This window comes from Sphaerodactylus townsendi, linkage group LG05 (genome assembly GCF_021028975.2).
Source record: "Sphaerodactylus townsendi isolate TG3544 linkage group LG05, MPM_Stown_v2.3, whole genome shotgun sequence".
NCBI classification, from domain to species: Eukaryota; Metazoa; Chordata; class Lepidosauria; order Squamata; family Sphaerodactylidae; genus Sphaerodactylus; species Sphaerodactylus townsendi.
Window position 1 is genome coordinate 58356161 of NC_059429.1, and position 259638 is coordinate 58615798.

General features: G+C 41.9%; 5 protein-coding genes and 1 long non-coding RNA gene across 11 annotated transcripts in view; 4 read left to right on the top strand and 2 right to left on the bottom strand.

Moving 5' to 3' along the window:
* Positions 1 to 16558: 16558 nt before the first annotated feature.
* On the bottom strand, positions 16559 to 45276 carry IL23R (interleukin 23 receptor). Its single transcript, XM_048498923.1, has 14 exons — positions 45177 to 45276; positions 42227 to 42520; positions 39607 to 39730; positions 36421 to 36584; positions 34691 to 34836; positions 34424 to 34580; positions 32457 to 32539; positions 27371 to 27587; positions 25478 to 25675; positions 25011 to 25109; positions 21987 to 22013; positions 20862 to 20958; positions 18595 to 18685; positions 16559 to 17429 (listed from the first exon to the last, which is right to left on the bottom strand). Exons 1-14 carry the CDS (start codon positions 45274 to 45276, stop codon positions 16830 to 16832), a joined length of 2397 nt encoding a protein of 798 aa, XP_048354880.1. The 3' UTR covers positions 16559 to 16829.
* A 15293-nt stretch (positions 45277 to 60569) lies between these two features.
* Positions 60570 to 82225, top strand: LG05H1orf141 (linkage group 05 C1orf141 homolog). The gene is made up of 8 exons (XM_048497853.1): positions 60570 to 60650; positions 63387 to 63529; positions 68457 to 68551; positions 68991 to 69100; positions 69670 to 69811; positions 74310 to 74433; positions 78393 to 78585; positions 81125 to 82225. Exons 1-8 carry the CDS (start codon positions 60570 to 60572, stop codon positions 82142 to 82144), a joined length of 1908 nt encoding a protein of 635 aa, XP_048353810.1. The 3' UTR covers positions 82145 to 82225.
* A 3527-nt stretch (positions 82226 to 85752) lies between these two features.
* SLC35D1 (solute carrier family 35 member D1) lies at positions 85753 to 126543 on the top strand. Its single transcript, XM_048497473.1, has 12 exons — positions 85753 to 85976; positions 86656 to 86689; positions 86779 to 86865; positions 88930 to 88997; positions 90715 to 90786; positions 92352 to 92420; positions 93424 to 93526; positions 96946 to 97038; positions 109107 to 109174; positions 109826 to 109904; positions 111020 to 111102; positions 121926 to 126543. Exons 1-12 carry the CDS (start codon positions 85753 to 85755, stop codon positions 122032 to 122034), a joined length of 1089 nt encoding a protein of 362 aa, XP_048353430.1. The 3' UTR covers positions 122035 to 126543.
* A 4407-nt stretch (positions 126544 to 130950) lies between these two features.
* Positions 130951 to 173410, bottom strand: MIER1 (MIER1 transcriptional regulator). 2 transcript variants are annotated; one of them, XM_048497326.1, is made up of 13 exons: positions 173271 to 173410; positions 163079 to 163103; positions 159994 to 160139; positions 155775 to 155921; positions 153246 to 153366; positions 151433 to 151497; positions 145993 to 146065; positions 144202 to 144353; positions 141424 to 141505; positions 138425 to 138519; positions 137059 to 137186; positions 135013 to 135152; positions 130951 to 133803 (listed from the first exon to the last, which is right to left on the bottom strand). In XM_048497326.1, the coding sequence occupies exons 1-13, from the start codon at positions 173277 to 173279 to the stop codon at positions 133481 to 133483; spliced, it is 1506 nt and encodes a 501-aa protein (XP_048353283.1). In that variant the 5' UTR covers positions 173280 to 173410; the 3' UTR covers positions 130951 to 133480. The 2 variants fall into 2 exon arrangements, with proteins under 2 accessions (XP_048353283.1, XP_048353284.1); XM_048497327.1 differs by lacking the exon at positions 155775 to 155921.
* Positions 173411 to 173563: 153 nt separating this feature from the next.
* Positions 173564 to 240476, top strand: DNAI4 (dynein axonemal intermediate chain 4). Of its 5 annotated transcripts, XR_007244686.1 has the most exons (20): positions 173564 to 173803; positions 191758 to 192132; positions 195849 to 196032; positions 196956 to 197149; positions 199168 to 199274; positions 199697 to 199853; positions 203091 to 203230; positions 206288 to 206434; positions 207686 to 207883; positions 212898 to 213124; positions 215040 to 215126; positions 216939 to 217090; positions 219380 to 219537; positions 220634 to 220749; positions 223677 to 223775; positions 225228 to 225454; positions 226040 to 226193; positions 229544 to 229671; positions 232676 to 232678; positions 240465 to 240476. XR_007244686.1 is itself a non-coding variant. In XM_048498910.1 (18 exons), exons 2-18 carry the CDS (start codon positions 192062 to 192064, stop codon positions 229589 to 229591), a joined length of 2466 nt encoding a protein of 821 aa, XP_048354867.1. In that variant the 5' UTR covers positions 173564 to 173803; positions 191758 to 192061; the 3' UTR covers positions 229592 to 229698. The 5 variants fall into 5 exon arrangements, 4 of the variants coding, with proteins under 4 accessions (XP_048354867.1, XP_048354868.1, XP_048354870.1 ...); XM_048498910.1 differs by lacking the exons at positions 232676 to 232678; positions 240465 to 240476 and having other exon boundaries at positions 229544 to 229698; XM_048498911.1 differs by lacking the exons at positions 232676 to 232678; positions 240465 to 240476 and having other exon boundaries at positions 191988 to 192132; positions 229544 to 229698.
* Positions 240477 to 254932: 14456 nt separating this feature from the next.
* Positions 254933 to 259638, top strand: part of LOC125433561 — a 7431-nt gene continuing 2725 nt past the window's right edge. The window contains exon 1 of the long non-coding RNA XR_007244632.1: positions 254933 to 255146. This is a non-coding gene — a long non-coding RNA (uncharacterized LOC125433561). The remainder of the gene's footprint in view (positions 255147 to 259638) is intronic.

Consider the following 259638-nt stretch of genomic DNA (forward strand, 5'->3'; position numbering starts at 1 on the left):
CCTGTGGTGTTCCCGTTCTGGAGAAATCACCAATTAAACAACTTAAGCTAATTTTCAACACCGAAAAATAATTTAGCAACAAAACAAGCAGGGAAATAGCCCCACACAAAGTGTCTTTGGGCCAGGTGTGGTCGTGTTGCCATTCCGAGGTCGTGTCTGTGTGGGGGCTTGCAGTCCTTCCCTCCATCCCTTTCAAGTGTCTGTGTGGTCTCCACCGTCTGAGGCCCTGGTGGTAGGGGAGCTTAGCCTTCCTTTAAAGCCCTCAGCCACAGGTTGGAGCTAGGCAGGCTCCTTTGTCCCTAACCTACCCACGCTTCTTTCACTCCCTTTTTTCCTCCCACTCCCAGCCAGACTAGGGGTCCCTGTGGCTTGTGCGAGGAGGTCGCTTCTTTCCTCCTGGGAGACTCTTTCCCAGTCTCCTCCATCCTTCTCTCTCTCTCTCTCTCTCTTTCCTCCGTCCACCTTCGCATCTGCTTCTCTCTTGCTCCATTCCATCTCTCACCTCTGCTTCTCTCTGCTCTCTTCTGCTCTGTGTGTGCTCCATGTGTGTCTCTCACCTGTGCTTCTCTCTCTCTGTGTGCTCCATGTCTCTTTCCTCCATGCTTCTCTCTCTCTGTGTTCCATTCTCTCAGCGTCTGCTTCTCATCTCTCTCTGTGCTCCGTGTCTCTTTCACTCCTGCTTCTCTCTCTCTCTCTTGCTCCGTTCTCCCTCTCACCTCTGGCTTCTCTCTCTCTCTCTCTTGCTCCATTCTCTCGCCTTTCTCTCTCTCTCTCTCTTGCTCCATTCTCTCGCCTCTGCTTCTCTCTCTCTCTCTTGCTCCGTTCTCTTTCCTCTGCTTCTCTCTCTCTCTCTTGCTCCATTCTCTCGCCTCTGCTTCTCTCTCTCTTGCTCCATTCTCTTTCCTCTGCTTCTCTCTCTCTCTCTTGCTCCATTCTCTCGCCTCTGCTTCTCTCTCTCTCTCTCTTGCTCCATTCTCTCGCCTCTGCTTCTCTCTCTCTCTTGCTCCGTTCTCTTTCCTCTGCTTCTCTCTCTCTCTCTTGCTCCATTCTCTCGCCTCTGCTTCTCTCTCTCTTGCTCCATTCTCTTTCCTCTGCTTCTCTCTCTCTCTCTCGCTCCATTCTCTCGCCTCTGCTTCTCTCTCTCTCTTGCTCCATTCTCTCACGTCTGCTTCTCTCTCTCTCTCGCTCCATTCTCTCGCCTCTGCTTCTCTCTCTCTCTCTTGCTCCGTTCTCTTTCCTCTGCTTCTCTCTCTCTCTCTTGATCCGTTCTCTCACGTCTGCTTCTCTCTCTCTCTTGCTCCATTCTCTCACCTCTGCTTTTCTCTGTCTCTTGCTCCGTTCTCTTTCCTCTGCTTCTCTCTCTCTCTCTCTCGCTCCATTCTCTCACCTCTGCTTTTCTCTCTCTCTTGCTCCGTTCTCTTTCCTCTGCTTCTCTCTCTCTCTCTTGCTCCATTCTCTCGCCTCTGCTTCTCTCTCTCTCTCTCTTGCTCCGTTCTCTTTCCTCTGCTTCTCTCTCTCTCTCTCTTGCTCCATTCTCTCGCCTCTGCTTCTCTCTCTCTCTCTCTCTCTTGCTCCGTTCTCTTTCCTCTGCTTCTCTCTCTCTCTCTTGCTCCATTCTCTCGCCTCTGCTTCTCTCTCTCTCTCTTGCTCCATTCTCTCGCCTCTGCTTCTCTCTCTCTCTCTTGCTCCATTCTCTCACCTCTGCTTTTCTCTCTCTCTTGCTCCGTTCTCTGTCCTGTGCTTCTCTCCCTCTCCTCTCACAGGAGGGCTGCACATGAATGACCATGGCCGGGTGTGGGGAGGGCACGGGGCCACAGGCGAGTAACGGTCTGATAATGTCAGAGATGCAAAAGGTTCAAAGCGATTCTTCCGGCTAAGTAAAGCGTGCACAAAATGTTCTTCGGCACAGGGGAGGGGAGGGAGAGGCAAAACATCCTTCCAGCACAGAGGAGAGGAGGGGAGCCAGTAGAGATCTAAACAGATCTTAAACAGCGAGACAAAGACTTTGTGAGCTAATCACTGAGGCCCCAGGAAGGAGAGCGAAAGCCATGCCCGAACGCTGCAAGTAGTCAGGAGCCGTTTGCGGCTCGCGAGCCGCGGGTTCTTGACCCCTGGTCTATCCTTTTGCTTACAGCTGCTTATCTTGCAACTATGTTTTGGTGCTTGCTTGCTTAAGGACTTAACATTTATATGTCCAAGGATGTGTTTTATGTTTTGGTTTTAAGTTGCTGGCTCTCGATGAACTGATTGCCTGCCAGTATTTTGTGGTTTAGTAAATGGACTATAAAGCCAATAAAAACCTCTAAAATATTTTAAAAGGAATTTCTGTCTCTGAGTTGTGAGTATTATCAAAGTCCTGACCCACGCAGAGAGGAGAGAAGTTATCTCTTCCTCTACACGGTGGCAGCGGTGGGATTTTGAGACACGCTTGGTGGTTAGATTTTTCTTTTGGCAAGCAAGGAACTTTTTTGTAGCTCTAGCATGGAGAACCAAGATTTCATTTTGAAGGCACAAGCAGCTGTAAACAAAAGGATTGTATGACTCAAAACAGATTGTAAGACTCATGGTTCATGGTCTTCAATTAACTGTTGCTTAGTGCTAAGTAAAAACATTGGGTGAAAGTAAAGACAGGGCAAAGACAGGGAGATAGCCAAGAAAACTCAGGATTACTAAGAGGCAGGCAGTGGTATATTGTCTTTTGCCTTGAAAACTCTCATGAAAGGATGCCATAAGTTGATGGCAACTTGATGCCCCACACATGAACTTCCTTACCCTTAATGTGTTTTCCAACAAAAATATCTTGTTCATTATAAGTATCATTCATGTCCTTCTCTTTGACAGTGAAGACATGATCAAACAACAATTCAAGTCAGCATGAATAAAAATGCATCCTATTTGCATCCACAACAAGAGGTATATTTAGATTTTAGATTGCATGGTCTAACAGGAAACCAGGGTAACTACAAGAAACAAAAATCACACATTGTAAACTATGCTTTGAAAGAAGATGAAAATGCAAACATTGCATTTTTCTCTTTTGACTTAAGTTTCTGTATGAGTGAAGACAAATGTTACTAATATATACATGAACTCTGTCGATGGGAAATGAAAATTCTTCAACCTTGCACATTAGCTTTAGCAGTATTGTTCTCTTACATGTAAACAGACACCTTCAGCAAAGATCTGACTAATTCTTTCTAATAATAGAAGAAATGCAGTCCTCCCCACAGATCTTCTTGGCTCCCTTGCCTGTAATCTTGTTTCCTTCCTGGCTTCTTTGCCTCTCTCAATCTCCTTGCAGATGAAAACTCCTTTTTCTTCCTATCTTCTCTTTCTCTGTCCTGCATGTTGGCCCCTGCCTTGTTCTATCCATCTTCTTCCACCCACCCAGCCTCATGCACCTGTTATTCAGCTCACCTGTTTCTCTTTCTCAGTTTCAGACATTGCCTTTCTTTCCAACATGCCGACAGTGCTCTCTTATCCCCCTCCCTGTGTCAGGACCATCACTTCCTTTTTGAGTCACAGTTCCCTGCCTCCATATGGAGAGGATTCTCTGGGGTGCTTCCACTGCAGAGGCATGCTCCTAGATGTGAGTTTTCTGCACACATTCCTGCCATCAGCCCTGTGTAGTCACCATTTTGTCTGCTGTACCATCATAGGGCTTTTTGAAAAACTGGCAATTGCTGGGCTGCTATAGCTACAGCACTAGAGCAACTACCATTTTAGAAAACTCTCAGAAATACCTCTAGTGGTACAGTGGGGTATATGGCAGCATCTAACAGCAGAAAAATAGCACCTTTGAAAATGCACACCTTGCCATCCAGTTGGCATGATAGTAAAGTTGCAGTGCATTCTTGCCTAAAAGATCAGACTAAAGCAGGTTTGGAAAAAAAGCTTACTGGAGGATGTGGAAAATCTGGGAAAGAGCACAACATAATATGGATGCACAACATTTATTATTATGGATGCTCAAAATTTATTATTATGGGTTTATTGTTATATTTATTACAATATTTATTGATGAATTTATTACTGTATTTATTATGGTGGCATTGTATTAATAATTGTTCAGTGAAAATAGTATAGAAGCTGTAATAATGATCCTTCACTCAGTGTTATAGCCCTGATGTATACCTGGTGGAACTGTGTCACCATAGAGGAATGCTGTTCCCGAAAACACTATTTACCGCAATTTGCATTCTGTGCCAAGCAGCCCGTTCACTGTATTTGGCATATTTGTGTCAATTTCACTGGGCACATACTATGGGTTCCAGCAGTATGGGAAACTGACCATGTGAAGAGCCTACTTATGAGTTGCTCAGAGGGATTGACAGAACATGCAGGAATCCCAAACTACTCACTAAAAGTTCACTGCATGGCAACTAAAACTCTTAGGGAAGTGGTCAGTGTAGCCCACTGGTGTAGCACCCACGGGGCTGGGGTGTGTGGGATTCCCCAAGCAGAGCAGTGGTGGAGGCATCACCAGGCCGTCAAGGGGGCATGGTGGGGCATTCTGGGGTGTGACAGGGGTGGCTGACGCCGTGGCAGGGGCGCAGCTTTCCCTCACTGCGCCTCTGGTATAGCCTCCTACCTTGTGGCTAAGGCCTGCACATCATTTCTTTTGTTTTCACTTCAAAATGCCAAGAGGGGTGCCTTAACTGCAGTTCCGAGAGACTATCAGCAACCACCACATAAATAAGGTTTCGGATGGCTGCTGCATGTCTCTTGGTCAGATTTTGACTGCATTCAGAAAGAATGCCTTGTCTGATTTCAGAAACTAGAAATGTTTGCATGTAATGAATGCACACGTGTCAGGGTCTATTACTCCAGTCAACAAACAAGACAGGAATGTTTCAAGAACTTTATTGGAACTGTGTCAGCCCGAGATTCAGAAAGTCAAAGCTACCACTTTGCTCTCTGAACCACAGTTTATATCTGTAAGTTGCAACATTGCTCCCCCTCTCAAAACATCAGCATAAGAAGAGATGGTGAGAAAAGAGGCATTGTTGTGAGACAGGTGATTCCCCCCTAATGGGAAGTTGCAGATAAGGGGGAACGTTCAAGCACTATTCATTAGTTACATGCAAGTGAAAGAAAACCTCAGGCAGAGATAATGGCCAGGCCAGCTATGGCCCTGGGGTGGACATGCAAGATGCCAGGCTGAGAATGGCGCAGGCCTGACAATACTGAAATTAGAGCCAGCAACATTTCATAACTACCGTGTTTCCCCGAAAATAAGACAGTGCCTTATATTAATTTTTGCTCCCAAAGATGCGCTATGTCTTATTTTCAGGGGATGTCTTATTTTTCTGTGTTCTGTTCGTCGGGCATGCTTCCAAACAAAAACTTTGCTACGTCTTACTTTCAGGGGATGCCTTATATTTCGCACATCAGCAAAACCTCTACTACGTCTTATTTTCAGGGGATGTCTTTTATTCGGGGAAACAGGGTATGTAAAAACATATAATCTACATAATAGTTCTGATCAAAAGTCAATGTCTGCACAACTGAAAATATACAGCTTAACATTATTGGTAACTGACAGGCCCATAACGTTTCTCATGCCCCCAAACACCGGTTGTTGTGAATCTTTTATTAGCCAGTGGTATGCATGAGGTCTTATAATAAGTAATAAATATACGTAGGTGCCTCTATATGCACTGGCATATATCTGCCTGTAGCTTGCACTTGGATTGCTGGTAGCTGTTCACCTCTGTCTTTCTGCATGTAATAGGTATTCTACAGTGGTGGAAAGTGCCTTCAAATCACAGCTGACAGGCAACCTCATAGGATTTTCAAGACAAGAGACATTCAGAAGTGGTTTGCCATTATCTGACTGGAGTTGGGCTGAGAGAGTTCTGAGAGAACTACGACTGGGCCTGGCCCAAGGTCAACCAGCAGGCTTCAAGTGGAGGAGTGGGGAATTGAACCTGATCTTTCAGACTGAAATCTGCTGTTCTCAATCACTAGACCATGCTGGCTGGTATCTCATCCCTCCAATACACCATAATTTATTTTTTCATTTTAAAAGAAAAGTTATATTTAGTTCCTTGCTGATTCATATTTGGTTCTAGAGCCATACATTACAAATCCTCATTCTAAAGGTTAGTTTTTCCAATTGTGCTTCTGCACAAGAGAACCAGAGTAGAAAGTCCCATATTAGTGCCACAGTGTTCTATTTACTTGGGCAATAACCCAAGTACTCTATAACCAGAATGTTTCTGAAAATGTATCGTTCTGGTTAAGATCTCAACATAAGGATGCATCTTGTGCCTTCAAGGCATGCACAGGTTTGTTTTTTAAAAAAAAAAGGAGGAGAAGCATAGAAGTTCAGCCAGGATCTGCTATAGCAAAGGATAACTAATTAAAGTGAAGAACAGCACAGTAACGGTTCAGCAATAATCGTCTTTCTACCTATGATTACCAAAAGACAGTGCTCTACTGAGGGAAAAATGATATCATGGGGATGATTTAATGTTGTACTGCACCCTATATCCTGAAACAGACTATAATAAAAGTGCCTCTGCTCCTGAAAATTCTTCTCATGTCAGATAATATTTTCATTTACTCTCCAATTGCCTACCTTGTGTTGGCATCTGAAACTGACCAGAATTCTAATCTTTTAAAAAAACTTAACAATGTTTAATAGAATCTTTGTTTTTACAGGGGGTGTGGAATAGCTGCAACTCACACACACAATCAACCGCATATGCCCCTTTTTGTGATTCCTCCAAAATCATTGCTGTGGGGACTCATGCAACCAGACAAACACCCAGTAAAGCACACTGCGGTTGGGGCGGGGAACTGAGCAAAAGTGCTCTCTCTCGAACACCACTGGATTACTCTATTACTCTACCAGCAAGACTGAGATGGATGTGATTTTGGGGATTTCCTTCTCCTTACCCTCTGCCAGTGGCTTTATATACCCCTGAATCTTGCAACCCCAAACAATGCCTTTGGGGAGAACTACTGTGAGAAAGGGGAAGGCAGAGATGATGCTTTTTTGTGGGCACCTTCCAGTCATCCAACCACAGGATCTAACAGTATATACTGGGATATTAAATCAAACCGGGAGTAAACTGAGCCATGTACCTCAGCAGCACTGGCATACAGACCTAGGTTGTAATAAGTCGCACCTGTCCAAGCTGATTGGTCCCTTGGGGTGCTGCCAGCACCATAGGGATTACTTGCCTCAGCTTGCTGTTTGTCAAGAGAAGCCCTCCAGGACAATGGCCCACACTGAAAGGTTATATCCATGGCATATAACACAGTGATTTACCAGAAACAGGGACCAGAAAATGAGCATTATCCATGCTCAGTAGGCACAGTTGGAGGATTTGTATGTCCGTGCTTGTTGTTAATATAAAATTTTGCTTATGGGAAAACCATTTTTTTCAAAGATCATATAGATCTCTGTCAGTCTGTACAGATAAATTACACATATATTCAGGTACAGTTTGGATCAGGCCACACAGGAAGGGAACAGGGGATTTAACTGATCAACTCTGTGCATGGTTTCGCTAATCAAAACTCCCTAGACCAGGAGTGTCCAGTTCTGGCACTTCAGATGTTCATGGGCTACAATGCCCATCAGCCCCTGCTGCCAGAGTTGGACATCCCTGCCCTAGACTGTTCTTATCGCTGTTGTTGCCTTGCTAGGTTGATCTTGAACAATTTGTATGCCATTAAAGGTATTCGAAATCGAATCGAATGAATGTGTGTGAGACGCACACATGCGCGCGCACATATGCACACACACTCTCTCAAAATCATCTCCAAAGACTGTTCTTATCATTCTTAGGGGGTGAGGGAAGACAATGTATTTTTTATTATTTGAAAAACCCTTTTCTTTAAATTGATAATAAACTGATAATATAGATGCATGAAACTGAGTACTGGGTGATCAGTTCAATCTCTTCTCCCCTTCCCACATGGCCCTGATCTGAATCATGGTTCTGTGTACACAGCATTGACTTTTTACAGACTGAGGAAAATCCATGATCTTCCTCACATCTGTTTGTACCCTCACATTCCAGACTGTTCCCAGTACTACTGACTATCCAGTCTCAGAGGACAGGAAACATTGACCTCCTTCCTTTAGCCTTCATTACTTCTTTCTTTTTTACTTTCAGTGTCAGGCATGAGATCATTTTTCCATAGAATCTTATAATCTACTGGAGACTGCATATGAATTGTTGCTCAGGTTGTTACAGCAAGTATGAAATACACCAGATTTGCTTTTTCTTTTCACTTTCTTTATATGTCAAGTATGCATGCTGGATGAGTGATCGACACAGGTCATTTACAAGAAAGAGCCCCAGAGCATCTTTTTTACAAGAATTGCTTTTTTAAATTGCAAGTTAATAATTTTTTAAAAAAAGTTTCTCATGGATTTATTCCAGAAGATTCCAGAAACAATCCATGTTCTCCACCTGAAGATGGGATCAGCCTACGGAATTATATCTTAGTTTGCTATCATCTGTTCCCTGACATGAAGTAAAGCACACAGATAGCATTATGCACCATGCAGTCTGCAGGGTCACTGTAGAAAATTCCATTGAGTCCTAGTATAAATATTAGAGGAAAGTAAGGATGAGAATGGAGTTACCATAGTGGACTATAAGGGAACATTTTTTTTCAGAATCCTCTAGTCCTCAAATGTTCACACACACAAGTACAGAAGAAACAAATATATCCTCTTTAAAAGTCTGTCTGCAATACGTAGGAGGAGTTCTCTTCACCAGTGAGATAATGGAAGAAACCAGTGATTGAGCACAAATCCGTTTTTCAAGTTTTGAAAATGAGGGCAAGATTGCTAGATGGGCTATGGGGTGCGTATCATCTCTCTCATTTAATTCCCCCTTAAATAGCATAAGATGATGGAAGTAAAAATATCCCTCTTCCTGCCATAGTACCTCTCAGATTCTCAGGCAGATAAACAAATTCCTGCTCACATAGTCTAGAAGCTCATCCATTATTGGGGCTGCCCTTAGGCCCTGGCAACCTCTTTGGCTGAAAGGGTTTTTGATTGGTACATCACTGCTGCAACTCATCCTGGATTAACGTAGCCAGGTCTGACCTTAGTTATCCAAATCCTGGTGACATCCAGATAAGATTGTCACCATACATTTCCTTAATGGGCAGTTGATCTGGAATGTGGCAGTCATATTAGGGTCTGAGTTTGATCAACTTGCCCACATTGCACTAGTGTTACAGTGCTTCCAGTTTGGGCTGGTCTTAACCTGTAGAACCTTGAATAGTTTGGTACGAGAAAGACTGTCTGCTCCTATATGAATCTGATTATCATCAGAGATAACCTTTGAAGGCCAAGATTCAGGTAACTCTGGAGATGAGACTAATGGAGATTGGAAAGATGTGGTGGTGATGTTCCACATTTGGAATTCACCTCCGGGGTTATTAAAATGTCAACTAGTTTATGAGTGGTTAGGTTTCAGGTACAGTTGTTTATTTGACTGAATGATTTTAATGTTGTTTGATTCTTTTATCAATACTTACAGATGTTTTCAACTGTGATTTTAATGGGTTTTCTGTTTTTGTCAATGTTTGCTGAATTTTCAATTGTTCTGCAGTTTTTCCCCTGTTTTGTTAGGATCAAGCAATGTTATCTTTTGTTGTTGTTGTTTATGTTTCTTAGTCTCAAATGCCTTTTAACTGAAAGGCAGGGTAGAATCTTTGGGAGAAAAACCTTAAAAACCAACCATGGTAAGTACTAGAACAGTAAACACCACCACCACTCTCCGCCGCCATATTTAATTTATATATAAAGTTGAGAATCCTGAGCATAAATCTAATAATTTAGCATTATGGGCATACTCCAAAATATATTAATTGTGGATAATCTCTTGCATAGATAAATTCCATATATTATTTTCTGTCAACATTAATTCCATATATTACTTTCTATCAACCTTGTATTCAATCCATTGCTTATGAAGGTCTCCATCTCTGAGTTCCAATGATTTCTTCTCTCAAGAGGAAGTAGCTGGTCAAAAGCCTTGTTACTTATTAGTTGTCACAGGTATGTAGTTTACATTCACAAGCATGTCCTGTTGAACAATTGCTAATGCCCATTAAGCATTTTCAAGCATTCAGCAGGGATGCTTGCCCCCCCCCCCCTTCCAAAGTTAGCTTCCTTGAGTTGCACATAGGATATTTCACCCATTTCTTCCTTTCAGCTAATTTATTCCTAATGGTACATTTGCTATTCAGTTGCATGGGATCCAGATGTCTTTTCTCAAGGCTGAGATTATTTACAAGAAGACCACCTGTAGAATTAAAATGGCAATATTCTGTCTACCAAAAAATTCAGTTTTCCATGTCCAGTTGATGCTTTCATTGCAGTGATGAGCAATATGAGGAATGCAGGGCACAAGTGTGCCATCCACGCATTCTGGGGGGTGCCTGTGCTGCTGTAGTGACAAACTCCTCTGCTCCCCATAGCTACGGTAAGTAATTTTGTGACTTTCTAAAGGGGGGTGTGTGTGTGTGTGAAGGAGCCTCTCAGTCCTTAATTTTTTTTAAAAGCTAACCATCAAATCTATTCTTGCTCCCCACATCAATATCCTGTCATTTTTGTTAACCTTTTGTTTCCCCCTTCTCAAACATCTGGTTCTTTGAAGGTTCTGCGCTCACCTCTCTCTCTCTCTCTCTCTCTCTCTCTCTCTCTCTCTCTCTCTCTCTCTCTGATTGAGCCAGATATTTTAAAAATCTTTTAATTTTTGTGCGCTGTATAGAGTCTCTTTCCCCTCCCCCACCATTCGTTTGTCAAAAGAAATACTATAAAATTAAAAGAGGAGGTGCCCAAGCATAGTCATCCAACGTGGCAACACTATCCCTTTCTCCAACACATTATATGTGAATTGAGTATCAGATAACTTTTACTGGCTAAGGGCTTGTACAACTTTTTGCTGAGAAGAATTTTAAAAAGAGCTTCAGTTTTCTTCCAAATCATATTTTCAGTTCTTGTTTTAAAGCTAGTTCTTTAACAGAACCATGAACTCTCTGCTTCTGCTCTAGCCAATGGCTATCCTTCACATTCACTCCTCCGGTATCAATTTTGGATTCTTTCCCCCTGCCTGCCTTGTCTATCTAGTGGACTGTAGGCCACTTGGTGCCATAGCCTTTACACAAACTCCATCATACTCATCCCACAGCACTAATTACATGCACAGTATAAGTAGCATCCTTAGAGACCCTGAATAATTATAGATGCACTAATGGAACAAGAGAAACAATTGGCTTCTTTTTGCTTCAGACAGTTTCTGATAAAGGCAATAAATCAGGATGCTTTTGCCCAGTGGAGATCCTGGGGTCCTTTTCCCACTAATTCCTAATAGCCTTCTTTCCCTCCCCTCTAATCCTTCCTGCAACTCACCCTGTGTCCCGTTGTGCTTCTGCTTCAAGTCCCTTTCCCTGTTGACATGTTCTGGGTTGGCACTCACAGCGTGCTGAAAGCAAGCCCAGCACTATGCGTGAGAGCAGCCGTGGTTTTTGCCTGCTTAGAGCAGCTCTGTCTCCTCTCCTGTTGCCTCTCTCCGCCCATGCAGTGGTTTCCTTATTCACTGATTGACTGATGTATGATGCAGCAGTAAGCTGTGCTTCACTGGCAGCACACTACAGACACCTTGACCCTCTCCCAGACTGCTGCAGCTGTCATCCCCCTCAAATTTCCTTTCAGAAGTGATGGTCTGAGAGCAGGCTACAGAATGGGATGAGGAGAAGGAAGTGAAGAATTCAGCATCTGCTGGCTTGAAAAACACATGGGTAAGCACTACCAGCAGCCTATTCTGAACCATTTTCTAATAAATTAATATAAACCAACTTTTATAATGATATATTAGCTAATTCTTTTCTTAAATGTAAAAAAGAAACACAGCTGTAATTAGCAGTTTGGACCAATCCCTGAGTGTTTAAGGAATTATAAAGGTTACATAACTTCCTCAGAATTAAATAAGGAGTCTTCCAAGCATGAGTTCCTTGAATACACAGTCTCCTTGAGAACAGAGAACCCTCCTCTAAAGAGAGGCGCTAGGAGTGTGACATTTTTCATACTACCTGCTCCTCTGTTTTCAGTCAAGTAGCTTGGTTCATTGGTTTCATATGCCCAGGTGGTCAGCTTTATTAAAGGAGGGGGAATTAAAAAAAAACACCTAGTATGCTTTAGGGTTGCCAAGTTCAGAAATTTATTGAGATTTCTGAATTTCACCTGGGGAGGGAGTAGTTCGGAAATTTATTGAGATTTCTGAATTTCACCTGGGGAGGGAGTAGTTCAAGAAGGGAAGGGAGCTCAGCAGGGATGTGATGCCATAAACTTCATTGCTGCCATCTACTCCAGAGGAACTGGTCTCGGTTTATAAACTGCTTAAGGTTATATAGAGCTTTTAGTGTCCAAAGCAGCCTGCAGAGCTCAGCTTAGCCTGGGTTTGTCAGAGTTTAGAAGTTCCACAGAATCAGTCAAGTGTAGTGCTTGAATGGGAGGTTACCAAAGTAGATCAGAGTGGCTTCATGGAGGAAGACCATGGCAAACTGCGCCTGGATCACCCTGTGGTTAGGGCCACGCCTTCTTCTTCAGCACTCAAAGTTCTTCACACATATATTATCTTGTAATCTTTACAACAGATAGATCCATGTTGTAACCTCCATAATGCAAATTGGGAAGTGGGGAGCTGATGCAGAATGTTGACATTGATTGTGAGGGTTGATTCCACTGATCTGGCTGGCTAGGCAGGTGTTCCCTACCTCCCTCACTGCTCCATGTGCATCCCTCCGTATGCTGTGTGCTCAGCAGAAGCAGATGATCATACCAGATAAGAGGTGTGTAGTGTTCTTTGATCAATGGTGTACAAACACTTTAATTGTGAGAGAAGAGGTTTTGTTGCATTAGCCATAGATCATCACACCAATCAGTACAAAACAGTACAAAACAGTACATACATTAAAAGATGCAAACCATACCTACACTTAAAATACATTCAAAAGATAAAATCTTCTAAATTGCAATTGTCAAAAACAAAAAAGGTAAACTTTGTAGAGGATTATGAATAAAACTTGCAGTTAAAAAATTCCAATTCATTCCTATTAAATATAGTTTACTACAAAATGTCTATTGCTGAACAGATTTAATTGGCAAGTTTGGAGCTGATCTTTCTGGCAGCAGGAGCGAAGAGTGCAACTCTGTTAGACACATAGGCAGTGGTGGGATCCAAAAATTTTAGTAACAGTGGTGGGATTCAAACTGTGGCGTAGCGCCAATGGGGATGGGCGGGGCATGATGGGGCGTGGCCGGGCATTCCGGGGGCGGGGGATTCCTGGGTGGGGCTGTGGCAAGGACGCAGCCACTGCGCCGGTCCTTGGGTTGGAAACGAATGCACGCAGGGGCAGGCTGCCACACACACCAATGCACCTCCTGCTAGACTGCTTCAAGTTCTTTTTCTGTCAAAATTACAGACCCCAATTAGTAACCCCCTCTCGACACACACAAATAATTAGTAACCTACTCTAGGGAACCTGTGAGAACCTGCTGGATCCCACCTATGCACATAGGACTCCTTATCTGACATCAAAAAGATCAGTTTGCCACAGTCAGAGGATCTGCCAGCCAAATGTAGTATTTTTCTAATAAATGTGTTTCTATTTTTTATTCCACATAAAGTGGACTTTTGAAAATGTAGTCAGTAAGATCCTCTATTGCCTCCTTGCCGCATATACGCAGGCATTGAGAGGTGGGGACACTGGAAAATTGCCCGTTATGTAGTGCAGTTGGCGTGGCTTGGAATCTTAGGTAAGTGAAAGCTATCCTTAACTTTAAGGTTGTTGAATTCGCTGAGTATGGAATTCTATGATGGTCCCTTTTAAAATACTTGAAGAAGGGGGCAACTTTTGATTGAGAGACTGTGCCTTTATCTAAAACTGCATCCATTTGGTAGATCCAGACCAGTGCCATAGGTCATGTCCCACCCAGGTCCCTAAATCTTATTAGATTTTACTTATTTTTTTAAATTAAATTTCTTAGCTGCCCCTCTTGGGCTTGGGGTGATTTTCAACACAATATAGACAGAATAAATTCAACAAACTATACTTGCTGTGAAATAATTTTTAAAAAACTTTAGATATGATGCCTACTGAAAAACCTTCACTGAGCTCCAATAAATTTTTAAAAGAAGAGTGCCTAGCAGCTAATCAATGCAGATAACAAATTATTTATTGTAGTGCTATTTTCCCCACACTTCCTGCATACATGATTCATCCCTACTCTGTTTTATCCTCACAACATTCCTGTGAGGTAAGCTAGGCTAAGAAAGAGTGACAATGCAAGGTGAGCTCCATGGTAAGTGGGGCTTTGCACCCCTTGCTGGTGCCAGTCTAGAGCTCTCATCACTACACGAGACTGGATGTCAAAAAGGATCTGTGCTCTTTGTCTTTTCGTAGAATGAGAAATCCTGCCTGAGCCACTGATGGGGAGAATGCACAAACTCAAGAACATTAGTTGTGATGTTCAGTAGGACCATTAGCTAATCCATCTGGTTGGATGGTGTTCCTGTTGAGCACAAAACCTGTTGAGTTTTTTCCCCTCTGCTGACTTGTGGAACAGTTACAGTGTCAATGAGGTGACACTGTGACAGTGATTATACAGAGGACCAACAACTGCTCTTTCATTATTTCTGAATGTAATCATTTTTTTTGTTCAGATCATACAACAAGTATATTCAACAGTAGATTCGATTTGGGTTGGATTACTATTAATTTCTATCTGAAGGCCCGGTCCTAACACTATGCAGAGCTATCTGCCCTGGAACATTGCCTTGTGCTTGCAGAATAGTGTCCAACCCTTTTACTTGCTTGATCTGGTTCTTGGTGTTCATGTGCAATTGCCATTTGTTCAAACAAGGTGCACACAGGACATCCTATGCATCATAAAGAGTAGCAAACAAAGTTGTCTCCAACAATTATTTCTTTACCAAGGACAATGTTTTGCTGTGGTAATTTAAGACTCATGGGCTTGTGATGAGTTTTGCTCTGCTGACAGATATATTTTCCCAGTTTGAAGTCTGCACTAGTGGTAAACAGCACAAGCAACCACCAGTGGCTTGGGCCTCTTTTTCTGTCAAAATTACATTTTGGGCAAGATTAACAGTTCTCTATAGACTCTTGAACAAATGGAAGTTTTAACAGAGGAGGTTCTGCAACAGAGATCATCCAGTGGACACAGAACTCCTTGACAGGATCCAAACCACAGGATCCAAACCACAATCACTGTAGAATTTGAAGAGGTGAATGCCAGTTGAATCTGGAATGTTCATGATTGCGAAAATGTATCTAGATGTCATATTAGATGGACTGTTGTAAATGAATTTTGTCTAGCCTAAGAAGTGTATATATGTAAGGATTGTTTTATATTCTATTAATTAAATTGTCACTTTTAGGACCATAGGCTTCAATGCAACAGAAATATTTCCGACCTGTAACAAGGACTGCAGGAAATATGTGCTGTATACTTTAAGTATCAGTAGGGTACTTAACAGCATTTTGTGGATTATTTTCTACATTGCACATTTTAACTCCTGTATGTATGGGGTTTTTTTGTTACAATTTCCTTCCTGTAACAGCAACCATCACTAATTTTAGATCAAAGTGTAAACTACAATCACATCTGTTTAGTAATAGTTTTCAGCTACTAGAAAGCCATTCATTTTTTTTATATAAAGTTCAGACACAATAATATTCTCATATCAACTCCAAATCATTAAGCTCTGCATGCACACTGGGAAAACACTGAGATATTGTTAAAGTAGCTCCTGGACAGGCTTATCCTTGATAGGAAAACTGGGTGCTGCTTCTGTCATATCCATCCCAAGTTTACATATTGCTTCAGCACCACAGCTGCCATTGTAGTCCTGTTACCCCACCACTGGGTTTATGAAACCAAGGTAAGGATGAAAAAAATGAAATACCTTCTCACATACTTCAAACTTTTCAGTGTCATCCCTTCATAAGATCACTGGCAAGGACTCAACTGATGCAGGCCACTGATGTAAAAAAGTTTCATATGTCACCATGCAATGTGAGAGCCACAGATAATGAACAGTTCTGTGGTGGTCATTTGGTCACTGAGCTAGGCCTCAATATCTACTTATGGTCTTTTAGCTGCCACAAAATTGTTCCAGAGTAGCAATATGCTTGATGAAAAAGAGACTGAATTGGAGAAATAAATACTAAATATGATCTCTTCTCATTTTTAAGGGCATCAGAAACATATAGAATTAGAAAATGGAAATTGCATGATGTGCTTCATGTTTCATGTTTGTATTTTTGTAGCAATCATCTGTTTAATTATCATAAATTAACTTCAGCAAGAACAAGAACCCACAGTTTAGGGGGCATCACACACTTTCCTCCTATGTTGGACTATGGTGCCCACACTGTGATAAGCAATAGGAAGGGTGCTAGGTATGCTATCCACCAAGCATTCCCCGCCCCCAAAAGACACACACAAACACACTGCCAGCCAGAGCGTTCTGTAGTACACCTGTTTCATTTTTGCTGTTTTGAAATACCGCGTTTGCAATTTTACAGGTTGTTTTATAATGAACTTCACCTTTTAGGGCAGGATTACTCAGATGTTCTTCTGTGTCTCTTAAACTCTATGGTTTAATCACTGCTTATAACACAAGAATGAACTGGCATGGAAAGGTACATCCATCTCAAGCTGCATCTTCTGACCTAATTTAAAACAATAAGTGTTGAGGTAAAATTCTTGAAGATGCAGAACAATTTTGCATGTTCTGGTTTGAGTCTTCTTTGTGCTGAAATCACTTTGCAACACATTGTGGAAAAGAAGACTTTAAATCTGTAGAGTTTTCATTCAAAGCTTTTAAACAAGAGAGCAGTTCATCTGGTATTAAGGTCTGTTCTTGAACATTGTTTTCTGATAACTGGAGCTTCCACTGATTTTCCACTGCTCTATTATTCAGCTCTTCTACAGAGGTAAATATTTTGCTCTGCCCACTTGTACTGTTGTTCAGAACAAGACTGACTTTCTCAAGTAAAAGTGTATTTCCATCCATGCCATCAGTAGGCCATATTGAGGTAACAGGGCTCATGTAATCTTTTATTAAAATATTCATGGTTGAAGCTGGGTGATTTGATTTTGTATCCAGATTTTGAGAATGTGTTTTACAACTACTGTTGAAGACCTGAGGTCTGTAGCCATTTTCCTCTATCATGTTGGAATTGTTGACAAATAGTGTCTCTGGTAGACTAATCTCAGAAACAGCCTCTTTGGTGTTCCATTTATTATCCAGAGGGTTACCTTCCTTGTCTTCCAATATTTCCTCGACTTTAGTAACTACAGCATCTTCATAATCCAATAACAGCCTGTTGAAATTGTGCATCATGGAGCTATTTCTTTCCTGAGGAACAGTTATGGAAAAATGTTATAGTACTAAAATTGCAATTTTTATGCAATGAATGGAGGAAAGGAAGCAGAAAGCAACCACAAATCAAGAATTAATCTCTAGCCCCATACAACAGTATTAATTTTGTGATCGCCTGTGTTAGTAAAAGAAATCTATAAAACTTAGAAAAATCAGCATAACAATGAGAACATGGAAATGTGGAAGTAAGAAGTTGAATCCTTCATTCCATTTCTGCTGGTGTGAGGACACTTTTATTGGTGGATATGGGAGGGTTTTTTGCCAGTTTTTGCCTGCACATCCCCCCATCATGTCCATTGCTGTTCTTGGATGTCCCATGAACTTAGGGCAGAATTTGAGGGGAAGGGGAACTATAGGGCAAGGTGGGAAAGTTTTAGTCCACTTGCAGAACACTATATCCAACTGAATATTTGTATGTTTTATTCAGAGCCCAGTGAGATAAGTTTAAATTAATTGTAAATATTTCCAATTCAAAGCAATGAACTTAAGTTGATCATGGTCAACTTGTTCCATGCTTCCAGTGGGACTCAGAGTGCAATGTTATGCATGTTTACCCAGAAGTAAACTCTGCTGTGTTCAGTGAAACTTAATTTCCAGAAAATATGCAAAATATGCATATGATCATGGCATTAGTCATGACTAATCACTAGCTAGATTAGTGTCTATGTGTGTAGGGTGCTAGGAAGTATGCTAATTACTTTAAAATATGCTAATGACTTTATAAATGTTGCATTTTATGTTGTTTCCATCCCCCCTTGAAATAACCCCCTCTCAGAAACCCCCTTTCCTCCTCGTGATCTCAGGAATTTTTTGAAATTTTACATCTCTGTGTAGGACATACACATTTTCCAGACTGTCTCTGCTAGTATGCCCTGATGCACCAGCTATAGTATTCTGGTTACCACCCTCTAGTTGTCCATCCTCCTCAGGGGATCCACTTGGCATCTGCTTGTGCCCAATCTGATTTAAATTTTAAAAATCTTATTTAAATTTTTAAAATCAAATTTTTATTCTAAAATAAACATTGATTTTTACTCACTCTGAAAAAAAATGAATGCAGTGATTTCTGCAAATAGAAGTCCCCTTCTCCACAATATGATCAGATGTATTAAGTGAATACAAGTTTGACCTGTTAAGTTACCTGGAGCAATCTGATCACGCTGCTCTTCTGCACTTGAGGATAATCTTCAAGTAGCCACTTGGGTGTAACGGAAATAAACGCTGCACTAACCCTTTAAAATACAATGTTAAAAATATTTGTCAATTTTTAATTATAATTTAAATTCATGACTGGAAAAAATTCTTATGTTCTTTTCAAGACAGGCTAAGGGTACAATGACATGTGATGGATGCAGTCACTTACGAAACCTATAAAGCCAATGTGAGAATAGAGGGATTTTTAGTGGATCAACAGCAAGTGGAGAGGGAATTGAACTCTCCCGTCACCAATCCCTCCCCACATCATTCTTCAGATAATTTTCTGCCTGTTGAATTAATTTCTAGTTTTCCCCTACTGCTCTCCTACTTCAAATTGCCTCCCTTCCTACTTTCCTACAACTGAAGTTATGAGTCAGCCTCCATGTCATGTAGTTCTAAACAAATTTTTTGGTGAAATTCTGTTCATATATATCCATAACTTGGGAAAGGCCAATTCAATTTCACTAGCTGTGGTGGTACAATCTTCTGAAACTTTTTTTTTGGTATGGGTAATTGTTAGTTTGAAAATACCACTACACTCTGTCAACTCAACCTCCAGATCCTCCATTCAGCATTTTGACAGTACAGGAAATTGTTAATAGCAAGTGTCAGTCAGCAGCAGGGGCATATCTGCCATGGGGACATGGGGAGTCAAATGTCTCTGGGCGCACTCCATTTGGTCACGTGGGGGGTGCAAAAAAATTCAGGTTCGATTGTGAGTTTTTTGTATTTTTTAGTGTTTTTTCAGTCTTTGGCCTTCGGGGGCACAGTTTTTAGGCTAGCAGCACCAAAATTTCAGGGATTTTTTGGGAGGCTCTCCTGATGATACCATCCAGGTTTGGTTCAGGGCATCCAAAGTTATGGACTCCCAAAGGGGGTCCATCCCATATTGTTTCCAATGGGAGCTATAGGACATGGGGGCTGCACCTTTGAGGGTCCATAACTTTGGACCCCCTGAACCAAACTTCACCAAACCTGGGTAATATCATCAGGAGAGTCTCCTAAAGATACCCCAAAATTTTGGTGCTGCTAGTTTAACAATTGCACCCTTGACAGCAGCACCCTCCAAATTTCCCCAGATTCTCCTTTTAAGTCCACCCTCTTCGGCATGGATTTAAAGGGAGAATCTGAGGTCCTCAGTTTAAACATTGAAAGTGATGCTGTTTCAGGGTGGGAGAGAATCCACCCCAAAACAGCATCACTTTCAATGTTGTTTTAACTGGGGACCCCAGATTCTCCCTTTAAGGTGGATTTAAAAGAAGAATCTGGGTTCCCTGGTTTAAATACCATTGAAAGTGATGCTGTTTGGAGGTGGATTCCACTGGAGGTGTTTTGTGAGAGATGATGCTGACATTTGTTTGGTCAATGTTTTGCTGGGGGTGATTTGTGAGAGATTTACATGCTTAATACCCACTTGCTCTGGCTTGGAGCTGTTTCTCAGGCTAACAACCTACCTCAGAGGGTTGGTGTGAGGACAAAATTTAAAACGAGTTGGTGGGGAGAGAGCCATGTATGTTTTGCTGGAGCTGGGAGGTGTTTTGTGAGCTGGTGCAAAAAATCATTGTTTGGTCGTGGTGGGGGAGGGTGGCTGCCCATACCGGGGTGGGGGCAGGGGCAGGGGGGAAACTCAGGTTTTGTCCCTGGGCTCCAGTTTGCCTCTGGTCAGCAGGTCTCTGCCACATTCCCTTGAGATGGAATGAGCACCTTTGTTCAAGATGGCCATGCAATTGATGATGTAAGGGGCCTGTTTATAACACAGTGGCACACAAGACAGGCTAGACAACATCTTTACTTAAGCCCACAAATGGTAACAATTTGGCCTACTCCCTAACAGGAGGATTATGAAACAGAAACTTGCATTGCTGAATAAACTGGCAATATGAAGCAGGAGAATCCTCCTTACTTATTTTCAGATAACCGACTTTGGGAATACTTGGCTACATTTTTGTCTGCATCAATTTGAGCTGGAAAAGCAGAAAGCCCTTTGGGATTTCAATGGGATGAAATTGTATGGGATCTTGTATTGCTTGCTGTGTGTTTGAATCTATACAGCCATGTTAAATTAAAAATTAACCTTTAAACAGATTCAATACAATTGATTATCATTCTGACTCCATCAGGAGGAAATGCACATGAAAACAATAACTGTGCATACATTTCTTAGAGTTGAAAAGCTTGATCCAAGACTAGGGAAGACACCCAAACCTGTACCTTTGTCTGAATGACTTCTTAGCGATCAAAGCCAAAAGAAAAAAACATAAGAAGGCCATTGCAACACCAATTCCCAACAAAAATCCAACATCATCATCTGCAAGAAAAGAAAAGAAAAAAAGTTGGATTTGGTCAGGGAAAACAGTAATCAGCTTGTACCATGCCGTTTTTTGTACTATGTTGGTCAGTGGAAAGAAAGGCCTATAAATATTTTCATAAAACTAATACATAAACATTCAGGTTACCCTGAATAAAACTTTTTTTCCTGTATTATTTTCCTCAAGTGCTTGATTGGTAGTTTATAAAGCCATTACAGATAATGTAACACAGGATTTGATCTTGCCTTTGTTCAGTTTTAAAATAACTAATCTTATCTGAAACTTAAGGATGTGATTGGATGATTCACACATTACTATATTTGAGGGGCAGTCTGAGTCAACAAGCAGTGATTTTCAAATCGTTCACCTCCCCTCTTTTCATAGTAAATATATCTGACGGACCAGATATATAGGGTTATATCAGTATAATGATATTCAAATCGGGTAATTATTTCCCAATGGCATCAATTCCTGTTGTGTTGTAAGTGACATCTGTGCATTACCAGCTACGTATCTCCCATGGGGTTTTCACCCTGGCAGATGCCATCTTTTTGCTAGCAATGCTATATGGAAGATAAATCAGTTTTAGATGGCTGTTAGGGGGCTATCTTTACCTTTAGATAATAGGCAGACAGATACCTAACACCCAAGTATCTAAATTACCAAACTACTTACCAACCAGTTGCTATATTATTTAATGTATATCAAGTCTCCTCTGTGTGAGGTAGCCTTTGTACTGACTACTAAACAATACATTAGCATTCTACAGGATCAGTCCTGGATTCCTCCATGGTACAACTGATCTAACATTAGATCTGCGAAAATACCCTCAACTTTCATTTCTGTAGAAAAACGTCAGTGGATGTGGCTTACAGTTCCTACCACTTCAAGATGCTGTCGTTAGGCAGTACGTACCTCCCACATCTGGTCACAGAGAAACCTCTCTTTCCCCCTTCCCCACACACCAAGTCTGTCATAGTCATTTGTTACTGTAAGAAACTTGGAGAGGTGCTTTCTAGAGTCTTACCAGCATGTCCATCTGGAAGCTTTTTCACTGATAAAGAGAGAGAAAATGAGAGCATTAGTTAGTAAGTGCTCTATTTTAATGCTAACACTCTTTTCCTTTGTGTGTTTTACTGTCTGAAGTGACTCAAAAGCAATTTTTAAAAGAAATTAAATTAATTTTTATTACAGAAAAAATGCATGATGTTTCACATTATTCAGAAAATTGCAATTCCCTAAGCTATCCGTTACTGTTTTTTTCAAGAATTTTATTCTATGCTGACTTTTTTTTTTGCTAAGTCACAGTCCATTTATGGTGACTCTATGGGGTTTTTAAAGTAAGACAGCCCCATCTAAATGGTGAGGCGGGTGGCAGCAGCACCCCACCACTCCCAGAGAGACTTCCCAGTGGTACAGAGAGGCTTGCAAAACTTTCTTTGATTGAAAGTTAACTCTAGATTCATGCATATAATTCAAAGAATTAATTCAGTACTCATTTTTAAACGTATGCTAGTCTTTACAATCTACTCTTTTCTTTTACATTGCAAACCATGCTACTATTTCTATATTCGAATAGGTTTTCAAAATATATTCTGTAAAAGGTTTCCATTTTTTTAATTTCCCCCCCCAAACTATTGTCCTGTAGTGTCGTCAGTTTTGCCATTTCTGAATACTCCATATCTTTCAGAAGCCAGTCCCCTTTTGTTGGTATCTTATTACCTCTCCGTTTTTGTGCATATAAAGTCCTAGCTGCAGTAGTCATGTACATAAATAGCATTCTATTATTCTAATTATCAATATTATAGTAAAAATATTGTAATTAACAAAACAATGACTATATCCAGCACCAGCACATCAAGCAAGATCACTAGGCAATTGATAATTGGTTATTTCTGTAATTACAGATATTATGTCCCGCAGTAGTTTTCAGTAATAGTGAAATTTCCAAAAACTTTTCAAAAACCCTACTTGCAAAAATTATCCTCATACCAATACAGTGTCTGCTGTGCTTATAGTTGCTATTTTGGGAGGTACCGTTCCACTTCTCTTGCCTGTCCTTGCAGGGTAGGCTCATACCCTTGCAACTGGTCAGAACCAGAACAGAAGGCAAAGACTTCGGGGTTCTTCACGTTTCCACTTCAAACAGATACAGTCCTCTCCTCCACCCTCCACATCTCTCCTACTAACCATTACCCTGTGCTCATTCCTCTGCCCTCCTTTTATCTCTCTCAAAAGGTCCCTTTTCCCCGGATTTCCCTGCTCCAGGCTATTAATGGCTGGTCGGCTGTCTGTTGAGCCCTGCCAGCTCTTGGTCCTCCCCCCTGATTGCAGCCTGGTCTGGTTTGTGTGGCCCCTGTCCCACTCTGAGGAAAGGCTGGGGCTTGCAGCTTGGCCGCAGCTGTATCGACCCTCTCCTGCTCTGGGGAACTGCTGAGGCCGCCTCTTGCTGCCCAGGCTTTTCTGCAAGTACCAGCTTCTCCTAGCTTCTGGCTTCCACAAGATGCCCTTGTTCACTGGTAAGTCCAGGGGCAGGGTGGCCAGTTGCAGGGTGTCCTGCCATCTGTGGGTGGGTGTCCATGAAATGTGAGCACGGCTGCTGGGTGCTTGTCCCCGGACTTAGACAATATGATGTATACAAAAGTCTGTCCAGCATGGTCTCTAGTATTGCTTATGGAAATTCAAAGAAACTGTTTTTTTTTTTAAATGATACCCCATTTTAGACAGTGCAGCTGAAAAGAACTTCTGGTTTTCTGAGCTTGCCAATGTTTTGAAAACAAGAGAACTCTACCTTTTTCTTTAGAACAATTGTATACATTTACACATATTTATGCAAATTGAGCCCAAAGTCGATCAATTACAATGCTTAGGAGTCAGCTAAGATTTCTTTAGCTAGATGACAGCCTTAGTGAAAGGCTAGCACAGGAGTCGGCAACCTTTAACACCCAAAGAGCCATTTGGACCCGTTTTCCACAGAAAAGAAAACACTTGGAGCCGCAAATACTTTTTGACAATTAAAATTAAGATAACACTGTATATATTACCTTTACACTTTGTATAAACAATTAGAGTGTGTTATGAAATCCATGAAGTGCTACATCACCGTCATCAGCCAACCAGGAAAGCCGAAAGTGGGATAGCTGTCTAGGGCTGTGCCTCTCTAGGAACGGGAACTCTTTCCCATTAACCCTTAGGGCAACTCTCCAAAGAAGGCTGAGAAGACCCAAGCCACACGGAGCCGCAGTACAAGGACGAAAGAGCCCCATGCGGCTCCGGAGCCGCAGGTTGCAGACCCCTGGGCTAGCAGTATTCCTTGAATTCTGTCTGCAGTAACTGACAATGGAAATTCTATGTGGGTTTCTGGCTCAGGATCACTGTCCTTTTATTCAAGGATCTTCATCTCCATTTCTTGGTTTGTGGGTTAGTAAGAGTTGGCAAGTTTTATCATGAAGCAATGTAAAGCCATTTCTTCAGGCCACACATTCCAGAAGGGCTGTCTCTATGAGGTAACAACATTTTGACTTTCCCTTTGGAAGAAAACAATCTCAAAAGGCCCACAGTGAACAGTGGGATTTGTAGGGTTCATGTATCTCACATCACAAATATGTTGGTTCTTATTTCCACATGTCAGACTTCCATGGTACCAAGTGTATCGAAAATGTTGCTAATGCTGAAAATGCTGATCATGTAGCACTCACCAACAGCCCTGCTATGCTTAACAAGGAGATTTTGTTTAAATGTACATGGTTGTTGAAAAGAAGTGGAGTTAAATAACTAGAATTGCTCATGAAATACTGCCACCCTGTGGTTTAAGGGGACACAGAAAATCCTACAAGAAAAATGCTCTGCAGTGGTTAGGCAGGCACTTCTCAGAAACAATTGCAATGTTACAATTTAGATGAGCAAATTAACGTATACAAGTGAGAGAAAGAAGTGTGCTTTCCCTTTTTAATTAGGGAGATTTGACTACATTACATTTGTTGGCAGAAGCGAATTCTAAAGGCATATAATGATATAGTCATTCCTTCCAATTAAGCAATTTTGTACTTACACAACCCATTTGAATTGCTTTGTACAGAACATGCCTCACTGATTCCGTCACTGTACACAGCATACACCGAAACAATAAAGTTGCTTTTCATTCTGATGCCTTTTGAAAAGGATGACATATTATTGTTACAAAAGTTGTGGCATAGTGAATTTGAGCAAGAGGAAGTGCTATCGTTTAGCTGAGGAAAAAGGATGATGGCTAATACAGGAACACAAGAGCACTGAGTGATGGTACAAGTAAATATAATCGTCAAAAAAAAACTAGACTGCATGACGAGCATTCTAGGTACTGTGACAATCTGCTGCACAGGCTTTGTCAAGCCTCGGCCTTGCAACCTAGGTAATTCTGATTTGATAAAAAGCTACTTGCATCAATTTCTAGTCTATGGGCTAAGAAACTGAGCATTCTGTCAGCCCTATGTAGTAGGAACCGTGGAGCAGGGAGAGTTGTGCTGTAGTCTGTCTTACCTGGTATGAATGTTGTTGTGTTCTGGCTGGGGACTTTTCCCCACAAAACGTCCTGTTGGTAGCGACTATGCCAACCTGCATAAGTCCACTCCACTATATACCACAACACTGGTTTTCTAGTGTGTATGGGAAGTTCCCACATAACAGAAATCCCATTCTGTTCATCTCCTATTTGCATATGGGTAGGGGGTGGAAAATCTAGAGGAGGGGAAAAAGTAATGTGAAACAATTCCATTTGCCATAGATGGAAAGGGAAAACAGGTTTTCAATCTAGAAACAATTAAGAAATGCTCTTGAAATGATTGAGAAATGCTGTGACCCCTGGGTAGCATTGGCAACATCATTCCTTTCCAGCAGCAAAGGAAAGTGAGTCCTCTCCTTCACTAATCAGAATGTCACTCGTCATTTTGGACGTTTTGTTAGTCCAATGTATTATCCAATAGCAGTAGTTGCTCAATAGCTAGAGTTTTGAATAACATTTGTTCTAATTTTGTGAAAAATCTGTGTTACTAACATTTTTACTGGTAAAGAACTAGAACCTTGATAGATTATCTTGTAGTGCCAAACTTCTAAACTTAGAATGAAGGGGTCATTGTTCCTTAGGATTTATTTTCCATGAGCACCCAAGTGTTTCATGTATAAAAATTAATAGGCAAAGTGAGAAAAATGTGCTTTAATTTCTATAAGGAGAATGATCTATTTGATACATACTGTGAAGGGTCCTTCTCCACTGAAGACAAAAGGGCATCTTTCAGGGGGATGACCCTTCCAATAAAGAGGCAGGAAGAATTTCTTTGTACTTACTGTTTCCTAGTGGGAGTCACCCTCCTCAGTTCAAGTTCAAGGACTTCCTACACAATGACTAATTAAACATCTAAAGTACCAATGTTATAAACAATTAATAGAAACAGGAATTCAGTGGAGAACAACTGGTGCCCTGGATGAGAAACACTGCATGAAAGAGCTGATTTACCCAAGTGTTATTTAAAGTTTGGCTTAAGAATTTTGCAAGTTTTCCTGCACAACCTTGATAATAAACAGCAGGTATATCTCATTTCTTTTATTTATGGCCCTTTCCGCACACACAAAATAATGCATTTTCAAACCACTTTCACAACTGTTTGCAAGTGGATTTTGCTATTCCACACAGCTTCAAAGAGCACTGAAAGCAGTTTGAAAGTGCATTATTCTGCATGTGCGGAATGAGCCTATGTTAATACTGGGTTGCTTTTTGTACATTTTTATAAATATTAGGGTGTTTTACAGTGTTTTAGAGTTTTTAATAGGGTCTTTTCAACACTAGAGCCTTTTCAACCCACACTACAGAATCACACATATATTTCTTGAATGCAATTATTTTAAGACTTCTTATAATACAGGATTAAACGTAGATATAGACAGATATAAAACCAGAATTTGAATGTATTAGTAGCCCTGAGTGTACAGATGAAAGTATATTATCTGTTCTGTTCTGTCTATTTTTTAGAAGTTCTGTTGTTTTAAGCAAATTATATATTAGGCTTACTAATATAGTTAACATATGCATGCATAAGAACTGTCTATATATTTTTGCAGATATTCCTGATGAAACAACAAATATTTGTGGGCAAGACCTTCCCAATTCCTTCTACTGCAGTCCACTGAGCAACATGGCATTTTGTTTGTGGAGTCGGCAGACCGTCAAGAATAACATCAATGGCAAAGTGGGGACCTCCAGTCAGAGGGGGGAATTGCTGGAAACTGTCCCTTTTCCAAAGACTTAATTGCCATTAAGCCTTCAAAACTGAGTAGCTGGATATACCCCAATGTTAGAGAATCTCGTAATTCTCTCATTAATGAAATATTATAAAACAATGTTCAGTTTTGAGGATTTTACATACTATTATGACTTACCATGGTAATTAAAGGACTGTTGGTTCACTGTAATATTTGCAGGTTTGGAACTTCCTTTTGAATTTTGTGCTGTCACATAGACATAGGTCACTGTTGCAGGCACCAAAACTTTGCATTTTGTCTCTGTTGTATAACATACATTCATATTTTCCCCTTGGTTTTCATAGAATATTCTGTAGCCCAGAATTTGCCCTCTGCTCTCTTTTGGATGAAGTGGCTGGAATTAATAGCAAGATAATTGTCTTGAAAGATCAACATTATTTTTGCTCTCCTAGTCAGTTTAATAATAACAGTATCGACTATGAAAATGTGATTCTCATTATCACATGAAGTATATGTCACATGCAGATGTGTGTAAGGGTAGCATGAAAGCCCATTAAGATGAAGCAAAGCCATTTGAGGAGGAGCAGGAGAAGCAGAGAAACAGCTTTCTCTGCTGCCCTTTCATATATCCAACCTGTTCTACCCTCCCCCAATGGCTTTTCATATGCACACAGAAATCCACCTTATGCAGAATCAGATGGCATGGGCCCCCCAGAGTATTAGGCAGAGGTCTTTCATACTGCTTATGACCCAATCTGGGGGGCAGTGCGGGACTGTACTGATGGATTTGCCCCATCTGCTGGCGCAAGGGGCACCCACACTGGTGGTAGGGTAAAGGTGCCAGCGGCCAGCTGCCCCTCAGCTCTGTGGCAGCGAAAGCTGGAAGTCTGGAGCACTGCAAAGCAGCGTGGGGGTGGCTGGGGGGTCCCCTGGGGTGGAGCTAGTGTTAGTAAGCCTCCAGGTGTGCTGCTAGTTGCACCATGGCCAAGGTTCTGGATGGCTTCTGGTGGCAGTGTTTTTTTTTTTTTTTTAATGTCTCCCTGCACTGCCAGAAAGGCCCTCCGGAGGTGGCTTGGTGGTGGCACTGTCTCTGGCTACTGGGGACTCTGGATTGGGCTGCCTGTACCTGATTCTTTTCCTTGGAGATTCTGGGAACTGAACCTGAGATCTTCTGCATGCCAAGCAGGTGCTTTGCCACTAAGCCATGGCCTCCTTTCTCATTTTGGGTTTAAATTTATGCTAATTGGATACCAAGAAAATGGGAAAACAACTCATACTGGATACTGAAATTATGAAACTAACAATGTACAATTACATTTAATAGTAAAGGGGAAAAGGTGCAGAAATCAAAAAAATAACATGAGGCATTTGACAACATGAAATGATATAAAGCACACATGCAGAAAAGACCATAGTTTAGGTTTATCCACTGTTTTGCTTCCCAAAATCTTGTTATATATTCTACTTTCCTGTATTTTAACTTGCCCTGGGGCACTGGTCATAATTCAGTACATACTAACACCATCATTTATTATGTTCTCTCTAAAATGAGTTAAACTGAACTGTGAACTATTCAGAATTTACTGTTCTAAACTCATTGCCATGTAAAGAAGTTTCCACTGGGCATGGGCTCGGTCTCATTTTAGTTTTATAGCTATACTTGCCTCCTCAGGCTATCTTATGAAAAAAATTATTTTTCATTAACTTTGATCAATGTCTTAAAGTTGTCCGTGTAAATACCTTAAGGGAACCCCAGAATAATCCTATTCCAGGGAGTACCATAATGTAATCTATAAATGCAACACAATGTGTAATTATAGTACAGTAGTAAGATGTGCATATTTATAGCTCTCCCCATTTGTCTTTTTGCAATGGTTTGGCCTTTTCAATTTTTTTACTGGAATACAAAACTATTGTATTTTTTTATTTATATGTTTGGCTTATATCGCTACCCCACAAAAGCAAGGTTCATGGCAGCTACAACAATAATTAAAAGCAATATACCATACAAAATCCCAGTGAATAATTTGAAACCAATCAACATGCATTACCTTTGCACATTACCTTTTATCACTTCTTTAGGCTTAAATACAATTTGGAAGCAGGATTACCATGTTAGTAACTGCCCATTTAGAAATATGATAGCACTCCTCAAGCTGTATATTCAAATGACATATGAACTGTATTTTTGCTTCATTCAATAAACTGCCTGATAATACGCCAAATTGGTCATCATAAGTAAATAAGGTTTTATATCTTGCTTACATATCTTTTGACCTGTTCCTACTGATCTTTCCAAAAGTTCTGCAACATTTGTGATTAATATTGGGAGGTAGAGGGTATTCTTATGTCATTCGACAAGACAACAACATTGGTTGGGATAGTTACGTGTTTATGAAAAAAGTAGCCAAATTAAGATATAATAATTTGAGGCAAAATTCAAATTGATCTGCTATCTGAAATCTTCAAGCTGTAAATAAAAAAGCTCTATTCAATTCTATCACATGCTTTCTTGATATCACAGAAACCCAAAACGTATGCACTGAACCCAAACCACAGAGTTTTGGATCCCAAAGTGTCCTCCTGGGTACAGAAGTGGAAGGGGGTCATTTAATCCCACACATTGTTTTGTTATTTTTCTTTGCCTTGTCAGTCAAGGTCTCTTCTTATACTCCAGGGAAGCCCTGCCTAGGAATAAAGCCTGACTGAGGCTGCACTCACACAGTGGCATTTTCCCCACAGACCATATATCCTGGAATAAGGAGGTGAAACATCCCGGTTCGGCCATGACTTCTGCATGGCTTCCGGGCCTAACTCGGGCCCACCCTACAAGATTTCCCTTATCCCGGGGTTTCAATAAAACAATAAATTGGTGGCTCTTTTAAAAGAACACGTGCCTATCCTGCTCCCATGCAAACACCGTGGGAGAAGGACTGGTTTATTTTTCCCACCTCGCCACCTGCTGTTCCTGCCCAACAGCTGGAGCCAATCAGAACGTAGGAAAAACAGGACAGTTCGCACATGCACGGCAACATTGGCGTGGAAAATGAAAGTAAACTGGGGGCACAGTCACCTGGAGTTCTTCCTCCCATGCTGATAGGCAGCCGTGCGAAGGGGGGAGACCAAGATACAAACAGCCCGGTATGTACAGTATGATCCCGGTTTTCTATCTGGAAAATGCCAGTGTGTTCATTGCAAGAGCAAACAGAGAATAGCTTGAACATTGGCAACTGAGCTTTCACAGTTTTCTGTGTACTTTCCTCTGTCAATTACCATGTTTCTTGCATGTTGTTCCACCTTATCACTAGAAAGTTTTAAGGGCTTAAAAAAAGTTACAGTACTATAGCAAGTACTTTAAAAGAACAGCTCACCAAAAACTTTCCAGTTTTACAGCAGAGATAGTGGCTAAGAGAGGACAATGGAAGGAAAACAGCAGTTATGTAGGTATGACTTTTGAAAGTGTTGACCTTCAGATCCAAACACCACAAAAATATGCTTGTGCCATATTCTTCCCAAAAAGCAGGTTTGGGAAATAAAATTTTATTTCTTTATCTATCTGTTTAGAACATTTAAAATGATGTCTCTCCATGAACCTCCCTAAGGCAGCTTTACAAAATAAAAACAATAAAACATATTAAAAGATATTAATTAAATCTAGCATTTAAAAAATCCCCAGTACAGCATAAAGACAAAGACCATACAAACCGACCACTGACAGCTTAAAATAAGTTTCTAGCTAAAAATAGTGTTAAAAAACCAGCCCCTTAATTTAGTCTGTGTGAAAAGAAATACTGGCTGGGCATCGAAAGGAAAGCAGCAAGGTGAGACTCAAGGAGAAGGGAATTACGCAAACAATGACAGATTAATAGAACAGGATATCACATGGATGCTTAAAAATACTCCGATTTTGAATACTAAAGCGAAGATAACCCTCAATGCAGAAGCAGCCTGATAATTTATGTACTTGGAAATACAATTACCATTTTTTACAAAGAAAATGAGTTGATATGATAGGTCTAATGTTAGACTTTATTTGATTTTAAAATTAAATCTGTCTCTTTCAAAGACAGAGGAAATAGTTTCTAAATAGAACGATTAATAAAAAACTAATAAGTATCCATACATTTATTGTTGAATGTTTTATAGTATCATGGTAGGAAGCTATCTAATCAAGGTGCTTTATTCTATAACCTCTTAAGATGTAACATTCACCATTATGTTTCAAGTACTTTCACCCAGCATATTTCAGGAGAATGTAATAGTGCAATCCTCTCAGTATGCACAGTGGACATTTTGTTTTGTTTTTCCCCCTTGGAGTGTGTGTGTATAATCTTCATGTATACTTATACTCTTTATCCAGTCATAGATGAATAAATAGATATTGTCACAAATGACTTACAGTGACCACATAGGATTTTCAAGGTGAGAGACATTCAGAGGTGGTTTGCCATTGTTTGCCTGTGTATCACAACCCTGATATTCCTGGAAGGGAATACCCACCCAAAATTAGAGTCCAAGATAAGAATCTTGGCCCAAGGTCACCCAGCAAGCTTCTGTGGCAAAGTATTGTCGAAGGTTCTGTGTATTGTCGAAGCTTCTGTGGCAAAGTTGGGAATTTGAGCATGGTTGCCCTAGGCATTTTCTGCATGCACAGCTTGCCAAAGATTTTCCCAGTGGTCAAACCTTGAGTCTGGGAACCATTTTTTGTGGAATCATCCGACACACCTCCTTCCCCCCTCCCATTGTTACGTGTCCTTTTCTCTTGTCTATTCAATTGCATTTATTTCACATGCTACTGCTGAAAAATGCATTATTCCTGATAGTGGAGGGATGTCATCTTTGATACAGAAGAACGTTCCCCCTTTTTTCTTTTGCGCAGACACTCTATTATTACTACACAGTTACATTTTGAAGCAGCAATTCAAAAATGTCCCAGCCTCCATTTCTACTACGAACTACTAACCCAAGATGGAAGCCAAAACAATTCCTGGAGTAGAAACTATTACCTTAAGGAACAGAAAGACGTTGCCCACCCACACCCACACCCACACCCACACCCACACCCACACCGAATCACATTTTTTGGTCAAATTTGATCTGCAGTAATGCACAATCATTAATGCAGCAGTCCCCTATTACATGCAGCAATTATTCCTAGTGCTCTTTTTAATCATCCTAGCGTTTCATCTTTTTATCACTAATACATTTTTTAACCTTACATTTGAGGTAAATTTGCACAAACTGGAAAGAAATAAAGTATCACCTTGATCAAGATGGTTATCTCTCGACTACCATTTGGGTAGCTTGGTCCCAGGTATCGCCACACATCAAGTACTGAAGATGGTTCTGGATTTTAAAAAGAAAATGAAGAAGCAGACCGTGATATTTCTGATTTCTGCTTTTAAATGAATTTCATGATAACTGCAATTACCTGGAGTTTTGGTCTTAAATCAGTTGAGATTTTATTGCAGAGTTTCACATAATCCTTTGAAGCCAATGAGGGGAGCTGTTTAAAAAATCTTTTTTATGGTAGTGGCAAGACTGGGAAATGATCATGTCCATTTGAGGTCTGTGCTGGCATAGTAAAAAGGGTCTGTTCCACAGCAGTACTACAGCCTTTCTCTTCTCTCCTTTCCATTGTATCCTCAAACAACTTCCATAAGCTACTTCTGGGGACAAAAGACCCTTGGAAATTGAGGCATATCCATAGAATCAAACTACCACTACAATCCCCTCTGGAAAAGCAGAAACACATTTTACTTGTGGAAAACACTTTGGATCTCATTCTATGTTTGAATTAGAATTAATAGTGATATGCTATATAGATTTCCTCAGAGTAGCAGACGATATAATTGGTTTGGGCCTTTTCTCTCCCAGCTGGTGATACCTGGTGATCCAGAAGCCCTCCCTTTTACTCAGGATGAAAATAGGCATAAAATTCTAAGGGTGGTCACAACAATTTCTTCACTTTACCAAACACATCAAAAGTCCTCATCACAATTGGTTTTCCCTTGTTCTAACTGTTTCATGCTGAAAACCTGCATGAGTTTCCTGTCAGAGTTTACCACAAGTAAGAGAAAGAACATTTGTTTAGAGGGCAGGAATGGTTTTATCAAAAGTACTTCTGCCACTTACAGTGGTGGATTCCACACAGCACAAATATAGCATCTTTAGGACATTTTAAAAAGCATTTTGAGGAAGAACTTCACACAAACTTCACTCTCTTCTGCAAAATGAGTTCAACCCATTATATTCCTCTCAACCTGGGTTTTTCAAAAATGGCTAAACTAGCCATCTTCCCCGCTCTCCACCCCCCCAACCCAGGTTGAAGATGATTTCTGCCTGCTGAGCAATCAAGTTTTACATTGATTGGGTTTATTTATTTGTTTGTTAGTTTATTTATTAGTTTTTTATACTGCCCCATCCCCGAGGGGCTCTAGGCGGTTTACAACATAAAATCCAGCACACTATTTAACGAGGAGCAAATAATAAGAACAGTTTACATGGCTCCAACAATTTAGATTACTAAAATAAGTAATAAAATCCCTTTTAAAACAACGGTCATACAATAAAAGGCGCCCAATAAATCTAATATCAGACCCTCCCCTCAGATCAGAAAAAAGAGTAGAGAGTAGAGATTAAATTATAACATAGGCTAACAACTTATTTAAGGGCCAATGGCCTCATGTTAAACTTTTAAAAATATTTCTATGGGCCCTGGATACTTGTGCTGCATGATGCCTAAGAGTAAACTGTGTGATAAAAAAAAGTTAATCATGATTTGTTTACAGAGATGCAGAACAGGTATGATAATGACACTTCTCAAATTAAGAATTAATTTCCAGTTCATAGTGATCTTTGTAAAACTGAAACCAGTAGAAATATTTTGCATATGTTCAACTTGAGAATTTTCTGCAGACTTTTGGCATTCATAATATGAGTGAAGTAAAACATGCTCCCCAATATTTTGTTTTTATGCTTTGCTGAAGATGTCACAGGAAATAAGACCACAGCCAAAGATTATAATCAAGTACTTCTGTTCTTGAGCTAACCTAAGCACAGCTTCCTTTGTGCTAGGGCAATTTTGTACACTTACAATGTTGTGCTGAAAAATATCTAGAAGCTCACTCAAGTGGGCTAAGTGCAGCACAAATTGCTTGATGTTGTTTCATGGCTATCCTGTCTTCACTTGAGTCAGGAGGATGAGAAAGAAGGAACTGTGATGCTCACCAGCCTCTGGAGTCATATATGTTACAGGTTCACTCCATATGCTCCAAAACCTTCCAGTTTGAATTAACTTGCATCTAACTTGGAACTCATACTTAGTGTTTGCATCTAAGTTGTACTCAGTGAAATCCCTTTCAAAATCAATGACCAATTCTCGAACCTAAAACAGACAAGCAACAGGTCGGTTACGTATGTATCTTCCCCAAATTGGCTAATACTTCTCATCCTCTAGCTTGTTTCATTCACCCTTTGCTGGGGCAAGTAACTCACATGCCAAGTTTCTCTTGCCATCTCCTTGTGACGCTCTTCACAGTAGATGGCATTGTATGCAGTTCGCTTCTCCCACTTAATTATAGTCTTAAATACTGGATACTCCACAGTTTCAGTCTGGGTTATAGCTGGTGTCATCGGTATCGCTACAAGTGATACAAGAATAAGATGTTTTCAAAGAAATATGCTACATTAGACAGTGCTGATAAAACTGCTTGTAATTTGCCGTTAAACAAACTTTCAAAAAAAGTTATTTCTAAACCTGGAGAGAAGCAGGAAAGACTTTCAGTCTATAGTCACAAGCCTGAATAAAACTTTTTACAAAATATGAACACTGAAATCATAGTCAAGTCAAATAGTAATGTCCATGTAGTATCCTAATTATAAAACTTAATTAGGATAAAGTTGGTGTAGTGAATTGAGTATTGGAGCAGGATGATGGAGGTTCAAATCATCTTAGGTCTATGGTGGCGAATCTTTGGCACTCCAGATGTTATGGACTACAATTCCCATCAGCCCCTGCCAGCATGGCAATTGGCCATTCTGGCAGGGGCTGATGGGGATTGTAGTCCATAACATCTGGAGTGCCAAAGGTTCGCCACCACTGTCTTAGGTGGTGCCCTATGAGTCTTAATCTATGTCACAGGATTGTGAGGATGAAAATGGAGGGAGGAAACAATAATGTTTGCTCCTCGGAGCTTCTTGAAGGAAAAGTAGAAAAGTATAACAAATAGCTAATGATAGATTTGTTTGAGATAAAATTTAGTGAAGAGTTTTTTCAGCTTTGATTATTGATTGTTGTGACGATACAGGATTTCATGTTTTAACCAGAATTGATTTTTTAAAAAATCTGGATTCTTGATTTTGCTGTGGTAATACATTGTGCATAAATTTGCCATCTCCTTGTGATGCTCTCCTTGTGATGTCATCCCAAGTGCTATGCATACAGAAATACTACAGGTATTTTATTTAGCTGGTTATTGAACTAATTTCTTCAATAGTGAAACTGCTGGTAAGACATGCTTAACAATTACCACCAGTCTTAACGCATTCACTGCTTCAGCATGACAACTGTCTTCCATGGGTATACCCAATTGGTACATAGTACACTGAGGCCGAAACACAATTAAAAGCATCTTTCTGCTTTTCTGGGTTACTTACGTTGTTTGGGTTGCAGCTTATCCTTGGCTATTGAAACTCAGTGCTTGTTTGTAGTATAATTTATTGAAGTTTCTAAGCCTTGCATTGCCTTTTCTTTTAAATCAACTGCCTACTTTTTCTACAATTGTGAAATAGATTATCTTCAGCCAAAATAGTTGTACACAAGTTTTCTTATTCACCTTAATTGTAATTTTGCAGATAAATTATGAAGAAAATTAATATTACTGAGTAAAGGAGGACTGTACATCTTGAGGGCAAACAGCAATATTTGATGCTGTCTCAACTAACTTCCAGATATTTTCAGTCTGGATCTTGAAGGTCATGTGCTCATTCAGTCTAGTTCGTCTCAGCAGTGACCACAATAATCTGCTAGTGTAGTGTAGATTAGACTCTACGTCTGCAAATGGAAAACCTGCCTTTGTATAGAATTAGCAATATTGAACACTATCATGATGTTCTCCAGAAGTTTCATCTGCCACAGCCTCAATAATATTTAGTAACATGTTGAATTAAAACTAACACCTAATACCAACTTTTTGCAAAAAGTTCTCGTAATGACTGTATATTACCTATCTCCTCGAGGTCAACATGTAATGGATCTGAATGAACTGCTCCTAGGTCATTTTCAGCATAGACCCATACATAAAAGCTTTGGTTTTTCGGGAGGTGCGTCAGAGGGATGACACAGAAACTGCTGCTTGAAGAAAAAGTTTTGTTCTCTTCTGTCTGTAAACTGGAAAGTTTAAAATATATTAAGATACATATAATTCTGCTATGGCTATGAACCTTTGGATTAGATCCTATGAGTTTGTGAGGGGATGGTATTCACAGAGGTGCATCTCTCCACCAATCCCTTTCTCACAATAGGTCTCTGTCACCCTTGAAAAGGACCACCTTTGTGGGCAAAAAACTATGGGTGCAGGGGGCTGGGGTGAGGTACAATGACCCCACCAGAGCACTTGTCCCACCATGTTTCTCCAGACAAGTTTCTGCCTATTTCCTTTCCTTGCTGCAGCTTCAACTCCAAATCTAATATAGCCATTTAGGGGGGAAATGAAATTGCCTATTCAACCACAATAAATAATGTAAGTAAAAGTACTGTGTTGTAGCCACTGTTCTGGCACTTAACAAAAAAAATGGGGGGGGGTGTTGGTTGGTTAACTTGTTCAGCAATGTAAGTGCATATTTTTGGGAACAGAGAAAATGTTTAAAATAAATGACTGAAAATGACAATTGAGATTCTAAAGCACTTTTAAAGCACTTCCTGAATAATAATTGAGTTGTCGGGAAGCCTCATCCAATGGGCTGGGTGCCAGCCATGGCATGGCAACTGCTCCAGCCTGCTCCCATGGAGGCTTCCTGGTGTCGTGGGGAGGCTTAAAATGCAAAAAAGTCTCCCTGCTGCCAAGAACTTGGGGGAATCAGTGGGGTACCTTCTTGTGTATAAATGATAAAATGTGCGCAGACCCCACTGCGAATCAGCAATTGTGCCAAAAACCATAAGTGTACAAAGAGCCCTTGGCACTCATAGTGGGAAAGAGGCCCAGTTATACTGTCTTGCCCAGAACTTACAAAAACCTGGACCAGCCCTACATACAGGTTCGTTTTGTGTTAGCTAAACAACAGTTGCTCTGAGCCAAACTGTCTTCAGGACTGGGGAGACATTCAGTTAAAAAAGCAGCAGGGCTGAGGGGATGCTTAACTCTTCCCCTGAAGCTGCCCCCTCTACCAGTCATATGTAACCCCAAGCACTGAGAGGGACTGTGGATGTGAGGGGGGCATTTCTGGATGATTTTAGGGAAGAGAGGGAGGAGAGGCTGTACTGTCTAATCCAAGCTGTGTGGGAACAATAGCAAAGGAGCGGCACCTTCCTTTTAAAAATAGAGCTGCAGCTAGAATAAGGAATATATCTAGCAACCTGGTTTTTCAGAAAGTGTAAGTAGAACACTCCATCTGTTTCCAGTTATCAGAGCTACAAGATGTGAACTATCATCTTTCGTTTGTGGTTGCTGACTGTGACCACATGCTAATACACATAGGCCCTTTCCCCACTTACCGTTTGCTGTGCGCTACTCTCCCCAAATAGTGCGTGGTCCAGCGGCGCTCCCCACGAGTCCGGGCGGCGACAACGCAGCCGCCCCGACTCTGACACTCTCACGTCCGCTCAGCGAGCGTCATTTCTGGTGCTGAAGAAACGGCATCTTCTGAATGTGGGGAACACGACCCCGCGGCAGAAATCACTCGTGCTGAGAGTAGCGCGCCGCAAACGGTAAGTGGGGAAAGGCCCCTTGTAAGATCTCAGCATCAGTAACTGCTCTGTTATCTGGACCTTCAGTTCAGTACTCAAGTAACATTAGCCTTTTCCACTTGAGTAATTTACAGCATATCTTACTACCAAATGCTACATTTTTTTCCTTTGAATTCCACACATGTTTTCTTCCATTTGGTTCTGTAAACATTTCCCCTTCATTTTTCTTCTGCTGTTTTTCCAAGCACTTTAACTGCAGCGGGCTTTTAAAAAATCTGTTTCTGAGCTAGTTTCTTTTGAGTGTGTAATCATATTGAAATGATCTTTATTCCTCTCCCCCACCAACCACCTGGCCCTTAATTGTCCAACCTCCCCTTCAGCCATTTACTCCTTCCCATCTTCTCCAGCATGGTGTAGTGGTTGAGAGAACCAGATTTGATTCCCAACTCCTCTACTTCAGCAGTGGATTCTAATCTGGTGAACTGGTTTTGTTTCCCCAAACTTCCACATGAAGTCTGCTGGGTGACCTTGAGCTAGTCACAGTTCTCTCCAGACTTTCTCAGCCCCATCTGTGTCACAAAGTGTTTATTGTGGGGAAAGGAAGGGAATCATAAGCTGCTTTGAGACTCCTTAAAGCTAGAGAAAAATGAGGATAAAAACCAACTCTTCCACTCTTCTTCATTTTTAGAAGGATTACTCTCCCCCTGTCACCTTATATTCAACTAACAATGTAGCACTGAGGTAGAGATGCAAACTAGTATTGGATCAGCTTCGTCAATTTCACATAGAACTAGCAATGTAATATTAGGGCAGAGAGCAATTTTGAAGTGGGGGTGATGGCATCAGCAATAGAATGACTGAAAAGAGCTGTAGGAGTAATGGCTGCATGTAATCGGAACTGCTGCAGTAATTATTGATGCTATTGCAGATCAAATTTGGCTGAAAATGTGGTTCTTTGTGTGTTGGGGGAGGGCTACATCATGTTTCTGTTTTTTCAGATAATGGTTGTTGTTTTGGCTTCCATCTTGGGTTGGTAGTTCTCAATAGTAGGAATGAAGGCTGAGATATTTTTGAACTACTGCTTCAAAATGTAATTGTGCAGTAATCCTAGAGTGCCTGCACAAAAGGAAAAAAAGAGAGTTGTTTTTCTGTGTCATGGATGACATCCCCTCACCATGAGGAATGATTTGTTTTCAGCAGTAGCATGTGGAATAAATGCATCTGAAGAGACAGGAATATAAACCCAAAATAAAGGGGAGAAAGAGGTGTGAAGAATGGTTTCATAGAAAACATTTCCAAGACACAAGGTTTGATCACTGGTAAAATATGTGGTATGCTATGCATGCAGAAAATGTCCTCGTTTTGGGGAGACAGTATACACCCAAGGGCATGCAATGAAGCCCCACAGTTCTTTCATTTTCTTGAGCTTAGCCATTTCTTCATGGTTCAGAGGTTCCTCTACTTAAGAAAATGGTTTACATTTGAAACAGATGCATCACACCCTCACCTTTTCAAATACAAGTTGTATGTAGTGTCTAAATATGTGTCTTTGCCTGGGTTCCAAATGCACGTCATATTATCTGAAGGCTCATATATGAAGCAAGTTAAATTGACAGGCCTGTCAGGCAAATCTACAAAAGAACACAGGACATCAGAGTATGTTCATTCAAAAGATTTAAAAGGTAGTTAGTGTTGTGTTTTTCCATTGACTCCACAGTCTCTATAATCATTCTAAATTACATCTGTGCAAATAATTTTTAAAATGTGACTCTTTTCCTTAACAGAATACAGGGATAGCAATATGAGCAGTTTGAAAGGGTGATCTTGAACATATTTACTGGGAAAGCAGTTTAACTGAAAGCAATGGAATTTATTCACATGACATGCATTTAGGAATGAGGAGTCAGTCTTCTAAAATCATGTTTGGGAGAGGACTTTAAAATAAAATGCAATCACTGTAAAATTCTTGATCTGATAGCATGTGTTCTATGTAGAGAATATTCCATTTTGTATCAGCCTTTGAATCTCACATACTAACAGCCCAATCCACAGTCCCATGCCTCCAGAGGGCTTTCTGGTGGTGCAGGGAGGCAGAAGTCCCCCAACCCCACTGCCAGAAAGCCCTCCATAGGACTTAATGGATTTATGCCACCCAAAATGGTGGTCTAAATCCAAGCCCCAGTCAATAACATAATTGGCCACAAAGCTGGAGTGGAAGCTGACTAACATTCAAGTCCCTGCTGTATCAACAGGGCTGGCAACAGCACAGGAGCACTTATGCGGTGCCCAGTACTATATCCAGGCATCCCAGACAGTCATGATGTCCACCCGCTGGCATGTTTGCCACAGGGAGGACAAATTTGCTGATGCGAGCCTGCACTGTCTCCACAAGTCAATTCAGTTTCAAAACCTTTAACGGCATAAGGTCTCCACAAGTTAATTCCCCCACCCCTTGCCAGATTGGGCTGTAAATCTCATTTGACTGGGAAAATTTAGGTTACTGTCATAAATCTTGGAGCAATTTTAGTTTAACCTACTTCACAGGATTGTTGTGAGGATTGAAGGGGAGGAAACACCTGATCCATATTGATCTTTTTGGGGCAAAAGTGGTTAAAATATATAGATGGATGCCTATTTCAACTACTTGGGCAATAAAAGTGAGGATAATTTTGGTAGAATGTATGGAAGTTGTTATGAAAAAGCATAGGGCTTCTCTTCCTAGCTAAAATATATATTTTGTTGAAAGCAATGCTGGAATCCTTTGCAGACTTACTTACGACTAAGCTTAATTGAATATAATATATATAACTGGTAACTATGCAGTATTATTATGGTTAGACTTCACTCAGAGAACTGTGTTCAGTTTTGGGTACCACAATTTAAGAAGGATGTTGATAAGCTGGAACATGTCCAGAGGAGGACACTGGTGAGGGGTCTGAAGACTAAGGGCGTTTCCCTACTTACTCATAGCCCCCTATGCCGCGTGCTACTCTCAACGCGCGTCATTTCTGGTGCACGCCCGGGCTTATCCATGACCCCGTGCTCTGTGCAGGGTCATCAAAAGGTGCCGTTTTGAAGAGCGCCAGGAATGACATGCACTGAGGGGGCGTGACAGCGGCAGCGTCGGGGTGGCTGTGCTGTCGCCGCCCCTGTAGTGGGGAATGCCGGGGGACCCCGCGCTACTTGGCTACAGTAGCGCAGGGCAGAAGGTAAGTGGGAAAACGCCCTAAGTCAACTGAGGGCAAGGCCAGGCTGAAGGAACTTGGTATGTTTAGCCTTGAGGGATGACTGAGTGGTGATAACAATCTTTAAGCATTTGAAGGGCTGTCATATAGCGTTTGAGCTCAGTTGTTTTCTGTTCCCTCAGAGATTGGACCAGGACAAAGGGGTTGAAATGAAATCAAAAGAGTTTTCAGCTAAACATTAGGAAGAACTTGTTGACAGAGCGATTCCTCAGTGGAATTGGCTTCCTCAGGAGGTGGTGAGCTTTCCCTCTATGGAGGTTTTTAAGCAGAGTCTAGATGGCTATCTGAAAGCATTGCGGATTTTGAGAACTTAGGCATATTATGAAAGGAAGGGCAGGAAGGGATGAGTCAGTGCTTGAATCTCATAGCCCTTTTTTACATGCCTAGGGCAATGTCAATTGCTGCTTTAGGTTTAGGAAGGAATTTTCCTCCAGGACAGATTGGCCAGGGATTCTGGAGGGGGGGTTGGGGTTTTTTTGGGGTTTAGCACAAGTGTCACTGGGGAAGTGATGGGGAGGTAGTTGTGAATTTCCTGCACTGGCAGGGGATTGGACTAGTTGATCTTTGAGATCCCTTACAGCTCTATATTTCTATTGCCATTATTATTGATAAAGCACTAAAAGCTAGTAAGTACTGGTCAACAACTGAAACCCATATTACCCACAGGTTTGCATTATAAACAAGCATTAAATTTGGCCTACACACTGCACTAATTACAGTGACTTTGCTGCAAGCCAGTTTTCTTGATGAAAACCCTAAACAAATATTTAAAAATTATAAATGAAAAACCCATCTTCTGGATGTCTTCTCCACCAATAAATCAGTGTCTGATTGTCCCAAATCATTTGAAATCACCTAGAACTAACAAAATAAATTACTTACAGCCCATGCAAAATTCTGTTCCACAGACCACTTCCTTAGGAGCCTGTTGGGAACATCTGGCATAACACCCAACGGTGGAAAATGGACTGTGGAAATCTTGAAGCTGAAGCTGAACAGTAGTTTTGTTTATAATTGACAAGAATTGGTCCTCAATACGAACTTCATTTAGTTCTATGTATAGTTTGGCTCCCTTACACAGTTCCATAGGGGAGTGGCAGTGTATAGAAATACTCTGACCCATTGGAATGACTCGGGCTGGTTCTGTCCATACTTTCCCAGCACAGGAGACAACACCTGTGGAGAAAAAAAATTACTGTAAGAATATGAGTAATTAAAGAAGCATTATAATGGTTTGAGCATATAACACAATTGGCTACTCTTTATTTGGTCATATTATTTCATAGTATTTCAGCCAGAGCAAACTGCTGATGACACTGTATGAATTGAGAGGGACTGACAAGTATCAGATAGAAGTAGCTTTGAAAACCCAACCAGCAATGTAATCTCTGCCTAAATGAGAAATATATCAATATGACCACATTGTATGGAATGGCCAATAAACAAAATGATTCTAAATATACTGAGAGAAGAGCCATAAAAACATGATCATCACAGAACAATACACCAGAGTACCTTCCTGTCATAACTTCTGAAGGAAAAGCATTCAGATGGGCCAGCATAAAAGCCTTTCTATATCTCAGTACAGTTGAAGTCCTACTTTGGAAACTTGAATTGGCAGTATATTCCAATAGCAAGAGATGAACAAAACCCTATAAGATTTTATAATAGTACTGCTATACTGTTGCTTTTGCAGGAGGAAATTGACAAGGAACTGCTGCAGTAAAGCACCATTGGGCGATTTCCCACTTTAATAAAAAAACCGGAGGCAAACTGTTCTCGAAGGTTTTGAGCGCGCAGTCGTTTTCCCCACTGCACCTTTCTCTGAGGAAGTCCTTCTTCATCTAGCGCGGCTTCAAAAAAGAAGGCACTCCCCAAGACCGCATGCTCACTGCTGATCGACAGGGCGTGTGTTTTGATTGGCTTGAGCATCGTTCTGAAGGCAGCCAGCATTGGGGCAGAGAGTTGAGGCCGAAAACTTATGAATGAAGCGGCGAAATTAATTACAGCTCACTTTGGGTCTGATGTGACCTCGCCGCCAAGCCAGCCGCTTACAAACGAATCCGGGGGGGATAACGAAGCCGGGCATGGGGGTGGGGGTGGGGGGGCGGACAAAGGGGGAAACACAGCAGTACCACCGACCAAACCTCCTGTTTGGGGAGGCATCAATGGGGTGTCCTCTTGCAGCTTGTAGACGCAGATAGAGGACCTGATAATGGGGGAAGCCATCGGGGTGTGATTGGATGGAAGGGTTAACGTCACTATGAGCTGCGTGGAAATTGAAAAACTGAACCCCGCAGTCACCTCCCAGAATTTCCTACTCCCCCGCGAAGAGCGCGGGTTTTTGAAAAAGTTGCAGTTCCTTCCAGGAACATATATACCGCGCGCTGAGGGGGAAGGAGAGCAGCAGATTCGGGGTCGCTGTGCAGCTGCCACTGGCACTGTGGGGAACGCTACGGGAGCGCGGGTTAATTCCCACTGGCACCCCGCAACAAATGGTGAGTGGGGAAAACCCCATTGTTACTGCAGAAGTCTCTTGTCAATTTCCTCCTGCAAAAGCAACTTCTCTTGTCAATTTCACTCACTCCTAACTGCTACACATTGTCTCTTGGCCTTAATGTGATATTGCTCATTCAGGAGGAAATTAACAAAGGTTATACAATTGATTTGGCTTGTCCCTGTGCCTTTACGTTACATTGCTAATGTGATAGAGATTTTTTAAAAATTCCCTTCAAAAACAAAGGATGAGAGAGAGGAGAAAATAGATGAAGGGGAGGATAGTTCTTCTGCATCATGGAGGACATCTCACCATCTTAGGAATAATATGTTTTCAGAAGTAGGTTGTGGAATAAATGCAACTGAAGAGACAAGGAGAAAAATGATGGGGGTATGCAGGTATGCAGAATGATTTACAGTAAACATTTCAAAGACACAAAGTCTGACCACTAGGAAAAGCTGTGCATGTGGGAGTAGCAGCGGTGTAGGAGGTTAAGCGCTCGTGTTTCTAATCTGGAGGAACCGGGTTTGATTCCCCGCTCTGCCGCCTGAGCTGTGGAGGCTTATCTGGGGAATTTAGATTAGCCTGTACACTCCCACACATGCCAGCTGGGTGACCTTGGGCTAGTCACAGCTTCTCGGAGCTCTCTCAGCCCCACCTATCACCTTTTGGTGATTTATAAAGCTGCTTGATCAGAAGTAAACAACACTTATCAACTGAAAATGCATCCAGTATCTCATAACTGCTTCCTCAGGATTATATCAAAAGCAGCTTTGAGATCTATAAAAACTGCTGCTAATATCCCATTCCTGGATGTTGTATACTTGGAGGGTATAACAATGGAAAAGGGTATTAACAAAGGGTATTAACAATGATCAGCTCTGCACAAACCTCTTTGAAAACCTGCCCAGTATTGATTCTTCTTCCAACCAAATTATTCATTTCTTATAAAGGAAGGAAGGATATAATTTTCCCAACCTTGGGAAGAAGACTTATCAGCCAATAGTTAAGAGGCTCTATCAGGTTGCCTTTTAATATACTGACACAATAATTGGTTGCCTCCAAACTATAGCCATAATTACTGTCTTATTTATCTGTGAGATAACCTCAACTTACCAATCAGAATTAGATCTAAGGAGTCCAAATGGAACCACATCAGGGCCTGGGGCCTTTCACATTTTCACCCCCCATGCGAACAGCTCCCTGGGGATGGTGTTTTTGCCATCCCTAAGGCGCTGTTTTTGGCCCGTGCGGAAAGGGTCATGATGAACTGATAACAAAGTCTGAAAGCAGTATTTTTGTGCTTTCAAATGTCACACAGAACATAATACTTACCTGGCTCTTTAGCTGCTGGACATCGATTGAAAAGAAGGACTTGGTCAAGCTCGCAGAAAAATATACACAACCCCATTAAAATTTTAGATGTAATCATCATTCAAGCAATGGATGTCAGTAAAAAGGCATTTCCTAAAAACAAGTAGAACAGTATTAGTGCCTTCATCTGTTAAAGTATAATTTTAAAGAGATAAAAAAAATAAAGTTATGAGATACCAGTGGAAAAATATCAAGCAATAAGGAGAAGTGAGATTGGTTTTGAAAATCAGTTTCTTTATATATATATTTTATTTATTGCTTTGACAAGATTTGTTTAAAAGTTTGAAAGGCGTTTGAAAATGCAGCATGAGAAATCTGTGGTTTAAGAAATGTGAGCAAAAGAAAACTGTTTGGCATGTGGAAATTGCTGAATGATTCTTTGAATCCTGGCTTTGGACTCTGAATTGCATATGAAGCTGCATTTAACTGAGAGTACTGAACTAGGTCATTTAAAGAAACATTGGACACATTCTAGTCACAAGTACCAAATGGGCTCTTTTGTTCAAATAAGCTGGTGCCTATCTTCCTCCCCCTCCCCAGCTTTCTCCTCAAAGTCTGCAGTCTGCACAGAGCATTTGCTCCTGTGTGCTTGGGAGGATTTGATGTAATTACTGAAGGATATGCTAAAATGAAGAACAGGATCGCCTGTTGGAAACAGCAGGTGAGGCTTGAAGGTACATTGGATATAATGGGAACCAGAGATGCCAATTAACTTGCATGGCCTCCATTGAAATATATTACAACAACAGAAGTTGTGATTAGAGTGCAGAATGGATTAAGGTCTCTGGTCAGAGATAGACTGCTCTGGATTGCTTGTAGAATGACTGAATAATGCTCCCCAGGAGGAACATGAGTGTTTGGAATCTGAAATGATGGCCCCAGAGTAGAATGATAGCCCCTGGGAATAGCACGAGTACTCTGGGGCCTCTTCTGCACAGCCCATTCAGACCTGCGTGGGGGCGGTAAAAATGCTGCTATGTGGAGGGAAGATCGCACAGCTATTGCTGCTGCTGCAGTGTTCCCCGCACCCCACCCCACAACAGCATTTTTCAGGCTCACTCAATGAGCAAGTCTTTTGAAAAAAGCTGGCTTCCATTCAGTGTCGAGTGAATGGCACTGGGTGGAAGCCAACATTTTCCCCATGCCAGTGCAGATCCCTTTTACCTTGTCCCCACAGCTGCGTCGCTCTGGAGAGGCCAGGGGACACGCCTCCTGGCCGCTGGCCCTGGAGGTGTTGCCATGGCCATGGGGGTTTGTCCCGTGGCCTCTCCAGTGCGACGGTGACTGGGAGACAAGGTGAGAGGGATCTGCGCCGGCATGCCCATGTGAACGTGGCCTCCGTGGGCCGCTGGAGCACCAGGGCCGTTCGCAGGGCACCATGTGAATGGCCCTGGGGGGTGCACCAGCATCAACTACGCTGATGCACCTCTGCTTATGAGGCCATGCAGGAACGGCCTGGAACTGGAATGACAACTGCCAGAGTGGAATGATGGCCCCTGGAAGTGGAATGGTGGCTTGCCACTCAAGAGCTCAGGAGAAACATCAGCCTTCTGCCTAGTCCTTTGTTAAAGCAGCCCAAACTGGTATTCTGGACAGGTAACCTTAATCACCCGAGGTTGATCTTTATTTTCCATACTTTTAAATCTTACTCATATTTTTAATTCTTTTTACCTTCCTCTCCCCTGCAGGTCAAACCTTCCAAGGAGATTCCCCTCTGAGGCATTTTCCATCCTCATGATCATCAGGTGACTAGGTTATTTCAATTACCAGTATTTACCCCCTTTTTTTGGTGTGTTACTTTGGTATGCTTAGTTTTCTCACCTAGCAGTTACAATCCAAATTGGCCAGTAAATCACCTGACATACAGTGCTGCTGTGTTTTTCTTCTTCTCTCCAGACTCTCCAGAATTTCCACCTGCTTCAGGACAAGCTTGTATGTTTTCATTCCCCCCTTTTTTGTTTCCTCTTGTGTTAGCATACAATGATCTGTGTGCCCCTGGTTTTCCTAGTCAGTTTTTTTCCAAACAAAGATGTGAATTTTGATTCTGTCTTCCTCCTTTTAATTCCTAGGTATCTCCTCATTCCTATTGTGAAGTGGTACCCAAATTCAGGACCTGAGTATACACTTGGAATATAAGATAATCTAACTTTGCCCAGGAATGTGTGTGTGCAAGGAATTTGTGCCAAATGTCTGGGGCTATTCATGTGCAGTAATACACAAATATTATTACCACCATTTGGGTAATACATTCCAGTGCAGCACTTCTGTAGGCAAAAAAAGTTCTGCCATGGAACACAGCTTTCCTCTGCACTGGATCCAAACTCCAGTACATATTCTATTCTAGTCTAACTATATAACCAAATTTTTGTTTACCACATTTTTTTGCTATTATTGCATATGGTTTCTCTAAATCCTAATTTCCTATTGGTTCAGGGTTGCCAACTGGCCTGGAGAATAATGTCCTATCCCCTTTATAGAGGTTTCCTATGTGGAAACCGGCAGCGGAAGCTTTTCATGACATGGAGTTAAATAGCGTCACCTGGTATATAACAGCCCTTTCAGCCTCTGTTAAAGGGACAGGACATTCTTCTCCAGCTAAGTTAGCTGCTTCAGAGAATGTCTGGTTTCTTTGCTCAGACTAGCGCATTACAGTCCCAAAGTAGGATGGTTCAAGCTCCTCTGAGCAATTATGCCACTATCAAAATAACTGCTTCTCTTAGTTTTCTACTTCCTTCCCCCAACTCCCACGGGTTCATAATCTGTGACAGTTGGTACCTGAAAATGTGATTACTATCTTTATTCTATTCTTATTCGTGTCCTTGAATTTGAATCTTGTTTTTCTCTTTCCTCCACCATGGGACTTCCTTTTGCTTTGTAGCATGCCACCCTGGTGGAACCAGACTGTTTTATTCTTTGTACAGTACTAAATAACAGTTTGAGAAGTAAGTTAATAACAGAATTGGTCAAACTGCCTGCCACTCTTTGGCATAGAGAGTGACGAATCTATTCATCTGTTGGTCATATTGTAGCACAACTTGGATACACATATAACAAAAATCTCAAGGCATTTGCTGAAAATCAAACAGTGTACTCTGCTGTGACACCTCACCACTATTTGCCCTGCAACTATACAGCTGAGTGAACTGGCAGAGCCAACCCACAATCATCCAACATTGCTATTCATTTAGCCAGCCAGGTTGAGTAGCTAACAATTTTAATACGATAAAATCATTGTGTAATTGATGTTTTTTTCCAACCTACCAATAGAGTTAAAAAAGAACAGAAAACTAAAAGGAAAACAGATTAATGGGGTGCAGTTCTGGATTCAACAATGGAAAGCAGCAGGAAATATTAAATAAATATGACATTCAGGTGAATGGGATATTGAGCTTAGTGAATAGTCTGGAAGTACCAGGTGCTGCAGAATTATTGAAACTAAGCAGAGGTAGACTGGGAGGCTATTCAGAATCCTGTATAACATAAGTATATTAACTATGGCCGTTTCCGCACGGAGGCGGAAGCAGCTTTGTCGGCGCATTTCGCGCTGACCCGACGACGCTGGGACCATCCGCATGGACGGTCCCAGAAAGAGCCGGGACAACGGCGCCGCAGAGCGCCGTCACCCGGCTGAGCCGGCATGTCCCCGGGCCTCTGGCACGTCGCCGAGGCCTGAGGACACGCCCCACGCCCCTGCGCGCCTGCTCCAGCATCGCATGTCCCCAGGCGTGTCCCCAGGCCTCGGCGTGTCCCCAGGCCTCGGCGACGCGCCGGAGGCCCGGGGACAAGGTAAGTGCAGGGAGGGAGTGGGGGGGGAGGCACCCTGAAGCCACTGCCATTTGCACGGCAGCGGCTTCAAGCCAGCGTTCCCGGGAAAGTGCGCTTCCCAGCGCACTCTGGAAATGCCAACTTGGCGCCGGTCGGGCGGTGCGAGGGCGACGCGGCTGAGATGCAGCTGCGCCCCCTGTGCAAATGGCGGCCTGGGGACGGCGTTTTTGCCGTCCCCAGGCCGCCATATTCCGCCCGTGCGAAAACGGCCTCTGAGAGGAATTAATTATTGAAAACAATTCTTTTCCAAACAAAGAGCACAGCAAACTACAAAGACACATTATTTATAATTTGTTTAATAAAGCTGCAATATAATAAATAGCTAGAACTGAATCCATTAGCACTTTAGAGACAAACAAAATTTACAGAGTAGAAGCTTTGACTCTTGAAAACTTACATCACAAAAATCTTGTTGGTCTCTAAGATACTACTGGACTCAGTTCTAGCTGTTCTATTGCAGACTACACAGCTACTCTCTGAAGCAATGCAATGAATCATTTTCATACGCTGGCAATTCAGTCCTAAGTGGAGTTCTGCCCTTCTATGCTCACTGATTTCAATGGGCTTAGAAAGGTGTAACTCTGCTTAAGAGTGCAATGATAAATCTTAATGCAGAAAGGCTATTGTTTCTGTTTGCAAGGCTTCCCTGAACTGACCAACAAGTTCCCCAAATGTCTCACCATATAGTTCTTTTCTTTTGCATATGGATATATTTTTTGCAGTCCATTCAGTTATTTTTATAGGTTATCTGAGCTGGGAAAATAAGAATATTAGGACAAGATATTGCATGCCTGGCCATATCGCTACTATGAGGGAATCAAATCAGTGTGAGTTGATTCCAGTATATAGAGTGGTATAGTGATTGAGATGCCAGAGTAAGATCTAGGAACACCAGGTTCAGCTCCTCATTCTGTCATGTATACCTGGTGGGTGTCCTTGGGTCAGTCGTAATATTTCAGCCTAACCTATCTCAAAGGCTATTTTGTGAAAACAGTGGAAGGGTGGGGGGCAATGGTCTACTGTGTTCTGAGCTCCTTGAAAGAAGGATCGGAGGAAAATGTACAGAATTGAAACAGGAAGTTTTCATCATGTAGCAAAGGGTGACATTACTGGAAAAAAATCTTGTGAAAGTCTCAAATCAGGAGAATAGTACAATCCATTTGTAAAAGTTTCCTCCACACAATTGACCATTCTGGCAGGGGCTGATGGGAATTGTAGTCCCTGAACATCTGGAGAGCTGCAGGTTGTAGATCCCTGTGTTAGCCCATGCATATAAGGATGTAATGTAGAATTAGCTTGCAAGCAGTAACTCTTGACCCACTTTCCATTGCTTGAGGAGAAAGGTGGGTTAAAATGCCTTAAATTGATGTCAGTTCTATCTCTAATTCAGTCTGCCTATCTGTTCAAACAACATCCATGAAGTTTCTGGTATTACATGGTTGGCTTCTTGCTATGGACGATAGGATATTCCTGGCAAAAATGTGCTATTGTAATCTTTCCAAAGCATAATTTCTTGTAAACTTCATACTATTCAGTTTCGATATTTAAAAACATTTTACAGTTCAGTCCTCTTAGCATCTTGCTATATAATATGTTCTCATATGTTACAAATTATTAAGCAGGAAGCATTTATAAGTGGTACAAAATATATTCATAATTACAACATAGTTAAGAACTCTGATGTTTTATCCCTGTTAAAAAGATTCAGTATCAGTTTAAGCTTATAAATTGTTTGAACACATGAATATATATTTTACCTTGCTGTCCTTCAGGCCATGAGACTCACTTCTGTGCTGAATGATTTCATAAGTTATTGCTGCGGAACTACACTTCCCTTCCCCTTAAAGTGTATGATTCAGAATTCACTGCCAGATGAACCAATAAGAAATGCAAGGCATAGGCAGTGATGAGCCATGACCTACATTACCAATGATTTAAGAACACTGAATTGGGGTTTTTTGTTTAATAAGCAATAAGTCTCTGAGTCAGTCTGTGGGGAAACCCACAGCTCTCAAAAATGTGTTCCCTTTCTCCAGTCCCCTCCCACCTCCTTCTCAGCATGAGGTATATCTAAATGCACGATCTGGCACAAAAGCATTTGTACATTGCCAGCACATTGGTAGCTGCCTAGAAGAACTAGCCTTTCAGAGTTTGAAACCAGTAAATTAAAAATTAATTTATCTGCTTACAATAATGTTGCCTGATTCTACTTAATTATCCCGGTATGGGTTTGCATTATAATTCGTATAAATCTTGGCTTAGTCTTTGGTACTACAGAACAAATTCCTACTCTGTAGCATTACATGTGTCACTGCCATGTAGTTTACTATAAACTGCTACTCTCTTCCACAACTGCCTAACTTACTTGTGATGGTTGATTTTGTTTCTCAGTTTTAATAGCTTAAATATTTGGTATGAGAAATAAATAGCCTTCATACCCAATGCTGAAATGAAGATACATTTTGACATACATAATAAAAAGAACAGACCACATCACTCTGTATCCACATTCAATTTTAAGCATCACAATGTGGTCATGAGAGCAGAGAGCTAGAAGGATGCCAAGGTAGGGCAATTTGTCCACCACTGAACTAATGCTTTGAGGCACTGGTCAGGTGTCTAAGCCAGAACAAGAGCAGCTGAATTCAGACAAGACAGAGGTAATGCAGATTGGGAAGGCTCCCCTTGTCCTAGGTGGAACGGAGTTGGCTTTTGAAGACCAGGTTAAGAGCTTGAGGTTCTCATGGACCCAGCAGGTTGGCACAGTTACCAACAGAGCCTTCTGACATCTGCATCTGGTTCCCATGCACCAGCTAGGGAGTCTGGATGCTGCTTTCTGGCTGTTCCCCCATTTAGGGTGGCCCACCTGGTATTGATTAGCACTGTGAAGAGTGGACATCCTGAAAAAGTCAGTGGAGAATTTTTGTTGGAGGTCTTCAGGAGATGTTGCAATGCTTTCTGTTTTCTGGGCTTTTGATGGGATGTGAACAGCAGGAATCTTCTGGGGGCATTTATTTTGTTTGGTTTTAGGCTAAAATGTTTTAATTATTACCTGTAAGCCACCTTGATCCAAGAGGAAATGCAGGTTGCAAATTTCTAAAATATTCAGGTTATTGAATGTTCATACAAATGGGAATACTGTTTATGTGGGTTGCACTGGCATGTAAGCATCTGAGATACATATACTATATATAAATAAGAAGAGAATCCAGTTCCACACAAAGAGGATCAGACTTCTCAAAACCCAGCTGTTGTTACAAACCCCCCTCCCAAGAAAAAAAAATATTCCAAATGGTGATTTGACAATGTCTAGCAATCTACAATTGCCCTTTTAGTGGTCATATTTGAAACTTCTTGTCAGCTATTTTATTTTATTACTACTCAGCCCTTTCCCAGACATGGCCAGGCTCAGGACAGCCAATAGCAATATAATTTACATTTGTTAAAACATCAACATAAAAACTGTGCATATATGTAAATTGGTTGATATCAACATTATTGGACTCCCTCCCCCCCCTTCCTGTTCTCACTCCAGGGTTCAAGGAGAGGTGAACTAAGGAGTAGCCAACTTTCAGTTGGGGCCTTGAGATCTCCTGCTATTACAACCTGTCTCCAGGCAATAGAGGTCATTTCACCTGGAGAAAACAGCCACTTTGGAAGGTGGATTCCATGGAATTATACTCCACTGAAGTCTCCCCCCTTCCAAAACACCATCCTCCTTAGGCTCTACACCTGAAGTCTCCAGATATTTCCCAGTTTGGAACTAGCAACCTAGACTCAAGGGTGCAGGGAGGCTGGTTGCATGCTACCCACACAGGGCTCATTTAAGGATGCATCTAGCCACAATATCCTCCCCAGGAAGGATCATTTAGTCGAATAACCATGGAGTCTGGTAGGCCCTGTATAACCACATCATCAACCCTCTGATAAGCAGAAACATTTTAGCTTTCTCTGCCTGGGACCTGCTGGAGGAATGTGTTTCCATTTAAGGACATTAACAACCTCTTCATATGGTTTTTAAGGCATTCTGAAGCCCTTTATAGTCCCCTCCCCAGAAAAGGTTAGGAAATCGCTTTGAATTAAGCCAGTAGTTTCAATGTGCAGTGAAGGGCTGTGGTTGTGTTATATCCAAGGCCGGAGCGAGGGGGAACTGCGCCTGGGGCACGTGTGTGCCCTGCACCCCTGCCACGCCCCTGCCTGCCCCCACAACGTCCCGAAATGCCCCCGCCACACCCCCACACTGGCACGGGCCTGGTGCATCGCACCCTCCCCCCGCTCCTTTGGCACTACGCCAATAATTTACACAGTTTCAGTGTGACTTGTAAGTCTGCACCTCAAGCTAATTGAAAAGGTAATAATATGCTGGGACCCACATATCTACAGGACTGCCTATCCTAGAGAGCTCAGATCCAGGACTTATATCCTTTAACCACCCCCATGCAACACCAGAGACTGTGGGGGAATCCAGACCGACATCAACACAGTTCACAGAACCAGAGGAGACAGTTGTTAGAACTGCCACTCCTCAGAGATACAATCTGAGAGACAATACTAATTGCCAAGAAAGGAATGTGAGCAGGGATGCCCTGACACAATTGTTCTGCAGGAGTAGGCCCAATTGACAAAGGGGTGGTGGTTGCAGAATTGCTGGTCTGAGACAGCACACTGTTGTTGTGAGAAGATATGCTTCAGAATTTTCATTTTACAGTTCTTGTACAGGTTTTTTTTTTTTACAAAATTAAGTTTGCACTAGGCTGTGGTTTTGAACCTGTTTTCTATGAAGAATGTGGAATAAAGTCATTCGTTTTAACAAAAACCATGAGTTTTATGGTCACACTACTCTTTGCACATAGGTGGGTGGGAAAAAGGGTTCTGCTCACAGCCCCTGGTACCCAGCCCCTAATGTGTTTATTTATTGTATGGAAAATGCTGACAACTATCTTAGAAACAGTACTACTATTTCATTTCTGTTAGCGAGCTACCTGTAAATGATTACTATACACAAAAACAATATGTGTGCCCCCATTCCTTTATTGAAACTTTCTCTTCCTTCATTCATACTAATGTCACATTTGTTACCATAGAACCATGGAACCATGCAGCTTGCTGAAACTAGCTTAGTTGTCATGGTTTTAGTCAACAATGATGACATAATGGAAGCAGAGAGATTCTACAGGGGTATTCTCTTCAGAGAACCTTTCAGGAAACACAGAGGTATTATTACTAAAAGTTCCCATGCTGCTCCTGTTATACAAACGGTTCTCTAGATTACTGTTAAGTTTCCCTTTTTCTTCACAAGATATTGCTTAGGTCCCAAGGGTATTTGATCATGATTGGGCATGTAGCATTGAATTTGGGGTCAAACTTGTGTTGACTTTGTAAAGGAAACAATGGCCCCATCTGCACTGGCCAATAAAGCCGGGCTGGCGGAGGTATAAGCACCATTTGGGGCAGGAACTCGCATGGTTCCTGCCATGCAAATGACTCTAAACCGCTCCTAACCCACGCCAGTGGCCTTGGAGCGGGTTATATGAGAATCTTTTGTTTTACAGTGGAGCACAGCCACTGCCAAGCAAACGGCTGTGGCTGTCAGCTGCTGTAAACAGACAAATTGCTCATAGAGAAATTCTCACACAACCCCCTTCCTTAGCTCCCATTCACAGAGTCACGATGGGGGGGGGGGGAAGGGGCCATCCCATGGCCCAAGGAGTCAGCCCAGCCTGCCTGTGAAGCTGCTCTTTGCAGGCAAGCAGGGACGAGGTGAGAGGCGGCAGGGAAGGGAACTATGGATGAGCCTCCATGCAAAGGTGCACCCGTGGTCCCCGGCAGCAGCTCGGCCGCTCACATGTCCTGGGGTTCCACCGGAGTCAAGTACACCAGGGTAAGCCTGCCTCCCCGACCTGTGCAGAAGGGGCCAATAACTCACAAAGAGGGTTACCAACTCTGACTTGGGAAATTCCTGTTGTTTGTGGGGAGAGGACTTTGGAGACAAGAGTAGCTCAGCAGGGATGTGAAGCCAGAGAATCCATTTTCTAAAGCTGCCATTTCCTTCAGGGGAACTGATCTCTGTAGTCTGGAGAGTAATTGCAGTTTTAGGAGAATGCAAGGCTGCAGTGGGAGGTTGATCAAAGCTGCTCATAAAAGCCAAGAATGAACTCAATTCCTAGGCTTTCCCCCATCTCGCTCCATATATAAGTTTCCACTAGTGATGCAAGAAGACCCAATTTTATTTTCCTTCTAGGATTAAAACTCAGATAATGCCAACCTGCTTTTTCTTGAAACATTGCTGCTGTGGCTAGGTGGACGACTGCTTGCATGTACCACAGGGAGTAACAAGTTAGTACCAGAGAATAAAGAAAAGACAAGAACAAGCCTCTTTGCAAGCAACTTTATTTTAAAATTGAAAGATGTCATTTTTCATTATCTCATTTTGTTGGGACAAATTAGGGCTGGCACTCTTGCCTGTGAAACTCCCGGAGACTGGGGAAGCAGTGCCTGGGGAAGGAAGGAGAGGGAGCTCAGTAGGGGTTATATAGCCCATCCTCCAAAAGGGCTATTTCCTCCAGGGCAACTGATCTTGGTATTTTGGACACCAGCTGTAATTTTGAAAAAAAAAAACACTATTTCCCCCTGCCCCATCTTGAGGTTGGTGACCCTATGTTAAATGTACATTAATTCAATTTGGTTATTTTAACATTTAAAAAATGTGGATTCAGTGGAAGCTCCATATCCCCTATTATTCCCCAAATAATTTTCAAATAAGTTGGTGACTTGCAGCACTCACACCATATATATTGGAAGCTTGCTTTATTTGCTGAGCAATTATCAAATTGTAAAAGTCATATAATAGTATTTCATATAATCCTGTTCTATTACAAGAAGAGATGCATCTTCTTGTTGTCTTGCCCATTCTGAAATTCATAGTAGTATTCCGGTTGCATACTAAAGTAGCATATTTGTTAACTCACAGCCTATCTTTGAACAGTTTAACAGTTTTGGCCATTCTTTCAGAGAAAGTTCAGGCATGCTTAATACATTTTTAAATTTAAAAGTCAGTTAATGAAGTACTTCAATTTTTCTAGTGTTTATATAGCTTAACAACTTTAGGGTAAACCGAACAGTAAAGTGTACTTTAATTTAAAACACTGAATGATTAAAATTAAACTTTCTCTGGATAACATCATTCCTAGGTATCTAGCACTTTTCAGATTCACTTGCATATTATATAAAAGCTATCTTGTTTAAGTTTCAGTTATTCCAAATGGTAAAGATGATATGATGACTCTTCAAAGTTCACCTTCTGCCCTGCCAATTCACCAAAAGTCTTGACATTTGTTGCCATCACTGCATTTTAATTATTTTGTTCTTCTCTTATATTAACAGCAATATTCTCTGCACATAAATTAAGTTTATAAATATGTGTTTGATCTTTCATTTTCCCTAATGAATATTGCCCAAGGTTTCAAAGACAAAACAGTGTACCACAGACATAAATACGTCTTGCTATGGCATACTTCTGAAGATTCCAGCCATAGATACAAGCAAAACGTTAGAAGCAGAAACAACAGACCATGGTCACACAACCCAAAAAGACCCACAACAGCCAACAAAACAAAAAGGAATGCTGAAAATGGTCAGTTCTTGTTGATACTATAAACCTTTCAGATTCATTTATCATTATTCATGTCTAGGCCTCTAAATGAATAATTGTATCCGTGCATAAAGTACTACTAGCTCAAAAGCTTCTACCATCTTGGTAAAGAAATAAACTCTAATTAATCAAACACTTTTTCTACACCCAGAAAAATAACAGAAGCTGGTCAATTCTCTCTTCTATATGCCACAATATTTTTAAAATGTTCCTTATTTTGATTGAAAGTTTGCTTTTTGAAATGAACCCTGATTGAACCCTAACCCTAACCCTAATGAGAAAAATATTTTGCTATGATCTTTTAAAATCTCATAGCCAAAATAATTCCCAACATTTTGAAATAATAATTCAATAAACTAATTTGGTGATACAAACTTACCAAAAATACAACCTCGCTAATCATTGATTTGGGAATTTCCAAATAAATTATCAAAATGATCAAATACACAGAAAATAAAGAACTGATTATTTCAAAGATTCATTCTGAAGCTGCACAGGCTCCAAGAATTGCATGTGCTTTCAAATTGGCTGGGCTCCAAGACTGCATTCACTTCCCAATTTCACAGGCTCCATGATTGCACTAATTCCCTAGTTCTGCAAGCATTCACATTGAAGCAACCTTGAGATTGCTAAATCCCCAAGACTGCACAATCTACCAGATTGCATAATTCCCTTTATATGACACAATCTTTTATACTGTAATTTGCACTGAGGTAAACATATTTTCAAGATAGCAATACATAGAAAAGGGAGCAACAGTACCAAATTTGGTTCTATAATAACTGATCATATATATACAAGCAGGGAAATGATCAAATCATATATTAATCTATTAGGGTTTCAAGTGTTGGAGTCTATAGATAAAAAATGGAAGGGGATAGATACTTTTTTCTTTTGTAAATGTTGTTCTTTACCTCAGTTGTTCATTTTTAATTAATATTTTCCCAAGTTTCACAGTCCACTATTTTTTATTTATTTTTAATAAGTTTATTAAAGTTTTAAAAACAATAATCCAAAAGAACATTATACAATATACACATAAAAGAAAGAAAAAAGAACAAGAATTCCAAGAGTATATAATTATAAACACATATCAATTTCTCCAGAGTCTTTAAAAACTTAAAATCTTTTCCTTGCTAAATTAGTCTGTCTGGTCTGAATGTAAAGTACTATCAAGAAAAGGAAAGAATAACAGGAAAAAAAGAGGAGAAAAAGAAATCTTTGGTTAGGTCACAGCCTAACCTTCTACCGTTTCCCTCTTGAAAATTAAATCCACTTCTACCGCTCCAACGACCCCTTGAATTCTTATCTAAGTTCCTCGAGGTAAGATTATCTAATAAGAAATTTCTTAATGTTATAGAAATAGTGTAATATAAATATATCTAAGGGTTAATTTTAACTACTTTACAGGATACAGCTGTAGGTTGAAAACTCCATTTATAAGATATCTATATAATAATACATCATCACAAAGTAAGTTCCATATATTCGTTATATTATTGATATAATAGTCCACTAATTATATAATAGCAAAATAAATGTTCATTTAATTTGCTGTGCTGACATTAATTTGACATCTAGGCTACAGTTTAATCTCTGGTCCTGCTCTGGTAGCCATCAATGACCCTACTTTTCAAGAATGGAATACTTCAAAATAGTTCTCTTCACTGATCTTTGCAACAATCAAATTAATAAAATCTCAAGTACACAAAACATGAGCAATTTTGTCAATTCCATTTTTGATAGAATAATTGAGATCAAGTTTCTCCAAAGACCATAACTGCTGGAATCTAATGTTGCACAAGTGGAAACATAAGCCAATGTAGCGCAGTTCTGCTTTTACCAGGAGGTGGTAGTCGTGCTGAATCCTTTCTTTACCTGGCACTTTTTCCAGGCAGCATTTCCTTCCAGGCCATTTTCCTCTTGACTTCAGTGGACTTAGAAGGGTTTAGGGTAGCACTGTTAGAGGACAATTCTAAACAGGTCTACTCAGAATCTTTCTCCCAGAAAACTATTTTTAGGATTGCACTGTTTGTCTTCCATGCCAGATCATAATTTAATGTTATATTCAAACTACTATGTGTTGAGAATCTGTGAAGAATGATGGCATGTAAAAATGTTAATACATAAATAAATGAAAACAACAAACTTATCTTGAAAATCAAGATCACAATACCAATAATTAACTCTGTAACATGTTTTAAGCAATGGCAAAAGGATACAAGTAATTTCATTTGGCTGGAAACAAACCCCCAAGAATTAAATATAAAAATATGCAATAAGCAAAGGAAAGAGGAGGTTTCTCATTGCCAAACTTAAAACTGTATTTTGAAGCTGTTCCATTAACATGAATAAGAGAATGGGAGTTGCTGAATAATGCCAGAATTCTGGATTTGGAGGGATTTGACAGGAGATTTGGATGACATGGATATCTGTGGTATGACAAGGAAAAGATACATAAAGAGTTCTCTAATAATTATGTTAGAAGGAGTCTCCTCTGGGTGTGGTTGAAATTTCTGGGTGTGGTTGAAAATACAAAATATTTATAGCAAGTGCAACACCATTATGGTTGCCCTCCACTGAAATTTGTTCTAGGAAAGAAGTGAATATACCAGAGAAATGGCCCCTATATAGAGAATTGCTAAACTTTCAAAATAACAAATAGGAACTTAAACCTATGGAAGAGATAACAGATATTGTTAAAAACTGGTTTCATTAGTATCAGTTACTGGAGACATTTAGAACTGGTCAAAAGGTCATGGGTTTTGATACACAAATGACAGAATTTGAAAGTACGGTATGTACAAATGATGAGAAATTGATTGCTAAAATGTATAAGATGTTATTGAAATGGGACATAGAAAATGAGGTTGTAAAGTTTGTAATGATTAAATGGAACAGAAATATTGGCAGAAATATAAACATGGAGCAGTGGGAAAGACTATGGAAAAGTAATTTGAAGTGTATAGCATGTTATAATCTGAAAGAAAATTATTATAAAATGATGTATAGATGGTATCTGACACCAAAAAAACTAGCAAAAATGTATAAAGGTAAATGCCAAAAACATGAGGGATTTTTTCTCATATGTGGTGGTTATTTTCAGTTGAGATTCTAGACAGTTGCTGTTAGTTTGAGTAAACAGCACTGACATTGATGGACTGATGATCTGATTCAGTATAAGGCAGCTTCATGCTCAAGGATTCTCCAGGTTCCTTCACAATCAATCCATGGCCTGAACCATGGTCTATTACTATTTATAATATATTGTGTAGCGCGCTGCCCTGAGCCTTTCGGGGGAGGGTGGCAAATAAATCTAAAGTATAAACAAACAAGCAAACAAACCAAGCTAGTATGTTTCAACTTTGCAGATTCAGTACCTATATGGACTCATGGACATGGTATCAGCTAGGTAAGCTGATACCTTTAACATCCATGGGACCCACCATTCCCCCCTCCTTGGGAGGGTTTTAATAAGGGTTTTATCACTGGACGCCGTTTTTTTGTATTGACCGCTGTATTTTAATTTTAATTTAATGGGCTTTAGTCATATGTTGTTGTGAAGTTATGTTGTACACCGCCCAGAGCCCTTCAGGGGCTATGGTCTATAAAACCAACCAACCAACCAAACAAACAAACAAACAAGCAAGCAAACAAATAATAAAGCATTATGCAGCCTTATTTTAGTGTAAATAACCCTCCAGATGAGATGGTGAACCAGGTTGTGTCTTTTGACTTTCATAGAAAATGCTGCTTTTCAGTTCCCACTGTGTCAGATTCATTCTTGCTGCTAATTCTCCCTCTATTTTCAAACATTATTTTCTTTGAAAAAACATATCTTTATTTTCCTAGGGAACAAATAGGGAACGAATAACAGTATGACTCAGAGACTACTAGTAAAGCTTGATGTGCTGAAGGAATATACAGTGAAAAGGCTGGCTAAATATGAAAAGATGAAAGTAAGTATATGACCCCCACCGGCCTTTCAGTCATAGATCCAACATTTTACATCAAAAGTCTTGCTAAGGCATGACACACCAGTCTGATTATAATGAGGAGCAGGAAGGTTATTCATTGATTAATTCTATAATGCAAAGCAAATTAACTACCTAAATAAATAAATACTTATATCCTAATCTAATAATTGCAAGACAAAACATTCCATACAATTATCAGAATTGAAGGATAGCACTGAATAGATAATAGTACATGATGTCATTACACTCCTGAGGATTATTATAGCTAGTAAATGAAAAAGTTCATTCATTAAATATTTTTTAAAATGTATAACAAAAATATGAAATTGGTAAAGTTATTTCTTTTCAATGCAACAGCCAACCTATCCTTAATTGCCTCCATCTCCTGTCTTCAGCTCTCCTCCTTACCTTGCTGCTCCCCACAGCTCATCTGTGAGATGCTTTTTGAATAAGCAGTTAGTACATGTGAGACTTTTTCCCAGTAATCATTTTTCTCATTTTGCAATACTGGCTTAAAGATTTTCTTAATTGGCTGACATGTCTTGTCCATTAGTTACATAGTGGTCCTCTCCACACAAATCTCCTAAAACATTTGTAAAATATTTGTAAAACATTTTAACGCCCCCCCTTTTGTTCACACTCACTCCCTTGAAATGATTCTTGGACACCGTTTTGTGGTTTCCCCCCCTTTTTTGAAGTTCTGCGTTGAAACAATGCTTCAATTCTTCACAGCCTTGGCTGTATTCTGTACTCCTTGTATACGCAATGCTTCAAAGATTGGCCTCCCTCTGAAATAAAAAACCAAACAGCTAAATGCTGCAAATAAATAGGTAAAGGGGGGACTGAGTGAGCTCAAAAGATGGCACTGAAGAGGACATTCAGGGAAGTGGAGAATGTAGTCAATAGACAGCATAGCAACTGAAAAACATTTTCGAAATGCTTCAGCCAGCGAATTGCTTTAAAAGAAGATTTATTTAAAATGTTTTGAGGCTGGAAACAGTGGTGTACCAGCTGAAAATGATGCTTGGAGCAAGTTCCCACATTGCCCCCTCCCCCTCCGGGTGCCAGTATGCCACTGGGTGCTTTGAAGAGTTTACTAAGCAAGAGAACATGGCGACTGTCCTCTTCCCCCCAGGAGTTCACAGTCTGAACTGAAAAGTGGGGAAAGCAGCAAAGAATTCAAGTTACCAGGGCTGGACACAAACACACTCTCTGGGCTGCTGCGGCTATAATGCAGCACACCTCGGCTTGTGCTAGGTGGCTCCTAGCTTTGGAGAAGGAAATGTTGTTGGCATTTGGGGGATGTTCTTGTACTTCCACCAAGCCCAGGCAAAGTGGGTGTGGCAAGAAAAAGACTCCTAAAGCGAGCAGGGTGTGGGAAGAATGGGATGGTGCCCTTCTACTCAGGGACACAAAAAGCTGCTTGCCAGTGAAGTATTGGCAACTCTCGGCTTGATCATCCCAGCAATCAGGAGGAAAGGCTGCCTGGCTAAAAAGGGCTTCAATCCCACAATCCCACTAATGCTATTACCTGTAAATTAATGGATGAGCTGCAGAACGGCCAGTTTTCTGTACTAGAGGTCCAGTGCTGAGATTGGGGTGGCAGACAGCGGGAGCAAACGGCTGACCAACCACCCCACCTTCCTGTCCACAGAGTAGCCTACTCAGGGTCATGAGGGCCACATGCTCAATACCCAAATTGCAAGGAGGGTGTGGCAGACAAACAGTTAGCAGGTGGCAGCAAGCAGGGTGGATAGCATTTGCAGCAAGAGATCCTTAGGCTGCCTTCCTGCCTGGATTTCAGGGGCGGGGGTGGCCAATGGTACCCCCATGTAACTCTTTAAAGTGATGCCTGGGTTGTCTGCCCCCCTCTGCCTACCCTTAGATACACAATTGGCTGGATATACAATGGGTGTAAAAACAAAAGAACTCCATGGAGGAAACTTTTTTTCCCTGCCCCAAAACATTTTAAATGAATTGTGTGGGAAAGCCCAGTGTGATGCTCTTTAGCATTTTTCTCTTTCTGAACCAGCAGCTACAGCAGTAATGAGAGAACCAATAAAAACTACCATTGTGAGCAAGAGGCCAGATTATGTTAATCAGCCATGCTGTCTTCATTTCTTGATTAACAGATGCAAATATTTGTGGGAATGATTTTTTAAAAAAAATTTAAGTAATTAATATTTCTGCAGAGGAAGAGCAGAGGAAAAATGTGGCAGCCCTTTTATATGCAAAATAGCAGCCAGAGGACTGCCCACGTGCATGAAATGTTAGTGCCAAATTCTCAGGGGATTTATTTACACGCTTTCCCCACATTTACAGTATTGAATTTGTATTGAAACATTTCTGTCAGCCTTGCAAAGCTGATGTGTGAAAACACCTGTCCTGGAGGGTATGGGTTAAAAGGTTTAGAAAGAACACAGGAGAAGACAGAGATAGATAATCTTCTGGTACTCTGATACTCTCAGAAAAACTGCTGTTTTTCTGAGAGGGGTTAAATTTATGCTGCTTTGGAATTAGGTACAGTTACTTGCTTGTGGTCTATTCAACCTGTATAATTGTAAATAGGCTGATACCAATAATACGTAGATCCCTAGAGCTCACTCTTCCCCAGGAAACTAACCCTTTAAATGTCTCTGGGATTTTTTGACTCTTGAGAAAATTAAGAACTGAAACATATATACCAATGAAAAAAACTCTTTCTGCTTTTTTGAACAGAGTCCAAGTCTTGGGAAATTTGTAAAAACTCCACTGTTTGAACTTAACCTGGATTATGAATTGTGTCCTGGAAAACCAAGTTTTTCAGTTTCTGCTGAGTGTGTTATTGAATCTTGTTGCCTTTCAAGCTACCACCAAACAAGGTGGGACCACCTCTCTAGTTTTGACCCTATTTCTTGTCCATTTTCTCTGTGTACAAAAATAAGCTTCTTCTGTAAAAGTAGCATGGCGGGGGGAGGAGCTACCATATGTGGCAAAATTGGCCCTTTACTGGCTCTTATTCAACTGATTGTATGCATGGTATACCAGTTTATTATAGTTTGTTGAATGGCACTGAATTCAATAAACTTCAGAAATATGTTATAAAAGCAATTTTTTTCTCTGAGTTGTGTGTGCGTTCAAAATCCTAATCCATGTTTAAGGAGAGTAGTCAACTCTTCCTTTACACCAAGCGAAAAAAACGGGAGGATCCGTGAGGATCCATGCTTTTTAACCATGTTTTGCGCCACTGTGGCGCCACAAAGCATGGTATGTGGTGGTGATTTTGGGGTGACCAAGTGAAAAAATCAGGAGCATCCATGACAATCCATGCTTTTTAACCATGTTTTGCACCACTGTGGCGCCACGAAGCATGGTATGCATTATTGTTTTGTGCAGACATGTGTTTAAGGACTTGTGCTGTGATATGGTGGTGATTTTGGGGTGACCAAGTGAAAAAAACCAGGAGGATCCGTGAGGATCCATGCTTTTTAACCATGTTTTTGCACCACTGTGGGGCTATGAAGTGGGGTATGTGTGATTGTTTTGTGCAGACTTGTGTCTAAGGACTTGTGCTGTGATGTGGTGGTGATTTTGAGGTGACCAAGTGAAAAAACCAGGAGGATCCGTGAGGATCCATGCTTTTTAACCATGTTTTTGCACCACTGTGGTGCCACAGAGCATGGGATGTGTGATTGTTTTGGTGCTCCCTGTAGACTAAGACATGTTCTATAGCTTCATGGTGGTTTCATTTCATTCCAGTGAAAAAATCATATGAATTCATGAAGATCCATTGCACTTCAGGGAGATTCTTTAGGCAAGATTGGAGGGACAGAAACTCCCAGGGGGGATTCATTACTTAAAGTTATTGTTAGTAAAGTTAAGTTATTATTGTGAAAAAGTTTAGTGCAAGTGCCACCTTTTGCCACCTTTTTAACTTTGTTGATGGGGATTCTCGTTTTGTTTCTTATTTTGCAGCATTTTTACAGCCGAAGCAGCAGAAGCTGGCAGCCAGCCAGTCCAGCAGCAGCAGCAAGCTGATGATTGGAGCGTCTGTGGGAGAGTGGGGCATGTATTTGGGGGGTGTTTTTTTTGGCGGGGGGAAGTGGGTGAGAAGCACGACTGGGGCAGAGGGTGGCTAGTTTGTTTTAAGGGGTTTTCAGCGCCGTTTGGTTGGGGAGAGCGAGACTTGGGAGGGAAGGCTTTTTTCAGCGGAGGGCTTTAAAAAATGAGTCAGGGCTCAGCTGAGCGATTCTGGGTGAGTGTGGGGAATGTTCTCTGGGGTCTGCTTTTTTGGGGGTGGGAAGCACGGCTGTGGCAGAGGGAGGGAAGGTTTTTGTTTGGAACTCGGGAGGGAAGGGTTTTTTTCTGTCAGAGGGAGGGTGCTTGGGTTTTTTTTGAATGAGTGGGGCTGTCCATGCTTGATTCGAAAATGGTGCTGATTCGGATGCCATTGCTTCGGGTGGGCCCAATTTGGACTCCATTGATTTGGACCTGGCTCGGTCCAAATCTGTCTGAATTGGGGGAGTTCTGACCGAATCACTGATTTGGCTGACCTGAATCACCAACCCTAATCTGAAACAGTCATTTAAGTGAACCATTTGCTCCATAACCGCTAAGAAATATCTGCCTAAAGAAACCAGAAACGCTTAAGTACCTCTCTGTAACAACCACCTGAGAAAAAAGCTTGTAAAATAAATTCTAGTTTTGTTTTATCTTTCAAAAGCCTTTCTAAGTTCAATTTTTTACTTTAGATTTTGGTGGCAGCTTATATATATATTAATTTCCTTACAGGATTTTTGACAGAAAAGGCCTGTGTGTGTGCATGAGCGGGGAGTGCATATGCCATCAACAGCTATCAAACATTCACCCACACAACATGCTTTCCTCCCTGCTGGGCCTCTGTCTCTCCTCAGGGAGTGGGAGCTATTGCACCCAGTGGCGTACCGGGCCTAAATGGCGCCCTGGGGCATAACTGGCTCCCCGCACCTCCCTCCCGATGCCCCATTTACGGGAGCCAGCAGGGAGGGTGGGAAGGGCAGGGCTTGTGGGGGATCAGACAGGTGCAGCTGTGGCAGGCTAACTCCTGGGCTGGCCCACCACTGAGTCCTGCCCCCAGTCTCCCTACAAGCCAGCTCCTGTAAAGGGGCAGAAGCCAGCCTGCAAGGAGGGTGGAGGCGGAACCTGCCTGGACTGCCCTTTGCTGAGCCCTCCCTGCAAGCCATCTCCTGCCCTCCTCATGGGCTGGGGAGGGTAGAAGCCAACCAACAGGGAGGCTGTGGGGGTGGTGCCTGCCTGGGTCGGCTGTCTGCCGATCCCTACTCCCAGTCTCCCTGCAGGCTGGCTCCTGCCTTCCCCAGCCCCTGGGGAGGGCAGGAGCTGGCCTTCAGTGTGGCCAGGGGGGCAAGGTTAGGTGGCAAGTGGCTCAGACAGGTGGCTCAAGCAGGTGCCACAGTGGTAGGCCAGCTCCTGTCCTCCCCGGCCTTCCGGGGGGGAAGTATATGGCCTGTGGCTGCAGCGACCAGCTCAGCCGAAGCCCCCCACAGGACGAAACAGCATGTGCCCAGAGACATGGGGTACCCCATGTCCCTATGGGTGGTATGCCCCTGGTTGCACCTGCCAAATGTTTTTAGAAAGTGGCTTGAGCCTAGTGAGGCTTTTGCCCAACAAGACTTCTTTTTGGCCATTGTAGATTTGACTGGTTGTGCAGTTTTTAAAAAATATTGCCATTACAGCATAAGGATCTTCATTATGCAACTGAAGGTAAGCTGCTGCAGCTGCTTTGTGACTAACCCTGCTTCCTGTGGCAGTCATTTGGTGGCTGTTCCCATCATGCTATATCAGAATTCCAAAGGTTCCCACAGGGTCAAAAAGATTGGGGACCTCTGTTTCAAATGGAAACATCTTGCTGGGATTGTACCATGTGATGCTGTAGATATGTATGTAAGTTCTGTCAAGTTGCAACCAACTTCAGCAAGGGGTTTTCAAGGCAAATGAGAAAAAGAGATGGTTTGCTATTCCCTTCCTCTGGGGAGTCTTCCTTGGGGGTCTTCTATCCAAGTATTGACCCTGATTAGCTTCTGGTGAGATTGTGCCACACTTTACCACCTTCCCTACCCATGGTGTAGATAGGGGTCAACAATTTGCATTTCCATAATATTTTAAAAGAATTTCTGCACATACAAAAATGGCTTAGCCAGTCCTGATTCTTTGACATGCTATTTATCTATGTGCAAAGACTTCTTTCTCGATGAACATTCATATATGCCTGTGGTGGCGAACCTTTGGCACTCCAGATGTTATGGACTACAATTCAGAGGCTGATGGGAATTGTAGTCCATAACATCTGGAGTGCCAAAGGTTCGCCACCACTGATATATGCAATCCCACTCCAGTAACTTAAAGCAGCGAAGTGGAACCTACCATGTGGCTCCACTGGTTCATATTGGTCCAAGTCCAAGAATGCCCATTCCCATATGAACCTGCGTGACCCCTATGACAAGCTTCTGAGGCCTTGCTTCAGATGTCCCCACCTTCTGAGTTAAGGCAGGAGGCTTTCTTAATTGCGGCACCAAAACTGTGGAGCACCTTCCACAGAAACAGTTATCTGTCCCTTTCCATAATGGTCTTCCACCAGCGTGTGGGTATTTTTGTTTCACTTGTTGTTTCCTCATTGGCCTTTCTTTTCTGACTTATGTTTTAATTGCTAGGATTCTTACATGTTTTATTTTGAGTTTAAACTTATTTTAGGTGCTTTATAAAATTACACTTTGCATCATTAGTTTCCTTGGTGATCCTGTTTGGGCAGAAAGATGAGAAATACATTTTGTAAATAAATATTCTGCATGGATTTTGTGCTGCTGGAGTCTGGGAACAACCAGCTAACAGATGGCCCAGACAGCCAATGAGTAGTTGCACCAGTTGAGCCGCTCAGAGGTCCAGGCAGGCAATGTCTGTGAGCATGTCAGGCAGCTCAGTGGTCAAGACAGGCAGGGTTCATAGGCAGAGGTCAGGCAATCCAGTGGTCAAGGCAAGCATTGCTCACAGGAGGAGATCAGGCAGTCAAGAGTTCAAGGTATGAACCATAGGTTGAGGTCAGGCAGCCCATGGGTCAAGGCAGGCAGGGTTCATAGGCAGAGGTCAGGCAATCCAGTGGTCAAGGCAAGCATTGCTCACAGGAGGAGATCAGGCAGTCAAGAGTTCAAGGTATGAACCATAGGCAGTTGCTAAGGAGTCCAGGCACATGGTACTTCCCAGGAAATCACACTTATTGCACATAGGCAGAGCCATGCCCAGCCCCAGTTACTCTAGTTACCAAGACCAGCACCCTGCAGTCTTAACTTGCTCTAATACATCTGTTTCTAGCTCACAGAGCCTCCTACCATAATGAGCTACAATGTAAGCTCTTCTCCTTTTACTGCTTAATTCTTGTTCCTGCTTCTGCCTTCTTTCCCCCCCTCTAATTATTCATTATCTTCTGCTGACCCTCATAGGTATTTGCTTGAACTGACCTCCTCTGACTGTGATCTGTTCACTTCCTCAACCAGTTCCAGAGCCTCAGACCTCTGACTTATTTCTTCTACTTCTGGCTCCTCTTCCACTGGCCCTCATCCTCATAAGATTGGTTCATGACACATATAAGCACATTTTAAAAAATCCCATGAACACAAAAATGCTAAGTAGAATCTGCTCTGAAAGTTAACAAAATATTTTAGCCTTTTCATTGCTTCTTTTTCAGCCGATTTTATTGTGTTCAGCTGTATATTTGATTCCTACTACATTTTACTATTGTGCTTGTTTTGGTATTTTTAGGTCTGTGTCAGCAGCAAGCATAGTTAGCAAGAAAACTGCTCCGAGGCCATCTAGTGTTCCAAACAACTTGAAACTTAAACAAAGTGATAAAAAAGGTGCGTGTGTTGAATGTTGTCAAGTTGCTTTTGACCTATAGTGACTTTATGAATTAATGACCTCACAAATATTGTCACTTTTGTTTTGGATTGTCTCATCATAGGGTCATTATCTAGAAGAAGAGGAGTTTGGATTTATACCCCACCTTTCTCTCCTGTAAGGATACTCAAAGCAGCTTACCAACTTCTTCCCTTCCAATATCTGGGGCAGGCGGGTGGGCTCTTGCAACTCAGGCACCATGACCCTAGACCACACGGGGGCACATTGGGCCCCCTTCCCCCCCTGCAGGCCATATGGACAAGTGGGGGCAGGGTTGGAGAGGCCTTGCTGCTGGAGAATGTGACAAAAATCTGAATTTTGCTGAAGGCATCCATCTACTTATTCAAAATACAATTTGAATTATTCCTATTTATTCTACTGTTCTGTATTTTTTTAAAGGGAAGTTTCAGACTTCCAATGGAGGCTTCATTATCTTGAAGGTTAACCAAAAGCTAAAACCACTTCGTTTCACCACAGGAGTTCAGAAAAGATCTGAAAGGATACCATTTGTGAGTCTTCTAAACATTTCTAAATTATTTCCATAAAATGATATGATTTACTTGTGTTTGTTTTCTGAACAAAGAAGGCCTTATATTTTTCCCCACACATCGTGATAGGGACTGATCACACATGGTTACCAATGTTACAGAGGAAGTCACCATACATTTCATTGGAAGATCTGTGATTGGTTGCTTGGCTTTTTCTTTTACATCATGCAGCTGAGAAGGGGGAGCATTACTTTGATCTTGCAGACCCAATTCTGCCATGGAAGACTTCTAGGTGAACTTGGGCCAGTTACACACTCTCAGCCCCTATCTCACAGAGTTGTTGTGATAGAACAGTCTAAGTCCCTTTGGGTTCCCATCGGGGAGAAATGCATGGCATCATGACCTGTGCTTATTGATTTTATATCTCATGAAATCAGCTCTCTAACTTGCCAATTAAACCTGACCACAAGAAATCTGAGAGAAGTTTGTATGCCTCTAGTTTTTATTGGTCATATTTCATACCATTTGATATCATTGGTCTGGAAATGGTCTTGCCTCTTTAAATCTATTATTGTTATACAACTTTGTAGAACCTTATTGACACATGTAAATATTCCTATCCCAACAACCAGGATGAAAGCAAAACTTTGGGTCGCACAGACACTTCCCACCATTTTTTGCCTGCAGCAACCCAGAGACAGGATGGACAGGCAACTGCTGCTATAGGAAAAGGTTAGAGAAAATTAATAATAAAAATGAAATTAATAAAATAGCATTAATAATGGTAGCATTTGTACACCATTTTTGCTTAAGCAGGTACTTTACATACATCGTCTGTGAAACTTTGTTGTACATCCACAACATTTAGTTATTTTGTCCTTTAAGGACCAGTAACAAGACTGGAAGACTATGTGCAATTCTTATACTAAGAACTGTCTTAGATCCATTTTTCTAATCTTATTCTTTGAACCTTGTGTGTTCTTTAAAACATTTTGAGTCCTTCTGCTCTATTCAAATTTTTATTAGCTTGGTTGTAGTTCAACCTATACACAATCTATAAAAACAAAGTTACCGAACTTTAAAACTTGGAGAAGAGACAGAAAAATAAAACAAGGAGTTAAGGGCCATTTGTCAAATGTCACTCTATACTATCCTTTCTGCTGAAGTTCCACTTCAGTATTCCACTTCTGTGTTTCCATTTTTCTGAATGTTGATTTAAACATTACAGTTGCTGATAAATATACACACAGCTATAATAGCTTAGATCCTATGCACCACAAGTGGAACAGTGGTACATAAATTATAACCCCACCCTTCTGCCACTTTCTTCTAAGTTCCCTTAATATTTGGCCCCTATCAGTCAGTGGATCACCAGTGACATCCATAAGTGGAAAGGGAGCTTAAAGTCAAAGCTGATACTAACAAACTACCTACCGTGTATACCAGCCTGACTGCATAGGATCTAAGAATGTTCCCACTAGCACTAGTGGATACCGGTCACATGCACCACTGATATGAAACTCTCTCTGTGGCAGGGCCAATCCATACAGTAGACAACTTATAAATACTACAGGGTATTCATGGAGCAGTGAACAGAATCAATCCTCATGCCCACTGCTAAAGAACATAAAAGCTCTGCTGGATCAGACTAGGGTCGATTCCGCACTTGTATTATCGACCTAAGTTTGAACTGCGTTCGACCGTTGTGCTCTGCACAACCACTGGGATCGACGTAGTTTTGTACCAGCTTTGCCCCGTGTAACGGTCAAATTTACGACTCCAGTTGGGAACTACTACTTTTTCAGGGAACCCCGCTTGAACTCAGGTCGATTCCAGTAAAGTGCGGAATCTCCGGTGCCAGGAGTCCCGCATTCAGCCAATCACAGCTTAGTGTTTCAAGCATGCGTATAGCTGGAGAACCGCTGCGGCGAAAATCGCGCCTAATCCCCCCCCCCATCTTTCTTGCGTTCGAAGCAATGGCTGGTCGCACAAACGGCGCACAATTTCCGCGTACCAATGTAAGTGGCCAATCAAAAAATGCCACCTTCGTCCCTCCATTCCTGTGGCAGTTTTTTTATAATATGTGTGGGGATAGATGGAACATGGCCGTAGAACAGTAGCCAATTGGAACAGAGCGGCAAAGAGGCACAGGATGATTCCGCCCTCCGAGCTGGGATCAAGCTGGTTGCAGTGGGGAACAACAATGGCTTCGACCTAGGTTAGTACCCTTCTCAGGGAACTGGGTCGAACCTATTTTACTCATGTGCGGAATCGCCCCAGATCGATCTGGTGCAGCATCCTGTCTCAAACAGAGGTCAACTAGTTCCTTTGGAGGTTCAACAACAGAAAATAGAGGCAGAGGTCTTCCCTTGATGTTGCCTACTGACACTGGTATTCAGGGGTTTTCAATCTTTGAACACAAAAGTTCCCACTGATAGATCTATCTCCCATTAATCTGTTTAATCCCGTTTTAAAGATATTTGTGCCTGTAGCCATCACTACATCCTCTGGCAATTAATTCCACAGTTTGATTATTCATTGAGTAATTAAATATTTCCTTTTGTTTGTCCTGAATCCAGGGGTGGGGGGGGGAAAATAGCACCTGGGACAAAATAATGCCTGGGCCCTGCCCCCTTTGGGGTACCTCCCCCTGCCCACCCCCTGCCTCCCCCCAGTTACCTTAGTTTAGCTGACTATAAAGAGCAGCTGGCTGAAAAAGCAGCCAGGCTGGGCCACCGGCAGAACATAAGTGGGGAGGGCACGGGGGCCACTCCCCACTTATCCCCAACTTGCCTTAGTTCCCCACTTATCCCCAACTTGCCTTAGAAAAAGCAGCATGGCTGAGCCGCTGACTGAACTAAGGTAAATGGGGGGTGGGCCCCCACTCCCACAGCCCCCTGCAGCCCTCTTGCAGGGCCCCACCCTCAGGCTGAAAAAGCAGCCTGACTGGGTAGCTGCCCAGTCCAGCCCAGCCCCGCAGCCTGGCCCAACCCTGCCAGACTGCTCTGGGTCATAGGCCTGGCTGGTGGGGGTGGGGCCGGGGCTTCTGTTAGGCCTGGTGAGGCGGGGCAAGATGGGAAGGGGGAGGGGTGTGTTGAGCGATTTTCCACCCCCATGTGACCGAACGGCACGTACCCGGGCTGTGGCGCGCCCCCTGCCCCATGGTAGCCCCATGTATTTTTATAATGCAATGTGTTATTGCTCTCTTTCACCTGATGGGCTCCAAAAGACGTCATGTGGAAGCAGCCGTATTTTCGGGATGCAGAAAGGAAGTGTTCTGCCATGGGATGCTGATGAGTGAGAAGGCTGTGAAGAGGTTCAGGGTAGGGTTGAAGGACAGGGAACTGGACTGTACCGCCACTGCAGCACATTCCCGGGGACTCATCTCGCCACTTCAGAGCACGACACCAAGAACAGGGTGATTGGAGGCCGAGAGCAGTAAACTTGTCTCCGCAGTAATAAATCTGATGTCCATATGCAAAACCCGACAAATGTTTAGTAGTTCAAGGTGATAGTGTGGTTTGTAATCTGTTTTGATAGTATTTGGCTGTAGTGGTGTTTTGATAGTATTTGGCTGTAGCGGTGTTGTTAACATGAGGGTAGGTGGAGGAGTACTTTTTCACAGCCTGTTAACTTTGGGGTGACATTCAGCATTTTTGCAGCCTGTTTGTGAACTTTCGGGTGACATGCAGCATATTTCCTCACAGCCTGTCTGTGGACTGATGGGTTTGTTTTCAAATAGGTTCACGTGCGTTGTGGAGGGTGGTGGTAGAGTGCAGTTAGTGAAGGACATGAAGCTGGTGGTGTTGAACTGTCACCCTTAGAATGTTCATGCAGCATGTCTGTGGACTGAGGGGCTGGTTTGCCCTTAGAATGTTCGTGCAGATGGCTAGAGATGAGCAGTTAAAACAGTAAACAGGTAATAAATCGAGTGAAAGTGAATATTTTGGGAAATCCTTTCTTAGTGTGCACCTGGAGTACGTAAGGAACAGGTGTGCCAAATTTCATGTGTGTGGCTTGGGTGGTTTTTGAGTTCTGTTGATGAGTCAGTCAGTGAGTGGTATTTCGCATTTATATATATATAGATAGGGACAAAAAGGAAAAAGGAAAGAGCAAATCCAACAGAGAACAGTGAAAATAGTGTGAACAGAAGCCAAGGGAACCTAGTTCAAAGTACGTAGCAAACATTTGGCTATGATTTCCATTATTTCAACCTTGGGATTGTTGAGCAGAAGAATCATCTTTGCATTGGTAGAAAGATCCGAGAACCCAGCTGAAGTTAATTGAGAGAAATCAGGCCTAAAGCTGTTATACTTCGGGCAGGAGAGCAAGATGTGCTCAAGGGAGTCAGTATTGGAAAGGCAGAAAGAACAATATCCATCATGCCAAGGGATGTTTAAGAACTGACCTTGAAGTAAAGATGATGGAAAGGAATTGCATCTTGCCCTTGAGAGTGCCCATCTAAGTTTGCGGTTTGGGAGTTGATTCAGATAGTGGGCAACACAGAGCTTTCAAGGAGTGATCCTAAAGTACAAGGGTGAACAAGAAATCTGTGCCTTGCCCAAAAGGTATTGAAATTCCTGATCAAATAATTTATTTTTTAGTTGAAGATAAACCTCGTTTGGTAGTGAGTATGAGCAGGGAGTCCCAGGCAAGGCCCAGTGAAGCAGGGAGTCCCAGGCAAGGCCCAGTGAGGAGATCTTAGCCTCAATTAGTAACCACCTGTCAGAGGTCTGGAGCTCATGCATCACTGGTTGGACCAAGCTGTGCAGGTCAGAATGGAAACAGAGGCGTATCCAAAATTTGAAAGTGGTGACTGATGCCCTGGTTTCCAGGTTATCTTTTGAATATTAAATGCCAGCAGCATGTTTTCCTCTTGGTTCATCTGAAGTCCGTTCCTTTTGTAGATTCAGATTGTCCCAGACTGTTCTCCAGTGCCTAACACATCTAAACCTTTCATCCTGGCATCAGTTTCTCATCCAAGTGTTGAGATTCCTACTCTGTGCCTGTCTAGCTGGCCCACTGTTTCAGCTACACCTGCCTGTAGCCATATCTTCTCCTCTTCCCCTTGTTGTGTGTTTGATTTATTCCAGCTGCTTTCATTGAAAGGTAGCTTTCACAATATGTCTATCTGAGGGAAGGAGAACCATGTACGACCCTGAGATCCTTGGAGGGAGAGCTATAATTGATAGAATGCTGTTTCTGATACAAGCAAAAACTGTAATTGCAGGTGAGAGAACAGACCAATCCAGTATTCACAAGGAGATCGGCAATCAAGATGCTCAACAGTTGGAGAAAGACAGTAAAGTTAGATTTGGTGTCAGTGGACAGTTACCAGATGACCCAAATGCAAGGTAATTTGTCATATAATGGAAATTATATCACAGATTGCCTGGGAACCAAATAATCTGTATTTATTCAAAAGGAAGATGACCCTGAATGACCCTCTCTTGCATGCCACCCCTCACTCTCTCCCCTCCCTTGCATGCCACCCCTCACTCCCTCCCCTCCTTTGCATGCCACCCCTCACTCCCTCCTCTCCCTTGCATGCCACCCTCACTCCCTCCCCTCCCACACTCCCTTTCCTTTGCATGGCACCCCTCCCCCTCCCACCACTAGGGTGGATGTGCCATGTCCAGTTAGCTCAAGGGAAAGGACATTCCACAGATAGATGCCACTATTAAAAAGGTTGTGCCCCAATTAACATCTGCAACATTCTGTACCCATTAAAGTTTCCCAACACTTTTCAAAGGCAACCCTGCGTAAAGTATATTGGATTGCAGTGCCTTTTCCTGCCACTTCTGGATAATTTACAGAATAGTTTCTTAGTTTGGTGTTCTATATACAAATATACAGCCTACTAACTGGAAAGCAGTAACACATAATGCATCGGATGGTGTGTTCTCAACATGTATAATCAACTACAGTAATCACAGTAAAGTCATACTGGTCCCAGTTCCTATGGATTATTATTGTGTATATTTCTGTGTGGGGTGATTCTATCATACAATAAGGACAACATCTTTCTCCTCTTGTCTGCAAAAGCAGAATGTACACTTTATTTTTACAAATTTAGTATGGAAGAAAAGAAAGATGCAACTGTAAGCTAAAACAAATGTTGAGAGTTGACATTTTATAAAGAAGATCACTTGTTGCTTTTTAAACTGTGATAAAGCACAGAGAAGCAGAGGTTGCATGTAGTATTCTTGCTCCAGGTTAGTAACTACCTGGCTGTGAAATAACTCAGGTGTTCTGATCTGGAAAAAGTAGTCCCCTCTTGACACTGTTCTTCAGCAGGCCCATGCACGGTAAATAATGCTGTTAAATATCCAGGGAGTTCTTTTTTGAGCATTGCAGCTATCTGCCTCGAAGCATCAGTTCAAAGTGCTGTTAAATCCCACTGATTTTCATGTGAAGAACTAAAGCACGATCCTTTACCTGGGAGTAAGCTCGGTTGCTGTCAATGGGGCTTGCTTCTGAGTAAACCCTCCTAGGGTCGTGATTCACCCGTTGGAAGAGTTGCACGGTTGCTTCAAAGCAAAGTCACCGACTACCACCAAGCTTACTCCCGACTAACCCACGCCTCGGAGCCAACCGTTTTTCTAAACTAAAACCTCAATATTCAGGTTAAAATGCCATGTTGGCACTTTGCGATAAACAAGTAGGTTTTGGGTTGCAATTTGGGCACTCGAGAAGGTTCACTATCACTGCCATAGATTAAACTATTATTCATTACAAAAGTAACTGAATTGAGTTGATGCCTATGTACTCTGCTGATATTATTTTAATATCCTTATATGAGTATCCAGGGAATACAGTATCCTTATATGAGTATCCAGGGAATACAGTATTACCATTGTATGGTTTTTTTCAGGGTTAGATCAAGGATTTAAATCAAATGAATTTTAGAAGTAATCCTCAAAACAAAATACCCAACTAACTAGAAATTTTTATTTTAAGTACAAAGTAAATGTAAACAAGAAAAGAAATGTGTACTACACAACAATCTTTTTAAAGTCCATAATCTTTAACAATTTATTTGCTTTATAAACATCTTTCAACTGGGAGAAGGATTTTAGGCTCAAAAGTCTTCTCCCTCTCCTACATTTCAGAATAAAAAAGACAGTCACAAAATAATAACAAACATGCAAAAGAAAACTTCCATAAATCATGTATTTCCTATCAAATTGTCTAGAACCTACTAGAATACCACAAAAACATTTTTGTCAGTTAATTACTTTCCTTAGAAAACTCACTCCATTTTTCACCAGAGAAGGTAGAATCTTCTAGGCAAATCCAGCCTCTGAATTCTTTTTCCTTACTTTTTTGAGGTTTAAAGGACAACACAATCTTTGGTTGGTCATGACTCATCAGGGAAGAATACTTTTCATATACTACTTTCCTTAATTTCTGTCATGGATTGTAAGCTTAATACTGAGTGACTCTGAATACATGAAACTATATTTGAGAGTGTTTGGTGTGACCCAGTGGTGGGATTCAAAAATTTTAGTAACAGGTTCCAATGGTGGTGGGATTCAAACAGTGGCGTAGTGCCAATGGGGCTGGGCAGGGCACGACGGGGACGTGGCCAGGCATTCCGGGGGTGGGGCATTCCTGGGCGGGGCTGTGGCAAGGACGCAGGGCGTGCATGCCCCAGGTGCAGTTCCCCTTTGCCCCACCTCTAGATTCAAATAATGACTGTTTAAAGAATTTAAAAAGCAATATACCGAAAGGTAGTGTATTATTTCTTTTTATATAATTATATTGATTAATTTTAAATAATAACATAAGTAAGGAGAGAAAGCAAAAACTGTTTACAATTGTTAACATATTAAAAACATATCTAATTATCTCTCTCTCTCAACCCCTCCAACTAAAACATCCTATATTGCCTCCCTCCTTCCCATATTTCCCTCCCTCCCTACTTTCTACTTCCCCCTCAGATTCCTATAACTACTTTATCTATTCCACTTCAAAGAAAACTAACAGAGGGAGAGATCCAAAATCCTTAATCTAAAAGAATAGTTTAAGCTCTTCTCTTTCCAATATAAATTTCAAGGGAAAAAAAGAAAATGAAAAATCTTTACCTATAATACTTTCCCAACCTTTATACCAATGAACAAAAAAAATTAGAATTACTATATATTGTATTATTTCATACAGTTCATACACACGTGGGGTGTGCCAGGGGGGGCAGGGGAAGCCGCAGGGAACCCTGGGGGGGCGATTTTGGATCCCCCACTTGACGAGATTTGTTGTACCCAGGGACAGAGATTACCCCCTTGTTCCTAGTGGAGTTAATCATTAATAACCGGTTCTCCGAACTGAGAAAATTTTAGTAACCGGTTCTACAGAATAGGTGCGAATAGGCTGCATCCCACCTCTAACCCTAAAGTGACATTAATGGATTATTCAAACTCAGGAGTTTTGGAGATCACCAAGCTCCTTCCATTTCAAATACTTCCCACAGTTCAGCCACCGGACTAGTGCTTTTTTCATTTTTCCATGTGATATCATTTTCTGTTTCTGCACAGTGCTAACAGACAATTCCTTCCCCCCAAAATCTGTTTTATTTTAAACTTTCAACCCACCGTCCTCCCCATGTTTCCTGGATAAGATACTATGGGAATAGGCAGCCTCTTCTGTCTAAATAGTGTAATCAGGAATTACAAGTGAGTTACTGTTTAATGTGTTGATGATTATAAGGGATCAGTCCACTGCAGAAATCAACATAACAGAAGAGAACTGCTTGCCTTTTGGACAGAGGGGATCCGGGGAGGGGCATTTTTTTAAAGGTTGTAAAGATACTGCATTGTTCCTAACCATCATTGTTCATGGTTGTTGTTTTTTTTTTAAGTACAGAATTACCCGCAGCTATGACTACCTTTTAAGTAGGGGACTATTCAAATATGTTTTTTAAAAAAATATTGTGTTATTTCTATGCAAGGTTACTCATCCTCTAAAAAAACCCCACCCTACTATAACAGGCTGGGCGGATCTCAAGCGTCATGTGAGAAGATGGGTGTCTTCAGTGTATAACAGATGTGAAAAGGAAACCATGGAAAAAGGGGGAAAGAAAACCAATTACCATACTTTTGCAATGTGAAAGCTCTGTTGCAAGGGCGATTTCACAGAGAATTGCTCCAGCAACCAGGCACCTTGGAGTGAAAGCACCCCATGACAGTATGATAGCCTGATAGAAGGTGTTATCTGAATAAATTATTTCTGGAGCATGCAATTTTATAGTGACAATTGGTATTATGATCTTTTATTTAAACACAAGATACTATTTTTACTCATATTTGTTTTAAAGAAAAGACACTTCTTTGGAAGAAACTTTAATGCCTGAGAGAGTCAGCATTAAGAAGAGTACTGCTGACTCCAAGGACAATGGTTTGAAAGAGAAGAAAAGCTTCATCCCCCTGAGCATTGAGGATGAAATTGAGAAACCAAATGCCAAAATAATCAGAGTTGACTTGCCAAAAGAAAAGGCACCAACTTCAATGGTAATATCCCCCCTCCCCTCTTTATAGGCTAGTTAAAGCTGTTACATGATGTTCCGTTCTCCAGTTGAGACATAGGGACCAATTTCCAAAGAATAATTCTGTTCCTCATGATGCTGGCCACATTGTCAATATATCTTCGAACACCTGGCTAATCTGCATATAGGGTGTACCCATTTTCATAGGGATGCAGCTGAAGTATTTCATTATGCATTTCTGCATAATTTACAACTGGTTCTAAGTCATGTTGCAACTCAGAAACCACATACTGAAAGTAATGGAAACTGAGAGTTTCTCAGCAGTTTGGAGTGTGAAACCTTAGCCAATAATGCTCCAGGAAGAAAGACTTGGGAACATGATGCAAATCAGGTCAGAAACAATTGTCTTTAATAAGCTGGGCATAAAAGGCACTGAATAAATGATGCTATTGATATAAGTGATGCCAGAAGAAAGAGGTTCCGTTGGTACTCAACAGGAATTCCATTGATATTTCATTCTACAGACTATCTTTCAGTCATTTTATCTCAAGGCAGTTTGTAATAAAAACAAACCTTAGTTTAAAAGCCAGCCTGGTGTGACACAGTGTATGACTAGGATCTGAGGGATCCAGATTCAGATCCTCACCCTGTCAGGAAGCTTGCTGGTAGTATTGGGCGAAATCACTTTCTTGGCCTAACCTACTTCATAGGGTTATTGCAAGGATAAAATGCAGGATAAGAGACCTGTGTACATTCACTGAACTCCTTAGAAGGAAGATGGGATACAAATACACAAAACAAATGGTGGTGGAAAGTGCTATCAAGTCACAGCAACCCCAGAAAAGTATTCATAAGATGGCAGCCATGGACTCTCAGCCAGACCTGTAATGGGTTTTGAGAGAATTTTCTGTGTCCTAAAAATTCTGAATTATAAAAAACACCCAAAACTAAAATCAGCAAGGTAATTATGGTTTTGGGCAATGGTGTAGAGAAAGGGAATTTCTCCATCTCTCCATCCAACTTCCCCCATCTATCACCCCTTCCCTCACAGAAGGCTACAATTTGCTCTGAAGGACAATAGACCACTGGGAAGAATTATTCAAATTGGGAGAGGTTTATCTTTCACTTCCCTGTGTCATAGTCCAATCTAGGTAAGACCCCCTCTACCTCGCAGTGGTTTTTTTAGCACTAGCCCCCCTCCCCCCACACAGAAGATCTTGATCACAGATCTCTTGCATCCTTCTTAGACAAAGAAACAGGTGTCATTTTAAAATTATTCTAAGAGAAATAGAGAAGATGATTTTCTTTTGCTGGGGTTCTACTGATTTTATTTATACTCCTCCATTCTCCCCAATGGGGACGCAAAGTGGCTTACTTTATTCCTCTTCTCCATTTTTTATCCTCATATCAACCCTATGAGAAAATATGCAGCCCAAGGGCACCCAGTGACCTTCCATGGCACATGAGGATTTGATCCTGGATCTCCCAGATACTGGTCCAACACTCTTAAACACTATACCATCTCTGATCTTATATATTTCTAAATTCATCACAGGCTGAAATCACATGTACATTATAAAGAGTCTTAACCGTCATTTAAGAATCCTCTACTCTGTTAATCACATGTTAAGCTTTTTCACAGTAAATGTCACTACATTCCCTTTCACATAGTAAAGGGGAAGACACTCTTCTTTTTTGGCCTGCCCCAGATGCTGGCCCACACCTGCATTTCAAAGAGATTCCGATGTAATCCCATAATAACTCTGTTGTCACTAGAAAGGCAGCTAGATGAAGGTCACAAAAGCTCTGGTCTCCCTTCTCATTTTTAAGAAGTCATAGAATCATAGTTGGAAGAGACCACAAGGGCCATCAAGTCCAGTTCCCTGCCATGCAGAAATACACAATCAAAGCACTCTTGACAGATGGCCACCCAGCCTCTGTTTAAAAACATCCAAAGAAGAAGACTCGTAACACACTCTGAGGCAGTGTATTCCACTGCTAAACATCAGGAAAGTCTTCACACATGATAAAGGCACTGCTCTAATAGATTTTAAGCAGCTTCACCCAAGGCTGCTTGCTTTGTTGAAATCTCTAGTCAATTTTAGGCAGCTCATGGATACTTTACTGGTCAGTGTGATCTTACCATTTCTCCTATTTTCATGCAATTCTGTCAGCTGCACTGTTTTACACCTAAGGAGTTGAAGCATAAACAAGCATTTGGAAATTGCATTCTACCTTATGAAAAAAGCATTTTTCAAGCATGTAACTCTGTGTGTGTGGGGGGGTGGGGGGGTGGAGGAGGAAGATTTAACATACTTCAGATGCAAGATATCTGTTCATGGGTGGTATCAAAATTGCAGGAAGGTTGAAATGCAATTGGTCACTCACTACATTCACAAACCTGGTGCAGCAAGTACATTTAAAGCTGTTTATTTGTCTTTCATAAGTACAGCAACTCTGGGAAAGAGGCTTAAAATGGGTTATGTTGCCTGTGTTATATCCTTCTTGTCCCTATTTTGTTAAAAGATGCTTACATCTCTCCCTCCTTCTGCTCCCCTGTTTAGAAAATGAGTGAAACACAGCCTGTGCTGTGCAACAATGAAGTGTATCTGCAGAAATTTATTTTGGATAAAATTGCCAACCAGCCTGGAGACAAAGCCTCCGTTCGTGATACATGTGTGGTATTTACACAGCTAAACCCAATTCTACAAAACAACTATAATGAAACTCTTGCAATACATCAAGGTCAACATTTTGCTTCTAGAGTAATAGCAAAGAAAAGAATGCCCACATCATTTTTGCAATCCAACACATTCAGTGCTGAGATTTTATCCAGCAAGAAGATGTGTTATAATCCCATGCATTCTCAGACAGAGAAACCAGCAGAGCATAAAATGCCTGCACACTTCAATAATGCTAATGTACCTTTTATGAAAGAAGATGTAAAAGAACGAAATGCCTCACAGCTTATTCATAAGGATGAGAAATGTGAATTTGTAGTATGTGGGGTGAACATTAAAACTGACATATACCATGAAATTGTATCAGATAGTGGGTTTTCAACAGGTAAATCTGAAGTTCTGGATTCCTACCACAATTATATAACTCCCATTGAAGAAGCCCCTAAGAAAAGAATTGTTTTTGTGGACTATGTACCCATCTCAAAGCCAGTAAAAATACACACATTTGGTGAGGAACCCATTGGCCTGGACTCCTCTCTTTCAGTTAGCAATTACTCAGAAATACATGACTGTACTAAAAGCAAAGCAATCAAGAAAGACAGATCAGATGTTAACCAAGATGCTTCTGACAAGAAAGTCTTCCTGGACAAAAACAGCCTAGATAATATGGAATTTTCCAGGTACTGTCACCAGTTTTCATTTGAAGAAGACAGTGAGATATCAAGCACTACAATATCAACAGAATCATCAAGAAGCTTTAATGCAGAAGTAAATGCTTCTCAGGTAGGAGAAAAGCAACCCATTACATTCTCCCTTCCTCGAGTTATAAGCATACCAACAGCACAATGTGATGCCTCTGAATATAACAGGGACCTGCCTATGCAGAAGACAAATGGTCACTGATCTAAGTGGTGATAAGCACCACCCTCTGAATCAGAAGTGGATTTTGTTTGTGTTTGCTGTTCCTCCAGTTCTGCTAATAAACCCACAGAACAATGGCTTTGTCGATATTTATTGCCATAGTCTATAATAATTGCAATAAGATAAACTTTAATGTCATTGTGCAAGCACAACGAAAATACAAACATCCCCCGATGCACATTTCTGCAGTCCTCACACCCCATCTTCCACAATCCTCCTTCCAATCATCCCTACACAGCCACAGCCACGTCAACGCAACACCATGGAGTTCAGCAAAGCCACAGCTCTAGAATAGAAACTGTCTGAGCCTAGTTGTCCTTGTTTTTATGATCCTATATCGTTTGCCAGATGGTAATATTTAAAAAAAAGAGTATCCAGGGTGAGACGGGTCTTTCAGAATATTCTGAACTTTCTTTAAGCTGCGGGAATTATAGAGTTCTTCCAAAGAGGGGAGAGGGCATCCAATAATTATCTGGGCAGTCGTAGTCACCCGATGGAGCACCTTCCTACCTGCCACTGTGCAACTGGCAAATCATGCACAGATGCAATATGTCAGGACACTCTCCATGGCACAGCGGTAGAAGGTCACCAGAAGTTTTTCATTCAGTTGTTGTTTTCTTAATAGTCTCAGATAATACAATCTCTGCTGGGCCTTCTTAACCACCACGGCAGTCTGAATGCCCCAGGTCAATCAGTGGTGGAAGATAAAACATATAAAAATGTATTAACAATACTGTCATTTTTAGTTGAATATTAGACCGGGGTGTGTGTGTGTAGGGGGGACACAAGAAGAAGAGTTTGTATTTATACTTTACCTTTCTCTCTTGTAAGGAGATTTAAGGCAGCTTACAAACTGCTTTTCCGTCCTCTCCCCACAACAAACACTTTCTGAGGTAGTTGGGGCTGAGAGAGTTCTGAAGGACTGTGACTAGCCCAAGGTCACCCAGCAGGAATGCAGGAGTGGGGAAACATCTAGTTCACCAGATAAGATTCCACTGCTCATGTGGAAGAGTGGGGAATCAAACCTGGTTTTCCAGATTAGAGTCCACCTGCTCTTAACCACTACACACCACACTGGCTCTTAGCAGCTTCCTGGTTCAGGTTTTTTCCCCCCTTCAGATACCCTGCCTGTAATAGCCACAGTCTTATGAACACAGATGGCTGTAGCAAGCATTCCGTGAAACTACTGGTTCTCCAGATTTCAGTCCACCTGCTCTTAACCACCACCCCATGCTGGCTTGCAAGATGGAACCCTACAGTTCTTCCAATTCCCAGATGCACAATTCAGCAACATGGAACCCTACAGGTCTTCCAATTCCCAGATGCACAATTCAGCAAGATGGAACCCTACAGGTCTTCCAATTCCCAGATGCACAATTCAGCAAGATGGAACTCTACAGGTCTTCCAATTCCCAGATGCACAATTTAGACATAAGTTGGAGCCATTATGCTGGAGGGGAATTGATGCGTTTTAACACTGTCCCTGACCTTTTTCTCTGGCTGTAAATGGTTCTCAGGCCTGGGGTGGGGGAGGAGGGAAAGCGACAGTTTGATTTTGTTTCATTTACACCTCACCTTTTGCCTAAGAGGAACACAAAATGGCTCACAACATTTTCCTGTCCATATATGATCCTCACAACAACTTTGTGAGGCAGGGTAGGCTAGGAGTGGGTGATGGGCAAAAGGTCAGCCAGAAAGCATCAATGACCTAGTGTGATTTGAACATGGTTGTCCTAGATGCAAGTGTAATGCTCTAACCACTACACAATGCTGGAGACCGTGACAGCTTGTTGCCTGGGTATATTCATCCTGAAAGACTTATTTCCTTTAAGAACAGCAGCAGCTAGGATGCCAAAAAGCTGGGGAGGGCATTTAATATCACTCTTCCCCTCAGGATCTCTGTTTTATTCTCTTCTGCTGAGAAATAAATGAGGAACCACATTTCATTCAGTCCCATGTTTCTTGTATTGCAACCTATTGTGAGCAACCTTGGAGATCATCAGATTAAATGGCAATGTATAAACTCAAAAGAATCAACCAATTTGGCTGATAATATACCAAAACAAGAGACTGTGGGAACAGATTCACAGCAATGGACAGATTGCTTTCCAACTGATTGTGTGACCACATCTTTTTAATTCCTCTATCTGTGTTGTGGGTTGCAGCAGAGCTTCATTGAAACCTGAAGAAATGTATCTTCCACATTCATACTGCCTCCCAAACCAGCCACTGTCAAAAAAGGAAGATGTTATGTTCCAATTAAAATGATCAGCAACTAGCATAATTTCCATAAAGGTGTGTATATGTGCCTGTTCTATCAATGGGACTACAATAAGAGCCAATTCACATATTATCAAGAGCTTGTGTCTACCATGTAGGCTAATTAAAAGGCACGGTCTGGCAGTTCTATGCTCTGAAAGTAATTCCTAGGCATTTGCAGGTCTGTTTTGGATCAGGACCCCAGTGAATGGGGAGAGGGGCTTAATTATTTTCCCCACAATATTGTCCTGACCTGAAATGGCATCAGGAAACTGCTAGTTGTCTCACTAGAGAAACTCACATATACTGAAGTTTTCCCAACTGGGCACCAGCAGCTTCCAAGGATGTTGCAGATCAAGAACATGGTGCTGAGGGAAGGATTAAATCCTCTCTCCCTGTTCACTGGGGTTCCTCTCTGAATTGAGCTGCACTTAACTGAGCCATATTTGATGGGGAGTGCCAGGGGGGAAGGTCTTTTTGACATGTGAATGGGCTGTCAGTGAGTGCTGAGTCACACCCTGTGGGGGGGGGGGGAAGGCTCTATACAGTTCTTTACTTTCACCATATAAATGAACAGCAGACATCCTGAATTGGTTTGTCGAGATCAGTATGATTCTCCAAGGCTTTAGGATGAGGTATTTCATAACACTCACTATTTGATTACCTGGAGTTTGAACCTGGAACTTCCTATGTGCGCAATAGAAGCCCTGCTACTGAACATTTGGATGGTGTGAAGAACTTTCAGGGAGATGGAGTCTGGAAAAGAATGACAAAAACAAACTAACAAAGTCGCTGGAGAGCCTGCCTGGCATTGATCTCCTGACTTTCCAGGTCCTGCAGGCCTACAGCAGCGCAATCCCTCAAAACACACATTCCCCTTCAGGGAAACCCCCTCCTATTTCCTTACCTCATCTGTCGAACAGATGAGACCTAGGATCAAAAGACTGCAAGAGCTGAGCCCAGGAGGAGCACTTCACAGCGCCCCTTTCCTGGGTTCAGCTTCAGGCCGGTTTCGCGAAATAGCCTTAGGTAGTCCGGGCAAGACGCTGCCAGTTCGGACCGAAAAAGCCTGGGCCAGCCGGACAAAGAGCCTGACTCCGTTAATGTGGAATCCCACTGCAACCGCGCCTCACGAGCAGTGGTCCGGCTACGGGATTGTGCCTCCCGAATGCGCGGCGGCGAGACTTTCCCAGGCACTCCTCCTGGTCCCGGAGACCGAGTGCCCACGCCAGCCTCCTCGCCCCGATAGGCGCCAGCCACTCTCCCGCGGAGCTCGGCCCCCTTGGCTCGCTGCTCTCTGCTCCGCCCCATCTGACGCTCCGCTTGTAACCATGTCGGCGGCCGCGCGCAGACGTCAGGCTGTCGGGGTGAAAGGAGAAGTCCTCGCAGACGCCGCCGCCGCCGCGCCAGCAGCCCCCGCTGGCGGAGATGAGGAGCCGGGCATGGCGGCGGCCCCGAGCCTCACCGTCTGCCTCAAGCTGCTGGCCGCTGCCTTCTACGGCTTCAGCTCCTTCCTCATCGTGGTGGTGAACAAGAGCGTCCTCACCAGCTACGGGTAAGGCAGGCCTCGGTGCAAAGTTCGCCGGCGCCAGCAGAAGTTCGGGGGCAGAGCAGGCGGGTGGATCAGTAACTCGCGCGTTGTCGTGCTCAGTTGGGGCTGCAGGGAGGCATCGCCCGCGTGGCTTCTGCAAAACCCAGCAAGGGAAGGGGCTTTGCATGGTGAACAGCTACCGACCCCTAGAAGCCCTTCGCTTGGAGGTGCTTCCGAGGCCACTTGGAGGTGCTTGCTCTGAAGGAGCCCGGCATCCCCTTTCGAGGCCGCATGTTTACACCATTGACCCATGTAGAACAGATATTTCTGCCCAGGCTGGCACTCAGCAAATCTCCCCTCTTTGTTGTGCTGAGCCTTATTTCAAAGAGGTGCCTCTCGCTCTTCTTTCTTGGGCATTCATTCCGTATGTGTACTTCCTGAGCAGATACGTTATGAGAAGTAACCGATGCCATCCACCCGTTGTGCAAATACCGTTGGATATGTCGAGACTTGGACATGCAGGGGCGGTGGTTGCCTATGTTAAAAACATTCAGAATGTCTCCAGATCGGGTTTACTTCCATTTTGGACTCCGAAACGGAGCTAAGTATGCTGCCGTTTCCTGTCATCAGCCATGTTTTTTTTTTCCTGTTGAAAACGGGAGGTTTGTGCTGTTTTGCTTAATTTGATTTTGTTTGTTTATAGATTTCCTTCCTCGCTATGCGTGGGACTAGGCCAGGTTAGTTGGAATCGTGATTAACAATATTTCCAACAGGGTAGGCAGGGAGTGGAGGAAAACAAATTGGTGATCTCTTTCTCCTTTCACAGATGCTGGCTACAGTGGTTGTCCTCTGGGTGGGAAAGGTGCTTAGGGTGGTGAAGTTTCCAGACTTTGACAGAAATATACCTCGAAAGGTACGGTGTACGTTTTTCTCTCTCCCCCCTCCCCCAAATAAGCCCTCTGTGAATCATCTTAAGGGAAGCATAACATTTTTTGTGTATTGTGTATGTTTGAGCTTGGGGAGAGAAGGGTGCCATTGTGTATATTCTGGAAGAGTGCATACAATCTAGAACAGTTCTAAGGAACACTTCAAGTACTTTGCACAAACCAGAGCAAACATTTTCAAGTTCTGTTTGGTAACATCAAAATACTTGAATTTGATCTTCAGATAAATTCCAGATGAGGAACTGGAGAATCTGTTCCAACAACAGGACAGGGTCTGCTGACACATTAAAGACATCCGGGTTTATTGTGCACGAGTTTTCAGTAGCAGTGCCCTGTTTCATCAAATGCAAATCATTGAATAATACTACCATAGGTTCTGATTGGTAAAGGCTTTGAAGCATTTGTTTTGTTGGAAAGCTAGCCAAAAATCAAACAAGTTGTGACCCCATGAGAACTCCATATGGCAAAGGAATAAAATATTAGAAAACTCACCCTTGAAAATAGCTCTAGTGGGATACTATTGATTCGGAGGCTAGTTTAACATCTTCCAACTCTGAGCCTTGCCAGCTTACCACTATAGTGCAGTTGCCTTGACTGGTGAGTCTTGAGGTGAAGTAAGTAGGAAGCTGCTCACCTATCCCAGAATTTTAATAGTTCAGTGCTACACAGTGTTGTTTGGATTCTGTAGTTGTATTCTTCAATGGCCCTACCTGGATAGCCCAGCCTAGTCTAATTTCATTAGGGTCAGCCCAGGTGAGTACTTTCATGGGAGACCACCAAGAAAGTCCAGGGTCATTTCACAGAGGTAGGCAGTGGCAAACCACCTCTGAATATCTCTTACCTTGAAAAGCCATAAATTGGCTGTGATTTGAAAACAATAATAATGTTCTCAAGACCTTTAGAATCTGGAACCTCTGGAAAAGTGGCTTTTGTTGCAATATAAAACAAAACTATATAATCAAAACCTCCTTTAATAATAGTAATAGTAATAATTTATTAAACTTGATAAACTGCCCACCCCCGAAGAATAGCCTCTTTTCCATACCAAACACTTTTTAAAAGTTCTATTTCCCTCCCCTGGGTCTTCACATTGCTGTTCCCCCCACCCCCATCATTGCCCTTGACATTGTATTGCTTTTGGAGAGTAACCAGCTCAGTGCTGGTTGGACCATTAGAGTGGGGCAGGCTTGTCCCTTCATAAGTGTTCCCAAGTTTGATATTGTATTCTACAATTGCTTACAAGTTTACCTGGAAGTAGATTACAGTGAGTCTATGGGATTTACTCACAATTAATTGTGCATAGAATAACAGCCTTCTGGTGAACTGTATACATGGTTACCTCAGAAGGAACATATTGCAGTGTGACTTATCTCCGAGTAAGCATGTTTATCTGATTTATTTTAATCATCTTCATTTGTGGATTTCCCGGTTTCTGAGGTCAAATTGAAACACTGTATAGGACTCATCTGTATGGGACTATAGGCATAACATTTAATGGGTTGTTGATTCATGTGTGTAGGAACTAATGCCCTAATTTAAACCTTTCAAATGTTTAACATTCCCGATTGTCAAATTTAAATGAATATTCCATATCATCACATTAGGCCTAACCCAGGGGTCTGCAACCTGTGGCTCTCCAGATGTTCATGGACTACAATTCCAATTGGCCATGCTGGCAGGGGCTGATGGGAATTGTAGTCCATGAACATCTGGAGAGTCACAGGTTGCAGACCCCTAGCCTAACCTGAAGACCAACTATTTTAATGTGATTGAAAATTCTTTCTTTTCTCAAATGGTATTGCTAAGTTGAATGCATTCTTGAGCAATTGTTCTGAGGCTGCAAAGCCACAGCAGTTCTATGTGCAAAGCTTATGCAGTACAAATAAAACATTATAGTGCATTTCCTGGAAGAAAAGTTATATACCTAGCAACAGTGTTACAATTGCAAAACTGTGTAATCATATGAATGTTTATATCTCTAGCTAATGCTATGATTGATTAAATGTTCTTCTATCCCTCTTACAATTTTCTAGACATTTCCACTACCTCTTCTCTATTTTGGGAACCAAATCACAGGACTGTTCAGCACAAAGAAACTAAAGTATGGCTAACTTTTATCGATTAGTGAGATTATAATATTCCTAAAACTGTCATGTAAAGGCCGAATATCTCTGGGGTGGATATTATTTATAAAAAGCAGTAGTACTGTAATACACAAAATGGAACTTTTCTGCATCTTCGCTCCAGCCACAGCCTTCTGTAACCACCCTAACGTTGTGCCCCTTGCATACCCTGCAGAACTGCACAGGGGAGAAAGCGAGAGTCTGCAGTGGGTAGGACAGTCTTTAAAAGCCATCCTTCTTCCTCTTCAGCCAGCAGTGTTTTTCACAAGAAGCCAGAGTTTAAGGTTGTCAGCTTAGGCTTGGAAAAGTCCTGGAGACTGCGTTGATTCCAGGAGAGACTGGTGTTTGGGCAGATGTTGAAGCTCAGCAGGGATGTGATGTACCCTATGAAACTACCATCTCCTCCAGGAGAACTGACCACTGTATTCTGGCAAATCACTTATTATTCCAGGAGAGCTCCAGGGCCCATTTGAAGGTTGACAACCCTAGTTAGATTCCTAGTTAGATTTTGTATATTTTGATTACTTTTCAGCTAGTGTCTGCAAATTTGGTACAAATGTTCCTTGCTGAATAACCTTTCTTTTGGCTATTAATTTTCCCATTTTAGTTAAAGAAAAAAATATTAATAAAGGATGGGAAAAGTGGGTTCAGCTGACGTTCTCCTTATGATCTCATCTTAGTCTGGGGAGAGCAAAGATAAAGCATTTTGAAGATTCAGCAATTTTGTAATCATGGAAACACTGAAACGGATTATTGGCCATGGTGTAATTTTTCAAAGTTTGCTTCTTCTAGAGCTTTCTGCCCCATAATGCTGATGTACCAGGATGTTAGTCCTGCTAAGCTTCAGTAAGACCCTGTCTGGTTTGCTTTCAAGCAAACACGTATAGCAAGAAGCTGTGATCCTTGTTCCTCCTTTACCTGTGCCATAACTAAGCAAACATTCCTAGCAAAATACAATTATTATTTTACCAAGATACTGACAAATTAAATAATAGTATTTAGTATAGTATGGCTTGAACATCTCAGTTCCCTTGTTGTAGACCTATCAGGAAAATGGTGATAAAGGGACTGTTCTCTCACATTTCCAGTAACGTTTTCCCTCTATCTTTGTGGCATCTTTATCTCTGGGTGCTGCCAAAGATCAAAGAGAAGAATTACTAGGGGAAATATTATTTTGATTCTGCAGATGAATAGAAGTCCTAAAAAACGCTGATAAATTATTGTTAGGATATATTTTTGCTTCCAAGCTTTATTTAATCTAAACATAATGGTATGTGATTTATGAAGTTACTCTTAAAATACTGTGAAGAAACTATACCAAGCCAAGCATTTTTCTATTAAAAAAATTAATTCTATGCCATCCTGAGGCTTGTGTTCCACAAGATGTGGTCAAGAAACAGCTTTAGCAATAACTTGGAAAGGTGACTAGCAATGGCATCCTAAAAAGAATTATACCCTTCATTGAAGTCAGTGGGCTTAAGAGGGTGTAACTGCTTGAAATAGACTCTGACCATTTGCTCCAAGGGAATAACTATAGAAGCAAGGTTGCTCATTCATACAGAACTTTTTGAGCATAATATTTTCAGTAGTAACACTTTTAAAACAGCTTGTACTTCGTCATTCAGTAATACTGAATTTTGTATGTGTGCTTTGCCTTGCCTAAAACTATCCCCTTTTCTTGCTTTTCTCTTTCAGCCTGCCAATGTTTACAGTCCTGAGAAGGTTTTCCATTCTGTTTACAATGTTTGCTGAAGGAATTTTACTCAAGTGAGTTGTGAAATGGTGCAGTAGACTTCCGCTTGTTGGATAATGTTGAAAGCGTAGCCTGTAGATCTCTCTTGTTTTGTGAGAAATCAGCTGAAGGCATCAAGGGTTGGATTCTTCCAAAATAATTGCTGACAGAAAGCTCTCCATTAACAGAGCATCACTTTCTTGCTTGCTTCCTCCCTCATTTATGTAGCCACCAAATGCTGCTGTGGGGGAAGGGGAGGACAGGAAACCCCTAAGAGCAGCTTAAGCGGAGGGGTGGATCTGCCAAAGGAGCTCCAGAGGATGGCAGAATTGGTGAATATCACCTGTCTTCCATTTTTTTATATTCTCCATCTAGAATGATATGTTGAGTTGTGGTCTCAGTCTTGGAAAATTAAAGAATCCCTTTCCACAAGAAGCAGGCAGCCTGCTTCAGAGTTCAGCAGGATGAGAAAACTCCCTTCCAGAGGGTTTTGTACATTGTGCTGAACTCTGAATTGGTGGTATCTGTGTCAAAGCATAGCATGTTCTGATATTGTTGCAGTGAGTTTTGGAACAGACTGTCTTAGCACAACAGGAAACAGTTGGAGCATGTAGTTCATGTATTTCACTCTACAGTTCACTGCAGTGGAAGACCCACTGTTCACATATCAGCTGTATTATGTGTGAGTCATTAATTCAAAACCCAGAGAGTCTTCATGTCACACGGCCTTGTCCCCTCAGCAATACAAACAACTAACAAGACAAAGGAGCTCATAGTGGACTATAGAAGGAATAGCTCAGAAATTCAGCCCTTGACTATAAATGGAGATCAAGTGGAGCGGGTGGCTAGTTTTAAATTTCTGGGCGTTATGATTAAAGAGGACTTGACCTGGGGCATACAGACTGCCGCGGTGGTTAAGAAAGCCCAGCAAAGACTGTACTACCTGAGACTTTTAAGGAAGCAACAACTGGATGGAAAACTTCTGGTGTCCTTTTACCGCTGTGCTATAGAGAGTGTCCTAACCTACTGCATCTGTGTATGGTTCTCCAGTTGCACAGTGGCGAATAGGAAGGTGCTCCAAAGGGTGATCACTACTGCACAAAGGATTATCGGCTGCCCTCTCCCCTCCTTGGAAGAAATCTATAATTCCCGAAGCCTAAATAAAGCCCAAAATATTCTGAGGGACCCGTCTCATCCAGCACACTCTCTTTTTAAACTGTTACCATCTGGCAGACGATACAGGGCCCTCAGAACTAGGACAAAGAGGCTTAGAGACAGCTTCTACTCTAGAGCTGTGGCTATGCTAAACTCTGCTGCTTCATATTGATGTATTTGGGGCTGTGTAGGGATGGGTGGAGGAAGGGGAAAGTGAGGATGATGTATGAGTCTGAAATTGTGTGCATCGAGGAATGCTGCTGTAAATTTCGTTGTGCGTGCACAATGACAATAAAATGCTTATGCTTATGCTTAAACTGTATGGGAAGCATCTAAGAAAACCTTGTATATTTCTCCTTCCCTTCAGCATCAGACTTCTTGCTTATTTTTATTTTATGAACTTTCAAGAGATCATGCGCTAATAAAACTCTTAATTTTTCTCCAGGAAGAAATTTTCTTGGGGAATTCAGATGACAGTATTCGCAATGATAATTGGTGCATTTGTAGCTGCAAGGTAAGATTCAGCGCTTGTAAAAAATAACCTTTATGTTGTTTCTGTTTTTATACAAACATAAATTCCCGGGAACTGATTACAGTAGATTACAGTAATTCTGACGAATTAGTGCAAGGTGAATAGAAATTTGGTTGATATTCTGTGAGGTTAAATTGAAAATATGACTTACAAAGTGACTCTAAGGCCTATCGTTATCACGGCTGTAATGCAGTGCATAATTCTACACTAAGAGCAGTACATTGACTCACAGGTATGCAGATCTTATTTGTTTTTTCTTCAGATTGTATTATTGTTTTGCCTCTTCTTGGCAGAGAGAGTACCCCCCACCCCCCGCCACACACACATACTTCAGAGAGGAGAGAGCTAGAAAGTGCTTTGTTCTCAGAGCCACCCACTCTGCAACTCCTTGTGGGTTTCAGCTGCTCAGCGAATTCTTCCCCTCTGGTTTTGTATAAGCTCTTGCAAGCATTAACATTAATTAATTAGTACGTATAGGATTAGGAGTACTTCAGAGAAATGCAAGTTTTCTCTTTCCTAGCATTCTTGATGACACCACTCTACTTTTACTTGGGTCCCTGTAGTCATCATCCATTGTGCTGCTCCTCTGCATGAGGATTCTTTCTTTCTGTGTTCCTGTACTAAGGCCTTTATGCTCATATGATTAGTACCAAGCAATCTTTGGTGGTAGAGATTGATGGTTTGGTTGAAGCTGAGAAATGTAGAAAGCCCTTGGAGCCATTTTCTCCCAAATGATCATGTCCACCAATCACATTATTACATTATTGATCCACACATTTGATGTGTATGCAGCCTTCCTCAGGTTCAGGGACATGAAATACTCTACACAGCAGCACAGTAGTTTCTTTTCAGCTGTTGAGTCTAATCTCAGTTACATGGTATGGACCTTTGTACAAAGGCCACTATTCCTTATAGACCTCACTTGTTTGATATTTCTGTGTATAATACGTCTTCCATGACTTAAAAATCTTCTTTCTCCCATTAGTTCTGACCTGGCATTTGATCTAGAAGGTTACATTTTTATATTGATCAATGATGTCTTGACAGCTGCAAATGGGGCCTATGTAAAACAGAAGCTAGATTCAAAGGTAAGTTCCTTTTACTGTTTCATTGTGAAATGTTCCACCTGATTGATTAGTAGTTAGGTAAATATTAATAATTTTTCTTTAGAAAATGTATTGATATCCTGTAAGTGCCTCCCTTTGGTCATTGGGTTTCTACGCCTGTGTAACTCACCTCGGGATCTTCCTTCCTTTCAGATTGTCTCTGTGAAGGAAGCTAAAAGTATTCCTCTTTACAACTTCAAGTTGTACTGCTGGGATTCCCAACTGTGCAAGAATCAAGCCACCAGCCTAATCTCAGGCCTCCTTGATTCTCCTTTTTTTATAGAGGTATACCCTACCCTCTGTTGTCTAACCCAGGTGCTGAATTCTATCCCTAGCTCTTCCCCTTGGTGCCTGAGAGGTCACCCACCCTGCCTGTCTAAGCCTGATTCCTCCTCCTTCTTGGACCTGATGCAATCCCTCATTTCCTCCCAACCTGCCTCCTGTGATGCTGGAGAAGCTCTGACTGAACCTGGAGTCATGCCTCTTTCTGTCGTAATCTGCCTGGCTTGGTTGTTTCCCTGGCTTCCTCTCCTACCCTGGCTTGGAGCTGGCTGGCAGGGGGGGTTGGCTGCCCTTCCCTGCCACCCTCCCTGGGATTCCCGTCCAGTCTTTCTGGTTGCCAGGGGCTGTCTCTCTGGGCAGTTTTCCCTGGCTTGCCACCATTGATGGGAGTGTGGGGCTGGTGCGGGCAGGTTGCCTGACCTGAAGTGGAACAGGGGAGCACAAGGAGGTTTGCACACAGTGCCATGCTGAAACTCTTTTTTTACCTGCTCCTGTGCATGATGGGACAAGTTCCACGGCAGTCTTGGGGTTGGGGTAGGAGACCACAGTCAGGGAGGCAGAGTCCTGGGTGGCACAGGCAGAACTGTCAGCTGCCATCTAGAGACATATCCCAGCATGGTTGATCTGGTCAGTGTCATAATCAAAATTATATTTAACTTCCTAGCATATTTTATTTATTATATTATTTATTTATTTAAAACATTTTTATGCTGCAATTCCACTAGTCAGGGTCCACAAGATGTCAAACATCAAAACAGTGAAACATTTTGACCATTAAAAGTACACTTAACATTATAAAAACTAAAAACACAGTAAAGCACAGCACTAAAAGGGAGGGCCAAAAACTCTCATTAGGAACATGCCAAATGAAACAAAATGGTCTTTACCTTTTATTCTATTACACTTCTTTCTGTCATACTAAGTAGGAAATAGAAGGCTAACTTTTGCTGCACTTGTATTTTGCTCACTAGTATTCATCTAGCCCTTTGCACATTTCCAGGGTCGCTGCCCTTTCCCCTACTGTCCTCACGTGATCGGTGGTGGGAAGCAGCATGTGTGAGGATGTCACCCTAGTCATTTGGATAGAATTCTGCCACAAATCAACCTTATCTGCCTTTCTCTTCCGGTCAGCACTTGGAATCACTGGCTATGTGTATGCATGAGAAGCTATATACTCCCCAGTCCCAAGCCTGCTCACTCTCTAGCTTGGTCACGTGATTTACCTTATGCATGGATAAATAGGTACTGGTGTAAGAATTTTTGGTCACAGTCTGAGATCTTGAAAAAGAAAAAAGAGACCTTTGTTCAACAAACATACATGCCTGTTTACTAGGAGTACAGATGTGCAGGAAAATTATAATAGAAGAACATCACAAGTATTACAGAAAACTAAGGAAATAATTAAAACAAGCTAGCTAAGTTCCACAAGTAACTGGTTCTACCTTCACGTTGCTTTCAGAAGAAAGAGTGCAAGAAAAGCTGGAACTTTGAAATATTGATGTTGACTTCATTCAGTTTATTTCAGTTTCCTGGTAATTGGCTTATGTGTCCTGCCCAGAGCAGGTTAAACCTTTTAGCTCTTCATGTTCCATCTGAAAGTAGTCCTCTTGAAATGGCTCCTGAGCCCCTCCCTATGTGTCCTGCCATTCCCCTGTACCCAATCATAACAAGATTCTTGTCCATCATGTCCTTGGTCTTCACTATAGCCCTAACCTCACTCAGGATATAAAAAACAATCTGTCCTGCCTTTAGTTAGTAGATGAGCAGATGGCTATTGGCTAGTCTACCCATGTATGTCCTTTAGTGGTGAAAATCTCCTCCTTGCCAGTGACAAGAAGATTCTGTTGCCTGCTTCCTGTATGAGTGTGTTCTCTTTGAGACCAGGGGCATTAACCTAGCCATCTACATTTTTCTAACACAGGGGTCCCCAACCTTTTTGAGCCTTGTGGGCACCCATGGAATTTTGCCACAGTGTGGTTGGCACAGCCGCAAAACAGCTGCCTCATGAGGGGCAACTAGCTACAAAATGGTAACCACAGTGTACCTTCACTAGCAAAGATCCTTGTGCTGTAGTGGCAGCTGCTGCCCAAGCAGTGTTGTTTTTTAAAAATCAGCATAGGCAATCAAATCTCCATTGGCCAATGAGAATCCTTGCAAAAGACCCATCTAGCCCTGTCCACTCCGTAGAAATACTTGGCAGGATCCAGGACAGGTGTCAGCAGGTTTTGAGACTGTGTTTCTTCCCAGGTAGTCTACATTGACTACAACTATAGTTAAAACTAGCCAGAGTTGATGTTAATCCAGGATCTGAAAACATGGGTTTTGATTTCATAACCTGGGTTAAGGAAAATCCTGGTTACCTTGATACTGATTCTCATAAATGCAAACCAACTGGTCATTAGGAGGGAGGGGCCAGTTTCCTGCAGGGAGAAAGGCTATGATGAAGGAAAACAAGGCTGAAGGTTGCAATGCTATCCTAAGTAGAGTTGCATCCTTCTCATCCCTTAAATTGTAAGGGTGTACCTCTACGTAGCATGGCACTGTTAGTTAACCACAGTTACAAGGGAATTGCATACGCATCAGCCAAGTTACTGATATTTTACATACAATGTATCTCCCTCCCTTTAATTCAGTGGCTCTCAACCTTCCTAATGCTGCGACTTTTTAATACAGTTCCTCATGTTGTGGTGACCCCCAACCTCCTGGAGATGGATAGAGGAGCGGTGTCTCAGTTCCTAAGACCATCGGAAATATGTGTTTTTTGATGGTCTTAGATGATTCCCTGTCATGAACGGTCACTGGATTAGGCCCCCCCAAAGGGTCAGCGACTCCACAGGTTGAGAGAACCATGCCAGTGCTTTAATTGTTGTGTCAGTACAGGAGTAAACAGGGTGAGAAACTAACAGAGAAGATCTTTGATAATCAAATTAATACAATCTTTTTCATATATTTTTCTTAAAGCTGATATTAATCTGTTTATCTAGCACAACATATTCTGTCATTTCTGATTTGTACTCTGGGCAAGTCATGAAGATGAAGCCTTGTTTTTGTGTAGTTCTCTGTGAAAACAGGTCTATGTTATTTCAGCCAAGATAAATACATATTTTTTTCCTTTCCAGGAGTTAGGAAAATATGGCCTCCTTTATTACAATGCACTGTTCATGATTCTTCCCACTTTGGCCATTGCCTATTTCACAGGAGATGCGCAAAAGGTATGGTGTGTTTTTTTAAAACATGAAAATTATATTGCCACACTTGCATTAACTTGTATGTCTTTTAATGAAATGTAGAATACAGTATTATGACAGAAATGACTATGACAATTATGTGCTGTAATTGAGCTCAATGAAACCCTGAGAGTTCTTGCCACATAGTCACAGTGTCCATGGGTACTATTGCCCATATATGTTATAGAAACAGTGCAGCTGCAGAACCAAGGCTACTGTTAATCCTTTCCCCATTCCAAAGGAGTTCCTGAGACTCAAGAAGCACAGTTGGTAGTTTCCCACTGGTGCTTTAGTAAGCATATTATAAGTAGCCAAATAAGCGTTTTATTGCTGATTTTAAGGATACTGACACAGTGCTGCTTTGTCAAGTCAAGGTGTGCCTACAGTGGTGAAAGTCATACTGTAAAGTGAAACAGCCACGGTAATGCTGTGATTGTCATAGTTGCAGAATCAAACTCCTCCCCTTTTATAGAGGCCTTTTATAGGAAGTAAAATCTGTACTTGCTTGAGTGAAATGGTTTTGTTTCATGTAGGAGGTAGTTTTAAAATTTGTATTTTTGTGTTTGAGTAGCTTTTATATTAATGAACAGAATAGCAAATGCATACAACAAAGGTAAATGACTGGCTATGCAAGATCTGTATGACTGGCATAGTGCATTTGACAAGATTCACTTGAGAAAGAAAAGGGTATTTCAGGTCCTACATTGTGGGTATGTGGGTGCTTGTTTAGAAATGAATACCCAAGTCAAATGGATACCAACACTGTGCTAGACTGTGGATTTTGTATTCATCGTGTGTGTGTACATCTTAAGCTACCAATTTTTGAATAAACTTTCTTGTTTATGCTCTGGCAAGCTCTTAGTAGTAAAGATGAACAAAGTCCACTCTGTTGAAGGTCCAGGAAGGTCAATATTCATTGGGCTAGGAAATAGTTGGCTTTGTTGTGTGTGTATTTATTTTTAAGGCTACATCATGTTCTGTTTGAATCTGTGTTGGTGTTAAGGTCTGAGGTAGGAGCTCTGAGCGGTTATGTAGGCAGGTTATGCCAACACGTAGACAGATGGGTTCTTTTAACATTCTAGATTCAACAAGAGACCGTGTGCTGCCAAAATTCATATCTGAAATGTTTCAGCCTTAGCGCTTCTGTAATGAACTAGAGAGCTGTTTATACCAATGATATATCAGCTATTCACATAAATCTCAGTTTCCTGATAATCATTATCTAGATTGTAGTAAAGGTATGTGATTTTCAACTTGTGTTTTTTCTGTCTTCCACATGGCAAAATCTAACATGTATACGAAAGTTGTATGGTGTGCAGCACGTTACTGCATTTCCTTTCTCTCTGTGTCATGTAGAAAATATTGGCAAATTAGCTTGTAGAACATTAAGTGTAATGATGCCAAATAGTATGATTGTACATGCTAAGTTATCAGTGACACATTTTTGTTGATAAAGCAGTAAAATAGATTAGTTGATTTCTGTGTTTTTTCCTAAGAAACCACCCAATTTTTTCCTCCCCCGCCCTCCATTTTCATTATTGGTATGCATAGATATCCTATAGAAAGCTCTCTGTCTTGGTCTGCCCCAGTTTAAAAGAGGGAGGGCTTTGGGAAGGGACCAAGTTTAGCAAGTTCTCCAAGCTCATTTCTAGTCCTGAATATCACTGCTAATTAGTGGTGGGATTCAAAAATTTTAGTAACAGGTTCCAATGGTGGTGATTCAAACAGTGTAATGCAAGCAGCTCAATGCAGGAGACTGGGTGGGGGCAATGCGATGGGGCACTTGGCCAGGCATCTCGGGGTGGGAGCATTCCTGGGCAGGGGGGCTGTGGTAAGGCAGAGGCTGCATGCCCCAGGTGCAGTTCCCCACCCCACCTCTAGATTTAAATAATGACTGTTTAAAAGCATTGTGTGTGTGTGCAAAAAAAGCAATATAATCGCGAAGGTAGTGTATTATTTTCTTTTATATAATTATATTGATTAATTTTAAATAATAGCCAATATAAGGGTAAGGAGAGGAAACCAAAACTGTTTTACAATTGTTAACATATTACAAACATATCTGATTGTCTATCTCTCTCAACCCCTCCAACTAAAACATCCTATATTGCCTCCCTCCTTCCCATATTTCCCTCCCTCCCTACTTTCTATTTCCCCCTCAGATTCCTATAACTACTTTATCTATTCCACTTCAAAGAAAACTAACAGAGGGAGACAGCCAAAATCCTTAATCTAAAAGAGTAGTTTATACTCCTCTCTTTCCAATATAAATTTCAAGGGAAAAAAATAAAATGAAAAATCTTTACTTATAATATTTCCCCAACCTTTATACCAATGAACAAAAAAAATTAGAATTACTATATATTGTATTATTTCATACAGTTCATACACACGTGGGGGAGGGTGCCATGAGGGGCTCAGGGGTCCCTGGGGGGCGATTTTGGATCCCCCACTTGACGAGATTTGTTGTACCCAGGGACAGAGATTACCCCCTTGTCCCTAGTGGAGTTAATCATTAATAACCCGTTCTCCGAACTGAGAAAACTTTAGTAACCAGTTCTACCGAATAGATGCGAATAGGCTGCATCCCACCTCTGCTGCTAATCTTCCTCATTCACTTTGGAGCCTCCCTACCTGAATGAGTGGGAGCACATACTGCATATGATAATGTGTTCACTTTATCTGTCTGGAGATGGAACTGCTTTGTTTCTAGCTGAACTTCATGCTGCTACATATGCATTCTCGTTTGTTGCAATATGCAGTAAGCTGCTAGGTTTATGTATTTCTGTCCCAAACAAAACTATCATTAGCAATCACTTCTTTCTTTTTGTGTTGCCTTTTCTTCTACTCCTGCTTCAGATGCTTGTTGGAGACTATCAACATTTAAATGCTCAGAAGTTTTCATGATGCATTTGATGAAGTGCGGTTTGACTCATGACGACTTCTGTGGAAATAAGTTCTGATAGTCTCTAAACTATCACTAGTTGTCTGTTTTGTTTGATCACTTTAGTACTTGCTTAGAACCAACCTTCAGTGCAAAAGGAATGACTCATCCTAAAGGAAATTTGGATGCATAAATATTCCTGGAAAGATCAGCTTTGCTGTTTTTCTGCCAAATTTTACTTTGATGCAGTTTTTAAATGGTTCTTCTTAGCAGACCTATCAAAGACATGTGAATTGCATTCCATGTCTTTTGTTTACCCAGGGGATTTAGGCAGAATTGGGAAATTATATAACATTATCTGTCCTCAGATTTGGGACCCATACATTCTTTATTATTCTAAGTAACATACTTCAGAGACCTGAATATTTAAAAAATAATATTGCCCTTGAGAATGTAGGTGTAAATGATGCAAAAAAAAGATTATTATCGTTAGAGTTGTTCATAAATATATAGTTAATTTTGAACGAACAAAATGGAAGGCAGGGCTTTTGAACTGCAGCAAAAAAGTAATCCATCTTTTAAAAATAGAAAGTTATTGTTTATCTGTGCTTTATTTTGCTTTCAAGTTAACAAGAAAATTGGAACAGTCAGAATATAGCATTTATTGATTTACAAGCCATGTTGGTTGTATTTATGGAAAAGTCAGTGGCCTTGTTGCGAAGTACTAATATAGACAAGAGGGTTCTGCTTTTAGTTAGACTTCTGTAAACTAACACTCATTTGAGATTTTTGACAAGTTTAAACCACCAGTATTATTTACAGTAAGTTAAGCAGAGATGTTCTTTTGCATTCCCTCTTTTAAAATGTTTACATAATTAACAAAGTTGGAAACCCAATTTCTTGCTGTCTGTGAGGTAGCTATCATTTTGATGGCATAGTATTTATACTGTCAACCTTGAGCAGGCTAAGATTATTTAGATGGCTGGGAAAAATGAATTTTCTTAATACCCAATTATAGTAAACCTGGAATGGTAGCATGTATGGAAAAATCCACCAAAACAGAAGTGAATAAAATAGAAGTGAATACTTCTGAATTTTCCCAGATCAACAGAATTATGAACTAGATGGGATGAGTGCTAGCTAATTTGTTTTTATATATGTGGCCAAAGTATCGTTGAGGGTGTGGTCTTAAATTTTCTGCTGCTTATTTTATAGCAAACAGTTTGGCCACTTCCGCACAGTTGACATAGTTGGATCGCATACATGACGCCAATTCAACCTCCAGGACCGCTCAGCACTTAACGGTACCAGTAACTACAGGGAAGACGTGGCACCGTCGAGTTGCACCACTGCCGTTCGAGGACTTTACCATCTTAAGCGCATCAGACCGTTCAGAAATGGAAGCCAGGGGACATGCCCCCCCTGCTCTGGCGCGAACCGGGCCCGAGTCGCAGAGGGGCAGGGGGGCATGTCCCAGGCCTTCGCCGCACGCGTGCGGACGGTCACAGGAAGGTAAGCTGGATTGGGAAAGGGGGGGGAGGGATGAAGCCTTCCAGCTGCTCTTGCGTATCGAGAAGCGGCTGGAAGTCATTGCTTCAAGACCTTGCTCGGGGAGCAAGGTGGGGAAATGGCAGCTTCAAGCATGCCGCCAGAGGGAGCGAGGGCTGCCAAGACTGGGTTCGCGGCAGCTACAAGTGCGCCTCTCTATATGAATAACAACAGCTCCCTAGGGAAGGCGTTTTTGCCATCCCTAGGGCGCTGTAATTGGCCCGTGCAGAAAGGGCCCAAGTTTCCTTTTGGCCTGTTGGGGCTTGTGGGCTTTGTGATAACTTGTTGCTTCCTGATGAGATAAACCTGTTTACTCACAGAGCTGTACTGTTTGCAACTTTCTGTAACTCTCTCTCCTCCCCCCACCCCCCGCAAGTAGGACTAAGGAAGCTTGTGTTGTACCCTGTAGAAGAGACTGACACTGTGAAAAGGCATTCTCTAAAATCTTAATCACTTATTTAGGTATTTACATTTATTTATTTAAAACATTTCTGTGCCACCCTTCCACCCAAGTAGAGTCCCCAAGGTGGCAAACAACAAACACTGAAGTATTTCAACATTAAAACATGTTAAATATATTTATCATATTAAGTACAGTTTATTGACACTGTACTCCCTATGTTTATGAGTTTGTTTGTACATTTTAATTTTTTGCCTTTTCTGTTCTGCTGGGGCTCAGTTTGTAACAGTTTGTATCTATGATGACAAATGAACAAATAGTGACTGAACATTTCAGACTCCCATTTTTGTTTAGTAGAGATTTCCAACAATTTGAGCCAGTGTATCTGACAGAGTGTGCGTTTTGCTAGCAGAAAAGTGCGTTTCCAGTAAAGGTAAGTGCAGTTGAAAACGGCTTGGCACAGCAGACAAATAACTCCACCACACAGTAGCTTCACTTCAACGAAGGAATTTTACTTACAGGTGCGAGCTATATACAAGTGAACATCAGAAAACAAACCGGCAGCATGCTTCGCAGTAAACATATAACCCTAACAGAACAGTGTGCATGATAGTGCTCTACTATTATACAAACACTGCCCAATCACATTGGAAGGGCCACAGCACCGGGTTCCAGACTGGTTTAATTCGGTTCAGCTGTGGCTTCTGCCAATTCTACTCTGGCAGCAGGTGCTGTCATCTAGATCTCCACGATCTGTGCACAAGATGCACACCTCTTTATTTTGAATTCCCTGACACCCCTTCTCATCTTGGGTACAGATTATCTATTTACAAAACATTTACAATACATATTAAATGGTTACATTACATATCATGCAACACACTGGATACAGTCACAATACCAAGTTCAGGTAATAGGTTTCTATACTTGTGTAAAGTACCTGCTTTGGTCAAGATGTCTGCACAGTTACGCCCGTGAGGCACATACTCTAATTCTAATGTCACCTTCTGAACTAACTCTCTGACGCTTTGGTATTTAACTGCTATGTATTTGGTTCTTGCTTTCATGCTTTCCATATTAGCTACAAGGAATGCAAGTTTGGGAATCTCTTCTAGGATTTTCTACAGGCTTTTCATACATTGCATTCAGATCAGTTAACAGTTGTTGAGTCCATATAAGTTCTGAACAAGTTTCAGACAGTGAACAGAACTCCCCGGCTTCTGCAGCTGACAATGCTATTGTGTTCTGTTTTCTAGCTTTCCAGCCAATGACAGAGTTTGCATATTTAATTAAAACCCAGAACATGACTTCTGTCATTCTCTTCTGCAAAAGAGCTTATCGGGTTACTGCAGATAGGGATATTACTGTCATCAGGACAAATCACAAACCTTTATTGCTTGTTCCTTTTAAATATCTGACAACTCCTTTGACACTTTGCCAGTCATCAAATAAATGTTGGTTTAGAAACTCTTCTACTTAAAACACTTACTGCATAAGCAATATCTAATCTTGTCCAATTACTCAAAACAAAAGACCTAAATTACAGAAACTTAAAAAAGATCAGGTTTGGTCATATAAAACATCACATTCTGTTTTAAGAAAATCAACAGACATAGTGGGAGTATCAAATGTTTTAGCATCTGTTACACCACATGTTTTACAAGCTTCTATTTTCTTGGATTGTAGCAACACAAGACCACCCTTCAGGATTGTGAGCTATTTCAATACCTAAATAGGACTTTAGATATCCTAGATCTTTCACCTTGAAATGTTTGTTTAGCTCATTATAGACAGAATTGCCTCTATCAGTTTTAGCTGCAACACATAAATCATCAACATACACCAATAAGATGGATTTGGTTGTCATTTGAACCTTTTGTAAACACACGGATCAGCAACACCTTTTTTTGAAACCAAGATTTAACAAACAAATCATTTAAGCATTGATTCCCAATTTCTTTCATGGATTGGATCAATTATATAAAGACTTCTTCAGAAGAAGCACCTGGTTTTGTTGTTTAGTTTTAAAGCCAGGAATTGGTTTTCGTATATAAATCTCCTGCATTAAAGGAGCATTTAGGGTAAGCAGTAGAAAAATCATAATGGCGACTTTTAAACCATGTCCATTCTTTACAGCTAAGGTAAGATACAGTCTTTAAAGATTCACTTTTAGCTGTGGTGGAGAAAAAAGTTTCCTCAAAATCTTGCAGATATTTTGGCTGTAGCCCTGTGCAACAACAATGCTTTGTATATGATACCTTTCATCAAGGGTAAGGCTTTTCTCTATAAACCCATCTAGAACCTTATGATTTTACATCATGAGGCTTTTCAACTTCCTCGCTAAAACTTCCTGCTCAAGCAAAGAATCATATTCTTTTGCATTGCTTCTGCCATTTTTGCTGCTCTTCAGGATCTCTAGTTAACATCTCATTGTAAGACTTTGGTTCAATCCAAGTATGACACACTCTAACTGTCTGTGTGAACCCATATCTATCAGGAGGAACACCTTTATTTTGCCTTCAGACCTTCTAGGAACAACTGGACTTTGTAATGTCAGTTCCATTTGTTTTGACTCAGTCTCATTCTCCCCTTCACTCACAGTTTCCTGTTTTACAGGAGGTGAGTGAGCCTGACCTTGAATATGAAGGAGGAACCGGGTACTGACCGTTGCTGCTGCCACTAGCAGCTTGTTGTTCTGACAATAAGGGCAAAACACCTCAGTATTAGTAATGGATTTGCTCCCAACCTGTATGGTTCTCAAAATTAGCTTTCGAAATTACTTCACACGCCATATAAGACAGAAAAATCTATAAGCTTTGGTTTCTGGCTGGTAGCCAATGAACCTCAAATGGCTATATTTGGGTTGTCCCTTCCTTCTTTGTTCTTTGGAATGAGAACATTTGCAAACTCCCAAACTCTCGGCAAATGTTTCAAAGAGGGCGCTATTAAAAGCATGTAATAGGGTGTTTCATTGATTGTCACACTCCACAATCTATTTATGAGATAAGTAGCTAAAATTGACAGCTTCACCCCAAAATGAAACGTAAGTTTGCATCCATCAACAAACAATCACATGGTTTCCAGATGAGAAATTTTACGTACCTCAAGAACCCCGCTCTCAAAGGGCAAGAAAGGATTAGTTTTCCTATGAATTATTCCTTTGAGCCAACCAATGTTGAAAATCATTGCTCAACCATTCTCCACCTCTATCAGATTGTAATCTGGCAAGACGATAAGAAAGCTATGTCTAATCAATACACCCATTGTTTAAACTTTTCAAAAGCTTCAGCTTTGGTTTTTAACCAAAAACACCTCAGTATTAGCATGGATTTGCTCCCAACCTGTATGGTTCTTAAAAATTAGCTTTCTAAATTACTACACGCCATAAGACAGAAAAAAATCTATAAGCTTTGGTTTCTGGTTGGTAGCCAAATGAACCTCAAATGGCTATATTTGGGTTGTCCCTTCCTTCTTTGTTCTTTTGAATGAGAACATTTGCAAAACTCCCAAAACTCTCAAATGCTTCTGGCAAAGAGGGCGCTTTGCCAAAAAGCATGTAATAGGGTGTTTCATTGATTGTCACACTCCACAATCTATTTATGAGATAAGTAGCTGTACTGACAGCTTCACCCCAAAAAAAATGAAATGCAGTTTGCATCCATCAACAAACAATCACGCATGGTTTGCAGATGAGAAATTTTACGCCCAACCCCGCTCTCAAAGGGCTAGAAAGGATTAGTTTTCCTATGAATTATTCCTTTTGAGCCAACCAATGTTGAAAATCATTGCTCAACCATTCTCCACCTCTCTATCAGATTGTAATCTGGCAAGACGATATGAAAGTTATGCTCAATCATTGCTTTTCACCCATTGTTTAAACTTTTCAAAAGCTTCAGCTTTGGTTTTAAATAACACAGTATATAAATATATCTGCTGGAAATCATCCACCAGCACCATAAAATACTTGGCACCACCTTGTGTTGGTGGAAACGGGCCAGTTAGGTCAACATGAATAAGAGAAAACTGTTTTTTCTCTTGACTGACTGCAGTTGAGGGATAGGCTTTCACTCTTAGCTTTACTGCACACCGTAACAGTCAAGGTACTTATGCAAGGTTTAACATTTACATCACAAACTTTAGCAAGTTGTCTCAAAGTAGAAAACTGGAATGCCCTAACACTCTGTGTAAAGCATGGACACAGTTGTCATGCATAGGGACGGTTAGATAGACATGAAACATGTTCTTCACTGCCTGCTTTCTTGGGAATCATTTTATACAACTTATTTCTTCGCTTTCCCTTTGCACAGACAACGCCATTCAGTTTCACATAACATACATCGTCCAATAAAATCAACTTTATAACCATCGGAGTTAGACTAGCTACTGATAACAGACAGAAGTCTAAACTTTGCACTAACAGTACATTTTTAAGAGACTTGCTCAAAGAAGGCACAAACGCAGTTCCTTGTAAACCAACTTCCACTGACTGCCGCCAGCAAGGCTTACGTGGGCAACTGTTGCTTCTTTGACGCCTTCCAACAGGGACCTTGGAATTTAATGCATGTGCTCAGTGGGCCAAGCAGAGTCAATAAGCCAGGGACACAGTCTTAGGAATCTTCAGCACACGTGAACCAGCAAAGCAGATTCATCTCTGACTTGCTTCTCAGAAAAAAAGACTTCTTTTGTATTTCCCTTCTGTTGCCCTAATTACAGATCCAGAACTTGCAATACCTCGGCTAGATGCTTGTCTGACCCGCAAAACGAAAGCAACGCACGCACAGCAAAGGATTTCACAGACGTAGCCTCTCCGACACGGCTCTTCCTCTCCTCGACACCGACAGGTCGAAACCGGGCCTCTACGGCACATTCATCCGGTTTAATAAGCACGCTTGGTAATCCTTCTGTTTCTGCCACTCCAGCAGACTGGTTGTAACGAAATCGAAGTGTTTCTCTCGCCTTCCTTCACATTCTGTAAGCTCTCAAAACAAGCTGCTCCCAAGAACTCGTCCAAGGACCTAAAGTAGGAGATAAGATTTATGAGCCTCTTTGGAATGCAAGTCCTCTGCTCTCCACCAGCGAAAAGAGTCTGCATAGCCTGCAAGTGAGCTGAGACACACTCACCAGCCTTCAGCTTCAGGGCTGGGCCAGCTTACGCTGCGAGTAGGACTTTGGAACCCGCTTGCTGTGTCTCGCTGGTACAGCTTCACCTCCCAGACATCATGAGCACTGCGGCGTTTTGCAAGTATACCAGCTGAGAGTCAGCCACTGCCAGGATGATAGTAGCTCTGCCTCTTTCATCGGCTCGCTCAGCTGCAACTCCAGCGCAGGGGGTACCTCAACAATGCTCCACAGGTCGCCTCTGATAAGATAACTCTTCATCTTACAGCTCCACGGCATGTAGTTCAATCTGGCCCAGCCTCTCAAAAGGCAAACTAGATGCTGTAAACGCCATGACTGCCTTTTGTTCCACTCACAGCTCGTGGCTCTTCACGCCAACAACACCTCAGCACTACCTATTTCCTCGGTAACGCCAAACTCTGGGCCCATAACCTGACAGAGTGTGCGTTTTGCTAACAGAAAAGTGCGTTTCCAGTAAAGGTAAGTGCAGTTGAAAACGGCTTGGCACAGCAGACAAATAACTCCACCACACAGTAGCTTCACTTCAACGAAGGAATTTTACTTACAGGTGCGAGCTATATACAAGTGAACATCAGAAAACAAACCGGCAGCATGCTTCGCAGTAAACATATAACCCTAACAGAACAGTGTGCGTGATAGTGCTCTACTATTATACAAACACTGCCCAATCACATTGAAGGCCACAGCACCGGTTCAGACTGGTTTAATTCGGTTCAGCCAGGCTTCTGCCAATTTACTCTGGCAGCAGGTGCTGTCATCTAGATCTCCACGATCTGTGCACAAGATGCACACCTCTTTATTTTGAATTCCCTGACAGTATCTTGTGATAGTCACAGGAAAACAATAAATTGTGCTTTTCAAAATGTCAGTCCCTTCCTCAGGGTTTTATACAAGCTTTCTTAGACCTTCTTGGGTGGTGGTGGGGTTTACAGGAGGTTGCAAACAATACAGCTTTGTAAGCTCTTTTGATATGTTCAACTGAATGGTGGTCAGGGGCTGCAATCCTATGAATGCTTTCTTGGGAGCAAAATGGAACTCACCTCTGAGTAAATCTGCTAAGCAATACCTTCAAAGAGAATCATACAATGTGGAGTTTTGTTTTTGAAGCCACAGGAGAAAAATGTTTTCCTGGAAAGTGGAAATTTGGGGGGAAATGGAAATATATGCAGTATTTGCTTTCCTATTCAATATAAATTTCTTTTAATGATTTGACAATGTCAAATGTGTCACTTATAACTTGGTTATTGTATAAAATTGTAGTACTTGGCATATTTGTAGAATTTAAAAAATATTAATGACTTTATTTTCTATAAGACAAATTGCAAGCATACCCAATACTTCAGAAAGAGTTGCACAGTGATGTACTCTGTTACCATACCACACGGATCTTATATTTTGCCTTCTGAGAGGTAGGAAAAGTAAAAGTAGAAAATAAATTCAATAGTGAATAAAAGAAATTATATTTGGACAGAGACTCTCTGACAAATAGGACTGCCAGTGTCTTCGGGCATTAAGGTAAACATAACATTGAAAGTACTCGATTCTTTGATAATGTATTATCATTAAACATATAATAGCATATTAAATGTTGCCAATTATTTACGTTTAAACAAAGTAATATTGAAAATATTGTATATGTCTGCAGTGTACATTGGAATTGTCATTATTGACAGTCTCACATAAAACTGTTCATGGTACCTATTTTGAGAAAAAGCTTATCTTCATTCCACTCCCCCCAATTTTCCAGTTACTCATTAAAAAAAAACAATTGAGAAAATATTTGGAAAAAATGTCCTTCATTTTTTCTAACCCCCCCCCTCCCCCTTCCCGGGATCTTTTAATCTTTAACTATCACCCTGACTTTCTTTTCCTCTTTTGGGGAAAAGGCAACCAAGAACCTAACTTCAATAGCTTGTACATGTCCAAATACAAGCTTGCTTTAAATAGCAGATAACTTTTTTCTCGATATGATTTTTTAAAATATGCAAGCTTCCAATTTAGTCATGGGAAGTGTTAAAAGACAGAATGCTGTGCTGGAATTTTTCTATTCTGTTTAAAGATACTAGATTTATGTGCTTCTAGGCAATGGAATACAAAGGCTGGGCAGACACTCTCTTTCTTATACAGTTTACACTCTCATGCATAATGGGGTAAGGATACTTAGTCTTTCCTTGTTTTATTTCCAGGAAATACTGTCAGAAATCCTGTGAAGCATGCATTTTTTTGTGAATATGTATAGTTGTTTTTTATCATGAAGCAGAGCAGGCTAGAGCTATCAGCAAAAGGATGATTGCTGTGAGAATTCATAGTGAGGTATGCTAGTAAGAAAAAGGGATGGTGCAACATTTTTTTCATGTTCTGCTTCTAACATTAGAGTTCCAGTGGTCCACTAGTGTGTATCTATCTGTTTCTCAAGTTAGAGCTGATCTACCTACAGATCGGACCACATGGATGGGAAAGAGAATAATGTCTGAGGAGGAAGAAAGAGGGGTGAGAAAAAGATATCCAGACAAGGGAGGAGGCAGAAAGAGAGAGGGGTGAACATTTGTAGGGGAGGGGAGGAAGCCAAGGCGTTGCCTCCTCCCTGTAAGTTCCTGGTGGGTCCCCACTTGTTAAAAGCACAATACAACTGTGCTACATTGTCCTGGGTATGCACTTCTTGCCTTGCGGGTTTAGGTCTACTAGAGAGGGGTTTTTTTGGTTTTGCAAAAATCCTAAGAGGTAACAGACATGAAATTTTGTTCTAGAATGTGCCCAGTGATCTTAAATACTTCTTTACTTGATTTTTTTCTTCTTCATAGGTTTATTCTGATGTATTCAACTGTACTTTGCACTCAGTATAATTCTGCCCTTACAACTACAATAGTTGGCTGTATTAAGGTAAGGCAATTCTTTCTGTTTGGACGTTCACAATGTAATGTGGAATATTAACTGGGCATTATTCACCTTTTACATTCTTGTAAGCATCATCTTTTTTGTGATGCATTATTCAGCTCCAATTTACTGCATCATAGAGAAGAAATATAGAAAGTAAGGGATTGCTTAGAAAATGTGGTCTGCTGCTTTGAATCTAGAAGAGTTTATATCCTGAGTTGAAACCTTTGCAGAAACATTGTGTGAACATATTCATGCACATGCATCTTAGTGTTCTTGGGAAAAGTGAAGCTTTGAGAGTGGAAGAAAGGATAACATTTGAATGCTTAGCTAACAAACAGACCCATCCAAAGGAGGGAGGCAAATCTGCTGGCATACAGGTGGCTGCAGCCCCTTTCAGCACTGTGCTAGCATCCCAGTGCCCCTGCCTCCACCAATATAGCAGAGGTGGGCTCGGGGTGTGGCCATGGGGAAGAGTTGATGTTAGTTGGCTTCCTCCTGGCTGTTTGTCTCCTTATGCTGGCAGCTGATACTTTAGACTTAAGCCACTGAAAAGGTGGCATAAGTCTATTGAGCCCCATGGGCGCTTTCAGCAGTGGGGAGACTTTTTTGCATGGCAAGTTTCCCTACGCTGCCAGGAGGCCTCTATGGGAGTGGCAGGCCATTTGGATGGGGCTAAAAATCTGTGCATTTTTCTAATGTTGCAGGCGTGTGTCTTTTTTTCTTCTTTAGGACAGTTTTAAGGCCTATATGTAGAGATTATATAAGGCCTATATGTAGAGATCATATAAGGCCTATATGTAGAGATTAGTTCTGAACTTGGATCTGGCTAGGTTTGAATCCTCGCTGTGTCATAGAAGCTTACTGGTGACTTTGGGCTAGTCACTATCATTCATCCTATACTACTTTATAGGATTGTTGTGATGATAAAATAGTGCAGGGGAAAATGTTGGTATAAACCATTTTGGGTCTCCATTGGAGAGGCAAACAGGGTATAAACATGTCTTATGGATTAGAACAAAAGCTGGCAACCTATTTAGTGCCATTCCTACTCACTCCCCCAGCCAAATAGCTGCTTTAAATACTTTGTATAAAATGGTTTGTCCTGTTTTCCTTTACAGAATATATTAATAACCTATATTGGAATGTTCTTTGGAGGTGATTATATTTTCACATGGATGAACTTTATAGGTTTAAATATCAGGTAAGTGGAATAAAATTGTCTCCTTCTAAAAGTGTACAAAATAAAGCAACTTGCTGTGGAAGGAGTGGCTAGTCAGACTAAAATTCTGAACAGTCTGATTTTTAGTTACATTTCATAATATATTCTTGTATGAATGTCAAATAAATATTTGTAGTCCATTAAAAAATAAAAGTTAAAAAGTCACTGGAAAAATGCACTGGGAAAAAAAGTTTTAGATAGGACCCCTTCAAGGCTTGATATCAAGAATTCTTCCATTTGATATTTAAATGACTTCCTTGCAGCTGAAAGGCAGGTTGCCATCTGCTTAAAGACATTTTGGTTTCCTGAAGTCAAACAATCTGCTGTATTCAGATGGTTGTTATGCCCCAATTTTAGTTTGATTCTGCCACATGGGCATTTTTTTTTCAGGCATAAATGCAGAACAAGTTTAATGTAACTAGTTGTGGTTAACTGAACAAAGACCTCTATGCTATGGTTAACTGTTCTGTGCCAATCCTGGACCTGGAGCTGGTTCATCAACTGTAGTCTGTGTAATAATATGTATGTGGTTTCCCTGATTAATCCTTCTTTGGTCCCCAAAACTCTGTGCCCTTCTTGGCTACAGAGATGCCTGGGAAGGAAGCTTAAAATCAAAAGTTCTCTACTTTTACCACTTCTCACAATCAGCTCTCTGTTATTTCTTCTTACTCCAAAAAGTGCAGAAGCTCTTGCACATGCTATTCTTACATGCAGCAGTCAAAAGCAGTCACTTGTTTCATCACCTAAAGCCAGTTGGCAGCAGGGCAGCTCATGCAAGTCACTTCCTAGAGCTGTCTGGTTGCTGCTGGCATACGGCTTTCCATCTCCAACATTTATGCTACTATTGTGTAGCTAGGCTCGAGAGGTGCAGCTTCTTCAGCCCACCTGTTCTAACAGGGTTGAATAGGTAGATACACTAGGATATCTTGAATCATTTTTGCTTATTTATGCTACTGCTAAGAAACTCCAGTGTCTAGTAACTGCTTGAGCAGTACAGGATTGAAAGTTGCTCCTGTAACCTGTGTCATCACCAGAAGAATACTGTGTTGCCCTCCAAACCTACTTTATTACTGCTGGCACGCTTGCCCCCCCCCCCCCCCCCGACTGAGTAGGGAACTGGAAAGAAGAAAGTGGACTTTGCCAAGGTCCAAGCTCAGGACACCATCTCATGGGCATTGTTATTTAAATTGGGCAGCACCTTGTGATCATGCTGTGGTTAATGCTGTAAGGCTCATGCCAAAAAGTGTTGCCCTCTGGCTTGATCCTCACGCATGAACTGAAGGACGAATGGCCTTCCCTTTTTCTTTTTTTCTGTCTCTCATGTCCTTCACTGCAATTGACGTCTTTGCGTCTCCAACCCATAAACTGTTTGATGTTTATAATTATTTTTGAAGTGTTGCTGTTATAGATATATAGTACTAAGGAAACCTTTTTCACATTGTTTGGTAAGAAATTCATTAGTATATAGCTTGTTAGTTAAGCATTGATTTGTTAGTAGTTATTGGTGGTAGTAGTTTTAGTACATTAAGTTCGTTAAAACTTTTGTAAGTCTCAGTGTTTTATAGTTATTGAGTCTCTTATTATAAGTTAGTATAAATTTAGTAAAGACCATATACATTTCATTTACTGATTAAAATACCTAAAAAAAACCCTCCTGCTTTGTTAGGCAAGGACTCGCCACTAAATTTGCCATCTTCTCTTGAGAGTATGAGAAAGTTGCTCACAGATGAATTTCACTCATTGGAGGGTAAGATACTTAAAAGATTTGAGGAAAGTGTTGCAACACTTGATAATAAGACTTTAGCAATAGGTAAGAGATTGCAATATAATGAGGAAAGAATTGAGTAATACCGCTTAACCTTGTTAAATTAATAAAACAGAAGGGTAAAAGAGATGAAATTAAAAACCATACTGGAGCTTCTAGGAATAAAGGCAACAATCAGTCTAGCTATAAATCATAGAAATAATAATAAATGGTCAAACTGGATGATAGATTCGAGGGTCTGAATAACAGGAGCAGAAGGCTCCCATTAAAACTATGCGGGAGTGAAGAAAAGGTGGAGGGGGAGAATTTGTATTTATTTCTAGAAGGTCTCTTCGGAAAGGTTTTATGGTCAGAGTTTCTTGGCAAGGTGAAGATTTCATGTACATTCAGGATAAACTTTCAAGCTGTTAAAGCATGACAGATACCTAGAGACATCTTGGTGACTTTGAAGGCAGAAAGCCAGCAGGGGGATGGGGCCTTTCCAGTGTCTTGCACTGAGTGTCACATGTATGACTATCTGCCACTAGGACAGAAGTCGTGGGTGTGCCCTCGCTGCAATGAGCTCCTGGCACTCAAGGAACGTGTGCGTTCTCTTGAAGCCAAGGTGGCAGACCTGGAGAAGCTGAAAGAGGCAGAGAGGGTGACAGACGAGGCTTTCAGGGACCTAACAGCCAGGTCCCACTCCCAAGGCGACATCTCTTCAGATGTCATGGAGAATGAAGGCCTTGGGGATGGAGGGTTCCAGTCTGAGGTGGGGGAAGATGCTCCCTTAGATGGGATCCCTTCCTTAACTGGTGATCAGCTATCCTCTCGCACTGAGGATACCCCTCAGGGAGGTGGGGGGCTCCTTGTAGTGGGTGATTCGATCATTAGAAATGTAGAGAGTTGGGTTTGTGAGAGGCGTGATGATCGCATGGTGACTTGCCTGCCTGGTGCGAAGGTTGCGGATGTCACGCTTCGTCTAGATAGGCTTTTAGACAGTGCTGGGGTGGAGTCAGCAGTTGTGGTCCACATTGGCACCAACGACATTGGGAAATGTAGCCGGGAGGTTCTGGAAGCTAAATTTAGGCTGCTAGGAAACAGGTTGAAGTCCAGGACCTCCAAGGTGGCATTCTCAGAAATGCTACCCGTTCCACGCACAGGGCGAGCTAGGCAAGCGGAGATACAGGGTCTCAATGCGTGGATGAGAAGGTGGTGTAAGGCAGAGGGTTTCAGATTTGTCAGGAACTGGGGAACCTTTTGGGACAAGGCAGGCCTGTACAAACGGGACGGGCTTCATCTTAACCAAAGAGGAACCAGGCTGCTGGCGCTCAACATTAAAAAGGTGGCAGAACAGCTTTTAAACTGATCACTGGGGGAAAGCCGACAGGAGCTGAGGTGACTTCGGTTCGGAATACAGAGTCCATGGGGATGCAGACAGAGAGGGAGGTTTTTCTAAATCAACCACATACAAGCGAGGAACATAGCAATATGCATGTGACAAAGGATAGTGTCTACAAAAGACTTGAGGGTAAAGCACATAAATCCCAGGTTAAGGACAGAGACAGGGTATACAGGTGTCTCTATGCTAATAGTAGAAGCATTCGACCTAAAATGGGGGAGGTAGAGTACAGAGTTTTGAAGGAGGACTTTGATATAGTGGGCATTACAGAGACATGGTGGAATGAGGAGAACCAGTGGGATGCTGTTATACCAGGCTACAGGCTCTATAGGAAGGATAGGACAGGGCGCATTGGGGGTGGAGTTGCCCTTTACATCAAAGAGAGCATAGTATCACATAAAATTGACAATGCAAGGGGAGCTGGTTCCCCTACAGAATCACTGTGGATATCAATACCAGGTGTGAAGGACAGTTTAATATTAGGAATATATTATCGTCCCCCTGACCAAAGTGCACAAGAGGATTCTGAGATGGAAAAAGAAATTAGAGAGGCCAACAAAAACAAAAATGTAGTGGTAATGGGTGATTTTAACTATCCCCATATAAACTGGAAAAATGCATGTTCAGGTCATAGTAAGGAGAGAGCATTCCTGGATATGCTAAATGACTGTGGCTTAGAGCAGATGGTTGTGGAACCAACCAGGGGAGAGGTGATCCTAGATCTATTTCTATGTGGGACCCAGGACCTGGTGCAGGAAGTCAGTGTTGTTGAGCCGATAGGGAACAGCGACCACAATGCTGTCAGATTCAGTATCTCAGCATGCGAACAAGTGGTAACTACTAATGTAGTTACATTCGCCTTCAGAAAGGGAAATTTCTCAAAGATGAGGGGGATAGTGTGCAGGAAGCTGAAAGGGAAAATCAAGAGAGTCAAAACTGTCCAGGATGTTTGGAGGTTATTTAAAAACACAGTAATAAAAGCTCAGCTGGAATGTGTTCCACAGGTTAGAAAAGGCAGCACCCAGTCCAAAAGAAAGCCACCATGGTTAACAAGAGAGGTTGAGGAAATTATCAGAAAAAAGAAAATGTCTTTTAGAAAATGGAAGTCCAGTTTGACTGATGAAGAATATGAGAGGGAACACAAATGGTGGCAAAAGAGAAGCAAGTTAGCTGTAAGGGAAGCAAAAAAGGATTATGAGGAACGCATGGCTGCGAACATCAAGACCAGCAACAAACAGTTATTCAAGTACATCAAAAGCAGGAAGCCAGCAAGGGAAGCGGTAGGCCCGTTAGATGACAAAGGAACAAAGGGTGTGCTAAAAGATGGCAGGGAGATTGCAGAGAAGCTGAATGAATTCTTTGCATCTGTCTTCACCCAAGAGGAGGTGAGGAACATTCCTGCACCTGAACCAAGCTTCTTAGGAACTAGCGAAGATAGTGGTAGACAAGGAAGAAGTTCTGGCAGCCATTGATAAACTAAATGTTACCAAATCCCCTGGCCCAGATTGCATTCACCCAAGAGTTCTTAAAGAGCTCAAGCATGAAATTGCTGATCTTCTCACTTTAATATGCAACTTATCCCTGAAATCAGGCTCCATCCCTGAAGACTGGAAGATGGCCAATGTCACACCAATCTTTAAGAAAGGATCTAGGGGGGACCCGAAATTACAGGCCAGCCAGTTTGACATCTGTTCCTGAAGTAAATTAGTAGAATCTATCATTAAAGATAAAATTATTAAACACGTAGAAAAGCATGACCTGCTGAGAAAGAGTCAGCATGGCTTTGCAGAGGCAAATCCTGTCTTACAAACTTACTAGAGTTCTTTGAGGGTGTAAACAGGCATGTGGACAGGGGTGAACCGGTGGACATTGTCTACTTGGATTTCCAAAAGGCTTTTGACAAAGTTCCTCACCAGAGACTGTTGAGAAAACTCAGCAATGAAGGAATAAGAGGGGAAGTCCTCCTATGGATTAAAAACTGGTTGAGAAACAGGAAACAAAGAGTGGGTGTAAATGGGAAGTTCTCACAATGGAGTGGTGTCCCCCAAGGATCCGTTTTGGGACCAGTGCTCTTTAACCTATTCATAAATGACCTGGAAGTAGGGGTGGGTAGCGTGGTGGCCAAGTTTGCAGATGATACCAAATTATGTAGGGTGGTGAGAACCACAAAGGATTGCGAAGAGCTCCAAGAGGACCTTGATAAATTAGGTGAGTGGGCTCAGAAATGGCAAATGCAGTTCAATGTAGCAAAATGTAAAGTGATGCACATAGGGGCAAAAAATCCAAACTTCACATACACGCTACAGGGGTCAGTGCTATCAGTCACAGACCCGGAAAGGGATTTAGGCGTCTTAGTTGATAGTTCCATGGGAATGTCAACTCAATGCATGGCAGCTGTAAAAAAGGCAAACTCTATGCTGGGGATCATTAGAAAAGGAATTGATCATAAAACTGCAAAGATTGTCATGCCCTTATATAAAGCAGTGGTGCGACCGCACTTGGAGTACTGTGTCCAGTTCTGGTCGCCGCATCTCAAAAAGGATATTGAGGAGATAGAAAAAGTGCAGAGAAGGGCAACAAGGATGATTGAGGGACTGGAGCACCTTCCCTATGAGGAGAGGCTGCAGCGTTTGGGACTGTTTAGTTTGGAGAGGAGGCAGCTGAGGGGGGATATGATTGAAGTCTACAAAATTATGCATGGGGTAGAAAATGTTGACAGAGAGAAATTTTTTCATGTCTCTTCCTCTTCTCACAAATACTAGAAACCAGTGGGGCATTCATTGGAAGAAATGCTGGGGGGAAGAATTAGGACTAATAAAAGGAAACACTTCTTCACGCAACGTGTGATTGGTGTTTGGAATATGCTGCCACAGGAGGTGGTGATGGCCACTAACCTGGATAGCTTTAAAAGGGGCTTGGACAGCTTTATGGAGGAGAAGTTGATTTATGGCTACCAATCTTGATCCTCTTTGATCTGAGATTGCAAATGCCTTAACAGACCAGGTGATCGGGAGCAACAGCCGCAGAAGGCCATTGCGTTCACATCCTACATGTGAGCTCCCAAAGGCACCTGGTGGGCCACTGCGAGTAGCAGAGAGCTGGACTAGATGGACTTTGGTCTGATCCAGCTGGCTTGTTCTTATGTTCTTATGACTTTTGATCAATCTCAGTAAAAGAGGCAATCCTAGGAAACTCTTAGAAGATTCATTCAAAGTAGGACATATCATAGGCCCTTTCCGCACTGCGGAAAGGGTGCCCTTGCACCGGCAGGAATCCTGCTGGTGGAGGGGTGGGGGCCGTTCGCACGGGAGCGTACGAGCGGCCCCCGCAGAGGCTGGCACGGGAGAGGCGGCTGTGAATGGAGCCGCCTCTTCCCCGTCCCTCCCACACTCACCTCGTTGTCTTGCGTCGCCCTGCTGGACTACTAAGACCTGCCCACGCTGCCCTCCGACCTCCAGGGGTCGGAGGACAGCGAGGGAGGGTCTCAGCAGTCCGACAGAGCGACGCAGGACGACAAGGTGAGGTGGGGATGACGGGGAAAATAGCGTGTTCCCGGCGGTGCCATTCGCACCGCGCCGGCGGGAACACACTGTTTTTCAAAAACCTCCCTCCAGGAGGGAGGTTTTTTGGGGCGGCCTGACACCGCCCTGGGGGAGGTGGAGGGAAGCCAGGTTGGCGCTGCTGCGTTTCAGCAGCTCTGCCTGTGCGAACGGCGCCTTAGGGATGGCATTTTTGCCGTCCCTAAGGCGTCATATTTGGGCCGTGTGGAAGGGGCCATAGTTTAAGTCCCTCAGGATTTATCACTACCAACCTTGTAAAGAAGAAAAAGTTTGCAATTCTTAATAGAAATACTAAGAAATAAATGAATTGTTTATAGATGGGGTTTTCCTTTTAAATTAATTTCCAAAATTGTGGGCAAGTCTTCTATGGTAAGATCTGTTGATGAAGCAGAATAAATTTTTTTACATATTTTTACAGTGGAAAACGAATTGTAGGGGGTTTATTTCCTTCAAGCTTGAAATAAACATAATGGTAACATTTTTAATGTTTTTAAAATGGCATTGTTGAAAAATGTTCTAGTTAGTGTTAATGGTCTAAATGAGTTGCATAAATATCACAATACAATGTGCAGACTCTGGAAGGCAAAAGCTAATGGGCAGCACAATCCAGAGGTGGGGAGCTGAATTCCCTTCTGGAGGTGGTGCAGGCTTTCACCGGCAGATTTGCCCTTCCCCGGGCACTTAGACTTTCAGAGGGGCAAATCCACTGGTGGCTGTGGAGCCCTGGGATACCCGGCCATGGGACTCAGCTCTTTGTTGGCGCTCCTGCGCTGCCCTGAGCTACCACCGCCCATTTAGGCTCCTTGCGCTTGTGGGCCCAGCCTTGGAGATATGCCATGTTTTCTGCGGCATATCTCCACTTTCCCCTATGGGGAAAATAAGGTAAGGGTTTTGGGTTTTTTTAAAAAAAATTTACATTTTTGGAGGGGGTGGGGTGGCACCGGAGCAGCACTATCCCTGTCCGCCAGTCCAGTCTGGATTGGGCTGTTAACCTTTCTTCAGGAAATTCATATTACATCCTCAAATTAATGTAATTGAAAATTGCAATCTTGGTCCCTCTTATGTGGCAGCTTATGATAGAATAAAAGGTGTTGCTGTTTATGGTAAACATTTGAATTTAACAATCACCATCCGATTAGCAGAAAAAAGGGAAACACCTTTTAAAAGGCCACATAAATAATCATCCAATTGTTATTGGAACTATATTTTCTCCATACCACCTCCAAAGTATTTTCTTAAAAGAATTACAAGGTCAACTTCTTCAGTTAACTTTTTGCAATCTCATTGTAGGAAGTGATTTCACATATATCATGAGAAGTACACTAAATGGATCCTAGGGAAAAAAAGTAATATTTCTACCCTGCCTTATATATTTAAGAAGGCCATTAAAAAGATTAATTGCTATCTGGTGAAATCTTCACCCAACAAAAAATGATTATACTTTTTTTTTCTGAATATCACATAGTGCATACTCATGTATAAACTTTTTTCTAATTTCATTTCCTCTGATTAACAATATTGAACAGGCTAAGATTCAGGCCAGTATCAGCCAAAGCCCATCTCAGCCAACATATCAGCCAATCCTAGTCATCTACGCTACATTAGGAAGCAATGAGCATTCTGTTATGGGCAGAAATGCATCTACAATTGATCTCATCAGATCATATCCAGGGATCCCTCAACTCAAGCAGACTGGCTGATCAGATAAAGCAGTCTGTCAAGACAAGATTTTTCAACTGATCACAGATTTAGTATCCCGAGGGAAAAGAGTGAAGAAGAGATGAATGTGATAGGACACTGAATTGCTGCAAAAATGAGAAATCAGACAAGAATAAGGCTTGAGAGCAACACTTACATGTTTTGAAAATGTGGAAAGGGGAAAGTCTGGGTTTATCTTCTCCCTTTTATTTTTTTGGCTGCTGTTGCTCTAACACCTTTCTTGCTATAATAGCATTGTTTAACCTATTGTTGTTCCTGTCCTAATTTCCAGGATTCTGATCTTCTTTGATCTTAATTCAGAACAGGAGCCTTCACCCATTAACATTTTGGAATCAAGGAAACCCTATTTCAGGGATCTTGCCATTAGCACTTCAGCACATATTAGCAAAAGAGAACTAGAGGGTAGCAAATGCATTGATCTAATTAAAGTTCTGGAGGGGAAATATATATCTGATCATATTAAAAATCTGGATGCTTAATGAAGCAAGATCTAAGTTATTTCTTCAATGTCCACTGCAGTCAGAATTCAGAACTTTCAGCTGCACTCATTAAAAAACTTGAGTTAACTGTGATATTTACAAATATTTTATTAGAAATAGTGCAACAATCAACTTTGAGACAGTTGCTTATTTAAGTTATCAAGACAACCTATTTGAATATCTCCAAGTTAAACATAAACTACCTGGTGTGAATCTACAATAGTGATCAGAGCTAGGAAAAACATTATGGGAGATCATAGTCAACTATTAGCAAAAATAGTAAATGTCCTTTGCATTATGGAACTGGTTAAAAAAACAACAAAATTTCCAAACAATATAGGAAAGGGATTAGGATTTCTAGTGAAACCTGGAAATATATATTGACATTAGCTCTAAGTTCATGGTTTCTTCAGAGTTTAAGGAGAAATATTTTAAACTGTTACATCAGTGACCACACAGACTAGTTAAAATCCATAGCAATTTACCACATAAATTCTGGTATTGTAAATCACCAAGGGTGGATTTTACCATATGTTCTTAACCTGTCCACAAATGAAAAACTTCTGTTAAACGTGCTTAGTAGTGATGTAAGCTGGTTTTGAATCAAATATTTCTGTTAATTGATACTTTTTTGCTTAATTATGTAACAAAAGTTCCCAAGGCTGCAATCTGGGGGTGGGAGGTGGGAGCTGAAGCCACATTAGAAATGGTGTGAGAGTTGGGTGCAAAATGGCATGAATGCTAGTGCAGAGGGACTTACCTTGGTGGTAGAAGTTTTCCTCCATACTTTCACTGCAGGAGGCTGTGCCAGTGTGGAGGGAGGTGTTCCAAGGGCATTCCTGGAAACGGATCTGAAAAAAAGTTTCAGACGAGAAATGCCCCCCTTTAATGGTGCAGACATACATCACCAAAAGGGGTGGTATAAGTCATAAGCCTCTATGGGCTTTTTCGCAGGACAGAAAGGAGTTTCTCCTCCCCTGGCACCCATGCTCTTTGGAGGCAGTGCTGCAGCATCATCCCTGGCTGCTGCTCTACCGCCTTTGGATTCAGCTGTAAGTTCCTGCATTCTAGCATTTATCTCATCACAAATGCTAGAATTGGGTTTGCAAGCTGCTGAAAGTGGGAAACAGCTCCTACAGTTCAAGAGCGGGCACACAACATTTTAAACACTTATCAGTTGATAAAACTGACTGATTTAAGTAACTGGAAAATGTCTTTTGATTAGGTATGAGAAGAATATTAGAACCATTCTTTCACTGGGGGAGTAGGTGGGGATTTATGGCCCTGCAAGAATGAATGCCAGCCAATAGAAGGCAAATTGAGGGAAACAGTCAAATCACTGTAATATAGGCTGGGGTGGCAATGGCTTTTTTTGTGGGGGGAGGGGGGGAGAAAAGTTCTAATTCTAGAACTGATCATCTGTGAACTGAATCCTGATTTAGCAAACTAACCATAGTTAAACCAGTTTCATATTATGTCTGAAGTGAGGTACTCTTCTTGTTCTTGTCCAGAAATTATTTTCTCTGGATAGAGTAAAAACATGGTCAATATCCCCCTGTGAAGTATAATCTGCTATAAATAGATTTGGCTAATGGAGAAACATGCTTAATATGGTTTGTTTTCTAAATCAATTTGAAATTGATTATAAGTGCAAGGTAAAAAAAAACAGTGCATGATGTGAAGAAATACAGGAGAGGCAAATGCCGTAGCTAAGGCTTATTTTTTTTTTAATGGCAACCCTTTAATTTTCTCTTTTTCTGTAGCAAAGTGCGTTGTTAATATAAAGCCATTAAGCTATTTACAAGTACATTCCTAATGTTTGCATATATTGGAATACTGGTTGGTTATTTAGTATAATTTACAGAGACTTGATAGCTGTATCTGTAACTTGTGTTTTGCAGTATTGCTGGAAGCCTGGTGTATTCTTACATCACTTTTACTGAAGAACAAATGAACAAACAATCTGAAGCTAGCATCAAGATGGACATTAAAGGGAAAAGCTCCGTATGACAAAAGGGTTACTGAACAAAAGTAACTTTTGCTTCTTAGCAGTGATTGCTGACAAATCATTAGACTAATTAGTATCTGTGAATGGAATAGTATGGGTACTTTGCATTTGCACAATCTGAAGATTGCTAAAAAGGTATTTCTAATTGGCGCATATGAAATACTCAAGTTTTTGGGTAACTATAAACCCACAAACAGCATTTTTTTTAAAAAAAGTTTTATCACATCAGAACTCACACCAGCTGGGCAAACCAGCTTTTACTGATACAGTATTAATAATCTTGAGTGTACTGAAAACACTTCTAGATAAGCTACATTTTGAGAGGATTTGTCCTAAATATTTCAGAACCAAATGGGGCTCTGAGCAGGCTTTCTTTTTCACCTGCCAGTAAAGTGGGGCCCAAATGCATTTTTTTGCAATTTCAGTGACATGCAATGTATGGTAAGGTTAACATTTAGCCTAGTGCAATAAATTGTTTAACATGGGGCTCAACTATTTCCAGCTTTGCACACGGTTTAAAATTTTGTTCACCTTAATCTTCAATGGTATTTAATTATATCTTTAAGATTTGAAAGAGGCTGCCCCTGTAGAGGTGCCAGACAAAGAACCTTATAAACCTAGGTCTATTGTTCAGAACAAGGGACTGAGTAACATTCATAAAAGAATGAGAAATGCAGAGTTCTGAGGTGATCAAATGTATGCCCTGCTGCTAGGCTTTCACGTGATTAGTATTGCACATGTTCTCTGTGTCAGAAAGATATGAAGCCCCAGAGGTTCCTCATTCTGCTTAAACAGACAGCTGCCTTTCCAGGGAAACAGTGTATATTATAGGCACCTTTCTTGAAATTTTATTTTTTGAAAAAGCTCAATGTTGCAATGCACTCAGCTGTTTTTTCCTTGTAAATTCTGTGTAAAGAAAAGTGCTGCCAAATTAATGGAAACGTAGAAGAGGAGGAGTTTGAATTTATACCCCCCCCCTTTCTCTGCTGTAAGGAGACTCAAAGGGGTGTACAAACTCCTTTCCATTCTCTCCCGCAACAGACACTTCGTGAGGTAGGTGGAGCTGAGAGAGTTCTGAATGAACTGTGACTCGCCCAAGGTAACCCAGCAGGAATGAGTGGAGAAATAAATCCAGTTCACCAGATAAGTCCACCGCTCACATTGAGGAGTGGTGAATTAAACCTAGTTTTCTAGATTAGAGTCCACCTGCTCTTCACTGCTACACCCCGCTGACTCTCTGGTTCAGTGTCTTTTCCTTTCAGATACCCTGCCTCTCATAGCCACTCTCTTATGAACATGGATGGCTGTAGCAAGCATTTCATGAAACTACTGTGCCATTCCTAGGAGAAGTGAAAAAGAAAAACTAATTTAGAGGGTAGAGGTTCCACTCCTCCTAACCCATATGTTTGAGCCAGTGTATCTGCAGTTGAGTATCCCCTGATATTGTTGATCTGTAAGATATAGAAGTTATCACCCAGTGGAGAAGGAGTGTACTTTCTTATTAAAAAGGTTTCCTCATTGATAAAGTACTTACACGAACTTGTGTTGTTGACTTGTACTGGCGTATCAGGACAGTATCCTTGCTAGAAAGGCCTGTACTGCTCGGGACTGTTTTTTTTCTCAGCACATTTTGTTTGAGTAGAGAAAGTAAGCTGCCCATAAGACCTGAGTCAATCTGACCTTGCAAGGTACCTCCTAGCTGTGGATACTGGCATTTGTGGTGATCTGAAGTCTATAAAGCATTTAACAAAGAATTACTATTAAAATTTTGTTCAATAATTTGAGGATGCAAGGAGCAAATGGTATCATTTGGGAGATATTTTGTTCTAGAGCAATGAAAGGACTCATTGTACGGTCAGAGCTTGGAATATGGCTGAGGAATCTGATAGGCCATCACTAATAGATTTCTGGAACAAGAATTTTCATGTTCAGAAATATTTTGACAAGATGTAGATCCGAACTCACTGGATATGAAGATGGGGTAAGACACAATTACCATGCATTCGATAGAATATCTTGAAGCAAAGAACAGTCTGAAGCTGGAACTCTTTTCTGAAGGTAAATGAAACAGAATAAGTAACACTGATCTGGAGAATGCAAGGAGTTAACCCCTTCGCTGATTACTTCCTCCAACAAGAACAATATGAGCCATGTTGTGCTGTATCTTGAGTTTCATGCCATGTTTAGTTACATGTTAAATTCTTGGCTATTTTTCCCCAGAAAATTGTGGGTTGAAGGGGAAGGAATTCTTCTTGCATTGTAATATTCGTATTCAAAACAGTTGGAGGCAGCTCCTGCACCTTGGAAAAGCTACCTTCAGTACTGAGCAGCGTTAGAAAAACATCTAAGAGCACAGCAGCTTCTTTCATTTGCTGCCGACAGTAGTGGGATAAATGGACCAGATCACTAACTCCTCTCAATATAAACTAAAAAAAATTAGGACACCAGAGTATATAGCAGAAAACTTGCCCATGTAATTCTGTGGATCTTGGCATTAGGTCTTGTTGCATTCAGTAACCTTTAGTGTACTTGGAATATTCACAATGCACTGTAAACCTACCATTAATTTTTCCCATTTTGGCTTTCAGACAGTGTTCTTTTTGAATCTGTAGTAAAGTTGCACTATGAAATCTAGAGTTGCTCAGTTGGAAAGTCTAATCTAGTAGGTGCTTTAACAGATTAAAAATTTTTTTTCTCAAGCACTATTTCTGTAATGATACTTCAAGCAAATTTAATCTTTGCACCAGCTAATTTAGAGATTAAAATATTTATTTTCTAGGATAGCATTTCAAAGGGCCTTCATCTCCGGAAATACAAGTCATTTTTGTAATATGACAAATACACATCTCTGTGATATGTGGAGACAGGGTTATTTGAAGAGAAAAACATTTAGAAACTTCATACTTTGAAAGTTAAAATGTTTTTATTAAGCTACTGTATCTTTAACAATGCTCTCTCAGAGGCTGACTTGGCATTCTGCTCCTGGAAAAAGTCTAACCATAATAAATTATACTAAAATTAGGATCTGAGTATAAGGCTGCAATCCTAAACATGCAGTACATAAAATTTACATTGAAATTAATGGGCACCGAGACAGCCTATAAATTCCGTAAATAATGAGGTTTGTTAGGGCTACAATGTTACATTTTTAGCTACAGGTGCAAGTACCTCTTATAGACCAATTGATGGCAATGCATCAGCCATCCTAGTCTCCTAGAGGCGACTGAGGGCATCTTGGATGGGTGATTTCCCAAACCTTTCTCAGGGAGGCAGGAACTAAAACTTGCTACTTTCTGTGGAAGGCTTGGGTGTCCATCTCGTGCTCCAGTATTTTTCCTGCCTCAGTAGGGAGAGCAGTGATTCTAGTGAGCTCTATAGCCAGTATAGGTTTTCTCTTCTTTTCAGTGTTTTTTGTCTGTTTTTGTCTATTTTAGTCAGTGGATGTTCTCGTAGTTAGTTCTGTCAGTAGGGCTTGTTGGGCTGTTAGAAGGGAAAAGAAAAACGGGCATTTTGTTTTGCCCGCCTAAAATCCAAGGTCAGAAAATTACATCTTGGTTCTTTCCCCCTCCATGAGAGATCTTTAGCAGAGGGGATCAGAGCAGCGACCCAGAAAGGATCAAAGGGGTCCCAGCCAGCAGTCCGTACCCAGGAGTCAGTTGTTTCGGGAAGGGCTGCCACTTTAAAAAAAAGAATGGTGTTCAATCACTTGTTTCTACTACAACTAATTTGGTCACTTGAAATCAAGTGAGGAAGCTGCAGGAATATTGACAATAAAGAATCAAATTTTCTTATATAAAATGTATTCCATACCTTTTAAAAAATTCCTGTTTTTGTTTTACTTTCCTCCTCATGGTAGGTATGAACTACATTTTAGCAAAACACAGATAGTGCCTATTAAAAGTATATCTCACGATACCAGATGTGAGATTATGTACCACACTGCTACTTATCTTTCAGTTGCTAGTGCAGCTCTCTTACCTTGTACTGCTACAGTCCTGCCAAAAACACAGTACACAAATAATTGTTTATGCAAATAACATTTGTGTGGATATGTTTGTTTGCATGGTCTGTTCAAAAACATGAACTGAAGTCCTGGTACATTAACTTCAAGTTGTTTTGGTAAATCTGCTGTACTGAGGCAGTTGCTCTCAGGGTATTTTATAATGTTTTTAAAAATCTGGATAGATGTACTGTCATGTAAAATAGTTCTGTGTTCTATAAATATACACCTTTTTAGTGCCAAATTACAGAAGGCATTGCATACACTGGGAAGGTGAACAAATTACGGTTTTATTTTCTGTGTTATGAATTGCCCTCTAAATATTTTCTGATATAGAATTTATTTACAAAAACAAGCATTCTAGCAGTAAAGGTCAGCTTTTTCTAAAATAATAGTAATAATGTATGTCCTGTAGGCTTTATATATAAATTGTAAATTAGATGACACTGAAAGGAATTTTATGTGCATATGTATTTTTGTATTTGTTTCAAATAAATTTTCAAAGAATTTTTCCATGTCTTAAAAACACTAACTTTTGTATAGTGGGGAGTGGATCATACAGAACATTTTGCCAATTCGTCACTTCTACAGCAGTTTAGATGCTTCCCAAGATGTATAATCTCTTCTAGAATGCAGAGAGAAAACTATATAAAAAAGATGTTAGGTAAATACTGCACAGCTTTGAATCAAAAAGATAGTAAATGAGAAGACAGGAAGACTATTAGTAATGCAACAAATATATATAGAGTCTGCCCTATGCCTTCCCATCCTCAGAGTTAAAGGAACCGCCACACTAAATGCCAGTGTTCCATTTTCACTCTGATGGGAGACATTTAAGCACGGGATGCCTAAAATCAGTTACTCCCAGGATGTGTGGGAATAGCTGACCTGTTTTGTTTGAATGCCTAATAGCCGCTGTCTGTTAAAGCTGCAATTAGCTGATGCAGGATATCTAAGTACCAGCAGACAGAAAACCTCAGGTGGAGATTCTGCCAATAACCTTAACTGAGATATTGATGACAAGGAATTGCAATAGATAGCTACTATCCTACCACTGTAATCCTGGCAACACTGAAATTGACTTGGACAGACAAGAATGGTACATTGCCTGAGCTGTTTGATCAGTGCTCGATTGGAGCCCTTACTTGGGAGACAAAAGGAATCAGAGAAATTAACTAATGAAACTTTCAAATAGAAAACAGAATTGTACTTTCAGTTGGTATGGAGATTAATGTGAAGGGAGCAGGAGTGAATTACTTCATAGCAGTGCAGGTCTGTTCCAAGGGCATCTTGTCACAAGGGAAATGTACGGGATAGTGCAGTAATAGCAAGGCTCCCAACTCTAAAATCCCACTTGATGAATTCACAGCTGTAAGGAGAGAACCTGAACAAGAGTTTTAGATCAACCCATTACAGATTTGAAATGTAAGGTCTTTGGGGCCAACAGTATTGCATGCAGTCACCAAAAATACCCTTGAGTATCAGAGGACTAATCCATACTACTTGAGGGAAAAAAGCAGATGTCTAGACACAGAAATCTTGTCTACCAGGAAAAGATTACTGTAGGTCATCAGAATCTTGGAAGTGAACACCTCCTGAAGGACAACGCAGTGGATTAAAGAGGAGTGCTAGTTTAAACGATGAAGATAAAGATGGTGCCACTTTGATTCTAGCAACCAAGGTAGGATTAAGACACATACCATTTTATCAACATGGCATTTTTCTGACATCAACCCCTTCAAAAAAGCTGCAATATGATGGGCCAAACAACCAAGGAAGATTCCACCTTCAAGGGATTTCCTCAGGACTAATCTTGTTATCTACAGACTGGAAGTCATGAGCGGGAATATGGAGGCAAGTCTTTGGGTTGCCTGTTCACATAGTCAGTGATGTTTTGATGACAGGAAAAGGTACCATCCTCTTGTCCAGACAGAACATTTCCAAGTTCCTCAGCCTTTCCTCATAGGGCAGTGATGGCGAACCTATGGCACGGGTGCCAGAGGTGGCACTCAGAGCTCTCTCTGTGTGCACGCACAGATTATTCCCCCCCCCCCCCACACACACACACATTTAGGCTGGCCTGTGTTGATAGGCTTGATTATTAGCATTAAACCTAAGACCTAGTTTTGAGGAAGCAGTGTAGGTAACCCTGTTAAGTGCTGTTAAATCCCACTGATTTTCATGTGAAGAACTAAAGCACGATCCTTTACCTGGGAGTAAGCTCGGTTGCTGTCAATGGGGCTTGCTCCTGAGTAAACCCTCCTAGGGTCGTGATTCACCCGTTGGAAGAGTTGCACGGTTGCTTCAAAGCAAAGCCACCGACTACCACCAAGCTTACTCCCGAGTAACCCACGCCTCGGAGCCAACCGTTTTTCTAAACTAAAATCTCAGTATTCAGGTTAAAATGCCATGTTGGCACTTTGCGATAAATAAGTGGGTTTTGGGTTGCAATTTGGGCACTCGGTCTTGAGAAGGTTCGCTATCACTGTCATAGGGCTTGGTCTCTAGGCCCCAATTATCATAATTTTCTTCTGTACCTGCTCCGTTTTGTCTGCATCCTTTTTGAAGTGAAACTTTCAGAACTGCACACAATACTTCAGGTGCAACCTGACCAATGCAGTACAGAGAACGACTATGACATCTTGAGATTTGGATGTCATACCTCTGTTGATATCGCCCCAAAATCGCAGCAGTCTTTTTTGGAGAACTGCAACCAAATAATCACACTGTCTGCTCAGAATTAGCTTACAGTTCACAACGGTATTGACCATGCTCACAGACAGATTGTGTTCACACACAGTATCAACCATCCAGCATATGTGCTTCCAATTTTTGCTACCCAGATGAGGAACTTTCCACTTACCCCTTCCTGAATTGCATCTTGTTCCAATACGTTCAGATCTCGCTAAATCCTATCTCTATCCTCAGATGTGTTCACTGCTCATCTCAATTAGATGTCATCTGCAAATCTGAGCAGTCCCATAGTACCAAGGCTGGAACTGAGCCCTCTGGAACCCCACTGGATACCTTCCTCCAATCAGATGAAATGTTATTTGGTTGCAGTTCTCCAATCAGTTCCCTATTCACCTCTGCAGTTCTATACCCATCATAACATCATGGGGAACACTGTCAAAAGTCTTACTGAAATCCAGATAACAGTGGCGTTCCTGCCTAGGGACAGGGGGTACCCTATGTCCCCGGGCGCCCCCCATTTGGTCACGGGGGGGCAACATTTCTGGGTCATTTGTGTGTTTTTAAAATTTTAAAGTGTTTTTTCACGTTCCGGCCTGCGGGGGGCGCATTTTTAGGCTAGCGGCACCAAAATTTCAGGGTATCATCCAGAGACTGTCCTGATGATACCACCCACATTTGGTGATGTTTGGTTCAGGGGAAGCAAAGTTATGGACCCCCAAAGGGGGTGCCCCATCCCCATTGTTTTCAATGGGAGCTAACCTAAGATGGGGGCTACCCATTTGAAGGACCATAACTTTGGTCCCCCTGAACATAACTTCACCAAACTTGGGTGGCATCATAAGAATAGTTAACAGATGATACCCTGAAATTTTGGTGTCACTAGCTTTAAAAATACACCCCTTCCAGGCACCCCAAGGAATTTGCCCAAGATTCTTTGTTTTGCAGTGACTTTGCTCCATTGTAGCCAATGGGGAATTTCTGAGTGTGTAGGCAGGCTGCACATTTTTGAAGATAGAGGCACCAGACTTTCAAGGTGGCTCCAGGAGGGCCTCCTGGTAATAGCATCCAGGTTTGGAGACCTTTGCTTCTGGGGGTTCAATTATATGGGCCCCCAAAAGGCTTATTTTGTTTCCCCGCTCCTGCACATGAAAGCCTGTGGGCTGAGTTCTCTCTCAGAACTCTCTCAACTCCCCCCCCCCCCACTCCAGAAGCAAATCTCACCAAGCTTGGATGCTATTACCAGGAGGCCTCTTGGGGCCATCTTGAAAGTCTGGCGCCTCTATCTTCAAAAATGTGTGGCCAGCGCTTACACACTCAGACATTCCCCAGAATCTGCCAGGTTCTTCAGCAAGTTTGGTGGTGGGAAAAAATACTTTTCCCACCATAGACTTCAATGGGGCTTTCTGTTATGCCCAGATGGTTCTGTGGTAGAGGTTTCAACAGGAGGCACTGTGGTAGGGATTTTGCTCTGGGTGGGGGCATTTCCTGTAGCTGCTGGTGTGAGTCTCCTGAAAGGAACCAGCCAAATTTACTAAAACGTGTGTGGAAGAGGAAAATGCTGTGGGCACCGAGTTGAAGGTGAACCTTGAAAGTGATGCTGTTTGGGGGTGGATTCCACTGGAGATGATGCTGACATTTGTTTGGTAAATGTTTTGCTGGGGGTGATTTGTGAGAGATTTACATGCTTAATACCCACTTGCACTGGTTTGGAGTTGTTTCTCAGGCTAACAACCTATCTCATAGGGTTGTTGTGATTAGGAAATTAGGAAAAGAGTTGGTGGGGAGACAGCCATGTATGTTTTGATGGGAGTGGGAGGTGTTTTGTGAGCTGGTACAAAAAATCATTGTTTGGTCATAGTGGGGGAGGGTGGCTGCCCATACGCCGGGGGGTGCGTGTGTGCCAAACTCAGGTTTTGTCCCCGGGCGCCGGTTTGCCTAGGTACGCCCCTGCCAGATAAACAAAACTCCCCTTTGGCAACACTAACTTTTCTGAAAGCAAAGCTCATTACTATTAAAATGTATTCTAACAAGTCTGCTTATTTGCCAAAGTTTCTTTCTGTGTTACCTGAATGCAGTTTAACTGAGAATGGTACATTTCATGTGTAAGGTCATGTTAAGATTAATCCTAAATCTATTTCATTTTTATCTCACTGTCCCCCAAATATTCTGTAAGGTTTAACAACACAAGATTCTCTTAAAAGAAACAGAAGTTCCAGTCTTAAAATATTCAACAATAGTATTTATATAAGCATATGTTTAAAAAAATACTTTAATAAGCTTTTCCAGAATTGCAGACAGGGAGCTAGGGAAAGGGGCATGGAGATTACCAACAGTGCAAAAGTACTATGTGAAAAATTTATAAAAACTAATTTGCAAATCTTTAAATTTCTTTCAAAATATCACTTTCAACCCTTTATAAAGCCCAACAGTTAGACCTGTTGAATTGAAGGTTTGAATCAGACTGCACGCAATGCACTTCATGGATCAGGACACAGCGTCCAACTGGACACAACAGTGCTTAAAAGAATACAAGGACTATACACAAGCTGCACTGACATTCAATTCAATTTGGAAACAAGTGGAAATTTTTAATTAATTCCAAACTGCATTGAAAGTTTCTTGAACAGTTACTATATTACTAGAATTTAAATAGTACTACTAGTGCAATGTCTTATCAAGTTATAGTGGCTGCATTTAAAGAACATGAACAAAATATTGTATATAAACACCTGCATAAAGAAAATGCACATTGCAATTAAATACTTAAAGAACAGCTGAGCATTACATATTGATTATGGAATGTCAGGACTTTTCTTAGGCATACCTTTAAAGGTAAGATTAAAGATCCAAGTAATTTCTGAACATGTACACAGTGCTATATTTTACGTACAAGCCTGAGAACAATATATTTATAAAGTTTCCTATGAACTGTTTTGCAGTCATTTCCAACTTGCAAAATATAAGCAACAGAAAAATAGGTTGCAAAGATTTCTAAAAGCATTACATTGCCTTGCTCTGAAAGACAATCTTTGATACAAGGCTGTGAAAACTTTGGATTCCCATATTAATAACACTGGCAGCTTTCTAAAGCAATGGGATTTACAAGGGGGTAAGGATGTAATCTCTAAATCTGCAAATGACATTTACTGAGATACACTGCTGTTGAGCTGTAGACAAAATAAATATTGGCCCTGAATTGTGAAGTTACAGAATTCACCCAAAACATTTTATGAAAAATGGGGCTAAATTAATCTTTAAATAGTTCCAGTGATGTCTACAATGAAATTACAACAGAGGGTCTTAAAAAGCAGTTTGAGGTTTATAATGAAAGACTAAACATTCTGCCAAGCCTACCACAACAATCAGGCCAACCTGAAACAGTGTGGTCAGAACATTTAAAGTGAGCCAAAGGACAGGTGGATGACTTAAGTTATCTTTTTAATGAGTAACTTTACATGACTGTATTTAGCTATCAAGGGACAGATGTTGCAAACCTCCATTATGGCCATAACCCAATTACTTTGTGGGATATTCCCAACCACATTGTCAATGATTTCTAGCAATTAAAAAAAAAACCCACACACAATAACAGCCCTAATGGTACTGCAAATAGATAAATGTGTGTATTTGTTCACTTATGCAACAATTACTTTACATGAAGACTCTTCTGCTTTCAAATAAGTAGCATCAGTCCCACTAAACTTCACTGAACACTAGTTTAGGTGCTGCCTCAAGGCAGTCAGAATCATTTGACCCATTTCCTAATAGTAGTGTGTATAATGTTTTAACTTGGCTAACAAGATTTAGCCATATTAAACCATTAAGCTGATTTCTACTATCATAAAAATAAATTCAAATAATATTATAAAAGGAAGAACACTTGTGCAATCAAAGCATCGAGCTAAACTCTAAAATTCCAAGTCACTATTGTCACAAGAGAAGTTTTCAATATTCATAACTGGGTGTGAATTTTAAATATTTAATTTTTACTGCTTTCTGAAATATGATTTACTGTTAATAAAAAAGCTTTAGCAAAATAAAATGAAGCTGACAGATTCTTCTGAACATCTCATAAAAGTTTACCATACTGTACAAGTTACGAAAATTACACACTCTTGTTTTTAGAAATGACACCTCAATCATGACATAAGTATGTAAAAATCTTTCAAAGGCTACAAAGAATCTGGAAAAATACAGAATGTATTTTTATATCCAGATAGGAATATGAAAAGACATCACTGATGTCAACAATTTTACATATACAAACCTGACTTGGTTCATTTTTAAATATTTCTATATATATAAAAATAGTTTTTCACATACAATTTTCAGGATTTACAGGTATTCCTTTATCATCAGATGCTTTCTCTTCCTGTGGACAAACACAAAAATCAACAGCTACTTGCAGCACCTTTATGAATTTTGTTACCTCTCTGATACATGCCTTCGCAGCTCATTACTTTGACAGTTCAGTGACTTAAGGTGATTTGCAGAGAACAGCAAGTATAACAGATGCTTCTTTCACAAACTGACCAGGAAGATCTGTTCAACAGAATACTCTTCCATTCACTACATTTGTATTAAAGGATAAAAAGCATACTGTAACTTCATTTGACCAGAATTTAGAAGCTCTGAAAATGTATTTCAAAATCTCAATAGCATTATGTTATGGAATTTGAATCAATAAGGTAACCTATCAACCCTGAAAATTTCAGACACCCAAAAAATTACTCAAAGGAAAAAAAACCAAACATTTAGTCATCCACAGTCTCCTGTTCTCCAAACTTCCCTTGAGCTACTGGTTCTGGAAACATTTCTGAGGATCCTGGACTATCCTTTCCGTTACTGTTGACTCTTCTCCTCTTTGCAGGCCTTTCGTTTTTTTCTTCAAAATCATTTTCATTTCTTGCATTTGTATGAGCAAGTTTCGAATGATTGGAAATATTTTCTGTTTCATAACCATTTGAATCAAAATCCCCAAGTGGCATTTTTTTGCCCATTGTTGGTCCATTCATATGTAATCCTTCAATTTTTACTTCTTCCTTGCTGGATAATTCAGGTCCATTAGTAGATATACCTACATCAGAAAAAAAAACCCAACAAGGAAAAGAGCAACGTATACTGTCAAAGGTCCATTGCATCAGTTTATGGCACAAGTCAGATTTCTGACACATTACAGGAAAACTCTTGACATAATTTAAGGAATGATATTAATGAACTTTAGCATTTCAGCGAGGATCCAAGCTACTGAGTCCGGAAAATGATCTTTGCTCATCTCCCCTCTCCCATGGTTCCTCCAAAAAACCACTTCTGAAGGTCAAGTCAGGGGACTCTTAGGATAATATGAGATGTGGTGCATGAGACTTGGAATGAGGGAAGCAGTGCAACATACTCCCTCATGCAATAAAAGCTTATTTTTCCTATTTATATACCTCTTTTTCCTTACCAAGATGCTTCCCAAGTAGATTACAAGATCATGTCATAGAGAAACTGCAAATATAGAATCACACCCAAAAAACAGATATGAGACACAATTAGCTAATATTAAGTAACCTCCTACAAAATGTTCAGAATTGCTCAGCAACTCCCAACTAACTAGCCAAATGTTTACTGGAAAAGAAAGGCTTTCACCACCTTCCTGAACACATGCATTTCTCAGAAAGAAGGTATTGCATAAATCCAGTGTTGTTACTGGAATGCCCTTTTATGTATTGTCAGTCATCTAATTCTGATGGGCTTCTAGTATCTGGAGAAACACATATCAGCAGAGGTGGTCGCATATCAAAACTGCATAAGGGCTGCCAGTCAAACTGAAACAAAACAGATATACTAGCAATCTCCAAAAAAATATTAAGGCACCTGTATTATGGACTAACTGAAATCTAAAAACTCTTCAGAGTGAATTTGATGAAGGATAATAATAATAATCTAGGCTATACCCTTTTCCAGATAAAGATGACACCAGATTTGAGAATTCATCTACCATTTTCTAGACCATCTTGTTCTCGCAGGATCTTTTCGGGTCCTGGTGCCTACTTAGTTCTGTCCCAAAGGCACTAGGACCAAGCAGAGCATTCTACTAAAACAAAGACGGTGCAGGAAATGGATGAATGCTGGCGTCATTATCCTGAAAAAGGCACAGAAGTATATGAAAATGTGATTAAGTCAGACTTCTCCAAGAAGGGCCAGTGAGAGGGAGGGAGGGAGAGAAGCTTGAAGGTAATTGTATAGTTTACACAGCAGCATGCAAAATTCGGTCATAAATAAATATTAAAATTTTAGATACCATTTTGATTACTGTTGCTGGCTGTACTGTCTTCTCTCTCTGAATGGCTGGTGCTGCTGTTAGAAGCTGTGGGTGGAGGGGAGGGAGCCCGGCTGGATGCAGCACTTTCACTTTCATCTAGCAGGCGGTCCATATAATCCCTTAAAACGCAAAGTAGACATTTCGCACTTCAGAAGGTATTCTGTTCAGAACAGACTGGATTGATTTAAATTACAGTGACTTAAATTACCGGGGGGAGGGGGGGAGATATGCTAATGTAAATCATTGTTCTTTGACTGCAGCATCTATACAACTTTAAACGGTACATGTTCGTTACATATTTGAATTAATATTTTTACCATTTTTGAAATTATACATTACAGAATGTTTATTTTTAGACAATGCAGTGCTCATGATCCCCAATAGGGCATTTAAAACAATCTATATTCAAGTTTTCTCCAATAACTATTTTTTGTGATTCATTCGGCATTGGCATAAATAGCTTTGCCTCAACTCTTCACTCCTTTTTGGCTTCAGGCCAGAATCAAAGGTTGACAGGAACTATTGGGCCAACCAGGTTACTCAAATGGTTCAGTTCATAATTTCCATAGCAACAAGCCAACCCCTACTCCCCAGTACTAAGACTTAATATAATTAAATGCATGATTGTGGTGTTTGACTGACAGTAAGAGGCTTCTTCCTCAATTTACAAAAAAGTCCACAGTTTCCATACATTTCTATATGACTCACTGATGAGATTTTTTGCATGGATTTAATTTAATTTAAAAAGAAAATTAGATCTGAAACCTTAAAGAAAATCAGTTTGTTCATTTTTAAAATAGCTGCTTTTTAACCACCCTGACAACTATCAATGCAGCATAATTTGAATATTTAACATATATCTATAACTGATTTTCTAATTTAAATTATATGTAATCAAATCTACATCATAAACCTCAAATTATCGATCCTATGTTACTGCTGCCATGGTTATTGCTTGTCGTTATATGATGTTATGCTTTTCTTGTGGTTTATGTTGTTGTGAACCGCCCTGAGCCTTTTGGGGGAGGGCAGTATATAAATTAAAGATACAACACGAAATTGACTGCATAATAATCAAACCTATACAGTTTGATTATGCCACAGAAGTTCCACAGGTAATTTGCAAACATGTGGAATATGACATTTTGCTGCATGATATTTTCTTTTAATAGAATTGAGAATTTAAAACACAAAGCAAATACAATACATACATATTTATTTTAGATTCTGTAATATGCAAAACAGGCAAATACAAGAATGGTATCAATATACCACAAGCACTGCAGTAAAATAAAATGTACATATACTTAGCAGGATCCTAAGAAAAATGAGTGGAGCTCTTCTCCCTGAACAAATTTTTCCCTTTCCCGGACTGTACTCCTTGAAATGCAAGCCCCAGGAGGGTAGTGCATTTGTGGGTACAGTGTGAGGAAAATTGGTGAAATGGCTCCACCCCACTCTCATGAAAGAAGACATGGACTCTGACCCATTAACAACTATTATCATATTTACTCAAAAGGGAGATGGCACTGATTGTATGATGATCCCCACAAAAATGTTATACAATTTTTTAAATTACTGTACAAGTAACTTGCATGCAAATGAGGCAACTTCCTCTTTTTCTTGATGGAAGACTTTGGGGACAGGGAGAAAAGCTGTTGTTCTTGTACATAAATATAGTATAGGGTTTTGGATCCCACTGCAACATACTTCGGCTTCACAATGTCAAATAGTTTAGGAGTATGCAGATTGCTACGTTCAAGGATTTTTTTGGTGTGTTTGTCCACAATTTCTGTTCCTTTCAAATGACATGGTACTATGAGCACCAACATTTTTTACAGAGTGGAAAGTGCTAAGGATGAAGAGCACTTGCGGGTCTGGAAAGATAAGCTTTTGATGCTACAAGAATGAAACGTTCACACTGGACACTATAAAGCACTGTTCAGCAAACATGCATTTTCTATTTCTCATTTTCATACACAGCAAAACAAAGAAAAAAGGGGACACGTAAACAACACTACTTACGTTACACCTGGATGCAGATTGTACTTCTTTTTACCAAATCGTGTTTGCTGAGCAAAGAAGTCATATCGTTCTGATTTTTTCCACATGTAATAAAATGCTACACATTCACCAACAGATCGTGTTCGTACCTATGAAAAATAAGCAGTACAACACTTACAAGTCTTACAAGTGTCCAGACCTATGCATGTACACTGACTTTAGAGCTTACTTCCAAATCTGCACACACAGATTTGCAGACATAATCAGTTTTCTATCCCATTTTTATTCTGTCCTTCCTACAAGATCAAGACACTGTACATAATTTTGTCCTCCATTTCTATGTTCATGATCAATATGCTCATTTGAGAAGACCAGACCTCTTCAGTGAAAATTTAACTGAGATACATATATGTGTGCAGATTTGAAGGTAACAACAGTTATCAAATAGACTTGCAAAAATCAACCAAATGTCAAGGTTCCCTGCCCTCTCTGTCATATGCTACCACACTGTTTGCTTTATAAAACTTAGAGAGGCAGTCTAGATAGTAGCAAGTAGCATTCTCCTGTTGGGAAATGCTTAGTGTTATACAGTGTGATACCTCATCCTTTTGATGTCTACCTATCTATTTCAGTAATAAAAAGGCTAGAATATGAAATATTCTTACCTAAAATATCACTTGCTATTCTATATACCAGGCACAACATAAGACTACAAATACCTTTTTTTAAAAAGACTGATCCTAGAAAAAATAGTTTAAACCTTTGTTAACGTCATCACAGCCTCAGTACATCCAGATAGCTAACGCAGTTTATCATGAGATCTTTTAACAGGTGAATTAGAAATTTTGGTAAGAAATAGGGAAAACTTAGCAATAGGTTCTATCAAATAGTTCAGTGCTTTAAAGTTGAATGCCAGCAGGCTAGTGGAAACCACTGAATGCACTGAAGACAGTGGCACAAACTGCTCATGGCAGTACAAACTTGCCAGTGTATTTTCCCATTGGTCAAAGTCTCAAAATAATGATACCATGACTTCATTCAAATAAAAACACATTTCATGAAAAAACAGCGAAAAAATTCAGTAGGCACACTTCTTACAGAAGCACCAGCAGCTTACAGCAGTAAAGAACTTAATAATCCTCAGCCATAAATAATCAAGCTTGAAGCTGGTTAGCAAACCACAGTTAAGCATGAACTTGTTAGCCTTAATCATGATTAAGATCTATGCCAAAATTAAAGCAGGCAATGCTTTACTATGTGAAATATGTGCCAAAGTTAATCTAAACAAACAGAAGAAAAGTAACCTTCCCATGCCACTGACAGTCTCCTCAATTTTTGTAAAGGCACAAATGGGTATTAGCTAGATTTTTGTGGCCAGTTCACTAACCTTGTTTGCCTGAATCAAGTGAAAATCCTTTCCATAGGCCTTCAAACCTTGTTCAAAATTTCTACATTCTTCCTCCGTCCAGACAGATAGCTCCTCTGAAAGAAAAGGAATATATGACACACACCTTTATGACATACTCCCAAACCAAGAAGAAAGCCAGTAACATATACTGAACCTTAATCATAAGGAACAGGTCAGAATATTTATTTAAAACATATCTACTCTGCTATGCTTTTCTGAGACCTCCTGAGCAGCTTCCAATAAACTACCTTATCAAAAACAAGATGAGAAAATCAGCAAATAATAAAAATTTAATGAACATGTTTGTGGATGGATTTATACTGGCCAGAGTCCCCTGGTCATAAATCATTTTAAAACTATAAGAATCAAAACAAACATCTTAATAGGATCTGAAAATAGAATCAAAGCCTGGATGCTGCACCAAGATCAGTGTAATATGATCAGAATGGCTGCCTCTGACAGCAGGCCAAGGATATTGAAGTCTGACCCCTTTTATGTACAGTCAGCAACAATGGACATCACTATGGTCTTCGTCTAGGCAACAATCAAGGATTAGTCACAATCAAATAGGTCCAAGATGAACAAGGATTGGAAAGTTGTATGTTTTAGAATCAGAAGTCTACATGCAGCATTCCAGTAACTTGCACACAGTGACAAAAAGAACTAATAACCAATGAAAAGAAATGGAACAACGAAAAAGGAAGAACAAGACAGCTTTCCATAAGATCCAAGAAATCAAATGGGAATTTAAAGCTGAAAAAGCAACACAAATACGTTAACTGAACAGGACAAAAAAGAGAGAAGATGGGAACAATCTACTGAAGAACTATACAGAAGAGATGAAAGGATGATGGGACTCCTTCAAAGAAGAACCTTTTGAAGAAGAACCTGTAGTTTTAGAAAGTGAAGTGAAAACTACACTCAAAACAATTGGTGGAAACAAATCACCAGGAGTAGATGGAGTATCAATGGAGCTATTTCAAACAACAGAAATGGAGTCCATCAATATCTTAATATGTCAAGAAATATGGAAAACAAAACAGTGGCCATCACATTATCAGACTATCATATTAATTTATTGTCGAAGGCTTTCATGGCCGGAATCACTTGGGTGCTGTGTGGTTTCCGGGGTGTATGGCCGTGTTCTAGCAGCATTCTCTCCTGACGTTTCGCCTGCATCTGTGGCTGGCATCTTCAGAGGATCCTCTGAAGATGCCAGCCACAGATGCAGGCGAAATGTCAGGAGAGAATGCTGCTAGAACATGGCCATACAGCCCGGAAACCACACAGCACCCAAATATCATATTAATTTTTCATGTGTGTAAAGCGATGTTCAAAATCTTACAACAAAAACTGTTACTATATATGGAATGACAAATACCAGATGTTCAAACTGGTTTCAGAAAAGGAAGATGCCACCAGAGGCCATATTGTAAATTTACAGTGGTTACTGGAGCTGACGAGATAATTTCAGAAAAAAAATCATAAATTACAGCAAAGCTTTTGACTATGTGGATAATAAAAGTTATGGTTGGTCTTAAAAGAAATGGGTATGCCACAACGTCTGATGGATCGGATTTGCGACCTGTACTCTGGACAAGAGGCTACTGCCAGGACAGGTAGAAAACAGAATGGCTCCCAATGGGCAAAGGTGCCAAACAAGGAAATATTTTATCTCCCTGTCTGTTCAATCTATAAGCAGAACATATAATAAGGAAAGCTAGATTAGATTTAGATGAAACTGGAGTGAAAATCGATGAAAGGAACATTTACAATTTGAGATATGCAGATAACAACATTACTGGCACATTACTACTGATAAACACATTATTACTGATGAATACTCAAGTAGAAATTGTCAAAGCAGGATTACAACTGAACATCAAGAAGATGGAAGTAATGACTACAGGGGGAATTACACAACTTTAAAGTTTATGATGAAGACACTGAAATTGTTAAAGATTTCCTATTCCTCGGCTCCATCATCAACCAAAAAAGAGACTGAAACCAAGACATCAGAAGATTGATACTGGGAAAGCAGCCATGAAGGTTAAAACAGATTCTTAATACCAAGGAAGTATTGTTGGCAACCTAGATTAAGATAATTCATACTATTCCGCATTACTAAGCACAGATGTAAAAGATGGACAATAATGACTAGCAAGATGAAAGTTAATTCATTTGAAATGCGCTATTGCACGATAGTTTTATGACCATTATGGTCCACCCAAAAGACAAACAAGTGGTTTCTTGATCAAGTCAAACCTAAATTCTCCCTAGAAGCTAAAATGATCAAACTGAGGCTATCATTTTGGTCTCATAATGGGAAGGTAGGGAGTCACTGGCCAAGACTATAATGCTAGGAAAACTGGAAGGCAGCAGGAAAAGAGGAAGAACCAAAATGGGATGGATTGACTCTATAAAGGAAGCCATGGCCCTCAGTTTGCAAGATTGAAGCAACGCTGTTAATGACAGGTCCTTTTGGAGGCCAATAATTCATAGGATCCCTATAAGTCAGAAGCAACCTGATGGCACTTCAAACATAAAGTCCATCTCAGGGTTTGAGTATGCATAGTGGTATAAGGTTTTTGAAGACTGAATACAACAGTCTTAATAAGAAGCTAATATTAAAGCTTACAAATATTGTATTTTTCACAATGTATACAAACATTAAGAACATGAAACTTGTTAGTACATAAACATATGTCCACAAAATTTTCCGACTAAACTCCTTGTAAGTCATGGGGAAATTTGCTCACCAATACCAACTAGAAGATCCTACTGCACAGTCCTACAAATCACTACACCAAAGCTGAACTCTAAAAGGCAGAAAGGGGCTTTACAATGGTATATATGCCTGTGGTACAGATTTGTAATATTAAAGTAACAATGACAGCAATCACAAATCTGGACTTATGGAAAGGATCTTGATGTTAAGTGTTTCCACCACCACTTCAAAAATGACAACATATACCTACCTCGAGCTGCTTTCACATTAAATTTTAATCTTCTCAGTGCTTCTTCGGTATCAAAATTGCATTTCACTAACTCATACAAGGCCTGGGAGAGAGAGAGAAATGTCTATGATTGCCCTATCAAGATTCTGTTGGAATGCAATAGTCAACCATTTCATTTATTATTGGAAACTGATTCTGAATGTGAAATTCTGAATTCTCCAGCTAAGATAGTTTGTTTAAAAAGAAATAAAATTAATATTTAACCCATTTTTCTAGTATTTACTTTCAAGGTTTTGTGCTTGTGTCCTAATTTTACACTGGAAGTGGTTTTAAAAGCAATTTAGTCTATTTTTTAAAAATTGAAGTTATGGCTTAGTTTGGCACTATTCAAATGAGATTCAAGCTTCCAGTGTACCTAGCTGATGTTTCCATATACAGTTAAAATCCCATTTTAGCACATGCCATTATTTGCCATTACATCTGAATAGTCAAACTATGGTTTGAGCTCACTCTCAAAATCAGGACTGCAAATCATAGCTTACAATCTTTGTCCATAGGGAATATCAAATCAAAGTTTGACCACAGGCCTACAACTGCAAATTATAGTTTGGGCTAAAGAGGAACTTATCATTTATTTATTTAGGAAACTTTTATGATGTTTCTCCAGGGAACCTGCCCAAGGCAGAATACAACGTAATAAAAACATGAAAATATGAAAAATTGCTAATTAAAACCCAACACAAAAACAATCGCCAGACCATGAGAACAGGAAATTGAGTCCCTTAAAATGAATACAACTTTTCAGTCTAAAAACACACTATAAAACTGATATTAAAATCCTAGGTAAATAGAAACACTTTGGCCTTGTGCCTAGAATAGCATAACTGTCATGCCCAGTCTTATACCAGGCGTGACCATAATTCTCCTCCTGATTGGAGGTGGATATGGTCATCTTCCCCGTCCCCCCACCCCGAAAGCTGCTCCTTTTGGAATTCACATTCTACTGACACCTGGGGTTGTGTCCTGTTGATATTGGTTGCAAGACCACAGTTGAGAAATATTCATAGCTGAAAATACATTTTGCGGTTGCACTCAGGAAATCAGTGACTGAGTGCTATTGGAACTGCCACGTTTGCTATTTTGCAAGAACCAGCAGATACTTGCTTATGAGTGAAAGGGCAACAGTGAGCACTGACCTAGGGGTTCGAATTATATGGAGATGGTCCACCCAACTGGTTAGGCATTTTGCTGATTATGCTTACTGGACAGAAAGTATATGTATTCCCCACACATAACCAAGTCAAATGATGCATACATAACCAAGTCAAATGATGTATTCTTTTAAAAATGTATTTTGCTGATTGTGATAATCATGTTAAAGGTTAAGATTGTGAGCCTGAGTGGAAAGCCAGGATTGGCCAGAAGTGGTCAGAAGGGTTTGTTCAGAAACGCCTTAAAATGAACTGTACTGTGATTCAGACTTCAGAAAGTTGGTACCATGGTATTGCTCTCTCACATGTCAATAAACCTAGCTTGCTATTAGCCATCCTTGTGTGGAGTTTTTAATGGGTAAAAACTTCCATAACACTATGTTGGCTGGGATAATGTAGCACAAGATAAGGGGGGCTCAGCTGCATTCCTTTCTAGTTGGGAGGGAAGAGTCAGTTTCTCTGGGAAGGGAGTTGTGGCTTAGGAGAGGGGTGGCTAGCCATTGCTTTCTGTATTTGAAGAGCGATTTTGGTAGGGATTTTTCCAGATCTGCTAATAAACGTCTGATAGCCTATTACACCTGAACCGCTGTTTCTGAATAAAGACTTTTGCTAAAGCCTTGAAAATAACAGGTATCAGGTAAGCCTGAAGCGAAAGGGAATTTCATAGGCAGGGTGTCACTACGTTTATGGTATTTATAGCCTGCATTTCTCACTGGGAATCAAGGCAGATTCCGTGAATCAATACAATCATCAGGATGGGACACTCAATAAACAATAAAATAAGATTTGGGTTGCAAAACCAACCAGAAATCTAAAAAACAGAATGGAAGCAAAGCATACATTACATGACATATATTGATGCAAGATTACATAGTAAGATTGGATTGATGCAAGATTACATAGTAAGATCCAATTCACAGCAAACTATACACAGTAGTATAGACCATAGCCCCTGGTAATTTGTCCCAAGCAAATTTGTGAGTGGTTTTGTACAGTGCTATCCTATTCCCAGTGCAGGAAAACCCTCTTGAATAATTCATATATGCATAGTCTGCAGAAAACCAGAAGAGTAAGAACCTTCCTGACCCCTCAGGTAGACCATCCCACAAGGTGATTGGGGATTACAATAGAGAAGGTAAGTGTACAGGCAGTTGTCAATTTACTGAAAACCCATCTCTGATTGCTATGCCCCTCACATCTGAGGATCAGAGAGGGAATAGGAAAGGAGGGATCAGTTAGGAAGCCTGGCCTCAAGCCTTTAGGGCTTTAATGGTAAGAACCAGCACTTTGAACTATGCCTGAAAACAAACAGCCAAACCAGTGCAGTTCTTTTAGCACCGTGGTGATACCACTGCTATATTCCACCCCGTCAATAGCCTGACAGCTACATTTCAGACTAGCTCAAGATTCCAGATAGTTTTCAAAGAATCAACCAACCAAATCCCAACATACAACCACAATATGCATGGGGACTGAGGCAAGGAAAGTAGGGAACACACAACGAGCTTGTTCAGACATCACACACTATGGCTGGTCATTACATTTGGAATACAAGAAGCCACAAAGAGTTCCAGTGAGTTTCATATACCTGCTCATTGTCTTTAATATGAGACCCTTCAGGAATAGCATCTATTCCTCTTTCATCACCAGTTCGTCTAGAGGCTTCATTAAGGAATTCAATCACTTTTTCTTCAGTCAAGTGATCAGGATTCCAGAGCAGTTGGTCATCATTTTCATATACTAAATTAGATAGAGTTGATATTACATATTATAATTCACTAGTATGTAACTTTAGAAGTTTTCTAGTCTTCACCTTTCAGCTTGATGCTAAAATCATGCCATGCAGTAATTTTTCCCCCTTATTCCACAAGCAAAATTTCAGCCAAAAAGGAATTGGCTATGTCATGTGCAATCTTTGATTAATTCACTGAGGGTTCCAGCCAAATACAGAACCCACATCACAACTCACTAGAAGTCAAAAGAAGGCAGGCTTGTTTTGTTTTTAATCAGAAAGAGAAGCCCTGGCAAGAAAAGTTTGATACCAGAAGACGGAAGACAACAATGTTTTGTCCAACAGTGTATGTTAGTGGTTGGACTCTTGCTAATGTGCACTTAATTCTGGCATAACTCAACTGAATAACCAGTCTATTACAGCTCTTTCTTGAAGAATCTGAGACCTAGATCTAGTTGGAGTGTGTGCTGAGATTTCAAACAAGAAGAATTAGCTGTGGTAACTCCATCTATTATGTTAATGCTAGGATTTAAGAGTCTCCCTACTACCACATGGTGAAACTCCCAGGCAGCAGCCTTCAGACAGCGGACAGCTGCAGTACTGCAGTCAAAGCTCTGCTCATGCCTGAGTTCAATCCTGACAGAAGCTGGTTTCAGGTAGCCAGCTCAAGGTTGACTCAGACTTCCATCTTTTCAAGTTTGGTAAAATGAGTACCCAGCTCACTGGGTTAAAGTCTAGATGACTGGGGAAGGCGATGGCAAATAACCCAGTAAACATAGTCTGCCCAGTAAATCTGTGATGTGATGTTACCTCAAGGGTCAGTAATATCTCGGTGCATGTAAAGCCTTTACCTTTTACCACTACCATATGGTGAAAATCTTAGGCAGCTGGCTTCTACATTAAAGCTGGCAACACATGTTGAGTCTAACTTGTTTATCAATGATTGGTTGAGTTCTAAAACCCAGAGAATATTCAGCCTTTAAAAAAAAAATTGCCATCATGTCACAGTTAACTTATGGAGGGCTGGTAGGGTTTTCAAGACAAAAGACATTTGGAGGTGGTTTGCCATTGACTGCCTCTGCATCATGACTCTGGTATTCCTTGGAGTCCAAGTACTAGTCAGGGCCAACTATGCTTAGCTTCCGAAATCTGATGAGATCAGGCTAGCTTGGGGCTATCCAGCTGAGGGCCGATCCAGACATTAGAAACATTGTAAAGAGTTTAGATCTTGGTAAAGGAAAACTCAGTTGTCATCTTGACCCAAAGGTAAGCTGCATACAAAATGCATTTTCCTTCACTACCCATGACAAGCTAGCTACAGGTAATATTTCCAACATACAGGTTTTCTGGTACCAAAGGTAAGCCTTTTCTTGTACTCTTTACTGGGACTGTACAAAGGGAAGATCTAGATCTTGGTTCTGATTCTCATGACTGCTCAAATATGGAAAACTCACCAAGAGTTTTTGTACCCATATTAAATGAAAAGTCATATTACTGTGTTCTCAGATGCTAGAGTTTATCATGCCAAACTTGGTTCTCATAACTGAAACTTAAGCTATTTCAGAAAAAAATAATCATCAGGTTTGTCTGAGCTATTAAAATCTGATCAAATTACAACAGGAACATTAACAACTACTAAAGATTTACCTCTCTCATTCTCTTTGTATTTAGATATTCCAAGTGGAATTTCAGCTTGAAACATGGAACCCACCATAATTTCCTGTTTTGAAAAACAAAAAGCAATTTAATGTTCCTTTGTAACAATGAACAACACTAACTAAAAGTATAACTGAAAGTCCTTGCAAACAAAACTATTGAAAAAAACAGATGGAAGATTAAATTATACAATTAGCAGAATGAAACTAAACATAATTTCTATGCCTACTGGCATGAAGGTATACTGTAAGAAAAATAGGACTGCTTCATATGAATATACCACACATTTCTAAAAGCCATGACTGGATGGCAAAACAGCAATGACTGCAACTACTAACTTCTTAATTTAATTAGATTAATTTTCAATACATAAGTATATCAGTGCTTTTCATAGTGAGAGCTAGCTGCCAAGAAAACCAATTAATTCCTCAGTGAACTCTCACAGCAACCCCCCCCCCCATTTTTAAAAAATGGCACTTACCTGTAACTACTGTTCATTGAGGGGCCTTCTGTGCAGGCACACATGGGACTGAGCTTGCACAGGACTGCCATCACTGGAGAAAGATTCACAAGCTTTTCTTCCCTGGAAACAGTGCTCCCTCCCCACTGGGACTGCCAGCAAGAAGGTTCTCCAAAATGGTCATGAGGTTGGGAGGGGGGAGGAATTCCTCCATTTTCGCAAGTCACTGTGAACCAATCCCAGAGAGGTAAGTGCTCCCTGAATCCTGGGAGAGTGATATGGGAATAGCTCACAGCCAGGAAGGCGGGAGGGATGTGTGCCTGAACAGAAGACCACTTGATGAACAACAGTTACAGGTAAGTACAACATTGTTTTTCATAGTCATGATCTTATTTGCAGTCCCACATGGGAGAGTAGCAAACCTAATCCCCAGGTGGCAGGGCAAGGTAAGCATGTGGCTACTTTCCCTAAATCAAACTACCCGTATATACTCGTGTATAAGTCGACCCGCATATAAGTCGAGGCACCTAATTTTACCACAAAAAACTGGGAAAACTTATTGACTCGCGTATAAGTCGAGGGTGGGAAATGCAGCATCAATTGAGGCATCAGTAGGTTAAATGTTTTTGAATATTTATTTCAAAGAAAAACAGTAAACTGGCTCTGTAAATGGAAAAGAGGGTCAACAAGAACAATATGGTATCAGCAATAACTTTAAAAGTACAAAAACCTTAGCTCAACCAGCAACCAAGCTAAAACACAAGAGTTAAAATCCTTCAAAACTGGATTCCTCATCATCATCTGTATGTCCAAATGTAACCCAACTTAGATTTTAAGAGGGATATTATCAGAAATGAAAAATCTACTATTAGCTTCCATTGTAAACAATGGGGGATGGGGCATCCCCTTTGGGGGTCAATAACTTTGGATCCCCTGACCCAAACTTTACCAAACCTGGCTGGTATCATAAAGAGACTCTCCTGATGAGACCAGCCAGGTTTGATGAAGTTTGGTTCAGAGAGTCCAAAGTTATGGACCCTCAAAAGGGTAGCCCCATCTACTAATAGCTCCCATTGAAAACAATGGGGAATGGGAACACTTCCTTTGGGGGTCCATAACTTTGGGCCCCCTGAACCAAACTTTACCAAACTTGGCTGGTATCATCAAGAGAGTCTTCTGAGGGTACCCTGAAATTTTGGTGCCTCTAGCATAAAAACTGCGCCCCCTGCTGGCCGGCAAAGTAAAAACACAAAAAATATTTAATGACCCGCATGTAAGTCAAGGGGAGCTTTTTCAGCATTAAAAATGTGCTGAAAAATTCGACTTATACATGAGTATATACGGTAGTCCAAAAAAGAAAAGGATCACAGACACAATCATAGACTGTAATGTAAATAGGTTTATTTCCACATTAAGAGGACACTTAATATATTTAAACAGTCATCTAAACAAATTCTTAACACTGCTTTCCCCACAGCTTCATCACTCCTGGAATCAATGTGAATGGACTGGACCAGGAGGCAGCACGGGAGATTGCAGTGATGTCAACTTGGTCACACAATGTAGCGGAGGAAGCCTGTGCCCTGGTGGAGTGGGCATGTATGTTTAGCAGACATTCCACCCTGACTACACGATAAGCCAAACCAATGGCCTTTGTAATCTACTTGGACAAAATCTGTGTGAAGACTATTTTCCCTTTTGTGTAGGTCAAAGAAACAGATTAATAAAGATTGATCAACTTGAAACTGTCTTGTTCTAAGTATTACAGCAGCACCCTGTGAATGTCTAAGCCGTGCAGTTTGTTCAGATTCTGAAGTGGGATTGGGAAAAAACACTGGCAACACTATGTCAGGTGCAAATGAAAAGGTGACATCACCTTTGGGAAATGTTCTAAGCTGGGCCGTAACACCACCTTGTCAGCATGACAGAGCAATGCCCTGAGGCCTTCTACCCTTCTGACTGACTTGATAGACACTAAAAAGGCCATGTCATATGGTAAGTGTGCCAACTTGTAAGATAACAGGGGTTCAAAGGGCTTGCTGGTTAAATATGAGAGGATGACGGAAAGGCTCCATTGAGGCAGCGGTGAGGAAACCACCAGGAAGAGGTTAGACAAACCCTTCAAGAACCTCTTACAGAAAAGGTGTGAGAACAAAGAAGCAGAATTGAACACCAGGGGAAAAGCAGAAATCACCACTAGGTGAACCTTAATGGAAGTGTTGGCAAGGCCCGCATCCCTGAGTGATTACAGGTAAGCTAAAACTAAGGGGCATGGGCATGGGCATGATTATCTGGTTCACGTGGGCATGATTACCTGGTTCATTGACCAGGATGAAAAACAGTCCCATTTGCTGGAGTAAGGTTTCCTGATTGATGGTTTACAAGAGATCAGGATAACCTCCTACTCTAGGGGCCAATCAGTTAAGGTAAAATCAACCAAGCTGCCAGGTGCAGGGACTGTACCTACCTATGGTATAGATCTCCCATTGTGAGTAGATCTCTGGCAGAAGGAAAGTGGCAACCAAAATCTTCTTTCCTACTCTGGGGGATCAGAATGCACTCAGAGTGGTCTGTCTGTAGTTTGACTAATACTTTCAGTAGGAGGGGAGAAAGGCGTATAGCAATTCCCCCTGCCCGTGAAAGAAAGAAGTGTCTCCCAGTGACCCCATACCCACTTCTGCTCCAGAGCAGAATCGACTGCCTTTGGCATTGGCGAAGTGAACAGATTGACCCCTGGGGAACCCTACATGTTTAAAACCACTTGTTGATAGGATGGTTTTGAGACCCACTTGTGGTTGGGGAGGTCGCCCTTCTGAGGGCATCCACCAGAATGTTGTCCTTGCCTGCAATGTGGAGCGATGAGAGGGATATGTTGTGGAGGATTGCCAGGTTCCAAATCTTGGTGGCTTCTGAACAAAGGCAGGTTGATTATTTAATATTTCATCGTTGTGCTGTCTATTACTACTTGAATTAGGCAAGCCTGCAATGTCGGCAGGGTTCTCACTGACTGCATACAAACACAGCACAACCGGGTCAGTGAAGCCACTGGAGGGAGTAATCAGTTAGGTTCAAAGCATTGCCATCCTGACAATCTGCTCTGAATAAAGAGTCAGGTCATCTGAAGGCAATAGTTCCACAGGCTGCTCAAACTGATTGTCAGAAAGGTTAGACAGTGTGTCTGTCTCACGTATGTGTCAGATTCAAGGAGCCACTCCAGTGACAGCCGTGAGATTATAGGGGAGCTCCTACCCTGAGGGCTCCAACTGTGTTTGGGGTTTTGACTCCATTGTGGGGTATGACTCCGGAGCAACAACTGACTCCAAGGAGAGTCTTGTCCACGGGCCCTGAGGGAGCTGCGATGAGAGGACTGCTGTCCTACAGGGCTGTCCTACAGGGCTGAAGGAGCACCAGCTGCTGTCCTACAGGGCTGAAGGAGCACCAGCAAGGTGATGACACTCCCCTGCAAAGGCAGGCTGGGCTTGGACAGAGTACACTTGACTCCAGGAATCCATGCTTCACAACTGCCGATGCTGACTGTCACCACAACGCTCCAGGCAGCAGCACTGATAGCTAGATGACAAGGGAGAGGAGGAAGGACATCTCTCCAGATGGGTCGGATGCTGTGAGTCATCTTGATGTCGGAAGTCCCAAAGCCAAGAGCCCACCTGGTGTTGGGCAAAGTTGACATTGAGGAGCTCCTCTTGTGGCAATGGACCTTTCCAGAATGCTTAGACACAATAAAATAGAGGATTTGGAAGTCAATGCACTCCGGAAAGGTCCAGTGCTGCTAGAGGAGCTCCTTGGAGTCATCCTCCTCTATGTTGCACTGCACCAATACATTCACAGGGTTCCAAGTTCCAGCCCCGAAATTGAGGGGTCTTCCTGGGGGGAGATCTAGAAAATGAGCAGGGTGATCTTCTCGTCAAACCCTTAGGTGAGATACACTCAACTGGCTGGGATCTTTTAAAGGACTTTGGAAGAGACAGGGATTTCTCTGTCCACTGTTTACTTACATGGTGGCCCAACTTTACTGCATTGTTTGCTCTATGTAAGATACCATTTTATAGCATTGTTGTCAGTTTTTTTTCAATCTTGTTTTATTGTAATGTTTGTGTTGCTATTTTGATATTTTTGATTGTTCTCCAATCTGATAAGCTAGTTTTAATTATTATATGTGTTCTACTGCCTCTATTACTTTATTTACTTCATTGCATATCTGCCTAGTTTTGCCCTCTCCTTTCTGAGGTGAAGGGATATAGCCCTATTTTCTGTATTCCTGGGGATGTTTTCAGATACATATAAATCCTGTCACTCTGCGGCTAGCTGCACATTGCTACTTTCATGATTAGCATGGAAGCTATCTACTTAAACCGAAGGAACAAGGTGGGAAATTGTGAAGAATCATGGAAGGATTGAAAAATCTCCAAAAAACCCCCCCCCCATCTTTTCTCTAGGATTCTACAGTTCTTAAGGCTTGAATTGGCCAATTTTTCCTCTTTCCCCTTTTGTTCCCTTTAACTCTCCACTGTGAACATTGCAGATTTTCAGCAGCATACTCATTGCTTAGCAAGCCATTTTAATGACTCCCCTTCTGATTATTTTACAAAATAATTTCTGACTGCACTAAATATGTAGAAATCCCTAAGTTGAGTGGAATGGTTTTGCTACATTCAACACCCAAGCAGGGACCAGTCACTATGTTTTTTAGGCCTCAGGGCTGCCAAGACATTTTCAGATGTGGGGATTAACATATACACCCTGGGACACGAGCCTTTTCAAGAGAATTCTCAAACTAATCACACATTTGGATGGTGTTAGCATTGCTAAGCCTTGTTTCTGGACTCTTGAATGAACTCTAAGTGGGTAAGAAGAATTTTTACAGTGAAAAAATTGTTCCTTATTCTGGATGAGGCTTATATTATGTGCACAAAATGTTTCATATAATTTTATCAGAAGGCCTCACACATTTACCTTTTTCCAATCTTCTGAAGGAATATAATCTTCGTCTTCTTCAGATTCTTCTTCTATTTCGCTATCTATATAAAAATTAATAACTGTTACTTAAATGGGAATAGCTGCCTTGAAACATATTCCTCCAAATAAACTATATCCTAGTTACAGGTGTCTCAAAGCCAAATCTGGTTGGTTACCTAAGCATGGAGCTATGATGTCACAAGCAACTCTATATGACTAGGTATGGTAGGGACCTCCTTACTAGGTAATCCTGAGAACTGCAACAAGAGGATTTTCTGCTAAAAAGCCTTACATTATCCTGCACAGAAATTTTTGATATTTACTGCTGAAGAGTTGATCTTCATAACCTACCTAAGAAAGGCTTCATTCTGAAAGTCAGAAAAAGCATGTATTTTCATGCCAGAGCAGAAAGGAATATATCTTTTTGTATCTTTAAATCAGACTGAAGACTATTAGAAGCAGCCAGAAAGTCGATGAAGATGACCTTTAAAATAATTCTGGCAGCTACTACTTTTGTTATTTCTTTTACCTTTAAGTCATCAGAAAACACTTAAGAGTTCAAATGAACAAAGAAACAAGAATGGATAGAGTCAATGAACTCTTTAGTGAACCTAGTTATAAAGAATGCAAATCCTACAACAATGTCAGAAAAAGAGAAAGGCGATAAACAAACTCTAAATACACTACCCCAAAGGTTAAATAGGCATAAAAAAGCTCCCTCCCTAGTTTATGATGTTTAGGAATTAAACCTTTTAACAATTGTCAAAAATACCTATGTAAACAGATAATCAAAAGGGTAAACTAGGGGTGTCTAATATGCATATCCAGTCCCTTGAGGGAGTTAATCAGGCCCACAAGCCAGTTAAGGCAACCCCCCTCCTACCCAGGTCGAAAGCAAGAGTTTCCTCAGCTGGCTTGTAGGCCTGTGAAGCCCCCTAAAGTCACTCCATCCTTGCTGTGGGCTCACCAGTCCAGGCACACGCACGCCCCAGTGCCATTCTGGGGCCAGCCCCCCACGGACCTGTCCCGACCAAGTCACATTTGTGTTATATCTGGCCTTCATAACAAATGAATTCAACACCCCTGGGTCAAACAATGTGAAAACCATTCCATAAACTCAAACCTCTATTTTCCAACTTGATCCTATGCTTTCATATCAATGAAAGAAGCAAATTCAAAACATTGCTTTTGCCTACTTGAGATGTTATTAAGCTAGAACCTGTATTTCTGATCATAGCTGCTCCTAAATAAGTAGAACTAAGCAGAAAGCAGCTAGAGTAGGAGAAAAGTTAAATCTCTACTAGCATCCATACAGGAACAGAAACATAAATTTATACTATTGTGTAAATAGTCCACAGGTAACATAATGAAGACTTTATTTTCTTTTTGGTTCTCCAAAACATAAACATTTGATTTAGCAAGAAAGAATTTTACTTTTATCAAAGAAATTAAGAGAACACTAAATGGTTCTGGAATTCTGTGCCCTTATGCTTAGTTAACAAGTACACATCAGTCTAAATCCTTTTGACATCACATTTCCAACCAGTGACTTAAGAATGAATGCCAAACTGCACTGTAGGAAATGACATCTGTCTACGAACTGCCTTTAAAATTCTAGCAGTTTTTTTTAAGTCTAATATACACAACGTGTGTGTGTGTGTGTGTGTGTGCGTGTGTGCGCGCGCGTGCGTGCGGCCAATCTTGAAAAATGGTTGCATTCATTTGAGGTAAGAGAATGTGCAGCCAATCTTGAAAAATGAATTACAATGTTTGAAGACTGGTTTAGATTATACTTGAAGAAATCACATACTTGCATCAAAATATTTACACCGACGTGGTCGAATTATTTCCTGTATGGTAGATGGTGCTGGGTCATCATTGGAGGATTGGGTTTCATCCTCCTGACCAGATGAATCCTTTGTGGCCTCCTCCTTATAAAGAATGAGACAGACAAGGCAGAGTTACTCTTATGTTCAAAATTTTCTCGGTATTGCAGTTTTTTATCCAGTCCTTTCTCCAATAAGCTCTGGACACCATACACAATTATCCCCTTCTTCATTTTGCCCCCACAGCCGGTAAGTTAGGCTGAGCGAAAGCAACTGGCCCAAAGTTTTCCAGGGTGCTTCATGGCTGAGTGGAAATCTGAACCTGGGCCAAACTACTATACCATATTGACTTGTTTGTTTACAATTTTATTTTCCCACCTCTACATTTTACAGCCAGAGAGAGTCATTTTACACATGAGAACAACAGAAAGACCTGTTGGTACTAATTGTAAATTTTACAGTTTGCCATATAGTTTGTCACTAGACAAATCACTTTTCAACGTAAGTAAATTGGCTAGTAAATGTGTTGGTATTTCTCAGCAGGACATACTGGACAAATGAATGTATTAAAATGCAGGTTTCTCAAAGTCTGAGACAGGGCAAGATACGAAACGCCATGAATAGCCTGATCAGAAACAACAGATCTGCTTACTTCTCTGCTGGTGCCCTGTTGCAATTGTCCTGCAGCATTGAGTAATAGCCATGAAGTTTATCACAGCCACTGTAACTCATGAAACTACAGAACATTCCACGGAAGTGGCAAGACTGGAATCAAGGCTCTCTAACACAAGTAGAAGGAGCATGTAGCCAATTCACAGAAATAAATGCTTTAAAATGAGAGAAAAGATTAGTTCACACCTGAAATATGTTGTGCTTAATTATGACATGACATTGTATTTGGGATGGGGTTAAAATGAATAGGACTATTAATATAAGCTACAGCTTGTTTATATACCTTAATGGGTTTATTCTACAACACAGCAATGTAAAAAAAGCTGCTCATTGCAGGTGATGGGGGAGGTTAGTGATGTACTTTAGGGGCAAAGTTTTGTAGTAAGAGCATGAAGGCTTCTCTGTAACATTTCACTTGCATTAATCCCTGTGTGGGGCTAACCTGCATATTCTGCAGTAGTCTTTACAAAAATATGGAACTTTCGCTGTTGTACATTTTTCTCCAAAACTGCCTCACATTCCTACTATAGTAAAAATAATGGCTTTGATCCTAAGGTACCATGAAGTCGCAGTTTTTCCAACAGCATGGTGTTTCCAATTAAAGAGAAGGGAAGGGGAATGTTTGCTGATTTCCCCCATTTCTGTTGCGGGCCTCCAATTTGCACCCCACACTGTGTCTTCAAGTCCACTGACCTGAAGATTATGATTTCAGAGATTAAAGTGGAGTGAGGCAATGGTTGTGTGTGTGTGTGCGCGTGCGTGCGTAAGAAAGTTGCCTTCTCCTTGCATGACCCACTTACTCTGCTTAGGATCCGTGCAATTGTTTTCATCACAAAACCCTAACATAGTTATGTAATTTGGCACTTACCTGCATTGCCTGAGGCAAGGTGAAAACACATGAAATCTCTGAAAGGTTAACTGCCAACCCTCTTTCTACTGAAGACATGCCCTTGCACTATTTCCGCTAGTGTGATAGCCAAGGTGGTATTCCCAGTTATTTAAAGCTAGGCCTGGCAGCTTCCTTAGGGATGTACTCACTGCTTTCTCTGGGACTGTACTATGATAATTTGGATTGTATTTGAGATTGGGCTTGTTTGCACACTTTCTCTACTGTTCTCTTTGGAAATCAGACAAGATTAAAAGGAAAAGCTATAACTGAATTTGGGATGATCACACTTTCTAGTGACTTCAATCTCATAAAATCAGGGCAATCCTATATTCAGATGTGGGAGGTTTCCTGTAGGCTGTGTCCTGCCTACATGAAGGAATGGTAAGTAGGAGAAATCAAACAGGTCAACTCGTAACCCAAGAATGTTCACCAGTCAGTTACCATCTGACTCTTCCTTAAAATGTACCAGTTCTTTAATGGAAGTAGTCTCCAAAAGGTACCTTGCTGGCTGCTAGAGGGCTGTTTGCACAGCTCTAGAAGACCTAGAAAAAGATCATGCAAGCCAACACACACAAGTCCCAAAAAATCTGGGAAAGCTCAATCAACTGCCCTAACGTGTCTCACTGTGCAAAGGGCATTAGAACCTACCTTTAGTGAAAGGGAAAGGTGCAAATTAAACATATTGACAGGGAATGTGTCTCTTCAAAGCAGGAGGTCCCAACCTTTATACATATATACAGCCATCAAAGCACTGCACTGGGTTTCTACAGCAGAATCCTATGGTTGTTAGTTCTAGCTCCTCCTTCTGGCCTTTAAGAGACAAAACTGGAAATGAAGAGCATACTCCAGGTTTAAATGCTAATCTTATTGCCAACTGTACATACCAGCTTGCCACAGGCAAATGGCAGTCAACAGCATGGACCAAACTTTCAAATGCATAAGTCTAACTCACTTTATTTTCTCCACTGAAGCCACTGTTGTCATCATTATCTTCACCCTCACCCTCCTCCTCCTCCTCCTCTTCCTCTTCTTCTGGTAGCGGTACAGTACCATCATAGCCATAAAGGCTAAGTAGTTCATGAATTGGCATATCACCTTCCTAACAAGAAAACAGGAAATTATCATAATTTCAATCTATATAGTGTTTTCAGTGAGTTATTTATACCAGTGTCGTAATCTCCAGGTAAATAAGACAACAGCAGAAACTGAAACTGGTCACTGGAGAGTACGTTACAGGCTGCACACATGATTTCATCTGATTCAAAAACTACTAGCATTTACAACAGAAGACACAAAGCATGCCTGTAGCAAGATGTAGCAATGGCATGGCTGTCCATGAACATATGAAACTGCCATATACCACTGGCCCATCTAGCTCAGCATTGTCTATACCAGTGACTCCCAATCCTGGTTTTGCAACATCCCATTGCATTGAAGTACTATGACATTCTCAAAAAGTTTCAAAATTAATTTTATTCATTTTAATTTAAGATAAGTATATGCCATACAGCACATTTTTTTCTGAGCAACTGTCAATATCGCAAATGTATCAACTCAAACTTTAATGATCCTTTCTAGTCTAATTATTCTTTCACAGGGCCTACCTATCTCTATAAGTTGAATTTCAAGGAACATAGAAAGCAGAAGCAGAAAAAGGGAGGTTGGAAAATTCTGTTCCTAAAATAGAACTTTTATTAAGTTGACATATATAATTTCAAGCAAAATACCACCTGGATATCATTTCTTGAGCTAAGTAATTTTATTAGTACCTTTTTTTCTTTTATACTACGTATAATTTCAACCATTTATTCTATTTAGAAGTTGGGTAGGGCATCACAAAATCAAGCCAAAAACAACATGATGTTACAACTCCAAAAAGATAATCAATCGTTGGTCTGCACTCACTAGCAAAAATTTTCCAGGGCAAGGGTCAAGCAGGGAAGGGTCATTCCCAACTCCTGCTTTTTGTAGTCCATTAACTGGTGATACCAGGGATCAAACATGTGCCCTGCTACTGAGTCACAGCCTTTCCCTCCCACCTCCACCTCAGAAAGTTCAGATGTGGTAACTACACTATCTCCCCAGGGCAGAACTTAACCCTGTTTCTCATACAGCCCTCTTTCATACTGAAAAGCCAGGCAATTGCTATTCCTACATCCAAGAAATGCAAGAGGGAACAGTCATTCAGTGGGACTCTCTTCCTGATGTGGGAAGGCAGGGCAGTAGCACAGGGATTGATTGTAGACTGCTCTACTGAACTTAAATCGAGGCAGGCAGAGAAGAAGAAACAAAGGGCAATCTCTTCCTCCGCAGTTAGTAGTAAGGTGAACACACAAGTTATAGCTACCTAAAGAAGAGGGAAGGTCTCTAGAAAATGAAGCAATTATAATGTTCCTCTGAAGATCCTCTGAAGATGCCAGCCACAGATGCGGGGTAAATGTCAGGAGAGAATGCTGCTAGAACACGGCCATACAGCCCGGAAACTCCATAGCACCTCAGTGATCCCGGCTGTGAAAGCCTTCGACAATACAATTATAATGTTTATTGCCTCTGAATTCAAAATACTGGTTTTCACCTATAAAGCACTAAATGGTTTAGGGTCAGGGTACTTGAATGGACCACCTCTTCCCATATTGTCTAGCCCACCAGTTAAGAACTGCCTCACATGCCCTGTACTCTGTGCCCCTACTTCCAAAGGTCAGGCTGTTGGCAACCAAGGATTGTTCAGTAGTGGCCCCTTGCATTACAGAATGCCCTTCCCTTGGAGGCTCACTTGGTGCTTGCTTTGCTTTCTTTTAGATACCAGATCACAACACTTCTGTTTACCAAGGCTTTTAACTAAGGGATTAATTTTTTTAAACACCGTTTTAGCGTGAAAACTGATATTTTAAGCTATCCATAGTCTGACCTTGGGGCCTATATTTTAATGCTGGGCTGGATTTTAATGTTGCGTTTTAATTATCTTTTAATGCTTTGTTTTCACTTTGTAAGCCATCTCAGACAGGTTTCTGGCACAGTCCCCCCCCCCCCCCCCCATAAATAAGTATTTGAAAAATGCTAGGTTGATTATCTCTCGACTTAGGACAGTACTGTGATCATGCTGAACTGATGCCAAGGTAGGTCATTGTATAACTATTAAGGTTTTGAGAATTTTAGACGGGTCATTTTTGTGTTAATTCTCTCAAACAGAAATATTTACAGACAGAAAAGTTAACATGTTGGATAGGCTTCGTCTAACGCACAAGCAGGACAGAAACCTGGGAGGTCAAGTAGGTTTTTTAAAACATAGAATTCCATGTGCTTTTCAATTTTTTTGATGCTTCTTTATGAGAACTGATCATGATTCAGTGTTTTTCACACCATGTTGGTGATACTTCCAAAATACTGCAGAATAAGTGCAACACCTGTCATATAGATTACGTATAAGTTCTGGTCATTATACACCCACAATGCTATTCTAAATATTACAGAAGCTGCCCACCACGGAGATGACTGCTTGCAATGTCACTGGTGCACACACTGGCTTTGAAAGCCTGCTACCAAGGGTCAGCGCACCTAACCACCTCTGTCTACTTCAGGAACTAAAAAGTTACACCACTTTAAAAAGAGATACACATTTTCATGCTGCTACTTACCATATAAACAAAAATGGTCATGGTAGGGAGACAGTTTAATAAATTTGGCTGGCAGTGGGATCTGAAAAGTTATCAATATTACACTCATTTCCCCATTGCCCTGGACTTTCTCAACTTGACTTTCTCAACCACCCCTTTGATTTAAAAAGAGCTTACAACCCTAGGAACACTTTAACAAGCAAATTGTTTGCCTCCAAACTTCTGTACCTGATTCCCATTACTGAAAGCAATATTATATAAATCTAAATAGAAACATTCATTCCAGTCAGACTTATTTTGACTCCACTTTTACGGACATAATATAGTTTTTATCATGTGACATCTCTGTCCCCATGTTTTGATCCAAGAACTTTAAAAATTACCAAAATAAGCTATGTAAAGGTTACAAAAGCAGAACTTACAACAAAAGAAAACTAGATGAAGATGACCAATTCACATGGCTTAGAGCTAAACTTTATACTCCATCTGTGTGGACTTTAGATTAGATTTACACCACGAACACCATGATTTACTCTGAAAACACACACAGATGTGTCAAAGCTTCTTTATACTGTGTCAGAATACAGGGCCATCAAGGTGAGTACTGTCTACTCTGACTTGCAGCAGCTTTCCTGGGTCGCAAAGATTTTTCACATCACTTTGGTGGGCAAAAGTGCTGTCAAGTCGCCATTAACTTATAGTGATGCTGTCAAGTTTTCAAGGCAAGAGATAGTCAGAGGTGTTTTGTCATTGCCTGCCTCTGTGCCATGATTCTGGACTTCCTTGATGGTCTCACAGTCAAATACTACCAAGGCCAACCCTGCTTAGCTTCTATGATCCTACAAGATTGGACTACCCTAGGCCATCCAGGTCAGGGAATACCACACACCACACAATACCTTATCATTTCAAATAGATATGATGGAGAACTGGCCCTGTGGCCTTCTGTAAGAAAAGCAAATCTCCTACCACTGAGCCATGGCTTTCCATATCCCCTATTTTTGCATATTGTGGAGGATTACTATAAAAATGGGTACAGAAAACACTACTTGTTGCCACAACGTTATGCACATTACTGTATTGGACTGTGTGTGGAAGTAACCCCACATGTGCCAATGACCTTGGGTTAGTAATCTGTTACACCTGGCTCCTGGCTAGAAGGATGGACACTAGATATCATCACTTAAGAGAATTTCTACTAGGCTTTTGTTCCTTCTCAGAAACTTGTGAGTTTCCCTTGCAGTTTGCATGAGTTAACCACACTGAAATCACCATGCAAACACTCAGAAATGTCATTTATTGCTAAATCAAAACAGAATGCCCCTGCATAGAAGACAATGTCACATAATATGGGCTACAAATGAAGGTTAACAAGTAAGACGTGCCCAGAGCAACAACTGACAGACCAGTCCTTTTGCTGTAAAATTCTAAATCTGCATAAATATACATGAAGGTAATATATGAACAAGCCACACCCAAAATTTTCTCATTCACTTGCAATTAAAATGCAAATAAATTCAGGATTAGGAATTTGGTTAAAGTATTTCTAGCATTTACCCTGGTAAGATCTTCAATCTCAGAACTGAAGTTTGTTTCACCTTCCATCATTTCTTCCTCTTCTAATGTTCTTTCATCATCACAATCATGAACCAGCATGTCAGCCGTTGGGTCAAATTCATGGTCATCTGATGTTGCCGACCCTCCTAGAATTTGATTAATAGTCTGAGTATATCACATTATAGACTTGCTAAGGCTACTATCACTGTTTTGTGGCAAACTTCTAAAAGCAACATTAATTTAGAAGTGAATCATTTTTGTAAAAGCACATGTTTATTAGGGGCTTGAATTAACACACTATTTTAGTCTGGTAACTGTTGTTTTAAGCTGCCTAAGTATGTTTTTATCAACTATGTTTTTGACTTTGGGCTGGGGCTTTTTAATGCTGGGTTATAATTAATATCTCCCTGCAAAACAAGTTACAAGCAGGGTTTAATTCTCCCTATTTCCCAGTCAAAATTAAAAATCTTCATGAAAAAGACAACTATTCCTCAGTATGCTGGCTTTCAGCTGGAATAGAATGCATGCAGATTTTTAGTCAAAAACTGGGAGGTGGGGGTGGGGGGCTGTATATAACCAGAATATAACCAGAGCCCCCAGGGGATGGGGCGGTATAAAAGTTTAAAAAATAAATAAATAAATAAATAAATAAAATATAATTCTATATCATAAATAACTCCTCCAGCCACCAACAGTGGAAGACTTTTGATTTAAAATGTATCTACATTGTTAGCTATTTGCTCAAGAACCCCTTATACAAACAGAAGACAAGTGTGTTTCTACAAAGGAAATATTCATTTGATTATCTTCAATCTTACTTATCTATAGGCCTACCTGTACCATCTTGCATGTTGTTCTAACGGATTCCTTGACTATCAGGAATAGTTTTGGTGCAGTTACAATGATTTATAGCAAGAGGAAGGGCCAACCTGAGCAGAATGCCACTAACTAGCCTTTCTGTCCAAGCCATCATGCATAAAAATTGGAAGAAGAGATCATCCTAGACTGCATCAGAACAGAGAGGTAGCCCCTGTCAGCTTCTATCTTCCTTACAGTTTCCTGTAATTCTATGGCCTGCTCTTTTTATAGAGCATTTTGAGACCCCTCCACTCACACACTGGGCATGCTGTTATAGCCTTCACAAGATGCATGCAATGTACTTTAATCCATATCAAAGTATACGTCTTCTGGTGTATTTTGGAATGACAATATGCAATGGACCCTGTTCTTCTGAATACACTTGATAAAGATGAACAGACCATGTACCACAGTTCCCCCAGCCCATCCTCCATTTTCAAACAATTTTTTTTGCAAATGGTGACTCTTTTTTCATGTTTACATATGAAGTCCTGCCCCCTTTTGTAGTGGAGTTTCTGTGCATGAAAAACCAGAAAGTGGGGTTCACAGGAGACATAGTTATAATATGCTCACACATTATCAATCATCTTCACATTACAAACCCTTCCAATCCTCCAATAACAACAACACAACTTTGCATTTGCCAGTACACAAAGGATACCGCAATCTATACTACAGCAGTAATAAAGCAACAAAAACATGTTAAAACCCATAAATGAAATCTACAGTCTAGAATGTTCTAAAGTCTTATATCAATTTGACCAGTTATTGCTATACTAGATCTAAAATAAGCTTTACTATTTCAACCAGACATTTTTTGATACTGTACGGCCTAATACCATTAAAGCACATATGGACTACAATTATTTTTAGTACAAGCTGAAGAGCGGAAATAAGCAGAGTCAACCCAAGTGGCACAATTCAAAAAAATGACTAAGAGAAAAACTCAGTGTCACTTGGAATCTTATCCTCCACTAAGTTTTAATACAGGGCACAAAACTATCCAGGCATCTGCTTTACTCTGGACAATGTAATATTTTCATGCTGAACACTGAGAGGCAAATGCTATTCAACTAAATTATTTGTTAACATTACAAGGCACTAGGCAATAATAACTTACAGCACAATCCTATGCAGAATTAATCTAGCCTAACCATTGAAATCAATGGGCTTAGACTGGAGTAATCCTTTTTACGACTGCACTGCTATGGTTTTCCCCTATGTAAGAACGGCAAAAGAGGTTTCAATCTCAGGACAAGGGCTCAGTTTGTTAAATGTTGTAACTGTTGCAGCCTGATAGAAACAAACTTTCCACTCTTCATTCCATGCTTGGGTTGGATTATGAAACCGTCAAGAGTTCTGGACTCTGATACACCACAAGGTAAAGTCACTAATGCAAATTCAAGTGATGCAGGGAAGGAAATTTTGCAAAATGGTGCAACATGTTTCTACGGAAGAATGTGTGCCCCATATATGTAAAGTTGGTCTAAGGTTGTTAGGCTGCTGTGTAGAAAATCAATCATGCTAGATGGGCTAAATGAAGGATAAGAAGCAGGCCTTAGATTTTATTTTGCTAACATTATTTAAAAATATACATTTTTTGTTTAAATTTTAACTGGAAAATTTTCCAGAAGTTTTCCTGGAAAACCCAATCACTGGCAAAATCCAGGGCATTTTAATGGAAATTAGGCTGAGCAGCATGGAACAGTCCCATTTGCCTTGTACAGGTTGGCAGTTTACACTGCATTCCAAGGCAGAGTTATACCCTTTCTGAACCCATTAACTTCAAGGACCATAGAAGGATTTAACTTAGTTTAGATCTGTTTCTCACTTGTTACTAAATAATTGTGCACTGTCAAGTTGCACCTGACTCCTAGTGATTCCATGACCATGAAATGTTCAAGGCAAGGAGATTAACAGAGGCAGCTTGTTATTGTCTTTGTGTAGCAACCCCCATCTTCTTTGGTGGTCTCCCAGCCAAGAAATAATCGGGGCCAGCCTTGCCTAGCTTCCAAATGCTGACAAGACCAGTCTTGTTGGGGTTATGCAGGCTGCTTTTAAATCAGTAGAAGTCCCTTATGCCAGCTGGCCTATTGGAATGGAACATGGCACAACAGAGTTAAATCCAGCAGCAACTATGTATCTTATAAAACATATCAATGGAGACAGCTTCAATTAAACGTTCTTTTTTCTATTAAGGTTTGTAAACATCAGAATATAACTTTACCTGGGCTTGCCGACTCAACAGAAGGCTATCCAAAAAAGAAAAAGGAGAAGATGTTATCCACAGTCAAACAATTATTTTATCAGTATACCAGAAACAATCTGAATTATATTCAATATTTCATATTCACAGACAAGGAAAACTCACTCTATATATCAAAACAGTTGCTTTTTAGTTTGATACTTGTCTATGCACTCCTCACAAAAAAGTGGGCGGGGACAAACATATCCCTATGAAACTAGAATTAAGTATTTAAATGGACAAGAAATAGCTAAAGAGGCCAATAAATATAAAACAGCTCAGCATTAAAAACACATATGTATTTATTACAAATTAAAATCATCTACATTTATAAAAGGCCCATAATAATTGCCTGCTTATGCAAGCTATTATGGGCCTTTTAAGCTCCTACTGCTGAATTGGGATCCAGCTACTATCATCACGCAACTGTATTTTTAGTCTCTGTTCTCAAGTTTACTTTTGTGACATTTTACTATATTTTAAATGTATACAAACGGCATGGAATTTCTTGTTTGAGTAAAAAAGCAACACACAAATGTTTTGAACACATGATCACCTTTGAATTTCAAATCAAGCATATAATTGCCCTAGAACATGAACAGCATGTTACATTTTGGATAGATAGTACTTCCTCAACTATATATTTTAATTCAGTTCTCATTTAAAACTATTACAAAAATGTCAATTTTTTGGGAAAATATTGCCAATTTGCTTATTTTATCTGTTCAACTATCAGAATAATTGTAGACTTGTTCTCCAGACCTTTAACAAGTGTATGTAAAAAAGCAGAAATATACCACCAAAATAACAGCAAAAGTGGTGAATTCTCTCAGATCCGCATTTCACACTAGTCACATTTAGCTAAGCAGAGAAATACGGTAATCCATCACCATTCCTTCAGAGATCTTTACCAGCTGCTATTGTAATTTTCCAATTAAAGTTCATATAAATGTGGAAACAGACACATGAAGCACAACCAGGTGGAACACGTTCCATAATTTATGATTGTCAACCACACTACAAGTTTTTGCAGCATTCAACTGGAGTAGCAGCAAGCTGGAAAGTCCACTTTTTGCTATTTATGATTGAAAGGTTTAGTATCTGATTCAGGCATTCACATGTACAGCTTTAAAGACTACTATAATGCTGCCATCAAAGACTGCCAAAGTTATAGCTGATGCGGTGTTTCATCAGTGAAAGGAGCAGATCACCAGAAACACATTACGATAGCTTTACCAGATATAACTCAATGTATCTGTTTTGAGCCCCTCACAGTGCAATGATGCCTGTTACTTTTCTACAGACATTATAGTAATCAAGAGCTGCCTCTTGATATCAGTCTTCACACATCAGGGAAAGAAGAACAAGGAAGAAAGAGGCTCTTTCAATTCAGCTCCGAAGCTCCCTTGCAAAGATGAAAATGGAAAATAAGATGACTGTACCAGGTACCAATTTTTCAGTTTTGCATTTTTAAAAATTGTTACTTATTCAAAGATTGAATCAAAGAAATAGTTAAAATGACAAGTATTGAACTAAATGTGATCAATATAATTTTCTTTCATTACTGTGGCTATTTATCTTCTATGGTCTGTAAACCACCAGTCCATTTTGTTATCTGATCTGTTTTATACATCACCCATTGTGGAAAGAAAAACTGAAAGTCAGAGAAACTTTCTTATATAATTGTCACTGCTCAGACAGTTGGTAGACTGCACATAAATATTCTGCCTCCCATATACTGAAGATACAAGGCACAAACATCAGACCAATACCCTTCTACAAGGTTTGCTCAGTTTAGGTAGTAGCAATTTCTCCTTTAAACACTCTCCCAAAGGGTGAGCACTGCTTCATCACAATCACCCCCCTCATCAGGCAAAATACATGTTGTTCTATGTCAGCACTGGCACTCACTCTTCCAAACTCTCCAAGACATACTCCCCTCCCCCAACCCTGTAGTGGATAATGTTGCTTTATGCTCAGCAAAGTTTTATGCTCAGATTTTATGAAACTTTTTTTGCAGAAAAAGCAAAAGGCAGTGTGGGCTGCAAGGTTATCATTTTCTTCAATCTTAATACCTGAAATATCTTGAAAGATCTATGATCCAAAGGATTGTTTTAAAGAACTGCAAAGGGTTAGCTAGTTTTTCTTTGTTACAGAATGTAATGACTTTATATATTTAATCCTGCCTAAAGCAAATTATGACATCAAACCTGAATACATGCTTATATTGTTGCCAATGACAATTTAATTCATGTCATAATAATCTTATTTCTATAGTCATCTATTTGCAAATAACTCTGTGTTGGGGTTAAAGTTTACGCTTTATCTAAAGTGAGCTAACCATAATCTGTAGCTTTCCTTGAATTCAGGATTTCAAAATCCATTGAAATTTAAAGCCCTCCATATTGCACCCAAAGTTTCACCTTCCCAACACCCCTCCCCACACATTAAAACCCTCCCGCATTCCTACCCCTCCTCACCCTCCCCCACACCAACCCTCACCTTGCCACCCTCCCCCACCCCTCCCCCCTTCCACCCTCCCCCACCCTAACCCACACCTTATATCCCTCCCCCACCCCTACTCACTCCTTACAACCCTCCCCCCACTCTATACATTCCCTTTCAATCTTTTCCCAACCCTCACCTTGCCACCTTCTCCCACCAGAACCCTTACCTTGCTAACCTCCCAACTAAAGTCAATCAATTCCCTCCTACCCTAATCCACCATCCCAAGCCTCTCCCACCAACAAGCCACAGGCCCAGAAACAGGTAAGTGTTATGCTGGGAGCAGGGGAGGTGGGCAGGGATGCTGCAGCCCTACTAAAGCCCACTGCAGGGGAGATGCTTCCTCTTTGACCCTTTGCTACGGCCCATGGCATCTCCCCAGCAATGGCTTTTGCTGCTAGTCTTCAATAAATCTCTTAAGTACCACACACCAATACTGCTACTGTGCTTACATTTGTAACCATCCTAATCCAGGAAATCAAGTCTTCTCTGCCTTTGCTCTTCCTTTCAGGAAACCATGTATGTGTTAAAGACTGAATGTATCAAAATGAACAAATGTTTTTGAAACCAAAGTAACCCATCATAAGAAACCATAAGGAAGAATATACAAAAAGTGTAACAAATTCATGTGGCTTTTTGTACTTAAATAATTTGCATTATGGGTTGATTTTCAATTAAAATAGTGCCCAAGATCGTTTACTGCAGCCTTAATAGATATAAGCAAACCATTTATATAAAAAAACAAGGAAACCAAAGCATTAATTCACAGTTTATTGATATTTATTTTGGACATACCTTCCTCCTAGAATATCGGACTCAAAGCAGGTTACAAACTGTACAGCCAAACAATCAAAACAGTATGATAACTCAAAATACAAATACATCAAGACATCTGCACTGATGGGACTATTATGAGATTCTGACAGTCCCTTCTTGATATCATCTGGACTATGAAAGCTTGTTTTAACAACTGTGAAAAAAATCTCTACAGCAGCAACTGATCTTGGAGAAAAATATTACACCACTGAAACACTACTGACAAATATTAGAGCAGGTGACAACCTTCAACCAAAGTTGGTAAGCAACTGTTCACTTCCCAGTACCTGGTAAAAAGTCTTTATACCATCTTTAGACAAAGGGTGAAACTGTAGATTCCAGCTAGAGATATAAAGGCCAGGGGCAGGGGGAAATAGGTGTTGTGTGGGGGAGCCCCAACACAACCCCCACCCAGTTCTTCTAACAGAAAAACTGGGAAGTTCCAGGGAGAGATGAAAAAACTTCCCATGAAACAGTTATTCTTTTAAAGAAAACGAAACTATGTTAAAAGCCATTTCACTTATTCCAAACGTATAACACGAACGCTGTCCAAGAACTGTGATAGAACACAGTTTTTTAAATTCTATTTTTTGCTTTTTATTGCATAAACAAATTGAGTTTATTTACAAGTAAAGCAGCATAACAGCTGTTGGAGATGGGCACAACAGCAAATCTTAAAAGGGTGGTGGATCCTCCGATTCTTCATGTGGGACTGAGCACACTGAGTCCAGCACGCAGGATCGGGGCTGGTTCTCCCCCCACCCCACCTTGCTTTCTAAGGCCTGTAGGTCTTGGGAAGGGAGGTAGGGGATGAGGCCAGTTGTTGGAATCTGAGGGACACACTTCCAACCAATGGGCACACAGAAATCAAGAAGCAGGTTTGTCGTCAGACATTCCAATCCTTAGCAAATTAGGTATAATGATGATGGTTTCAAATACCGGTAGGAACAGTTCTTTGTGTATTTTTCTTGTCACAGCTGACATACAGCAACCCTGTAGGATTGTCAAGGCTAGAGACGTTTGGAGGTGGTTTGCCACTGCCTGCCTCTGCATGGGCTGAGAGAATCATAGAGTTCGAAGAGACCACAAGGGCCATTAGATCCTACCTCCTGTCATGCAGGAACACACAATCAAAGCACTCCCAACATATGTTCATCCAGCCTGTTTAAAAATCTCCAAAGAAGAGACTCCACCATTCTCCGTGGCAATGAATTCCACTATCAAGCAGCCCTGACAGAAATTTATTCCTAATGTTTAGGTGCAATCTCTTTTCCTGCACCTTGAATCCATTACTCCATGTCCTAGTCTCTGGAACAGCAGAAAACAAACTTGCTCCCTCTTCTACATGGCATCCCTTCAAATATTTAAACATAGCTATCATGTCCCGCCCTTAACCTTCGCTTCTCCAGGCTAAACATCCCCAGCTCCCTAAGTCTCTCTTTGTAGGGCATGGATTCCAGACCTTTTACCATTTTGGTTGCCCTCCTCTGGATATGTTCCAGCTTATCAATATCCTTCTGAAACTGCAGTGCCCAAAACTGAACACAGTACTCTAGAATAGAATAGAATAGAATAGAATCTTTATTGGCCAAGTGTGATTGGACACACAAGGAATTTGTCTCCGGTGCATATGCTCTCAGTGTACATAAAAGAAAATACATTTGTCAAGAATCATAAGGTACAGCACTTAATGATTGTCATATAGGTCTAGTAAGCAATCAGGAAACAATCAATAGTAATAAAAACATAAAATGTAAAATCATAAAATAAAATGAAATGTCAGCACAGGCTATAGTCATACAGTCATAATTGGGAGGAGATGGGTAATAGGAATGATGAAAAAAGTAGTGCAGTAATTATATAATAAATATATAATAAATAGTTTGACATTATCGAGGGAATTATTTGTTTAACAGAGTGATGGCATTCGGGAAAAAACTGTTCTTATGTCTAGTTGTCTTGGTGTGCAGTGCTCTGTAGCGACGTTTAGAGGGTAAGAGTTGAAACAGTTTATGTCCAGGATGCGAGGGGTCAGTAAATATTTTCACAGCCCTTTTTTTGACCGGTGCAGTATACAGGTCCTCAATGGAAGGCAGGTTAGCAGCAATTGTTTTTTCTGCAGTTCTGATTATTCTCTGAAGTCTGTGTCGAGCTTGTTGGGTTGCAGAACCAAACCACACAGTTATAGAGGTGCAGATGACAGACTCAATGATTCCTCTGTAGAACTGTATCAGCAGCTCCTTGGGCAGTTTGAGCTTCCTGAGTTGGCGCAGAAAGAACATTCTTTGTTGTGCTTTTTTAATGACATTTTTGATATTAGGTGTCCATTTTAGGTCATGAGATATGATGGAGCCTAGAAATTTAAAGGTCTCTACTGTTGATACTGTGTTGTCTAGTATTGTGAGAGGAGGTAGGATGGGAGGGTTTCTCCTGAAATCTACCACCATTTCTACGGTTTTAAGTGTGTTCAGTTCTAGATTGTTCCAGTGGCACCACGAGGCTAGTTGTTCAACCTCCCGTCTGTATGCGGTTTCATCGTTGTCTTGAATGAGACCAATCACTGTTGTATCATCTGCAAATTTCAGTATTTTAACAGATGGATCATTTGAGATGCAGTCATTGGTATACAGAGAGAAGAGAAGTGGTGAAAGTACACAGCCTTGGGGGGCCCCTGTGCTCATTTTACAGGTGTCTGATGTAATTTTTCCTAGCTTCACCTGCTTCACATGAAGCAGGTGAAGGTCTGACCAATGAAGAGTAGAGTGATGCAATTACTTCCCTCAATCTAGACACTATACTCTTATTGATGCATCCCAGAATTGAACTGACTTTCTTGGCTACCATATCACATTGCTGACTTATGTTCAGTTTGTGATCTACTAAGACTCCAAGATCCCCTTCACATGCACTGTTGTCAAGCCAGGGGTCCCCCATGCTATATCTGTGCATTTCATTTTTTTTGCCTAAGTGTCAAATCTTACATTTATCTCTGTTGAAAATTCATTTTGTTAGTTTTGGCCCAACACTCTAATCTGCCCAATCATTTTGAATCCTGCCCCTCTCCTCCAGGGTATTAGCGACACCTCCTAATTTGGTATAATCTGCAAATTGGATTACCGTAACATGCCCTCTATTTTGTTATTCAAGTCATTGATAAAAATATTGAATTGCACTGGGCCCAGGACAGAAGCCTGTGGCACTCCACTACTCACTTCAATCCAGGATGAGCACTCTTTGCATTTGGCCAGTCAACCAATTACAAATCCATCTAACAGTTGCATTATCTAGTCCACATCTTTCCAGCTTACTTGCAAGAATATCATGGGGCACCTTGTCAAAGGCCTTACTAAAATCAAGTTAGGTATGCTATGTCCACAGCATTCCCTTCATCTACCAAGTTTGTCACTCTATCAAAAAAAGAGAAGATTAGCCTGGCATGACTTGTTTTTCAGAAACCCATGCTGATTTTCAGTGATCACATTATTCCCTTCCAAGTGCTTACAGAAAATAAGCCTTTGTGACTACATCTATTTAAGTATAAGTTCCTTAAATAGATGTAGTCACAAAGGCTTATTTTCCTACCTTGCCACTTGGGCTGACTACTTCCACATGTGACACTGATAACTCTTGTAGCACTGCACTCTTCAACCGTTCAACTTTGTTCTCTGTTCTCTCATACCCAAACCCTCTCTTTAAACCAGTCAACTCCACACCTAGGTTACAGCAACTATCCAATCACAACACATGTCAACCTAGTCAGCTCCCCTCTTTCTGATTCTTGCTTTTAAATCCGAGCAATACATTATACCACAGAAATAAAAACACACAAAATATTTCCACAGCAAAACAGCATACTATACCCTTTTCAACAAAAAAACTAAGTAGAATTGTAACTTCATCAGTCATGTGCTGGACCGTCTTTGTATAGAATGCTCCATTTGGGAAGGCACTAAGACCCAAGTGGAGCATTCTAAAACAAAGATGACCCAGCACATGCCGGATGAAGTTACAATTCTACTTAGTTATTTTTGATGAAAAGCGTATAGTTCACTAGCATTACAGGCCTTTAAAAAATCCATCAAAGCAATCATTTAAAAAAACAAAATGGCCCAACCCAAGAAGGGCAGGGCTGAACATCTTGACTATGAGAAAGTCCATTTCACATCAAATTGGCCCAATTTGTAGTTTCACTGTTGTACATCATAACTAGGAGTTCACACTGAACAGGGACTTTGTTACAAGCAATGCTATCTCATATGTAGCTTTTCCAAGGGAAAAGTAATCACCATACATAACCATAGAATGACTGAGTCCCATGTGGATGATGAAAACAGCAATGGCCTCTGCTTATTCATGGAACTTTCCCTATATGCAGAGAAAAATAATTCTAGAAATCAACCCAAAACAAAAATATTGCAACAATAACCTGGCAGAATTGAAAGTGCTCTAGAAAGGGATGGAATGTTGAGAGTGGCTGAATGTGAATTACTGAAAAACTGAGGGGAGGGGGGTTCCACACTGCACAAGTCCCTGAAATAAGGGAAGGTGGTGGAATGCAATTTACAAATTGTCCCAACTCCCATGATTCCTCAAAGACCTCCAGTTTGTATTTTTCTATTGAGGAGCAGTTTAAAAATCTATCCATACACTATGCTCAGAAAGTAATATCAATGTAATTTTCCAAAAGTCACATGTCTAAGGACAAAAGTCTATACTTTGAATCTTAATAACTTTGACAACTATTTTGCAAGAGTTAATAGATGATATAGTGCCTATACAATTGAAAACATTTTCCAATACCAAAACGTCCACTTCTCTTAAATTCAAAGGGCATGATGGGAACTTTCTGATCAAGTTTAATGTCTACCCAAGTAGAAATCTTTTTAAGCAACAAATAAGAGTTCAAAACATTTTAATATCTAAAACACATCTTTGTCATCCTTGCAAACAGAATGTGCAATGTACATTTATGCTTTTATAGTACATGAACTATAGATCTGTGACCTATCAGCCACAGCAAATAAAACAGGAAAGTACCACTCCTTTTCTTACTGAAACAGGTGGTTTCAACAAGTCTGAAATGTGTATAAAATTATTGGCAGTTGCATGGTAAAACATAGCTTACATGGAAAAGATGAAGTTTCTTGTACAAGGATGAATTTGAACTACAATATGAACCCTCAATCAATATTAAAGTTACAGGGAAGATTTTTTTCAATTTCACCTCCCTACCAAAAACTTCAGTGAATTAGACAACAATTACAACCACATCCAAATCCGAGGTAGCGGAATGTGGTACTGCCCCACTGCTCCCAAAGAGGTTTCCCATGGGCACGGGGAGGCTAGCAAAGAACCCTCAATAGTCGGCAATAAATTTACACCACTCAAAAGGCTGTCTTAAGTCCAGAATGAGGCCTGTCAGTGTAATACTGGCACATGCCAGCCGGATCACCCCCTCCACCAGGTTAAGTGCCCCTGGGAGGGCAAATCCAGCGGCATGGCGGCACAAGCCTCCCAAGAGCAGATCTGACCCCCCCCCTCCTTTGGATGGGGCTCTGAGTCATTAAAATAGAGCTTCCTGACTTTGACCAAATAAGAGCAATTTGCTTTTCTTCTTTTTTTTTACATCCCAAATAAAGCCAAAGGTTACTGGCCCACACAGTTCTAGTTTGGTCATTTGTAGCCTAAAAACAGTGAAAAACTTCTAAACCTTCTGAAGTATAGGCTCCCCCTTTGGGGGAGGGGCAATATATAAAATTAATTATAAATAAATAGGCCAGGGCCCACTTCAGACATTCATTGGTTAGCCTATGTGTGGTTTCTGATTAACTGTGTGCCCCTTCACTTTATCACATGCCTGAAAAAGTGTGGCAAGGGCACTCTTTGTGATGGTCCACACATATGCAATAATCTGCTCAGCCTCAACTCAAAAAAGAATGTTGAAATCTCATAAACCATCCCCCCTATACATACTGGACTTCATGAGAAGTACCCACACGATTAATTTTTTTAAAGGTACATCATGGAGCTGTGTTACTTTCCTGATAAGTTCTTATTTCAATTCTCATAACAACTCAACTTTTAATGGCCAACAGAAGGTAATGAGTAGACTATTGGTGGATGTGGGACATCCAGACTAGGAAGATTTTGAAAACTGCACCTCCCAGCCTAACCTACCCCACAACATTGTGGTGAAGCCTAAACAATACTTTTAGTCCCTTGGGTTCAGCTAACGCTGATTTAATAAATGGACATTCAGTGCAAATAATACTCCAAGCTCTGCCAGAGCTAGGCTGCCCTCAAACACACACTGCAAGATTTTCCAGAGCGAGAGAACACCCTTGTCCTCTCAGATCTTCGTCCGTGGAAAAATAGGGGCTGGGGGAACAGGCACCCCAACACGATTAATGTCCCCGCCAACCCTCTTCCCCTTCATGCCAAAGCAAGTGAAGATTGTGTGAGTTCACAAATAACATCCCTTCTCTCACTGATTGCCCTCAAGCATCCTGAGAAAGAATGTGAGAACTTGGCCATACCCTTGCTGTCCCAAACTGCAAAAGACCAACCCTGTCCTCCCCTCCCCCCTCCCTCTTCCGCCTCCTATAGGGTCGCCCTCCGTCACCCCGAGGCCGGGGAGCCCTCAAGAGCGAAGAGGTGTCACAGGCCAGGCCTGTCGCGGGACCCTCCTCCCACCCCGGGCAACTAACTTATGGGAAGCGAAAGCAACGAAGCAGGCGGGAGAGGCGGTGCAACAAGTTCCCTGCCGGGCCCGGACTCCCCCCTCCTCCCCTCGGCCTCCTCCGCGCCGGCCATCCCTCCCCTCGCCCCACTGCCGCTCGCGGCGCTCCCTCACCTCCGCCATGTTCGCCGCGCAGCTGGGGCGGGCCGAGCCAGGAGAGGAGAGTCACATCGCCGCCGCGGCCGAGGAGGAAGGAACGGAGCGGAGGGGCGGCAGGAGCGACGGCGGCGGACACCGTCTCTCAGGAGGAGGAGGAGGCGGTGGGAGGGAGGGAGGGGTAGGAAGAGCGGCGACGTCACCGCGCAAAGGGGGTGGGCACGCCCGCGACACGACCCCTCCCCCTCTCCCCCGCCTCTTTCTGGATGAGCGCGAGCGAGTCACGAGACGGCAGCGCCCGCTTTCCGGCGTTGCCTCCGCGCCAGAGCTTTTTGACAAATAAGGACCGCCCGCATGAATGGTTTCGGCTCTCTGCAGGTCCTCACTCCGCTCCCCCCATCTTTTCCTCCCAGTACTGACAAAACTCACTTTTTTAAACCAAGCGGACCCGCCAACAAATGGGAGCCTCAAGTTCAGCCATCCAACCAAAACCTGGCCCGGACCAAGTCATCAGCAAATACTTCTCCGCGTTACCTCCTCCCCTCTCTATCGTAGGTTTTTGTCATCCGCTTACACAATATTTTCTGTGTGCAGAATCTAGTTCCTTTCTCGATTTATGTTAAACGAATCAAGGGAAGTTTTCTGTGCTGGAAATGGAAAGCGCTTACCAAAAAAAAAAAAAAGGTGACAACTATGTTCAATTTGGGTGCTGTGTGGTTTCCGGGCTGTATGGCCGTGTTCTAGCAGCATTCTCTCCTGACGTTTCGCCTGCATCTGTGGCTGGCATCTTCAGAGGATCTGATGTTGGGAAAGCAAGTGGAGTATATATCTGTTGGAGTGTCCAGGGTGGGTGGAGAAACCTTGTCTGTGAGTAACAAAGAAGGCAACCAGGTCAATAGTTGAGAGCATCTGAATAGAAGTATGAGTAACAATGAAGACTATAGCATGGGCGTAACACTGGAGATAGCAAGGTCACTGGTGGGAGCATCTGAATAGAACTATCCTGGCCTTTGTTTCTATCTGTCTATCGTCATCCTGTGTTTGTGTGGAGCTGGTTAGACACTGTCTTGACTCTAGTATTTTTCAACACTGGCAGCCAAGTTCTGTTCATTTTCATAGTTTCTTCCTTCCTGTTAAAATTGTCCATGTGCTTATGGATTTCAATTGCTTCTCTGTGTAGTCTGACGTAGTGGCTTTCAGAGTGGTCCAGAATTTCTGTTTTTTTCAAATAATATTCTGTGTCCAGGTTGGTTGCAATTCTCACCTCGGCCACTAAGTATGCCTCTTACTCTGCTTCTGCTATTAAAATGAACGCACAGCATTTAGTCTTGAGGGCTCTAGTGAGGGAAGACGGGCCAGGAAGCTTAACTAGCTTAAATCTGACGAAACTAAATGGTTTGTTATCTAAATAATTGTCTATCTCTTTTTAAAAAGGAAGTTACCTCTTCTACAATGTTTCCTTTCGTTAGGAAATTTCTTGCATTCTGCAAAAGTTGCTTTACCAGACTACCAATGACATCCTAAATGCACCCTGCTTCAATGAATTTAAGAGTTTGTTGTAGTTTTGTTTAGGATTGCACTGTAAAGTAGGCAATCTGTAAGGTAAGATTTGTAAGGTAAGATATGATCTCAGAACTGGTTGGTAGAGTGTGACCTGATTGAATTTAGCATTCCTCAAGCAGAACCAGGTCAGACACTGATAGATGCAGCATAGAATACAGCCTGGAAAAATCTTTACTGGTTTTTAGATCCAAGTTCCAGTTACATGACAGATAATAATGTTATTGGTCAAAGCTGTTTGGAGGAGAGGGAAAACCAGTGGTGGGATTCAGCAGGTTTGCACCACTTCAGCAGAACCAGTTGTTAAAATGGTGCTTGTAAACAACCAGTTGTTAAGATATTTGAATCCCACCGCTGGAACTCGTTGTTAAATTATTTGAATCCTACCACTGGGGAAATTCCTGTCATGTAAGCTTTTTCTTTCTTTTTTTAAAGAGTTGGTTGGTTTCTCCACTGTTATGAAACAGTCTCCTTAGGGAGGTGTTCCTGACCCCCTTGCTTTTGATCTTTAGCAAGCAGTTGAACACTGTTTTAGTTAAGACCACATTTGATTGAGTTATTAGGAATCCAAAGTTGTGATTTCACATTTTGCTTTTCATGTATTTAAATTAATTTATTTTATATAGTTTATCTATATTGTAAGCTGCCTTGAGCACCAAAAGGAAGAAAGGCAACTGATAAATGTTTTAAAAAAACAAACACCAGGACTTGCTGAAAGACTGATTAACCCTACAATCACATGATGTCTATTAAGTTTCATTGTTAAGATTGCAAGAAGCATGTCTTAAGCATCCGTTGCCCCGCTGACAATATAATCAACATTCTCTGCTCTCCAGGACCATTAGAAAAGAATGTGACCCCCTCCCCAGCCACTGAATCCAGAAGGGTGACTCTGATAGTGCAACCTGTCCCAAAGGAAGGAAGATAATTAATTGATTGGTCTAAAAAGGATAAGCTTTGATGGCTGAGAAATTGGGAATCATGGTTTTTTTTAAAATTCTAACAAATCCTTTGTTATAGGAATTTGATCACCAAATAGAAATCCCCTGACTTGTTTTTTTGCCCAGAGTTGGATGGTCCAGACGAGCTAACCTGATATCATCAGATTTTGAAAGCTAAACAGGGTGTGCCTTGGTTATTATCTGGACGGGAGACTTTGGTGACCATCACACCCGCAGCCATCAAATGCTGTGTCCACTCTTTTTCCCCTTATATATATATAAGTGTCAACTAATGTTTGTTCCCTTAATTCTTCTCCATACGGTAACTGCCACCAGGAATATAATTTAAAAAACCCAACAACAATATCTTCTTTGGGTAGTAAGTATGAGCTTATAAGGCAAAGTGTTATAAGACCTATGTGGTCCTAAGGAAAATAGGGTGGGATTCCAATGTTTCTTTGAACAAAGATTTTATTTATAACTTATAGGTAACTTCAAGTTTGCAAGCAAAATATTTACAAAATAAAATTAAACTGAGGCAACAAATGCTTTGAGGACTTCACTCAACATAAATTCACTCTGTCACTTTCTCACAGAGTCACTTTCTTTCTCTTCATAGTTCTCTCAGACTCTGCCTTTATTTTGTCTAACAGTTTTTTGAGACTCTGACTTTCTCTGTATACCATCTGACTTTCTAACTCTCTCACAGAGCTTTGACACTCAATGACTTCTCATACAGAAACCCCAACATATTCTGACATGCTCACACAGGGCTTTAACTCTCTCTGACTAGAGTTTTGACACTCTAAGTCTTTTCACTCTTAAACCCTGTCACCTTCTTCCCCCTCTCTGACACCTTCTGCAAGACTGGCACGGCCCTCCTGCATGCACACGCTAGAATCAACCAATCATACTGCTCTGTCATCCCCCTCTCACCCCCACTTTCTCCAATCAGCTTTCAGTTTAAAGTCTCACACATTAAAATCATTACAATGAAGTCCTGGTTGCTACACAAAGGCTGGCAATGGCAAACTATCTGTGTCCATCCCTTGCCTTGAAATCTATATGAGGGTCAGAATATGTTGTCTGTGACTTGAATAGCACTTTCCTCCACTACCATCACCAATCTGTTTTATGAACTCATTTATGCCTTGTAGATAGGAACCTTTAGGAATGGATTTCAGTCCAGTGTGGAAATAATTCTTTGATATACAATATTGCTCCAGGCAAGATTTTGGATGGATGGGACAGAAATATTTGAAATATATTATTCTTCCTTTTACCCTCATTCCACAGTGCACCTCCTTGTTCCAGCCTTCTATCCTCTTTATCTGGATGCTAGGATATGGAATGATATAGTATAATCTCGTTATCTCTAAGAAGGCAAGCCGGGTCAGTACTTTGATGGGGGATCTCCAAGGAAGACAGATGAAGGCAATGGCAAATTACTATAGCTTTTCAGTTGTCTTGAAAGTCCATTGCTGGGATCACCATAATTCAGTTGTGACTTAATAACACATCTATGCATATCTGGATGCTATGCTTCTCCAAAGTTACTACACTTTCCCTCTCCCTTTCCACCTCCATGCGTAAAACACTGCACCAAAAATCCCTGGGAAATTATTCAGCCCCAATTTATGCATGTTCATTTGGAAGTGAATTCCATTAAGTTTATCAAGATTTACACTCTGTCAGGTATGTATAGGATTGAGGATATGCAGCCCAATCCTGTGCATGTTTCCTCAGAAGGATATTTAACAGTTCTTACTCCCATGTGATGCTCCGTTTTACATAAAGATGATAGGTAGTAGATTGTATATTCCTTTGCCACAGATCAAAGTATGCTGGACTTCCTTTGTTGTAGAATCCTTCACCTGGGTCCTACAGCATACCTGGCCCTCCCCATCCGTTTGAAAGTAAAAATACATTTTGGAATTCAGTTTAATTACACAACATTATGGCCCATCACGCAAGGAACACTTACCTTGGGACTGTTCTCTGTGCAGTGGGCTTGCAGAGATATCACCCTGCACTTCTCTGTTTTCACACTAGGAGGCATTCCCTCCTTTCCCCTGAGTTTTTCTGGTTCACTTAACTGTGCCCATTAAGTGATTCTTAAAGACATATATCTCATTACACTGGGTAGTCAAGACTGCTGGCTTAGCCCTTCAAGCTGCGCTTATGTCAATATTCCTGTTCCAAAAGTAATCCTTCCCCTGCCCAAATGAAAGAGGCAAAGCAATTCCCTGAATCAGGCTGCTAAAGAAGGGTGTCATCCTAGAGCAGATCTCTTCCCCTCCCCTTTCCTCCACACAACACTTTCTTCTGCTGCTGCCATGGGAGGGGGGTGCAGCTCTAATTATATCAATATGTTTATATCAATATCTTGAAATATCAAGAGAATTAGTTGGTGTTGTGTGAGTGAGCTTCTTTTCTGTTATTTGAAGCAATATGGAAGGGGGAGCTAGAGGGAGGGCATTCAAAGCAGCACGAGGGAGAGGAAAGGCTGGCTATGGGCAGAGGCAAGATGTCCGGGGAAAAGCTGAACTCATGGCAAATCTCTGGCAAATCTCTCTGCTCTGGTGATGAGACAAAAGTCATGCTAAAAGTGGTTTTGCTTGCCATAGGGAGAATGAAAAGTGAAAGCAGGGCTTGGGGAAACAGGTCCGTACAAGAAATCTTGCTGCCATGGACATTTGCTCCCATCATTCAGGAAGCACATTGTGCATAACTGGCCTATATGTTCAATAATGCACAAAATGATGGTTTCAACAAATGCAGTGCATAAAAATGAATGATAATTCTCATATTCATTTGGGAGTTTATACTAATGTGGAAGCATGCAACTTTCTCAACCGCTTCACCTCAACTGACTGAACTATCATTTTTATGTGAAAGTGTATTGTTTTATGTATTGTTGAAGGCTTTCATGGCCAGATTCAACTGGTTATGGTGGGTTTTCCGGGCTGTGTGGCCGTGGTCTGGTAGATCTTGTTCCTAACATTTCACCTGCATCTGTGGCTGGCATCTTCAGAGATGTATCACAGAGAGAAGTCTGTTACTGTGTCTAGTGAGAAGGGAATGTTTAGTGGGGTATATATTGTCCATGTCCCAGGGTGAGGAACCAATCAGTAAGTGTTTGGCTGCAGAGGCGTAGCTGGACCAGAGTGCACCAAGTGCACACTCTGTATCCCCCCCGTGGTGCCCTGCCCCCCGCCCCTCTTACCTTAGTGCAGGCTGGAGAAGCGGCCTGTTCCCTTCAGGCTGAAAAAGGCCTGGTGGGAACTACATTTCCCATGAGACCCTGGGGCTGTATTTCCCACCAGGCCGTTTTCAGCCTGAAGGGAACAGGCTGCTTCTCCAGCCTGCACTGTTTCACGAAGGTAAGTGTGTGGGGGTGGGGGCGCCGGAGTGTGTGTGCTGCCGGGTGTGTGTGGAGATTTTCTGCTCCCCAGGCACGAGCCCGATGCAATGCACATTTATTTTGCACAATCTGTCGGAGTTTTGATTATACCCCTTTTTTGTTGTGGGTGGTGGTTGGACTTTTAATGTAGATACTGGTCTGCATGTGTAGGTTTTCTGTATATTGTGTAGCCCAAGACATCTAAAAAAGACAGTTTTCCTTTTTTAGTTTCCATGGTGAACTGGATGTTTGGGTGGATGCTGATAAAGTGGTCCAGAAAATTCAGCAGTTCCTCCTCGCCATGGCTCCATATTGTAAAAGTGTCATCCACAAATCGGAACCAAGTTGTGGGGTTCCTGGGTGCAGTTTTGAGGGCTTGTTTCTCAAAATGTTCCATGTAAAAATTGGCTATCACCAGGCTGAGGGGACTTCCCACAGCTACCCCATATGTTTGTTCATAGTAATCATTGTCCCATTGGAAGTAGCTGGTTGTTAAACAGTGTTGAAACAAAGTTGTGATGTTGTCTGGAAAAATCCAGCCGATGAGTGTGAGTGTGTCTTTCACTGGAACTTTGATGAACAGTGAGACAACATCAAAGCTGAGTCTGCTAGGATTGAGATGGAGATTGCTAATTTTTTCAATGAAGTGGGCTGAGTCTTTAACATAACGCGTTGTGCCCAATGTGGCTTTTTAACTATGAAGTGAAGAATTATGTCAGTTCATATGTGGGGGAACCAATCGCACTAACAATAAGTCTGAGTGGGATGGAGTCCTTGTGGATTTTTGGGAGTCCATATAACCGGGGTGGAAGAGCTTCTGACTTGCAGAGTCGTTGGCGTGTGTCTGGTTGAATGGAGGAGTTCTTAATCAATGTGATGGTTTGGTGAGTGATTGTCTTGGTTAGGTCTTGTTTCAGTTTTTTGTATGTTGTGGGATCCAGGAGTTCTCTGGTTTTTTCTTTTTTCCTTATATTGTTCAGTCTTCATGATTACTGTGTTTTGTCACTGGAAAGTTGCCATTCATTCAAATTTATAATGATATAATAAGTCAAATTTATAATGGTATATAATAACATTAGCCTTTATTGGCATAATCAGACAACAAATATAAAATAAAACAGTAATAGGAGCAAAAACCAAGGAAGAATCATAATACATACATGCTATTTAGTACTCTCAACTATGTCCTCTTCACAAAAACCAGAATCAGATCTGTTCAACAGTAGAGATAATCCATCAGATCTGGTAACTCAGATTGAAAAAGAGGGTATATATTGGTATATTTGGATCTGATTTTAACAAATCTGCTGCAGTGCAGAAGGTGGTGGGCCAATTTTTCAACCACGTTGGATTTGCAGCTGCATAACTTTCTGGATTTTTCTAGGTTGCTAAACCTACCGTTTAGTAGAGCAGAGGGCATAATGTTAAACTGCGCAATAGTGAGAGCTCTCCTTGAGCGGGGGTTCATTAAAACATAAAGATACTAGGCCATACAAATCTGCTCGAATGGAATTAAAAATTGTGTAGGGGAGCAAGTTCTTTTGGCTGCTAGATGTAAATCTGCAAATTCCTGATCTAGAAGCCAGTCTTTAAGCATATTGAACACTTCTGAGCAGGACATTAAATAGAGTGATTCGAGGGGCAGACCAATGGATATGATCTTCCTCTCAATCAAAGAAAATCAGGGATTAGCCTGCATGTCCTAGAGCAGGGGTAGGGAACCTGCGGCTCGAGAGCCGCATGCGGCTCTTCTGCCCTTGCACTGCGGCTCCACGAGCCGAGCCGCTAGCCCCATCCTTGCCCGCCCTGCAGGCAGCAGGGCAGGCGCACCAACTGCCCGCAGCCGGCTGGGCCGCGCCGCGGGCTTCCCGTCTCGCCTGCCCCATTGGAGCAGGTCGGACGCTTTCCCGGCGACCAGCAAGGCCGAGCCGCTGGCCCCATCCTTGCCTGCCCTGCAGGCAGCAGGGCGGACGCATCCATGCGTTTCTCAGAATGAGCGGAGTAAAAGGTAAAAAAACCCAATATATACAGTGTTATCTTTATTTTAAATGTCAAAAATTATTTGCGGCTCCAAGTGTTTTCTTTTCCCGTGGAAAACGGGTCCAAATGGCTCTTTGAGTGTTAAAGGTTCCCTACCCCTGTCCTAGAGTATCAGGGAGACAAGAGAGTGTTCAGATGGAAGATAGTGAAGGCAGAGCCAAAATATAAAGGCTCTGAGTCATGCTTTGAGTTCTAGGGTATTTTGCCCCAATTCCAAGCACAAGGCTGTGTAAGGAACACAGTTTGGAACTCCCATTATTTGATGGAAAATTTTTGATTGAGGGACATTCAAAACATGGTTCATGGCTTGGATCCAGATAGGGACCCCATAAAGTAGTTGGGATTCAATCTTTGCATTAAAGATCCTTAATGTAGCAGGGATAAACAAATGCCCTCTACTATAAAAGAAGCGAAGGATTCCAGAGATGCTGGGGGAGGACAGAGTGAGAACTGCCTTTTGATGAAAGGTTCTGGAAAGGTTGTACGAGAAGATGATGCCAAGGTATTTGAAGCGATAAACCTGCTCAAGCGGAACCCTAACTCCACACTTCTCCTTCCCCCCAAGTCCATACAACGACTTCAAGATCTGGTGCAAAAAAAGTTATTTGGTTGTGGTGGGGGAGGGCGGCCACCCATATGGGGGGGGGGGTGGAACTCAGATTTTGCACCGGGCTACAGTTTCCCTAGATATGCCTTTGCCCCCCAGGTTTGGTCACACTTCGTCACAAGGACTTTTGTTGGCCCCTCCTATATTAAAAAAGAGAGAGCTTAGGCATAATACCTGGAATGAACTCAACAACTAACTAAAATACACAATACAATGTATAAATGCATTTACAGTCTCACTGTTAACAATTTCCCAATACAACTTCTTTATGCAGCAATTGCTGCTATTGTAAGTTTCTTCAGGACCCTCTCCTAAGAGAAAAGAAAGAGGGTCCTAAGCATTCCTGTACATATACAGTGGTAGATGATTCTTTGATGTGTGATGGTAAAAAAGGCTTTGGAAAAATATCTTTTTGCTATTACACATAGTATTTTTGAGCAATTATGGGCATGTAATTTCACTGACATAACTTCTGATGTCATGATTGTTTCTTAGGAGAGGGTCTTGAAGAAACTTAGCAGCAATTGCTGCATAAAGAAATTGTATTGGGAAATTATTAACAGTGAGACTGTAAGTGCATTTCTACAGGTCAGAACACCTGAGTTTCCTACTATGATTCTTATAGAAGTTTTTAATGAAGTTACTGTATCTGAAAGACTAAACAAGCCTCTGCCATAAGGTTTAGGAGCTTTTGACAAAGCTTTCCTCTATCTAGAGAGTCAAAGGCTGGTCTATCCATGATTGAAAGGGTAAATGGCCAGGTCTACCCAATGCTTTTTAATGGGAGGTAGACCAGGCCTCCAAGTGGCTGTGATTCTCACAAGGACTCTGTGATGCATTCTGCCAGCTCCAAAGAACAAAGACTAGTCAGCTCAGTCTTATCTTTTTATAGCCACAAAACAGCTATTACTTTCTAACACCTTTATTTTGAATCATCTCCCTTAAACTGGGTTCATTTTTTCTTTATTTAGTAAGCTTTTTGTTTACTGTAAGTTCATATCATTTAAGGAAATCTTCTGGTTTTTGCTGGTCTTATCTGCAACAAGTTTTGGAATTCTCTCATTGATCTCCATTTCTTCATTAGAGGTGCATGACTTGCATGTAGTCTTCCACAGGGAAGGTGAAGTCTCAGGCAGGGAATGATGATGATGCCACTGATTCAGTTTCTCTACCCCAGCAAATTACTACAATAAGCATTGCCTTCCCGTTTGATCCCAACCAGTGGAGGCAGTCTTAAGAGTCTGTGGCCTCCTTTGGATCTCCCCTTAATCTGGGGAGGTGTGTGGTTTCTTTTGAAGTGCTAACTGGAGCTTCGGGTCCTGGAGCAAATCCAAGAACAACCATCTTAGGTTATGGCTAAACCAGAAGAAAATGATCTTAAAAGGGAATCAGTGAGAGAAAAAATGGGGCCATGGCTAATTAGGAGCAAATATACTATTACTGGAATAGATTTGTGTGTATGTTACATGTTATGTGAATAAAGGAATTTTAAACTTACTGTCTTCAATAATAATGTAAGCTTATGTCATTTTTAAGTTTAAATAACCCTGTATGAAGTAAGCCGTTTTTTTCACAATATATTTTTTAACATGAATAAAGCTTAAAATAGCATAATGCTTGGAAAGTAAGTAAACAAAAAACCTTCAAAAACTATTTCTTTAATCTGTTGAAGTCAATGAGTTTGGAAGAGTGTGACTTTAATTGCACTTCATGGTAATTTTGATCTTCAATGTTTGTAGACCCTACTATGTGCTTCCACTAACTAATATGATTTTCATTCTCAAAACATCACTAGATTATTTTAACAGATGTTCAGGGCAATCAGCTATTGGCAGATATAACACCAAGCATGAGCCAATTTGCACATACAGCATCCTATGCTAATGAGTTCCCAACTGAATCAAATTTCAGCTGAGTATTCAAAATAATTCTAATTTGTACGATACGCTAATAACAGATTGTGCTGTAAAAATAGAATCTGTGAATTGTTTTAATTTATTAATGTGAATTGTTAATGTGAATTAACAGCTGACTGTTAATCATTTTCCTCTGTACATTTACTTGGAAGTAAGTCTCCTAAATGAAATAACCAAGTAAGCATCTATAAGATTGGAATGTGTATGTGTTTACATGCACAAAAGGCTTCTAGTTCATTGGGTCTGAGGCAAAAAGGGTATTTGTCAGTACCTCCTTATTTAAGATTCATTCAACTGGAGACATATGATATTGAACCTGTGACCATCTCCATTAAAAGTGTATGCTTTTCCACTGAAGCCAGTCAGTTTGATAAAGTTTACTCCTTGTTCTACATAAGGGGTCCCTAACCTTTCTGAGCCTGCAGGCACCTTTGGAATTCTTTGTGTGGTGGGCACAGCCACAAAATGGCTATCACAAAATGGCTGCTGTAGCTTACCTTCAGTCACACACTGAAGGTCCTTGAGCTGTGGTGGTATCTGCTGTTAAAAGTAACACTTTTAAAAATCTGAATAACCAATCAAATATCCAAAGACTGATCAGAAGCCTTGCTAGGAAAAGATCCTCCGGTGTTTCCCAATTTCAAAAACACTTGGCAGGCACCAGGAGAAGTGTCAGTTGGCACTTTGGTGCCTATGGGCACCACATGCACCTTCCTGCTTTCTGCAAGTGGCACACGATACAATTCATCTCCCTCAGCTGCTGAGTATGTGTGTAGCTTGTCAGATGGTAACTTATTAGAATTCACAGAGGAATCAAGTGGTGAAGTACAATCATTTGTCTTTTTCTTTTGCTTAGTCTTTTGTGTAACAATTTAATTATGCTAGACCAGTGAAAAAACTGATAGAATTTACAGTCTGTGGTTAAAAGACAATGCAACTGAAAGTGAAGGACTTTGCAATGTCTTTTAAGCACAGAGTGGTCTGAAAAGAGAGAGAGAGAAAGAGAGAGAGAGAAGTCAGGACACCAAAGATCCTTTCTACTGCTCTGTTGGTATCCCTTTGATCTGTAGATTGCTACTTTCAGGGAAAGTTCCTTCTGGCTGAAACCTTCTCTTCACACTTCTCCTTCATTTTGGCACTATGAGAGTAAGACATACATCATGCATCTCTATGCATCCCAATTAGATTAGAAACCTATCCTGTCAAGAAAGAGTGGCTGTGAATCAGCGTGGTCGCAGTTGCTGCTCGGAATGGGCAGAAAGGACTCCCCAGCTTCAGCCTTGGTAAGGGCAGAAGTGAGTTTGGAGACATGCCATGGCAGGGCAGACAGGTGTCATGGTGCTTACCCTGTGACATCATCAGAAAAGAGGCTGGCATGACCTATAAAGGAATAGACCAGCCTTTGTGCAGGCCATGTGCTTGGGCTGGTCAGCGACTTACCCACCCACCTCTCCCCATAGAGCTTTGGTTTTTGTTAAAGCATGCTTCTTTGTCATAGCCATTCTCGGTTTGGAGCATGGGTATTGATCTGAAATGGCCAGGAGGGGGAACTAGGGAGCTAACTCTCCCCTACTGGTAGGGAATGCTACAGCAAGAGTCTGACCATCCAGCTGAGCATTGCCAGGGGGAAGCTCTTGCAAGAGGCTGACTGTCCAGTGGAGCTCCACAGCAGAGTGAAGCTCCAGTAAGAGGCTGACTGCCCACTGGAGCTCCACAGCGATGTCCCAGAGCAAATCAAAATCCCATGCTGCACCTCATGCTTCTGATTGTATAATAAATTATGGCTATGGCCAAATAATTTACCCTAGCCAAGAGTGTGGTGTGGTTATTGGGTTGAAGGACTCCAGCCAAGGATGATCCCACCCTCGGACGGCAATGGAGATCCTTACAATAAAAAACTCAGGTTTACAAAGAAGCTCCATGTGTAACTTTGTTTCATAGAAATACACAAACCAGATGGTACTCTGCAGCACATACCCTGTTTCCCCAAAAATAAGACCTATCCCAAAAATAAGCCCTAGCATGATTTTTTGGGATTTTTATAGGATGTTTGAAATATAAGCCCTACTCCAAAAATAAGCCCTAGTTACAGATTTTCCGGCGCAGCTGATCTGGTCATTTGGGGGGGGGGTGCAAAATCATGGGGGGGGGGGAATAAGACATCTCCTGAAAATAAGCCCTAACACATCTTTTGGAGCAAAAATTAATATAAGACCCTGTCTTATTTTTGGGGAAACACGGTATGTGCCTTCAGCACTCTGTTAATAATCCTAATAAACACAACCCGAAGAATCCTACTAAACACAACCCCCCTTTTGACTATAAAGGACAAACATCACCCTACAATTCAGAACATCATGGTACAATTCAGAATATTACTTGGGTTACACATTTTGGTTAAAAGTAATGGACTTCAAACAGGATTGCAAACTTCAGATTGGGAAATTCCTAGAGATTTGTACCCTCAGAGGGCAGAGTTTGATGAGGAAAAAGAAATCAGCAGGGTATAATGCCATAGGGTCCACACCCCAAAGCAACCAGTTTATTCTGGGAAAATAACCTTTATTGTCTGGAGATCAGATGTAATAGCAGGAGATCTCTAAGGGACAGTGGTGTACCGCCCAGGAGGACATATGCAATCAAGATCTGGTGCAAAAGAAGTTGTTTGGCTGTGGTGAGGGAGGGTGGCTGCCCATACACACACACACACCCCGCCAAAAACTCAGATTTTGTACCAGGCTACATTTTCCCTAGATATGCCTCTCCTAAGAGGTCCACCTTGACCTTGTGAAGCCTGGCTCCAAAATGCCTAACTTTGTTCTGGATCATGCCCTACTAGATGGGAGAGACAGAAATCACTTAAATTTTGACACTGAAAAGTAAGTCACTTTTGACTATCCAGATAAGTGTTTGCTTTAGTATTTTATGTGCAAACAAGAGAATTATCAACAGTAGCTTGGGGAAGGCAGAGAAAACGTAAACTTTCCATCTCTTATATCAGTACCCCTTCTAATCAAGATATCAATCTAATCAAGATATGATCCTAGATATCAGACCTCAAGCTTGTGACCTACTTACTTCATATATGATGTCACAAGATATGTACTTTTTAATGCCAGTGTTAAACACTATACAACATCGCTTTATTTCAAAATATTTCCTTTGTGGCTTTTCTGCCATGAATTTATAATTTCTTTGTATGAAGGTTCTTTTCTTAAATCATGATTGATTCTTATAATTGGCAGTCCATATAAATGATTCAAAGCTACAGCTAACTGCCATTGTTGTTTTCAGTCCTGGAAGAATATCTTCCTGCAAATGTAATATTTATAGGAAGGGTTATACAGAAGTGTCTCAAATTACGTTCCCCAAGATGCATAATTTCAGTCTGATTTTCAAGTATAAAGGAGAAATCTTCAAAGGTAGTCAGCTATCTTCTGCAGAATCAAATTGTCTATGGTTAAAATGTCTTGTTCATTTCCATTGAGATTCATCTCCTCTTTGAAGAACAAATTCATTTGCAAGTTAATGCAAGTATCCATTTAATTCTTTAAGAACATTTCAGCTATCACTTTCAAATCTAACAATATTGTAAACTTGTCTTTCTTATTTCTCTTATTATTGAATCTGTCTTCACTTAATGTGAAGGCTGAAAAAGAAGTTTGCTTTCCTTCTCCCAGAAATCTGTATAATGCTTTTCTGTGTTTATTTGTTCAGTAGTTTTCTGCTGTTTTTAGACAGTTTTCTGCTGTTTTTAGACAGTTCCCAAAATGCTATACAATAGAATTAAAATAGTAAAAGCAATAAGCAATAAAACAATACTCCTTCATGTAAATACTAGCTGGATAACATATAAAACATAAATTCAGAGATCAGTAACTTTAAAAGTCTGTCAGATTTTTTTAAAGTTTGTACTACATTTCTAATAGGGCAGAAGGTATGAATCTGCTGGATTTATTCAGGAGAGCCAAAAGGTAACATTCTTGTTTGCCTAATCTGAGCAAATGGTAGTAAGGGCTCCACATCAAAGTTTAAATCATATTGATTTGGGCCAGTCACAAACTCTCAGCTTAACCTACCTCACAGGTTGCAGTGAGGAAAAAATGGAGAGGAGAATGATATAAGCTACATTGGGTCTTCATTAGGGAGAATGACAGAGTATAAATGAAGTAAAGGAAAATTTAACATGTTATCTATGGAAACATAGGTCCACAGTTTGACAACTGTAAAACTAAACATCTGTGAAGGTATCTTCTAGACTGAAGGGTAAGTTCTGTTAGATAGATAGAAAAGAGTAACCTAAATAATCTTTATAGAAGCCTCTGAAACACCACAATATTGGACCTTGAATTCATGAGTTACTGGAACTTATTTACAAAACTTTTAAGAAATATTACACAAATATTACACTATAGAGTCACCTTGCCTATTTGTGGGTCAGCCTTACAGCTGCTGCGTTCATTTTTTCCAGGGTTGGGGACAGATGGCAGCAATTGATTAATGACTCACGCCATTAAGGTTGATGTCTGTTTCTTGTCTTTCTCTGGAAAGGCAGGACTCCTCTTTGTCCCTATGAGAAGCCCCCTCTCCCAGTAGTTATAGTTCAATATCTCTGGAAACCTCTCTGTCTGTTGATATAGTTCCACATGAGTTGTTCTTCTACCAGAGCTAAGCGTGGGTCACTCAGCTCTATTCATCAGACCATTCCGATCCAAGATTAGGTGACTATGGGCGATTCCGCACACAAGTAAAACAGGTTCGACCCAGTTCCCTGAGAAGGGTACTAACCTAGGTCAAAGCCATTGTTGTTCCCCACTGCAACCAGCTTGATCCCAGCTCGGAGGGCGGAATCATCCTGTGCCTCTTTGCTGCTCCGTTTCGATTGGCTACTGTTCTATGGCCATGTTCCGTCTATCCCCACACACGTTATAAAAAAACTGCCACAGGAATGGAGGGACGAAGGTGGCGTTTTTTGATTGGCCAGCTCTACGCATGCCCGAAACACTCAGCTGTGATTGGCTGAATGGGGGACTCCTGGCACCAGAGATTCTGCACTTTACTGGAATCGAGCTGAGTTTGAGCGTGGTTCCCTGAAAAAGTAGTAGTCCCCAACTGGATAGGAAATGACTGACCGTTACGCGAAGTTGCGAAGTTGGTACAAAACCACGTTGATCCCCTGGTGGTTTGTGCAGAGCACTTGCCAGGTCAGTAGGCAGCATGGCAGACTTGGAGTCGATAACACATGTGCGGAATCGACTTATAACTCTTACTCCCCGATTCCCTTCATTTATTCCAGACCTATTCCCTCAACACTGCTTATACAGAAAGTCGGGCAAGCTTGGGATCTTTGTTACCTATGTTTACAGAAGTCAGATTTTGCAAGAAACTCACAGGAGAGCTAAAAAAGTTTAACACTTTTATTTAGGAATAAAGGGGTACAAAAGCACACAATAGAATCAATGCAGCAGAACACACAAACAGTCCTAAGATTTAAGCAGTGAGGTGATAGGTCTGGAATAGATGAGGGAATTGGGGAGTGAGGATTATAGTTACCTGATCTTGGAGTGAAATGGTCTGATGAACAGAATTGAGTGACCCGTGCTTAGCTCTGGAGGAATGTGTTGTGGAGCAGAGAGGTGTCCAGAGATATTGAACACTGGCTATTGGGAGAGGGGGCTTCTTGTAGGGAAAAGGGGACCCTCAGGGTTTTGCAGAGTAGCCCTTAATCTCCTAGGACAAAGAGGAGTTCCACCTTTCTGGGGAAAGAAAAGAAACAGGCATCAATGTTAATGGTTGGGTCATTGATCTAATGAGCTGAGGCATCAGTTTGATGTTCCAAGCTCAGGAGTGCCTCCAAGAGGAAAGTTAGCTGATGAAATGACAGCTGTAGAACAATGTTAATGTAAATGAGACATTTGTTAAAGGTAGTCAGAGGAAGAAGCATTGGGTTAGTATAACACTGGGCAAGCAAGCACATTAACACATCCATTGTCTTCACAGGGATGTATGGTCCAGGGCTGGAGATGAAAATGCTTTCCAGGGCAAAAGCACTGTGTTCACTTAATTCTATCAGGAAGAGTGTGAGAGAGACATTACACAAGGTTGATTTGGAGGGGGACAAGTCCAGGCATAGTTCTATTTCCTTGTGGGTACACAATTTAAAGAATGGGCTCCCCATTTTGGCACTGCACTGCTAGGCACTCCAAGGGATGGCTGAGATGGGTAGAGACACCACTGTCCTTCAAACAGGGTTGCCTTGGCAACAAGACTTGTTAAAAATGCTAATAAATCTTCAAATTTGCCATCCTTAGCCCCCCCCCACCATGACAGCTGTATAATATGTTTGCATTATGTCTCATCCTTTAACAACTTGAAGCAACTACCTTCTAGCAGAAATGGACTGTGCAGTGCCCAGGGATGAGTCATTACAACAGATCCTGATACCAAATTATCCCCATAACCAGTTAAGAGACATTATCACAGGACACAACAACATCAGTCATTGAATTGGGGCTCATCCACACATTGACCAATGTGATATATAGCATGACAAGTCAGCAATGCCTTCTGATATTCATATTTGTATTGTATTGTATTATTTGATTTGTATGCCGCCCTCCCCTGAAGGGTTCGGGGCAATGAACAACAACAGCATAATAGCAAACATCAGTAATCATAACATCAAGCAACAAAGCATCAATAAACATAGGATCAATAAACACAACATTATAAATATAGCATTATAAACAACAAGAACATCAATAATTATAACATCATAAGCTATAAGGCAACATTAATCATAGCAGCATATATAATCAACAGAGATAGACATAACAAGCATAGATAGTGACTTTCCCATTCTGTAGCCCAGTGTTTCCCAACATTTTTTGCTGTCACGGTACCCTTGACCTCACTCTTCATATCTCACGGTACCCCTGCCACCCCCCACCTTCCCCTCCCAGTGCCCCTGCTTGCCACCCATACCCCCCACCCTCTCCTCCCAGGGTGAAGGGAAGCACTGTGGGGCGGGAAGTGGCTGCTGACCTTGCAGCAGGTCCTGCCCACGGTCCAGTGAGGGGGGCTGGTAGCATTGCCACGGTATCCCTGGGACATGCTCACGGCACCCCAGGGTACCACGGAACCCTGGTTGGGAATCACTGCTGTAGCCTAATGTATACCCCATCTTTCTGCCCTCATAGGGTAGGGTATTTGTGGACCCTTTACCACAGCCTTGAAAATAGCAACTTGCTAGCTCATCCACAGCAAGCAATAATAGCTTGCAGGTCACCCAACAGGGTAATGTGTTTGAAGCAGCCAAAATAGACAATTTATTCTTTACAGATGATAATAAATGGATATAAATTACACAGTAAAAACAGAGGAGATTAGGGAAATATTTTGATCTCCCTAGATATTCAGTAATAAGGATTCTACTACTTCAGCACTATAATTTTATAGGGAGACCTAAGTGAGAAGCTGCTGGGATGGAATGTATACCAAGATTTTATATTATCAGTCTTAGATGCAGCAAAGTGTATGGATCATAACTTGCTACAAAAAAATAATTGTACCTCATTTATGCACACTACTCATATTTCATCTTACTATTTATTTTTATTCTATTAAATTTATATCCCGTCCTGTTCCCAATCAAGATCAGGCTCATGGAGGTTTTGATAATTCAACAGCTGACCCATACTTGGTCTATTTGAATCAGTTATTCTGTTGCCTAGATCTTGTTTTCATTGGGCACATCATGCCCTGGAAACTGGGCTTCTGTTGCCTAGATCTTGTTTTCATTGGGCACATCATGCCCTGGAAACTGGGCTTCTGTCCTCTTATTAATAGTGGCAGTAAAAGATCTGAAAAGATCAAGAAAAGATTCAGAAAAGATTTAGGGGGAGGGGAAGCAGTTTCTAGTTTCTGCTGCAGTGTCTACTGTGAAGAAAATATAAACCATTGGGATATTAGCTGGGAACAAATAAAAGAAACTCAATCTCTTCATTCACTCTGCTTTCTCTCTCTCTTTTTCTTTCAGCCAACCACATGATAGCATGCTGAAGAGTAGCTGCCATGGTTACCAAGTAAACAGCTTCTTGTTTGAGCTGTTGAGTGAAGCAGGAACTGTTATGAGAGTTTTTCTTTCTAGGCTTGGGTTTTGAATCAGCATCCTAGGAACACTGAGCTGGCATCATTTCTCAGAGATCCCAGACCTATCCTGTTCTTTAGTGACAACGACTATTGCTTGTTGATTCTATTGCTTCATAGGATCAGAAGCGTAGTAGTCTGCCTGCTGTCTGCTACTTGGAAGACACTCTATAGGATCTGCAGTGAGTTCTGCCATGACCACCAATATCCTACCCAGCACCGTCCAGGGTGGCAAGAGCAGGAAACACAACATTATCATCAATATGTAAGTGGCACTGTGCTGCTACAATGTGGCAGAAACAGGTGAATTTGGATGTAACAAGAAGGCAGAAAGATGTCTTCAATGATTATTATTTGAGGGGGTAATTACTTTTCTGCTCCTTTTGAGTTCAGAGGATACTGCTGAAAATTATGGCTGCCTGAACGAGAAGATGTAAAACATTGGGGGGGGGGGGAGGGGGAGGAGGGGAGGTGATTGTGTTGGTTTATAGACAAATTCCAAAAACAACAATAAAGTACATTTTTATTTGGATCAATTAATATATCACAAAATGAAAGAAGCATTTGCATTCCCCAACACTCTTCATCATGCTATTGAACAGAATAAAAAACAAAAGCATAGCAATATTTAGGGTTTCATGGAGAAAACTGTATTCCTTTGCAGAAACTTGAAATGGAACACAAGAAGTATCGCAGATATAATTGAATTTCACCAGGTGAAAAGCAGACTTCAAAGTGTATTAAAGTCTATTGGGACAGAGATGCTATTTTTTTGTCTCTGTGGCCATTTCCGCATGGAGGCGAAAGGGGTCGGGTCGGCGTAATCCGCATGGATGGTCCCAGAAACGGCCGAGATGATGGCGCAGAGCTGCGCCGTCGTCAGAGCGACTCACCAGTCCTGCGGCCCTCCGGCACGTCACTGAGGCCAGGGGACATGCCCCCCTGCCCTGCGCGACCGCTCCAGGGTCGCAGGGCAAAGGGGGCATGTACCCAGGCCTCGGCGACGTGCCGGAGGGCCGCAGGACTGGTGAGTCGCCCAGTGGGGGGGGGGGGAAGGCGCCTGGAAGCTGCTGCCGTTCGCACTGCAGCGGCTCCCAGCCAGCGTTTCCGGTAGACCTCGCTTGCCGAGCAAGGTTTGAAAACGCCAGCTTCGCGCCGGTCGGGAGGCGCGAGGGCGGCGCGGCTGTGCAGCAGCTGCGCCCCCTGTGCAAATGGCTCCCTGGGGATGGCGTTTTTGCCGTCCCCAGGGCGCCATATTCTGCCCGTGCGGAAGGGGTCTGTGTGTGAATCTTGAAACCTTTTTTTTACCCAGTGCACCCCAATGAAGTCTGTAATTCATCATGTGTTCTTTTTTAATTTCCTATAAAGTGCATAGTTTCCTCGAACAAACCCCAAAACATAATTTAAATGGAACACAGGAAGTGTGTCCTAAAACTTAAAAGTTTACTCAGTGTTTTGTGATATTTTGGTTGGTCCAGAGAGAGAGAGAGAGAGAGAGAGAGAGAGAGAGAGAGAGAGAGAGAGAGATGCTAAGTTTTCTTTCTTACATGTTACTGTAATTCTTAGTAAATATTCTCTCAGCTAGAATGTGAGATGAGAGAGGTTGCTCTGAATTTTAGTTTTATCTGAAGCCTGAGATTCTAATTGTTGTCTTGTCTTTCAATCTCATTTTAAAATGTGGGTGCTACAGTGGCTCAGGCAACATACTCAGAAATGGATTAGTAAGCTTTGTAATAGGTTTATCATACAGAAACTTAAGAAGTCCCCAATTACATCTCTGAGCCTTTGGGGAGGGCGGTATATAAATATAATAAATAAATAAAGAAGTAGCAATTTTTATTTTATTTTCTTAGTTCCATACTTTGCTTTATTTTTATTACACTATTTTTATCACATTGGTGTTAAAGCTCACTGTAGGCTGCAACAAAGTTCAAGTTCTCAAACAAATATTACATTATCAATAAATATGTTACTAAGATACTCTTTAAATTATGTACTGAAGAAATAAGGAAGATACCTTTTGATTGCACTGAACCCATCTCTCCAATACAAACACCCCATCCTTATAATCACCTGTTGAATGTCTCATATAGGAAGGGATCTATTCCTTACTTCCTACTCCCTAGTTCAAAACAACAATCTTGCACTGGGGATTTGTAGATCACCCCTAATAACTTTTCCAGATGCCAACAACTCTCTCATGGTCTACCACTTCAGGAATTCTCCATGCCGCTCACCCATTTGCTGAGTGTTTCCCTTAGACGTTTCCTCAGCTGGCATTGCAACTGCTCACTATTTCAGTGTTTAAAGTACATGAATAAACTCAGTTTTGCCTGGCACCAATTCTCATATGGAGTCTCCGTAGCTTTGAAGACAACACATTTGCATTAATCACCAGGCACAACTAACTTTATTAGCGTAAACACTGATATAGGGGGTGGCCACAATGCCAGCTGAGGAAACATCCATGGGAAACACCCAGCAAATGGCAGGTAGCACAAAGGATCCCTGAAGTGACAGAAAATGGTGTGCTTGAACTGCGAAGAAAATGAAAGTGAAAGCTTATAAGTCAGGCTGGAAAAATAAAATGTTTCCTCTTTCTGCAAAGCAAGCAAGAAATGTTTTCAAAACAACTCAGGAAAAAAGATTGCTAGTTTAGCGTTTTCAAAATAAAATGGGTTGAGTTGAAATAAAATATCCTGAAGATGTTTTGGTGGAAAAAGCTGCACAGAACTCCTCCGCAAAATGTTTTTTTAACTTCCTCAAGACACTTTATTTATGTTGTGCAGAATAAGTCATGTTTACCATTCCATTTAAAACATTTTCTAGATAATGCAATCTAACAGCCTATTTTTCAAAAAAGAAAGTGGCATAGAAATAAAAATCTAGCATCAATGAAAATTTCCCTACTAAATCCCCAAAGAGACGCTAAAATGGCTGGTACAGCAGTCCAGGTGATATGTTTCACAACTGAGTGATATTGATTTATCCACTAACTCAGCATTTTCCAAATGGTGCCAGGTCATGAAAGCAAAATGCTGGGTCACCTAATGTCTGGGGCTGGGGCCAACAACCCCCACCCCATCCTTGCTCGGAGGGCATCACCCACCTGGAGTCTGACCAGCCCTGATGATATAGCAACTTCGAGGCTTCTCCCTGGCTAGCCAACCGCCCAGAAAGGGGCCGGGGACAGAGCCACAGCTCATGGCAGACACTGGTACTGCGATAGAGGTGGGGGCAGAAGTGGCACCCCGTGGAACCTCCCTGATGCTGCCGCATGTAGATGAAGCCAGGCGCAGAGCTGGGCTCGCCCCTGCCGAGCCAGCATGGGCAGACATGTGGCGGGGTGACATTCAACTTTGTTTTATTTTACTAACTCATAAACATCTGACTCCTCTAAAGCGCGCATGCGCGCGCTTGTGTATGTGTGGGTGTAAAGTGATGTTAAGTTGTAGTCAACTCACGGCAACCCAGCAAGGGACTTTCAAAGCAAGTGGTTTGCCATTTGTAGAGATTGTTTCCCGTCCTCTGCAGAGTTGTTCTCAGAAGTCTCCCTTCAAAATACCAGCCCTGCTTAGTTTCTGAGATCTGATGACATCAGCCCTCTAAAGCATACAGTTTTTGCCCCGGGCTCCGTTTTTCCTAGATATGCCTCTGGCCCCCGTGCCCCCCGCCTGGCCCCACTCATGGCCTCCCTGTCAGGTTACAGAGATTCTATCCATTAAAGGAGAGTGTTGACACTTAAAAGAGAATGTGTGACCCTATACAATCTCCAGATTCTGGTGTTTGCTGAAAAGAACTCTTTCCTTTCCTTCATTATATTTCACTGTGAGTATTTCTCTCTACACATCACTGTGAGTATTTCTCATCCCAACTGCAGAAATTTGTAATAGGCATCTGCTAGTGCAATGTAATGCTATTCCACTTTGAAGCCACTGATGTACAGCATAACCTCAGACAGACATTATTTTATCAAACCAGGGGTGCAAAAGACAAAGAAGTGACAAAGAAGGCAACATCATCATCATCTTCGATTAGGCGAATGAGTTACACCAGCACTATGCAAGCTAGCAAAGTGGGAACGGTGCCTCGAAGGAGCATTCTGACTTCAGATGGGAAGAATGTGGACAAGGCATCATTTGCAAGCAGCAAACATTTTGTCCAGGTAATGAGACAGACTTCTAAGGGGGACAAAGGTTACTGAAGTCTTTCCTGGCAAGGTCTCAGCAAACAGAGTAGCATTTTGTTCTATACTGCAGTATTTAAAATAATGCCACACCAGAGAATCTATCTGGCATCTATTTTTGCTACATAAAAGAGGGTCATAGTTACACTACAATAATTTGAAATTGGTCAAATGAATCCTATTTTCAAGTGGCCTGAATTTCTTTAAATGTAACATTCAGCAGTCAAACAGATACAGTAAATATCATTAAGGAAAAAGTTTGTATTTTTTTAAAAAACGGAATTATGGCTAAGCCTATGCCCAGCATAGAAATATAGAATCAGCACAAAAGGCATGAGTGAAGGGGAGGTATATAAATGTAAATAAAGAAATCAATCAATAAAACCTCATAATTCACATGCTGACTAGCCAATTTGCTCATTCTGTAGGGGAAGGGAATTATTACTTAAAATTTACCATTTACTTGGAGCAGTAGTTATTTGCAACAGTTAATGGCCTGCAAAGTTGTTTGCAAAAAGGCCAGCACAAGAATTCAGATGGCAATACAATGTTGAAACAAATCAATAGAATAACCTTTTTAAAAAATATACTAATCAGAATCGTATTCAAATAGCTCCCACCTCATAACCATCCACAGAGGCTTGATGAAATAAAAATATATTATCCTGCTTCATCAAAAACTTCAGATATGTAGAGAAGCTGAGTTCCCAAGCAAGTGTGTCATAGCCAAAAAATCCTGAGAAATATGTCTCATGAAATCCAATGGGACTTATTTATGTGAAGATATTCAGCTTTCCTCTTATTGAATTGATTTACCTTCTCATTCCTTCTGGTATTGGGGGGCGGGGGAGAGCAGAAGATGGCTTGTTTAGTATAATGTTGTTATTCTATTGCTTCTGCAGGTTTTAGATGAGCAAGGAAAAGATGTGACACCTCGTCCCCTTTACTGCCCAGAAGCAGGTTCTGTCTCACAAAGACAAAGCAAAATCTTATCAGCGCATGATTTTGTTGGGGTGACTCAAACAGACTTCTTATCTTCCTTCTCTGTACATCAACCATCTGGAACTAGTATTAGCTTAGCAGGACCATTCTCCAGGTACAACACAGAATCCCCTGCAATCTGTCTGGCCAGCGCAATATGGACCTTTAGAAAGGCAATATGCAGAAGGTTCAGAGGGCTTGATGGATATTGCTGTATGTTGGGGTACATTTACAATGCAGTTCTATACAGAGTTGCTCATCTAAACTCACTGAACCCACTGGACTCAGACTGGATGAACTCTGCATTGGATTGAACTGTGTGTATCCTAGACTGTATCCAAGACACCTAAAAGAGTAATACATTTATTGCGGCTTAAGGTCACAAAAGCTTCTGTTGCAGTAAATTCATTAGTCTTTAACATGCCATAAAACTTTGAAAACACATAGGTTAATCTCTTCAGAACAGTTAATAGGAAGTGAAGTTATAATCTATATGTTTATGAAGCTAATTCTACAGACTATCCCTTTTATACTGACAAATCCAGGGGGTAGCCTTGTTAGTCAATTGCAGCTAAAATAACAATCACCTATACCTCTGGTGATAGATGTACATGTTACTGGAATTCAGCTCCAATGGCACAAGACACCACAATATGTCTTACTTGAAATGACTCCTCTGGACGCCTTTCTGCTTGGTGAATTCAAGGAAAACCCAGAGTTCCTTGGGTAATCATTAATATTTTATGTTTGTACAAGTATTATTGCCCTTATTCTGCTCCCCTCCCCAACTACCATTGTCTTATTTTTCACATTTGTTTTCTGCCCTTACTGCAAGAAACAAAGGCCTACATATATGGGAATGCCTTATTTTGTCACAACAAAGCCGAAAGATTGAGAAATAGTGATATCAATGAACATTACAACTGAGCAGGAATTAGAGTCTAGATCCACATTGTACAAGCCCATTTATTTGTTTATTGGTTAAGAAAATATATACGCTATATCTCAGTCACAAAGGACCTGTCTATGCTGCACTGGATGTTCTAGGAAGATGTTATAAACATTTTTTTTAATCTTTCCCCCCAGTGCATAGTATTAATTGTTTGCAGTGTCCTGCTTGGATCATATGACATGGGAGTTTTTTCAGAGCCAAAATTCAGGGTCAAACTATTGGTAGATGAGATATTGAAAAACCCATCAGCAGATCTTCAGCACAGTTTTTAAAACTGTTATATAGAAGCTGTGAAAGCTCCATTTAGGATTGGGGCCATAGGACAGAGGAAGGGGGAGGTTAATTTTTCTCAGCTTTGTGTGTGTGTATGTGTGTGTTTGTTCATAGGCATACACATATATGATCCATTATTTGTGGTCTTTCTCTTTGGTACTATTCTTGAAATGGTAAGGTTGCAGATGAAAATATTCCTGCATAATCAGGGTCTCAAAGTGAACACACTTCTCACATAGATAAGCTTTATCACATACTAAAGATATATGGTAGAGCTGCATCTACTTTCCTAGGGAGATGTGGCAGTAGTGCTGCTAGTTACTATGTGTTATCAATCCTACAAACACTTATCAAGGGGTGAACCCCATTGAATAAATGGACTTATTTCTAAGTAGACAGGCTCACTTTTTCAAACAGCTAAGAAAATGTTAAGAAGAATATAACATAATCATTGTGAAACTGTGCTACTTCAAAATGAACGTGGGGGATCGCATGCCTGAATTCTCCCCTACGTTAAACCCTTTTGGCAGGTGCAAATCTTGGCTATTAAGGATATGTCTCTTTTCTCTCTGATGATTTCAACATGAAGTACAACCATGAGAACCTCACTTCAGTCCTTAGATGAAACAGACACAGGAGGACCATATAACTTTTTTAACCTTCCTGTGAATTTCTGCAGACATAGAGATTCTTAATTATGCAGAAGTGATTTACAGTGGTAGCTCTGGTGCTGTATGAGTGTATTAATTTACATCAGGTATTCTTGTCACAAATGCATTAGCATACATTCTTTGGGGTTTTTTTGGTTCTAATCCATGCTAACGATGCATGATTTGCTGGACCATTGGATTGTAAAATAAATAAATAGTAATATTGCATGCTAACTTTTTTTTTTGGTCAAACTGCAGGACTTATGGTAGTATCAGTTTTACTAAGTCAACCACTTCTACAGAATCATTGGCAGAAGAAATAGTAGAACCTGGATCTAGACGAGAAACAATTAGTAGTTTATTAGGTAAATTTGAACACAATTACATTATCTTTCGATTTTTTTCAACACAGTCTTGTTCCTAAAATTATCAAAATCATTTGATGCCCAGGACCTAACTACATGTTATAGAGACGCATGTCTACTGCTAGCTAGGGTTGTTAAGTCCCCCTTGGCCACTGGCAGGGGATTGGGGGGGGCGGGCGGTGTAGGGTTTCCAGATCCAGTATGTTAAACTCCTGGAGATTTGGAGGTGGATCCTGGGAAGAACAAGGACCTCTGTGGAGTACAATGCCACAGAGTTCATCCTCTTAAGCGGCCATTTTTCTCCAGGAAAACTGATCTCTGTAGTCTATTGATGAGCTGTAATTTCAATCCCCAAGGCCCATCTGGAGGTTGACATCCCTACTGCTGACTCATGTTCTTCACATGGTGTATTCATCTGGCAGATGTTCAAGTCAGGCGAGAGGAAATGCAGGAACCAGTGGCAAAAGAAGAACTGGAAAAGGTTGTTGATATTTATCTCACAGAGACGGAAACCATTTGGATATTTGACATGCCAACTATCATGGTATCTTCAGAAGCTGAAGAAGCTGACAAAGCAAGGTAGGCCTGTCTTCTGCACAATGATGTAGGCATAACCTTTACCCCCTTTGCAGCTATAATGCTTTGCAGCTGTAGCTTTCAAAGAAATTTGAGGTGACTTTCCTCATAGTCCTCTCCCATCATGGCATTTTATCCATGTTTTCTAGGTTTTAAATTAAGGCTCACAAGGTTATCACTTTAGCACAAATTCAGGGAAATTATCAGAGCCTTAGGGGAGATTCTGCTCATTTTCTCTGAAAGAAAAAAAATGCAGCCCATTCCTAAACATGTTTACTAAGTCGCAGGACCTATTGAGCTGAATTGAACTTAATCCTCAGTAAATCTGTTTAGGATTATAGTTTAAGAAATGTAATGCATGGATTTTTAAAATTTGGCTGCTCAACTCTAAGTTTTTGACAAGTTTGGAACACAGATTTGATTTTAAGAGGTCAGGATCTTATATAAAGAAAATGCATGGTAAAAATAAGTTTTTGGAATGGTTGTATAGTCTGAGGCCTCATTAATTATGGAAACAATGGTGTGTTGGACTAATTGAAATCTACATCATTAATTGAATAGGCCACCAGGGTTGGTCTATGTAAATCAGACCCTCATTGGTCATTTAGTAATGAAGTATCAAACAGAGCTGACTTGTAGCATCACAATTGCTCCCTCTGCTGGCTTCCATCCTGCACTTTCTCCCAATTCTGCTAGGTACTTCATGCTGCAAGAATGTCTTCATCCAGCCATTTACATGTATAAGACATGTACACAAAAACATGAAATGTTGCATTTACCATGACTCACAAAATGTGCGTTAGACAGTTGTGTTGGCTGTTGCTTGTTATGTATACCATCAGTTGCAAAATTCAGTTTGATGTACAAATGAGCAATATGCCTTGAATTGCTAAAAAGTGTACATGCAATATTCCGTGGAAGAGGATGGCATTTTGCAGAAGAAGAGACAGTAGGGTCTAAAGTAATCCCAACACTGGTTTACTCCAAGCATGGTATCTCCATCACCTTCTGGACCTTCACTGCTGTCAGGCTCGTCTAGCCAGACATGTGCCCTAAGATCCCTCCTAATTTTTATAGAGAATGTTGGGACCAGTGGCGGGATTTAAATAATTTAACAACTGTTTCCAAACTTCCAGTGGTGGGATTTGAATAATTTAACAACCAATTTGCTGCCCTAATGACCGTTTTAAGTATAAAAATATACCGAAAGGTAGTATATTATTTGACACAGTAAATACTTAAATAAGAACAAAACAAGAGGTGCACAAAACTAGATTATGTTATAAGAGCTAGGGCAGGGGTAGGGAACCTTTAACACTCAAAGAGCCATTTGGACCCGTTTTCCACGGGAAAAGAAAACACTTGGAGCCGCAAATAATTTTTGACATTTAAAATAAAGATAACACTGTATATATTGGGTTTTTTTACCTTTTACTCTGCTCATTCTGAGAAGCTAGCATGGATAGTCAGCCTGCTGTACCTGCAGGGCTGGAGCAAGAGATAGAGGGCCAGTGGACTCGTGACCTTGCTGGTGCTTGAAGAGCGATCGACCTGCTCCAATAGAGACTGGCCGAGAGAGGAAGCCAGCGCAGCCAATACTTGACTGCTGGGCAGTTGAGTGCGCCTGCCCTGCTGCCTGCAGAGGCAGGCAGAGAGATGAGACTAGCGAAGCTCGAGGCTCGTGGAGCCGCAGTGCAAGGGCAGAAGAGCTGCATGCGGCTCTCGAGCCGCAGGTTCCCTACCCCTGAGCTAGGGGGAAGAGGAGGGAGGCAAGGGGAAGCTAGGGGTGGGGGAAATGGGGTGGTGAGGGAATGGAAGGCCACGGCCAGGCCCTCAAGGGCCCAGATGGCTTTTTGTGGTGGGGGGGGAGGGAAGGCCTCTGCTGGCCCCAAGGGCCCAGCTGGCCTTTTGGGGTGGGTAGGGGGAGAAGGAAGGCCTCTGCCAGCTCCCCAAGGGCCCAGCTGGCCTTTTGGTGTGGGTGGGGGAAGAGGGAAGACTTCCAAGGGCCCCCAGGGCCCCAGCTGGCCTTTGGGAGTGGGTGGGGGAGAGGGAAGGCCTATGCTGGGCGCCCAACAGCCTGGGTCGCACCCTTAGAGGCTTAGCCACTCCTTTTCCCAGTCCCACTCACTTTCAGAGGCTCTGCATCAGTCTCAGGCAGCCGGCAGGGCCTGGAGGTCTCCCTCCCTCCCTCCCTCCTCCTCCTCCCTCCCACCTGGTATGCTCCACTTTCCAGCCTGGCCCTCATCCCTCCCTTAGGGCTCTTAAATGGAAAGGCCCTATTAAGAGGAAAGGTCCTCTTAAAGAGAAAGGTCCTTTCCCTTTAAGAGCCTGGGTTTTAAGGGAGGGGCAGATAAGCTAGGCTGGTAACAACCGGTCCTGTGAACTAGAAAAAAATTAGCTACAGGTTCTAGCGAACCGTTGCGAACTGCTTGAATCCCACCTCTCGTTGGGACCCTATCTAAGAGTCAAGCTTCAGAAGCCTCTAAAACACTGCAAGGACATGAAGTGCATTTCTTGGATCCCAGGCTTCTTTATGGTAGCACTTTTGTTGCTAGTGGCAGCCAAACCACCCGTGCGTTTGTTATTTATTTAAAATATTTTTATGTTGCTACTCCAGAATAGCCCACTTTAGTTTATAATATTAAAAACTGAACCTAAAGAAACTGCATCTCATATACTAATCACAAAAGAATCCAGAAGTTTATTCACTGTAGCTTTGACTATAAAGACCCTGTTTCCACAGCTGACCTCAAATCCTGTGAAGACTAAGTGAAGAACAGTTCTGCTATCCACAAATTCTTACCAGTGTTTATTTGGTAGTAATATGGTTACAGGTCCCAATCCTGTTAACCTTCTGGGCCTGCAAGATAAAAAGCTGCATCTTGGATGACATTATTTGGACACTGAAGGGAATCCTGAAATTTGCTGTGTCAGAAAGCAATGGTTCATTCCTTGACTAGAGGACATGCAACTGCAATGCAACATCTTGTACAGTGTTATTTGAGAAAGGCCCCATTTTAGATCTACCACTTCATAGTTCTAAAGTACTCAGAAGTTTAGTTGTGGACAGTTTGTAACTTTTTAAAAACAGCAGGTGGGTCTATATCTGTATCACTGAATTCTGAAAAGAGATTATACATGCAAGTTTATTTATAATAAAAACATAAGTCCCCAAAGCATTATTGTATCTGTGAAAGATACAATAAAAACCCAACTACATCTATCTTTTGTTTTTCAAAGGAAACGGAATGTAGCTTATGGGGAACTGTGTAAAAACAGAGTTGGCAATGACCGCTATGTTGACAGAATGATGCAAACACTGAATGGAGCACCGAAGACTAAAGAGGTGCAGTGTGACAAAATTAGCACGGCTGACAAAGGTAAATGATAGCTTGGAAAAAAGTTTTGGAAATAACTGAAAGAGGTATGGAAGGAGCTATAGACTAAACTGGAGCTCCTTTTGTGCCAGGGCAAATAACCAAAGCCATTTTTTCACTATACTTTAAACCAATATTTTTTTCAGTATACTTTAAACCACAGCCCTTTCAGTTTTCAAATTAAATGTGTGAAGTGAGCTCGCATTTCAAACCTACCATAGTTTGGGCAGAAGAGTCTACATAGAAAATGTTTATTCCTTCTAGCTGCCTGCAATGTTTTCTTATGAAAATACTGGGAGACATTATAGGCATAGAATTGTTGTTTCACCAGAGATACAACTTCCAGTCCTTTGAGAGGCCCAAGGCAGGGTAGCATTCAGCAGGTATGATTTGTAAAACTATGGTGGGACACTCTGTACAGGTCTGCCTTCATCACAGAAAGCCAGTGTGGCTCCCCTGGTCCATTTCTTGTTGGATCAATGTTCAGTTCTTCACGATCTCATTCAAAAGTACACTTCCCACAGTAAAGGAAAATTGTATGTAGCATTTGTGGATCTTTCCACAGCTTTTGACTCTATAGGCAGATCAATTTTATGGACAAAATTAGGAAAAATTAATATTGAAAGAAGATTATTAAAGGCCCCTTCCGTACGGGCGGAATATGGCGCCCTGGGGACAGCAAAAACGCCATCCCCAGGGAGCCATTTGCACAGACCGGCGCGAAGCTGCCGTTTTCCGACCTCGCTTGGGAAGTGAGGTTTTTGGAAAACGGTGGCTTGGAGTTGCTGCCGTGCAAACGGCAGCGGCTCCAAGGCGCCCTCCCTCCCCCCATGTCCCGTCGACCTACCTGTCCTGCGGCCCTCCGGCGCATCGCTGAGGCCTGGGGACACGCCCCCTCTGCCCTGTGACTCCGGAGCGGTCGCGCAGGGCAGGGGGCGTGTTCCCTGGCCTCGGTGACTCGCCGGAGGGCCGCAGGACAGGAAGGTCGCCCTGACGACGGCGCAGCCCTGCGCCGTCGTCCCAGGCTGTTCTGGGACCGTTCGCATGAACGGGCATCATCTACGCCGACCCGACCCCTTCCGCCACCGTGCAGAAACAGCCAAATATTCTAAAAAAACTTCACTCGAACAATTTATTACTAGGTTGCGAATAGGACCTAAATGTCTATTAACAGATCAATTTCCACTGTTGAAAGGAGTCAAACAGGGCTACTTTCTGGCACCATTTCTGTTTAATTTTTATATAAATGATTGAATATTGGGTCTATATTCACCAGATTTATTTCCCCCTTCGTTGGAAGGGAGAAGGATACCATTGCTGCTATATGCAAATGATATCATAGTACTGTCTTTTACTAACATTAGGTTAGGTAGGATGTTAAATAAACTGTCTATATATTGTAAAGAAAACAAATTAAACATTAATTATAATAAAACCAAAATAGTAGTATTTGGGAGGAAGGTAAAAATACATAAATGGCAAATTTCTGACCAAAAAATTGAACAAACCTCTTTATTCAAATACTTGGGAGTTACTTTTCAAGCGCCTCTTTCTTGGAGGGATCAAATAAGGAAAAGTCGTAACTGCAACGCGCTCTATAAACTTACTCCTAAAATTCTATTACTCTAAAGGTGGCCAACTGGTTCTCCCAATCCTTAAAATATATAATGGTAAAATAATTGATCAGTTACTATATGGAGCAGAAATTTGGGGGTGGAGATCAAGTTTAATCAAGCAATTAGAAATAATCCAAAATAAATTTCTTAGGAAAATTCTTGGTCTCCCCCAATCTACTCCAGCTTCTTTGTTGCGACTGGAGACAGGGGTGCCAGCTATTAGAACAAGAATTCATCTTAGGCTATTGTTCTATTATAAAAGGCTGACTGGCTTACCTAAAGAACACCCAGCCAAACTTTGTCTAGGGTCTAGAAAGCATGTTAAAACTTGGTAGGACCATTTAACTGCCTTAATAAATAGCTATGAGATTCCATTTCTTGAAACTATCTTGGCATGGGAGTCAAGTAGAATTAGAGACTGGTTATTTAATAAAAACTCCCAACAGGATATAGAGAGTGCTGCTGGCACAAATTTTTCCCCTTGGTTTTCAAAAATTAAGAAACATAATAATCAGGCTCTTTATCTCACAAATTTAACAAATTCAAATTTAAGAAAGGCTTTCACAAGCCTAAGAGTCCAATCTTTTCCATCAAACTATCTCTTTGGAAGATATAACTAGAGCCCAAAAGATAAACACATATATGAATGTGGCTCAGATCAGATAGAAGATGTAATGCATTGTATCTTGTACTGTCCTATGCATTCTCATATCCGGAATTTATATCTTAAAAATATTTTAGCAAAATTATCAGGTACTGAGGAGAATAAAGGAGAATAAAGTGTGTTTTATAATGGCGGATGACTTTGAGGATGTCAGACGCAAGGTAGCCACATTGATGTTTCTCTCATCTAAACTTAGATTGCAGAAAGGTTGTAGTATAATGGCTAAGGATATAAAGGATATCTGCAATATTATACAAATTTCTTAGCTTTTAAGGTTTTGTTCTTTCATTTGTATATAAGATTTAGCCTTAAATGGTATGTGTTTTATTTGCTGATTTCTTATTGCCTTAATTTGAATGGCCTATGGCGATCAAATAAAGATTGACTGACTGATATAATTAACTACATTCCCGGCACAGGTTTGTACAGGAACACTTAATCCATGTGATAGGGTGTGGTACTTACACATTTTCTCATTAATTTAGGAAATTGTGAAGCACTGACATCCGTTTAGAATGTTAGCATAGATAGAGTTCCACTGATCACATGCTTCATAATGTTCCATTTGTAACCATGGAAAGTCATGCATGCATTTAAAGAATTTTATTATTTCCTTTACACATTTGGTTAAAATAGTCTTGATATTTGCGATGCAAAGTATAATTATTATTTTTATTTTATATTATTTTTATTTTTTATAATAATTATTTTTAGCTTTATTTTTTGTAACATAAATACACAGGAACAAGGTACTACTTAACAGTCTCCCTTTTTTTCTAGAGATAATGGCTACCAACTGGGATTTATATGACTCCTTTAATGCTTTGGAGGTAGCAGTTGCAGAAAAAACTAGCATACCTGTGACTAGCAGTAAATCAGCTATAAAAGAACATGATAAAACCACGTCCTCATCTTGCAATGACAAAGGTAATTCTTTGTACAATATTTAAATTTCATGTAACATTACAGATATAACCTGCATGCCATGATTACATGTAAGTTAAAATGTATGACCGTAGCTCCTGCACCAGCCCCTTCCACACATGCAGAATAATGCATTTTCAAACCACTTTCACAACTGTTTGCAAGTGGATTTTGCTATTCCGCATAGCTTCCAAGAGCATTGAAAGCAGTTTGAAAGTGCATTATTCTGCATGTGCGGAAGGAGCCTAGGTTTCACTCACAGAGACGGGTTATTGCAGACTGATGATAACTGAACACTAGCACATGTATAGGAGTAAAGGCCAAGTAGACAGTTGCACTATGATTACATTTTTGGTGCTTTTTAAAGACTAGAAGTCAGTGGCATAGAGCCCAAGGGTGGGGGGGGATGATGCCCAGGTGGAGCCGTGGTGGAGGTGTGGCTGGGCCGTGAAGGGGGTGTGGCAGGCAGCACTGCAGCAGGGTTGCAGGGTATGCATGCACACTGGGCGCAGTTTCCCCTCGCTCCGCCTCTGCTAGAAGTGGCCGTGTGGCTCGTAGCTTGGAGAGAGTCCATGACAAAGTGTCCAAGGATTAATCCTCCCACCAATATGATGTTGTCAATAGAAATTACACTCTCTTTGTCTTCTTCCCTTTCTAGGACCAATAACAGCGTAAAGATGCATTAGTTTTTACTGGTAAATTTCTGCAGAGATGGAGGAGTTTTCCCCCAGTGCTGCAGCCCCAGTCTGAATCTGAATCTTGCATGACAGCTACCACGAGTGTTTAAAAATACCAAGAGCAGTTGATCAAAGATCTCCTAACAATTTATCTTATTAGGACTTTGAGTGGAAAAATTACCTCCAATAGTTTACCAATTTGACTGTATTCTGGATATGCAACATTTTATTTCTCCATTCACTTTAATTGGGGGGTCTAAATAATCTAATGACTATTTAGTAAAACCTTCAAATTAAAAATTCAATGGAATGGAGTTTTCACAGAGAAAACAATCCATTTATCATTGGCATATGAACAAGTAGCACAGATTGGTGCAAACAGGTATGCATTTTTAATACCCCTTTGGAGTCAGTTGTAACCCCAATTCCTCAGGATAGTTATATCAAATAGAAAAACCTTTAAAATAGATGAGATAAAACAGGAAGGACTCTAAGATTATAGAAAACTTGCTTCTATGAATTCCTTCTCAAAAATATGCCCTTTCTAATATGCCCTTTCTAACATTTGCTTTTTCAGCCAGCCTCACATCGAGCTCTATCATGGATCTTGAAAGTGTAATTCTCTCCCGGATACATGAAGAGGAAGAGGACCGCTCAGAAGCTATATTGAAATCTGAAAAATTTTATCAAGATTTATTTTATATGGAGAGAGTTCTAATGGAGAACATCTTTCAGCCTAAGCTTGCAGCTTATCGGCAGCTTCCTGTCTTCATAGGTATAGTTGGCAGCAGATATCGCTCAACCTAAGTTGAAAAGTTGTTTTTCATGTTCCAGTAGTGTTTCATTTAACATATGGACAATGTCTCTGCATTTTCTCTCAAGTACCAGCATTTGATGTTCAAAAGAAGGTAGATTTGGGCCAACCAATGCTTGGAAACAGACTTGAAGCCAGGTCTCCTATGTAGAAGTTCTGACACTGTTTATACAACTATCACCCACCTTAGTTCCCCATTTATGAACTGGGAATAGTAGTGATCACAGGTTATTTTAAAGTTGCCAATCTTCCATTGGGCCCTGGAGTTCTTCCAGAATCAGTTACCCTAGAGAAAACAACATTTGAGAGGACTGTCATTCCACCTCTGCTCAGTTCTCTCCCCAAATATCACCTTCCCTAGGCTCTGCGTCTAAATCTCCTGGAATTTCCCAACTTGGAGGTGGCAGCCTGAGATTGGATGAGAGAACAGAGCACTTTCCACATATAAACTGGCAGTAGCAGCTATAGTAGCATTCATATACCAGTATCCCAATCACAGTGCTTGCGCAGCACATCCTTCTCCTGCAAAAATGGTCTGTCCTTCCTCTCACATCCCTCTGTTCTTTTCCAATTACCTTTTTTCTTAGCCTCATATTTTCTCCAGTTTTGTATCTCATACCTCCTTGGTCTCTCCTCTTTCTCTTTTGTTCTCCCTCCTTTGCTAACCCCTCTCCTTCCTGTTTTTCACACCTCCTCAGTTAGGGACACAATCCAGAGTCATAGAAAATTGTAGCAAATAAGAATCAAATTCTTTCCTTGAAAACAATACACACAGTGCCACCTACAGGTGTAGTTGACCTTTGCAGTTCACCCATCACCGTTTGTGGGTGTGGGTGTGTTTATATATAAAGTGTCATTAAGTCATTACTGACTTATGGCAACCCAGTAGAATTTGCCATTGTCTTCTTCTGCACAACAGCCCTGGCATTCCATGGTGGTTTCCCATCCATGTACTAACCAGGGCTGACACTGCTTAGTTTCTGAAATCTGGGGAGATCAGGCTAGCTTGGAACATCCAGGTCAAGGCCAGACATCACAATACCAAGTAACAACCTGGCTAATCCCTGCGTAGATAGTGAAAGCAGCACCAAAGTTGTGTCTTTGTATGACTCTGTATGTTATGTGCTGTCAAGTTGCTTCTGATTTATGGGAGACTATGAATTAATGACCTCCAAAACAACCTATTGTGAACAGCCCTTACTCAGAACCTGCAAAGTGAGGGCCGTGGCTTCCTTGACCGAGTCAATTCATATCATATTGGGTCTTCCTGTTTTCCTGCTTCCTTCAACTTTCTTAATATTATTGTCTTTAGCAGGGACTTGTCTTTTCATAATGTGACCAAACTACCATATCCTTAATCTGGTCGTTTTAATTTGTAGGGAAAGTTCAAGTTTGATTTGATCCTCTTATTAGTGTTTTTGGTGGTCCGCGATATCTGTAAAACTCTCTTCCCGCACCACATTTCAAATGAATCAACTTTCTTCTTGTCAGCCTTCTTTGTCCTGTTTTCACATCCATCTGTAGTAATGGAGAACGCCATGACATGAATTATCTTGATCTGAGTTACCAGTGACACATCCTAAAATTTAAGTATCTTTTCAGTCTTGATCTCCTTCTGATTTCTCAGCTGCAGTCTGCCTTTTTACTGATAATGGAGCCAAGAAATAGAAAATCTTTAAGAATTTCAGTTTCTTCATTGTTAACCTTATAGTTGTATTTCCTCACTAATCATTACTTTCGTCTTCATGATGTTCGCCTGTAATCTTGCTTTGGCACTTTCTGCTTTAATCTTCCTCAGTAGCCATTACAAGTCTTCAGTATTTTTTACCAATTAGGTTTGTCATCTGCATACCTCAAATTATTATTTTTCCTTCCACCTTCATCTAAATCTAATCCAGTTTTCCTTATAATATGTTCTGCATAAAAATGGAACAGATTGGAAGATGAAATGCATCCTTGTTTGACACTTTTGCAAATTGGAAACCATTCTGTTTCCTTATATTTTGTCCTAGCATTGACCTCTTGTCCAGAGTATAAGTTGCTCATCAAAGTTGCTCATCAAAACAATCAGATGTTGTGGCACACCCTTTTCTTTTAAAACCAACCATCTTTTCCTCATTACACAGTCAAAAGCTTAGTGTAATCTATGAAACACAAGCTGATTTTTTCCTGAAATTGTCTTGTTTGCTCCAGTAACTAATGTAAATTTGCAATATGACCTCTAATGCCTCTTCCTTTTCTGAAACCAGCTTGAACAACTGGCATTTCTCTTTCCATACATGGTAACAGTCTTTATTGTAAGATGTTTAGCATTTATTTGCTTTCATGAAAAATGAATTTGATGGTCTGATTGCTGCTGCAGTCTTTGATATCTCCTTTTTTAGAATTGATTGAATGCAGTCTATTGGCCATTGTTTTGTTTCCCATATTTGTTGGCCTATTCTTTTTTTATGGACTCCAAATCTGTGGCTTGAAATAGCTCTATTGCTACCCTGTTTCCCCAAAAATAAGACTTACCCTGAAAATAAGCCCTAGCATGATTTTTCGGGATTTTTGGAGGATGCTTGAAATATAAACCCTACTCCAAAAATAAGCCCTAGTTACGGATTCCCCAGCACAGCTGATCTGGTCATGTGGGGGGCGCAAAATCATGGGAAAAAAATAAGGCATCCCCTGAAAATAAGCCCAAATGCATCTTTTGGAGCAAAAATTAATATAAGACCCTGTCTTATTTTTGGGGAAACACAGTATCTCATCTACTCACATGTTGTAAACTGCTCCGAGCTTGGAAGGGGAGAGGCAGCCTATTAAATCAAATAAATAAACAAATAATAAACAAACAAACAAACAAATTCTGGTAATTTGTTTCTCCAAACTGCTTTGAGTGGAGCTTTCGCTTCACTTTCTAAAATTGCAGGTTCTTCTTTAAAAGATTCTTCTTTTAAGAAATGTGTCATCCTTTCATCTTTTCCGTATTGTTCTTTAGGTATTGTTCCCATCTAGTATTTATTTCATCCTGTTCAGTTAAAGTATCACCATGTTGATATTCTAGAATCCCTAACCATGGCTTAAATTTTCCTTTGATTTCTTGGATCTTATGGAACAGATTTCTTATTCTTCCATTTTTGTTATTCTCTTCTATTTTGTTACACTGGTTATTGTAATAATTCTTGTGTTTCTTTGTGTAAGTTGCTGGAACATTGTATTTGGACTTCTGATTCTACTTCTGTCATCTGTTACATTTGCTTCTCATCTATCTTTAGCAATTTTGAGAGTTACATCAGTCATTCATCAAGGCTTTATATTTCTTCTGGTGTCAGGGACAGCCTTTGAACATTCTTCTAAGACAATATATTGATTTCAATCCATAGATCCAATTTGCACAACCTAAATAAGATGTTCTGGGAATGCTAAAAAAAAGGTGTCATGGGAAGGCACAGTTTTCTTCCCAAGATGTCCTGAGGACACTTTATTTTAGCTCAAGGCGTCTTTTTTGGAGGACGCTTTAAAGTGTGTCTTTTCTCCCTAAGCTGCCTGCAAGACGTCTCCTGCCTGGCTGTGCAGAATGCAGTGCTCAGGAGGGGTCTTATTTTTCCCGCCCAATTGTTTTGCTTTCTGGTCAGTTTCACCCTAAGCTTGTGCCTGACATTTTGTATGCAGCTGAAGGGATTCTCCTTGCTGCCATTTGCTGAAGGTTGCCTCAATACATTTGCTCTTCAGGCTCCAATCCTGGGCACCTTTTCAGCCCAAAGAGTACATATTTGTACTCAGCTCATCCTGCCAATTCTGGCAATATACAATTTTTCTATTTTTAATTTTAAAAAAATTCATGAGATGTATGCAAAGTTCTACGTTTGCTCTACACGGGCTTGCTCTAACTCGCTCTATGCAGGCTTGCCTTTAGCCATGATCTGGAAATTGAAACTCGTACAGAACGCGGCAGCCAGGCTTCTTATGGGAGCATTTAGCAGGGACCAGATTACTCCAGTCCTATACCATCTGCACTGGCTGCCGATCGAGTTCTGGGTCATGTTTAAAGTGCTGGTCATTCAAAGCCATTCATGGCCTTGGACCCGCATACCTACGAGACTGCCTCTCCCCATATCGCCCCGTTAGGCCCCTCTGTTCATTGGAGGAGGACCTCTTGGTGATCCCTGGCCCTAAAGCTATCAGGCTGGCCTCTACAAGAGCCAGGGCTTTTACAGCCCTGTCCCCCACCTGGTGGAACAGGCTTGCAAGGGAGATCAGGGCCCTGCGGGACCTGCAGAGTTTCCGCAGGACCTGTAAGACTGACCTGTTCTGCCAGGCATTTGGCCAACCTGGTTAAATACATTTCTGCCATTTCATCTGGCCTCCCATGGGCATAAAGGTGGCAGGGGGGAGGGGTGAAACGCCATCTGACACTATATGGTTCCTGGTTTTTTAATTGTTAATTAGCTGTTTTATGTATGTTTTAAGCTGTTTTTATCACTGTTGTCCACCACCCTGATCCCCTAGCGGGAGGGTGGTTTAGAAACACAAACAAACAAACAAGATATGTAGACACAAATATGAGAATCTTAGCCACTTGGATAACTGGTCTACCACCCAAACTTATGCTGGACATTATGGTAGAAACCCCAAAAGCCTTACCAGGGCTGATCTGGGATGGTTTCCCCATATCATGTAACTCTCCCAGCATAAATGGAATCTTTTTGTTAGCAAGAGTGAAAGCTGATGGTGATTTTTCACAGTAAAAATGTCCCGTTGTTAGCATGGAGAATAGTCCAGTGAATCTGGGAGCTCTTCGTGGCTCCTAGTGCTGCAGTGTGTCTGCCACGTTGTTGCCACATTAACATCAAGAGGAGCATATAGAGGAAGGAGATTTCAGTCTGTAATTATGAGGATGCTATCCTAGTCTAATTTTTAGTCTGATTCACTTTAGCAATACCTGTTTGGGGATGAAATGATAATGACTTGTCTGCTTGTATCCTAGAGCCAGTTGTCAAATCTGTATCTGCTATACTTGGCTCTGATGATGAATCAGACAAGGAAGAAATGGTGGAAGAGAAGGAACCCTCAGTTTCTTCCTCACTGTTCCTAGAACTAGGTGAAGCAGCAAAGGAGATCCCACCTCCTTTTCTAGAGCCCTTGTGGCCTTATGGATGTTATCTGACTAAAAACAATGATGTCACCTGTATGGCTTGGAACAAACTGAATCCTGTAAGTGACTTTTAATAACTAACTTTTAATAACTAACTTAAGAACTGGCTTTGTATCTAGGTCATAATTAAATACAACTTTGCAGTGTTGTAGGAATTAAATACAACTTTGCTGTGTTGTAGTACAAACATACAGGGATATTTTTCTTCTAAGTGTAGCTTAATCTTAAAGTACTTCACTGAACCCTACCTGATCCTGCTACAGTTTCTGGATCAGACCATTCACCCTGTCTTGACAGACACCTGCCAATTGTTGATAACCAAAATATCTTCAGTGAACAAATAGAAAATCCAACTCCCTCCCATGTACAAAGAATGGATTAAAATGTGGGAAATGATGATAGCACATAAATTATCTTGTTTTAATTGGGTGGCAAAATCCAATGATCAATAAGGTACTGAATATTTTTTGTAGTCACTAGATCCCCTTTCCAGGAGGGGGGGCTGTATTCCTCAGCAAGACAAGTGTCTCGTTAGTTCATGAACCATTTGAAATGTTCCTATGAGCCGCAGTCTTGAATTTCTGCATCTTTATATTCTGTTTAGATAAACATTTGACCAACCCTATTTGACATTCATTTCTAAACCCCTATGCTTCTCACAATTGTTGCACACATTGTTTCCCTTTCTCTGTTCCCACTTTCCCTCTTCTTCTTCTCCCTCCACATTCAAATAACCGTATTATGAAAGGATACTATAGTACAAAATTCCACGCTCAAAATTATATTATAAACAATTACAATGAAAACAATACTTGTTTGTCTTAAAAAAAAAGAATTCACCTAGAGAAGGAAGGTAGCTTGTGTTTTTTCTATCTCCAGAGAAAGTCTGCAGGATTCTCAACAATTTGGAGACTTATCGTAGCTAGCTGTGGAACCAGTCACAAAAAATATTGTTAAAAAGACAGTATGAGTGTGGCAGTATTTTTTCCAACCCTCACAGTAAATAGCAGCACCTTGCCTTTTAAGGAACAGCAACAATTCCTGTCCTTTAGGACTCTGAACCCAGCTTAGACTGAAATTTGAATAAGACCAATGCAGCTAATTTCTTATGCTGTCTTTACTTTTTTACTTTTACTTTATTTTGATTTCTACCCCGACTTCCCCAGCCAAGTCTTTCTTCCTTTAGCACTCTTGATACTCAGGCAATCTCCCTACTTCATCTCACTCCATCTTTTCTTCCAATAGTATGTAAAACCTGTAAAGTTTTTCCAGATTCTTGCTTCTTTGTTTGTTCCATCGCACTAAAGACAGCATAAGAAATTAGCTGCACTGGTCTTATTCAAATTTCAGTCCATTTCCAGTCCTCCATCCTCTTCTTATCCTTTCTTCAAATTGCTGCTGATTCTTCTCTCTTCAACATTAATCTGCCTCTGGGTTTGCCATATCATCACTTCCTTGGTTTCCAGTACCACATCTGTTTTCCCTCAGTCTTTCCCCCTCCTGCTCATTTAGAATCTCCCACTCCCAAAGTAAGGGTTTATAGCCAAAAAGCCTCTGCAGTTTGCATGGACAAGATAACCTGTTTGTAATAATTCTGTAATTTCAGTTCCTTGATATCTAGAATATATGTGGTTTTTGTATGATATCACAGCAACTTCAACCAATCACTGCCAAATGTTTTACCACTCCTATCAAAGAAATCCTTTTAAAGCATAGAAAGTAACTGCAGCACCCATAAGAAGGACTAATGGTGAAAGGTTAGCTGTAAAAATGACAGCAGGGGTAATAAAAAACAACAACAAAACACAACATCAGGACCCTGAATCCTTGTACCAAGTCAAAGCCCTCTGCTCTGTGATTATAATTCTTTCCCTTTCTCCCATTCCTAGTTAAATCCAAGAGGCCTGAAAAGCTGTGAACATTTCAATAGTTGGTTGTTGCTTTGCAATGATAAGTCGTGTTGCTGATTTTTAGGACCTTTTGGCAGTTGGTTATGGGACATTCCGTTTTAAAGAGCAGAAGATAGGCTTGGCTTGTTGCTGGTCCCTGAAGAATCCAACGGTACAGTAGACAATATTTTGTGCCCTCTTTTCACTGATCATTTTAATCCAATTAGTGATCTTTATTGTAAGATTTTGTGATGATTTGGTAGGAGAGTTCACATTTACTCTTAAAATTCGGAGAACTGCCTCTACTTTGGCCATTTCCCCACTGAGAAATTAAATCTAGATACAACCAGGTTTCAAAAGAATTGGCACCTTTTCATCAAGGTTTCACCCTCCCCACTGCAGCATGTGTGATGTTGAGGACATCCATGTCTATCACGCTTTCAAACAGTGCAGCAATACCCACAATCGCGCGATTGAACGTGCAATCTGCTCAGCAGCTCTTTCTTCCTCATCCTGATTGGCTGTTGCACTGTGTTGGGGCAGGAATATTTTTGTAAACTTTTTTTTTTGCGCAGCTACGTCACCAAGCGCATGTGTAGATAGGACAGTAGCTGTTTTTCATGCTAAGCTATGTTTATTTGTGGCTTTGGTACTCTTTACCCATGCAGCTGTGCTGGCACAAAAGTGTAATTTTAGGTAACAGTTGGCACAGAAATCATGTTCCACGCAGCCACATTTCCACGTAACCTCCGCCGGTGCGAAACCCCCCCCAAAAAGCTGTGCGCGATGCACTCTGATTGGCTGGAAGGCTTCGCTTCACTGCCAACGGTGGGAAATTATATCTAGATTGAAACCCCAATCCTCCCCACCGATCTGGATTCCGCGCATGTTTTTTAAAAAGGTGCATTCTCATGCAGCTTCTGAAAAAACGCGCGATCAGGGGGAGAGGGAGCGCCAGAACCGGGATGAATTCGGGGGGAGTTCTTGCTGAAACCTGGTTATTTCGCGTATCACGCAATTAATTGACCGTGGGGAATCAACCTTTGACAATCTTTTATAAATCAGTGCCTACCTGTTCCCTGGGAAGCACCATTAGCTTTCTCATGGCACATGTCATACTACATAGGTAGAAATCATGTGGATAAAAATACAGGAATCAAAAGACAACTCTCTTTTCTTGCATGGAAATAATGTCTGCAGTTGATGGAAGCAATATGTTTAAGTAGCTTTCATCTACACACATTTGTGCTGCCTCACCAAATGCACCAGCAATTCAGTGCATCATACACATGTCTTAATGGTTGGATCTCCACATAGCAGTGCTTGTGTGCATTCAAAGCAAGTTAGTGAGCACACAGACACAGCACAGTAGTTTCAGCAATGCCTCAGTGCATGAGTAAAACCTAATGGATGTGCACTGGTAGCAAAATCAGTTTATATCAAATGTTGTCCTGGTTTTGCATCTTGTAATTCTGACAGTTGGCCAAAAGGATAACATTCTTGTCAGTTGGCAAAAACATCAAGGCAAAAAGACCAGATATTGCTTTTAGTATGCAGGGGCAGGCTCAGGATTTAAATTGTGGGGAAGAGGGTACTGTTATGGACACTCTCAATTAATCCTGGCAAAATAATGCCATTCTAATGCTACTCTATAGTCTCTGTGATACAGAGACTAAGGGATCCACCTGAATAGGGAAACGTTGTCCCCTTTTAATATGAACCCTGGTCTGCCTTAGTCTGTCTCAGTGATTCATTCTAATTCATCGGCAGTTTCAATGATGAGTCACATTCACCAAGGAAGCTTTCTCATGCTATATATAGCCATGACTCATGCAACAGTATTTGAAAGCAGGAGATAAGTTAGTATGAAAATTGTCTGTTTCTAGCTACTGTGTAGACTAAGGCAGTGCTGCAAAGTACCTGGGCATTACCATACATGAAATGCTTTCTCAGTTAAAATTGCCTTCTGTTTTATTTTGTTCAGTGGCCAGAGCGCATCTTTAAGTGCAGTTATGGGGTAACTGCCTTGGATTTTTCTGTCGCTAATCCAAACCTCCTAGCAGTTGGGATGTTCAATGGGACAATTGCAATCTACAATATTCAGGGCCATCTTTCTACTTCAGTTTTAGATACCAGGTATGATCAAATATATACTGCTGGGCCCTTTCCACAGCTTACTGGTTCGTTTCCATTTTACAGTTGCAAATAGAGGATGTTCAGAGTGGGGGAAGATATAAACTGATTGAATATGGGAAATATATAGGCAAGTTTTCAGACACTGGTCCTTTTTCTGGAAAATATGGGCCTTTAACTTCTAAGACATTGGGTAATGGCTTTCTGCATCACTGGAGAGAATCTTTCCCCATCAATTCCAGATGCAGGATTATGCTAAACAGCTGTTCCTGCTGTTGGAAGTCTTCAGATCTCAGGCAAACAAGATCAAGAGCAGTGCTCTGGCCAAAGAGCCCAGAGAGTTTTCTGTTTTTCCTAATCTTAGCTTTTAGTTAGATGCAGAGAAGGAAGCAATGGAATTAGCAATATGGATATAGCCAATGAACATCTCTTCAAAGTTTCATTTTTGAGCTCATCCTAAATATATTAACTAATAAGTATGATGATAGTGTCTTTAAATATGACAATTCACTGAAGGTTCTAAATGGAGAACTGACATGTGTCAATTGCTGAAGAGCAATTACCGTGTTTCCCCGAATATAAGACAGTGTCTTATATTAATTTTTGCTCCCAAAGATGTGCTATGTCTTATTTTCAGGGGATGTCTTATTTTTCCTGTGTTCTGTTTGTCGGGCATGCTTTCAAACAAAAACTTTGCTATGTCTTACTTTCGGGGGATGCCTTATATTTCGCACTTCAGCAAAACCTCTACTATGTCTTATTTTTCGGGGATGTCTTATATTAGGGGAAACAGGGTAGAACTACTAGAGAGGTAGACATAAAAACAACTTGTGTATAGTGTTAATAACTTGCTTTGCATACAGCATGGGTGATTTCTGCTGTGCAGAAATAAAACATCCTGCAAATGTTTTTAAAAGATCCGTTTTGTTTTTTTTCCATTCACATACAGCCCACCAAAAAACAGCCAGCCAGAAGGGATCTTCTTTCCCACCTGCTGCACATACTCTTGTCAGTTTCAGAGTTGTGCCCACTATTTTGTGTGCCACTTCAGAGATTCTCTGTGGATGAATGCAGTTTGTTTTGCCTAGTGATCCCAAGCATGTGCTGTTTTGCCTTTTTGTTTTGTTTTGAGGGGAATGTCACCCAAGCTAGGGCATCACAAATATACACATATTGCAGCTTCTGTAATTGTATCACTGTAGCTTCGCATGCATCCCCCTCAAAACAAACAAAGGAAAAAGGAAAAACAACATATGCACGGGATTGCTAGGCTGTCAGAACCTCCGTTTACCAGTCAACTGAAACACTGGTTAGAGAACAAATATTTCTTTGTTGCAGGTAAGATAAGTTTCATACAGCTTCAAAGATGACTCTGCAGGACCCAGCAGAGTCGTCACTAGTATAAAGCAGTCAGCAAACTCATCCCCCGCCCATCATACAAACCCACAGCTGCACTACAGACAGAAAGGTATGTGGCCTTCACGGCGAGCGGAGAGATAAGAAGGCAGGAAGCCACAGAGCAATACTTTCACAGAGAAATAAGAAGAATACTTTCACATAGCAGATTCACACAATCCAGAGCTCCCTGCCCCCAACAACCAGGCCATTCCGGCATAGGCAAAGCAAACTTTATTGGTTTTTACAAGGAAATCAGGCATGGATGAGCTGCAAGCAGAGGAAACCTCTGTGGAGAACCTTCAGAGAATCTCTGCTGCAGCACACAAAATGGCAGGCACAAGTGGCAAAAATAAAAGTAAGAGGTTTGGGTGGAAGAAATAAGTTCGACTTTGAGGGTCGAACAACCCTTTCATGGGGGTCGCCTAAGACTCTCTGCATCAGTGTTCTCCATCTGTAAAATGGATAAATGTTAGGGTTGGGGGTCACCACGATATGAGGAACTGTATTAAAAGGTCGCAGCATTAGGAAGGTTGAGAACCACTGATTTAAAACTTCATCTAGAGCATTAAAACCTCGTCAAGACTTTCAGACCATCTTACAAAACTATTCCCTGGCAAGAAGTAGATGGCAAAATAGTTTTAAAAGATTAACCTCTTAATTAGAAGCCTGAGTGAAAAAGGATGTTTTTAGCTTGGCACCTAAAAGATTGCAGGGGAAGTTCCTGGTGAGTCTCAACTGGAAGACAATTCCATAGGCAAGGTATCATGTCTGGAAAATTCCTCTCTATGGTTCACCTCAGTGGGGGGGGGGGCACAGTGAGTAGGGCATAGGAAGCACATTGTGTTTTATAGTGTGCATATAGTTGTTATGTTCTATGTGATTCTATTTTTACAGTGAATCTTTTGACAAACACTTAGGCCCTGTGTGGCAGCTGAAGTGGGTGGAACAGGATAGGGGTACTACAGGAGAAGACAAAGGAGAGATATTAGTGTCCATATCAGCAGATGGCAGAGTCACTAAATGGTTTATTCGAAAAGGTCTAGGTTCCACAGGTAAGTGTTCTTCTTACATAGTTACATGGTGTGATAACTTAGGGTCTAATGGAAAAATGCAGAATTAGACGCAGGGGCTGTGATCCAGCAAAGTGTGCACGTTATATGTGTGGCTGCCTGAATAGTGTGGTTCTTGTAATAGTTGGTTCACCCTGGGTCTCAGAGGACTTAGGGCACTTACCTCATCACTTGTCATATAACTGTCACATAACTCACATCCCAAACTCAGGTGTCACAGGGTGTCCTCGCCATTCCCCAGTGTGTTTCCTGGTATCTTACTTTTTGGTCACCAAGCCACTTTTAGACTCTCTGCTGAACAAATGAGAGAGCCAGTGATCTATCTTCCTCATAGTCAAGCCAGAAGCTTACTGAACCAGATACAGCCTGGCAGTCACTGGGGAACATACTTCCAGCTCAGCATGATGACATCATTACATTCACTCCAAGTGAACGGCACTTCTGAGCTTGACTGAGTCACTTTTGGTTAGACTGCCAGGAGTCAGCCCAGATGTCAGCTTTGCTGCAGCAGTTCCCCCCACCCCCACAATCCTTTAAAACTAATTCCTATAAATTTATCAGGTGTTTGGCATGGAAGGACTGGTGAGAAGAGTCTGAATCCCGTCTATTGAATAACAGAGTTGGAGGAGACCACAAGGGCCATCAAGTCCAACCCCCTGCCATGCAGGAACACACACTGCTTCCCCTCCTGAAAAGCATATTGGCAAGAATTTTAAAGGGCTACATACACACAACCCCTGAAGCTGGATTGGAAGGGAGCCATGTGTACAGCATCCATTAGCCTGCATAAGTCACCATCCATTTTGGAATATGCATGCAGAAACCTGCTGCTAATATGCCTGATTGCCTTTGCTGGATTGGCAATAGAGGTTCAATATTGGCAACCACTTTTCATTGAAAATGGTAATTGCTTAACAGAGATTGCAGTGAGTCAAGCTGTAATTTGTATGATCTGCCTCTTATAGCAGGTAAATAGAGTTTGCAGCAAAGGTGTCCCTGGCTAGAGAGAAATAGCAATTGTAGCACTTTTAATGAAACTAAAGGGATTATATTCTATTTGCATTATTCATCTGTACAGACCTAATGAAACTAAAGCGAACAGCAAGTGAAAAGAAAAAAGCAGGAGCAGAAAAGAAAAGTGAAGCATTGATATCTCGGCAAGCTCCTGGATTGTGCTTTGACTTCCATCCAACAGTAAATATTTCTTTGCTACTATTCTGGCTCTTACCAGCTGGCTTGACATTTTTAAAACTGTTTTTAAGACATCTTGCCATGGGGATATATTGAATGGGGATGTATTGAATGAGTGGCTCAGTAAATATACAGGCCCCAGGCTACAAAGGGCTTGCCCATGATGCCAAGCTGATTAGTTGTGGGAAGTTATATAGTTTATCTGTCTATCCCCTTCCCTACAGATAGACAATCTATCTACCTGCAGAAAGAGAGGTTTTCTATTTCCCCTTTTCTATTTACTTTATTTGTTTATTCAAAATATGTATATTTTAATATAAATTTAATATTATATATTTAAAAATAGTCTTATCTCTTCAGATACAAGGCAATTGAAAGAGCAGCAAGTGCTGTAAGGACAGGAAAATACCATAAACATCTACCAGCAAGATAAAAAACAATGCATAGTTAAAAATGCAGCTGAAACAGTTCACCCTCCACCAAATGCCCCATGGAGCAAAGCCCCCTTACACCTCTTCCAGCAAGCAGCAAGAGAAGGCATCCTGCATACCCACTCCAGTAGGCCATTCCAGAGGAATGGATCTACCATAGCAAAAGTACATTACCTAACTGTTGCTGTACAGACAAACCTTGGAGAAAGTACAACAAGGAAAAGACTGCCTAAAGAGGATAACTAGAACATGGGGATATATTGAATGAGTGGCTCAGTAAATATACAGGCCCCAGGCTACAAAGGGCTTTAAAGGTGACAACCCATACATCAAATTGATCTTATAATCAAATTAGTAGCCAGTGCAATTGACATAATACTGATATTACATTGTCCAAGGAGCTGACCCTAGATAGTCTCACTGTCACATCTGTAGCCATTGAAGCTTCTGAGATGTCTTCACAGGCAGCCTCAAATAGACCACATTATAGTAGTCCAATCTGGAAGTTACAATAGATTGAATCAGCATGGCTTGGTTGGCAGAGGTTGAGATAAAAACCCAGATTATAAAATAGATATAGTTGAGAGAAGATGGTCCTAAAAGCAGCACTGACCTGCTCATCCATTGGCAAGGCCAATGTATATATTCTATTCTAATACAAAAGTCAGCCAAATCTTTGGATGGCTAAATTCAGTGACTGGAGCTGTGAACGGGCAACACAGATCTTTCTACAAACTTGAAAAAAACATATGGGTTGCAGAAAAATGTGAAATAAAAAATTTGGGGGACTAAAAATTGAAAAATTATAAAAGGAGTACCTGTAGCAAAAATTCCCTCAGTGTTGCTAGGCAACCACAGCTTTGCCAGGGTTAGTTGTGTGAGTAAGAGGCAGGGAGAAGGGCCCTATTTTGACCTTTGAGGGAGGTAACCTTGGGCCCAGCCTGACTAGGGTTGCCTGCTTCAAGTTGGGAAATTCCTGGAGATTTTGTGGTGAAGTCTGAGGAAGGCACAGTTTAAGGTGGGCAGAGGCTTCAGCTAAATATAATGCCATAGAGTCCACCATCCCAAACATTTATTCACTTGTGCGAGAGGGGGGGATCTCTGAAATTCAAAAATCCCCTAATAAAATGGCTGCTTTACAAAGTAGACTCTATGACATTATATCCTGTTGAGGTTGCTTCCACTCCCAAATCTCCAGGAATTGGCACCCCAGGCCTGGCAACAACCTCTGGGTGACTTCATACCACCTGCCTTGCATGACACTAGGCCTGGCTGCTTGGCTACTGATCAACAGCAGCCATCCTGTGAAAGCCAATGTGGTGTAGTGGTTAGGGTCTAGAAGACATTTAAATTCCCTCTTTTGCTGTTGAAGCTCACTGGGGGATTTTGAGCCAATCACATACTTTTGGCCTAACCTACCTCACAGGGTTGTTGTGTGGATACAAAGGAATGAATAATAATGTAAGTTGCTTTCATCCCCATTGTGGAGAAAGGTGGGGTATAAATCAAATCAAATAAATAATAAATATAGCTGAAGATGGGAGGCAGATAAGAGATAGGTTGGTGAATGGCTGAGAAGGAGAGAGTGAAACAAAGTGGAGAGTGTATGGGGGTTGCCAGGGGTAAGAGAAAGAAGAAATAATATGGGGAGGGGATTAGAAGGGAAAATGAGGCAGCACCCCAGAAGCCCTTAAGGGTTCCCTACTATGCAAGTGGGCCTGCCCAGTGACCAACATGATAACACTAGCTACTGTTTTCCTAGGTGCAAACTGCAGGGGGCTGGGGGCGGGGGTGTATCTGAGGATTTCCTAGAATCATTGGCGCTGACATTGCCCAACTCCAGGTTAGGAAATTCCTGGAGATTTGGTGGGATGAAGAATGGGGAGTGTGGGGTTTTTAGAAGGTGAGGGACCTCAAAGGGTATAATGCTATAAACTCCACCCTTCAAAGCAGCTATTTCTTCCATGGGAACTAGGGTTACCCACCTCAAGGCTGGGGGGATGGGGATCACCCAGAATTGCAACTGATCTCCAGATAACACAGATCAAGCCCCCCCAAATAAAATGGCTGCTTTGTAAAGTAAACTCTATGACATTATATCCTGTTGAGGTTGCTTCCACTCCCAAATCTCCAGGAATTCCTCAACCTGGAGCTGGCAACCCTAAGGGGAACTGATCTTTGTAGGTGGGAGATATGTTATGATTCTAGGAAATTTCCAGGCCCGCACCTGGAAGCTGACAACCCTGCAAAGAGAAAGAAAGCAGGAAAAGGGGAGATGCTATGGTAGTTTTCAGGAAATGGAAGGAAAAAAGACTGGGAGAAGGAGGGAGATACCTTCTACAAGTCCTTCCAGGTTCTAACTTGTTAATCTATATTTTGAGTTTTCAACCAATAGAATCTTGGTATTCCACAAAGGACAGAGCAAATGTGTACCTGCTGTGAACCATTCTCAAGATGATGCCCTTTACAGAATAAGCAAAACTGTTGATTTTATTTCAGGACACCAATATATATCTTGCTGGAACTGAAGAAGGCTATATTCACAAATGTTCTTGCTCTTACAATGAGCAGTACCTGGAGACTTATAGAGGCCACAAAGTGAGTAACATTTAACAAGGTGTGATTGGATGGATAGATCTCTCTCTTTCTGACATACAGACACAAAGCACAGTAAGGTACCTTTTACACATTCTGAGAGATGCTTAGGAATACAAAAGCCTGACTAGATCACATCAGCAGTCCAACCTGCCCAGTATATTGTCTCAGACAGCAGTCAGTCAGGTGCTGTCATGGACTAGAGTGCAGACAAAGAACTATTAGCCAGCCTGATTTTGAAAGGATGGGCTTGCATCTCCCACTCCTTCTAGGAGTAGCAATCCACCCTCAGCCTTTGTTAGAACAGCTTGTAAATTTTAGTACAGTTGTCTCTATCTCTAGTAACTTGATCTGTGAACTTCATCTTCAAGCAGTACAGAAGTTCTGGATAACCAGCAAAGAGGTCACAAAAGCCAAGACCTTCCCCTCTTTAGTTGACACTTAGCATTCGGTTGTGCTTTCAGTTCTCACAATCATTCACATCCATTGTTTTGCTATAATGCTTGCAAGTCCTGTAAACTGCACCAGTATTATTAGCCATATATTGCAGATGGAAGGGCTAAGAGACAGCACTTGCCTGAGGCTATCAGTGGCCTATTATACATGCAGGGCTTACCCTGCAGATTTTTACCATAATTTTCAGTGCTAACCAGAGATTCTGCCACTGCAACTCTTCCCTGGCCGACCCATCCACCATTTCCCTTACCCACAGCTTGTTTTGCTGCCGCCGCTTTTTTTCTCTGTCTGTTTAGGCTGCTCTGCTGGCCGAGTGTGGTAGGAACTTCTGTCGGTGGACAGGGTAAGGCGGGAGGGTGAGCAAAGGTGCCGTGGGCTGAGCATATACAACAGATCTTCACGTTTTCAGCAAAGAGAATGGAAAAATCACAGTTAAAGAGGTTTCAGAAGCTGTGGGGTTTCTCTGATTTGCCTTGCAGTGAGTTCTGGAGGAGGAAAAATAATCTGCCCTGAAGGGAATGTACACTCACCACAGAAGAGCATCGTAGGCCTATGAGTTTGTGCTAGAAGCTGATCTAAACAAAGCACTCCACAGATCACAAGTAATTATCTTAGCCACTACATTACACTTAAAATGTTATGTTGTATTGAAACCTATGGTCTCGATCCCAAAGAGCTAGGTATACACATTCACAACATACAGGCATGAGGGTCTTCTCTGCATCTTCCAGATATGAACTGTTGTTCATTTCAAAAAGCTTCTTGTCTCATCAGCTGGTGCAGTGGTTATAGTTTGGATTATGGCCAATGGCAGTAGCCTGGCTATTCTGGTTTATTGCCTTTATTAATCATCACATGGTGCTTAGAGAGGTCTTCAAAAATCTTGATGAAGGTTGACTTCAGTGCAGTAATATTTTGTTGGCAAAGTCATGCATGCATTTTGGTATATTTTGATACTTAGCCTTACAACAATGCATTTCTTTCTGTCTCTGTATTAAGGGTCCAGTGTACAAGATAGCTTGGAATCCATTCAGAACCGAAGTTTTTCTAAGTTGCTCTGCTGACTGGAGTATTATGTTGTGGCGCCAAGATTCCACTCGCCCCATTTTAACTTTCAGTTCCACAGCAAATGTTATTTATGACATCATGTGGTCTCCCAATTCGGCATTTGTGTTTGCAGCAGTGAATGAAATTAGAGTAGAAATCTGGGATCTTAGCGTCAGCTCGTAAGTATCTGCTTTGCTTAAAAGACGTTCGGAAATGGATGGTTGCTGCAATAGCACATTGCATGTTGGAATAACAACTTTAGTACACCCTAAACTATTCTCAGCAGTCTATAATTATGAAGCCAGGTAAGCTTGCTTGATTGCTAATAGAGCTGTTCCATCGGGGCAATTTGAGTCCTTACCTTAAAGCTGGGCTGCTGCTAGCCAATGATGGGAAAAAAGGAGAAATGTGCTGCACTAATCCCAGCAGAAGAGGGGAACCAGTCACAAAAAGGAAGTGTTACCACAAAAAGTGCCTCAGTCTTCAGGAGGCAGTTGAAGTCAGTTTTGTTTAGGACTTTGACTAAGTTAGATAAAAGTAAAGGTAGAGATAGATGGGCCATTACCCATGGGGTGATATCACATCTTGACAATGACTAAGTTTTTTATTTATTTGGCAGTTCTAACTGGAAATTTTAAACTTTGGGGTTTTTTTGCTTTTTATAATTGTTTTATTTACGTTATAAACCACCTTGAGTTCTTCAAAGTAGAAAGGCAGCTAACCAATGCTTTAAATAAATAACAAGTGCCTTATTTTGCATGCAGACTGGATCCCCTGATTGTGAATCCTGCCATTGGACATTTAAAATTCACCTCTGTACTTTTTTCTAAGAATGTAGACTGTGTTCTGATTGGGGACAATGATGGATTAGTCACTGTATATGCGCTAAGAAATATGATCACCTCAGACAGCAAGAAGGTATGTTTCACAGTGTAAAATACTAAACTAATTTAGTCCTGTAGGTTCTGGTGGCAGCAAATCAGTCTCTTCGTTTCTAGTCAGTACCCAATTGCCTATTTATATCCTAGACCAGGGGTAGGGAACCTGCGGCTCTCCAGATGTTCAGGAACTACAATTCCCATCAGCCCCTACCAGCATGGCCAATTGGCCATGCTGACAAAGGCTGATGGGAATTGTAGTTCCTGAACATCTGGAGAGCCGCAGGTTCCCTACCCCTGTCCTAGACCTATGTATTTAAGTAGTGAAGTTAATATTTATACTTTGTGGTCACGATATCGAACCACTGCTGCTTTACACTGGAGGTGGGGTAATGTGTACTGTGAATATTATGGCAACATGGTGAACCAACTAATAAATGGCATCAATCTAGCCTAGGGGTTGCCAACCTTTTTAAGCATGTGGGCACCTTTGGAATTCTGACACTGACTTCCAGTCATGCAGGTAAGATCCTTGTACTATGGTAGCAGCTGCCCCCAAACCAGCAATTTTAAAGAATCTGCACAACCAATGAAAGCTTCAATAGCCCTTCTAGGCAAAACCGCATTTTGCTGCCCGAAGATGGGACCACCCCTGCTCGGAAACCCCTGCTTCAATAACCACACCACAATCCTGGCTGCGGTAAAATATTTGGCCATAGCCAATTGTTTATTGTTCAGTAAGAAGTGTGAGGTGCAGCATGGGATTTTGATCTGATTTGGAATGCTGGGCCCCTCCTTCTCTGGAGTGTCTCCTGGGCAGCCCACTTTTCCAGCCACCCTGGTGGCTGAACGGATGCCCCTGCCGCTGCCGTGGAGCTCCAGCAAATGGGCAGCCTCTCACTGGAGCTTCGCTCTGTGCCGCTGTGATGCTCAGCTGGGCAGTCGTCCTCTTGCTGTAGCATTGCATATCAAAATGGGGGGAGGTAGCTCCCTAGCTCCCCTGCCCGGCCCCCTCAGATGAATTCCCATGCTCCAAATTGCCGAATGGCTATGACAAAGAAGCATGCATTAACACATCACCAAAGCACAAAGGGAGAGGAGGGTGGGCAAGGTGCTGGCCGGTCAGAGCACATGGCCAGCACAAAGTCTGGCCCGGCCTTTTATAGACCCTGGCTAGCCTCTCCTAGATGATGTTGCAGTTCTAGCACTGCGACGCCTGCCCTCAAGCATCATGGCTGGGAGCCCCCCCCCCACATCCGCCCTTACCAGGTAAGAAGCCAGGGACTCCCTCCTGCCCTTCCTGGGCAGCAACTACGGCTGTGATGATTCACAGCCACTCTTTTAGCCCCACTCACTTTTAACCAACACGTTGAGAACACCTGGTGTATATTCTCTCCACTCTTACTGCAATGTTTCTGTTTGATGAAGTGAAGTTATGTTAGTGAAGCTTCCTACACAAGAACAGCCACTGCTTAAACTTTGTGCTCAGCTGCATTATCATCTCCAATGAGTGATACTTCCTTACAGGGGCATAGCTACAGAAAATTTCTTCCAGGAAAGTATTGAAATTGCACTCCCCCATCTGGACTCTGCTGCAGTAGAGCAGCAAATTTGGGGAGAGGGCATCGAACAGACTATGCTTGCCTTAACTACAAGAAAGGGAGGGAAAGACAGACACACTCACAGTGTGAGAAGAAGGAAGGCAGATAGGGAGAGACAGGGGAAAGGGAGAAAAAGGAAGAAGAGAAATGATGGAAGAGAGAAAAAGGGGGTAGAAAGGAAGGAAGAGAGCTTTGGTGGAGGGGCAGGGGGGAAACACTGCCCACATCCCAGCCTGCCACTGCCACCCCCACAAAAGTCTGTGTGGTTGCTGAGGCAGCAATTTCAGGCAGTTGATTTTGGCCAGGGGAATCCACAGGAATCTGAGGATTCCCCTGCCCAGAATCTGGCACCCCAGTGAGGTCTCTATAGCCCTTTCTCACTGAGCAAGGAAGGACTGTGGAAGCCCTGGTCGAGAGGCACAGACAAAGGGGGGGGGGGGGCAAAGGAAAGACTGGTGGAGGTGGTGCAGGAGGCAGAGGGGGTGGCAAGCAGGGCAATGCTCCTCCAGCTCCTCATTCCTGGGTGCAGGGAGGGGGCAGGCAGCTGAACGTGCCCCTGTGACCTGCAAGAGACGCATCTGGAGCTCCTGCCCCCCTGTTTCTTAGCACATTTATTTATTAAAATAAATAAATAAGTTAGTTAGTTACCTTGGCTTAGATCTACACATTGTTTGATTATGGATTTCTGTAATGTTTGACCATTAAGTTACACTTTGGTTCTGAAGAACAGAGGGTGTCAGCCAGTGGCAAAGGCTTTATTGGCAAACCAAGGACTGTTACAGTTACTGGTTCCATATATATTGAATCATTTTGCTGCAAGCTGATAGTAACCAATTCTGCAAAAGGGTGAAACAGAAAGATAGCGGTGAGGTTAAAGTGCTCATCCATTCAGTGTGTGTGGTCACATCCTAGTTAAAGTATGAATAGATTTTTGTCCAGGAAGCTATCACCTGTGAATATTGTTGGCATTAGAGATAAAGATAAGACCCTTGCTTAAGATTCTTGCTTGAGAGCTAGCACGGTATAGTGGTCATCAGTGATGGACTCTAATCTGGAGAATGGGGTTTGATTTCCCACTTCTCTGCATGAAGCTCGCTGGGTGATTTTGGGCTAGTCGGTTTTCTCAGAGCTATCTCAGCCTGAGCTACCTCACAAGGTGAGGAAGAAAATGAATTGTAAGCTGCTTTGAGATGCCTTAAGGTAGAGAAAAGTGAGCTACAAAAATTAATTCCTCTTCTTCCTCTTCCTCTTCATATACACTTTCTACTGAGTTTTGCATTTTTGAAATTCAATTTACAGGTATTTTGAAGCATCACTTGTAAAAATGAACTGTAGTATCACAACTCACCAACATGCCAGTCTTAAAACATCCCTTTGGCTATATCAGGCTGTAATGCTGGTGTCATGTCACCATAATGCTAGTGTAATAATGTTTGAAGATATGGTATTGTGATGGCATGGCTGTTGTGATTTGCATCATAAGTGTTCATGTGTAAGGACAGCCAGTTTTTTCAGGCCTGGGCTGTTCATATCTGATTTCAAATTATCCATTCATGAACAGCTTATTTTTGAAAATTTGAAGGCAGTACTTCAAATTACTAGATACTAGAAGAACAGGATAATTACTATATAGATACTAGAAGAACAGGATAAAAAGTGATGTAAATACTGGATCTTATTTATAATATTCAGTTTTGTATATACTTTCATCATATTCATTTTTTGACAATATTGCTCATGAATAACTATGTTTTGAATGCCTATGTGAGCATGCTTTTGTCTTTTTCAGATGGATACTTTGCCCGATATCATTGGCTCAATACTGGTCACTCAGTAATTTTCATTTATGTTAATACTCAATTAAACAAAGGAATTTATACTTAATAGCCAACATTTACTTACAATCCGCTGAAATATGTAATAATTGTATAATTAAATGTTTATGTGAAAAAATGATTTGGAAGTCTTTTTTGAAACTCCACGTCTTTTCCTTGTGAAACATCCAGTTCCTATCAATCTCCACAAGATATCCATTTGATTGGCTGTTGATGTTACAGTCTCAATACGATAGACATAGGATTCTGTATGGATAAAGTTGTCAAGTCACAGCCAACGATTGCGATCCCAGCAAGGGACTTTCAAGGGCCCTGAGCCCTTTTGGGGAGGGCACCCATTCTCCTGCCTTACATCATGTCAGTTTCATTTCTGCTGAGCTGCCAGCTGGTGTGATAGCCCACCATTTCTGAAACTTCCCTCAAGCACATTTTCTCACCATGGCAGCACCATCTCACCCAAATGTGCACAGGAATGGGGAGAGGAGGTGCATGCTTCATCTTTACATGCGTTGGGTTTCTATGCCCTAAACTTTTTTCCCCACGCTATGTGGTTTTAGTGTCCTAGACTTTCCCCCCCATACTGGAGAAATTGGAGGGGAGGGAGAGGTCCTGCTTGGGCCCCTGGGGTTGCTGTAGATTCTCCACCAATTGAAACCTTTCTCTTAGCAGAGGGCTGGAATGGGCAGAAGGGAGGCTGTGGTGATGGAACAGCCAATCACAATGCAGGAAAAACAAGATGTTTGCGCTTGCAAAGCGGATTCGTGAGAAGGTGCAGAAAGAAAATGGATTCCCCCCGCTCAACTCACTGCCTTTACAGAAAACAGGCACCCATGCAAAGGACAAAAATGGAATAACGTGGACCTTGATTAAAAAATTACAAACGCAGCTCGTTATTATTATGCTGTGCAGAATCCATCAAAGCCACCATCATGATGTTTGGGGAAAGGTCACTATTACGATTGGGGTCCTTGAACCCATGGCAACTAGTTATTTTCCCAAGAGAGATGAGTCGGAAAAACAGCAATTTAGGTTTAGTGGGAAAATCAGACCATTTGGGCCCACCTGCCAAAGGGATTGGATGGATGAGCATCATAAAACTTGATCAGGGAGGGACGGAGGGAGAGAGAGAGAGAGAGCTTCCATAAAGGACAGGATTCCGAACTCTGGATTGGGTGAAGGGGGAGGCTTTCACCTAAGCAGGCAGGAGTATTTAAAAGATGTCATCTTCCTTTGTTTTGAGTTCTAACACTTCATTTCAGTGCAGAGACCAGGGAATTCTTGTCTTCCTCTGTAGCAGGCTGGATGGGGATATGTTTGTTCCATCTAGGTAACTATCTTGTAATGCAATGAAATTAGTTTGTTGTCCTTTATTACCTTAGATCTGTATTCCCACAGTGGCGTACTGCTAATGGGAACATGGGGTATCCCATGTCTGCAGACGTGATGGTGACTCCCCCCTCCCGGACTCCCTGCAGGCCGGCTTCTGCCCTCCCCAGGCCCTGGGGAGAGCAGGAGCCAGCCTGCAGGGAGATTGAGGGTGGGGCTTTGTGATGGGAAGCCGCAATGCCGCCAGCCTGGGCCACCTGCCACAGTGTCCCGCTCTCCTACCTGGGCCACATGCCAGCTTCTGCCCTCTGCAGGCCCTGGGGAGAGAAAGAGTCGGCCTGCAGGGAGGTCAGGGGCAGGGCTCCATGGTGGGCAGCAGGGCGCCTGCCTGGGCCGCCTGCTGCGGTGCCCCACCCGGGTTCCCTACAGGCCGGCTTCTGCCTTCCCCTGAGCCCTGCCCTCCACAGCTGGTTCCCATTAGTGGGGCACGGGGGGACGGGAATCCAGGCAGGGGGGGTTGGGAGCCAGGTTGGGGGGCGTGGGGGGGCAGTCATGCCCCCTGGCACCATTTAGGCCTGTTACATCACTGTATTCCCCTATGATAGCTATATACATGTATGTGCTTTATTTTAATCTTTGTAATAAAGCTTCTTTCCTGCTCAAGAAAGCAGCCTGTGCCTGAAATTCCACCCACTACTTTTACACACTAAGAAAATGCATCTGTGAGGGAGCTGTTGGCCTTTGTACTTTTTCTGTTGCCCTTTGTACTTTTTCACAGGCAAGTCTTAGGGTATCCCAAAACATTGGTTATTTGACATGCTGGACTTTTTATCTTTGGGAAGTGGTACAAAGAGGTATTTGTTTTGGGGTTCAGCAAGTATGCAAAATGCATGTAACCCAGAGCAGGACTGTGACAGTCACAACATCTGTAGATAGAGGATTGCTGGGCTGTGGGGGGGGGGGGGGCATCTAGATTCTTGTCAGGTCCGAACTTCTGTGCCAAAGTGATGAGAAAGGAGGTGAGGAAGGGGTGGTACCAGCAGTGAGTGGCACATGTGCATACATGGCCTCTGCCTACCTCTATCCCATTTACTGCTGCTTTCAAAGCCGGGGCTGCTCTTCAAGCTTCCCTTGTGGAACCAGCCCAAGTTTGTTTTGCTCTAGAAAATAGATGAGAAAGAGCACAAGAAATGAAGATTATCAGCTAAGCAACACACTATAAAATGAAAGCTTTTTTAAAAAAGCTAGACAAGACCTTTTCACACTAGCTACTATTAGGTCATGAGTAGCCTGTTGGAATCTGCCACCTTAGAAACTTGACACCATTTCTTCTTTTGAGCTTTCCTCTGTTTTCTTCCTTGCCATAACAAGGGATCAAGATTGGCAGTTTATCATCATCATCATCATCATCAGGGTTGGATCATAGATCTTTCCTGCTTCCTGCCCACCCCCATCTGCACTCCTTTCAACCCCAAGAAAGTTTTCTATTGCTGTAAAATTCTCATGAAGAAGGAGTCAGAGAAGTGGGCAGATGTTGAGGATGACCCCTTCCCACCCCTCAGGGAAGTCCATCAGCCCATATTGTTATTACTTCCACACACATTCTGTTAGATGCTTTTGCAGCCCATAGAACAACTTGATTTGCTAAAACAGAAGAAAAGTTAAGAAATAAGTTTGGTTGCTATTGCAACCCCTTGTACTAAGAACTAATTTATGTAATCTGGTATATACTGCTCTTTAAACTGGTGTCTTTTAAAAAGGATGTTTCATGAAGGGTTAATGCAAATAACAAAACTGAATTGAAAGTCCCCAGCACTGAACACACCACAGTATATTCAAAGTAAGGTGCTGACCCTGATCCTAACAACAAGATCCATTAAGATGGGGGTAAAGAATCAGCCACAAGGCTAAGTATTTTCCTCCATGTTCAGGGAATTCACCTTCTTTTTAATCCCTAAAGTCAAGACATTTTTTAGTAATGACAGCAAAGCAGAACATACCTGATGTGGAGGTTTATAGACAACGAGAGCCATAAAAAATTGACTGGTCTACTATTCTTCATGTCGCCAATCACTATGCGGTTAAATCATTATGCTGTAGCCAAGGGCCCATGTGTCTCCAGATCTCATGGAGAGACCACATTATGCAAACCTATAACTAAATATCTACATATTCCAGCCTTAATTCACAGTTCTCACAGAACTCTCTCAGCCCCACCTGTCTCAGAAGTGTCTGTTGTGAGAAAAGGAAGGAAAGCAATTTGTACACTGCTTTGAGATTCATTACAGGAGAGAAAAGCAGGGTATAAATCCAACTCTTCTCTTCTTCTCCCAATGCTCTGCCTCTTTGTAGATTAGACAGATTTGTGAGGCGGCAACTCCTCAGAGGCTAGGCATTGGCTCTCATAGCCCAAATGGAAATAGGCTCAGCCAGCTGAACAGCCAGTGGAGCAAGACTTATTCCCTCACCAACTCAGTATACAGAAGAGAAGAAGAAGAAGAGTTCGGATTTATATCCCCCCTTTCTCTCCTGTAGGAGACTCAAAGGGGCTGACAATCTCCTTGCCCTTCCCCCCTCACAACAAACACCCTGTGAGGTAGGTGGGGTTGAGAGCTCCGAAAAGCTGTGACTAGCCCAAGGTCACCCAGCTGGCGTGTGTGGGAGTGCACAGGCTAATCTGAATTCCCCAGATAAGCCTCCACAGCTCAAGTGGCAGAGCTGGGAATCAAACCCAGTTCCTCCATTGTGGGTGGGGTACTTAAAAATGGACTGATAACCCCACCTTCAATACAATGCATCCAACCACACGTTTGCATAGCAAGTTCCACCCAAACCCTTACTGATTGGTTCCCCACCCTGGGACATGGACAATATACCCCACTAAACTTTCCCTTCTCACTAGACACAGTCCCTTCTCACTAGACACAGTGAAACAGACTTTTCTCTGTGATACACCTCTTAAGATGCCAGCCACAGATGCAGACAAAACGTTAGGAACAAGATCTACCAGATCACAGCCACGCAGCCCAGAAAACCCACAACAACCAATTAAACTTTGAGTAAAACTAATGGATTAAGCCATCCTTACTGGCTCTAACACTGTTCCATGACCACCTCAAACCCATCACAGATCTAAGCACTGTGTAATGACACACAGTTGTTGAGTATGAACGTTATTGTTTTACGAGGACAGAAATAATGAATTGGCTTAATACCTTAGCAGCAAGTGCTGTACACTTAAGCACTTCAAAATTATAGACAGTTAAGAGCAGCCATTAAAATTATAGATCATTATAGACCATGAAGTGGTGCATTAAAAGGTCTCTCTATATGCATTTTAGACATTTTTATGAAACATGACAGAGCTATTTCCTATATATTTCTGAAGATAGCATCCATTAAAGGGAAGGGTGAGTTTAATCATTAGCTAAAAATGGGACAAAATGATCTGCACTTTAATTTGATGAGTACAAATAGATATTTGCTTATTTTCTTCTCAGATATTTCATTTTTCTCTTTCCTGAAAGGTACAGTAACCTCTCCTCTGTTCCAGTTTTCTTTTTTCCTCCCACACCCAGCTAACCTACTTTTTGTTTGAACCCTATCTTCAACTATATTATTGGTGGTGGGGACCCTTGCCTGAGATGCAGATCATTTCTGCACATTTCAAATATCCTGGGTTGAGCAAGGCAAATATCCTGGTTTGGACAAGAAGTTCGCATGGTTCCCAGTCCTAAAGAGGGTTTGTCCTGTGATATTTCCCATTCCAGGATTTTCAAAAATCGCCAATTTGGTGATTCTTTTTTTTAAAAAAAAAACCTACGTTGAACCCACTACCATGCAAACACCACGGGAGCAGAACCAGTTTATTTTTTCTGCCCAGCCACCTGATCTCCCTGCCCTGCCACCTGCCCCCTGATCTCCGCACCTGACATCATGTCAGTTTTAAGAACTGTAAGATACCGATTGTAACCCGGTGTAATTGTGCTGTGTAGAAACGGCAGTAGTGAGATCTCCAGGAATGCACTGACTCACTTCCTGTGAACCCAGAAATGATGCTAGTGCATCACTCTGGCATTTGGGCAAAACTCTAAGGTGTAAGCATAAAGTTAATGGTACTGATATCTTCTCACTTTTTTTTCAACCTGCTGGTCAGCTGAGTGGTAGAAGGGAAGCATCCACTGGCAGTGGTGGAATGGCAGCCCTATACTAAAGACATTTGTTTCTTAAAGCTATAGCCACTGCTTCTAAAGCTACAGCCACTGCTTCTATTAGAGACAGCATGGTGTAGTGGTTAAGAGCAGTTTGGAGTCTAATCTGGAGCACCAGGTTTGATTCTCCACATGAGCAATGGGCTCTTATTTGGTGAAATGGATTTGTTTCCCCTGCTCCTACATTCCTGCTGGGTCTCCTTGGTCTAGTCAAAATTAATCCAGAACTCTCTCAGCCTCGCCTACCTCACAAGGTGTCTGTTGTGGGGAGAGGAAGGGAAAGGAGTTTGTAAGCCACCTTGAGTCTCCTTACAGGAGAGAAAGGCAGAGTACAAATCCAAATTCCTCCTCCTCCTCTTCTTCTATCATCGGGGGGCGGGGGCGTATTTTTCTCAGGCTTGTAGAAAGATCTGCTTTCACTGCAGTTTCCAGACTGAAGTATTTTCAGATGGGCCATGTGAACATGTTGATTGTTCACAAAGGCATGTATTAGTTAACATTTAAAATCAGTGCTAAAAGTGTAGTGATTCTCACCCTTTCTTTGGGTTTGTTTATAGATATATGGTCTCTTGCAGTTCTTTGCCTACACAGACTTCATCTAGGAGCAAATGAAAAATTCCAGAAATATCTGAAAGACTAGATAAGTAGTAGACATGTTGGTCAGCAAAAATATCTCAGGCCCCTTCCACACATACAGAATAATGCACTTTCAATCCACTTTCAATGCACTTTGCAGCTGGGTTTTACTGTGTGGAATAGCAAAATCCACTTGCAAACAATTGTGGAAGTGGATTGAAAGCGCATTATTCTCCATGTGCGGAAGGGACCTCAGAAATATATCTCAGAAATATAATACCTTTCATTAGAACCAACCAATGCAATGTAAAAATGTGCAACTTCTCTAGAGCTCATAGATTGGGTTGAATGTTCAGTAGGAAAAAGGTGGGGGAGAGGAAGAGAAAATATGGTTTTTTTCAAGGCATGGGTGAAAAGGGCCTGAATCTGCATCTTACAGCCATAAAATGCAATATACAAAGTGCTACAAACTTGCTAATGTTAGACAATGCTGATCTAGACACAAAACAGCCCTTCCTTTTCCTTTTTTCCTCAAGTTGAATCAAAGGCTGCTGGGACACAGCAGGACAGGAAAAGGGCATTCCTCTCTGTGAATATAAGAAACCAAGTAAGGAACCTGCAGGGGTGGGCATCTCGTTTTCTCCTGTGTGTCCCCCTCCCAGTATTTGTTCTTTCCTTTCCATTCCATTCCCTTCCCTGACAGGCCCCATAGCCTCTCCCCTTTTCCTATTTCCTTCCCATCCACCAGCTGACTAAGATGACCCAGTTTCCCACTGTACTGTGAGACCTTCTGGCCTGGACCTCTATACTCCAATGTGTCTCAACAGGGCAGAAGGGGTGAAATGGGGGTGGGGGTGGAATTTGGGATTGTACAACTGGAAGAGAAACCATTGCATCAGAGAGACAGTCTAGGATTTATCCAAAATTCTATGGATTAACCATCGAGCTGGAGTAAATCCTAGAGTGTCATCCTGATATGACAACATTCCCAGTTTACCCCCTCAAATTCTATAACCAACCTTCTTTTATCTGTCCCCTATTTGCAGCATTCCTCCTTCTCTCCCTCCAACAGCCTGTCCCTGAGTGACATGTTTTCCAGTTGCACAGTGGTAGCCACTGGTGTGCTGAGCCAAAATGTGCAGTTGCGGCCACCACCACTGGACAAAACAAGGCTCAGTTGCAGAGGCGGACCGCCTAGCCACTGGTGTGCTGAGCCAAAATGTGCAGTTGCGGCCACCACCACTGGACAAAACAAGGCTCAGTTGCAGAGGCGGACCGCCCATTGGGCAGAATGGGCAGCTGCCTTGGGCGTAGAAATTATATGTCATGTGATGGGCGACACAATGTTTGATCAGCCCCGCCCACTCTGCACGGTGGCCGCCTGCCGCCCGGCCCACAAGCCACCCGAGCAGCCTGCTGCCTGCAGTCAGACTCAGGACGGGGGAGAGCTAGTTCCGCCTCCGCAGTTCCGCGCGGCCGGCCCCCTTGGCCCACAAGGCAGCGCATTAGGACCACGCAGAGGGCATCCCTTCTCGCCCCCCGCACGCGCAGCTCCCCGGGGACTGGCTTGGAAAAGCCGCAGCGGTCTGGCCTGGGAGAGCCCATGCCTGCGCGCATGTGTGCGGGAGAGGGAGAAAGGGAAGGAGACAGGAGTCGGGCTGGTCCAGGCTCCAACGTGCCGGAGACTGGAGTGGACGGGCAGCAGAGCCTGGTGCTGCGAAGGGAGTGTGCCAGAGCCCTCCTCTGCTCCTCACGGGCCACTTGAAGGGCTGGGGGGGGGGGTCGGCGGTGGCTCATCAACCCTCATCAGCTGGAGAGAAATCTTGACCAGCCTCCCGCAGGGCTCGTGCACCTCCAAGAGCCAGGGCCGCCGCCGCCGCCGCCTCTGGGGCGGGGGATGGGCGACAGGTGGAGCTCTTGCCTTGGGCTGCAACTCAGCAGGCGGGCGGAGAGGGCTGTATTTGGCTTCTGGCGGCGACTGCTGCCTGTCTGGTCCCAGAGCCGCCCCCTCCCATTGTGCTTGACCCCGCCCCCCCAGAAGAAGCCGCTAAGCAGGCCGACAGCCAGGGCCCCCTTCCCGGGCAAGGCACACTCACTCGCCCGTCCGCCGCCTGCCACCAGTGCTAGGGAGACGTTGGGCTGGGCGGCAAGATCAAGCCCCGGGGCAGTTGTGTCCAAAGCTTGGGAGGGGGCCAGGTCTTGAGGGATGTGCCTACCCATTCCTCATTGCGTATATAATCCCTGTCAATCCAATCCAGTGGGGCAGCCCCTGGTGGTTGCAAGAGGTTTGAGGTTTCTCCGGAGGGGCAGAGCAGCCCTTCCGTTCCCCGTCCCCCCTGCCGTGCCACGCACCTGCTTGTGGAGGGGCTGCATGGGAGGGGGATGCTGTTGCCTTTCCCCTCTCCCTCGTGTGGGGCACCTAGATGGCCACCCCCCTGGAAAGTGCGGCTGGATGGGAGGAAGAAGGGGGGTGGGTAGTTCTTGGGAACGCGGAGTGCGCGTCCCCCCTTTGGAATTTGTGAGCCGTCTGGAAAGGGTGAGTGCCGTGGCCGGGCTGCTCTGCCCATGGGGGGGGGGGGGCATCAAACTAAGATTTTGCCCAGGGCGCCAGTTTGCCTGGGAACGCCACTGCTCAGTTGTGCTGCAGCTTCCAGGCAGGGCAGTGTGCACTTATGTAGTGGTGGCTTTTTTGCTGGGAAGAACCAGGTCAGGCCCAGCAATGTGTGTGGGAAGGCATCACCAGGCAAAAAGTGACCACTGCCACTGGGCCCAGTTCTACAGTTGCCATTGCTGCCAGGTCTAGTCTCCCAGGGTGACTGCTAGGCTTGTCCCCAACTGTCTTCTTCCTTTAGGGGACATGATAGGGAAAAGAGGATAGGACATTTTCCAGGGCTGTTTTGGCCTTCAAGTTATTGAAACCAAACCTTGAAAGCCTCTTGGAAGACCTAGAACTTCCCTCAGGTTGTAGAGAAATCTCCCCTATCTGCCAAAATCTTCCATTTTGTGGATCAATTGATCCACACTTTATGGATTGGTTCAGAATCAGATATCTGGTGCTTCTTCAGCACTGAAAATTGTTTTCTTTAATTACTTTTAGCAGAGGCCATCTCCAATTGCAAACATATAAAAAACTAATATAACAAAACCAGGAATCTCTTACCTATTTTTAATTGTTGAATAGACAGTGACCAAATTCTTAAAGCATGCAATGATAAATTTCATGAAAAAATTATAACGGCCTTTGAAGAAGTGTCGATGGGATCAAAACAAGTCTCACTCTGGATCAAAGTCCTCATTAAAATCAAAATGGGCAGGATTTCCTTCAAATATACTTGATGAGGGTTTGCGGGTTTCCTCCTTGTGATGTACAATCCATGGACCACTGTAATGACTAAAACATGCAATAAATCTTTTTTTGGTATCAATTCCACATTTGCAGTTATTGACTTAAGGTGTGGAGTTCTATAAATATGCTGAGCTACTGTGCATATTGTTACTGTTGGCCAACAAAGCTAGCCAACTATAACCTTAATTACTGTCTTAGAACAATCCAAGCACAAATCCTAAAGCTCTTAAAATGCATGAGAAAATATTTAACAATCATTTGACCACTGTCATGTGACTAACAGAAGAGATGAGCATTCTGAATAAATAGATCACAGTTCTTAGGTTCTGGTATCAGCAGCTTTTTTCCCCTTTCCTGTTCCTTCCCTTCAGGAAAATTTCTGAACAATGAAGGGAATATTGCTAAGTTTGCTTTTACTCTCTTTCTTCATGGCTATCTCTGAAGTTAAAAGTGACAGATTTGTTAAGCTTTGTGGAAAACAGTTGAGCAGAACACTTGTTTTTATTTGTGGAGGATCTCGCTGGAGAAGGCATCTTACTGACCATGAAGAAGGCTTCTTGGGTAAGAGTTTGAATTATACCATGTCCAAATGCTCTACTCTTTTTGCTGGCTAAACACTCATTCAGTCAATAATCAATGACATGTGTCATATATGACGGAGACTGTGGTAAAGGGTGGATAATAAATGTAAATAAATAGAAATGTATGTTTCAATTCTATTTAATTTTTGTTTAGTACAAGTTAATGCATAGTTCTCAGAACCACAGGATCATAGTTTCAGAGAAAAGCCATGTTGGTCTGCAGTAGAACAGCTAGACTTGAATCCAGTAGTACCTTAGGGACCAACAAGATTTTCAGGGTATAAACTTTCAAGAGTCAAAGCTCCCTTAAAAACATGTTGGTCTCTACGTTGCTACAGGATTCAAATCTAGCAGTAGGATCATAGGGAGCTAAATATATAACTGTACTAGCAGATCTTAGCACTGTAACTTGGGTCTGTTTTTTTTTAAAAAACAAACTTTTTTGAAAACATATTCTGCTATTGAAGTGACAAGTGATTTTGGACCTACAATTCCCAACTTGATTAGTGACAACAATCTGAGAAGGATTAGATCATTCTTGTTTTCTCTCCTTAAACAGACATCATAATTGGATATCCTTATCGGGGGGGAAAGCTTTAATCCTGAAATATATTTCTTTGAAAGCAAGTGCAAATGAAACTCATGCAACAGTTTCAAGGAAATACACTTAAGAGTTAGGCTGCCAGAATATCTGGTAATTATTAAAGAGGCTAAATTAATACATGAACATTAAAATAAATAAATTAGGCTTATTATAGTTTGCATGTCCTCTCAAGCTGTGTTATTTCCATTCAACAGGTCAAGAAAGCCACCCATATGTTTCACTTGATTTAAGCACCTCAGACAGTGAAAACGGCATCCGCAAGCCAGAAGCCAGAAAGGGAGAATTTGTTCAGGCAATGTCCAAAGGAGATATGTGGAGCAAGCAGCAAAGGTCTATACAGATGCAGCTCAAAAACGATTGCTGCAATAGTGGCTGTTTTGAAAGCAGTCTACGTTTGTTGTGCTAAAAATGTATTAGATACTGGTACGGAATCTAATCTATTTCTGTCATACATTAAGAAATAAAATGTATTGTATTTAGAATTACGTAGCTTTGATACCTTCTTTTTACTGTTTACTGTTCAGTTTTACTGGTTATGTACTACTTACTTTGAAATACTGTTCAAACTGGCAAAAATATAACCTCTGAGTTTCTATTACTAAGTAACAATACCCACTCTTTTGATTTCTGCTTTTTCTTTTTTAACAAATGTCCAGTTCGCTATGCTGCTTCCATTATTTTTTCCCGAGTATAGCAATATGAATCTTTGCAAAAGAAATAATCTAGAATAGTATAAATTGTGTTTTCTTGTGGGATTCACCAGAACTAAGGCCAGGCTGACAAAAACAAAGCCAGCCCAAGGTTACTACTTCTGATTGAAAGTTCATGGACCTAGTGCACTTGCTCATAGGTTAACATGAAAGGTACAGGTATTCAGTGGGCTTAATCAAGCAAATGCAGCCAGGAATCCATCTAAGAGACTACTATTTAAGGCCAAACCAAGCACGATACTACTTTGATGAATGGAGCTCTTACGCAGCATTTATTATCCTTTAAATGGTAATATGGGGCCCTGACCTAAGATTGAAATTGGGGATAAGCTTGTTTTACTGACATCTTGTACCTGTTTGCTCCACTGGAACAAACACACTACTACATCTATATCCCTGGTTCTGCAAACAAGCAGCTCTATGGGCCATTTAAGATTGGGAAATGGCACAGGAGGGAAGTGATAACTCTTCCTCCTATGCTCAATCCAAATCAGAATTGGTTTCCTGTTTCCCTGCTTTTAAACAACAGCTCATTTTATGAGAATTTAAGCATCATAATATTAAATTAGAACAGGGGTCTGCGACCCGCTGCTCTGGAGCCGCATGCGGCTCTTTCATCCTTGTACTGCGGCTCCTTCTGGCCTCCCTCCTCCAGCCTCCACCGAGGAGCCCACCAGCCATGGAGGCGGAGAAGCTCTTCCTCGGGGCTTTGCTACCAAGTGCAGAAGACAGGTGGCAGCAGCTCCCACCCTACAATGGCAAGGGTCAGTCCCTCCCGCCCAAACCCCAGTGACAACGGTGACTGCTCTGAGCTGTTAACTCCCCCTCCCCCCAAGATCTGAATGGTGACTGACAGCTCAAACCCCACCTCTTTTCCGCCTTCCTTGCCCTCTATTGGTCCCTTACGCACAAGGGGCCGCCTGCTTTTTAGCCTCTCTATCAGAAACACTGATGTAATTTTCACACCAATTCTATAGAAACAGAGAAATGGCGATGTGGGGCTTTCTGGGTAACAAAGGTGTTCATTCACCTTTTTACCGCTGCCTGGAAAGGGACTTTTAAAATTGGAAGTACAAGTACCAGAATGCACAGAGGAGATAGCGAGGAGAATTAGAAAATAGGGGAGGGGAATAGAGCGAGGGGGGAGGGAAAGCGAGCCAAGTAGAGCTTATAGGAGGCATAGGAGGAGCTCATGCCTGCGCCAAAAAGCCCCAGTGGCACATTTTTCCCCAACAGGCGAAGGTGGTGATTGAGGCGGAAGGGGGTAAGGCTTTATGCCTGTTAAGGGTTGGTCTGACACGGGCCGAGAAGACTGGTGGAGCCAGCTTGGTCAGGGCCAATTGCAAGGAACGGTGGAAGTGACAGCAGGTATGTAGTTGCCGCTACTGAGCCATCTGTTATAAAAGGGGTCTCTTTTGCACCGCCTGTTTCACACGTCTGTAGCACTTGTTGGATTTCATAAGCAACACTCTATATTTGTTTATACAAAGCGTAAAAGATAAAATATATATATGTGGCAAAACAGGCTTGCTTTTGGCTGGCAGGCTCTATTTTGCACTCTGCACACCCCCAGGAGTTGCCAACTTTTCCTGGGGAAGGATAGTTTTCTCACTGGGTAATCTGCTGCCACCACCTGATCATTTGAGGACTGCCCGCTGGGGAAGATCAGGATTTCCCAGCTTCCTTTCCAACTGCATGAGGCCTCTGCCTCAGTTTCCCCCTTGGTTCCCCTCTCCTGGGTTCCAAAGGGTAGATTTGAGGTCCTGGAGGAAAAGCTGCTCAGCCTTCCTCTATCTCCTGTTTAAATAGCATGTTGAAGACAGTAGGGCATACATGGTACAGAGAACTGTCCTTCACATCTAAGGTTTAAAAAGTATTTATTAAAAAAGAAAGTGATTACCATATGTTTTTGCACAGCACTGGATTTAGCAAGGGTTTCCAAAGCAAAGGCGATATAAACGCAAATCCCCGTCCCCTATCACTTATACGTACCCTAGCTAGTAGATGGCAGAAAGCAGGGTAGGTCCTTAAAGCTTAAAATGTTGCAATTTCCAAAGAGCTCACATTACCTGATTGAACACATGGCCCAGAAAATGGCTGCTTCCTTCCATAGCTCAGGCATGAGGTTTGTACTCCAGCAGAAGGAAAGAGAAAAGAGAGCCTCGCCCCTTCACTCCAGCAATTTATCAGATCCCAGTCCCCACCCTCCTTTGACCAGGTCAGGCTATCATTTCCCCCTAGGTCAGGTAGCATTTCCTGATGTTTCTCTGGAATTTCCAAGTCACCCAAGTCTATGATACCTGATGGGAGGAGGGGAAGAAAGAAAAAGAAAAGGGAGGGGGGAGCCATTTCTCCACAATATATATACAATCTTCATTTTAAATGTCAAAAAGTATTTGCGGCTCCAAGTGTTTTCTTTTCCATAGAAAACAGGTCCAAATGGCTCTTGGGTGTTAAAGGCTGCCGACCCCTGAACTAGAAGATGGCAAGAGTTATCCAGTGTTTATGCACTAAATTTTCTATTTTAGTCTACGGCAACTTCACAGATCCTGCTGGGCTGCTCCTTGAATCAGCATGGAAAACACTGTGGGTTGCAGGCCAGTTAACCAGAAGCAGCATGTTAAAATCCTCAGCACGGATCAGACCAACACTCACTTCTACCTAAAGGAGTTGGATGAAAAGTGCATAGAACTGAATGAAAGAATATGATGAGCTCATGCTCAAAGTGTTAAAGCTGATGATTTTGTAAATAAATCCACCAGCATGGGGAACATGCAATACACTCACAAATAGAGCTTCTTTCGTAGAAAAAGTCTCTGTCATGAAAAGCCCAGTTATTAAAAACTCATGGGAATTATGAATAGCATTTAAATATAGACACACGGAGTGAGGAGAAAGGTGTTCCAAAGGGACTGATGAAAAATGTCCTGTCTCTTTAATAATGCGTGGAAATGGGCATGATGGGACTTCTGTTCTTTGATAGAGTGATAGGTAGGGCACAAAATTGTTGAGAACCACTGCATATATCGAATTTTGAACTGGACCATAGAGTTTGGATTTACAGATCATTGAAATGGAACTATAGAAAGATGATGTGTGTATGTGTATGTGATGATTCTTTATAATGTTGAAGGAAATCCCATGTTTTCAGAAAAATCTGAATAAAAGGAAGATCAGAAGAACTAAAAAAAAATGTAAACAACACCTGCAACTCTCAGTGGTTATTTTGGAGATTGCTTGGCAATCACAACAATATTGCTGAACCTTCCAGTACTTGGTTTCCATAAAGCGAAGCTATAGAAAGAGTCAGGAACGAACTTAGACAAAACAGCCTTTGAAAGTGTCCCATCCTCTTCCTTTGTCATGTCCCTGATGGAGGAGGACAGGCTCAGGTCATGAGGCTCAGAGGTGACCATCGGAAACTCACTGCCCAAGTCATTTGACCAGGCCAAACCTAGCCTAGCAGCAGCATCTACTATGCAACTTGGTCAGACTTTGACCAGAAAAACAACCACAGAATCATAGAGTTAGAAGGGGTCAACCCCCTGCTCAATGCAGGAGCATCCCTGACAAGTATTTATCCAGCTACTGCTTGAAGACTGGCTGCCAATGAGGAGAGCTCATCACCTCCCTTTGGCACTAGATCCCCACTGTTGAACAACTCATTGTAAAAAGTTGTTCCTAATATCCGGACAGTACCTTTCTGCCTGTAATTTAAATCCATTACTGTGAGTCCAATCCTCTGATGCCAACAGGAACATCTGCCTGACCTCCTCTCAGTGACAGCCCTTCAAATAATTAGAGAGCAATCACTTCCCCTTCAACCTCATTTTTCCAGACTAAACATTCTCAAATTCTTCAGCTTTTTCTAGTACGACTTGGTCATCAGGCCCCCGATCATCCTTGTCACTCTCTTCCACCCTTTTAAAAGATTAGTTGATTTAAAAGATTAGTACAACTGCACATAAGACAAAATGATTTAAAAGGCAAAGCGTGGAGATGCCTACCAGTGTCAACAAGGGACTGAGACTTCAGATTTTTCATTGAGTCTTTAGTTAGGGGGATGGCCTGGTGAATTTGACAGGTGACTTCTCCATGCTTTGCTTTCAAACTATTATTTTCAACTTCTTGGGAAGCTTATTGTTGAATATTGAGTGTTCCTTTGTACACTAGAAGTCATATGAAGCCTTTAAAAAAGGGAAGAAGAGAAAGCAGTATAGCCATAACTTTGGACCCTCTGAATCAAACTTCACCAAACCTGGGTGGTATCATTAAGAGAGCCTCCTAACGATGCCTTGAAAGTTTGGTGCTGTTAGCTTAACAATTGCACCCATGACAGCAGGCACCCCCCAAGTTTCCCCAGATTCTCCTTTTAAATCCACCCCCTTCGGCATGAATTTAAAGGGAGAATCTGAGGTTCCCGGTTTAAACATTAAAAGTGATGCTGTTTCAGGGTGGGGGACAATCCACCCCAAAACAGCATCACTTTCAGTGTTGTTTTAACTCGGGACCCCAGATTCTTCCTTTAAGGTGGATTTAAAAGGACAATTTGGGCTCTCTAGTTTAAACACCATTGAAAGTGATGCTGTTTAGGGGTGGATTCCAGCATCACAGCCGCCGCCCATGGGGAGGGGGTGCAAAACTCAGATTTTGCACCAGGCTTCATTTTTCCTAGCTATGCCTCTGCCCAGAGGGGAGGGCAGAAGGGGCTGCTGGCTGCCAGCTGGGAGCCCAGCTGGGGGGGAGGGCATGGCAGGGGAGTCTGCCATCCTCGGCCTCGGAGAGCTGCTTTTATAAGCACTGAGGCCGCGGGTGGGGCTTGGGGAGGTGTGGCCATGCCCCCAGGGGCGGGTGGGGGCGTGGCCCTGTCCTCCAACCCCCTCATAAAAAAATCTATCCCCATGTCCCTGCTATTACCCCAATCTTTTTTTGGAAGCCAATTTTGAACTGTTTTTTTCCCTCATACATACTGTTTCTGTCAGGTTTTTTTGTCTTGTCCCTCCCATCTACAGCCCACTTTTTCATTATTGGACTGTAGTAATTGTTAAGCCACTCCCTCTCCTCCTCCCTGCCCTGGTGATGAGTGGTTTCATTTTATTATTTTTTTTAACAGAACTAGAGTATTGCCATAGTGATTTAATGATAGGTCAAGCAGGTTCTCTGAATTTCCAGCTTTCTTTTTTTTGAGAACAAACCTGGGTAGTATCATCAGGAGAGTCTCCCAAAACATCCCTGAAATTATGATGCTGCTGCTCTAAAAACTGCTTCCCCTGAAGGCCAAAAACAAAAAAAACACACTTTAATATACCAAAATACCCCACAAACGGGGCGTGGAGTTTCGGACATGTAATGGGGGGTTTGGATCCGAGAACCCCCCCTTACCTATGTCACTATTACCAAAAAATTGGAAAACTACAAGTGAAAACTAAAGGCACAAAAATGCATGTGGAAATCAGTGGATAAACCAAAGCAGTTCAGAGCCAGAACTCCTCCCTGCCCCACCCCAAAATCATTTGGAAAAGCCTTTACACAAGTGCCACATTCAAGTGCTTGGGAGCGGTATTTATAGGCTTCCTGTTTAAAAAAAGGATATCTTTTAGTACCTACATACTGCAAGGCAGGTGAAAGGGAGGTATGTGTGGTTTCAAGGATGGAAACAGAAAAGGGATAACATAGCTAAAATGGTATCATGGTAGCCAACCACTTTCAGCAGTAAGCCTTACATATTATCTGATGTCAGCCACTACTATGGCTCATACTGCAGAGTACTCGTTTGCTAAAATCATTTAGAAATGTTTGCTTTGCTGGCACTTTTCTGGGGTGCCATAGCACTGTGAGCTGTTTGGTCACTTAAGTCTTATCCTAACAGTGAGTCATGCAGACACTGCATTTTAAACTAATAGAAAGCTACTGATTTTAGAATGCATCTCCGTGATAAACGAATGTTTTAGATAAGACAAAAGGCAGCACTTCTTTTAAGGACATTTGTCCATGCTATGAAAGAGAAGGATTACTGTTATGGTTAAGACAATGAACCTTCCTTGTCGCTCCTTTTGTTTAAGCTGATAGCGCTTTAATACAACACATTTTGTGACACCCACAGTACGATGCTTTCTGGAGTTTTAATTTTTTTTAAAATAAGCCATTTCATCTATAAAATGTACAGATTGTAGCTGCTTTTTATACCCTCTAAACATGGAATCAAATCATAACACAGAACCTCACATTTTTCTCAAAAATATTAGCAGTTCTGTGCCAAAAACAGCAGGTCATGAAGGTCATGCAGAATTTCCAACAGGCAACTTGTCAAGAAGCTTTTGAGCAGAAGCTTGCTGCAGGCAGTTCCCTAAATTGGGTTCTATATTTATGCTGCCTCTACGGCTTTCCTCTTGAAGCAAAGTAAAGCGAAGCAAAGGGGGGGAAAGTGCTCCAGATTTTTCTATTCCCTGAGCTTTACACAATACACATATACAGTATTTGAAAATCAAGAGGTAAATTAGCTACAGAATTTTATGCTTCTGTCCTATGTCCATTGCAGTGTGCATGTCAATCATTTTAAAAAGCCTTCAATTCATTGCTGTTCCAGTTTATTTCTCTGCAGAAATATATTCTGCGCAATACATCTTGAATAATGCATGTGCAGCTGCTAAAAAAAAAAGAATGATTAGACCTAGCACTCATATAGTGCTTAAGAAACATTTTTAAAAACCGACACATTGTTTTAGGACCAAACTATGTGTGCAAGATCTGTTACCAGATTTCCCTTTATTTAAAAACACCCACTGAGCTGCAACTGTAACCCCTATGTTCAGAATGGGATGACCGAAAAGGGGTGGAGTCTGAAAGCAACAGAAGGCTGCAGAACTCATGAAGTTGGAGGAAGCAAGGCTACCAGGCTGGGACGTTGATAGATTATTATAAGTTCTTAACACCTTGTTTAAGGTAACTGCAATGCTGTTGGGAACTAGTGAGAAAGGAGATGTTTATTTTTTGCCATATTGTAAATATTAGAATTTATTGTTTCAGGACTTTGTGTGTAATTGGTGAGAGTTCTTTTGGGGACCTTCATCATCTCAAATCTAGTACACCAAGCCTCTGGAGTCTTCATGAGCGGAAAAAGGTAAAATGAAGATCCACAGGGATCTTTGAGGATGCCCATGATTTCTGCACCAAGTCACCCCCAAACCACCATCACATCACACCTCAAGTCCTCACACACATGTCTGATCACAGCAATCACGCGGCACATGCTCCATGGCGCACCAGTGGCGCAAAAACATGTTTGAAAAACAGGGATCCTCGAGGACTACCATGATTTCTGCACCAAGTCACCCCAAACCACCATCACGACACAGCTCAAGCCCTCACACATGTATGTGACCAAAACAATTACGCATCACATGCTCCCTGGCGCACCAGTGGCGAAAAAACATGTTTAAAACAGGTATCCTTGAGGATGACCACTATTTCTGCACCAAGTCACCCCCAAACCACCATCACATCACAGCTCAAGCCCTCACACACATATATGACCACAGCAATCATGCAGCACATGCTCCATGGCACACCAGTGACACAAAAACATGCTTGAAAAACGGATCCTCAAGGATGACCATGATCTCTGCACCAAGCCACCTCAAAACCACCATCACATCACAGCTCAAGCCCTCACACACATATGTGACCAAAACATGAATGCATCACATGCTCCCTGGCACACCAGTGGCACAAAAACATGTTTAAAACAGGGATCCTCGAGGATGACCATGATTTCTGCACCAAGCTACCCCAAACAACCATCACAGCACACCTCAAGCCCTTAGCCACAGCTCTGACCACAGAAATCACGAGGCACATGCTCTCCTGCGCATCAGAGGTGCAAAAGCCTGTTTGAAAAACAGGGATATTCTAGGAGTCCCGTGATTTCTGCACCACCCCACCCCAAACCACCACCACAGCACACCTCAAGCCCTCAGCCACAGCTCTGACCACAGAAATCACGCGGAACATGCTCCCCTGCGCACCAGAGGCGCAAACCCCGTTTGAAAAACAGGTATATTGAAGGGGTCCCGTGATTTCTGCACCAAGCCAACCCAAAACACCATCATAGCACACATCAAGCCCTCAGCTACAGCTCTGACCACAGAAATCATGCGGCACATGCTCCCCTGCGCACCAGAGGCACAAAACCCTGTTTGAAAAACAGGGATATTGAAGGAGTCCCATGATTTCTGCACCAACCCACCCCAAACCACCATCACACCACACCTCAAGCCCTCAGCCACAGCTCTGACCACAGAAATCAGGCGGCACATGCTCTCCTGCGCACCAGAGGTGCAAAACCCCATTTGAAAAACAGGTATATTGAAGGGGTCCCGTGATTTCTGCACCAAGCCGTCCAGACACGCATGGGGGGGTGTCCGGACACGCAGAGGGGTGCCCAGCCCCATTGGAGCTATGCCACAGTTTGAATCCCACTACCATGGGAACCTGTTACTAAAATTTTTGGATTCCACCACTGGGTAGAATGGAAGGGAAGAGAGGGAGGGAGAGGAAAGGGACAGAGGGGGAGGCATGCAAGGGAAGAGAAGTGAGAGAGGGGAGACAGTGAGGGGTGGCATGCAAGGGGGGGAGGCAGGGGGACCTGTCCGGACACGCAAGGGGGGCGTCCGGACAAACAAGGGGGCCGTCCAGACACGCATGGGGGGTCATGCAGGCAGGCAGTCCGGGAAGTCTGGGGGCATCCAGACACGCAGGGGGAAGTCTGGACACGCAGGAGTGTGTCCAGACAGGAAAGGGGGCCACCCGGACATGCAGGGGGGCGTCTGGACACATATGGGGGGCGTACGGAAACGCAGGGGGGTGTTCGTAAAAACAAGGGGGCGTCCGGACAGGCAGGGGGCGTCCGGACATGCAGGAGGGGTGTCCAGACATGCATGGGGGCATCCAGACAAACAAGGGGGCGTCCGGACAAGAAGGGGGGCGCCGGACACACATGGGGAATGTCCAGACATGCAGGGGGAGCGTCTGGACAAACAAGGGGGGTCCGGACACGCATGGGGCGTCTGGACAAACAAGGGGGCATCCGGACATGCAGGGGGGCCGTCCAGACATGCATGGGGACCTGTCCGGACATGCAGAAGGGTGTTCAGAAAAACAAGAGGGCCGTCCAGACACACAGGGGGCAGTCCGGACACGCAGGGGGGCCGTCCGGACAAGCATGGGGACCTGTCTGGACACGCAGGAGGGTGTTTGGAAAAACAAAGAAACGTCCAGTACGGGGGCGGCGATACTGCGGACATACATGGGAACCCATCCAGACGCAGCATGGGGGACATCGGTTTACGCATGGGGGTGTCTGGACAAACAAGGGGGTGTCCGGACACGAATGGGGGCATCCGGACACGCAGGGGGGCAGTCCGGACACACAGGGGGGCCGTCCGGACATGCATGGGGACCTGTCTGGACACGCAGGAGTGTGTCTGGAAAAACAAGGGGGGCGTCCGGACAGTCAGAGGGGCGCCTGGACACGCAGGGGGGCATCCAGACAAACAAGGGGGCAGTCCGGACACGCAGGGGGGCGTCCGGACACACAGGGGGGTGTCCGGACTCGCAGGGGGGCATCCGGACACGCAGGGGGGCATCCGGACAAGCAAGGGGGCATCTGGACATGCAGGGGGGTGTCTGAACACGCATGGGGGCATCTGGACAAAAAAGGGGGCGTCCGGACACGCATGGGGGGCATCCGGAAACGCAGGGGGCCATCCAGACACGCAGGAGGGTGTCCGGAAAGGCAAGGGAGCTGTCCGAACAAACAAGGGGGCCGTCCGGACATGCATGGGGGCATCCGGACACGCAGGAGGGCAGTCCGGACACGCAGGGGGGGGGCCGTCCGGACATACATGGGGAGACCTGGCCTCGGTTACGCAGGAGGGTGTTCGGAAAAACAAGGGGGCCGTCCGGACATGCAGAAATCACGCCTACGCAGAAAGGCGAATCCGGTTTTAGGGGGCCGTCCGGACACGCATGGGGAACGTCCGGAAACGCAGGGAGGCATCCAGATAGCAGGAGGATGACCAGAAAGGCAAGAGAGCCATCAGGATAAACAAGGGGGTCGTCCGGACATGCATGGGGGGCGTCTGGACGAACAAGAAGGCCGTCCGGACATGCATGGGGGCGTCTGGACACGCAGGGGGGCAGTCCAGACACGCAGGAGGGTGTTCGTAAAAACAAGGGGGCGTCCGGACAGGCAGGGGGCGCCCGGACATGCAAGAAGTTAAACGTAAAAGCAAGAAGGGGTCCGGAACCGCGCGCGGGAGGGGCGTCCAGACACGCATGGGGGCATCCAGACAAACAAGGGGGCGTCCAGACAAGCAGGGGGGGCGCCGGACACACATGGGGGATGTCCAGACAAACAAGGGGGGTCCGGACACGCATGGGGCGTCCGGACAAACAAGGGGGCATCTGGACACGCAGGGGGGCCGTCCAGACATGCATGGGGACCTGTCCGGACACACAGGAGGGTGTTCAGAAAAACAAGCGGGCCGTCCAGACACACAGGGGGCAGTCCGGACACGCAGGGGGGCCGTCCGGACAAGCATGGGGACCTGTCCGGACACGCAGGAGGGTGTTCGGAAAAACAAGAAGGCCGTCCAGACATGCAGGGCGGCGATATGGACACGCATGGGAGCCGTCCGAACTGCGCATGGGGGCATCGGTTTACGCGTAAGGGCGTCTGGACAAATAAAGGGGTGTCCGGACACGCATGGGGAGCGTCCGGAAACGCAGGGGGCCATCCAGATAGCAGGAGGGTGTCCAGAAAGGCAAGAGAGCCGTCCGGACAAACAAGGGGGCCGTCCGGACAGGCATGGGGGCATCCGGACACGCAGGGGGGCAGTCCGGACACGCAGGGGGGCCATCCGGACATGCATGGGGACCTGTCCGGACACGCAGGAGGGTGTCTGGAAAAACAAGGGGGCGTCTGGACACGCAGGGGGGCATCCGGACAAACAAGGGGGCCATCCGGACACGCAGTGGGGCATCCGGACACGCAGGGGGCATCTGGACAAATAAGGGGGCGTCCGGAAACGCAGGGGGGTATCCGGACACGCAGGGGGGCATCCGGACACGCAGGGGGGTGTCTGAACACGCATGGGGGTGTCTGGACAAAAAAGGGGGCGCCTGGACACTCAGGGGGCCATCCAGATAGGGGGCCATCCAGATAGCAGGGGGCCATCCAGATAGCAGGAGGGTGTCCAGAAAGGCAAGAGAGCCGTCAGGACAAACAAGGGGGGCATCCGGAAATGCAGGGGGCCATCCAGACACGCAGGAGGGTGTCCGGAAAGGCAAAGGGAACCGTGCCGAACAAACTCCGGGGCCGTCCGGTTTTATGCATGGGGGGCATCGATGGACAGGCAGGGGGGCCGTCCGGACCTTACATGAGGACATATCACGGTTCGCAGGAGGGTGTTCGGAAAAACAAGGGGGCCGTCCGGACACGCAAAAGGGCAGTCTGGACACGCAAGGGGGCCGTCCGGACACGCATAGGGAGCGTCCGGAAATGCAGGGGGCCATCCAGATAGCAGGACATTGTCCAGAAAGGCAAGAGAGCCATCAGGACAAACAAGGGGGTCGTCCGGACATGCATGGGGGCATCCGGACACGCAGGGGGGCAGTCCGGACACGCAGGGGGGCCGTCCGGACATGCATGGGGACCTGTCCGGACACGCAGGAGAATGTCTGGAAAAACAAGGGGGGTGCCCGGACACGCAGGGGGGCATCCGGACAAACAAGGGGGCAGTCCGGACACGCAGGGGGGCGTCCGGACACGCAAGGGGCATCCGGACAAACAAGGGGGCGTCCGGAAACGCAGGGGGGCGTCTGGACACACATGGGGGCGTCCGGACACGCAGGGGGCATCCGGACACGCAGGGGGGCGTCTGGACAAAAAAGGGGGCGTCCGGACACGCATGGGGGGCGTCCGGAAATGCAGGGGGCCATCCAGACACGCAGGAGGGTGTCCGGAAAGGCAAGGGAGCCGTCCGGACAAACAAGGGGGCCGTCCGGACACGCATGGGGGCATCCGGACACGCAGGAGGGCAGTCCGGACACGCAGGGGGGCCGTCCGGACATACATGGGGACCTGTCCGGACACGCAGGAGGGTGTTCGGAAAAACAAGGGGGCCGTCCGGACACGCAGGGGGGCGTCCGGACATGCAGGGGGACCTGTCCGGACACGCATGGGGACCTGTCCAGAAAAACAAGGGGGCATCCGGACAGGCAGGGGGCGCCCGGACACGCAGGGGGCCGTTCGGACACGCATGGGAGTGTCCGGACAAACAAGGGGGGCGTCCGGACACGCAGGGGGGTGTCCTGACATGCATGGGGGCATCTGGACAAACAAGGGGGCATCCAGAAATGCAGGGGGCGCGTCCGGACAAACAAGGGGGCGTCTGGACACACAGTGAGGTCCAGACACACAGGGGACATCAGGATATGCAGATGGGCATTTGGACATGCAGGGGGCATCCAGACACGCAGGGGGCGTCCGGGGGCACAGGCGGCCTTTCCGGACATGCATGGGGGCATCAGGACACCAGGGGCGACCAGACACGCAGGGAGGCCTGTCCGGACATGCAGGGGGCATCTGGACAAGCATGGGAGCCGTCCGGACATGCACGGGAGCCGTCCGGACATGCATGGGGGCGTTTGGACACGCAGGGGGCATCCGGACACGCAGGGGAGTCATCCTGACACGCATGGGGGGCATCTGGACAAACAAGGGGGCGTCCGAACACACAGGTGGGGCGTCCTGACACACATAGGGGGCATCCGGACACACAGGTGGGCGTCCGGACACACAGGTGGGGCATCCTGACACGCAAAAGGGGCGTCCGGACACGCTGGGGGTCATCCGGACACGCATGGGGGGCCTCCGGACAAACAAGGGGGAATCCGGATACACATGAGGGGCATCCGGACATGCAGGGGGGCCTGTCCGGACAAGCAGAGGGTGTCCGGACACACATGGGGGCGTATGGATACGCAGGGAGGTATCCGGACAAACAAGGGGGCGTCTGGACATGCAGGGGGCATCTGGATACGCAGGGGGTAATCTGAACATGCAGGGGGACCTGTCTGGACATGCATGGAGGGCGTCCGGACAAACAAGGGGGCGTCCGGACACCCAGGGGGGAATCAGGACACGCAGGGGGCGTCCGGACACGCAGGGGGTCGTCCGGACACGCAGGGGGTCAGTCCAGACATGCAGGCGGCATCTGGACATGCAGGGGGGCCGTCCGGACACGCATGGGCGCGTCTGGACAAAAAAGTGGGCGTCCAGACACATAGGAGGGTGTCCAGACAAACAAGGGGGCCGTCCGGACATGCATGGGGGCGTCCGGACACGCAGGGTGGCCTGTCCAGACACGCATGGGGGCATCTGGACACGCATGGGGAGCATCCAGACCAGGGGTAGGGAACCTGCGGCTCTCCAGATGTTCAGGAACTACAATTCCCATCAGCCTCTGTCAGCATGGCCAATTGGCCATGCTGGTAGGGGCTGATGGGAATTGTAGTTCCTGAACATCTGGAGAGCCGCAGGTTCCCTACCCCTGTTTTAGACTAATGGCCAGAGGGCACATAAAACTCCACTTTCTCAAAGGAAAGGTGGATGGTGATTAGGGAGTGAGGGACCTAGGATGAAACTTTTCACAATGCATCACCTATGAACTTTCCCCACAGAGAGCACAGGGGTGTCGAACATGCACTGATTAGCACAGGGATGTCAAACATGCAGCCTGGGGACCAGATCCAGATCCAGCTCACCAGGCCAGATCAAGGTTGGGGTTGCCTCAGCTGGCTCACAAGCCTGATAAGCCCTCTCAAGGTAGCCATCCCATCCAGGCCTGGCCTGATCAAGTCACATTTATTCATATCCAGGCTTCGCAACAAATTTGTTTGACATCCCCACATTAGCATTTTCAGCTATCAAGTATCCTGTTTTTTGTTATATGCTTGTTTGATTTTCTGTTTAAAGGTGTGGGTTCTTTGCTAGCAAGATTCCAGCTATCTGAGGGACCAAGCAAACCTTCCCCTCTGGTTGTGCAATTCACCAGTGAAGGGAGCACTCTGTCCAGCTGTGATATTGAACTTGTTGGAGCTGGATATCGATTTTCACTTATTAAAAAGAGGTTTGCAGCAGGTAAGAACATCACAGATAGTCTTTTCATAGATGTCTGGGGGAAAATATTCAGAAAAAAGGGATGGTTAGACTGGTTGGTACTATCTCTAAAGAATATAATTTTCAGTTTCATTTGGTCTGGATAGTTCTCTCCCTGCTCCAGGTGTTGCATTGAGAATGTAATGCTGGTCACAGGCTTGTTTGTTTTTTGGTAAAACGAACCTTTTGTCTGTTTTTCTTGGTAAAACTGTTTTTTGGGGTGGGGGAGGGGAAACAAGCTATTGTCTAAGCAAGGCATCCATCCAGTAAAGCCAAGCTATTGTCCGAGGTATTTGCCAAACTCCCTCTAAGACAGCATACATCCATGCCCTCACATGGTTCTGAAAATAATAGATCTTCCTCTCCTAAGTTTGAAACTTCAGTGTCAATCGCCTCAAGCATACAAGAATCCCCCCACCTCTTCTATATATATATATTTCCCAGTGCAGTTTCTTATTATGTGTGTATGTGTATGTATGCATCTGCATGTTTTTTCCCCAAGATTAAAAAAAATGAAATTTGGGGAAGGGAAGCATATGCAATGTTGAAGACCATGAACTACTCAATAGAGTAGTATCATCATGCATATTATAGCATTTCAATCGTGAATAATATTAACCAATGTCAAACAATTATTAAATCCTTGAAAACAAGTTGGATCCAGTCAGCTTTTTCATGCACACTTGGCCATCTCCCCTCTTTATTTCAGTACAATTCCTATGCAGATCTCATGATCCCCAGCAGCAACTTTTCAGTAGTGAAACCTTTCCTCCCATTTTGGCCAATGCAAAGCTGATTGGATCCAATCCAAAGTGTTGGATATGTCTACAGCACATAGACAGGTATAAACATCTAATGCTGTAGGTTGCTTTTCATTTGTCTGTCTCCTTCTGTTGCCATCTTCTACCAGTGGGTAAGGACTTTTTGTTTCATTTGGCACTCCCTGAATGATCCCTCCTTGCTAACTAATGCTTTAACTGTTTTTGTACCTTATACATATTTTATCTCTGTTTTTAATTGTTTTAATTATGTGTGTTTTGTAGGGTGGATTTTAATGGTTTGAAAATGTGAATTTATCAAGTGTGTTTTAAATTGTTAGCTGTCCTTGTGAGGTGGTCTTTGTGAGGGCAGAAAGGTATGGCAGAAATGTTGTAAATGAATAAAATAAAAATTCTCATTTTGAGAAGAGCATACATTGTCCTAAGAAGCATTCATTCCAAAACAGAATATTTTATAGGAATTCTTTCAGTGTTCCTTAAAATTCCCAATTTTTTCAATGTAAACACTGGGGGGGGGGGGGAGAACTTGGGGTGCCATTAAAAGAATTATTATTATTTTATTTTATTTGTTTAATATCACAGCAGCCAGTTCTTTCATTGGTTATTGGTCTTTCATTACAATTCAAGTCTCACCCAGAGGCCTAGGACATTATAATGTATTGACGTAGTATTCATGCTTATCCCAGCAGGGCTGCCTTCTGAATCTGACCAATATTGATTTTGTCAATTTGAAGATGTTTTACATGCTACCCTAGTGTTTTTGGAATAGCGCCCAAGGTGCCGATTACGAATTACCACTGGGACAACCTCACCTGGTTTGTGCCACAGTGGCTATATCTCAATTTTCAAATTGTAGTATTTAGTGACTTTCTCACGTTCTTTTTCAATGACCCTGCTGTCACCAGGTACTGCTATATTGATGATAGTCACTTTCTTGTCTTCAATCACTGATGTCCAAAATGTTGTCCATGTGGATGTCCAAAACTTTGTCCATTTGGATTGGAAAGTCTCACAAGTTCTTGACCTCATTTTCTGTGACTTTCTCTGGAAAATGTTCCCACCAGTTTAGCTGTCCTAAAGTTGTAATTCTTGCATAAATTCCAGTGGATCATCTCTGTACTCCGTCTGGAAAATCTTTTTGCAGCAGCTAAGTACATGATCTGCAGTTTCATTGGCTTCATTACACAATCTGCACTTTGCATCATCCGAGGATTTTTTTATTCTGGCCTTGATCGTATTTGTTCTAATGGCCTGCTTTTGAATGGCTAAAATCAGTTTCCTTTTTCAAAATTCCAGTTAACCACTGCCAGGTCTTTTCATTGTCCACCTTGTCCTTGATCTTCTCCAGAAATTGGGTGTGCAATTCTTTGTTGTGCCAGCTTTCAATCCTCGTTTTAATCACATTATTTCTGAATTCCTGTTTGGTTCTCTGGACTTATGTCTATTCTTCACTTCAGTCAATGCCTGTTCTTGATTTTTCATTCACATAATCAGCCAGTTCATGTTTCTCCTCTTCCACTGTTTGCTTTACTTGCAGTAACCTTCTGCCACCAGATCTCCAGGGAAGATATAATCTGTCAGTATCATCACATGGGTGTCAGGCATAATGCATTGTCATAAGCTTCCGACTTTTTCTATCCAGTGTATCCAAATCACCCTAGGCTAGTTTATGATTCCTGCAGTGGATCATCTTGGCTACTGAGTTCTGCCTCTATTTGTACTCAGTTTGGACAATCTTTTTGCAGGAGCTGAGTACAAGATCTTAGTTTTGTCGGCATCCTTTCATAGTCTTCACTTTGCATCATCTGAGGATTTTTTGACTGTGGCCTTGATCATATTTGTCCTAGTAGCCTGCTCTTGAATGGCTAAAATCAATTATTCAGTTTCCTTTTCCAAAGTTCCAGTTGTTAACCTCAACCAGGTTTATTATTATTATTATTATTGGTTGATTTCACAGCTGCCAGTTCTTTAGCTGATCGTTGGCCTTCATTACAATTTGATCCTTACCGAGAGGCTTAGAAAGTTGTAATGTATCGGTGTAGTATTCATGCAGATCCCAGCGAGCTGCCTTCTGAATCTGACAGATGTTAATTTTGTCAATTCGAAGATGTTTCAAGTGCTGCCCTAGTGTTTTCGGAATGGCTCTGAGTGTGCCGATTACCACTGGGACAACCTCAGCTGGTTTGTGCCATAGATGCTGAAGCTCGATTTTCAAATCGTGGTATCTAGTGATCTTCTCATGTTCTTTTTCAATGATCCTGCTGTCACCGGGGACTGCTATGTCGATGATGGTCACTTTCTTGTCCTTGATCACAGTGTTGTCTGGTGTATTGTGTTTCAACACTTTGTCCATTTGGATTCGAAAGTCCCACAGGATCTTGACCTTCTCATTGTGTTTATTATTATTATTATTGTAGATTTCACAGCTGCCAGATCGTTAACTGGTTGTTGGCCATTCATTTTCATCATCATCATCATCATCATCATCATCATCATCATTATACACATAACACCACAGCACAAGTGTCTGGAATTCATCTCTGAATATCAAGTCCTTCCCAAGGACCTGGGATATTAGAGGTATTTGCATAGAAAGTGTGCAATTCCTAGAAGTGCTGCTTTCTGCAGCATGTGGACTGATGTTATGTCCAAGTTTAGGCTTTTCAGATGCTTTTCAAGGTTTCTTGGGATTCTTCCTAGAGCACCGACTACTATTGGGATTACTGTTGCTCTTTTTCACCACATTCGTTCAACTTCAGTTTGTAGGTCCTTGTATTTCGTGATCTTTTCCAGCTCTTTGTCCTCTACCCTGCTGTCAACTGGCACTGCAACATCTATGATCCAAACATGATTTTTCTCTACCACTGTTATGTCTGGGGTGTTGTATGCCAGGTGTTTGTCTGTCCGTATTCTAAAGTCCTAGAGTATTTTTGCTTCTTCATTTTCTGTGGTCTTCTCTGGCTTGTGCTCGTACCAGGTCTTGCTACAGGGCAGGCCGTACTTTTTGCAAAGGTTCCAGTGTACCATTGCTGTTAGCCTATTGTGGCGTTTGAGATAGTCAGTTAGGGCTATTTTCTTGCAACAGCAGATGATGTGCTCTATGGTTTCATCACTCTCTTTGCAGAGACAACACTTTGGGTCATTGTAGGACTTTTGAATTCATGTCTTTATTGTGTTTGTTTGTAATGCTTGCTCCTGGGCAGCAAAAATCAGGCCTTCAGTTTCCTTCTTTAGAGTTCCCCTTCTGAGCCACTCCCATGTTTCCTTGCTGTCGACCTTCCCTTCAATGTTCTTAAAGTACTGCCCATGGAGTGGCTTGTTTAGCCACTGCTCCTGTTGTGTTGTAAACTGTTGGACTCTATACTCTTCTTTTGATTCTTTGGCTTTCAGCATCTCAGCCTTGTGGTCTTCTTTCAATGCTGGCTCTTGACTTTCTTGGATGTATTCTTTCAGGCTTCTTTTCTCTACTGATTGCTTGACTTGGAGCAGCCCTCTTCCACCTTCTGACCTTGCTAGGTAGAGTCTGTCTACAACACTTCTTGGGTGCAGTGCTCGATGTATGGTCATAATTTTCCTTGTGTTTCTGTCCAGGGTGTCCCAATTTGGCTTGAGTCCAGTTAATTATGCCAGCAGTGTAGGGTACTACAGGCACCGCCCAAGTGTTAATTGCCTTTATTGTATTTCTTCCATTTAGC

Bases quoted from the DNA above. Each gene is read 5' to 3' on its own strand.
- IL23R (XM_048498923.1), bottom strand. From the start codon at position 45,276: ATGATGATTACATCTAAAATTTTAATGGGGTTGTGTATATTTTTCTGC. The intron at 32,540-34,423 runs GTGAGCATCACA...TTTAAAATCCAG, and splicing joins ATATATGACTCCAGAGGCTG to AACCATCTTCAGTACTTGAT. The intron at 27,588-32,456 runs GTGATACTTTAT...TATTAATTCCAG, and splicing joins AGATAACCATCTTGATCAAG to CCACTTCATCCAAAAGAGAG.
- LG05H1orf141 (XM_048497853.1), top strand. From the start codon at position 60,570: ATGACTCAGAGACTACTAGTAAAGCTTGATGTGCTGAAGGAATATACA. The intron at 68,552-68,990 runs GTGCGTGTGTTG...ATTTTTTTAAAG, and splicing joins TAAACAAAGTGATAAAAAAG to GGAAGTTTCAGACTTCCAAT. The intron at 69,812-74,309 runs GTTAGAGAAAAT...CTGTAATTGCAG, and splicing joins AACTGCTGCTATAGGAAAAG to GTGAGAGAACAGACCAATCC.
- SLC35D1 (XM_048497473.1), top strand. From the start codon at position 85,753: ATGTCGGCGGCCGCGCGCAGACGTCAGGCTGTCGGGGTGAAAGGAGAA. The intron at 86,866-88,929 runs GTACGGTGTACG...ACAATTTTCTAG, and splicing joins ACAGAAATATACCTCGAAAG to ACATTTCCACTACCTCTTCT. The intron at 90,787-92,351 runs GTGAGTTGTGAA...ATTTTTCTCCAG, and splicing joins GCTGAAGGAATTTTACTCAA to GAAGAAATTTTCTTGGGGAA.
- MIER1 (XM_048497326.1), bottom strand. The intron at 153,367-155,774 runs GTGAGTTAGACT...ATTCTTTATAAG, and splicing joins GCTTCAGTGGAGAAAATAAA to GAGGAGGCCACAAAGGATTC. The intron at 137,187-138,424 runs GTTAGTGAACTG...TATTTTTCATAG, and splicing joins ACTTGATTCAGGCAAACAAG to GTACGAACACGATCTGTTGG.
- DNAI4 (XM_048498910.1), top strand. From the start codon at position 192,062: ATGACCACCAATATCCTACCCAGCACCGTCCAGGGTGGCAAGAGCAGG. The intron at 220,750-223,676 runs GTAAATATTTCT...ATTTTATTTCAG, and splicing joins GCTTTGACTTCCATCCAACA to GACACCAATATATATCTTGC. The intron at 225,455-226,039 runs GTAAGTATCTGC...TTTTGCATGCAG, and splicing joins TGGGATCTTAGCGTCAGCTC to ACTGGATCCCCTGATTGTGA.